The 288,358-nt window shown below is 41.1% G+C and overlaps 3 protein-coding genes and 3 long non-coding RNA genes across 18 annotated transcripts; 3 read left to right on the forward strand and 3 right to left on the reverse strand.

The window, feature by feature from the left end:
• Positions 1-24,714: 24,714 nt before the first annotated feature.
• On the forward strand, positions 24,715-31,484 carry LOC308398955. Of its 5 annotated transcripts, none has more exons than XR_013972041.1 (4): positions 24,715-25,295; positions 28,279-28,386; positions 29,927-30,116; positions 30,953-31,484. It is a non-coding gene; the product is annotated as an uncharacterized lncRNA (long non-coding RNA). The 5 variants fall into 5 exon arrangements; XR_013972042.1 differs by having other exon boundaries at positions 28,285-28,386; XR_013972043.1 differs by having other exon boundaries at positions 24,715-25,251.
• A 2,713-nt stretch (positions 31,485-34,197) lies between these two features.
• On the forward strand, positions 34,198-51,024 carry LOC308398979. The gene is made up of 2 exons (XR_013972052.1): positions 34,198-34,927; positions 46,737-51,024. It is a non-coding gene; the product is annotated as an uncharacterized lncRNA (long non-coding RNA).
• On the forward strand, positions 36,059-40,135 carry LOC308398976 (uncharacterized protein). Of its 6 annotated transcripts, none has more exons than XM_080885881.1 (15): positions 36,059-36,207; positions 36,373-36,512; positions 36,720-36,945; positions 37,058-37,133; positions 37,256-37,536; positions 37,616-37,654; positions 37,761-37,834; positions 37,939-38,016; positions 38,285-38,490; positions 38,572-38,671; positions 38,769-38,931; positions 39,034-39,140; positions 39,235-39,379; positions 39,517-39,643; positions 39,777-39,994. In XM_080885881.1, exons 1-15 carry the CDS (start codon positions 36,160-36,162, stop codon positions 39,851-39,853), a joined length of 1,887 nt encoding a protein of 628 aa, XP_080742007.1. In that variant the 5' UTR covers positions 36,059-36,159; the 3' UTR covers positions 39,854-39,994. The 6 variants fall into 6 exon arrangements, with proteins under 6 accessions (XP_080742007.1, XP_080742004.1, XP_080742002.1 ...); XM_080885878.1 differs by having other exon boundaries at positions 36,077-36,207; positions 39,262-39,379; positions 39,793-40,135; XM_080885876.1 differs by having other exon boundaries at positions 36,079-36,207; positions 39,793-40,135.
• On the reverse strand, positions 40,374-43,200 carry LOC308398978 (uncharacterized protein; the record flags this gene model as incomplete). Its single annotated transcript, XM_080885883.1, has 7 exons — positions 43,138-43,200; positions 42,077-42,156; positions 41,943-41,988; positions 41,494-41,585; positions 41,294-41,404; positions 40,903-41,176; positions 40,374-40,580 (listed from the first exon to the last, which is right to left on the reverse strand). The coding sequence occupies exons 5-7, from the start codon at positions 41,356-41,358 to the stop codon at positions 40,374-40,376; spliced, it is 546 nt and encodes a 181-aa protein (XP_080742009.1). The 5' UTR covers positions 41,359-41,404; positions 41,494-41,585; positions 41,943-41,988; positions 42,077-42,156; positions 43,138-43,200.
• Positions 51,025-67,275: 16,251 nt separating the features above from the next.
• On the reverse strand, positions 67,276-71,495 carry LOC308397981. The gene is made up of 6 exons (XR_013971878.1): positions 71,406-71,495; positions 70,893-71,088; positions 69,987-70,092; positions 69,322-69,411; positions 68,642-68,883; positions 67,276-68,423 (listed from the first exon to the last, which is right to left on the reverse strand). It is a non-coding gene; the product is annotated as an uncharacterized lncRNA (long non-coding RNA).
• Positions 71,496-72,624: 1,129 nt separating this feature from the next.
• lrp4 (low density lipoprotein receptor-related protein 4) lies at positions 72,625-182,054 on the reverse strand. 4 transcript variants are annotated; one of them, XM_080884063.1, is made up of 39 exons: positions 181,708-182,054; positions 135,283-135,429; positions 112,131-112,247; positions 105,745-105,858; positions 105,520-105,636; positions 105,003-105,131; positions 100,219-100,338; positions 99,928-100,053; positions 99,099-99,224; positions 98,317-98,451; positions 97,196-97,321; positions 96,484-96,714; positions 94,466-94,622; positions 93,664-93,881; positions 89,140-89,316; positions 87,799-87,924; positions 86,941-87,149; positions 86,544-86,625; positions 86,319-86,424; positions 86,034-86,235; positions 85,678-85,867; positions 83,260-83,391; positions 82,839-82,979; positions 82,649-82,735; positions 82,393-82,564; positions 82,126-82,288; positions 81,736-81,961; positions 81,240-81,543; positions 80,882-81,100; positions 80,527-80,661; positions 80,318-80,426; positions 79,813-80,005; positions 79,217-79,330; positions 78,540-78,651; positions 78,167-78,228; positions 77,347-77,434; positions 77,079-77,220; positions 76,788-76,849; positions 75,829-75,962 (listed from the first exon to the last, which is right to left on the reverse strand). In XM_080884063.1, the coding sequence occupies exons 1-38, from the start codon at positions 181,766-181,768 to the stop codon at positions 76,808-76,810; spliced, it is 5,457 nt and encodes a 1,818-aa protein (XP_080740189.1). In that variant the 5' UTR covers positions 181,769-182,054; the 3' UTR covers positions 75,829-75,962; positions 76,788-76,807. The 4 variants fall into 4 exon arrangements, with proteins under 4 accessions (XP_080740188.1, XP_080740187.1, XP_080740189.1 ...); XM_080884064.1 differs by having other exon boundaries at positions 75,836-75,962; positions 79,813-79,957; XM_080884062.1 differs by lacking the exon at positions 76,788-76,849 and having other exon boundaries at positions 72,625-75,962; positions 79,813-79,957.
• Between the last annotated feature and the right edge of the window lie 106,304 nt (positions 182,055-288,358).

A 288,358-nucleotide genomic window follows, 5' to 3' on the forward strand; every position in this document is an offset into this window, starting at 1 on the left:
GGTTCTTTGTGTCTGGGGGTGGGCGTCCGGGTACACACCGGCTCACTCTTTGGCGGCCGCTTATCGGGGCCTGGAGCCTGGGGCTCGCTCGGGCCACTTCGGAGGTGGGGTGCCCCCGGCCTCTCGGCCTGGGGCTCGGTCACTCAGGCACGGCTGGCTGCCGGCGGAGCTCACGGGCGCGTCACTGCAACTCCCCTGGCTTCTGCTCCGCGGCTGCTGAGTGAGCCTTCATCTGGGACTCTCCTCAGCTCTTACTGGGACAGTGGCGTGGCTGCCCCTCTGTTGGTCCTCCTTGGTCTCTTGTGTTCTGGGGGCCTCTGGATGTCTGGAGTTTTGATCTCCTCCATACCTGCTTCATACCCTGGAGGACGGGGCTGTGGCTCCCCACACTCCCTAGCAGATCGTTACATGGAGAAACCTTTGGAATGCAAGCATGCTGATCCACACAGGTATGCACACAGGTGTACACACGGGTATTCACAGACGCGGACTACAGCTTTCTTGGCTGCTGCCTCAAAGCACATTGTGCGCCGTCTATCTTGCGTGCTGCACAATATCGTTTATTATTTAGTATCTACTGATATCTACTGCTAGCTAGTTTATTGTGATGGTGCTGTTTTTTTTATTATGTTGCTCTTTGTTGTTTGCTTTCTCTTCTGTTTTTTTTCTCCATACAGGTGATCCAGGTGTTTTGTTTTGTTTTTGTTTGGTTGTTTTTTTTTTCTTTCTTCCCCCCCCTTCTCACCGTCTCTTCTCCCCTTTGGTTTTCTTTCTCTCCCTCTCTTTCTTTCATTCTTTCTCCCTGTCCTATCCCCCAGTCATGTCTGTCCCGTTTGTAGCAACTGAAAATAAAATAAATTCATAATTATAATAAAGGTCAATCAAATGGACCAATATGGCAAGGCCATGATGATCCACTTGGTAAAATAAATCCGCTTGGCATCTTTCTTGGCCTTAAGACAACAATTCTGATGGCTAAAGATCCAAACAGGATACAAAAAAAAAAAAAAAAAAAAAAAAAAAAAAAAGACCGTCCAGGGATGGGAGGCCGGTAACAAAGTCAAGGCCGACATGGGACCAGGGACGTCCCAGCACAGGGAGAGGGCGAAGGTCGCCAGCAGGAGGCTGAGTGGAGGACTTGGCCCGAGCACAGGTGTCACAGGCGGAAACGAATTCACGGACGTCCCGAGTCATGGAGGGCCACCAGAAGGCACGACGGAGGAGTTGGAGGGTCCTGTCAGGCCCTAGGTGACCAGAGAGCGGGGAGGAGTGAGCCCAGAGCAAAGCCTCCTGACGGCACCGGGATGGTACATAGAGCCTCCCAGCAGGGGTGTCAGGCGGAGGTGGTTTGGCGGTCAGGCCATCCCGGATAGAGTCCTCCAAGGGCCACCGAAGGGGGGCAGCGAAGCAATGAGAAGGTAGGATAGGTCCAGGGTCTGACGTGAGGCCGTCCTGGGCGAACTGTCTGGAGAGAGCGTCTGCCTTAGCGTTCTTGGAACCAGGGCGGTAGGCGAGGTGGAAATTGTAAGGCTCAAAGAATAAGGCCCAACGGGCCTGCCTTGGGTTGAGCTGCTTGGCAGAACGAATATGGATCAGGTTCTGATGATCAGTCCAGATCAGAAAAGGGTCCTTCGCTCCCAGGAGCCAATGCTGCCACTCTTCTAAGGCCCACTTGATGGCCAGGAGTTCTCGGTCTCCGACACCATACCGTTGCTGCGTGGGAGAAAATTTCCTTGAGAAATAGCAGCATGGATGAAGTTTTCCATCCGGGCCGTGTTGAGAAAGGACAGCGCCAGCGCCAACATCGGAGGCATCCACCTCCACCACAAAATCTCTGGCAGGATCAGGGTGGAGCAGGACGGGGGCCGTAGTGAACCGGTGGATAAGGTCTCGGAATGCCTGTTTTGCACCTGGGGAGAGGCAGAAGGGCTTAGGCAGGTTAGCTGGTTTGGTGAGGGATGTCAGTGGGGCGACAACGGTGCTGAAATTACGGATAAAGCGCCGATAGAAATTGGCAAAGCCCAGGAAGCTCTGTAGCTGCTTAAGGCTGGAGGGCTGAGGCCACTGGGTCACGGCTTGGACCTTTTGCGGGTCCATGGTCAGGCCATCGGAGGAGATGGTGAAGCCTAGGAAGGTGGTGGACCGCTGATGGAAAGCACACTTCTCCAGTGGGAAGGGCCAGGTGGGACCCATGATCAGCTGATCACCAGCTGACATCTATGGTGTGAAGATACGAGATGTGCAGTACCTGAAACTACAGATACTGGATGCCTGTGCTGGCATTTTACCTGCGGTGTTGCTATTAGTGTGTGAAGAGTGGGAGAAGAGGGTTGCATTGACAATCCAACACAATGGGCAGCACATTGAACACATTTTATAAGTGGTCAGAAACTTAAACATAAATAACTCATGAAAGAATAAAGTTACGTTGAAACGAAGCACCCCATTGTTTTTCTTGTGACATTACCAATAAGTTTGATGTGTCACATGGCCCTCTTCCTATTGAAAAAACAAAAGTTGTATCCAAGATGGCCGACTTCTAAATGGCCACCATGGTCACCAGGATGATCTGATATCCTCGTGTTGGTGTTGTTCCCAGACCATCATGAAAATGTTGTTCCAGGTTCAACATTGCAAGTGACCAATCACATTGTTGTGACGTTATTCTTTTGCGCGCCAAGCCATTCGTGCATTTATGAAATTCCAATGTTGCAAGGACAATATCAATTCTGCTTACTGTTTATTAAAGGGTTAGGGTTAGGGTCAGGGTCCATTGATCGGCGGACAGAGGCGGTTTCACGCAGCTTTAGTACAGTTTTTTGTTTTACGCCGGTTTTTCCCGAAGTCGCAAAAGTATGACGTCACAACATTCTGATTGGTCACTTGCAATGTTGATCCTGGAACAACATTTAGTATGATGATCTGGGAACAACACCAACACGAGGATATCAGATCAACCATGGTCACCACCCATCTTGAGGAGTTTGCCCCCTCACATATACTAATGTGCCACAAACAGGACTTTAATATCACCAACCATTCCCATTTTATTACGGTGTATCCATATAAATGGCCCACCCTGTAGTTCCAAATGAAAACGCTCTCTAAACATTCATGGTTTCTACCATTTCTTTTGCTTTAGTCTCCACTTTCTGTTCTGGTTCACTTTCATTTTGAGCATTCAGTACACAATATTAATGTCAGTGGGCTGGTTACAGGAATTTATTAATTTCAGTTGTATAATTTTGAATACAAATCAAACATTAGCATGTGTTTTTATGCAAATTTAAAATGGTAGAGTATTTTTTTTTATCCTGAAAATGTATGTGAGAGAGCATGACAAAAATGAGACACCAGTTATAAAGCAGAACCTACCACAAAGACACTTTTCAGTATTTTTGCAGCAGCACAACTGAAACAATCTTAAGTGTCAGGGGGTTATGAAGCCCTGCATACCGTGAGTCTGCATTGATACAAACTTACTAACCACTTTCTTTGCAGGTGCAAGTGTGCAGGACTGCTTCGCTACTTAATATATATAACAGTTCCATAAAACAATAAAATATTTTATTGTTTTATGGAACTGGACGATGTATGCGACCCACTGGGATTTGGGCAATTTGTTCTACATGCGCACAAAGACATACATTATACCCCTCTTTAAGGCACTGGCTGCTGTGCCCTGTTGGTGTGTGGTTCAGATTTTGAGCTACCGTATGTCCATCTTTGCCCTCTGCGCTCACTTAGTAAATACCATGGCCCCTTCTGTGGGCTGAATCCCTCTTAATACCCTGCAATCCTTAACAGCGCTGGACAGTGAACCAGCACAGAGAGAAGACTGACCTTCTATTTGGAAGGAAATAAAGCTTCATGGGGTGCCAGAGCAGCTTTAGATTATGTTGGCATATCAAAAATTCAGAGAAATAGTGATGTGACTGCCACATGTGTTAAGTACAGAGAGAAAATAAAAATATCAACATTACATGCCAGCATATCAAAATAAAAAAATATTTTGATATATTTTGATTTGTAAAAATATAAAAATAAGATGCTCCAATCAAGCTGCAATATGTAAAAGTAAACAGTCCTACGTACAATATCAAGAAGATATTTTAAGTGAAAAAACATCCAGGTGTCATAGACACAAGTTGTAAGCCTTGATGGTCAGGTGGTGTTGTGTGGTGCATCGTCATCGAGTCATCAGCATGTCATGGAGAGGGTGTGTACAGACAGCATGTTCCCTTCTGACACCTCCATCACATAGTCAATCTCAACATCCACAACTTTACTGGGTTTTTTGGCTCTGTTGGTGTTCATAGCATAGTCTTTCTTGAAGTCCACTTTATTGTTCCGTATCAAGGTTTTCGTAACCCTCCACTGTCTTCACATGGACCCCATGAATGGAAACAGTTCTGCTCCGTTTCATGTTCACAGGTGGTTCCTTAGTCTTTGCCACACTACGTGGTCTTGCAAGTATTAAAGTTTACCACCACAGGCTTTTACTCATATTACCACCGCCTTCCTCATCTCTCTCCTCTGATACATCCGACTACTGCAGAGTCATCAGAAAACATCTGAAGGTGGGCGGTCTCTGAGCAATAGTTGAGGCCCATGGTGTAGAGTGTGAAAAGAAAAGAAAAAGGACAGTCTCCTGCAGGGCTCCATTGTTGCTGACCATGCTGTCCAATACACAGAGGTGCAGACACACATATTGTGATCTGCCAATCAGGTAGTTAGCTTTTCAAGTCACTAGGGAGGTATCCACCTGCATCGCTGTCAGGTTATCTCCCATTAGAGCTGACCTGATGGTATTGAAGGCACCGGCAAAGTCAAAAACAGGACTACAAATGCATCACAACAGAAGATAATACAACATGTTGGGATTCAGCCCTCGTCTAATACAAAATGTGCCACTGCTCTATGTTAATCGGACTCAGTGTTCACTTATCTAGGTAACATAATGGAAACAATAACAGGGTATTCAAAAATATGTATTATCTGGCCAAATGAAATGGAAGAAAAATACTTTATATTAAAATGAAAAAGCGATGGCGATATGACCACAGAGTGAAGAATTTTTGCAATGTGTTAGCTAGTAATGAAAGAAAGCTGCACAGGGATGTAATATAAAAAGTGAATATGTCACTTAAAATCCACAGACAAATCAAACAGAACAGATGCAATAATAATTTCTTTCTGTGAAATGACCCAAAATTCTCACTTTGTTCGCACACTTCTACTTTTTTAAATATTCAAACAACACTTTTAGTGAAAAGTCTTTATCTTGGACAGGCAGGCCTTGCTGGTCAGCATCAACACAGGCGGCTTTATACAGAGCCAGTGAATACATCGGTCTTTATTTTCATTTCCATTTCTGTGGCTTTATATCATGATTACAGGGAAAGAAGACATATTAATACAGAAGTGTAACAACAATCAGTTGAGACACCTTTACCAAATAAAGATAAAAGCCGCAGAAGCTGACTCTTGCCCTAAAATACTTTGTAAATCTCTTTATCCTCACAGTTAACCTCCAGAACTTTCCGTTCTACCCTTTGTTTAAACCCTACAATAGAAAAAGAAATGTGTTGCAGCAACAGTGAAAGAACCATGACATGTACACCTAGCAGTTTCTCACAGAGGGGTTCCAGTTAGTGATGTCTGACATTATAATTATGGGTTTCTTTACTGCCGATTTAAAGGGTAGATTAGAGCAGCCAGCTACTGTGCATAAATGAAAACAAGCACTAATGACACTTGATTAAACAGTACTTATTGCTTTTTTTTCTTCTTTTTTTTTTACTCTAGCATGTTTTTATGTAGTAAGTAGTTTAAGAAGTGCTAAGTAGGGCTCATACATTAAATAAATGCTCACTTGAGCTGTTTTTGGCAATAAGCTGTAACCTGAACTCATCAGAAACAAAAAGAAAATAAGTGACTAATATGAAATCAACACTATTGATCCAGCTTTGTCAGCCTTTTTAAGAGGCTGGGACATGGATGTGAAACCTACAGCCCCACAGCCAGCAGACGTGGAGCCTCAAAGTCAGTGGGTTTGCAAAGTTTGAAAGCTGCCCAGAACAAAGAAATATTTTTCCAATGTATTTTGTACCAGTAACACCAAAAACAAAGTCTGAATGCAGAAAAAGTGACACATGTTGTTCCCTTGATATGGCTCACACCTCTTTTGTAAATGGAGCGTTCATTAGTTTCAGAACTGGGCTGTATGCATTAATTAAAATGGCTACAAACAGCCAACGCCCTGGGGCTAAAAAAAAAAAAAAAGGGTTTAAAATTTATAAAAGATTGCTTCCTCCAACCCCATCACTTCAAAATTATGTTTTTAACCATATTTTCACTTTGTCATACATCTCATAACGTATCGAATGACAGCGCTCATCTGCCACATCCTTTGTCAGACGTTGTAACACGAATGTAATGATGATGCACGTCACTTTTGATTTACAGTGGGAAGAACAGAAAGGGAGAAGGAAATAACTTCCAGAGAGAGGTTTTGGCTCTGTGATTGGTGAGGGCATATGGTACAAAACACGAAGTAGGAGGGAGCAGGAAATGAGGCAGGGGGAGAGGCAATCTCATGAAAAACTGAAAATGGCCTGCGCACCGACAAGTCATTGCTAAATCTGCCTGAGGGTGAGGGCATGAAACAAATCCAACCCATTTGTGTGAAATCTGGAAAATATCCATATTCATAATGGGAGAAAAAAGGTTGTCTGACTGTGTGCAACAGTGTGTGCAAGACATGCGATATGACTCTCCTCCTGATACAAGGGTGACATTTCAGCCATCACCAGGAGGGAGGATTCATGCAGACATACAGAGGGCAGCGCAGCCTTGGACACTACCACGGCTTTCTGCTAGAGTGCAGAGCTTTGCATAATTACAGAACAACAGGCGTGCCTTTCTGTGCCTGATAGTGCTCCACACTGTCGTGTGGTTTCCTTTAATGAAGGTAACATCACTTATCCTAGTGTCTGCAGGCTGAGCACACAACCCGGTCTGAGCAAACAGGCTGGTCCATTTGTACATTTTTAAAAGGAAGTATTAGCCTGACAAAGACTCCAACCTGGCCCACTGGATGGCTTTGAAAACATTTAAAAGGGGGTATAGATTTTAAACTTTTAACTGTACTTTTGTATCTGTCTCTGGGATTTTAGATGTGTAATTAAATATCTTTTAACTGACATAAAAGGGGGGCTTCACTGGTCCGGCCCACTTAAGATCAAAGTGGGTTGCATGTCGGCCACAATGTAAAATGAGTTTGTTCGAGACGGGACAGACATGACTGGGGGATAGGACAGGGAGAAAGAGTGAAAGAAAGAGAGGGAGAGAACAAAAGAGGGGAGAAGAGAGGGTGAGAAAGGGGGGAAGAAGAAAAAAGAAAAACAAACAAAACACCTGGATCACCTGTATGGAGATAAGAAAAAACAGACGAGAAAACAAACAAAAAAAGCAACATAATAAATACAACACCATCATAATAAACTAGCTAACAGTAGATACTAAATATTACATGTTATTGTGCAGTACGCAAGATCGACAGCGCACAATGTGCTTTGAGGTAGCAGCCAAGAAAGGTGTAGTTTGTGTCTGTGAACACCCGTGTGTACACCTGTGTGCACACATGTGTGGATCAGCACGCTTGTATTCAAAAGGTTTCTTCATGTAACAATCTGCTAGGGAGTGTGGGGAGCCATTGCCCCATCCCCCAGGGTATGAAGCAGGTATGGAGGAGATCCAGGCCCCAGATATCCAGAGGCCCCAGAATATGAGGACCCAAGGAGGACCACCAGGGGGGCAACCGTGCCACCCTCCTGGGAAGAGCTGAGGAGAGCCCCAAAGGAGAGGTCACCCAGCAGCCATGGAGCAGAGGCCAGAGGGGGTTGCAGTGACGTGCCCGCGGGCTCTGCCGGTAGCCAGGCCCAGAGGCCTGAGGGCACCCCACCCCCCGGAAGGGGCCCAGCCGGGCCACAGGCGCCAGGCCCCGCCAATCAGCCACCAGGAGTGAGTCAATACATACATGAGCGCCCAGCCCCAGACACCAAGAACCACCAACACACCATCGTCTGAGGGCATTAGCCACTGGCAGGGAGTGTAGTGAGGGGAGATAGGCCTCCATACCTCGGAGAGCCTGAGATGTTCCCAGAGAGGTGGAGTAAATTCAAAACTTTAGAACTCTTTAAAATCTGTAGTAATACTTTACTACAAAGGGCTTTAAAAACAGATCAACACATTTCTAAATTCTGAAAGTTACCAAAAGATTTGTAAAAACTAAGAAAACATACAGATGAACCCTGCTGGGCCAGAGCTGCAGTAAGGGAGGAAATGTTCCCTTCATCGAACCTGAATCAAAGGTAGTGGATTACAACTGAAGTTATGCCGCCGAGGTTCCAGTTACCTCGGAAGCTGGAGGTCAGAACTCAATGCCAAGTTGAACGGTTCCAGCAGTAAAATAGGAAAAGCAAGAATAAACACAATTTGTTATGCTCCTTAGAAAGCCAGAGACATTCATGTAGGACTATCAATTCCGCTGCAGCACATTCATGGCTAGATCCTGGTCAGCACTCTGCACAGAACTTATGCAAGACACAAATACATGTATGGCATTAACAGATGTTATACATTATAAAATGCAGATCCTTCATGCAAAAAAGTAGTGTGAATGATGTGCGACTGGGACATACACCTTGCACCCAGTTGGATCTATATCTCCCACACAAAAACTGTACCCAGCATGCATTTATTTGCTAGAGGCATAGGTCATAGCCTGCCCGAGTAAACCGTGTTTTCCGAGTGCGATGTGACCTGCCCTTTTAAAGTCGAGAGTACTTGCCTGAGATAAATAACTAAGCAAAATAACAAACTGCCCTGCTGTGCTGCTAAGACACAGAAAAAAGAAGCAGAAGCAGAGAGAAACAACTGAAGGTAAAACATCCAAAGCCCTTTCACACCAAGACATGAACAATAGAGGCAGCCAAAGCCAACATCTTCTTTTCAGATCAATGCTTTCTAATCCAAGACGCATGCACGCATTAATGATCTCTTCATCTCACACCTTTTCTTCTTCCTCCTTGCTCTCAGGCTCTGACCTATCCATTACCTCAAGGCTGTTTGCTCAACAGCTCAGGTCAAATGACTCCATTGAACTGGACAAAGACAAGTTGACAACCAGTGTTTTAAAAAACAGCCACCCCATGAAAAGTTGTCTGCCCTCTCCACAGGGGCACTCTTCTCTTGATAAATACCTCACTGTTTAATGATGCGATTTTGCAGAGGAGTTCATGATCATTACCAGCTCGAAAGTGAGAGGTGCATACGTTACCAGCAGCTAAAAACAATGAGACTGCCAATTCAGCAATGACAAATATGGGCAAGCCTGGCATACAGGCTGTTGTATATTTACGGGGAAACATTTGCTGCAGCTCATATTTGTAACTGGGTGACACGCTGTTTTGTATCTAAAATGAAATATGAAATCAGTAAAGCAGAAACAGTGAGTATTTCCAGAATGCTGTGTAGAAATATCCCATGCAGGAAATCAGGTAGCAAGCCAGCATCTCCTCATTTGGTGCAGTGGGCAGAGTAAAAAGTCTGTCGCAAAAAGATTCATCAGCTTTTCTGTTAGCTTAACTCAAACATGTATTTAGACAAGATGATGAGAAATCTTTTATTTATCTCGGGAAAGCTGGGAAATGAATGTGTTACAGCAAGAACTTAGCTCACTGAAACAAATATACACACACAGAACAAAACAGCTGAGAATTATTAGAAAAAAATACACCAAAAAAGGACCTGAGTTAAATAGAAAATACTAAAAAGTTAAGAGCTCAATGAATCTGAATCTGATATAATACAATAAGGAGCTTAAATCTAAAATGAATGCAGGTATTGTGGTATGAGGTGGGAAAGATTTTCTGTGTCTACACTGTGGCAGCAGAGCTGAAACAGTTGACCACTTACTGGAAAATACAGCTGGACTGGACGAATCCAAACAGTGTTTTGACTCGAATTTGATCCAAACAGGAACAGCAATTCAATTTTCAATTCAGTGTCATTTATAGTATATAGCACCAAATCACAGTGACAGACCCTAAAGTAATACAGAGAAAACCCGAACATTCAGATGACCCACTATGAACAAGCACTTGGTAACAATGGGAACGAAAAACTCCATTTTAATAGGACGAAACCTCTAGCAAAACCAGGTTCAGGGAGGGACAACTATATGGACAAAAGACAGGCAGTAGAATCAGCAAGAGATTAATAATAACTACTGATTTATGCAGAGTGGTGTAAAAACACAGAGAGGTGAGTGATAAGAAATGTTTAGTGCATCACGGGAAATATCAGGAGCCAAGGCCTATTGTAGCATAACCAAGGGAGGCTTCGGGGTCACCTGATCCAGCTTTAACTAAATGCTTTACGGAAAAAGAAAGGCTTAAGCTTAATCTTAAAAGTAGCAAGAGTGTTTGTCTCCTGAATCCAAACTGGTGCTGGTTCCACAGTAGAAGGACCTGAAAGAAGGCTCCGACCCCCATTCTATTTTTAGATACACTAGGAACCAGAAGAAAGCACAGTCTGGTAATGGCAAATAATATGAACAGAACAATTTTGAGTTCAATATTCAGGATACAAGAAGGTTCTTCTGCAGTAACATCTGAAGGATTACAGTCTTTTGAATGCACCTAGAGCAATCCCTCCACATGTCTTCTTATAACTCACGTTAAAATCTGATTAATGCAAAGACACAGCACTAGTCAGCATGTAGAACTGGACCTCAAGAGACACACAAAACAAACAGTAGCATAAACATGTTATTTTCAACAGTCTAGATATATAATTATTAAACATTAATATCATCAGGTGGAAAAGATGAAAACAATAGTGAGAGTTCTGTTACTAGAACAGTCACCAGGGCCACCAGGTTGGTGTTTGTTTATTTCTTTTAAATATATCAATATATTTCCAAGAGATCAAGAAATATTATTACATGGAATAAAGCTTCAGTAAAGCTGTACGAGTGTTTACAGCCCTCCTGTTACTGTACTCTCTGACTCATGCAGCCCACACTCCTGCAATAAAGAGAGACAAATAGTTCCTTCAAGTTTGAAAGAAAGCTGTTAATGCTAAAACTGCATGCGTGGCAACAAGAAGGTAAATCTAAAAGTAAATCGCTGGTCGCCTTGTGTGACATTTGTGTCTTAAGAGTTAATTTGGATCCAAACACACCCAATAAAATGCCACAATAAAAGGACTAAGCAATCAATACAAGCAGTACATGAAAAGTCCTGTGTTTTGCAAGGTGAAATTACTAGCAGAGTCTGGTGGAGTGTAACGATTACACTTCCTTGTTGGCAAGAGTTGTTTGAAGGCAGTTAAAGTGAACCACATTTAGCTGTACATGGCATTATTTACTGTGGTTTCTATTCTGACTGGGTTAGAAGTTCTTGCAGTCCCTCTTTAAATGAGCTCGACTATTTCGATGCCTGTTATGCAACATTTAACAACAGAAAACTAAACAACTTAAACCTCCAAATCATCCCACCCAATTTCAATTCAGTTTAATTTACATAGCACCAACAACAACAGTGGTCCCAAAGTGATCCCAAGGTATCAATATATGATAAAACTTTAATGACCAAGTGACAGACCTCCAGTAGAACCAGGCTCAAAGCTGAGCAGCTATCTTCCACGATGGTTAAGAGGTAAGGAAAAAGAAAACAAGAAAAAGGAGAGCATAGAGAGATGGGACAAAACACAAACTTTGGAAGAGAGAAGACAAAGGTTAATGCCATGCAATAGTGGCATGTAAACAAGAGTACTCTGGGACCCAAAAGTATAACCAAAGCAAAACCTTTGTTGACATTTAAAAATGAGGAGAGTTGTATCAAAGACTAAACAATCTGAACAGTTTTTAAATTCTTATGTGGATTTGTGCCTCTTTGAAGCATTGTTTACTCTGAAAACTCCCCCAAGTCCTTAATATACAAGGTTATACACAGCTTATGACCTGCATTAAAGAAAGCATTCAGCATCCTGGAAAGATGTTGGAATGTGTTGGCAGTATTTTCATGCTTTCTTCCAAAATGTCCTTTGGTATGATTATGTTGTACAGTATGGAAGAGTATTAGGGCCACATTAAGAAAATAAAATATTTTCCCTTCTGAAAATACAGTTGAAAATTTGAAATTAAACTTGAAATACTATTAACAATAAAATCAAAATGTGGCGTTTACAGTTTAACACAAATGTAATCTCGATAAGATCAGCTGATTAGTGCTCGATAAAACAGGAATTTCGAGGTAAATCTCGAAATTTTGACTTTAATCTCAAAACATTAAAAAAAAGGCTTTAATGTCAAGGCTGTAATAGATCAACTAGTATATAAGGGCCTTAAAAAAAACGAGACACCAACCACCTTTGGAAAACCATTCCCAAATTACCTGGCAAAAAAATCCCTCTATATGGAGCAATAGAATGTGAGAAAAATGGTATGTTTTAAAATTAAGGCATTTTGACTGCAAATTATTTTACTAACTACAATATTTTGTTGAGCACATGAAAGAATTGAGTTGACATTGTGGAAAACACCATTTCTACAAGGTTTCTACAAATGTTAAGGATCAAGTTTTACTTCTTAAGATACTATTAAAACGGCACCAGGCTAGCTCACCCAAATTTTAAGGCCCAATTTAGATAAACAACCAAGTAAGATCTCTGATACAGTCAATCACGCAATAAACATTCAAATTACCACTTAGAGCATTCAACTGGGTGAAATCCTGTTTGTCAAATTGAGTTTGGGACAATGACATGTCACTATAAAGGCTTGCAACAAGTGAGATACCACCAGGATTATTACTGGGGTCACTCACCTTGGATATCAGATATGACAATAGTATTCTCTCTGTGTGCGTTTCAGAGATCCTGATGCAATCTTCACACACATCAACATTCACTAAGAGGGTAGCCTTTGATTGTTTTAAAATCCAGTGTGGGGATGTAGAGAGGCAAAATTCAAAACCAAACGAGGTTATCCAAAAACTTAAGAAACTCCTTCAGTAACTGGCAAAGCACCAAACACTTGTTGTGCACTTGTAACTTTGTTTGTCTCAAATAAGTGAGACAGTTTTAAAAGCAGTAAGATCCCTTTGTAAACAAGCAGTAAGTGAAGAGAATGCTGAGTGAGCAAATGCTTCAGCATGTCATTTATATACACTAACAAACAGTTAGATGCCAGTGTGAAAGCGGTTGTTCTTATAGAACCACAGATAATCTCTGTTTTTTCTCTGCAGGTCAGCTTTATGACATATTTTTGCATTTTTGAGCTGAAGCATTTGGGTTTTAAGCCTCCATGGTTTGGAATCATTCTGGTTATTCATCAGAAATGTTACCTAAAGCAAAAGCCAGCTAGTTTCAGTTAAACAGCACTGTAAAAAAAACAAGAACAAAAAAACAACTGTGTTAAAAAATTTAAAAAAAAGGAGAACATGTTAGGTAATTTCCTGCCAGTACATTATCAATTTAACTGAGGCTTCTGTAAATGGTAAAGCGTAAATGGTAAATGGTCAAATTAATTTTTTGTGGTAAAAAAAATAAATAAATACTGAAAAAAAATAACCTTAAAATTTATAGAGAAAATTCCCTCATTTTAAAAAAGTACATAGTACCATATTTTTTACACATTTCTTTTGTACACTAACTGTACACTAACTTCCCATCACCAAATGGCAAAGCTAAACATGAGGGTGAACACAGAGAAGCATCAAGAAGCACATGAACAGACTTTCCTCTGAAACAGCACTATAAGGCGAGTGAATTTGGAGTGGCACTTCTGAAGTGACCATAAATGTGGCTTTAAATGAATGTTAATGTGTCTACTGGATGTAGATACATATGATGTGTAAGTACACATATCCATCCAAACACCTTCCATTAAGCATTCAGTGCCCATAACTGAGTCTTTCAGTACCTCAGGTAAGAAACTGTATCACCCTGAGGAACCTTATTAATGAAATCATTGTGTATTAGTTTCAAATGTAACTTACATTATTCAACAACAGGTTTTTGGCCAATTACACTGAAGACTTCTGGGTCTGCCAGAGTCATCAGTGGACAGAATATTATCTTACCTAACCTAAAACGTGCAGAGTTGGTAGATGGTGGAGCCTATGAATGAGAAATCAATTAAATATATAAAGCCAGCCCACTGTAAAAAAAAAAAAAGGCAAGAAGAGGCAAGAAATGCTTAAACTAGCCATTTTTATAGACAGTCAGGAGATGAGTATTCTGAATTCATTAGAAAATTTTTTTAAAACGATTGCAATTACTTCATTACTGATCTGATTAAATAGGATATGCAGCCAGTGCAGGGCTCCAAAGCTGGACTGGAGTTCGAAAATGAAACTCATTTATTTTATTTCTGTAGACACAGATTAATTGTAGTGTAACTTCATTTGATGCATTTCTGGAAATTCTCTTAATATCTCACTTCTTTCACTTTCAATGTATGAATATAAATTTCACTCTGTCATGTTGTTGTTTCACCTGCTCCTTTTTTTACCCACTATGTGAAGCACAGAGACTCTCCAGTAAAGAAGCAACTATAAGTGCAGGTTGTTGTTGGTTAAGACTGGAGGCTACGTTCCTGCTGGTTTCAGTCCTCTGACTCACTCCATGGGCCAATATGTTATAACCGAGACTACACACTCGTGAACACACAAAGAAAGTACATGCATCCCTTGCAGGATATCTCACATGCAGTGGTAAGAAAAAGGCTATTGTTTCTAATGTTTATATAAGGTCTTGCTCAAAAGTCACTTTTCTTACTTCCATTTATTTAAATATATAATAAACCATGTGATCGGAGATGAACAGTGAGAACATGCAAAAGCCAAACAGAAAGGCCCCAGTTCCAATCAGTCTAACAGATGTCTCCAGTTTTGTTTTTTGTTCTTTTGAGGGGGGGGGTTGCTTCTTTTTTTAAAATTGTCTTCTGGGAGCCATTTGTTTCAGTCAGCTCTTCAGATATTTCAGACGTGACCAAAGCAGTGTTGTCACTGATCTTGCCTCAGACTTTAATTGCACTGAACAAACGACTAATCTGGGATCTCAGACTCACCAAATATTTAAGAGTCGATATATTTAAAATGTCCCAAATCAAGGACATTCATGTTCTGGGGTACAGCCACAAAGAACTTTTTTCTATCTTTATTTCCATGATTTATGGACATCATGGATCACTTTGAGGTTTCACATTGCAAAGTTAGGCAATTTAAGATAAAATACTAGACAGACTCTTAAAGCTGGCCTGCTTTCACATTTGCTCCAGTGTGTGATAAGTGATTACACTATTGTCTTTTCAGAGAAGTTCACAAGTGTAATTTGGCCTAAAGGTTTGTATAATGTTCAAATGACCCACAGGAAACCTATCTAAACCTCCAGTTTGACCTTAGAAACACTCACAGGTTGACTGTGTCTTATTTCTAATCACTCAATCTGTCATCTCTGATTACCCTAGAAAAATAAGTCACGGCAATTTAAATGCCACAATCATTAAAGTTGGGTTTAAATGTCATTGTTTATTCATACATTATGGATGAGTAATATGGTTTCTAGTTCTCTTGATAAGAATGCAGCAATTCCCATCGCTGATTAAATATATTCCAGCTCAACTGTGACCAGTTTTTGGAGCCAATTTCACTGCCCATAGGAGTGAGTGTGAGCACCGTAAACGTATACCTCTACTGTCGACTGTACTTGATTTGCTAGGAGAGTATCCCCACCTCTCATCCAATGCTTGTCGGAGTAGACTTCAGTGGCTTCCAGCTCTGAGTAATACAAGTAGTCTGAGAAATGGATGGCTAGCCGGATCTCTTCAATATATCTTCTCATTGTGCAATCTGCTTTCCAGTGTGATGTCACACCTCAGCAGTGTTCAAAGAAAGCTTTTTCCAATTCAGAGTCAATCAGGGAGAAAATGGAAATCTCACTGGGCTGTATTATTTATACAAAGAATCCTGCTTTCTTCATGCTGGGATCAGCATTTTGCCCTGATTATGCACGCACACATGCTAAGACAAAGAAACATATTTTGTATGGATATGATGTCAGATAAGATATCCTGGCACCCTTTTATTTTTGTTTTTCTCTAAAATATTGTTGCTTACCTGTGAGCAGTCCAAGACCTACTCATCACCTTCTCTGTCATTCTTTTAGAATTAAAATAGATTATTCAGTAAAAATTAAAAAAAATACAGATGGAAAAACAAATAAATATGAAATGTTTTGCCGTCAGTAATGAGAATAAAATCTCACAATATAACTTGAAGATACTGCTATCGCATAGTAACCTGTACCCTTTAGACAAACTTCTCAATCACTTCACAAATGATGAAAAATACTTTATATTACTATATTTTTCTTTTACTATGACAGACAACCTAAAAGCAGTTCTGTCACTGATGTTATCTTTGTATTGTTCTAATATTTATTTTATTTAATGGCTTCTTAGAGGTCAATGAATTCACTTGGCAAGCAGAAGGTCACTGATTTGATTCCAACTGACAACACAAATCTGTTTTGGGTTATGTCAAGGGCATCGGGCGTAAAACAAACACATGGAGATACCCGCTTTTGGTGACCCCTTTTGGCAAGGGAGCAGTCAAATGTAGCTTAATGCCACTCTTTCTCTGTTTTCAACCCTCGGTGTCAAGTACATTCCTGTGTAACAGTATCAAATCTGAAATTAATATTCAGGTAGTGTGACAACTCTAGTCCTTACTCATTTTAAAATGCTAACACAACGTTGTCTAGTTCAGCGCATGGTTATTCTAATAGTATTTTTAAGCTGTTTCCACAAATCATATTGTTTGGTGGTCTACATGATTCCATGTCATCGCTAAACTGCATTTAATACCAACATGTCTCCATTTGGCCTGAAATACTTTTAAATTCTTTTTTCTTTTTTTTTTACCCAAATGTTTCCAGCTGTCATCATGACCTACTGTTACTAAGACACTGCAGAGGTTCTGAAATATAGGAGTTTGAAAGGACATTTAGCCAGTCGACTTATGTAAAATGCTGAATGTGTCACAGCTAGAATTACAGCAAAACCCCAGCCATGGCTATAGTCATTATCTCACTGTTATGTCATCCCAAGGCTGAAGTCCATGTCTAATCTATAGTTTAACTTGTCAGACATTGGTGAAAGAACCAGTGAACTATCTCCTTTAGTGCAGACTTGTGTCTGACAAATTTAAAAAACTTTACAAAACTTGGTGAGCTAATACAAAAACAGTCCTCAGAAAAGTCCTATCACGAACTTTAACGGGATCAATAGGTAAGTAAGAAAATGTGTTATTTGGATGAATCGACCCCTTGAAGGTCAGTTCTGCAGAACGAATGTTCAGCAGAATCTTTGTTTGCTGCCTCCCAGGCCTGATATTTAGTCAACTGGCACATGAAAGCTAGTTAATAATCGGTCAGCTAATTTGTTCTCCTTGAATGAGCACCATTTCTAATAAGTACCACTGATGGAAAAGTTTGGGGGAAAAAGTTACCCACAACTGACACTTTAGCCCATTGCGAGGTGAATCGTTACAGCAATTAATTTCATGGATCTGTGTTTCTGCCACATCAACTGGGGATTAAAGAACAAAGGGTGGAATAAAGGAAAGCGAGTGCGGGGTTTAAAGGACGACATGTCACTGCAGCGGTGTCTTAAATTCTGACGAGGAACAGAATATGACAGGCACCATCTCCCTGACACTAGAGAGGTTTAATCATCTCTCATGGTTTCACACATCATCACTCATTCCTCCAGATTAGATAAATCACTCCTTTTAATAAAGCTTTTCTGGGAGTTTGCAGACTCTAAGAAGAAATTGTGATCTATAGTGTCTCAGACTGCGGTAATGTCAAATATATACATAAGCTCCTTACAAATAATACACTCATGTACCGTTATTACCTTGTTGGTGACAGGAGGTCACAGCACTGATGACTGTTACCATTTTTTTTTCTGCAAAAATGAGGCTGGTGGTAGAATCAGACTGGCAGCTCTGGGTTAGGGTTAGGGTTAGGGTCATCAAACCCCACCTGCTTGCATTTAGGAAAAGCCACTGGTGGAGTTATTAGTTCACGTACTCTTTGTAATCAATGAGGTGACAGGAACCTGTCAGGTGGATTGAAAAGGAAGTCCTGTTTAAGTTCATACTGTTTGCATTGAACTTTTTCTGCCCCAAATCCCATTATAACTCTAACAATGCAACGAGACTTCAAACCGTAAGTGTGCTGTCAGGTAAAGGATATCGGTGTAAGCTCTCATTTTGCTCTAACTCGTGTCTCTTGTTCATGGAAGGTCATATTCAGGTCAACTGAGTTCCTAGTCAGTTACAATTCATCCATCCATTGTATGACACCATACATAGATGGTTTGGCAACAGCTTGTCCAAATGTCCTTTATTTAAGCTGCAACCTCCAGGATCCCTCAGGAAATCCCAAGATCCCCCATCCCTGGATTTTCATACATTATCCCGCTGTTTTCAGTTCCATCCACTTGTCTCCTACTAGATACCAAACCACCACATTCAAGTTTAGATAAGCTGCACGGATACTCTGAGCTCCCCATGGATGAGAGCACATAATCTACAACTCAAACAAGTTTTGGCCTTTTACATTTTACAATTTCACTCTGTTTGTTTGAAGCCAGAGTCAGTGCAGAACAGATACTGATAAATTGAGACTCTCCACTTGAGCTCTCCACTCACAAACACACTTTGGTACACCACATTCATCACTGCAGACATGGCACCAATTGTTTAGCAAGAGTAATTCATTCAACAGAATGTCAAAACAAGGGCAGGGCAGTTAAGCTGCAAGAAGTTCAACAATTTGAACACCGGTGTAAAAGTTTCACTCTGTGTCTGCAATAGCTGCTCTTCCAGGCAATATCCTTCCCCTTTGGATTTGGAAACGGGATCAATTGTCTTGCAAAGTTCGAGTTCAAATCAAATCAAAAAGTCTTTTGTATTTTTGTAGACTTAGATCTGCCTAAGGCTATATCTGCCTTCAGTTGTATATGTGTCACTTGCGATTTCTCGACAGTTTGTACCGCATTCATTTAAAAATGATGGAAAAACTGCATATCACGCACATTATAATACATTGTCCACCATTCTAAAAACACAGTGCACACAGGGGAATTAACTTTCTACAAAGAAAAAGGGAGAATTAAGATGAAGGTAGGGGTGGTCTGTGACTTGCTTTAATTTTGAAGGATTTGTACTGATTTGTTCACACTGTACTTGTGGGTGCAGTTAAAAATTATTATTACAAATGAGAGACAGATTAAAAATACTTTCTATCTTATACACCTTATTACTATATTATCAGCTACCAGATATTAATACACAAGAAAAATCTATTACTTGATAACTTAGAGTACGGCTAACTCTTTTCTGTCAGCTCCAGCTGTGAGAAGAAGTGCTGTCACTTCAATAATTTTTCACCCCAAGAGAATCTCCGCAGCCAAAGAAGGAAGATGTACAGTGAATCATGTCCAACACATGAAATCTGTCTCGCTGTCCCTGAGGAGAGCTTAGACAAGATGAAGGGAAATATGTGAAGCAAACTGCACACTACTGTGGCAGTTTGAAAGACGGCGCACATCTGACAGCAGGTCAGAATAATTCATGTTTTATCATGGCGAGACAAAGGGAGAATAACAGATGAGACCATTGGCTACTCTCCACAAAGTTTTTACAATATTCTTGTTTCTCTCTGAGATTATCAAGACAAACAACTGTCTTAGTTCTCGACTGGAATTTCATGCCAAGTAATTTAAATTTGCAAGGACCCAGTGGGGCAAGTAAAATGTAGATTTTAAGAGCCAGAGCTACATTTTTTCTGTTCATTTAGCACTGAGTAAAAAAAGTCAAAGATTTTGTCGCTCTAATCAGAATGCAAAAGTTCAAGATAAAATATATATCTTTTAAGCTGGAGGCGGGCAGGGCTAAAACTGAATCAAGCTGTAAGTCAAGACAACTAGATGAGAGATAACTGAATTTTGGAGGTTATTTACGTCACAGCTTCATAATGTACATATTAACATTTAAGGGACATAAGCTATAGCTGATTTATTTGTGCAGCGATTTTGTTTGACAATATATTCTGTAACGTTAAGTTTACACATTTGGAAAGAGTGGCAGCACTCGGGCCCACACAAACAGTTCACAGGAACACAAATCATTCATTTTTACAGTCTGTTTTCACCATCATCTACTAGCAAGTTCTAACACTGAGATGATGGCAAGATGGATGGTGACAAATTCACCGTCTCGGGAATGTTGCTGATTTGTATATTGCCAGTGTTGTGATAAAATTATTGTAATTTGGAAGCTTATGTCTTCTATGTTGTGAGATGCGATCATTCATGTGCTATGTGCTGAGGTGGGGATTTTTTATGTTCTCAAACTGAGCTCCCTGTTGGAGCTCAGTCTGGGGGGAGTTGTTTTTTTCTCCTCGTATTTCCTCCTGTTGTGCATTTTCTATGGTTTCGGTTCGGGTCGCTGCTAGTGTGGTCAACCGGCCAGTGCTACCTAGCCTGTCCTGTCTCCCCAATGTGAGGTTTGTGTATTGTATGTATGGTCGGCAAGGTATCATCTATCTTAATTGCCCCTTGGGGATAAATAACGTTTTTTTTACTTGACTTTGAAAAGAATGGAGCGTGCATTTGTTCAGACGTGGGTTGTTTGCTGTGCTGTTGCTTAGTCTCACCTCCAGGAGTCAAGATATTTCTGCTGCCATTTTACGTGAAAGGCAGATAGGTGCGTGACAGACAGTCAAGGATTATGTGAAAAGTCTTTAACTCTACTGTTTTTGTTCATTCAAAACAGACTCATTTTGAGTAACAGCCTGTAATAAAAGAGGCAACCAGCTGGCAAAGAGAATGGAAAAGCCAGATATTGCCTGCAAAGGGGGGGGGGGAACACGACCAAAAATGAAAGCAACTGTAATATTGTAAATTCTGCTGCAGGTTAGAAACAATGTCAGTGCAAAAAAAAAAAAAATCAAACAAACAAAAAAATAAAGGATGCATCATTAGTTGTCAGCTGTATATGATGCATGTGGATTCAGGTGAGCTCAGACTGTTATGAAATATGTAAACCATGGAAATGACGACCATGTCGAGGAAGAACAAAGAAAAATGTCGGGACTCTGAACTAAACTAAACTTTAAAGGAGGAGGATGATAGAGGAGAAGCTAAGCCATGGCCTGCAGCCAACCTTACTGTCTTTAAAGATGAAGGTGACGTTGCCCTTCGGTCTGAGACCCAGATGAAAGAAGCATTCGGGCGCCGAGAAAGCTCAGTTGGGAAAAATATCCTCTTCACGTTAACTGTCACAGCTATCACAGCTGTCAGTTGTCATAATTATCACAGAGGCCTTGAACCAGTTGCCATAAGTTGATATGAGGTTTTCTATGTCAGACATATTCAATATGAGGCCTATGCTACGAGGGTTGAGTAGGTAGATATGTATTTTAAAAATTTAATTATTATTAAAATTATTTCTTTAAAAAACACTCAGAGCTGTAGTTTTATACCGTAGCCGACATCTTCCCCATGTGTTTAAAAATGTTTTATTATGTTATTTATATAATGGCAACAAAGTTGAGGGTAATATTAGTGGTTAAGCTAAGTTACAGCTAGCCATAGTCCTCCACGCCTTAGAGCACTTTTAGCTAGTTGCTAGTAAGAAAGCAGCTGTTGGGTCATACGTCTTTGCCATTATATATATTTTTTTCATTTATTCTTTAATAAAAATAAACCCCTTTGAGATAACAGAGTAAACATTATGGACAACAATAAATGATTAAGTAATCACGGTCAGATATTTTGCTAGCAACAACATTAGCAATCCATCTAGCCATTCTCTGGTAGGTTACCAAGGGGACACTCTAAGCAGCTCTGTGAGCAAATCTGTGAGAATGTTTTGCCCATTAAAACATTTTTTAGACTCACCTATTTTTAATGCAGCTACTCACACCGCCTAGGTGAAGTCGCTGACAAATGGCATTTCGAACCAAGCATGGATATTGAAGGAAAGATGACAAGCATTCTGCCACAGCTGTCACACTGTCTTCGTTGCTCAGCTGTAGGCAGAGACCAAGCTATCATCACCACCGATGATCGTTCACGTGGAATTTTGGTTTAAGACAAGTTGATGTTTACTCCGCACGTATTTGAGGCAATCAGAGCAGTACTTGAAGGAAATATCTCTTATCTCAAAATAGCAGCTGTGCTGGAAGTTGTCTAGACATTCCTGAGAAGATGACCTTGGACTTTTATGGACCTGTTATCAGAGCCTGTAATCAGGACTTTTAATTTGGGGTTTTGATTTTGCATCTTCTACTTAGGGCTTAGGGGTTAATTGGCATGGAAAGTTTAATGCTGAGAAAAGAAACTCACTTTTACAAACCTGAATACTGGGAATAAAAGCTAAACACACTGCCAGCATCAGGCTCTTGTTTTCATATAAAACAATGGCCAGTTGTACACTCCTAGCATCCAGTGATGCCTTAATGCACTGATTGTAACCTGGATGTATTGTTTTAGCATAACCATAGAAAAAATGCATAATTGTTGGCCCCATTTGCCAGAGCCACGGGAGTAACAAAACGTTTTTATAAAATATGCAGTCAAACCCCAGGTGCTACAGTTACATGGTGTGTGTATAAAATGGAACCACAACTGTATACAAAGCCAATGAGACACACCTGAAGATCCACTGAGCACTCAAACAGCCCAACTGGATGTCTAAAGATACTTAGCTGAAGGGCTGACATGGAAAGAAATATAAGTGACAAAACGTGGACAGACAGCTATAAAGAGTGGAGATGAAGGTGGAGGCAGAGGACAAAGAGGCTGCTACTTGTAGCAGTACAGTATTAGTACAAGACACGAAGAAAGGGATCACAAGACAAACTAAAAGTTAAAGAAATTCCATTGTTTCTCATTTTGCAGTCTTATGTTCCTTGATGTTTGCCCGGGCTGTTGATATGGAGCTCAGTAGATGATAATCTAGTTTTCATCTGCAGAACTGAAAGTAATCAAAATGACCTAAGAACAAAGGAAAATGCTCAGAGAATGCATATAAATATATTCTCAATCTTCTTGTGTTCCTTGATCCTGACGTTTCTATCACTTGGTAGCTCATGTTTTGTCCGTTTATGCCTAATCCTTGTTCCAGTAGCTCACTTATTGTCAGATTGGACCCCACCTGGAGTTTAGATGCCAGTGGTGGCAGAGATGAAGCAGGTGGAGACTTGGACAAGGACCTCGCTCTGGCCAGAATGAGATGGAGATGGAGAAGAGGTGGGTTTGGACGAATGACAGAAGAGCTAATATTTAAAGCACACAGGACAGAGGCTGACTGGCTCGCAGAGGGCTGGCAAGAAAGTGATAACGACAGAATAGAGTTTGACAGAGCATTGTCCTCAGACTTCTTAGGCTCATTTTTAAGGATAACATGGGTTAAACATGTCTATGGATCAAATCCTTATGAAATTATACAAAATTTTGAAATGTATGCCTTTTAGACAATCCTGTTAATAAACGCCAGCATCCCTCAACAAAACAACATGAAACAACACATGAGGGTCACTTCCTGTCTCAGTAATTTCACTCTGACTTAATAAGGAGACATACAAAAAAAGAAATGGCGTTCTTCTGTTAAGCCATAGTCTTTCTTTCACTTACTTCATAAAATGGTCAATTTATTCACTTTATTTGCCTGTTTTCTTGTTTAACATCCCAGCCATGCACAGAACCAGGTCCAAAAAGAAATTGTACTCCCACTCTGGTGTGGAAGCATTCAAACAGCCTGCACAGATCCCTGCTCCAAACACGATCCAGCTCCTTCAGGATGAACTAGAACGCCAACTGTGAGGCTGGCTTTAATGTGCAACATCACTGTCCACCCTAACTAATGCTTCTGGGACCGACTGGGAGTAAATCCCTACCGCCAAGATCAAAAATCCTTCAGAAAGCCTTTTCAGAGGAATGCAGGCTGTTGTGGCAGGATAGGGATGCTTCCTCGCTGTGTTTGAAAAGTACATCCACCACACAGGCACAGTCATTTTGTACTATTTAGCGTACTTAATATTGTCACTGGAAAAACAATGGCGAGTCATTCCACCAGTCATATGTCATTGTATATGCATTTGCACAATCGCAGTACAATAAATAAATAAATCATCAGAAAGAAGGCCGCACAATGCGCTATACAGCATCTGAGTGAATTGCGTGTATCGGCTTTCGCCATGTTTCCCTCCGTCAGAGCAGTTCAATTCTTCTGTAAGGTCTGGCATCTCAAGCTGGAGAGCTCATTCTTATTGACAGTCAGAGCAGCTTCATTTGAGCACATCTCACTGCCAAGCTCAGCAGTTCAGCCCAGATGGCATCAAATATACTGCTTAAAGTCATCATTCACTTTAATGTTGTAGCTGCCTGGCTGGGAGAAGGCTCCTTCTCTCTGGCTTATTCTGGACACTAAAAAAGTTACCTGTGTTTCCCCACTGACTCACAACAAACTGCTCTGTATTCTCAACCAAGGCCGAAGGACAGGAACACTCACCTCCAAACCGAACAAAGAACAGTCGACTTTCTAGGAGGCAATTCTGTTACGGAGTATAGCATGGTGGGAAAGGACGGAGAGAAACACCCCCCCCCCCCCTAAGTTTTGTTGGTTTTGTTTTTGAGTTTGTTTTGGATTAATTGCATGTTTTTGTGTTTATTTACGGTTGTTGCACCTGTGTGGGAGGGGAGATTTTACTCTAGCCCAGCTGCCAGTGAGGCGGAGTTGAATACAGGGAGCGGCTGATTGGAGTTCCTCTTTATAAAGGGGAGAGGAAGCAGGAAGTGTGGTTGTTGTTTTTAGTAGGACCTCGGTGAAGCAGGAGAGCCCCGGAGATCCAGGACAAAGTGTGCGCATTTTTAATAGAAAGGATTTTTTTTTAGCCTGGCCTGGTTTTTGCTTTTAACGAAACGGAGGACGTGGAAAGGAGGACGTATTCCTATGGAGCTGTGAGAGGACGTGCTGGAAAAGAGAGGACGTGCTGGAAAAAAAGGGACGTGTTGGAAAAGAGGAAAACGAGCACTAGACTGGAGACCTCCTGCGCCCCGATAAGAAGAACTGGACCAGCTCGGGGAAGTTTAACTGCCGGGAGGTAATGTGGAGACCCAGCCTCGAACAAAGTTAAAGCCTGAAAAGGTGGGTGGCAAACCTGTTTTAGGGAGCTGCAGGATTGATACGTGTTGGTTGCGTGTTCGTGCAGTGACCCTCTCTCCCCTGTTTGTAACTAGGCGAAGAACTCGGACCGCGGTGGTCTTTGGGCTTTGGATCCCTGGCCGGGGTTGTCTTCAGCCGGTAGTTTGCCTAGAGGAAGAACAAATAAATTTTGTGTAACCCATTGCAGTGTGTGCGTGGTGGTTTGTTGCTGGTCCCTACTAGAATTCCTATTCTTTTTGCACGGAGGCTCTCTTAACAGACCTCCCGTAACATTTGGCGTTTGTCGACAGGATTTGTGACCAGTATACAAACCTACCTGCCTTAGACTGATTAATATGGCGGATGAGTTATCTGAAACCAGGAATATGGCGTCACCATTTTTTATCGGTGCGCCCTGGGTACCAAAATTTTGTGGGCTTAATACGAATTATGAAGATTGGGAGAGTCAAATTAGCGCAATGCTCCGTGCTCAAAAGTGGTCGATAGAACAGCAATGTGATTTTGTATTGAGTGCATTAGGAGGAGAATCACGACGTGAAATTCTTATTCTGGAACAAGCGGAGCGGGATACGCCAGATAAAATCTTTCTTCAGCTTAAAGAACTGTATGGGGACAAAACAGCTGTGGGTACCCTGCGTGCCATGTTTTATGAATGTAGACAAAGGACAGAAGAGCCTATTAGAAAGTTCACGTTACGCTTAAGGGAGTTGGGCCATCGCCTGCAGACAAAAGAGCCACAAGGGTTTCGGCGGGCTGACCTGCACCTGCGTGATCAGTTTGTCTTGGGTCTTAGGGAGGGTGAGATACAGCGTGATCTGCGGCGTTTATTAAGGCACGATCCTGACCTCTCATTTGAACAGGTGCGTAAAGAGGCTCTGCAATTGGAAGCGGATGCGCCGTATGGCGTACATGAGGACTCCGCTTGTGCTGTAGTAAGAGGGGATTTAAAGTGGCAGGATACTCTGAATTGGAGAGATAAGTTTAAAGTGGAGATCCTTGCAGAAATGAAGGAGCAAATTATGGATCTCAAAAATACTCTTCAGGAGGAGCTGAGGGAATTTGTCCGACCAGCACCAATGCCACGGACGTTTTCAGCTCCTAGAGGTGAGCGAGAAAGGTGGAACCTTAGTTCCCCTCAATATAGGGGAGGTGTTGAAGTGTCCGAGCCACCCCCGGTGACAAAGCAAACCCCACGGTTAGTGGAGCGACCACGGCACAAGTGGGATGAGCATGGGCAGCCTATTTGTAGTAGGTGTGGAGTTAGTGGACACATGGCAAGAGAGTGTCGGGGCACTTCATCTCAGATGGCTTTAAACGAGTAAATCCAGTCGCTATGGGCCAGGTGATTGGAAAGGATGATAGTGGTCCAACTCAGTTAAACCACCCTCAATTTTTAGGGGCATGCCGTCAAGTAGAAGTATTCATTGATGGTAAAGAAGTGACATTTTTGCTGGATACTGGGTCTAATGTAACATTAATGCCACAAGCCTGTTTTAGGAGATTGTTTGGTGAACAGGAGCCGGGGAAAGAGAGTGATCTTAATTGGCTAAAGCTGAAGGCCGCGAATGGATTGGCTATTCCTTACGTGGGCTATGTGTTAGCTGAAGTACAGGTGGGAGACATTACCCTGAAAGATATGGGAATTGTGACTTCAAAGGACGACCCCAATAATTCTAATGCATTACCTATATTAGGTATGAACATCATCGTTCCATGTTGGGATGTGTTTTTTTTGAAACCTCAGACGCAGACCCAGACCTGGCCTGTTGGCTCGACTGTAGACGCTCAACAAGCGTGGGCATCTGCTTTTCAGGACTGTCAAAGAATTCAGGCAGCTGTCCCCGTACCACAAGTAGGGACCCTGCGACCTGCTTACCGCCACCCGGTGAAGATCCCTGAGCACAGTGAGCAGGTGATTTGGGCTAGGGCCCCACAGACACTGAGGAAAGGACAATGTATCTTGGTGGAGCCATTGGAAGGGCCTAGTACAGTTGCCGTTGCTCGATCGCTAGGAACTGTCTATAGAGGCCGGGTCCCCATCAAAGTAAGGAATCTCAATCCTTTTCCTATTACGTTACGACGTTATGAGGCCCTGGCTACATTCTCCACGGAAAATGTCGACATTCAGGAACCTTTTGAAGTCACGTTTGAGCAAACCAGGCCAGGCATCGTTGAAGTGGGCGTATCCCAGGTGAGCTCGGAACCATCTGGTAAAGCTCCTCACATTGAAGTTATGACACAAGGGCGGTCGAATCTATCTATGGAGGAGCAGGAAAAGTTAAATGGTCTCTTGAGGAAGTGGGGCGATGTGTTTGCTGCCGACGAAGAGGATTATGGCCACACAGATGTAATTACGCACTCTATTCCGACAGGTATGGCACCTCCTATTAGAGAGCGGTATAGGCCAATCCCCCCTAAAATGTATCAGGAAGTGCGAGAATTGCTGAATAATATGATTCGATCAGGGGTGGTGCGAGAGAGTACAAGTCCCTGGGCAGCACCCATTGTCCTGGTAAGGAATAAGAATGGGGAATTGAGATTTTGTGTGGATTACCGCAAGTTGAATGCAGTGACACATAAAGACGCCCATCCATTACCTAGAATTGAAGAGACCTTGACGATGCTGACTAAATCAAAATACTACTCCACCCTTGATCTAGCAAGTGGGTATTGGCAAGTGAAAGTTTCTGAAGCTGACAGGGAAAAAACTGCATTTTGTACTCCTTTTGGCTTGTATGAGTTTGAAAGAATGCCTTTTGGATTGTGTAATGCTCCAGCAACATTTCAAAGGTTGATGCAGAGTTGTTTGGGAAGTCAAATCACAGAGTCCGCTTTTGTCTATCTGGATGATGTGATAGTATATTCACCGGATTTTGACAGCCACCTAGAACATCTGCAGGCAGTGTTTGCAAGATTGAAGAGCTATGGGCTGAAGTTGCGACCTGATAAATGTGTTCTTTTCCAGCAACAGGTGAAGTTCCTGGGTCACCTGGTGAACAGTGAGGGTGTGGCTCCGGACCCTGATAAGATTGCCGCTGTACAGAAGTGGCCGGCCCCGCAGACTATTCATCAGGTGCGTTCCTTCTTGGGCTTTGCCGGTTATTATCGGCAGTTCATTGCAGGGTTTGCGGGTGTTGCTAGGCCTCTTAACTCGCTGCTAGTGGGAGTACCGAAGAATAAAAAACAGAATATCCCCATAAATTGGGATGAGGATTGTCAGCAGTCCTTTGATCTTCTGAAGCAGAAATTGCTCGAGGCTCCTATTTTAGCTTTTGCTGATTTCAGATTACCCTTCCGGCTTTATACGGATGCCAGTAAAGTGGGCCTTGGTGCAGTACTGTCTCAAGTACAAGATGGGAAGGAATGTGTGATAGCCTATGCTAGCAGAAGCTTAGCACCCGCCGAAAGGGATGATGCAAACTATAGCTCCTTTAAACTGGACCTGCTCGCTTTGAAGTGGGCGGTGACTGAGAAATTTAAAGATTATCTATGGGGGTCTCTGTTCACAGTTTATACTGATAATAATCCATTGGTCCATTTATCGACTGCAAAAGTGGGCGCAGTGGAACAACGGTGGGTAGCCCAGCTCGCAAATTATCAATTTGATATTAAGTATCGGCCTGGCCAGGAAAATGTGAATGCTGATGTTCTGTCTAGAATGCCATTGCAGGTGCAACCCCAGGATTTGGTGCCTCCACAGAGGGTGGACGAAAAAGCATGGGTTCAGGCTGTGAACATCGATTGGGATCCAGGATGCTGGCAAGGCTTACAAGAGCAGGACCCCACGCTGCATAGAGTGAGATACTACATGGCCCGAGGAAAGATGCCATCTGGGGAGGAAAGACTCCAGGAGCCTACTGCAGTCTTAAACTACATGAAACAATGGTCACGGCTGGAGTTGTTGGAGGGTGTTCTGGTCCGCAGGGGGGTGGATTCCAACACCTGTGAGGCGTACTACCAAATCCTTGTTCCTTTGGAGGAACAGCAACCAACATGGAAGGCTTTCCATGAAAGGAATGGTCATTTGGGGGTGGCAAAGACACTTTCGATGCTGCGCCGTAGTTTTTATTGGCTTCAAATGGAGAAGAGAGTGCGGGACTGGACAACATCCTGTGAACGGTGTGTACGTCATAAAGGTCGTGGTGACGGTCAGGCCCCACTTAGTCCTGTTCTTACACACGCACCTCTCCAAACCGTGGCAGTTGATTTCCTGACATTAGGTAGACCGGCAGACTCATACCAGTACATTTTGGTCGCCACTGATTTGTTTACAAAGTATGCTTGGGCAATACCTACCAGGGACCAGACCGCTGCAACTACAGCGAAGATGTTGTTGAAACATATTATTCAGCCAATTGGATGCCCAGAACAACTGCACTCGGATCAAGGTGCTAATTTCGAGTCCGCCCTCATAAAGGAGCTCTGTCAGTATTATAATTGTCGGAAAAGTCGAACTACTGCCTATCATCCTCAGGGAAATGGGGCCTGTGAACGTTTCAATCAGACATTAATAAATATGCTGTCCACCCTAGAGGAAGAGAGGCGGACTCGGTGGGTACAATGTTTGCCCGAACTGCTCCAGGCTTATAATAACTCTGTCCATGCGTCTATAGGTTACACCCCCCATTACCTGATGTTTGGGTGGAATGCTCGTCTGCCAGGCGAGCTGTTTATGGGGACGAAGAGACCCATGGAGTCAACCACGACGCAGGAGTGGGTGAGGAGACATCATGAGCGCTTGAGGCTGGCATACCAGATGGTGGAAAAGAGCAGCCAGAAGGCTGCAGGCCGGATGAAGGACAGGTATGATGTTGGGGCTAGGGCAGCACCATTGCTCCCGGGGGAAAGGGTTCTAGTCCATACGACAAGAAGGGACGGACAGGGTAAACTGGCAGCACACTGGGAGGAAGAGATCCAAATTGTAGTTGGCCAGCCAAACCCTATGAACCCAGTCTACAGGGTTCGGCCAGAAGGTAAAGATGGGCCTGTTAGAGTGGTCCATCGTAATCGCCTGCGCATATGTACTTTCTTGCCTTCCGTCAATGATAAAACAGGAGGTGGCGCCTTAGAACCAGGAACGGCAGCTGCGCATGATATAGCGACAGCCTCAGACCAGTGGTTACTTCTATGGAGTATGGCACAGCAGATGCCAGGGCCAGGTCACTATCCGTCCTCCAACAAGTCCGCCCCTGCAACTCAGGAGGGTTTAAGGAGATCTGCCCGTGAAAATCTCGGGAAGCCCCCACCTCGATATACTTAGTAGAGTGCCCGAGGACGGGCTAGGAAAAAGTTGGGGTGGGTGTTACGGAGTATAGCATGGTGGGAAAGGACGGAGAGGAAACCCCCCCCCCCCCCTAAGTTTTGTTGGTTTTGTTTTTGAGTTTGTTTTGGATTAATTGCATGTTTTTGTGTTTATTTACGGTTGTTGCACCTGTGTGGGAGGGGAGATTTTACTCTAGCCCAGCTGCCAGTGAGGCGGAGTTGAATACAGGGAGCGGCTGATTGGAGTTCCTCTTTATAAAGGGGAGAGGAAGCAGGAAGTGTGGTTGTTGTTTTTAGTAGGACCTCGGTGAAGCAGGAGAGCCCCGGAGATCCAGGACAAAGTGTGCGCATTTTTAATAGAAAGGATTTTTTTTTAGCCTGGCCTGGTTTTTGCTTTTAACGAAACGGAGGACGTGGAAAGGAGGACGTATTCCTATGGAGCTGTGAGAGGACGTGCTGGAAAAGAGAGGACGTGCTGGAAAAAAAGGGACGTGTTGGAAAAGAGGAAAACGAGCACTAGACTGGAGACCTCCTGCGCCCCGATAAGAAGAACTGGACCAGCTCGGGGAAGTTTAACTGCCGGGAGGTAATGTGGAGACCCAGCCTCGAACAAAGTTAAAGCCTGAAAAGGTGGGTGGCAAACCTGTTTTAGGGAGCTGCAGGATTGATACGTGTTGGTTGCGTGTTCGTGCAGTGACCCTCTCTCCCCTGTTTGTAACTAGGCGAAGAACTCGGACCGCGGTGGTCTTTGGGCTTTGGATCCCTGGCCGGGGTTGTCTTCAGCCGGTAGTTTGCCTAGAGGAAGAACAAATAAATTTTGTGTAACCCATTGCAGTGTGTGCGTGGTGGTTTGTTGCTGGTCCCTACTAGAATTCCTATTCTTTTTGCACGGAGGCTCTCTTAACAGACCTCCCGTAACAATTCTGCATGTTTGCCCGATATATGGTCAGCAGAAATAACCAGTTGCCCACTGAAAGCTGTCGTGCCCCCTTTGGAGATACACAATGGTTGTTGTTTTTTTTTAGAGAAAGGTCTTCCCAACTTTTTGTCTTGTTCAAATACAGTACTTAGTCCATCTTTATTCTCTAGTAGTTAAAGACTTCAGCTTGTATGAAAAAAGAAAAAAAATCCACAACCTTGGATCTAATTCTTAGAAAAACACTTTTCCATTCTTTCAAAATACTTCAGCTTGTTTTGACCTTGAACTTCATGGCAGCTCTTTTGTTCACGGAAAAATGTGGCGTGCACTTTCTTACAATGCCTTGTAAGACGCACTGCAGCCTCATGAAGGTGTGATATTAGCAGCGTGTGTGACTCAGAGAGATAATCCTCTCTCTGAAGTGATGATTCATCTGGATGTGGGGGGCTTAAAGAAAGAGGGGGAGAGAGAGAGAGAGTGCTGGAGTGTCCCCGCAGGGTTTAAAAAGATGTAGGAAAAGAGACCAAACACACCTGCAGTTTGACTTCACTTCCTTCTAATCACTCAGCGTCTGCACCTGGAAACTCAGAATGAAAGAACGCAATTGAACCAAGAGATTGAAAACTAAAATGAAATCCTTTGTGTAATATGCATTTCACACTGGCAAATTTTAGGAATCTCAATATCCTTGCCTGTTTTTCACCTGGCCTCTTCGACAGCTCTGTGATCGCTACGTCATGAAAACTCGTAAGGCTGACCAGCTCTTGCCTATCCCAGACTGAGAGCTATCTTCCCAAACAAATCCATTTTTAAACAGAAGAAAAAAGATATATAATGTATTTAAATGGATATTGTGGCTGGTAATTTCAGCCTGCCTCTTTAAATTATCACTGCAGTGGGCAAATCTATTTTAATTCCCCGTGTCTATGACCTTCCCTCCATAAGATCTCCAATCCAATTTACTTAAAAGCTCTAAAGAAACAGACAATACAGTGGTCCAATGAAAATGCTAAGGTGGGTCACCTGCATTATCGGACTGTGATTATAATAATTTAGAGTATATATCATGTCTGAGGGTGGATTCCAAAAAGATTAATACCCTCTAATTACAAGTAGTGAAAGTAATGAAACCATCACCTGGCTTTATAGTTCATTCAGCTCCATAGAGTACTGCAGGCTCTTTCAGTTTATTGTTTATATTGTTATTTACTGCTTTGGTTTACCTAGTTCCAGTTCCAGCATAATTACCCACTCAAACCTAAGGCAAAACAGCAACATAAGCAACTAGCTAGTGAGTAAAGAGGAGCGTTAACTGAAATTAGAAGAAAACTGCTCTGAAAATAAGACAAAATGTTAAATACAACCATTTCATATTAATGATGATTTGGTTTAGTATTTGAGGGATGTGGTAGTGACGGGATGTCAAACTCAGTTTACATACAACGGGCTACATGCAACGCACTTTGGTCTATGAGCAGGCCGGATCAGTAAAAATCCAATTTCTGTCAATGTGAAGAAGTTTATCTGCACATTTAATCCCTGCAATAGATCAGTGGGAGAAACCAAGTGCAATTTCAACAGAATGTGGCGTCTCAGTTTTACTACATAAGAAAGAAACTGTGTTTTATTTAATGAGCATGACTCTTTGGGCTTAAATTATATTAAAAAAACACCCCTGTGTTAAGATAAGATAAGATAAGATAACCTTTATTAGTCCCACACGTGGGAAATTTGTTTTGTCACAGCAGGAAGTGGACAGTGCAAAAGTTATGACGCAAAAATTAGAATACAATAAGAATAAATACAGTACACAACTGTACAGAATAGAATAAAATAATATACTATATACAGTAGAATAAAATAGAATAAAAATATACAATAAGATAAAAATAGAATACGAATGCTATATACAACTGAGTAAAGATACAACGATGCCAGAAAAGATTATTGCACTTAGTGTTATTGCACATGTGTGGATGTGTGTGTTTGTTCAGTTAAAGTCTTTGTTGTGGAGTCTGACAGCAGTGGGGAGGAAAGACCTGCGAAATCTCTCCGTCCCACACCGTGGGTGCCGCAGTCTCCCACTGAAGGAGCTGCTCAGTGCTGTCACAGTCTGCTGCATGGGGTGGGAGACGTTATCAGCCATATTACCTTGGGTGATAGAAATAATGGCATGTTTACAGGTTCATTACCTTCTGTTGGCTTCTCCCTCACTTGCAAGAGATCATCACAGCTAATCAGTGTGTATATTCTAATCTGGACGATTCTTACTCGGTTGCCCTTCCTGAACACTCCCAGGGATTCACGTCTCCTCCTGGTCTCAAACTGGCTATCTTTTGCATGGACACAGAATGGAATAGAGCCCTGTGTTTACAGCTTCAGTGAGGCCCACAAATGAAGATTGTCACTCGTCATTTTTTGTTCAGACAATAAACTAACCTTGCTATAGGAGGCCAGTATTGTCAGGTGATGTAATGAATCTGTGATTAATTGTCAGTATAAGAGGTAGTCAGTGTTACACTATTATATCTCCACCACAGAGGTTATGATTTTGGTAACATTTGCAAGCATGTGTGTCATTCTGTCCGTAAACACGACAGTCTGTAGAATGAATTCTGATAAAAACTTTGTAATGGTGTATGGACTCGTGTTAACGATCCATTAAAGTTTGGCTTACATCCACAAACGTCTTCAAGGTGTGATATTATTCTGTTATTATATGTTACCTTATATATGTAATCAAAGTAGTTGAATTAGAATACTGCTGTAGATCATATTATACCCTTTAAAATAGAGTGTGTGATCTGTATGTAGTTTAGTTCTCATTATACTTTTGAGTTAACAGAACATATTCACATATTAGTTCATTAGATAAATGTGCATCACTCTGTATCCTTGATCTGCTGTGAATGTGTTACACTGTTTTCTTGACATGCTTAATTGTTGAATCATGAAGAGAAGGTTGTAAGCAGGAGACTCTGTGTCTAAAGACAGGGGAGATAGACAGACCACATTCCACACCCCCACCTTACAGAAAGCAGAGAAACAACTGCCGAGGTCATAACTTAGGCGCTGTAACAGAGAAAAAATGTGATGTTTTGGCTTTTACGACTAGCTGGGGGCCACAAGAGACTATAAAAAGCTGAGCAACCCGTCACCATTTTGAGACATGTGCCTGACCCTCTGGTAGCATCTCTCCCGTCCGGACGTTGTAATGCTCTGACTGTTGAATTGTATGGAAATAAATGATTGTTGATTGAGCATTTATACACCGAGTATTGTCCCTCCTTCAGCCCAAAGATTCAAAGAACTGCGTGTTTTCAACAACTTGGTGCCGTGTGACCCGGATCCTTGGTGTGCTGAGGAGGTGTAGATTTGGCCTTTGGTGAGATCGTGGGGCAAAGTGAACAGAAGGCCGGCCTAAAACAGAAAGGTAAGCACAGCCTGTTGTATTATAAATACCAAATGTGCATATTGGGCTTTCCAAATTAATCTGTTCGCTGAGTCACATGTATTTTCACAGTAAATTTGTCGGTGTCTGGTTTTTGGCGCAAGATACTAACAACATAAGTTGAGGCTGAATTCCAGGGTGTTAAATAAACTGCTTCTACCGAGATACTAATAACATACTACGTTGGTCTAGATTGCAGTAATCTGCCTCTACCGAGATACTAATAACATACTACGTTGGACTAGAGTGCAGCCACTTTACCTTCCACATTTAATTTTGTCTAATACTGGCTTCTGTAGCAATAATACGTTAGAATTTATTCTGAAGACGCGGCCATAAGTTCAGTACATTGAAGTCGAGGTTTGTTTATTTTGTTTATGGTGTCAGTGACGTCCTGGCTTTTGCCGGCTATGAAATAGAAGTTGATTTAAGGACAAGCAGATACTGGCTTCACGGTGCAGTTGGACGCTGGCAACGCGAGAGCGAAACACGTCCGTAGGTTTGGTTTATGATACGGCGTGTTCCGGTGGTGCGGCCGTGAAGTGCAGTAGTGGTTGGTGCTAATTTTAGTACATTTGAGAGAGGTTTTGACGGTGGTTTGTGGCGTCAGTCGAGTATAAAGGGCTGCGGCCATAATACAAAGTAAAAATTTAAGTACAGAGCAACACCTGGTTTATGATGTCAGGTATAACTTCGGGGATGCAAGCATCACTTTTATGATGCGACTTTGCTATGGCGTTATTTTTGTGCCACTATTCTGAGCGCACGTAAAAAAAAAATTGAGCGCACGTAAAAAAAAATTGCAGGTGCAAGTGTTGCATTTTGAGGAGAAATTTATTTTGAGCTTACAAAAGCTGAATTTGAGTGAACAAAATTCATTGCTGCGTGCAAAAAGCGTATTTCAGTGTTTGCGCTTATCCATATACACACACAATAGCACCCCCTCTCGCTCAGTTTTTTCATTTGCGCTTGCTCGCAATGTGTTGCTTGCGCTCACAACATTCTCTGCTTCGTACGCTCAACTCTCTGTACACCGTTATAAGTGTGCCACAAAACCAACCAATCACAGACTTGGTTTCAAAAATTCTGATTGGCTCTTACGGTCTCCAATCAGCTCGCTAGCTACTGCTGTCCGGACACCGGAAACACTGTCCACTCAGCCTCGCTTCTTGCAGATAGAGGGATTTTTGATTTACTCTGCAGCTAAAGAAGAGATGGCAGAATCAAACAATGGCTCCAATAATACTACACCACAGTATCAGGTGAGTTTAATTTTTTTGTGTGAATTTAGTAATTTGCTGTCCTTTCTGTTTAATATGCTGTGAAATTGTAGTTACAGATGCAGCTGTAGAGTTTAAGCTAGCCTTATGGGTAATTACCAGCGTAGTTGTCTTACTGAGGCAGTGTATCCTAATCATGTTTTTTAGGGTAATGGTGCAGTTGAGTCAGCAGTAAGAAATCTGGTGTCTTTGCTGCTTAACAACATATCCACAAATCCTTCAGGGAGGCCAACAGAGAGTGGGCAGCCGGAGCCTAGAAATCTGACTATCCAGCAAGAGATGACAAGGTTTTTGCTTTTTTTGTGTGTTTTTTTTATTTTAACTTTTTGCAATCTTTTCTGTTAAAGTTATTTGGTTTGTGGATTTATCAACATTGATTTTTAAATTAAAATGTGCTATTAAGGACTGATGTCATATTTAATAACTTTATTAAACAATAACCCTTATGTTATGCAACACTGCATTTTTTAAACTCATGCATTTTCATCCCACAGATCATTTCCAGGATATTTCAAATCACACTTGAGCCGTGGTAAAAAGAGATGTTTAACATCTACTAAGCAGCTTGTTAAGGCAGGCAGTAAGACCACAGGCCTCAGTTTTTATTTGCTGTCAAAAAACACATCCTACACACCTTTGCCAGCTGAGGAGCTTGAACTCCTACAAGCTGGCATGGGGAGACAAACAGTGTCTCTTCCAGAAGATGGTGACCATGCAGAGGTAAGTTTGTGTAGTCAGTATTAAAATCAGTCATTGGCAGACGCATTTAGCCTGAATCATATGCCACAGTCCATTTAGTGTTCCATTCTGCTTAACGGTGTTTTTAACTAAGATTTCTAGACTTCTGGAAGAAACCTTTCCAAAAATGGAATATCTTTGTGGAGGATGGCTCTTACATAAGGCAACAGGTTTGTTGTTAATTCAGTTTTTATGTATTTTTTTGGCATTCTTGCGTGCTCATACTGCATTATGATTATGTAGTTGATACTTTTGCTGCTTGATTGTTTATGCTATTTTTCTGTCAATAAAGGTGGCAGTGGTCGACGAAAGCTCACTGTAATTCCACCTGAAACAGAAGGATATTCTGTCAAAACACTGAAAGCTGTGTCAGGAGGTGGCAAATCCACTTTTTACATAGTACCTCTTCAGGAAACATTAGACACATCTCCTCTACCTCCCGACTCACAGCACTTTTCAAAGATGCCAAAGAAGATATGTTACCAGTGTAATGAAGTTATGCCTCTGCAGATGCTTGCAGTACACATCAATACGTGCAAAGGAAAATTCTCTCCTGATGAGACTGATGATGAGGTGAGACAATTTTGATGAAATCAAAATGAGCAATTTTGATTAAATAATATAGTATCACAATTACTGTTTTTTGATTCAGCAGGAATCGGAGTTATGCATTGTGAAAAGCAAATGCAAGGTAAACCTAGCACATTACTAAAAACCATAGTAACTACAATGAATTTTGTATCGGTAATGATCTTTTTCCCACTATGCCTAACATGTACCCATTTTTGGAATTGTAGGTTATTTGTCCAATATGCACTAAGGATTTTCCTGAAGATGAGATCACAGTCCATGCGAGTCTGTGTGGGGATAGGTAATCTTTTTTCAGCCGTTTATGAAAAAATGTTAATCAGTAACAGTCCACGCAAACATATGTATTTTTATTTTATTTTTTTTTTAACTTTGTTTTGTCATCAGCTTTCAATGCATGGTGCCTGAAGAAAATGACCAAACTACAGGGACACCAGCTCAAACTTCAGTATGCACAACAGACAGGTACTTTTTGCTCTATTATAATTCATATACACACTATTATGCAGAACCATTTGTTAAAATTATGTGTAAGATCTTTTACACAATACCTGGGGTTTAATTTCATATAAAACATTTTATGATCACACTACTTTAAATTATTGTTAAAGGTTGTTGCACAGAACATGCTGCAATAATTTCTAATCACGTTTAATGTGGTAGCCTCTTTTAATCTAAAGATGATTATTTTTCTTTGAGAGCTTAGGATGTTTTCTACCCTGTTTTTGTTAAGCGTGGAAGATGTATTGCGTTGCCTTGAACAACAAGTCGACACCACAACAGAATTTAAGTTGTGTGTGGACAGAGAAGACCTTCCAGACAGAGGCATTCTCCAGTGGCAGAGAAAAAAAGCTGCATCTCCCACCAGTGTTCTTAGGGTGGTTTTCATTGGAGAGGCAGGCGTGGATACAGGAGCACTTAGGAAAGAGTTTTTGAGTGGTGAGTTGCCTATTACCTGTTTTGTCCTAGTGTCAATAAATAATGGATAACTTAAAAATGCGGATATTTTTTGTATGAAAGACATGATTTCAGGTATTGAAAGCAGATTCTTTGAAGGACTTGAGAACAAGGGCAAAAACCCCAAGTATTCTCTGACCGATCTTGATAATGAAAACTTCAGGTTGGTTACATACGAGCTTTGTGTATTACATTTAATACGCATCCGATATTTTTGTAAATGTTACCTGAAAATGAATTATAATCATTTGTCTACACAGAACTGTTGGTGAAATAATTGCAGTCAGCCTCGCCCAAGGAGGCCCATCTCCTGCCTTTTTCAAAGAATGGTGCTACAATTTCCTCTGCTCAGGAGAGGTTGATTTCAGCTGTCTGTCTAAGGAGGATGTTGCAGATGTGGAATCTTCCCTGCTCATCCGCAAAGTGAGCACCTGGTTTAGCTCTGGCACATGATATATTATGAGTATGGTGTTTTTAAACACTTTTAACCTTCTGTATTTCCTCTTTCACATTATACATTTCCAGGTTGAAGATGCAGCAGACATACAGTCTCTGATGATGTGGGCTGATGAAATTGTCAGCTGTGGATACACAAACCAGATAAAGATGGATAGTAAGGAAAGCATGATCCGGTAAGGGAGAAAAAATCAGAGAGATCATTAACCCCCCCCCCCCCCCCCCCCCCCAACTAGTTTTTCTTTTTGTTTTTTTATTTTTATTTTTAAGTGCTATTGTCTTACACTCTACAACAAGACTGATTCCAATGCTACAGCAGCTCCGAAAGGGCATGGAACTGTATGGTCTTGTGAACCTGATGGCTGTAAATCCTGAAGCTTGCCACAGTTTGTTTGTTCCTGGGAAAATCCTCAAAGTAAGTATTAACATAGCAGCTTCAGTCTGATCCAAAGACAGTCCACTTATCTGTACTGTAGTTATCCTGTATTTATTTATTAGTTTTGAATGAACAATATATCTATAATATAATCTACTTTATTTCCTTATTTACAGCCAGACGCTGATTTCATTATGATGAGCTGCCAACCACATTTCAGTGAAAAAGGAACATCTAGGGAGAGAACTGAGAGGAAGATCATAAATTTTTTGCAAGATTTCTTGCAGGAGATTGAAGTATCAGGTACTATATAGTATTAGCTGTATATACCTATAGTATTGTATATATACCGTATGCATCTGTTAAATATTTTTGCTTTAACATGCAGGGCACTAGAAAGTATTCTTAGTTGTTAATTTAAAACATTGTAATCCAGATTGCTTTTTATTTAGAAAAGACTTCAGAAACATTTTCAAACATCACAGATGGAAACACAGGCGGTGCAGGTGGTGAAAAATCAGAGTCTCTTGCTGTCCACCATGTGCTCCAGTGGATGACCGGCCAGTCCCATGTTCCCATCCTTCCTGATGAAAAGAGACATTTCAAAATAACATGCAAGTTTGACCATGAATGTAAGGAGCGGCTGGGAGATCACTCCATTTGTTACCCAGTTGTGAGTGCATGCACTTGTACTGTGACTTTTCCAGTGCAGCATCTGGACACTTACACAGTGTTTAAAACCATAATGAGTGCAGCAGTTAAATATGGTGGTGGATTCCACAGAGTTTAACACATTGTTGTCTTGTAATTTGGAAACTAAATGAGTAAAAATGTTTGTAAACATTAGCTGTTAAGATGTTCGTAGCCGTTTCATGAAAATGACAAGACTTCAAAACTTTGTGTAGGGTCCTACGTTGATAGATAATAAGCAAGTGCTTTGTTTGCTTGTCTACTTGTAATCTGAATGTTTTAGCAAAGAAATCCAGTATTTGAGAACTTAAAAGAACGTTGACTTTCACGTCCATGTTAAGTGTCACTGTTGGTTTGACACCTGTAGCAAGAATTGTATGTACAGGTCACGACCGTGTGACTCAGAATGTTCCAAGGGATTAATAGTTCTCTGAAGCCCCTCCAGGGTTTCCTCATCCAGTGGGCATTCAACTTCAGGAACCACAACTGTGCTGTTAGATTCTTCTTGCAGTACAGCACTCTCCCAGTCAATGCCTGGATCCCGAAGCTCCTTCAAATCCACAAACATATATAATGGTCATTATTCCAGAATAGGCACTTTTGGGAGGAATGTTATTTTGTGTAAGCGTTTTTTCCATTAAAATACAACAATTTAAAAAGAATGCCTTTGTTTTCATGTTCTTCTTACTGTAATTTAGATTAGTGGTAATTGATAAGCAAGAATGTATAAAATCACCAGAAGCATCTCCCAGATGTGCTGCAAGTGTTTTAATTTGTTAATTTCAGAAGAGCAGAGTTAACTGCTAACTAAAATTTTGAAATTCAACATTTAAATTAAAAAAAAAAAAAAAAATCAGATTATGAGCTGGTACCTCAAGTCTCTCGCCCTCGTCCAGCTCTTGTAGATGTCCCATACACCAGAGCTGTTCAGGAGTGAGACCACCTTCTGTCCTGAGGGGATGATTATTCCATCCTCCAACAAAGGTGACAAGATCTGCTCGGAGTCGAGGGACAAAGATGTAGTGGACACCAAAAAGATGAATGACATCTGAAATGTCAAGCAGGCCATCCTCCTCGAGTGAGTGAAGAATATCATGGTACTTGCTAGTGACTGCAATCCAGACATCACGCCAAAGTCGTTCTACTCTGTAAATACATTTGAATTTGGATTTCAGGTATTTCATGCTTCAAATCAATATCAGAACTGCTACAACAATCTACCCATGCAGTCAATAATAATATAAAAAACATCAAAAGACTAACCTCTGATTGTGGACACTCTTTCCAGATATGAAACTCGCTCTCCCTGTTCCTCTTGTGGCAAACATGAAATGTGCAATGTCCAGGTTTTCTACTCCTTGATCTGCCCTAACCCTATGATAAAAATACATTTTTAAGGAATTTTTAAAGTTTTCTTTAATGATACTTGTTGCTAGCATATAAATTAAATCAGGGCATAAAACCTTGATGGCAAGCCGTGAAGCTGGGCTGATCTCAGGAAAAATGAGAATGCAGTTTTTGCCCTGTTGTTAGTTGCTGCATCCAAGTACAGGACCTGCAGTAAAAACAAATGGAAAATTAAAGATCTGGTTTCAGATCATGTATAGTTTTTCAGTTAATAATGCAGTTTCATAATAAGTGTTCAAGGAATATTGTACGGTTCTATGTTCATAACCATAATTCAAAGCTTGAGTAGTCTATACATCAATATTGGTAGTACTTATCAAAAAATGAAAATGGCCTTTTAGTTTAACCTTTTTTGGTAAAGAACTGATTAGAAATTTAAAAAGATAATAATTGCAAATCGTCCACTATGTTGGCTTGCTGAATAATTGATGTTCATAAAAAAACAACCTAATAAAGCTCTCATTTCAAAACTACCAAATATTCTACATAACAGTTACACTTTTACCTTCCTTGAGTAGCCATCCACTCCACCAAAGATCACAACATTGTACCTGTTTCAGAGGGAAAACAATCTCACTAAGGCTTGATTTGCAGAACATGTAAGACATTGAAAATAAATTTTTCAGTATGCACACTTGCCACTGACTTAAACTGGACACTTGTTGATAGGTTTGTAGCTTGAACCCATCCGCTGGAACGTTGAAGGCAATATAATTACACTGCAAAGCAAGACACAAGTAGGCAAGCTTCTTCATGTTTCTCGTGCACGGGAGAGAACCGGACAGGCACCGTTCCTTCGTTTGACCCCAGTTGCTCTCGTCCGTTCTCCCGTACCACTGTTCTTTTATTGAGGTTACATGAATATGCATAAGTTCATTAACATATGACGTCTACATACACACAAAGAGTACCTTGCCTGTGTGTGTGTGTGTGTGTGTGTGTGTGTGTGTGTGTGTGTGTGTGTGTGTGTGTGTGTGTGGACTGCTGATCAAAGGGTCAAACATCCTTGGTCAGGAAGAGGGTAGCCTCCCCCTCCCCCTAGATGGTTCATCCTAGATAACACGGTGAGGAAGTCCTGCAGTTCATCTAAACAAAGAGCACTTAGACTAGAACAGACGCAACTACGTTAATCCTACCATAAAACAATAAGACACGGTATGACCTCTCATGCTCCCAAAGTGCTCTCTAATACACACAAAGTTTGCACACTATCAAGGATCAAAACCTCTACCAATCTACAACTAATTACAAAACTCTAAGCATATATAAGTAAATATTTCTAAGCATAAATGACAATCAACAATACAAATCTAACACTTGTCAGGTGTGCTGAAAATAATACCAACATTTTTATATGTTTATAAGTTCAATGAGACTAAATATTTTAGTTCTCTTGTCATGATTTTTTTTTAAGTTTTCTGGAGCACTTAACATATTATGTGTTGATAGGCTTGTTATCATGGAAAATATCGATATACAAAGTGTAAATAATTGCTCAAGAAAATTTACAATTAACAATATTGCTGGTTTTGTTACACATCCTGTATTCCTTTTACTTAATATTACTCTATCAAGTGCTTTTTAAAATATTATAAATACACTGAAAGACCTATCAGATAAGGTTGATTAAAGCAGATTTAAAGTATAACGTGCATCTTTCTGCCCAACTTGTGTTAGAGCTATATAAGTGGGTATTTTACCTTATTAGCTTGTGATTTGTGTCTATGTGGACCAGGGAGAGAGGGCCTCGCACCGAGTAGCTTCTTCGCACAACACAGCCTAGTTCTGTGATCCGTTTGAAGATCCCTACAGCATCAACTCGATGCATGGAGGCCATCATTCTCCACCACTGAACACGGAGACCCATAGAAACCAAATGTCCTTGAACCATTCGATAGCCAGCATTTGGCATCTGATTTTTGATAGCCGATATGATGTTGTCCAGCTCTTGGTCATTCATTGTGCTGTATGTTCCTCTCACAGACAAGTCAAATTCTTGCATCCTCCTGTAGATTGTTCTTCTTGAAACACCAAGACATTTAGCAATGCAGCTGACTGGCAGCTGAATGTCCAACAAATTCTTGAGTCTTTCTCTCTCTAGTACGATTTTGGGGTGGCCAGGTCCCAGACCAACTTCTGTTTCCAGTTCAATAATGGCCACAGAGCTGATGTTAATTTCACACTGAACCAGATGATGAACGTTTTGTAGAGCCTCTGTAATCTCTGACAGACCGCCTATTTGCTGAGAGAAAGATTCAAACAGAACAAGCTCATGACGAGTCAAGAACTCCAAATAATCCAGATTTAGTGGTTGTTGGTTTAAAGCAGCTTCCAGTTTAGAGAGAAGTCTATGCATCATTTGCTGTCTCAGTATGTCCTGTTAAAAGCAGCAAGGAACATGGACAAGTACAATGAAATGATGTATCTCAGACAAAAATAAACAACCCATAAAACAAACTACATGAGGTACATCATTTTTCAAGTTTGCATAGTTTGCAAATTAGCTAACGTCAGTTATCAAGCGAATAATAATTAACAAAATGATTTTATATTACTTACATGTGGCCGGGACATGCTCTTTTCGTGCTGCTATTCAGTATTCGACGACATAAAAGAGAGCTACTCAAGTATAATTTGGAAAAATTAGTCAGTTGGCATGGTTGTATGATGCAACTACATTCTACTACACCAACAATAGTCTTAAAAAATAATATATTTTAAAATAAAATGATTAAAGATATTATCCGCAAATTGGGGTTTAAGAGATTTTAGCTGGATTTAGCTACATTTCGGACAGTGTTTCCGGAAAGCAGTAGCTAGCGAGCTGATTGGAGACCGTAAGAGCCAATCAGAATTTTTGAAACCAAGTCTGTGATTGGTTGGTTTTGTGGCACACTTATAACGGTGTACAGAGAGTTGAGCGTACGAAGCAGAGAATGTTGTGAGCGCAAGCAACACATTGCGAGCAAGCGCAAATGAAAAAACTGAGCGAGAGGGGGTGCTATTGTGTGTGTATATGGATAAGCGCAAACACTGAAATACGTTTTTTGCACGCAGCAATGAATTTTGTTCACTCAAATTCAGCTTTTGTAAGCTCAAAATAAATTTCTCCTCAAAATGCAACACTTGCACCTGCAATTTTTTTTTACGTGCGCTCAATTTTTTTTTACGTCCGCTCAGAATAGTGGCACAAAAATAACGCCATACTTTGCCCCGTGGTGGCGGTCATAATCGCAGAGAAAAGGGTATTTTGGTCTATGGTGCAGTGTGCTTTAAGAAGATCTAATAGTTGAGCTCAGAGGTTTCTGTGTAAAATTCCCGCTGAGGAAAAGTGTTGTGTGTGAGTGTCAAAGCGCGCTCTGGGTGAGAGAGTGTGTGTGAAGCTGCGAGGCGCGCTCTGGGTGCTGTCTTGTGGGTGAAGCGCGCACTGAGTGAGAGTGTGAGTGAGGCGCGCTCTGAGTGTGTTTTTGTGTGGAGTGTGAAGCGTGAACACAGTGACAGTGACGGTTAATGTGTTTGAATAGGAGGACATTAGAGCAAATACACATTTTAGGATCAAAGGTTGATGCCTAGTGTACCTGTGGAACTTTGCCTATGGAGTAGCGACCCTCCTGTCCGTGGACGCGTGGCCAGGACCGGCGTTGTCCGGGTGCTGAGGTGGTGACTTGGGGAGGTGAGGGCCCCCGCATAGCCACGGAAATAACACTGGAACGGCCGTGTAATCACGGGTTCACATTTATTTCCGGACTAGAACAAGACACATTTTGCGAACAAACGTTGAGTCTAGATTAGTAAAGAAATATAAAAAGGTTGAATTCCTCGTTTCAGCGGTTGAAATTGTTGTGTGCCTGTCCCCTGACGAGTGTGAAATTAAAATAAAGAGGGAATTTGGAGCCACATAGAGATAGACGGGCATAATTGGGTGTATTACTCTGTGGTGTAATAAAAATAAAAAGGAGAGATAGTAAGAGGTGTGCAGTGGAGAATTATGGAGGAGTAGAGAGAGGAATGTGTTGGGAGACTGGCGTACAGTTTACGCTGTCAAGGTAGGCGGGTTGCCTGCTTATCTGTTTAACAGTGATGAAAATGAAATTAAAATAAATCTCTTAGTGTGTTAATACAGGAAGCTGTGGACCTGGACCAACTGCCCCCACAAGCACAGCGACCGAAGCAAAATTATAGGTAATGGGAACCACACCCAGCACGAATCAGCAGCTGTGAAAAAGACAGCAGCGAGGAGAGAATTAGAGGAGAAATTAAGAGAAGTTTTAACACATAAAATTGGGGCCAACGGACTTGTGGAGGTTGGGAAGGCGTCCGGAGCATCACAACAAAAAGGTGAAACAAAAACACACACAAGCAGAGAAATCTGAGAGAGAGGCTCCTTTTAAGGTAACGCCTAGTTTGAGAAAAGATAAAACTAACCTGCTTTTATACAAATGCACATACACGCAATGAAGAAACAGCTTACACTCATGAACACGTGAAGATTTTCCAGCAAGGTTAAAGAAAAATTAACATACTTAAATGATGAAGTCTATACATTACTGACAAAGAAACCCTCTGGGTTGCAGGACAACAATTTAACTAAAAAAAAAAAAAAAAAAAGGAACACTGGTCTAACCAACCAGGCAAGACACAACAAATTTAGTGGTTAAAAGATTCAAATTGTGACATGTTTTCTGTTGATTGATTAATAAAAGTGATTACTGAATGAAAGAAAGTTCCTTTTTTGGGCTTTTAAACATGATCTTAAGAATTTTAACATATACCGGTGTTGTCCTGTCAACTTGGTGGGTTAGGAGTTGATTATATCGGGAGACAAAAAACAAAAAAAGGGGGAGAGAAGGCTGACACAGGGCCTGGCCCCATTGTCTCCCCTCTGAATAACACAGCCAACACAACAACATTTTCCTGTTCGTTTGTTTTTGTTTTTTGTTTGTTTTTGTTTTGTTTTGTTTTTGTTTTTTCTATACATATTTAATTACAGGCTGCTTTGCCGGCCCTGAAAGCCGAGGCTGACTGGACTCCTGCTCTCCCCCATACGTGACACTGACCAAATGCTGCAACAGCTGGACCCACAACAACGACCTGAGAATGTCAACAGACCTGCAGGAATGTGATCTCATGCAGCCGAGACGGAGAGCACTAAACCTAAGGCCCGTTTCTCTACACGGGGGAAAATTCCCAGACTGCGTCAGCTGACAGAGCTGTGACGAGACGCCCGCCAAGCCCGAATGAAAAGTAAGGCCGAGCAAAAGAATGCTGACCTTGATAACTTTGCATTCACACTGTGCAGGACAGTGATGGACCAACACGGATGATCGGGTGGCGAAAAAGGGCGTGACCGAGACAAGAGGAGTAACTGAGGACAGAAGGCACCTCAGAATGGACAAAAACACAGAAGAAGATGCAGGTGTCACCTGCGGTGAACATCGACACTGGAGAAAGGACTGCCCCAATTGGGGTCAGAACCAGGATGGACTGAATTTTGAGCAGCAGCAGCAGCAATGGTCGCAAACAAACTGAAAAAGGAGGGGGGCAGGACCCCAGGACATGCTTCAGGCCGTGGTTTACCCAGAACACCAGAACAGGAAAGTGATGAACACAAACACCCACACAAACACACACATCTACATGCACTGACTCAGAATGAAGAGAAACGCATACACACACACACACCCACACACACACACACGGGAATGTTGATTCACTGAGAAGTGATGCACACACATACACATGCACACGCTTGTGCAATGAAGAGTGATCCACACGCACACACACATACACGCTGATGCAATGAAGAATGCTTTGCTTATGCTGATATGCAAAATGCTGCACACAAACATCCCAATGCATAATTTTTATGAGGAGCCATTGATTACTTAGAATGTGTTATATGTCACCTAGAAGGCATTTATGTAGATTTTAGGAATAAGCTCTAAAACGGTTTGGTTATGAAAACAATGTCTGTGCGTGATGTCTGTTTATGGCTCAAGGCCTTGACTGAATTCTTTGCTGTGCTTCACACAGCCCTGATGAGGAACAGTGGCACAGAGTGAAAATGATGAATTAATAGTGTAAGGTTAGGTTGGAGTACGGCATTTTCTGTGATTGAGTTTTAATTCAAGGAGGAACAAAAGGTGTTACGGCACCTGAGGTTCTCATTCCCACACAATATTGTCCCGGCAGGAAGCAAAATGTTCCTGTGAATTTCTGGTTGATTGTTTAGTTTTGTTTAGCGCTAGCTTGATTTTATCAGTGAGCTTTGGCTTGTGTTCTTTCTCGTAAGCGAGAGAGGGATAGTTTTATGCTTGGACATGTCTGCAACGGGCCCTAGTTTGTGTTATTTTAGTAGTATTTTGTTGGTTATGTCTGTTTTCGTTTTTGTTACAGTGCACTGGAGAAAAAACATCTGAGAGGTGTGATCCACCGGTGGTGATATGGTGATATGTTGATATTTTGTGAGTTCATGATTTAACAATCAGCTCTTTAAACCAGGCCTGAAAGATTGAAATTTAAAGCGCTATGAAATATTCTTACAAAAACAGTTGCAAAGTGTGCTTCTCCATGATTGTAATTGGCTTGGGAGAAATTCACTTATAGGGAACACTGAGAAGTTCTGAGTCTAAAAGGATTGCACCGAGTCAATCCGGCCCAAAAAACAACAAGGAATTGTTTTCCTTTAAAATGATGACGTCATCTTGCTGGTGATGGACGCTCGAATAGGTTGCGCGGGAGACTCCATTATCAGCAACATCTGGTATGAATGTGTATGGAGGTATGCATGTGAATGGACTGTGATGGACTGACGACTAAAAGTTTTGACTGACTTGATACTGAGACAATGACTGCACCCACTTTAGGATTAGTAAATGCCAATAAACAATTCACCCAGCCGACAAGAGAAGGGTGGATGCTTCGCTTTGTTTTGTTTTGTTTTTTCAGGAGCAGGAGGATAAGAGAGACTGGAGGAGGAGACTCTAGCTTCACATAAGTATGAACTGCAGACTGAACACTGTGGTTGCTGATTTTGAGTTACTGACGTTTGCATCAAGAAAACTGTGCTATATTAACTGTGTTTTGATTAAGGTATCATGTTATATTATTGGGAATGCCAAATGCTACAGTGGAGAAGACTTTGGATATCACTCATGACTGGAATATGTTACTATTAACCACAGCAGGCCACTGTAAAGAAGTCAATTAAATTTTATAGAGGAAAATCGCCAAAATTGAACAATACCTATGAATGACTGGCCACATTCAGAATAGAGATATGCAAGAATAAACATTGGTCCACATGATTTAGGTTCTCACTTGAAATAGTAAGTTATTAAATGTAGAATATAATCGACAGGGACATTTGATAGGATGTGGTACTGAAAAAGAACAAGAGCAAAGTAAATAAAGAAAATATTGTGTTTAGTTTGGATAAATTCAAATTAAAATGTACCATTACACTCAGAGGATCAATATGGAATAAAACATATGCAAAATTTGTAGGAAGTACATGACTGATAACTGTTCTGTCCTGAGCGTTTGTTTCCAGAGCACCCACTTGACCACACCAACAGTTTCTCGCCACCGAGGAGGGGTACTTGCAAAAAGAATAAAATAAAAATCTGAGTTTAACAAAACATTTTAAATGTAAATATCAGGCTTACCTTTCTTTTTCCATGAAATGTGCTTGTGGGCACGCCAGCCATTTTGAAAAGGTGGGCAAAACAATTGGCAAGGCCACACCCCCACACATGTGATATAATTTTAAAGGTACTGTTGCCCTCTCTAAGAAACATCAGGACTTAGAGGAGTGGCAAGTAGAGTATGCGAGCTACAAGCAAAAACTAAAATGTGTACTACAGTGTGCAAAAATGAAATACTGGGTCATCAGGGGGTCATGAGGGACATTTATAAAACTAAAAGTCCCACTAACCTTAAAGTGCACTTGAAAAGCCCACACAAGAAGGTTAACCTAGCTTACCTAGAAGACCTCATCAGGGGGAGCACACTCCCCCTCCTTGAAGAGCTCACCCACTCAACCCGCATCCCCAGAAAACAGCTAACCCCAGATAAGGCAGCGTGATGGATCCCGAGACAACAGGACTGGGACATCTAAATAAAGGTGTGAAACAATCGCCTTCAAAAGGTTATCAATTCACTTGAACCAAAATTAGGACCACACGGTGCGGCAAGAGTTAATAGTTATTAGTCTCAACACCCAAGGATAACCAGAAGAGCATGACTGATATGGTGGGACTGGGATTTTGTTACACTTAATTTTTGCAAAACACAAATAAAACTAAATTGAAACTAAGGATTTTCAGAAAATAAAAACTACACTAAACTAGCAAAGAATTGGTAAAAACTAATAAAAACTGATGAAAATTGCAAAACTATTACAACCCTGGTGCAGAGATTGGCAAATCTGACCAGGAAACGTTATAAAATGGATTGTCAGGAAAGTCAGCGTTAAAGCCACATTTGACAGTCCATACTAGGATGGCATTGGACATCTTCGGGGCAGAAAAGGGTTGGTGTGACCAAGGTGTGGTTTGGCTTGTTGTATGTACATTTCAAAATGTTACAGCTCTGGATGGACCAGTTACCAGGGCATGGAAGGATGACAGACTTTATTACATGAGGAGAAGGGACATTTTCGGGATCGAAGATCCTCAGGGATGACAAGGCTGGAGCAACGGTACTCGAGAGAAGAATTTTTGATACTTTCTGAGATATGATGTCACTAACCTTCTCTTTTAATTGTCTAGCTCCAATGAATTGACACATGGGAGTGTGTCAAAAAGGGGGAGTTGAGTTTGAACATCAAACAATGGTGATATGAAAATTTCTATGACTTTATTTGTGTGTTTAATAATTTAGCTATGGTAAAACTTAAGCTTATAATGTGTTAGACTTAGAAAGGGTTCACTAATTTTTGATTTCTTTTACACACACATAGATTATGATTAGAATTAGAATAAGTCCTGAACATAATATTTTAAACCAAATTTGAATCATTAGAAGAACAATGGATAACAATATTAGATTATCAAGGCTAGCGAGAGAGGTGTTTTGGTTTTCTGTCTCTTGCAGAGAAAGGAACAGACACCAGACGGGGACCCGGAGATGTGAGGACCCTTCACAGCAGGGACAGATGTAGGGACTGCCGAGACAGCAACTGGGGTCAAGTGTCATGACGTTTGGGCTCCTGGAGAAGATGGATCCCACAAACACAGCGATAACCATGAAGGGGTTGGCGAAAACCAGGAACACCAGACCAACGAGGTTCGAGAGGCTCTTGGCAAAAAGGGGGACACGCCGGTGAACCCAAAACACACAGATCCTTGTTTGAAATCGGGGCAGAATAACTGTGCAATGACTAAAGGGTGGTCTAACCCCGGAGGTCGAAGAAAGAAGCTGAGAATCACCCAACTGGAAGACACTGGTAGCTGCAGCAATAAAAATAAAGGTTAAAAGCTCCTTAGACAGAGGTTCTAGTCTAAGTACATTTGAAAGGTATAAGGGGGCATTAAAATGGGAGTGGAAAACTGGAGCACCAAAATAAAGCTGTGGGAAAATGGGGAGTGATGGGAGTGTCATCTGTAACTGCTGTTATGGTTGTAAATCTAACTTTGCTTGCATCTGAACTGCGTGAACACAGAGGTCATCCCCCATATGGTCCACCCGTTAAAGGGGGACAGAGGGCCTCAGGATCAAGAAAACTTGGACCTTGCAACGCTGAAGTGCTTGTTATTAGTGATCTCTTTAATGAGAGATCAAAAGAGGGTATTGTGATATTATTCTGTTATTATATGTTACCTTATATATGTAATCAAAGTAGTTGAATTAGAATACTGCTGTAGATCATATTATACCCTTTAAAATAGAGTGTGTGATCTGTATGTAGTTTAGTTCTCATTATACTTTTGAGTTAACAGAACATATTCACATATTAGTTCATTAGATAAATGTGCATCACTCTGTATCCTTGATCTGCTGGGAATGTGTTACACTGTTTTCTTGACATGCTTAATTGTTGAATCATGAAGAGAAGGTTGTAAGCAGGAGACTCTGTGTCTAAAGACAGGGGAGATAGACAGACCACATTCCACACCCCCACCTTACAGAAAGCAGAGAAACAACTGCCGAGGTCATAACTTAGGCGCTGTAACAGAGAAAAAATGTGATGTTTTGGCTTTTACGACTAGCTGGGGGCCACAAGAGACTATAAAAAGCTGAGCAACCCGTCACCATTTTGAGACATGTGCCTGACCCTCTGGTAGCATCTCTCCCGTCCGGACGTTGTAATGCTCTGACTGTTGAATTGTATGGAAATAAATGATTGTTGATTGAGCATTTATACACCGAGTATTGTCCCTCCTTCAGCCCAAAGATTCAAAGAACTGCGTGTTTTCAACAAAGGTCAGCTCAAAGATGTATTGGACCAAAATTGACAGCAGGCCTTAGACCTTGATTCTCACACCTGTGTATGTATTGTCAACATGTAGAAAGATGTGTAAAGATTTCAAGTATCATGTCACATCTGACCTCTGACCTCTCCTTCAAGGTCAATACATTGATCTAAAAGTCAAAGTGATAATATTTCTATACAGAGCTATTTAAAACCATGCTTCTTACTGCCATTGTTTGTACTGAAAACAACAATATATGGGGATTCTAAATATCGCATTACTTTAGACCTCTGACCTCTTCTTCAAGGTCAAATAGGGTCAAACCTTCCTCTTATCTTTAAAAATATAATGAAAATTTGGCTGTCTTTGTTTGTATTGGGAGCATTTAGGCAATGGTACCTGTATATAGGCAGCACGGTGGTTAGCACTGTTGCCGCACAGCAAGAAGGTTTGCATGGAGTTTGCATGTTCTCCCCGTGTTTGCGTAGGTTCCCTCCGGGTACTCTGGCGTCCTCCCACCGTCCAAAGACATGCAGTTTGTGGGGATCGGTTAATTGATTGATTAATCCAAATTGCCCATAGGTGTGAATGCGGGAGTGAATGTGAGCGCGAATGGTTGTCTGTCCCTGTGTGTTGGCCCTGCGACAGACTGCCGACCTGTCCAGGGTGTACCCCGCCTCTCCCCCTATGACAGCCGCAACCCTGAAAAGGATAATCGGAAATGAATGGATGGATGGGTACCTATATATGGTGATTCTAAATGTATGAGTGCTTCTTGGTTAAATGGTAAATAGTCTCATTCACCTGATCACACAGCGCCTTTATCTATGCGTACGTGCATTCTAACATTTCAAAGTCAAAGTCAAAGTCAAAGTCAACTTTATTTGTCGATTCTGCCACATGTACAGGACATACAGAGAATAGAAATTGCGTTACTCTCAATCCCTAGATAGATAGCAAATGAACATTTAAATATATTTAAATATAAAAGTGATTAAAAATGCAAGTAAAATAATTAAAAAGTAAAAATTTAAATAAATAAAATTTTACATATAACAAGAAAGCTATACAATATACAATATAATGGGTAAGTGACATTGAGTGTAAACCAGGCAGAGTAGTGCAAATAGGCAAATAGTGCAAATGGAGATTTAGTAATGTACGGTAAGAGAAAGTGTAACAACAAAGTCTTATGAGGTAATGGCAGTCCAATGCTCCACAAAGTGACTGGTAACTGGTGCAGGCCAGTGAGTGAGTCAGAGAGTGTGTGTGTTTGTGTGTGTGTGACAGAGTTCAGTGAGACCTACATTCAACCTACATTCAAACTCAGTATCTTGCTCAAAGATAATTCAGCACATAGTCCAGAGGAATCAGTGATCGACCCACCAACCTTCTGATGAGTAGATGAATCAGAGTCATAGCGCTTTCTCTGAACCTTTCCCATAACCTTGCCTCACTCTATAGAGGCTCTCTGATGCATACCGTGCAGCTCAAGAGACCGATGACTGAATGATATACATCTAACTGAGCCACCTTCATTGGTGGGTTTTTTTTTCGTGATACAGTTCTGTTGCACATTGCCAAGAGGGGAATTTAATGTGTTTTTATTGTAAATAAACTGTGGACAGTACACATAGGTGACAAACTAAAAGGAAAGCCTGAACCTGCAGTGAGTGAATCTGATGACTCTGTTACGCTGTGAGGAGCATTTCACTAACATGATTATGGTCCACTTGGCCTGTAGAGTGAAGGGTCATTTTAAATCAACACAAGTTCTTCGGAGTCACCGTTATCACATAATAATAGATTTCAGTCCCAGTGACACTGCCTGCATCCATGGGGCAAAAAGGAAACCGTGAAACTCATATGAAACCTGCCACAGTGGCCTGATCTCAACACAGTTGAACACCTATGTAAGATTTTAACTGTTTCAGAGAGCGCATTGTCACCATTATCAAAACACCAAAGTGGTAACATCTTTTGAAGTACCAACACACTTTCACAGTAAAGCAGAGTTCGTTAGCCCACAACCTTGATCCTGACTGCAAAGTCTTTGTTTGAGTCAGACGTGCCTGGCTGGATGTTTCCCAGGTCACCAGCATGGCATGAATGTGCAACCAGACTGAGCTGAGGGCTCCCGCCGCTGCTGTTTGTGCCGGGGACTGACCTTGAGAAACCAAGGACATGAAAAAGCTTAGGACACAGAGCAGGGAGTCAAAGAAGTAAAAAATACCAAGAGACTATGTTAGGATATCAGGTAGGCAGCAGCACAGCAGGACTGTGGTGCTGTGTAACAATAGGTAGTGCAGCGATCTGACCACATGATGCAGTGTGTGTGTGTGTGTGTGTGTGTGTGTGTGTGTGTGTGTGTGTGTGTGTGTGTGTGTGTGTGTGTGTGTGTGTGTGTGTGTGTGTGTGTGTGTGTGTGTGTATGCGTGAATGATTGGCGGAAAAGGTAAGATGGTGCAGGTAGTTGAATAAGTCAGTGAGGGTCAGATTCCCCTGTATAACTTTTCATCCCTTTTCACTGTGAAAGCCTCATTCACAGTCACACAGTTAAATTAAATATTACATGCAAAAAATACAGCATTACACTAATACACACTGCAGGTTTCTTGCTTCATACCATAATCTCATTATCACATTTGAGAGATTTTTTTTTTTGCTGAAGTCACTGACCTATGAAAGTATACAATTCGTTTGGACACTGTTGTTGTGACACTGATTTAGACAAGTTGCTTAATAAATTGTTGCATTTCTTGTTAGCTTAAGCAAAAGAGAGAGCAAGGGAAGCTAGTTGAAGTAAAGTCACCAAACAATGGACCGACCCATCGGTTGTATTGACTTTAATTATAGCGTCTTTGATATAGCTTCATTGCTCTGGCATTTTGTTGTTGTTGAACTGTCTTTTTTTTAAAACAAATTACATTACACGTGGTCAAGGACACCTGCTGAGGTTCAAAACCAGCATCAAAATGGGGAGAAAGGGTGATTTCAGAGACTTTGAGTGTTGCACGGTTGTTTCCAGTGGCTCTGTAGCATAGTGGTTTACACATGTACCTCTTAAAGATCCCCAGCTCAATCTTAGGAAGAGGTACAAATCCTTCAGGATTGTGACAGGAATGGTATTCTGTGTAAAACTCTGACAAATCAATCATGCAGACTGACTGTGAATCACTCCTTGTGAGTAAGGGAGCAGCCAAATGGACTGGTTTGAGTATTTCAGAGATTGCTGATCTACTGGGATTTCCCCACTAAGCCATCCCCGGGGTTTTCAGAGAACGGTCTGAAAAAGAAAAACTGTCCAGTAAGTGTGCTCAACACATCAAACATCGAAGCAGACGGGCTAATGTGGCAAAAGACTACCCCTGCCCAACAAATGGACTTAACCAGATGCCACTTCTGTCACCTAAGAACTGAGTCTACAATTTGCGTGGGCTCACCAAAATCAGACAATAAGAGACTGGAAAATTGTTTTCTGGTCTGATGTGTCTCCATTTCTCCTGTGACATTCAGACAGTAGGGTTGGGCTGGTGATGCTGTAATAGTGTGGGGAAAACTTAGGCCACTTAGTACTGACTCAGCATCATTTAAATGACAAAGCCTGCCTGAATATTGTTGCTGACCATGCCCATCCCTTTATAACCACAATGTGCTCATCTTCTGTTGCCTGCATGCCACACACTAAGTCACAAAGCTCCTGGTGTAACAGAAGATTCATATAATGTGCAGCAACTGTGTGTGTCTTTGTGTGTGTACATACAGCTGTACATATTATGTGTCTGCTAAACTGTTCCAGTGTGATTTGTTAAAATTCTGCTGTTTCCTTACATTCACAGCAGTAAACAATATTGGACTCATGCATGTTCTGAGATTTGGTGCTGTGCAGATCCACTTGCTTTTCTCCCAGTTACTCCTCTCTTGTTCTGTCTTGCCTTCCCTCCGCCTGGTCTGGTCTCACAGCGCGGCTCATAACAAGCTGCAGTCACAGTCTGCTCCCCATCTGGATTCAGAAGGCACCACTGAAGGAGGGTGGGGGCACAAGAAGGAGGAGAGGAGAGCAAAGCGAGAGGGGCAGAGGAAATTTGGGTCACGCTTGAAGCTATAATGATGGCATAATGCACCTGCACAATCTCTGCTGCGGCACCGAATAAATCATGGATGCAACACCCTTCACAGATAATAACTAATGACTCCTCTCGACACCCCAAGCCAGAGCACAATATGAATCCACGCCCAACAAGTTAGACAAATGAATCTGACATGTGACACTGAATATCCACAACCACACGCTTTCACACGCCCTCACCTCTCAAACTGCAGCCAATGACATTTCTCAACTACCTCCCAGGCACCCAAACAAAGATTGATCAGAGCAAAACGTATCAAGGAGGAGATTACGGGACCCTGAGTTTCCATTACTGGCCCCTTAATCCTGTTATAAGGATATGCTCTTAATGGGCATGAGCTGTGAGAAATCCGTGCGTTGTGTGTGAAGGAGAGGTCATCCATCACGGACAGACCTCTGAGCGGGAAAGGGGACAGCCGGGAAGGTTAATGTCAGCCCGGATCTGACTGAAGCTTACATCTATACAACATTCAAATCTCCAGCGACGTCGCTGAGCGGTTTCACTGACTGCTTCTCCTCCTTATGTGGATTTCTGTGATAGATACAGGTATAACCAAAAACTGTTGCCATCTTTACCTCACCGCAACAATCCATTGTTCTTCCTACAAATGAGCTGAATTTAAAAAACCCTTTATTTTCAATCATGCAGAGTAAACCATTGATGCTGTAAAACAAGAGAAATTCTATCGCCTTTAGATAAATAGTGAAAGCAGCTTGTTGTGTGTGCTACGCTGAACATGAGCAAGGGAATCAGAATAGAAAAAAACACTTGGCAAGTGTGGTGAAGATAAAGAGCATAAGGGCATCTCCATCTCCTTATGTTCCTGTTACCTAACATTGTTAGGTCATTTCCTGTAGGTTACTGGAGGATCTTCACCACTTTACTTGGAGTAAAGCAATCTCACCCCAGACTGAATCAGGGGTAGTCTGAATGGTAGAGGACTGCAAAGAAAATTTGAAATAGATACAAACTGAACTCCAAGATCAAGCTGTGCAGCATCATGAGCTGCGTTCTGAATCAAAGTCACTCAGTAACACCCAACTTTGAAAGTGAACAGTGCAAAAGAAGTTTACTACAATGCTTGGTGACAAGTCACAATGCTTCTGGGAAAATGTCTTTTATACAAATGAAACAAAACTTCAGCATTTCTGGTAAAGCGCATCAGATTTGCTCACAGAAGGGGAAAAATGCTTTTAAAAGAAAAAAACAAAGCACCTCTATGACGGAAACTCAGTTAATTTGTAGGGTTTCTTTGTGCATCTGACAAAGATTCCCTCTAATCTGTGCCAGACACAATAAAGTTTATCAAGGAAGTCTGGAGTGACACATAAAGGTCTGAGCTCTGTTCCTTATTGTTCCTTTAAACACACTTAGTAAACACTCACAGGATGTAAAAAACCTTTACTCTAATGACTGCTGTTGGTTTGTAGAGATGTGTCTATAAATAAAATCCTACAAAGTCAGGTTACTGACAAAGTCAGCTCTGCTCAAGAAAGACAAGCCACAGTGAGCTAGGTCTCGAAGCTAGTAAAGGTTACAAATGCAATTTGTGGCTCTTTGGAAATCAATAAAAGAGTTGATGAATCCAACAGCAACACACCTACAGAAATCTCCTCAAACTGCCTAAATCTTTGTTCTTGTAGCCACCATAGGAAAAATTGAGAATAGTGTTACTGAAAGGACAGCATAAAGAAAATCATTGTGCTCCTACTTTTCTAGGTCCTGATCTTAACCCAGTTGAGATGCTGGGACATCACCTGACAAGTGCTGGTCATTCAAGACTCTCCCAGTAATATTGATCAATGAAACCATGTGAAACAGAGGAATGCTCCAAAAACGCTTTTCATTATTGTGCAAGACTCACGAGCAGCTGCATGAAACGCCAGATGGAGGTTAACGCTGCCAAGAACTTCCACTAAATTCAAGGTTAAACTTTCTTTTCTTTTTCACCATGCCACATGAGTGTTCGCTACAGTAACCCCGAGAGGTCAAATGCAAAACACCAGCAAAGAGAGAAATGCTGCAAAAACACACAAAACAAAAGGGAAACTGATTTTAAAAAAACAAAACAAAACAAAACAAAACAGAAGTTGAATAAATAGAAACAAATATAACATAAATAGTGAAAAAACAAAAGTGCAAGTGCTTTTAGGGAGTCAAAAATGTGACGGGAACCAAAACACTGCAAAGAACTGCAGTCAGCCACACAAAATCATAGGGTTCATCAGTGCTGTTAGGGACAAAAGGATGCAGGTAATGCGTGTTTTAATACTGTAGATCACTGACTCACTAAGTGTCGGACAGGGCCCCCTGGTGGGCCGTAAAGGTACTGAAGGTCAGCCACGGTCATGATAGAAATTCAGTTTGAAATTGCTCACAAGCAGGCCCCACCGGCCCTACAAGCACTGACAGCAGCCCATTGGTTCATTTTCACAACTAGCACTGGATTGCCCAATCAAATCTCTTAACACAACTGGGCGCTGTCCTTTCGCTGCACGCTCGTGCAGCTGAAAAGTTTAGAAAGCAAAATAAAAATAGATAAATAACTGCGGCAAAATGTGTCAAATTAACCGACAAGTTAGCAGTCGGAGCTGCTGCTGCTGCACCGTGAACAGTTGTACCAGAAACAATTAATAACTACGCCTTGCTCCAGCTGTGCATATAAAAGCAGTCAAGGCAGGATTTGAAAACTCCTGATCTTAGTTCACTGGAACATCTATTAAAAAACAATACAAAAAGACAACCATTAAACCTGAGAGAACTGGACCAGTTTGCTTGAGTGTGAACCAGATTAGCTTCGAAATCTCATTAAGAGGTACAGAAAGCATTGAGTGCTAGAAAATACTGTGTCCCAGTATTTCTTCACTTCTGGGTCGATTCCCACCTCTTGTGCCATTTAAGATACTTTCAGTCAGTTCCTTTCAATTTGGCTGCTCTCAAATTCAGAATTTCCTGGGAATACTCGAGTTTCCCAGGCTCCCTCAACTGCCCACTTGCTGTTACTGCTTCACATCTCTGGCCTAAAAACAGATAAGATAAAAACTTATCTGGAGCTGGCCATCTCAACAAACCGCTACCTGCATTTGATAGGTGTAGATTTTACAGATTTCTAAACTCCTTTGTCTCATCATCCTCTCTGCTGAGCTATGGACTAGTCAGTTTATAAACAGACATCCTTATACCTGTAAGAAATCTCAGCCGTGTGTCTTCTCCATGTCCGCCCTGCTGTTTTAATCTACCTGTTCACTTTGAGTGTGTATAAATTTGCCTCCATACTCTGTTTACACTACACATTTTTCAGTGCATCTATGCTGGAACACATTTGTTTAAAAAAAAGAAGAAGAAATCCTTTTCTGGCAGCAAACATGTAACTCCTCCAAACTCCCCCATCACCTGTCTGCCTTCACCACGGCACGTGATTCACAGAAAGTCATGTGTGCACAAGCTTTCTTTTAGCAGATCTCGCCATAAAACTACAACCGACACGACACGGTTCCCAGGCAGCGACATGCTGCAGTGTTTCTGAAAGCCTCTTTATGATCTCAGAGCATGCTCTCATGGTTTTAGTTTGCCAAAAGGCATAAGCTTTATGAAAATAAATGGCGTGTCTGTGAGCAGGAATCATGGCAGAACACAGCCTGCTAAATATCAGCCTATTTTAGTTGCATTTTCCTGAGGTGGTATAAACAAACACGCTATTCATTTGTGTGCTCCCTTGTGGTTTTTAGAGCAGCTACACCGGCACGGTGCTTAATACAAATCTGCTGCATGCTGCTTTTATTAAACCAGCAGAACTTGAGCTGAAGGCGTTAGCTGTTCCTAATTATTACTAACATTTTTTTTACCACTTTCCACTTAGGCTTTTGATGCTTCATATTCAGATAAAAAAGTATCCAGCCTGTGGTCTTGCCCTGTACATGTGGGTCCCAAAATAATATCCCGCTCTGTTTTTCAATTACCGAAAAGAATAAACTACCAATGTGGGAAGATAAAGAAAAAATGCAAAGCAATGACTCATCTGCACATGTCACACGTTTCTGTGAGTACAAAAAGAAGTTTCCAATTAAGTACATGTGCTGCATTCTTTTTTTGCGTGTCATTGTTGCTGAGCAGATACAAATAAAGCACACAGGAAAACATGCAACCACATTAGCATTTCAATCTGTTGCTGTCTGTATTATTTAGATATTTCCATGTATATGGAGAAATGCTCGAGGATATACACTTTACTAAGAACCTTCCAGGTATCTGAAAAACCACCTTATCAGAAGCCGCAGCGTTACACGAGGCAGCAGCATAGCTTAAGAATGGATTGGCTGCAAATTGAATTTTGAAACTGTTATCAAATACACTGAACAAGTGTGATACAGAGGGGTGGGGGGCCTGCTGGTGTGTTCAGGCTTTAATGGAAAATCTCCACCTTTGAATAACTGATAACGCAAACATGCTGTTGATGCAAACAGCAGTGTAATGAACTCTTAATTAACAAGTATTTTAGATTACACAACTCTTCAACGGCTACTTTACTGTCACTTACAGGGTCTCTGTGAAGGCTCCAGCTGAAAAATCCCTATTCATTTTACCATAGCAGGGTGGCTGTGGTTCAGGGGGTAGAGCAGGTCATCTACTAATCAGACGCATGGTGGTTTCATCCCTGGCTCCTCAGGTCTGCATCCCAAAGTGTCTGCATCCTTGGGCAAAATCCTGAAACTTGAGTTGCTCCCAATGCTTTTATCAGAGTGGGTGTGTTAGATAGAAAGCACTGAGACATTGAAAAAAAAGTGCTTTGCTGAATGAGACATGTCATATTAAGTACCTTGAGTGCTCAAGTACAGTAGAAAAGTGCTATGTAAGAAGCAGTCCAGTCCATTTACCATAGTGAGAAAGAGCTCCTCAAACCTGTGTAGACATGAATCAATGAAGCGCAAATTGAAATTTGATTTTGGACCAAAAAAACCCTGAATTTTCCAGGCAGGTGTCATTAAAACCACTGTAAAATATATCGGAACAATTTAATTGTGTTGATACAATCCTTAATGGCAATAATGAAAGCATGTTGTTGTTGATATGTCTGTTTGTTTGTTTTAAATAACAGATATTTGATGTTCTTATTAGCTGCTCTTTTCTGATGTCAGTGGAAATTTATCCTAATAAGCTGCTTTATCTCCCTTCCCCCTCTCTATCAGCCAACTTTCCTTTGATTGGCTTCTCCTCACAAACGGAAGAACAGCAGGTGGGTGGGGCTTCTGTGCTCATAGCCAAAGCTGTGCCTCGGGTAAACGTATCAGGCACAGTTGTACTTGCCCATACATTTGAAACCTTAGCCATGCTTAATATGAGCATCCACCATTTTTTATGACCCATATATAGAAAAAAAAAAAACCCACTGATATGTGATTTACTACATCAGACCATTAATGTGAGACTGTGTAGAAGTGTTTTTGTTTTTGGCAATCATTGCAGTGACTTCTAAACAAACCTGGCAACCTCATTCTTCAGGTGAGGTTCTGCTGAGAGTTGTCAGATTAGAGGGGTGGCATCTCTGATCTGACATATTCAGGTCTCTCCCCAGAGGTTACATGGGTCCCACTCAAAGACACAGTTAGACTTATCCTGAAGCCACTGCAGCTTTGTCTTGGCTTTATGCTTTGGCTTAGTTTCACATATTGAAACTGTTGCTCCTGTTGCAAGCTGCTGGCATCATTTTGGAGGTGTTCTTTAAGGTCCTCTTTATAATTGATACTCAAGGTGAAACAGTGGAGAGAAGGTAGCATTACTGAAAATGAAGATGCACACACTCAGTTAAAATGAGACAAGAACAAATACATTGTTTAATTTCTTCTTCATGGAGAGGACATTGATAAATTTGAGGTTAGCATTAGATGAAGAACTGCAATAAGATGCACACTGACTTCTTTTATTTCACAATAGTAATTTATCCTTAAACCACTGGATTATTTTTTTTTATTTGAATGTTACCAGAATTATTCAAATTCAAATCAAGTAATATTTGCAGGTGACTCTATAGTGTAGTTTCCAAAGATGCAGACACAAATCCCATCATAACGGCATGTGAGGATAAAAATCTGCCAAACTGAATATGCAAAGCTACCCACTGTGGTGACCCTGATTGAAATCACTGTGAAAAGCTTTACCCTTAAATTTAACAGACAAATATGTGTTCTTATAATTATGCTATTAAGTATATGTACAAAAATATCAACGTTCAGTTTGAGTGTCTGCGGTTGAGGAACGCTACAAATGAACTTAATTAAATCAGAAAGCTTCAGATTTCGTTGAGCTTTGCAGTAACAGCAGCTTGTTTTTTGTCTTCTTCAGTCTGCCTTTTGTGCCGTACACTTCAATGAACTCTTGGCATGTGGTGGACTTTTTCAGGGAAACATTTCAATATGAGCATTTTAAATCACGCCCACGATGATGTGGCAGTTTTTCTTTTTTTTTGACTGCAGTGTGAAAAATTGTGAATTTAATTTACTTTTGAACAACAACATAAAAACAAATCAATATTTCAAACTGGAGAGACTGAGGCAATCAGCCCATCTCAGTCTGCAACAAAGCTCCATGAAATGTTTTACATCTTAACATAAAGGAAGCAGGAAGCTTAGAAAACAACAATTGTGCTCTCAGTCAGAAAGCCATCTATATAAATACGTGCTAGTTCAAATACGTGAAAATGCAAATCGATCGTGGAGACAGTTTTCACGCTAAACTCTCTATAGGCTAGTTTGGAGTGGAAACAATGGTTACATCGCACGAGTTGTACATTCAATCAGGAGAAAAGCAGCAGAAACAAAAGTCCTGCTGGATTTCAGAACAAAATACTGTCGTCGAAGGCAAAAACACAGTTGACTGTAAATCGTTGGATGGACTAAATGAAATAATTCAGAACTAGAGTTCACTTCTTATCAGGCTACATTTCGAGGTTTTGCTCAATATGACACACAGTAAAAACAAAGTTAACAATCTAATTACCAAGCATACATTTGCAGCTGCAAAGGTGGCACTTCCAGCTGACATTGGACACAATGTGAGCAACAGTTTATACCACTCTATATAATTTATGCAAGCTTTTGGTGAATTAATAGAGCATATGGTGATATTACGTCTACAATATAAAATTTCCTTTAAACTGTGACTGAATATAGATCTACCTAACAACATAGAATCGTTGTTTGTAACAAGTTAACAGAGGACTTAATTGGAGGCACTCGTGGAGCCACAAATTTCAGACTTTGTTCATTTATTTAAGGTTAATTCAGTGTGTGGAAGCTCCATCGGTACGTAGTTTGAATTGTTCATAACAGCCAAACGTTAAAAAGGTCTACTCTCCTCTGTTCATTTCTATTGTTTTGAAATTGCTTCATTAATTTTTATTTCTAAAACAGCATGTCCTGAGTGTTGTGCTGCTGATTCAATCAGCTTTTTTTCTTGCAAAAGAATAACTGATTAAACTGTTATATAGTTGCTCTGTTTGGACACTAAAACCACAAACAGAAGTATAATGACTAACATCTGAGGCTGAGCTACCACTTCCCTCCACATATCCTCATTTACTCCTTTTTCTTGACAGCCCAGCTCCTATAAACTCCTTCCTTTTTACAGCGGGAAAATGGCTATCTGTGCCACTGTGTGTCTCATCACAGGAGACAACATTTTTTCGACGTTATCCTGAACGCAGCAAACTCCCATCTATCCTCCCGGACACGTTTTGCCGAGTTTGACAATGACTTCAGAACGGCCTAGTGTGTGAGGAGAAATCATCTGTTATTCGGCCCACGACGGTCCATACATCAGCTGCCCTGGAGTGGAGCTCGCTTCCAGGAGGCCCTCCCTTTTTTGTGCCTATCCAGCTACCTATCTGGACGGCCAACTGACAACATCAAGGAGATTTAGAGCAGAGTCTCAGTGGGCCTGGTCTGAACAATCCCAGTAGATGGGAAACCGTAATTACAGCTAGAAGGCTCACTGAGAGTCTGGAGCCTTGCAGAGATTCAGTGTCATAAGGCCAATAGATTCCTGGGTACCTGGTTGCTTCAGCTGTCAGAGCAGAAAAAGAGCTACAGATTTGAGCAAATTTGACTTCAGAGGAGGTGATTTAGTGGTTTAGCTGTCTACTTAGTCCCATAATTCTACCCAGATGGGAACATTAAGACTTTACGTTGACATTATTACTTGTGTATGAGTTATTTAAGATTAATAACACTTCAGAAGAGCCAATTTAACTTCACAAAATGCTTAGCTACCTATATTATTCTTAAAGGATATTTTAAATTCTCTCATGGTGTTAATAATCTGTGTTTAAGATCACTGCAATAAACTCGTGTGGTGTAGACCAAGATGACACAATAGGGAAACAATAGGCAAAAAGGAAAAAAAAGAAAAAAAAAAGAAAAAAAAAAGAAAAAAAAGAAAAAAAAGAAAAATTGTGAATATGCTAGCTTTATTGTAGTTTCTCCTGTGATTCAGGTAAATGTTTGCCTGTTGTACATAGTTCCTGTTCAGACATCAAAACCTGAGCTCTGTCTCATAAAGCAAGATTTTTCAGTTAGCATGTTAGCATTGGGGTTAAACGTCTCTTTTGGCTGGTAGTTAACAACCTGCTGTTGCTATGGTGCTGTCTACATGAGCCAAAAATGTTTAAATGAGAAAAATGAGAAAATCTGCAATGCAGCCATTACACAAAATGTTCTTCCTGCATTGGTACGATCTTTTAAGGCACTAAACAAACATTTTCGTGCATTCAACCACTTCAGACAAGAAATGTTAATTGGCTTTTCATTATCAAGGAGTATGAGTGCACCGTGACTCAGTGAGGGGGAAGGAAAAACTACCTCCTACTAATAAACATGTGTTGGTGTAGCATGTGACAACAATGTGTACATATTTATGTGCACACTGAAGCCTGGGATCTGAGATTATCAGTGCCAGAACAAAAGATTATGGCATCATTAGCAAAAAATGATTTCAACTTACAATATAATCCCTTCCTTTTATCTCACATCTACAAAGCATCCTGTAAAAATGTCCTCTGAGGACTGTGACAGAGTTAGTTCCCTCCGGACCTCCGCACTCACAGGATGGCCTCCTCAGGCTACACAAACCTGTTTATCTCTTAAGAGTTGTACCCCTCTCCCTCTGAAGTCTTGGACTTCTCCCTCTAACCAAAACTCTGGAAACATCTGTGAGAAGCTGGATGTTCCTCAACTCCCCTGTGGGTACAGTTAAAAGCAAAAGAAGCCCTGCCTCTGGTACCACAGACTAGTCATTCAGCCATCTATGATCGCTCCCCTCGCTGCTGTCAATCACCGCTCTGAGTCACAGGGAAAGGTGATGCAAGATAGCAGGAGGAAAAAATTATATTTTAAACCCCCGTGGGAATGTGTGAAAGCACTGATTCTTTTTTTTGATTTTTAAATATACATATGCAGTGAAACAGGCAATGTGAATCTCAACAATAAATCTGTCAGTAAGAACACAGATTGTCTGTTCCTCAGCTGCAGTGGTTTATATTTGCCAGCTCTGTTCTGAGAGCTCCCTGTTCATGCACAGAAACTCACTGGCAGTGAGAGTAGTAAAAATTCCGTACCTCATACAAAACAGACCTTGACAACATTCATGATATCAATCAAGTCATGCATAGCATGGAAAGGTGCTGGGGTGGACGTTGTTTGCAAAGCAACTGTCAGGCTAAAGCAACCTAAATATCTGTCCTTTGAGATTTCTCAGTGGGTGGCATAGAAGGGTTATAAACTGACCCATTAGTCTGATTTGCTTAAAATGATAAAAATCCAGTTTAATCTTATTCAGTTTATGTACTGCTGATTCCCCTGAATAGTCATCTAAAGGTACTTTATATATTGTACTCTACAGACCCAAGCCATTCAATGAGCCTATATGAGGTGAAAGTGGGGAGAAAAATGGTCACTTTAACAGGAAGAAACTTCTTGCAGAGCCAGGGTCAGGGATAGCAGCCATTTACCACATCCACTTAGTAGATGAGGAAGAAGAGAGGGATGAAGAGTGAGCAGGAATGAAAAAGACGGGTGTGAAGGAGAAGAGCTCAGTACATCAAAGGAGATCTCTCAGCAGCCTGGGCCTCAAGGCATCATAACTAATGGCTCAGTCACACTACAGCAAATATAAGACAACTTCCTTGCAACTAGGAAGGAGGTGGCTGCAAGGAGATTCCAATGATTGGAATTAGTGACCAGTTACAAGGAATTCCATGCTTGCACATTTAAATACATGACAATTACACAGATCACCGTGTCGGAGGCAATCTGCTTCCAAACAATCACAGCCTGACTTGGGCTGACTCAGTCACTCTCCGATTGGTGAAGGTTTACAAATAATTGCCATCTAATTTATGGATACAGATTTTGCAATCAATCAATCTGCAATCTCTTTGCAATAGAGGAGTAGAATAGAATAGAGGATGCCAGCTGGTTGTATTCTGAAAACAAGTTGCAGAGTACCTGTGTAATATTGCAGTTAAATCACTGCCCTTCAGCAACCATGTCACAAAGAGGAATTTGAGTGGTGGTGTAAGTAGCCGATGTGAAATTCTGTGTATGCAGACAGCAACAGATTTATTAAATTCCATGTAACTGCCAGTTTAAACCCATTCAATCACAAATTGATACATTTTCTTTTTCAGTAATCCTGACCACTGTTTTTCTTAATGTGACTGTAGCATAGTGGAAGGTTGAGCCAATCATTTCAATAGCTTCAAAGTTACAATATTTATTTTTTTTTTTTTTTAAAAAATGAATGGATGACATGTAGTGCGACATCCAAACACTTAAAATCATTCGTGTTCAAACTGAGCAAATACCAGGTCAGTATGTTCAAAATATATTTGATTACATATGTATCCCCCAAAACATTTGAATTCATCTGTTTTGCACTTTAAATTGTTAAACTTTTTACTTTAAAAGCTAGAAGTGTTTAAAGTGTAGCAATACAGTTGAGGTAATGGCAGTCTTACACATTTACATTAAAACAATGTTAAAACACGTTTGTGCGAGAGCGATTGTGAAGTTCATTTCCACAGAATCCTACATGGCGTGTGCACCACAGGATACGGATGAAAAACGATGCCGCAGGAGTTATCAGTGTGTGCAGTTTTGAGGCACTAATTAGTCCAGTAAAATGTGTTACCTCATTATAGGCAACAGACTGGAGGTGATCACTGATATTCAACTGCCACCTGGTGGTTAAAATTCTACTATACAGCAGAGATGGGAAACCATGGAGAACAGCAACTTGTCACATGTCTGAATTTAGTTTATTTAGGTCATGTTGTCATTTCATATTTCTGTATTGACTGAAAACCAAACAAAAACAACAGATAGGAATGTGATACTGAGAGGATGTACACATTTGTAATTTAATACCAGGAGCACATCTTTTTTTATATATTTATATTCATTTTTCCCCCCCTTTTTCTTAAAGTGAAGATTGAGCCAACCTGAATGTGGTCCCATCTTTACCCCCCCTTTCAATTCCGTGTAAATAAAGAAGCCAGTTCTCTATAATCTATTCATATCTGGTTGATATCACAGTAAGATGATCTGTACTGGTGCCAAATACCTACATTACATATGTCTGTTAGCAATTATGGTTTATTCAAAAGAAATCCATGTGTAAACCACTGATACTCTACAGATACACCAAACCTGCAGAGACAGTGTAAATCAGTATCTAAAGGTGTAAAAATACACCAGTGATTTCATTATCAGTATAGTTACAGCTAACCGGGTGAACAGCAGGATATTGTTGAGTTTAACACCAACCATCTCAAGTTTGCTTCCTGCACAGATGTTGCAGAGAATCTTCAATGTTACAACTATACAGTTACTTTCTCCGTTTTCTGGGTACATAAATATCTGAATACAGATTAATTCAATTCAAAGTTATTTATCTGGCACCAAATCACAACAGTCACCTCAAGCCACTTTATATTGTAAGGTAGACCCTACAATAATACATACACATCATAGTGCCAGGCAAACAAGCTTCTAACCCTGCTCGATGACAAAACAATAGAACAAGCAGATATTTAAAATGAGCTGAAGCCTCTGATGATGCAAGGCATTCACTGAAACTGTAATCGTTCTTAGGAGTCCAGTTGCTGTCACTTCTGCAAAACACTTTCAGCAAAAGTGATTAATGAACCCTCTGCTGCTTTAATTCAGCTATTTGAGAGCTGGATGTTATGACCCCAAAATCAGAACTGCGAGAAATATGATACAAGTTTGTGCCATTTTATTACAGTATTTGCCTGGATGGTTGTTGCTGTGGTAAGAGTGAAGGAAAATGTTCAATTTAAGCCAATAACACAGATCTTCCAAGGCTGGTCATGATGCTCCCCACCACTTTGGATATTTCTTCTGATGCAAAATCTTGTCCGATTCCTCGCTAACAGAAAGAAAAACACTTTAGTAAGTAAAAACTGGCCTCTGTAGAGCAACGTATTGGCAAAGCCTAACAGATGAGACAATAGCAAGACAACAAGTAGAGAACTACTTAAGTTTTCCTGTTCATCAGTCATGAGATACATTTTTAAAAAAATGATGATGATGATAATAATAATAATAATAATAATAATAATAATAATAATAATAATAATATTTCACCTGTGCACGAGGCTGCAAGCTGATGTTTCAATCATCAAATAAGAAGGAAGAGGTTTGGATCCTTCGAGAATTCACTACTGGAAATTGTTTTCCAGCATTGGGTAACATCGGGTCAATGTAGGTCATTCTGCAGCAGCTCAGTGACTGGTGATGTGCACAACTAGTGAAGGTCCACAAAGAGCTGTACCAGTGACTGCAGTGTCTGCTGCTGTAGGGCTGACAGTGTTCTGATATTAAGCTGCCTGCAGAGACGAGGAAAGGAGAAAGGACAGAAAACTTTAATAGTAGAACCAATGATAAGATAACGCTTTATTGTCATTGCACAGTCAAACATAGTACAATGAGATTGGAAAACTGTCCTACGTCGGCACTACATATAACACAACACATGATGACATTATGGCAGGAATCAGGACAGCTTTCTTCCAATAGGTGCTCATATGAAGAGAAACTTAAAGGGGTGACGGTGCTCATATTCTCTGAAAAATGGCCAAAAACAACCCCATTCTGTAAATGTGTGACCACAACTGTACACACTTTTATTGCAGCAAGACTGAATCACCATTTGTCTTTTTGATTACATTTGTTAAATAACAACACATGCACGTTTTTAAAATATGATAATCCACTGTAAATTTCACATCTATAAAAGATGTATGATTTATGCCGTTTGTGCTCACCAGTTTTGGGGTCCTTCTTCCTCCACCTACTTTTGCTGGCAGAATATATTTGGGTCATCCCATGTAAGCATAAGCTGTCCAATTTTAAGACTGGGAAAATAAGGAAACAAACAAACAAACAAAACAAAAAAGGAGAAAGAAAATCAAGTGAGAAAACACCTTAAGGAGCCAGCCACTATTTTTTTTCCTGTCAGGTGGGGAAATGACTCAGATGGCCCCTGTGCACCTTGAGGTGTCACCACAGCTTGTCAGGACAGGCTGGCTGTGCCACTGCAATCACCAGCCTGACTAATAGTGCAACTCATCACTGTCACAACCCCACGTGAGAAAAAATAAAAAGTGAGTTTACCTGGTTCATTTCATGGTGAACAGCTGTATTAACTGGCATCACTAAAAAAGCTCAGCTGACCATAGGACACGTATGATGAAAGAAATTTGTAAAAGCAAATAAAGCCAAAAAAAAAACAGGTAAACATAATCTATGACAAACCAATCAGAGTACAGGGCTAATACTTTTTTAAAATGTTATACCAGATGCCATGTTTCTCATAAAACATGACTGATTTAAAGAAACTACGCAGTTGACTAAAATGACAGCATGCCCTTTGGAAACAAGAGAAAATCATTCCAATAGCTCAGCAAACAGATGACATTCAGACACAGACCTTAAAGAATGAAGGAGCTCGTGTCATCAGGTCATGGAGCTCGAAGTTCTGCCTTGGAGAGGGGGAAGAGGACCTTCCATGACATCTACACCACAGCATCTGTTGCCTTGTCCAAAAAAATAAATAAATAAAAAAAATTTAAAAAAATTGAGTTAATATGACAGGTGACATTAATACGGACTTTATTAAACCATGATTTTGTTCTGAAAATGTGACTTTTTTAGAGTATGGCATCATCAGCATTATGTAAAATAGATATCAAGTTTACATAATGCTTTCTAGGGTGATCACACCTGCTAATAAACAATGACATTTGTAAATTAAAGAGTATATTTAATGTAGTACTGCATGAAGTCTCATCACCTAGCCCTACAGTCTTCTGTCAGGGTTTACAGTGCATGCCAAATGCTGCATGACTGTGGCTCCATACAAAACCCATAGATTTCATTATCCAGCACATGGGAAAATAAACACAGACAGTCAAATGTGGAATTATTAAAGCAGGACTGAGGTCTGACCTCAAAACGAGTCATTACATGAAGAGACAGAATTCACACAATGGCAATAAGTGCTCCAGGATGCCTGGGACAACCTGCAGAGAGCTGTAAGCTTTTTGCTATGTGGCCAGTTGTTTCTATGTGTGTGTGCGTTTTAACTTGAAAGAAGCATACAACACATGTGTATAGAGGAGCAGGGTTGGGTCAGATGGCCCCTGTGCACATTGCGTGTCCTCAGGTTGGATCAGACTGAAGCAGTCAACTCGACACCCCAGCTGATTAGTGCAACTCATCACTCCCACACCCAGCACCGCTTCCACTTTAACATGCAGTGTTTGTTTTGTGCAGCACACAATCGAACTGGGGACCCAGCAACCCAACCACTAGATAATCGGCACAGTCATCTTACTGGGATTTGTGTCCATATTCCACGTCGTCATCCACGCGGTATCATTCGCGTGTCATCCTTGCGCAGGGGCCATGCTAATCTTCTCTGTATCGTATCCAATTTAGCGTACGCGCTTGCCGAAGCCAGCCAAAACTGGTATCATTCGCCATAGCCGCTGACATGGGTCTTGTGTGTGTGACAGGAAGTAGTGCAGAACCTTGAGTTTAGCAGGCACAAAAAATGGTCAATCATTTAGATGATAGAGAATGGAAAAGGTTCAAAATGCAAGTTAACTTGGATTCAAGCCCGGGTGGTGGATTGTGTTACAAACAGTAACGCTGGTTCACGTAAGGTTAAATAAATCTAATTCTTTTAAGCAGAGTTAGCTTTACCACTAGCTGTTTAGCAACGTTAGCGTCTAGCATTCGGTTAAAACCTAAGTGACTGTCACAAGTGAAACATTTCAAATTAAAAAAAAAGTAATTTATCACTGTGCCTCCCATCAAACTACAAAAACACCCGAATAAAACTTACAAAATCAGATGAACTCTTTCTCGTCTAGCTTAGCCGAGTCTCTGCATATTTCAAACCCCGTGTTCACGCAGGGCGCGTCGCTGATTGGCCTAAAAGCCGGAAAAGGTGTGGGCATTTATTGGAGGAGCCACACTCCAGTGCAGCAGGTGGCGGTAATGCACCACTAAGCTGGTTTACCAACCGCTATTAAACTAAAAAGAAGAAGAAGCCCAGACAACGTCGATGAACAACAGTGCAAGAAAAACCTGAGCACTAAATGGCGCTAAAGTTTTGTGCGTGTGTCTTCTACATAAATGTTTACTGAATGGTTACACATATGAGTTTGCTGCATGCTCCTCTGCAAAACAAGTGCAAAAACGCCATTGATCCTCAGTGATACTGCACATTGGTTGTAATTTGTAACATTTATACATCCTGCATCTTTTATACTGAATACTAATGTAATGAAAGCTCAAGAATGGGTGAAGATCTATCCACCATACTGATTCCTGATAAAATTATAGGCTTGAAAGGATGATGGTGTTGTATAAGATGACTGCTATTTATTTATATTTTGTTACAAAAATGTCCAATAAATTATATAAATAACAGTTAGAACTGTTGCCTTACCGTGAGAAAGTCCTGGGTTTGAACATAGGGTTTCCATAGGGAAACCAGAGGTGAAACAATTCTAACGAGTTTGAAAGCCAGTATGTCCACCTTTGCTTCATCACAGCCTGAACTCTTAGGCAAGCTTACTTCTCATTTCTTTAGGATCGCCTGGCTTCTTGAAGGACTTTAAAACCTTTTCGTTATATGTTGGCTGTACCTTGTTCCACTCTCTGTCAACATGATCCTGCATGCTTTGAAAGCATTTGTGCTCAATTAGATTAGAAAAAACACTATTTACCAGTCCACTGTATGTATTATCAATTATGCTTTTACTGCATTGGCAGTGTGTTTGGAATCATTGTCATACTGAAATGTGAAGCTGCTGCCAATCAGACTCATGGCAGATCAAATTCTGACCCAACTTCTCCTCACAAATCTGTTTTGACAAGATCCCCCCAAACCACATGATTAAATCTCCCCTCCTATTGTAACAACAATATCTGAATTAGCACCTGAAGATTTTAGCATCCCTTTTCATTGCTACATGTCAGACGAGGAAACACGTTTGTCTAAAAGCAACGAGCGCACAGACGAGTGAGACGAAGGTTTCATTGAAATGCAAATGCAATTTTATATTAAAAGATAGCAAAGGGATAATTCACTATATCACACAACACAGCTTGTTAGTACTGCCATACATATACAGTCTTTTCATATTTACACATCAAGTGACAACGAAAACGAAAATCATAAATATCTCTTTTTGTTAACTTTACAACAGCTATACGTGACCAGTATTTCATAAGATAAAAGAGCACTATTAAATAACTGGCATCTTCCCTATCATTTACAAGGCTTGGGAACACAGTGGTTAAAATAATCCAGCAAAAACAAAACAAAAAACAAAAAAACCCAAAAACATTGTTCTTTTCCAGTGAGTAAAATTAATACAAGTCTAAAAACGGTCATGAAATCCCTTTGTACAAAAGACTATACAACTCAGCCCAGTATCAACAAAAATGTTTGCTTATATCCGCGTGATAAAATCTGTACAGTTTTAGCATTCCTGCAGCAGAGTTGGAGGGACTGTGAGTGTGGATTACTGGATCCTGGGTCGCTATGATGCTCTGTAGGCCTGCCTTCGACCAACCATCAGAGACTGTAGTCATGTAGCTGCCAAGCCCCTCTCTCATTGGCCTCAGTGCTTCGTCTAGCAGCAGATCAGCATGTTGCTGAGCTTGTAGCAGATACTTCAAAATACACAATTCTATAATGTGTCAAAGATATATTTGTCCATATAGCAATATAGTATTTTCATTTGCGCCACAATCGACAGGCAGAATGGGGCGCTAAAAATAAAGCAATGCGAGATAGCCATTAAATTCACTTCTCAGTAAGCTGTCTGATAAATGTTTCAACACACAGCGTGCATAAAGTTACCCCTTTTGTTGCACTGTGCTGTGGCAGACACTGTGAGCGCACCTCACAGAATCCGATATGATGGAATTAAACTCAAACGACCAAAAGCACAAATTTTCTCATTTACTTCCAAGTGTTTCTGGCCGAGCAGATACTTCTGGTTGTATGTGCCAAGATTTTTTAATTTTTTTTAAAAATATATCTTTGCCTCTGAAGCTTGGTTGCTAATAGAAAGTGAAAAGTGGAACTTTGAGGAAGTAAGAAAACTTAATTCAAACTAGAAACGTTATATAACACTGGCCACAAATCTATGGGCTAATTTTGAAATGCTAAAGATGGCAGCAGTGCTGCGTCTGCCCCCAAAGAGCCAGACTTAGCCAATCATCTCGTAAGCACTGACCCATGAACATGGTAAAGGTGCACGCCCCCACAGGCGTATAAGGTGTGGGTAAGATACCTTGTTAAAAATCTTTTATTTTGCTGTATTCATAATCTGAACGAGCAGCAACAGCAGCAGACACGCTGATCGTGTCAGCAGTCAGAAGCAGATAACAGAACAAAGTTAACCAACGTTTTTCCAGTCAGATCTTCATCAAAAATCTGTTCACATGGCTTTTTATGGCCATATGAACATAGAAGTTAAGGACGAGGGTTTTTCCAGATACATTTACATAGAGTCTTCAAAATAAATGTTCAAAGATGGCTGCTGAGAGGCAAGACTTGCTTCACACTGTTATTTGTGGTGATCTAAAAATCGAAAACGTTTGTTACTCATGACTTGTTCATCTAATATTTCTGTTATTGTTACTTGCTATCAGTTATCAAGCAGAGTAAGAATGAATCTCATATTAGTGGAGAAGGTGAGTGGATATTACACACACTGGTTACAAAAATGTGTTTCGCAAGCACATCAGCAATGGGGGAAAAAAACAAAAATAAAAACACAAAAAAACTAATCACCTACTTAGAAAGCAAATTCTTTTCTTTTGGAAAGACCGATGAAATAAAGTGGTTTCAGAGAAACCCCCGGTGTTTTTGGACAGAAAAAAACAGACATACGTTTAATACCTGGATTCATACAACCTTACAAGTATCTGCATCGCTCACCAGCTTTATCTGTGGAGTATATAAGTGAGAAAATGCCATGTGCATGTGCATCTGAGGAGAAATAAATATACAGCTGAAGTGGGAAAAAGAATTCAACATTTGGCACTTAGGCTGTTACTTCATCGAGGTGACTTCCGCTCTGCCCGAGGATCAGCGATAACTGAAGTATAACTTTAAACAGAAAATGGAGGGCCTCCTGCAGCCAACTGAGAGAACCTGCTACAGTCATTTCTAGTTTAATCCCTTGGAGGCTGTAAAGAAGCAGATGCCAACACTGAGGTCTCCCACACCGGTGAGGTTGAGGGGGGGCAAGTCAGAGGAAACAAACATCCCAGAATGAGAATAAATCTCTGTTGAAGTGTGAAATGGAGAAAGAAGCATGGAGACTCTGAAGCCCCACCCTTTGGCACTGTCATAAATACAACTCTTGAAAAATAAAATTAATTAAAAAAGAAAAAAAACAGGTGCTGCTGCACAAAAATAAAACTTCTAGCTTAGCGCACTCATCATTCTCTGAAAGTCAGCAAACCCACTCTACAAATTAAAAAAAACAACAAAAAAACCCACAAACATGTTCATAAATATAGTTCATAAAGACATGAGTGGCATTAGAGGGAACTCTGTGGTTACGTCGTCCGGGGGGTATGTTGCTTTAGCTCCGTCCAGGATGAAAAACAAAGAAAAAGAAAGGTGAAGTGGTATACAGAGAAGCGTCGCACTGAGAGTCTGTATCCTTAAAAGAAAAAAGAAAAAAAAGGTTCCACGTTAACGCTTGTGTCTCTCTGTTCACTTCCTCCCCAGAGTCCTTTGTTTTTCTTATTCCAGCACGCTCCATTTTTGCCTCGAGGCAGCAGCACTGAGGATACTGCACTGCACGTGTGGACAAGTAGGACGGAGCCCCAATTTTAAAGACAGGACATGTGTGTTTTGTAGCTTAGTTGTGTCTAACCAGGTTGATATGTACCATTAGTTTACATATGCAGCTGTTACTGTGTTCTGTACCTATTCATCTTTGTGTGTTTGTACCAGCTCTAAATACAGGTGACTGCATGTGTATATTAGGTAATGATGGTCAAGATAAAGCACAGAGGGCCTCCTTCACACTTCGCTCTCGGTGGAGGGCTTGCGTACGGAGACCCAGCCGGTGTCGGGCAGGCTGTGCTGGGCGTGACGCTGCGGGGTGATGGCAGAAGGGGTCAGGGTGGTTATGGACGAGCATTCAGACGCCTCCTCCTGGAGGAGCTGCTCCGTCTCGCCGTCGTCTAGCGAAGCGCTGCTGGCCTGCAGGGACACGGTGTCTGTGCGCATGCAGGTGTGCAGCCCGCCTCGGGACGGCTTGATCTGTTTCAGGTCGTCCCAGTAAAGCTCATCATTGGACAGGAGGCACACGCCCTCCACGATGCGGATCTTCTCCTTGGTGTAGCCTCCGTCCACTCCCCCCTGGACAACAACAACACTATTAGTGATTGACTCTGCGTCGGCAGTTCAGAGAGATCATCCACCTTTGATGTGTCAAGTCATGCTTCTTTCTTTCATCTTTAATGCTAACGCTTTGCTCTTTTTCTTTTTAATTAAAATGTATTAACATCAGGCAGAAAGCTCTCAGCCTGTTAAAAGGTGGACAAACCTCAGGGATAAGTCAGAGAACACTCCAGAACAAAGTGTCACGTTCAAACCCACAAAACTCATGCTGCAGGAGCTCCGCTTGCTCCTGGATTTAGCTTTTTTTTTGTTTTGTTTTTTACACATTTCTACATACATTTTTAGAATAAGGTGCTATAAGTACGTAATTAGAAGAAACAAAAATCTGGACTGTTTTACAGAATAAAAACAAGTTGGTGCATACTTTTCCAAAGCAAAAAGATTGATGAATACTGGAAGCTGCTGCTAGTTTTAGATTTATTTTTTACTAAGAAATAACCTTTTTACTTGTAAATTACCAGCAGGCTCTATGGGAAATACAGTATGAGCCGAACAACTGCTGTCAGCTTGACACACTGTGTACTTAATGTTACTATTGATACATGTAGCACCTTTAACAAAATCCACCCACACATTTGGCTTTGTTGCCAGTTTCAGTGTCAATTTCACAACACAGTCACTCAGTGGGATAAAAATCATCATGCTGCTGATCACAGAGCTCTGAAACTACATCCAAAAAAGGAGGTTATTCATTAAGATTTTTCAGGCGACATGCTGTGAAAGGCAGAAGTAAAACAAAGAGACGGTTTAGAATTACACGACTCCTTCATGCTGTGTAACTACCTCTCCACAGGACAAGTGGGTCAAAAGATAAAGGGAGAGAGGGAGTTGTAGGGGTGAGAGAGCTGCGGTGAGGGAGAGAAAGGAGGGGAGGAGAAGATGAGCGCTGGTGTCTGTGACCTACTCGTGTCACATGTTACAATCATTCTATTCACAGAGACAAACAGTAAAGGGATTTGTCTCTGTGCTTAGACACAATACAGTCTGTGATCATCCTATGCAAATACCATGGATTCATGTTAAATCCATTATGTGTCCTTTTCAACTTCTCACAGATTGCGGACCGTTCGTTACCTCTTTCTTATATCGAAGCTGGTTGTATATTGGAGGCTTCTGAGATGCCTCGATCTTGACCTCTTGTGTGGACGTCCGGTACGAGGGGTTACTGTAGGTCAGATTGCTCACTCCTGGGTCAGCAAACTTTGACTTTTTGTGTCTGTTGATCAAAAATAAGACAATAAGAGCAATTACAATTTAATTTAATTTACAGGTTTACCTATCCTCTGTGTCAAATGTAGGTAATTAAACATTCTTTTTAAGCAATGTTGTGCAGGACACTGACCTGTAAATGATCAAAGCAGCAATGAGGATCAGAATCGCCAGAATGGTCAGAACCCCACCGATAACATAGCTGACATGAAGTCCCTCTCCTACAACAGACAGGACACATTACAGGGGTGGTTAACAGGCTTTGCTTAAACTGATTTGCTACAAAGTTTTACACAAACATTGCAGGTCAGTCATTAACCCAGCTAACCCCATAATACCCAGTGAGAAACGAGCTTGAGATGGTTATTGAATATTATTTTAAGTCTTTCAGACATAACTGTATGTCTGCGATGTTTGTCTTGAGAAGTAATTTCATTTAGTAAAAATAGCCAACGCTTATCACTGAATAGCTTTAAAGCAAAAGTAGCTCTTTATTGCCGTTTTTTGTGTTCTTATATCTTACATTTTTATTCACCTTCACAGTCATAACTGGTCTTTGGTTGATGCGAATGATATATTATTTAAGTCCCACATTCAAACATTACTGATGTCCAACTCTGAGTAGGGGGAGAAACTATTAGCCTAGCTTAAGAGCTGTTTTAACATTAGCTAGCTGGCTGTTAACCAACAGCTACAACCGTCTTTGTCTACAAACACATTACATTTACATTTCTGTTCTGAGTCCTTAAACAATAATCTGTGTCAAGATCCTGTTCAGAGGTGTACTTTATACTAGTCGCACAGCTATGCTAGCAGCCTTTGTGAGCTGCCAGTCTTTGAACCAAGCTCAAGCGTAAACTCAACCTGGATGTACTGTATCTCGCAGAAAGAGTGATGCCTAGCTTTTCTCTTTTCCCTGTAGGCAGACTTTGTGAATGTCTCGGTGTACTGACCGTGAGGAGCTGTCACCACAGTGTTCATACACCCCTCTATGTTTAGGTTCTTGTCAGTGCAGCTGTAACGATAAGGAGGAAAATAAATATTAATTTACCATAGACTGCAACACAGAGGACTTCATATGATTTGTAACAACTTTGCTATATTTACAACTGTGTATTAACATTAAATCTTTCAGATTCTGTGGATTCTAAAAATGTGTAAGGCAGAAACAAGTACACAAAACAGATCCATTGTATTCCAAAGTTAAAATGCCAACATGGTAGATCGACAAGTCTACAACTGTGTTCATTAGTGGGACAATTTCATTTAGATCAAACACAGTTTGGATCTAGAATGTGAACCATTTAATGAACACAACAGACTTACTTGACCAGTGAGGGTCCTCTCTGTGGGATGTCTGTGGGAGCTTTAGGGATCTTGTTAGGGACAGGAGTGCTGCTGGGCCCTCTGGCAGGAGAGGTGGGGATGTAACCTGAAACTGATCAAAGCACGAGGAACAAGGGCCTGAGTGGGCATTTCTTGGTTTGTCATTTTAGTGTTCTTCCATCCATCCATCCATTCGCTTCCGCTTATCCTTTTCAGGGTTGCGGGGGGTGCTGGAGCCTATCCCAGCTGTCATAGGGCGAAAGGCGGGGTACACCCTGGACAGGTCGCCAGTCTGTCGCAGGGCTAACACACAGGGACAGACAACCATTCACACTCACATTCACTCCTAGTGACAATTTGGATTAATCAATTAACCTATCCCCACAAGCTGCATGTCTTTGGACGGTGGGAGGAAGCCGGAGTACCCGGAGAGAACCCACGCAAACACGGGGAGAACATGCAAACTCCACACAGAAAGACCCCGGCCTGATGGTGGAATTGAACTCAGGACCTTCTTGCTGTGCGGCAACAGTGCTAACCACCGTGCCACCGTGCTGCCCATTTTAGTGTTCTTCTGCTATATAAAACCTATTTGTGACTTTTTACCGTTTTCAGTTAAAAAGTTCAGTTAAAACTTTTTAACTGGTACAGGCTGATAAATTACAGAGAACACTTACTTGTGGAGCACGGTCGCCCGTCTGGTTCATCAGGGCAGGCGCATACAAAACTGTTGGTCTTGGCAAAGCAAAGGTGAGTGCAACCGCCGTTATTGATCCCACAGAGGTTAGTACCTAAAGGGAAGGAGAGGGGACGTTCACATTTATGTTCAGCTCAAACTAACTGAACATAATTGAAAATAATGAGCGTTTCCTCCGTTACTTTGGTCCATTTATCAGGTTAGAACTGAGAGCTTTTAGTTATGATGGCATCAAGTAACAGCACAGTGATGAAATTAAAATGGAATCCAACCCAATTACCAGAATCTGTGTCAAGTAAAATAATTTATCTGTTTTATCTGATTATACTAAACGGGCTGAAAGAAATCCATCAGCCTTATCAACAAGAATCAGATTTCTTGCCATGCTGGAGAAAGGGTTATCTTACTCGCACAAGCAAACCACGTGAACGTCATATTGACAGACCAATTATCTAGCACTGACAATATTTCATAAATCCACAGTAGCTTTGGCTCCTTCAGCAAAAGGTAATAAACAGAGACACCTTTGGCCTCTTCCCCGTCAGATGGAGTTGTCAGGAGAAAAAGCCTCCTTACCTGTCTGTCTGTTAGGAGATACCACTATAATGTCCATGAGGCCTTCCACGTTGGCCAGCACGGTTTCCTTGTTACGGCCAGTGTGTTTGTCCACCCGCTGGATGGACTTAGTCTGCCAGTCCGTCCAGTAGATCCAGCGGTCTTGCTGCGAGAGTCGGGAGAAAGGAGTTAGAGGGGAGGACACCGGCTTCGACTGGGGAAACGAGGGAGAAGAAGAGAGGGGGAGGAAAAATACACGGACAAGGAGAAGGGGGCGAGAGGAAGAAAGGGAAGGGGGGAAGAAGAAAAATGAGGGTCAGAGTGAAAGCGAAGTAGAAGAAATGGTCACGTCGAATGGGTTCAGTATGAGCTGAAAGATGGAGAGAATCACACGGTGAGCTCATGAGTGAAAGAGCGGGTGATTGGAGAAGGCAGCCAGGGAAGAAAAGGGTCAGCCTAGCATATGACAGCTGAGGGTGAAGAGGAGAGAGGGGGGGGGGGGGGGGGGGGGGGGGGCTGGAGGTACCTGTGTGAGGGCGAATGGGTGGGACACCGGGCTGATGAGGACCTGACGCAGCTTCCCATTCAGGTCAGAACTCTCGATTCTGTCCAAGTGGGCATCTACCCAGAAGATCCTGCAGGATTCATTACCAGTTATTGCAGAATTCTTACACAATAATAAACTTTAAAGTCATTTACAGGACATACAGATATCTCAGTCATGCTTCAGCTAACCTTCGTGTGTCGTAGTCTAGTGTTAGGCCGTTGGGCCAACCCAGGTCTGTATTGATCAGAACCTTCCGGTCTGAGCCGTCCAGGTGAGATCGCTCAATCTTCGCGATGTGGCCCCAGTCAGTCCAGAACAGAAACCTGCAGAGGCGAGGTGAGCCTGATAAGCTCATGTCTTTCTATGGTACAAACAATTCTGCAACTATGTGATTCTTCAGTGTACAACAATGAAAACCTCGTGCTGACAGTCAGCCTGTTTGTCTGCCTATTTCAGTGCAGTCTATTTCTGACTTTAAGAGCTACGGAGACCAAACATAACCTTTTGTTTGTCAGTGAAGCCCAGTGCACTCCTCTCTCTTACCCTTTGCTTGGAAACACTGCAATAGCTCGGGGTTCATCCAAGCTGTTGTTGACTAGGACTTTGCGGCTAGTTCCATCCAGGCGGGCCACCTCAATGGTGTTGCGCCCGGTGTCGGTCCAGTACATGTTTCTGGCAACCCAGTCCACAGCGAGTCCATCTGTAGTCTTCAGGCCCTGGCTGATCACCGTCTCCATGCCACTGCCATCCAGGTTAGCGCGCCTGAAAAACAAGTTAATGTTGGACGTTGTATGATAAGGGGCTACTTCAACTTTATTGTGCACAACCAGTGGCACAGTGGCAAACTTTATTCAAAATGTGTGCTTTACAAAATTTATATCTCAAAAATTAGCATTTGCACCTTATAACATCCAGGGTGACATCGGTGTAGTAAAGTTTCCCATCAACGCTGTCATAGTCTAACGAGATGACGTTGTGCAGCTCGAGCACCGGGACGTGTATGTCAGTGTGGTCATTGGTGTCCAGAGAGATTCTGCGCACGCTCACGCGGTTGGAGAAGAGCAGGTATGTCTCCGGAGAATCGTCACATGACCTACCATCTCCCTTGAGCAGAATCCCAGTGGGACAGGCGCAGGAAGTGCCGTTGGGACGAGGAAGGCACAGGTGTGTGCAACCTCCGTTCCTTCTCCCGCACTTATTAAAGCCTTAAAAGGACACAGGGTGACGAATTAGTGCAAAGAGACAGGAGCGCACTTAAAACAGGAAGACGCACATGCACACTTTGTATGTTGACATTGTTCAATCACCATGTGAGTTGAGAAAAATTCAAAAAGTCAGAAGTCAAGGAATCATAAAGATCTTTAATGTGACCTCCACTTCCCGTCCTCCAGACTCACCGAGTGGCTTCTCCCTGTCTACAGCCTGGATGTCCATCAGGCCTGGCAGGTTGGCTCGCACTGTGATGGTGTTGGCCCCAGAGTTCTTGTCGGCTCGCTGGATGCTTCGGCTCTGCCAGTCGGTCCAGTAGATGTGGGACCCCAGCAGGGTTAAACCATACGGGTGTTGGACTGGAGTCACAAGGGTGCGGCGGTTCTGCCCATTGAGGTCAGACGCTTCAATGCGCTGCAGAGGACCAGTACCACATGTGGGATCACCACCATGACTTCATAACGTCTGACGCTTTCATGCTCAAAGCTTTTACATCTTAGAAAACAGCATTATTAGCTTTTAAATCTTTAACTGTGACTTGTATCCACTTTATTTTATTCTTGGAAGCATTTAATCACCTCAGTGTGTGCATCAGCCCACAGTAATTGAGAGCCAGCCATATCAATGGCCAGGCCATTAGGCCAGCCCAAGTTGTTACTGATGAGCACCACACGGTCTGAGCCATCCATCGCTGAGCGCTCCAGCTTAGCATGCTCTCCCCAGTCTGTCCAGTACATATATCTGGAGGACGGGAAGATAAAGAGAACACAGAAGATGAAGTAACATAGAACAACCAGAGATTTGCTTTAATTGACTATACAAGGCCGTCAAACTATCAGGCTCACCCCATCTCGTGGTAGAGGGCGATTGCTCGAGGGCTGTCAAGATTTTGCCAGACCAAAACCTTCCTCATGGAGCCGTCCAGGTTGGCTACCTCGATGCGGTTGGTTCCTGTATCCGTCCAGTAGATCTTCCTGCCAACAGCATCCACTGCTAAACCATCAGTCGTCATCAGCCCTACAGTGAGACAGTGAGAGATGAAGTCATGACACTCTGACGAGGCGGAGTCACAAGACTTTATACATGTAAGCCATCCTTCACCTGTAGATATGATGTCTTCGTGTGATATCCCATTGATGTTGGCTCTGCTGATTTTCTTCAGCGTACTGTCAGACCAGTAGACTTTTCCTGCATGAGGTGCCACACATGCAAACACATACACACAGCTGAGGACTTTATTCCTACATCGGTTATATTTATGAAACAAAAAAAATTAAGAAGACATACAAACCTTCTTTGGGGTCAACACCAATGGCAATAGTATTTTTCATGGTGCTATTGATGGCCAAAACCACATCAGCATAGTAGGGGATGTCCAGAGAAACCATCCTGATGTCAGTCCTACGTGCAAATATCAGGAAGCTGCTCATGCCTGCACACAAAAGGATCACATATCACAGCGTCTTCCTGTCGCAACACAAAAAGCGGCTGACATACTTTTATCTTCTCGGTCCTTTAAAAATTGATTTTCCTTATCGGATTTCCCTTTGAGATGGACATGTTGTTTAAAGCATTTGTTTCAGACAGAACACATTGTAAGATCTTAACACACGCTTGTACATGTTAAACTTTTAAACTGTGAAGTGTCGTTCTTTTTTTTGTTTTGTTTTTTACTAAATGTTACTGAGATGTAAACAGAGTTTGTTTTATACCAGGTGTGCAGGTCTTTCCATCCGTCTGCAGGTTGATGCCAGTGGGGCAGGCACAGCTGGAGGCTTTGGGAGCAGGCGCCAGGAGACAGAGGTGGCTGCAGCCTCCATTATTCACCGCACACGGGTTATGCACTACAGGTGGAGAGGCAAACAGACTCGGGTCACTTCCTGTCCTACTTTCTAAGTCAGCTTGAAAGCAATGAATGGGAGATGCATGAAAGAATTTGTGTGTGTGTGTGTGTGTGGGGGGGGGGGGGGGGGGGGGGGGGGGGAGAGAGAGAGAGAGAGAGAAACCCACAACAACATTGGGGAAACAAACAGAAAAACCCTTCTAGCCACCCAACAGAGCCAAATACATCACCGAGATCAGACAGGCTTCACAGGCTCTGTTCTCTCAGCCAATGATCTGGGTTCAGTTTACCTGTAATTCCCTAGTGTCAGTAGATATATTGGATGTGAGCTCAGAGAAAAGCCAGCACACATCAGAGAGAAGAGCTTCCTTTGTGTAAGATACATATTTTTATTTGTATTTTTGCTGTGTACACACTGCAGCCTTTATACCTTTGTGCCTTTATAATGAAAAGATGATTTACACTTGAAAAACGTGATGTGGCTTTTGACATCTGACTGCACTTTGGCTGCTTTAGCTAACGCTAAAAGAACAAGGCTGGCTCACAAGTCGGCACCCTGCAGTCCCATTTGGCTTCCTACAAATTCCATCAATTAGCTAGAGCAGGGGCGTAGATTTGGCATGGACGGAAGGGACATGTCCCCACCAATATCCAGCGATTAGTAAATTGTCCCCACCAATAATTTGATCTGTTCGAGTAAAGAAAAACAAACCCGATAGAAAGAAAAAAACGATCTGTCACCGTCTCATTCACCCAGCGGTGCAGAAAGAGTTAAATTACGTACTCTACTGGAGTCCTATATCATGTGACAAATATGGCCAATGTGATTGGCTGTGCTTTTCAGGGAGCTCTGTTTAGTTTTAGCAGCGGCAAGCCTGCGCTGCGAGGACCTGCAAGGAGGAGAGGAGGATGGCTGCAAAAAGAACCTGGATATAAGAAAGTATTTTTCAAAGAAACCTGTAAGTCACTTAAATTCAAGTTCACTCATAAAATGTGTCCGTCATAATAACGTTACAGGCTATGCTAGGCTTTGAATAACGTAGAGGCAGCTCTGCCATGTTGTAGCTCGGACAGAGGTGACGAGGCGAGGTCACAGGTGACTTACTGATGATTTGGTGCTATAGATTAACTAGTATTTATCATCATAACAATTGTTAGGCTGCTGATGTTAATTGATTCATTAGTGTATATTTGACAAAGAATCTGAATTGACATGTCTCACTTTTTATATGGCACGAATCAATGTGTTATTTTATCAGGTAGCAATATGTCCTAGTGCAGTCAGAGGGGAAGAGCCAGGGCCAAAGGTGACGCACATCAAGCACATAGTAATAATTTTAGTCTGAGGATAAAACGCATGTACTTAGGATGAAAGATACTTCAGTGATCTCAGAAGATTAAAAAGATGGCTAAGGTCAACAATGACTCAAATGAGATTAAACAATGCTGCTGTATGCCATTTCCACCAGGAGAGACTAGACAGTATAGATGTAAAACAAATAGGCCAGCAGTTTATCTCAGTTAACGAGAGGAGAAGGCATGTGTTCGGCTCCTTCACATAGTGGACACTGAGTTGTTGTGTGGGTCACCAGTAGTCCATGTCTGTTGCTGTAACAGTAGTCCATGTTTAGAATAAAAAATCCCAGCTCACTGATTTGATCGGGGCAATAGTGTGGCTAAAATGTTGCATAATTTTGCTGAGAGATCTGTTACTTTGTGGTAATCTTAGACGAGTAGCTTTATGGACAAAAACCACCAGGTCATTCAGTGTTCCCTTAGTGCTAATGTGTTAGAGATGTTGGTGTACTATAACTGAAGTAATGTTGTCCTTAAAGTCATATTCTTTTATTGTCATGACTGTATTTGAAGCTATTTTTATTTTTGTATGATACCTGATTTATATGGAATGTGGAAGTAAACTAAAGCCTAAAATACTTTAGTCAGTCATTTGTTTAATAGTAATTTAACATTATATAATTCACATATAAAACTATGAATTGTAATTTTAAATGGCTTAAAAGCATGTAGAATAGCATATGTAGGCAAATATATTTCTCCCTTTTTTTTATCAAGAAGCAAAGACAAAAAGGAAAAAAAAAAAAAAAAAGAAACGGCAGGGTTTGGTGGTTGAATCATCCGTCCCCAGCAATGCCAAAACCAAATCTACGCCCTTGAGCTAGAGGTTTAACAGTATTCAACACTGTGGTTGTAAATATCTGTTTAAAGCTGCAAGTCCAATTCTCCTTCACACACACAAAACTCTATGCTTTAGTGGACAGACACACACCTGTCTCACGGTGTCGATGGAACATATGGATGTCCATTAGATTCTCTAGGTTTTCAGCCAGTGTGTGGCGCCCCAACCCGGTGAGCTTGTCAGCGCTTTGAATGCTCTTGGATTGCCAGTCTGTCCAGTACAGCTTGTCCTCATGTACAGTTAAGCCAAAGGGGTGAGGCAGCTGAGTCCCAATCAAAACCTGTGTGCAAAAACAACAGCAGAGGTCTGATGAGCTCTTTTAGAACATGTCTGAACAGGCATAATCACACACACACACACACACACACACACACACACACACACACAAACAAGACGACACATTTTCGTACTTCAAATGTTTTCTCAGAAAAAACCTAACACCTTACCTGTCTGTCAGAACCATCAAAGTTGCCATATTCAATAGTTTTCATGCCAGCATCGGCCCAGTACAGGCGTTTGGTCTCATAGTCAATGGCGAGCCCATTGGGCCACGTCAGATTGGATGAAATGATGACAATTCGGTTGGAGGCGTCCATTCCCGCACGCTCGATCTTTGGGTTGGCCCCCCAGTCAGTCCAGTACATGAAGCTGAGGAGAAAGAAGGAACAAGTTAGAACTCCATGTGTTGTCCAGGTTCACAAGCTGTTTCTGTTTAAATGTCATCATCTTACCCTCCGATCGGATCAACTACAATGTCCCGCGGTCGGTCCAGGTTCTCCCATATCAGGACAGTCCGCATGCTCCCATTGGCATTAGAAACCTCGATACGATCAGTACCTGACACCCAAAAACACGAGCAGGTTAAATTGAGGAGCACTCCCTGCTGAGCTGGTCAATGAAGAAAATGGATATAAAATGATATTTTATGTCAGAATACATGAAATGAGACTTTTTACCAGCATCAGTCCAGTAGAGCTTGTTGGTCACCCAGTCAATTGCTAAACCTGCTGGACTTTCCAGACTGGTTTCCACCACCACCTGTTTTAAAAAGAAAAAGATCAGCTCAGATCCATGCTGACAGTTACTGTTTACTGCTTTGATGGCAATATTTTCATGTCTGTTTTATGTTATTCTGTAGTAAACCTGCAGCAGTGAGTTATGAATGTGCTGAAGGCTCCTACATTCTACAGAGGATGACCAGCTGCTGCTCTTTCACCTCAGTCCCAGTAGATGGCAGTAATGTATAAACCTAAATCTGCTGCCGTCCTCCTCTGCTCCTTTTTTAAGTATGGGCCAGATGAGAAATGACGAGACTGCAGTACTGAGTTCAGTCAACCTGCAGGTATCACTGACCTCCTGCTTGGTGCCGTTCCACAGTGCTCTGTTGATGGAGTCGGTGGTGACGTCTGTCCAGTAGATGTAGCCGTCTTTGGAGTCCCAGTCCAGCGCCACGGCATTGCGCACGTCAGCCAGAGGAATGACATCATCGGACATGTCCTCTGTGTCGAAGCTGATTCGTCGGATGTCCGTCCTTCGGGCAAAAAGCAGGAACTTGTCAAGACCTGATTAAAGACCAAAGGTCTTCTGTCAGTCTTCTAGGTTCAACAGTGGGGTCAGCATTAAACACAGTAAAACAGCTCTACCACAAAGACATGTAACCACTGATTAATATCACAAATCACACCCTCTGCATTAACATAATTAAACAGAGTCATGAGAATACTTTTTATTCAATTTCAAGCAGCATGACTTTACAGTGGGGAAAAAAATGAAAACGCTGCATTTTAGCTCAAATTTTCTTCAGCTGCTCAACCATAACATGCACTTGAACTCACTTTAAATGTTCCCTAAATGAGATCTCACTTTACATGCAGTAGGTGTCTTATAATTGTCTGCACAGGCATTTTTCATCTGAAATTTTGATTCCTCTGACAGCCTACACCTTAATCGTGGGGCTGATCAGATTAACCATGTGTTACAGGATTATTTTCTCTTCATTAGTGTGAACACACGGTTCATTAGTCAAAACAGAAGACAGAGCTTTTTTTTGTTGTTTTTAATTTAAGATTCCAAATTATTGGCTATTAAAAATGACTTTAGTATGAATAGATGCCGCTAAAAACTACTATAATATTAATATAATATTAATTATAATAATATAATATTAGCAGTATTTCTGTACTTTCCACAACAAACAGTGGAGGAACTCACCAGTGGCACAGCTGTAACTGTCCACCTTCTTGAAGCCGGTGGGACAAGCACAGGTGTACGTCTTGTTGCTGGGGAGACACAGGTGGCTGCAGCCTCCATTGTTGGTGCCACAGCGGTTCCTGCCACCTAGAGAAGAGACAGGCAGACACAACTCAGTATATCACATGTAAAGTGGTTCAAAAAATAAAAACCCCTCAAATCCACTTTCTCCTCAAACCCAGGGCAACAAAACAAATAGTCACACTTCCAAAAATGTCTGCCTCCTCTTTCATTAAAAGGTCACAGCGTGTGGGCTCTGTTCACTTAGGTTCTGAGTCGGCTTTTCTTTTGTTCTGATCAGACATGAACTCACATGACTTGACTAAATCTTGTCTAAAAGTGCCTGACCTCCCCCTGCCAGCACGGAGGCAGCTCACAGTTCATGTTAGTGTCGGGGCTGCTGCAGTATTTTATCAGCACGTTAACAAAAACTTTCTCTTGGCTGGACGTCAAGTTCAACACGGTTTGTTAGCAAAGTCTTTGCTATCATGCTGATGAAAAACACACATCAACTGGCCGGTTCACGGCAGGGTCTTGACACTGGTGCAACAAATCATTCTATGGTGGGGTTCGCCACTGTGTGAGGCAAATTTTTCATTTCTGCCTGCAATGATATCCTCAGATAAGTCTCCCATTTCTGCCTTCAACTAGCTCATCTTCCTTCCTCTAATGCTGATATTGTGTTTGATGTTTTGTTGCTCACCATTTAGCACATCATCTACTGCTACAAGCTGCAAACTTGGATACTTTAAAAAGAGAGTCATTGCTCCCAGCCAGTCACTGGCAGATCTGAAATAATGGGAAGTAAACATATCCAAATATAATGAGATTAGACTAGACTCCTTCCTTTTGCTTTTAACTCAAGCTGAAGCTATGTACAAAAGAGCTAGCACAGCTTCCTGTTGCTGCTGTGTGTTACTGTCCGATCCATGAACCCAAAACTGCAGTAACAGTCTCAACTGAGAAAAACCTACACAGGTAAAATGCAACATAATCAATACAAGATCAATGCAATGTTTTCTGCTGTTTCACTGTGATGCTATTGGTTGTTCTGATTCAAGCTGCTGCTTTGTGACCTTGCAGAAAGTTGCAAACAGCTGTCAGCTGAAAAACTAATAATTCAGAGAGAAAAATGTGAAAAATAGTCTATTTAGTTTGTGTATCTGCAACCCATCCCTAGATAAGGCCTTTATTTAACCAGACAAAAACCTTATTGAGAACAAAAATATCATTTTCAAGTTTTGTACATATGTAACAAACATCAGTCTGAGTATCCAGCTGTTGACCCAGCCCGATACTGACCTGCAGGCTGCCTCTGTGGGTGCAGTGTGTGGATGTCCATGGGAAAGTGCAGCTTGTTGCGGATTATCTCTTGGTTCTTTCCTGTGAATTTGTTAGCGCTGTTGATGCTTTTGGTGTGCCAGTCAGTCCAGTAGAGGCTGTCCTCAAACACTGTGATGGCAAATGGGTGGGGAAGGCCTAAAGAGAGACAAGAACAGAGTTTAGCAAGGCGACAGTCCACAATGACATTTATGCAAACAAAAAAAAGGAGAGAGAAAAGAACCCCCCCAAACACAGAAGCTGAGTTTGTCACATTTATAATAAGCAAAGTAATGATTCAATGAAGTTTCAGTCCTAACACAAAGAATGGAAAGCGCACATGCTACATTTGGCCTGTTCCACTAACTCTCCAAACATCAGAGCTGTGGGCTTGGCTGATGTCATATCATCCCCATTTTAGAACTGCTTTCAATTACACTGCCTCAAACCACTCTGTAGTTGGTTAAGTTGTGGCAAGAGTGTCCAAAACCAGAGGCGCTTCGTAGGTTTTCCATACATAATGTGACTTTTCCATCCGGAAACTGAATGTAAGAGAACACGCTTAAACCGGATCAGACTGATGCAGACTAGTTTTGCTCATGTGTCCACAATAAAACTTTACTCACAGATTTTAAAGTGAAAATTGAACCAGGACAGGATATGTGTGAGATTTCTGAAGGAGAGATCGATGCCTGCTCGATGTCTAAATGCTCTTTAACATCTTTAACATTGTTTTTGTATTAACAGAAGTACTCTGGCAATAAGACAAAAAGCTTGCCTTTTTTTCTAACTAACCACTCAGATTCACTGCTTAAATGGAAGATTTTCCTTGAACATCTGCGGCTGAATATTTAAAAATCAAAGTTCAAGCATAGCTGTTTGACGAGGCTTCATCTCTTTGTTTGAGAAAAGCCTCTTCAAAGTTCGTCAAAGCAGAGAAAAGAACAAAGAGAAAATGCAAATGGGATAATCAGTCGTGTCATTTGTTGTTCCAGTCCTCCTTGATATTAATGTTTACACGTGAAAGCTAACTGCTTTTATTAAGGTTGGAAAAATTTGCTCCAAGGCTTTAATTCTGTGGCTATTTCTGTTCCTTACACGAATAGTTGATTTGTGGGGAACCTGTGCAGATATGTCTCCTGTGGGAACATCACACTAGGGTGACTCCTCCACACTTGTCCAAATCAATGTTCTTTTTCTTTCACCAGCCTTAATCTTCCTCCAGCACAGAAGCCGCAAAGCCCAGTCGGATGGGCACGCCGAACGGATGGAAAAAGTGCTTTCTGCTGCCACACAGAGCTGCAGTGGTGTGGCGAGTGTGCTGGCGCACAGCTTTTAAAAACAGCGTTGCTAGTTTAATGACAGTGTTGTACGGCACAGCAGAAATGTTAAGTGGTAAACGTCAAAAACTGGAGCGAGATCACAGCGATAATAAGCCACAAGGATCAGAGTATCTGGGTGCGTTTTGTGTGACTGTTCGATGAGGTTTATTCAAGAAAACTGAACAAAAGAAATGAAATAAAATAAAACAGCACCTCTACATTTGCCCTCGTCTCTTCTTTTCAAACAGGTCCAGGTGTGTGTGTGTGAAATGATAGTGGCTCAACGTGTGTTTTCTGATCTTATCTCAACATGAGGGAGACAATAGTACACCCAGTTCCCTCCTCTTAGTCACCAACATCTCAATGATTGTTTTGATATGATCAGCTCATTCCTTGTCATCTCTGCTCCTGCTCCTTTTTTGTTCTCCCCAGGACAGCTGCAGGAGCAGCTGCAGGAGGACAGGGCATCAAACATCCCACCAAGCCTTCACAGCTATGTCTTCTTTAACACACGTGGCACCTCATATTCCTCTCACAGCTTGCCTGAATATGTCTCACTTCCTGTTATAGGTCACCAGCAACACAGCAAGGCCTCCGGCTGGACAGAACGCTGGTCCATAGTGTGATGGGAAGTTTCAGGGTTAGGTTTTTCCAAACAAACAAAAAAAGCTATAGTGATATTAGGAATACCACTTTAATGCATTTTATCTGTAAAGCTGAACCATATTATAGCAGAATCTGGTTTGTCTTGCTGAAACAAGTAGGGCCATTGGTTAAAAAGACATCACTTGGACAGCAACATATATTGCCATGTGCACTAATGCATATCAACACAGATGGATTACACAACAGTAGGAAATACATTTCCTTACAGTAGATGTCTTACTGAAAGTGCTGCAACTAAATTTAATGATACAATTCTTCCACTGTTATCGTCTTCAATACCATGTGTCAACACTGTAGAGCAGCTACCTGAAGGCCGATTATCTTGTTGTGTTATATCACAACTGTGTATGACTGTGGATACTGTGCCTCCACTGAAAAGAAAGCTTCATATCAGAAGTGCTCGACTTCCCGAGCCTGGTTCTGCCCGAGTTTTCTTCTTGACCGTTCCTTCCCATTGTCCCTAAGTGCTTGCTCATAGGTAACTGTTGGGGTTTTCTCTGCATTACTGTTGGGTCTTTACCTTACAATTTAAAGCACCCTGAAGTTACTGTAGTTGTGATATAGCGCTATAGATATTAAATTTAATTCATACCTGTGAACTAAAGTGCTGTCCACAGGGGCCATTATTTCATAGTTTAATTTAAGTCTACCTACATATACCCTATTGGGTATATTAAATGTCCAGTCTTCTGCCATACAGCATTGTGCATTTGTCGAGTCCAGACAAAAAATATAAACACTCCCCCACCAGCACACAAGTATGCAATACCCTATCTCTTCCTGTTCCCTACCTCGTGGTGTACAGGTGTGCAGACAGGATAGTGGTGATTACCGTGACAACCGCCTATGCTCCAATTCCAGTTACAGAGGAGCTGGCAGAAATCCAGATAGTGTACACACACACACACACACACACACACACACACACACACACACAGAACTATAGGTTCAGAGAGATAAATGCTTGTTAACATTCCTTGACGTAGTGGCTCAGAATGTAACCATGCACACACTCAAAGACACACACAAATGTCCTATTTTGTCCTGTGTGTTGTCTGAGCAAACAGAGGCTGTGGAGGAAGGACAGGGCCAATTACAGCCTTTTATCCTGAGAGCACACATCATTAAGGAGAGCTCAAAGGGCTGATGGTGTGCACATACACACATATACACACACACTCATCAAACAGTCCCCCTGCCACTCTCTCTCTCTCTTTTCAAACTCTTAAACCCTCTTCATCATCACTGATTCCACACTTTTTAGTTCATCAGCGGAAAAAAAATCCCCAAATTGAAAGTGACTGTCAGCTGAGACCTGCACTCATCCTGATTCAACTTGTGTTGTGTAATCGCTGCAAATTGCCTAACCTTTATATTAAAAAAACCCAGCAAATTTTGAATCTCATGTCCTATAAAACTGTGACTGTCCAAATGCTTGCGGACTTTAGAGTCCCACCCATAAATCTAATAAGCTGGTGTGTGTGTGTGCATGTGTGTGTGCGTGTGGGAGTGAGTGAGTGAGTGAGTGAGTGAGTGAGTGAGTGAGTGAGTGAGTGAGTGAGTGAGTGAGTGAGTGAGAGAGAGAGAGAGAGAGAGAGAGAGAGAGAGAGAGAGAGAGAGAGAGAGAGAGAACCCTGCCTGCTTACACTGCAAGAGCTCCACTTTTAGTGTGCATATGCACTTCTCAGTTGGAACCAAGAACATAAACAGAGCCACACATTTGGCTTTACGTTGTCATTTATAGATTGTGTGTGTGTGTGTGTGTGTGTGTGTGTGTCTACACTTCAGCGGTAACCACATGTGCTCTTTAATGGAAATATGTTTTTGATTAACGCCACATGGCATAATGGAGTAATGAGGCATCAGCGTGCTACATCCGACATCCATCCCTTTGTTTACCGCATGTGTGTTTCTTAGCGTGAGTGTGATAATTAATGAAAATTGAGAATGAGAGCCTGAATTCCAGCCAGACCTCTGCGCACCACATACAGCATCTCTTCTGTTTCTCCAGCCTCTCTCAGAGCTTTTAATAAAAAAGAAGAAAAAAGAATCCTTCAGCAGCTTGTGAGGTCATATGAATTATGAGCAGTATGTGAGTCATTCCAGTTTGAAGAACTCCTTTAAAGACTTGTGCATTATCGATCCTATTCACTCTGGTGGCAAAAATGAAAACTTTTTGAATCTGTTGAAGCTTGAATCTACTGTTGAGCTTCTGGTCCAAACATAATTTGTGTGTTTTTCACTTCACATGTACTTACACTTGGCAGTTATGTTGTCTTAACTGCTGAAATTAGTCACTCGAAAGTGCTTAAATGTAAAACGTTGCCATCCTTAAACCTGGTCACTTACAGAGGAAGAAGAACCAGCCACAGCAGGAATAAACAGGTAAGGAGCTGAAAGCAAGGCTGCTCAAGAGGCCCATCATTTTTGGGTAAAGCTTTTGACTTTGCAGCCCCACTCTTTAGGCAACTAAGCTAGCTCCAGCAAACGTGTGTAACAGTCAAGACTAGGAGTGTACCTTGGCTGATGACGGCCTTGCGGTTGCGTCCGTCCAGGTCAGCTCTCTCAATGACATGGTGCTTGGCATCCACCCAGTACATGCGGCGGCCAGCGTAGTCTATGGTGAGGCCGTTGGGCCAGAACAGGTGTGTGTCTGCTATGACACAGCGGTTTGAGCCGTCCATGTTGGAGTACTCGATGCGAGGTGTGTTACCCCAGTCGGTCCAGTAGATCTTACTGAAAAGAAAAATGGGGCAATCACGCTCAGTTTGTTTGTTCACAGCGGCAGACTAGATGGGTGTAAATTAGCTGATAGTCATGGTGTCCATTAAAGACAAGAGGCAAGCAGACGGCTGTCAGGATTCTAGACACAACAGATGCCTGATTTAACAAGAAAAGTCTCCTCTGTCCTCATCATTCATGTCCTCCCCATCAGCATTCATCTGTTCTGTCCGGGCTCAGAGGGAGGATACACTCTTTTTTAAAATATAATTTTCAATTATCCCATGCAAATGAGCAACCTAATAAGCTGAATGAGTTTTCTAGCTTTATATTTCTCTGGGGGTTCATCCAAAACTCTCTCTTGCCACTGCAGCTCATGAAAGCTAGGAAGAAAACACACTTAGCTGCTGCCCCTTTCATGAAAGACTTGTTCCACACAGATGCTTGCCTGTGGGTATGGCTGTGCCGCCAAACGTTAATCCCTGCTCTGCTGCTACACTACAACTGGGACACATCCAGAGGGGATATGTATATATGAGTGTGTGTACATCTGTGGTGAATTATAGACTGCATGTGCGTGCCTGTGTTTGGACTCGTACCCCTCTATGGGGTGCAGTGCAATGGCTCTGGGCTTCTCCATGTTCTGCCAGATCAGTACTTTGCGGTGTGTCCCATCCAGGTTTGCCACCTCAATACGGGACGTCCCAGAGTCTGTCCAGTATAACTTGTCATGGATCCAGTCTATGGCCAGTCCACCTTTAAAAGGAGAGAAGAACATTCTGAGTTTGGTTTAAGTATGAACCAATATTTTGTTACTAATGTTACAAGTAGACACAAGCAATGCATACTCTTTAGCTTTTTCAATTTGCTTTGTCTGATAATTATTTGTGTAGCTGTTAGTTCTTATTTTTGAAAGTGTTCTGCTGGTAGAACATCTATCATCTTGCTAATAGTTAATCTAATAAACCTTCATCACCTATTATAATGTCTCTTTTTATAAATCTCAAAAAAAAAAAATCCAGTGAACAAAGTCAAAGTTGTGGATTTACTGGGATCAAGGTGCAGAACTATTTCTTGATGAGTGGGTTGAAGGACCTCTGTTGGACTGAAGCCAAATGGTGTGAAAAATAATAATAACAATAATAATAATGGATTGCATTTATATAGCGCTTTTTGAGACCCTCAAAGCGCTTTACAATTCCACTATTCATTCACTCTCACATTCACACACTGGTGGAGGCAGCTACAGTTGTAGCCACAGCTGCCCTGGGGCAGACAGACAGAAGTGAGGCTGCCATATCGCGCCATCGGCCCCTCTGGCCATCACCAGCAGGCGGTAGTTGAAGGGTCTTGCCCAAGGACATAACGACCGAGACTGTCCGAGCCGGGACTCGAACCGGCAAACTTCCAATTACAAGACAAACTGCCAACTCTTGAGCCAATTTGCATATCATACCAGTCGCGGCAGATGGACGGCCGGAGGTTTCTTCCTGTTAAAAGGGATTTTTTCCTTCCCAATGTTACCAAAGTGCTTACTCATAGGGGGTCATATGATTGTTGTTTTTTTCTCTTTATGTATTACTACCTTACACCTTGAGCACCTTGAGGCAAGTGTTGCTGTGATTTGGCGCAGTATAAATAAAACTGAATTTAATTGAATTGCTGTGTAAATAAACTGAATTCATAACAATTAAAAACTAATATAGATGGGGACTTTTTAAGCCAATTAAACAAAACTATTAGGCAAATTACTCCTTTCCATGTTTTTTTTTTTTTCTTTCTCTAAAACCGACTCATACAACCTGTTCAGACATCATCTGCCTCTCAGGTTCAAACGCTTTAGCTAGCAAGACATTGTGGTGTCACTAGTGCAGCTTTAAAACCAGCTAAATCAATGTCATGATGTAGCAAAAAAATCAAAACAAAATCAAGAAAGGATGTAGCAGCAGATTTGCCTTTGTAGCCTGACTGTAATCACAGCTAACCTCTGGTACAGCGAGAATCACGATACTACTGTATCAGTAGAAAGAATAAATCATGATTATGAAATAAAAACTGCATAACTGATACTACTAGGACAAGTTAAATACATAAGATACAGTGTGTTAGCTGGTGAGTTGTAAGCCTGTCAGGCTAGCCTTTTCTCTGTTTTAAGCGATTATGGTAGGCTAAGCTAAATCTAATATGACTCTAGCTACATGCACAACACGTGTGCTAGATGATGATCCTTTTAACTTTAAAGAAAGCAAATAATGTTTTTTTAGAAAATTTAGTGGTGAAAGAGATTAAATATGACAGAATAAGACAAAATGTAACGAACACAAATATGTATACAAAAAACACAGATTGAAATAGAAAAGGAGGGTCAGGGTTAGAAATAAAGGAACCAGAGAGAAACTATAAATTAAAAAGACAAGAAGAAAGCACCAAAGACTTTCAAGTTTCACCAGTATTGATGTTATGTTGCTTAACTCATTTATGAATAAGGTGATGAATGAAGTAGAGTGGGGCAGAGTATAGTTGGACAGAAAGCAGCAGAGTCCAATAAATTGGAAACATGATAAATGAGTCTGTTGTCCTACATCTGAACCTGCATCCCATTAGCTGTTGTACCCACCTGGGCTCTCCAGACCGGTGGAGACGACCTCCTCCACATTGGAGCCGTTGAGGTTAGCTTTCATGATGCGGTCCAGAGTCACATCTGACCAGAAGACTAGTTCAAGACTATGATGGAAGTCCAGAGCGATGGCGTTTTCCAGGTTGTTGAGCAGCAAGGTGTACTCGGAGCGATGTGGCAAAACCTGACGGATATCGATGCGGTTGGCAAACAGCAGCACTGGCTCGGGACCTAAAGGGAGGAAGAAAGAGGGACGTGAATGGAGTTGACGTGTGTTAAAGTGAAAAGGAGAAGCAAAGGTTAGCAGGTTAAAATTGGCAAGTAACTACACACAAGAGAGATAAAGAAAATTCAGTTAGGACAAAAGGTCACTTTAAATGAGACAAAGCATTAATCTGACTGGATATAAAGGTCTGGGTTGCAGCAGCTGTGTGACAGACATGTCTGACCTGCATTTAACTCTGGACCGCAGCAGATTGATGTGCTGCTGCACCAGGTCTGCCCTCTACCTATGCAGCATATCTAAATTGAGTCCAGACCCTCCGAATGAGGTGACCTCAATGCAAGTCCAAGACCCGGCAACAGAGCAGCGGATATAGTTACTGCTGAAACACGTACAAACACTATGCAACTGTACTTTTATTAGAAGTCAAACCACGACAGCTCTCTGCGGTCACATGTCAGGGATGAAACACAGTCCAGTCATTCGTACCCAGAGCTTTGCAGCTGCGCTTGTCAGGTCGGAGCTCGTAGCCCTGAACACACCAGCACTGGAAGCCCCCCTCTGTGTTGGTACAGCCCTGACTGCAGTAGCCTTCTTCAGCACACTCATCCACATCTGGAACAGACCACAGAGACAGAAGAAGGGAGGGGAGGGACATATAGATGTTGGTGTCTTATCTCCCACAGTATTAACAATGTCACACATTGTGCAGAAAGGGAAAATTCATTGATGCTTTTGGAGCATATGTACATCATTTTAGTTTTCAAGCCTTTATCTAAATCAGTTTCACAACATGCATGCACACTAACTGTTGGAAGCTGGAAAAAATACATCGAGTAGATTTGAATGTATCTTCATGATTTGGAAGTTCTGGCAAATAAAATGTTTAGCTAGTGGCAGAAATCCAAGATTAGAAGAAGACCAAACAGTCATCAATAACTTTCCAGCCCAAAGAGAAAATTCTTGTGAAATTCCAGCGAAATTTCTTCATACTTTTGGAAAACAACCCTGCTAACAAATTGCAAAACTGACTGACTGGACTAATGAACTTCAATCCCTGGCCGTATTTAGGAAGTTAAAGGCAGGACAAGTAGAGCAAAGTTGTAGTTTTTATAGGTTTGCTTAATTCACTCAGTCAGGATCTGTATTCTACTTTCAGTTTTGGGTTGGTTGCTTATTTGTTGATTTGTTTTCCCCAGACACCTCTAATTCAGTTGATAGCTTGGAGTCTCTCTGTACAATTTAATCATCTATGCTTGGCAAAAGAAAAGGCTTAGCTTAACCAAATTATATGACTGGTTTAGTTCCTAATGTGTAAATTATATTACCAATTTCCAAAAGACCATCTTCAGGCTATAAAAGAAGTGCACGTTGAATGAGTGGAGTGAGGGAGTAGAGTTGTAGCAAACTGAGAACAATTCTTAAAGCACTGTCACATGTAGGAAGTCAGTGAAGCTATCAGATGTTTAACACAAAGTAGCAACTGGCCAATTGTCAAACTCTGCAGAGGTCATGAATATTAACACTTGCTACAACCTGCTCACTCACTTTCACTCTGCTGTCTCTCTCTCCAACACACACACACGCGCAAGCAAGCAAGCCAGTGTTACCCTGGCAGGTTTTGCCGTCGTCCATCAGTCGGTATCCAGTGTGACAGGTGCACTGGACCAGTCCTCTCACCATCTGACACTTCTGGGAGCAGCCTCCGTTATTCTGGTTACAGTTGCCCTCGTTGGAGCGTGGCCCTGCGCACAACACAGAAACATTACAGGAACATAAACACAGCATCCTAGCTCAGTATAAATACAGCCGCACACTATAAAAAGTGTCTGACTCATCTACTGTTGGGCCTTAAAATATTTTAGACACACAAGCAGCTAGGCCCGTGGATGGCGATGGCAATCAGGCTGGCCCAGGTCAACATATACAGTATAAACTGCTGTTAAAATTTATGTGAGCATTTATTATACACCCTCAGCTGTTCCAATGGTTTCTGTTGACAGCGTCATCTCACCGAGTCAGCATTAGGACTACATTTTACCTTGATGAAATCGGTATTTGTATTTATAATGGCAGACCAATAAATGTAAAAAGTAAAGAGAAGACACAGAAACATCCTTCAAACATGTTACCAGTGTTCCATAATTTATTGTAACAATAAAATAAGATCATTTCTACAATTTAATATTATCTTAGTAAGGACTCATATATAACTTCACATAACAAATGTTAGGTAAATCTGTTTATCATTCTTGTGTCTAAAGAAAAAAAAGTATCGACTGATGCACTGGATACCAAATGTCGTCATTGCTATCTGCCTTTAAACTCTTTAAACTATTATGTAATCGTCATATTGGTGTCCAGATGCCGATGTCACCATTCTTACACTTACGGCAGTCATGGTGTGGGTGTTCATCAGTCCCGTCACCACAATCATTGACCTCATTGCAAACCTTCCGCAGGCCAATACAACGGCCATTCCCACACTGGAACTGATCAGGGGCACATGGAGGACTGTCTGTGAGGAGATACAACACAGATCTGATAAGTGAAACACTTTTCTACGCCATATTTATCCAAGTAGTTCTCCCTTAAATATCTAAATAGTATGTGCTATGGTTGTGACAGTCAGTTGCCTGCCATGTCTTTAATTCCCTGTTGTGGTTTAAGTCCCATGTATGTACGTATTTAATGTTGTGTGTGCGTGTGTACCCTATGTAACATGCAAGCATGAACAACAGGTGACTGTGCATGGACTATGATGCACATAAGCAGGTTTAAAAATGACACAATGGATTTGAATAGATCATTAAATATGAATAAAATGGTGTGATGAGCAATAAAAGAAACATTTCAGGTATTCACAGGTTTCCTGCAAAGCTGAACTTCTTTATCGCCATGCTTCCTTTTATTGGTGGATAGTATCCAAAAACAGAATAAAAAGTTTCCATCTAGCTTTTTCCCCCTCGCTGCCTGTTCACTGTTATTTTAATCACAATACACAGGCCTGTCTCTGCGGTTCGTCTTTCCACAGCACAGTGAAGGAACAGACCAAAAAAGAAAAAAAAAAAACTGAACTTTTTTCCTTTTTTTAAAATGCAACTGTGTTTCCCAACAGAGAAGTTTCTCAGCAGAGGGCTGTTCAGAGCTGTTGTCATGGTTACTGTTGAAGCTTGTACTATTTTTAGCGGCTGAAAACAAGATAACAACCAGAGCCTTACCAGTTTTCTCACAGCCCTCTTCATCGCTGCGATCCGAGCAGTCGTCCTCGCCATCGCATCTCCATGACAACCGGACACAGCGTCCAGTTCCACAGCGGAACTGGTCGGCCGTGCACATGGACGTGGCTGCAGGAGACGCACATAAACATACATATTACTCTTATAGTTTTAGATCAGTCATTAGGACTTCAGTCATTATGGGTGAATGCTTTTTTGAAATAATGACGGAAAAAGAAGAAATGATTAATTTTTAACTGATTTGTTCATTAATTCTGGACACCGGCTACTCACTGCAGTTCTTCTCATCTGAACGGTCGTCACAGTCGTGCTCGCCATCGCACCTCCATGCAGCATTGATGCACATCCCGCTGCTGCACATGAATTCCACTGATCTGCATGGCTGATGTGAAGCTAAATAAACACACATATATATAACTGATTTAGCCTGGAGTTATATATAAATCTAAAAAATATATAAAAATATACACAAACTGTGCAGGTTACAGGTCCACTTCCTTGCTATAGCAAGCATGAAAAGGAGGCTCGTTTTTAATGGTATGACAGTCTTTGAACATCCCTGTATTATAACCACTGGTAAGTCCAGCTGTTTAATTTCTTATTAAATAATCACCTTTTTGAGTCATGCCTTTTGTGTGAGACTTGCATGTTTTAATTTGATGAGGGCCAAGAAACATGTAAGATGCTGTCTCAACATGTGGGATAAAGTTCTAAAAATCCTGCATAGTGACGACACAAAGTGAGACTAGCGACAGCGGATAGGTCACCTTAGCTGTCAGCGGAGTTCTTTTTTTGCGTATTTGTACTTTACTTGCACGCCACAAATGCTCAGTAGCGCCTCAAGGTGGTGCTTTTCTTCATTCCTGCTGTATTCAGCTACAGTCATACAAAGACACTGATGGAAATTTGTTCTGCCACAAATGCAGTGCCACGCAGAACTGACATGGTACAAATGCTGTCAAGTACTGCATAACAAAGCACTAGTTCACTGTCAGAGCACCTTCTCTGGCTAAAGTAGCCCTCTTATTGTTTCTCCATACTTCCGAGAGGTCGTTCTGCAACCACAACTCTGCAAATATATCAGCAATCACAGGTTCATCGACAGATAATGACACATACTAACAAGCATTGTGGTGTGTTCAGGTTGACCAAATTTCGATCCCATTACCTTTTAGTCTATTCAGATCAGGTCTCTTTTGGTACCCTTTTGTTTATTTTGGAAAAGTAAGTCATCTACAAGTTTGCACCATGTCTGATCCCACTTATGCACCTTTGAAGAGTGAAAGTTTTGTCACAAGATCACAGAATAAACATTTTTACTCTATCTTCTCTGAGCGCATTCCACATACCTAAACATATATTACTTTTCCCACATATAGTAATTAGATCTGCTTACTTAAGCTGCTGCATGATCATCTCTAAGCAGAGATCATAAATGTCCCACCTTTAAATCACCCACCATCATCGCTACATGTGATCAGATCAAAGTGAAGCTCAAACTGGCAGCAGATGACGACGGAGGTGGATGAGAAGATTAAAGCTGAATCAGACATAAGCATCTTAAACCCTTCATCCGTGTGTGAGCGTGTGTGTATTTCTTCGACGCGTTTCCTCATGACAGGACGAGTCGGCTCCCATCGAAGCTACAGCAGGCATGTGAGTCAAGACAGTTTCTAGCAACGCTGTGCAGGCCTGTCAGCTGGGCAAGAAACGATCAAAACAGCAGGTGGCTTTCCCACAAGAGAGAAGCTGAGAGAGAGAGACTTATTGGCCAAGGGAATTAGCGTGGGACACCAACTAGCACACCGACACCCGCGCACACACCCAAATGATTCATCCCCCCTTTTCTTGTCTATCTCTTATTCTCTCCCTCGCGCACACATGCACACAAAAACAGCAACTGAGCTCTTTCATCTGCTCAGCCACGCAGCCCAAAGCGGCATCAGTGGTAACGAGGCTTGCAAGTGTGATCTCTTTTGGGTGTGTGTGTGTGTATTCACATAAGGGGGAGAGAGGGAGTGAGAGAGAGTGTCGACTTCTCTAACAAAGCGCCCTTCATGTGTCTGGAGAGTCCGTGCCAAGGAATGCTGTCTGAGGATGGGCTGTCTTATGCCTCTCAGAAATGCCTTCTCTGTCTAAGTGTGTGTGTGTTTGTGTACAAACTACAGCATAAAACAGAATTTACTAGGACTTAAATTACTAAAAAGAAAAAAAGAACGCTCTCGCCCTGAACCATTCTGAGTCAGAAATAAATAAATAAAACAGGAAGAATAACAGGCAGTGTGAGAGTGAAGGACAGCCACAGGGGACACGCAATCATCAGCGAGGACCTGAAACAAACCTTGAACAACACTTTGTTCATTTAGATCTGTTATGTGCCTCTGTATTTCCTACACACAGTTATCTAAAGTATTTCTTAAGGTCTTTCTGCTGCCCCTTTTGTGCTTCCCCCCCCCCTTTCAAATACGCTTTGATGCCAGCTCAACTTTCGAAAAAAGTTCGACACTTCAAAAGTGAGGCAGCAATTAAAAAACCTGGATGTGGGAGGAGATGAGAGGAAAAAACAGAGAGCTGCTCAGTTGAATAATTTGACCTTACAGATGATCAAACGATGTTGCAAAACTTTGAAGCCGTGCTTATTGCGCTGCAGATAAACACATCAAAGTGGGGGGAAACCACTGGGCTCGAGCGCATGTGTCTGTGAAAGAGCTGGATGTGGTGGGCAGTTAAAAGATGATGAGCAAATGAACGTGAGAAATCGGAGACAAGGGAACAGGGAGGGGAGAAGCTGAGAGATTAGTCAGCAGCAGGCAGCGTCTCTGGAGCGAGGCGAACGAAACATGATAGTCTATGTCAGGACTGTGGCTTCCCTCTGCGTGTGTGTGTGTGTGAGCGTGTGTGTGTGTGGGTGCGTGTGATCGAGAAAGAGAGAGAGATACAGTGACAGCACAGATCTAACAGAGTGCTTTCCAGTTATGACACAGGCTGTCGAGCAACAGCTGTTCCTGAGCCCAACCTGCCATCAACAGAACGTCGGGATGTGAAATCAGCACTCAGTGTTTTACAATGAAGCTCAATTTTCGTGCAGCTACCAGAGGGCCTTTCTTACAACACATAAACACTATTATCAAAGAATCAGCTTTCAAGATTACAGACAGTGAATCAACAATTCACATTTTTTTCTTCTTCTTCTGTAGAGTCACTTTGCATCAAATCCAATGGTAAAATACCCACCTTATCAACCTCAACTATGGCAAAAATGCCACTTCCTAACAGCTCTTTAGTGTTTCTGGGGACACAAAAACATCATGGAAGTGACAAGCTAACAGTAAATGGCTGAAAGAAAATGTGTATCTACAGTACTATATGACTCATGTGATTAAAACATACATTTGATAACCCTGCGCTTCTTTTAAGCTTCTCAGCGCTTTGGTTTCTGTCACTTCTGCAGATGGTCCGTCACATTCATGTTTCCCCACAAACACTTTAATTTTGTTTTGTGATTTTTTTCCCTCTTTTTTTTTTTTTATATTTGTTGGTGTTTTCCTAAGTTGCGGCCCGTGTGACCTCTCAGGGCCACCATATATTTGGTTGCTTTGAGCAACAGGTGCAGGTAGAGCAGTGGTAGCTGCTGGCGGTGTGAAAGGTGTCACCTTGACCAATTTGAGTTAAATGGACTGAAACTTTATGGCTGTTTGTGGTTTCAGTACCTTCTGGAACAACTTCAGTGCAATTACACAAGATGTATTCTCACTTATAAATGGGAAATCATTTGATTCTTAGACAGCCATCATTTTCTGTTATTAGTATTAATGGACAAAAACAAATAATACTCAAGTCAAATTATCAAAATAACCAGTAGTTGAAGCAACATCAGTTACATGCTGCATCTCTTTTACAGATGTTTTACTGCACTAGGGCTGTTCGATATAAACTTTACTTTACTTTACTTTATAACGATATATATCGGATGACGATATAAAAACGTCTATCGTTTCATTTTACGCTATCATTTGTTTCGTGGTGTCGCAAAATAAACTGTTTACGGCAATATTTTTTCATCGTTTTGATGGTCACTGTAGTGGCTATATTAATTTCTTAAAGTTCTCTCTTTCTCTTATATTTTATATAACCACACTACGGACGGACAAGCGCCTGTTTTTATGCATTGTGGTTAGCAACAACGACTGTAACACCATCGCGTGTCCGCTTGTTTATGTTCTACATAAACCTTTCACAATAAAGCTCAAGATCCTGTTGAGATTTTTCAAAATAAACTGAATCACGTGAAAGAGCAGATTATTTACGGATGAGAATTAAAAAAGAGCCGCCAGATGCTAAAAAATAAATCTTAGACTCAAACGTTAGAACAGGCTTTTCCCCGTAGCATGCCATGTAATAAATACTCACAACTTATGTCTAAAATGTATAGTTTCATGCATCGGTTAAAACACGGGACGATAGATGTCTTATATCGGGATATGAGATTTTGGTCATATCGCGCAGCCCTATACTGCACCATGCTTTAACTGTCAGCGTTCAGTATCTGAGCCCAGTTTGGAACAGACTCGGTCGGTGTAACCACTAAAAATGATGGATGTTAAACTTCCTGTTCAGATGAGCCTTTAATGTACTTTTAAACTCCAGCTGAACTAGTGCAGGAAGCTGTAACACATGAATCTGAGTTGCACTCAGAGGAAAGGCAGAGAATAAAAGGAAGGAGAGGGAAGAGAAAACGGAAAGAGCTTTGCCTTCATCCACCATGCACAACACAGTCTAGTGAGAGCCACGATCACTGGCAGGGATCCTAAGAAATGTTTATCTGTGCCTGTGTGTGTAATCAGATGACAGCAATTCTTTACACCAGCCGGAGAGGCACGATTGGTCTGGATCACCTAGCTAAACACTGAGTGCGTTTCCTGTCAAATCTTTACTTCTGCCCAAAACTTGGATTGGTGTCTAAGAAGTACACTTTTTTTCCCCCTGGAGGTTTGAGACTAGACCCTGACGTCTACAATGCTGCAGGTGTGTTTCTAGCTATGCGACGGGGAACTCACAGCAGTCCGATTCATCCGACCAGTCTCCGCAGTCATCATCTCCGTCACAGTGGTAGATGTCCAGGATACAGCGGCCATATGCGCACTGGAACTCCTCCACGCTGCAGGTGGCTGTCATCACATCTGAAGCTGCACAGACACGCAGACATGTTAAACAGATGCTGGAAAAGATGGTGCAGCAGTTGGCTGTCGGAGGCACTTTGAAGTTTTGATGCTACTTTGCTGAGTCTGTCAGAAACTATACATGAAATGAAGCAGAAGCTCAGCTCTACATTGAGACAGTGAACACATTTACATGGTCTGGGGTAAACTTGTTACTGTGAGATCTTGGTTTACATACAGCTTTACTGGTAAGCATATTTGCCCCTTTCTGAGGCCACAATTTTGACTTTACATGCTGCAGTGTACCATCACTCTGATCTGACTTGAGTTATCGTGGATGATGCCCTACAAATATAAGCTGGCCTGTCAATGTGTCTACAAAACAAAGCTTGTGCATACTCTCTCAGTAACTTACGGCAATTTTCCTCATCTGATCCATCTTTACAGTCCGTGTCTCCATCACAGTACCAGTGCTCAGCAATGCAACTCCCGTCCGTGCAGCGGAACTCCTTGTCTGAGCATTTACGCATGTCTGCCATGGAAAGAACACACAGGCTCATATACTATTACAAATACTGTCGGAATGAATAAAGGCCTTGCATGCTCGGGCTTAGGTGAGCCTCTTTGTGTGTGTACCCACCACACTGTTCATCACTGTTGTCCCCACAGTCGTTGTCGCCATCACAGTGCCAGAGGCTGCGAATACAGTAGCCGTTTTGACAGTGAAACTCGTCCTCCTCACACTCCCTGGGAGCTATGCAGGCAGAAAAAAGTGACAGACTTCAGAACACCATATAACACAGACACAATGAAAAGACACTAAAGCTACCCTGAAATCTGGGCAACTCTAATTCTTTGAGTCAAACTAAGAGCAAAAAGCTGTGCAGAAAAAAAAAAAGCCCTCCATAAACAGGCGGATCTTTCAGAACACTGCAGGTCTGTGACTGTGAAGCTTTCAGGCTGAATGTCTTGTTGCTCAATATGAAAATCTCTAATTTACACGCATTGCAACACAGTAAGCGATAAGGTTGTGTAAAGTGGTCTGTGTTACAGCTATAATAAATTTCCTTTTACAAAGCACATTTTCAACACCTCACAAAAGGCACAAAATAAAACCTTAAAAATAAAAAAAAAACCAAAATTGGCTCTAGCTGAATACATGATGGTTAAAGTGGATGTTAATAGAGACGAGCTTTCATGGAAGAAAAAAGTCAAATGTTTGATTTATTACTCAAACTGCATAAAAGCCTTAAAATGATCGTTGCATTTCAACCTAAAAATACCAAGCTAACAAAAAGGCTACTTTCTTATTTGTTAGGAAACATTCAGAGAGGCTGTGAAGCTGCAACTGAAGAACTTTTTTTTTTTGTCTAAAAATCCAGGACTGGATGTGTTATTTCAAGCAGGAACCAGAAAAAGAAGCCAGCGTGAATGTGCCAAAAGCTGCCATTTCTCAACCAACTACTTGGGACGGGCTCCAAAAACGAGACGGCCCCCAAACACTCCCGTCCAACTTTACAGAACTGCAACATGTTTACAGCCTGGTACTAAAAAATAGTTTTGATAATCTGGCTTGTTCTGTATTACAGAGCATCCAAGAAGTTTGTGTTTCAGTCAAATTTTGGTATTTTATAGTCTGTTACTAATATAATTTAAAGTATGTTTGTCTGTGTGTTAGAACTGAACACTTTACTGATTTAACCCACTTTTATCTGACTTAGAGGCAGATTCTGAGGCATTATGGTTGTGGGCACACTGCTGTAAAGTTGCTTTAATGCATATTCTTCTAGTCCAGCTCAAATTTTGGATTGATTTCTTTCACCAAGCTCTAGCAGCATGCTTTATATCTTAATTACACATAGTGCTGGCTGTACATTAGGAAGTGTTTCATTATGCAGTTAACCTTTAGACTGGAGATAAAAGGAACATTAGTCATTCGTACAAACAGTTGACACAACAGAGAGACAAAGTCACTCCCTCTTGTGAGAGTTCAGCCCTGTGACAGTGTTTTACTTTCATACCCTTTCATTTATCGAAACAACTGGTTCGCCTTGCTTCTTTCATCACACTTCCAAAGCGCCGCCTTCTACCGTTACTGCTGCAGTCGATGGCAAAGCACGGCTGGAGCCGAGCAAACAGGTTTGCCAAAGAAAACCAGTGATGTCTGGCCCCTGGCAGTAGGCAATCTATAATTTATCACTGCTGTGTGTGAGTGTTAGACAGTTACGACAAAGCAAGAGAGATAAGAAGAGACAAAAACAGAAGGACGCCCACAGAAGAGACGACCCGACAAAAAGGAAAAGGGTAACGCTCGTCTTTTTTCCACTGAAAGCTTTCATCTTTTCTCAAGAGTATTATAGCACCACACAAATACACCTGAGAACCACACTTCACTTCTCAGATGAGTGACATGACATAAGAACCCAGAGCCATTGCACGTATATATGATCTGGGTCCAAATTAATGTTTAACAAAGATCCAAAAGGGAAGCATCTTTCTAGAATGTTTTCCATATAAAAACATGACATATTTAGAAAGTTCTGACAGGGATCCTCTACATTTGGGAATTATTACACTCATCATTGGAACTTGCTTTACACTACAAAATCATCCACTTTCTAAAATTAGTTGTTTTAGCTCCATTTTCCCTCCCTTTAAGCCAATCCTCTTCTGATTGGCTGCCCTTCGCAAACAGAAGATTCGCATAACAGGTGGGTGGAGCTTTTATGCTCAAAGCTTAGGGCTGTGTGCCTTAAATGACCATCTACTCTCAGTGACATCATACAGAGCCAAGTGTATTAAAATAAATATCTAAGACTAAACATTCATGAGCATGCTATTCATTCAACTGCTAAATTTCCGCTGACCTCGCCCCCACCTCAGCCAGTTCGCCCCCCCCCCTTAAAAAAAAAAAGTATTTTGGTGGGTTCCAATGAAAATTTAATTTTACCTGGACAATTGACAATCAAACTCGTTCCATTATTCAGGTTGCAAGAAAATAATTGATTTGCCCCCTATTCTCTGCCTCTCCCATGCTCTAGCTCCCTTCCCATAAGCGAAGTAAACAGAGTAAGGTCAGAGGTCAACAAGCCCTCAAGAAACTCATCATTCACACAGCAGCCAAAAGTCAAAGGGCAAAGAGCACTGGGAGTCGATACCACGCTCTCTACATGTGCGTATGAGCTGAGACAGGTGTCGAAATATTTATTTGCCAGATTAAAATATCTTTTGAACGTCAAGATTTCAAACCCCTTTTTTAACACACACACACACACACACACACACACACACACACACACACACACACACACTGCTCTGCACCGAGGCACACCTCACTCTCCATGTTTGTCTGAAATCTTGACAGCTACTACTTCGGTTCCAGCCAAGCGTGGAGGATTGTCTCCCCAGGCCTAAATAATGCAATGAAACCACCTCATCTTAGGGAGAAACCTATACTGGCCAGCACATATTGGGAACGGAGAGCCAAACCAGGTAGGGGGAAAGAAATGGAGAAAGAAAGAAGCATGAAATAATAAGTATGGGAAACAGAGGAGGGAGGAAAATTTACTGGGCATGAAGATGAAAAATTCATAGCACCCTCATTGCAGACAGACACCCCCCACCCCCATCAGTAAGTGATTCAGTGTCTGGCTGCTCATGCTATATGTGGGCCAGCACAGGAGGAGGAGAAATCACCAGGTGACAGAAAAATCATTCGCAAGCTATCCTCTACCTGCTGCACCTATAAACTACTTGAATTTTGAGAAAACAGTGAAAGTGGCGTCTGTGCATAGGCCATTAAACAGATTCTATTGTATTTAAATACAGCAAGATGGTCCCTGTAATCCTATGCACATGTCCAACATTTAATTGGCTAGAGTGACCAAATGGTTCACAAGACTCAGTGCTACAATCAACAGATTAGCTCTACAGATTTAATGCTAGTGGTTTGGTGGGGAGTTACATATTCATTTTATTGGCTTCAAAATAGGGCTGCCACGATTAGTCGACTAGTCACGATTACGTCGACTATCAAAATCGTCGACGACTGATTTAATAGTCGACGCGTCATTTGAAGCTTTGTAAGATCCCAAAAGCAGGAATAAGTAGCAGGATTTAAGAGTGTAATAACGGACTGAAACAGAAGATGGCAGCACTGCATGTACAAGGATGCCAGCTGCCGTTAAACCCCGAAGAAGAAGAAACTGTGTCCCAGAATTCATAGCGCGGCCCAGCGCAGTTGTCAACAATGGCGGCAGCTAGTTAGTTTTAATATTACTCTTATTATTCTTTCTGGGTCACAAAATAAACGTTTAACATATTTTCAGGCGAGAATGTAGCTGTGTAAACCTCAAATATCTGCTCAGTTTATCAAGACACCACATATTTTCAAAAGCGCTCCGACGTTTTCGGAGGCGTCTGTTACCCACTAGCTCGATAGCTAGCCGGGGGCCATGAGAGCACCGGACTCCCGGCAGATCGTTTTCAAACCCACCGCCCTACTCAGGTTAAACATATACAAGTCACTTAGATAACTTAAAAATGTTATTGTTTGGCTTTTTTCAGTATTTTATTTGTTCCTGAGTAAATCGGCTGAGTTTATTAAACTCCACCGAAACAATCTGCACATTTAATTAGAATTCAATTAACTATCATCTTGTCTTTATTTTTAGTTAGCACAGACCTTAAACACTTAAAGCTGTAAGCTAATGATAGTTATATAAGAGCAGATGCTGCTGGTGCAATAAGCTGTACTTTTACGTTCAATGATTAGTCGACTAATCGCAAAAATAATCGGTGACTAGTCGACTATCAAAATAATCGTTTGTGGCAGCCCTACTTCAAAAGCATAAGAAGGTGGTTCCAGTTTATTTTTTAATCAACATGAAAAGAAAACACACCAAACTGAGCAAAAATATTCATACACTTTTGCTTGCCAAAATATGAACCTCATTTACTATCACCGTGACCCTATGCGTCATGTTATCAAGCTATCCAGCCAACACTAGCATTAGTCATATATCACTTTTTCTTACAAAAACAGGCCTCGCTTGCATTAAAATAAAAACAAAATGGGAAGGCCAGATTTCTACCATACAGAATTTATAATAGCAGTTCCCAATCAAGATATGAGGTCATTGTCATCTTTGATATCCAATATATATGGAACTACAATACTGTTAAAACCTTTGATGTGTATAAACTAAAGACGCACAGTTTCAAGCTACTGCTACCAAGACCAGGAGCTACCAATAGGACTGTCACTCTGGTCTATAGTTACCAACCTGCTGAGTCAGAAGCTTACTAAGCCAGCCAAAAGCAAAAACGTTCCTTCTTTTGATTAATAGCTACCTTCCATCAAAAGCCTACCCAACCCAGCTACCACTCCTCTGCAGAGCCAGAATCACAATACAGATTTTGTGATCTACTCTTAATTCCACATTAGCCAAAATATGCTGAAAGACGAGTTGTTCCCGATCTGATGTACAGAATTATCAAGTGGAGTTACTTTTGCCCTTATTTTGTTTTTTCTACTTTTCTAGTTCTACCACAATGGTGAATGATCATAAAGTTTCAAATAATGAGCCCAGCATAAATGTGAGTTCAAATACTTGCAGCTCTGGCAGGAAGTATCTGTCCGGGCCCCACCCACCTAACGTTCTGTTTTTGAGGGGCAGCCAATCAGAAGAAAAGCTGAAATTGATCACCCCTAGGTGATCAATTTTAAAAGAAGAGTTCTTTAAATGGCTTGTTCAGAACTGGTTTAGAGGCGGCATAATAACAAAATATACAACAACCAGGATTATTATGAACTGTGAATCAATCAAAGTTACTGTAGCTGAGTCCAAGAAAGAAGGTTTATGGTTGCAAAGAAGCATAAGAGGTCTATGTCAAGTTCTCGGTATTGTCACCCTTATACCACTTTTATTGGGGCCAAAGTAAAAAATACAATCGCCAATAATTGATATGAATTGTATAATTTAAGCAACATGTTGTTGGTGGAAGATCCTTCACAGATCTAGAAGTGAGTTACTTGAAGGACACTGCCTAACTGCCATGTGTCGACTCCATCAAGGACATGTCACTGCTTGTAACTATTCCAGTCCTCCGCACAGAGTGTTAAAGTTGATCGAACTGAATCGCCGAACTTGCTTCTGATGCTGTGATAGAATGTCCAGCCTGCAGCATGCATCCACCCCGATCAGGTTGCACACACAGAGCCTTCTGAGTTGTCAGGGGTAAATATAGAGACTAAATGTGGATTCAGAATCTGACCACTGGCCACACCTCAAATAAAGAAGAAAAAAACCCCACACAGACAAGCAGTTGTACTCCTCTACTTCTGATGACCTCTTTTAAAGAGCACAACTCCTATTCTTAACCTCAAATGAATCTAAAACTGACCTTCGTTAAAAGGGCAAGCACATTGTTGAGTTAGTAAAATAGGATGGTTTCCTTATCATGTTTATCTGACAATTTTCTGAAGGCTGCATTAACCCATTTTTTTAAAAAAAAGACGGAAGTGAGAACAGAGAAATTACCCTCCTCTCTCAAGAATGTCCTCAAAATCAAGCAAAATGTCTCACATAGCAACACAGAGACCACAGATACCCTCACTGTAGCGGTCAAAGCTTCAGGTTTTTCCTTTTAGTTTAAGTGTTGTCACGATTCTGCCTGGTAGGAAGCTGAGGATACTTCAGCAAGAACACACGACTTAGAACACAAATAACTCCTCAAAACAAAAGAGGAGCAAAATAAAGTCAAAGGTCAAACAAAGTCTTGTGCTGTGACCGTGGGAGAGCTGACCTTTTGCCACAATGTTTTCGTGTGCACATGCGATTGCCCGTGTGTTTGTGAGTGCAACAGACAGGCAACGCTTTTAGACTCTAAACAAACACCTCATTGCACATGGCTGCCTCAAACATCTGTTCACTTTAATAAGTCATCCCCTTGAGTAAAACGGAGCAGGTCGAGTGTATGTCTTTGCTACTGTTTGTGTTTTCAAGAAAGACAAAGTGTACTTACGGCAGTCTTGTTCGTCGGAGTCATCCTCGCAGTCGTTGTCTCCATCACACACCCAAGAGCGACGGATACATTTGCCATTGTCACAGTGGAAGTCCAGCGGTGAGCAGGTGGGGAGCACTGCAAGTAAACGAGAGCAGACAACAAGGCTGTCAGCAGAGAAAACAAACAAACACACTGAGCAGCTGAGAGAAGAGGACCACAAAAGAAAAAAACTCAAACAACATGGATGGGACGTGCTAATGTCTTTATGAGGATATTATAAGCAGTGTTGCTGACCAATAAATTTTGACAGTTTGCGTCAATGTCCTCTTTTTCTGACAACTACAAGACAATAACTAAATAAAAAGTAATGCATGAGGACAAAAACTACGATGAAATGTATTCACACTTTTGTCAACGAATAAAAACGAGATGAAAATATTCTGAAGTAATCTTAAGCGGTACGGTTAGACACGGACATTTGATCTGCCCCTGGGAAACTAGCTCCCATGCTCCACGTTTCTCATGAAAACACTAAATGTCAGCACTCGTGAGGAAGAGAAGAGCAGACACATGGACATATTATACATTTGTTGTCAACAAATGACGCTTTGTAAACTGTGTGGAGCAACTATCACAGCTAAATACATTTTTTTTTACTCCATAAAACTAAAAGAACTTAGATTATGATGAAAATCAAATGACATTTCATTCAAAAGACTGCGACTAAATTTAAATAAAAATTGTCAAAATGAAAACTAATATTAAGTACTTTCAAAATACCTACTAAACTATAGGCCAGATACTGTTGAGGCTTCAAGTGTGCTAGCATAGACAGCTACAGCATTTAGCTGCATCTAATCTGGACCTCTTCATGTTTGTGCTGTTAGTATCAACTGCAGCATTTTAATGGAACTATCTGACAAATAACATAGTCTGCTATGTGGTAAAAACAATTTTAGTAGTTTATACTTTGATTTTGGTATTTGATTATAATGTGATTCGTGTGTATGCCATATTCCTGTTTGCTAACTATACTCGCTAGTTAGCTGCTAATTTCTGGCTCCAAGACACCAATATGGCAGCAGGCTGAACACTAATCCTGAGGCTTCAAAATGCAGAGTCTAGAAGCAACGATCATTTTTTATTTGCAGTTTAAAAAGTTTTACCTCTGTCTGTTCCATTTGGGCTTGTGTAATTATCTAGATGATTGAGGGAGCTTGATAAGAGCATGTTTTCATGCTGCAATCCTAATGATTGACGAGTAGTGACACATTTGTGCTCTCACTGTGCGACACAGGCCCACAGTTTTGGAGACGCGCACAAAGATATAGCCTCCATTCTTCCACCCTGGTCATATTTCATCTGGGTCAGCCCCGAATAGCAAAGTGTGTATGCAGCTTCAGATGAAAAAAACAAACAAACATACAAATATGCTAACTTAGACAGTGTAATGCTGCAGCAGGCATTTTCAACATTATTTTGACCATGCCACAGATGGGACAAGTACTCATCACAACTAAAAATAATTATTAATCATAACCTAACATAACACAGTCATCACTCTTGCGAGGCTACTAGGTGCCCTAAAGGTCAGTTTGCCAAACAGCTGAAATAAAAAATCTTCACTCTGTATCTGGTCTAAGTTCATTGCGTGAGTCAGGCCTGGATCCAGGCATCCTCTTCTTCCCCACCTTTTTTCTCCTAACAGAGGTACTGAGCTCAGCTCAGCGCATTCCTCCTTAACTTCATATCCGCTCTACAGAGTGCAGCTACTTGCTATCTAAGCACCACCCGAATGACTGGCCCTTTGTCATCTGCAGACAGAGCTAATTTAATTACAGGCCAGAGAGGGATGGAAGTAGGAGGGAGAGAAGGCGAAGGGAAAAGAGGGAGCAGCGGCTCCTTACTATGGACTCTCACCCGACTGTCAATAGCAAATATGAAATATTGACCAAGCAATGCAGACTTTATGAAAAATGTATGACGTCACGCAGCGAGTTAACCAGCCAGGCAGACAAGCCAGGACTCGGGGAGTGAATTAAGCAAGTGTGCATCTGTGTGTGTGCTGGGGTGTGCCTTTGGTCTCCAGGGGGAAGTAAAACCCCACTGACCCATATACCCCAACATGGATACTACATTATTCAGAGAGAGAATCATAAGCAAAGAGAACCTGTCTCCCTCTTGGTCTACACATTCTCTTCACATTCTGAAGATCTCTGTCTAAATCACACAGTCACCCCCCCATTCAGACAGCCACTGGATTCAGTTCAATATAAGATGTAAAATCACCTTACAGAGACATCACATTCATTTGGTATGTGTCACTTTATCGCAGGAAGACATTTTAAGCAACTTTACATTTTTGTCAGCTAACAACATATTTTATAGAATCTGTGAGCCCCTTTCATAAAGGCAGTCCTTTCAGGTAATCTGACAGCATCTTAACATATCAGCTTCATGCCTGAATGCTCACACCGGCTACTTTTTCTGTAAAAGTTGAGATTACAACCTTACTGAGGTGGATCCAGTTTTTTGCCGTCGCTTATCATGGTACGAATGTCAAATCATGCCGCTTGCACGAGAATGCAACTGCCTATGGATCTAAACCAAACGTGTTGCTCGAGACACTAAAACACACAACAGTTTTTGAGAATACTCTAAACAAGAAAAATTTGAGGAGGAAAAAAAAAACAAAAACACTAGTCCATAAAGATCACAGAGCACCAAAGACACTCGCCTTTAAAGGCCAGAGACACGTTTTCTGACTTTTCCAACAAAAACCACAAAACTCCTTTCATGTATGTTGAAATCTAAAATCTCACGTCTTATAAGACTGACATGTCTTTAAAAGACTTTAAGTACAAGTCTTTACTGTGATGAAGAAAGAGTCTGTGACATGTCAGAATAATAATGATCACCAGTAATGACTATAATCTACATTTTGACAAAGTGTTCGCAGGGGCTGAAGTTAGCTTGTCGCTTGCATCTGTGTGTAGAAGTCATCATTTTGAGTTTATTACATATCTGTAAAATCAGAAAACAGGAGAAATCATCCATAAACATTTCCTAACAAAGAAAGCTTTGTAAATCTACAAAGGCATTACAACAGTGTTTACTTTATTATAATAAATTATTCCTGAAATGGAGACATGATCCGTCACAATCTAAGAGCCACATTTTATGAACCACAGTAAAATAGTTTATCTGTTTCATGTGCAACCATCTCTTACAACATTACTGAAATACAGCCAATGAATTATGAAAACTACAGTACAGCCAAAAGAGTCTTGTTTAAATGTACTGAGTCACCCTTAATTTCTTTATACTTTCCCAGGAAATTGGAAAATAAATGCAATAATTAGCAACTAAAACATGCAAACATACATGCAAATATAGTCTATAAGGCAACACTAGACTTAATACAATTCCAATATTATCTTTATTAGTTCTCCAGGCTTCTTGAACGACATCTGAAGCTCTTCTTTGGATGTTTGATGCCTTTAGTTCTGTTCTCTGTCAAAATGATCCCACACGGCTTTAATAATGTTGAATCCACATTCTGTGGACTGATAAGTTTCCATTGTGTGGGTTTTTTTTTTTTTTTGGTTTGGTTTTTTTTAAATTCAGGTATGCTTTTACTGCATTGGCAGTGTGTTTAAGCTTTGGACCAAAGCCATTGCCAGTTGGATGCTTTCCAGTTGGTATTGCAGGGCGGTTCAAAATCTGATCTGATTTAGTAATCTTTTGATAAGATCCCCTACACCATTGCCTGAAATGCAGCCCCAAACCACGATACAGTCTCCACCTGAAAACTGCCAATTCTTGTATGTTCTACCAGTTCAGTTTCGCTGCACACCATGGCAAAGTATGTTAAATTTTGGGCTAACAACAATTTGGGAATTACTTTGTTGGTGCAAAAATATTACTTTACGCCTGTCAAATTGTGTATTTTTCATAGATTGAGCTAAAAGCAATGGTTTAAATTGAAAGATTTTACAGCAGGGTATTAGTAACAAAGTGGCTGAAAATGCAATTTAAATATGGTTCTTTAATAAGTTGTCTGTTATGTGAGACACAAGTCTGGTTTATCCTTTGAATTAGGAACCTCACCGATTCCTCTGGAAATGGTCTGTTACAAGAACTGAACTGAAATTGAGAGAAAAAGCAGCAAATGTCCAAACAAATATTGAAAGACCTTCAGAATGCAAGCAACACTGTAAAACTAAATAATAATATAATAGCATACAACTTTAAAGCTTAGTAAGCTTTTATTTGTTGTATTTGAGTGTTTCTTGATAGTTAGGGTTAGGAGTTGAAACCACTAGTGAAAGTAAACAGGAAATGACATTTTGTGAAGACTTCTATGGTGTGGCTGAAGGGAGTGATGGCTAAATCAAGTACAAAATTTAAAAAAACAAAACAAAAAAAAAACAGGTCAAGTAGTGCCGTTTAGAATAAATTTTACAAGATTCACTCTTAAAAGAAAATCTCAGCTTAGATAAAATAAGAGTTTAACTCATAATGTCCCAAACAAGCAGAAACCCAGCATTGGCACAAATGTATTTAAACTTGTGATATCCTGAGAGCCTATCAGAAGACTGATGACAGCTGTGAAAACCTCTTTTTTTGTTAAGTAAAGTGATCGAGCTGCATTCCTGTACATTTCCTGGTCAGGCGTCAGCAGATTTATGGCCTCGAACAACAAAAGGAGGAAAAATGCTGGGTTGGAAACGTTTCAATAAATAATTCAGCTTATCTGAAGACTTAGAGATTGTGGTGTTAACGCGCACGCAAAAAAGCACACATGCAGACATAAGCCAACCATCACTGCACTGGCTAAATAAACATATTCTGCTTAAGTGCGGGATTGTTTAAGCACATGAATTGGGAGATATACAAAATGCATGCAAATAAAGAGTCCAGGACGAATCAGCGAGAGATACAGAGAGAGGGAGAGTATGTAGGTGTGGCCTGGTCCAGGTATCAGGTGGATCAACAGGGAGCTTGCTAGGTAAGTTGATGAGGTCTCCTGGAGCCTTGATCTCTCTTATCACATGGATTCGGCTCTGTACGGCGCTGCTCTTCTCTGGACCGCTGCATTCCTCAGAGGCTGACACTCACGCATGTGCGCGCACAGACGCACACACACTTCAACGCTCACAAGACCCTCCATCCGCTGTGTCATCTTGTGCATTCCAGTTATCACTTTATGATGAACTCAACTAATATGAACTCCACCTGCTACACTCCTACATTTCCCAGGATTGTGCGAATATTATTAATAGCTGCAATGATGTACATGCTTCCCTCAGCCCCACAATAAAGTAAGACAGCTCAGAGAATGATGTCTTAGCGAAACCCTGGTTAAAGATGGCATCTAACTTCAAAACGGGTGCACAGCTCATTGTGATCATGAGCGGCCTCATGAGCATCTTCACATTTGCAGTTGGATAACAGTTGCAGCTGATATCCATTTACACCCCCCCCCCACCACCACCACCACAAACTTTTTTTTTTCCTTTTGAAATTTATATGGTTGTTTGACCAGTTCATTCACCTCCCATAGTTACACTTTGAAGTGTTCCAATAGTACAAAATTTTTTGTCTCAGTCATGCTTCAAAGCCTTTCAAAAATATTGCTCCTGAACATTTTCCATTTATTCTTCTGTGTGATGCTGTCCTCACACGTGTAATAGAACACACACACACACACACACACACACACACACACACACACACACACACACACACACACACACACACACACACACACACACACACACACACACACACACACACACACACACACACACACACACACAGACCTTCACCAATGAGCTTTTCTCATCCAAGCTAAAGAATTCCCACTTGCATACTATGTGTTATTCCCACACAAACAATGATACACACCTGCAAGTCTCATCATCAACACCAGCCTCATTCCTTTCCCCAGTTATTCTCTGGTGCACACGCACACATACATACACGCAGTGAAGAAACAAGAGTGTAAGTGTAAAAGTTGACCTCTTTAGCTATACTGAGAGTTTACCTGCATTAAATATTACAGTACAAAGTTAAGTCAATTCTTAAAGCCTTGTTTTTCCATGAATATGTGCAGTATTATTTTAGTCTCCGTATTCTGTAACCATGTAGCCAACAGATATTGCTTGATTACGCTGCTTCAACTTTTAACAAACAAATGTGTGTGAATGCATGCAGTCATTTCCTTATGTCAAACCTAGAGCCAAAAGACTAGAAAAAGTAAACATGGGTCTCCACTGTGAGTAAATGTTTCCTGTTGAGAAAATAGTAACATGGAGATGGAATGACCCATTTTGAGATGAAAGAGAGGGGAAAAAATACAGACATAATCAAAGGTGAACTATACTTGTTAGTAGGGCTGCCACGATTAGTCAACTATCAAAATCACCGACGACTGATTTAATAGTCGACACGTTGTTTGAAGCTTCAGATCACAAAAGACGCAGGAATAAGTAGTAGGATTTAAGAGTGTAATAACGGACTGAAACAGAAGGTGGCAGCACTGCATGTACAAGGATGCCAGCTGCCGTTAAACCCCGAAGAAGAAGAAGTAGCTCTGTCCCAGAATTCATAGCGCAGCTCAGTTTCCAACAATGGCGGCAGCTAGTTAGTTTTAATATTACTCTTATTATTCTTTCTGGGTCACAAAATAAACTTTTAACATATTTTTAGGCGAGAATGTAACTGCGTAAACCTCAAATATCTGCTCAGTTTATCAAGACACCACATATTTTCAAAAGCGCTCCGATGTTTTCGGAGACGTTTGTTACCCACTAGCTCGATAGCTAGCCGGGGGCTAGGCTCACTAGAGCCCGTGAGAACACCGGACTTCCGGCAAATCGTTTTCAAACCCACCTACTCAGGTTAAACATATATAAGTCACTTAAAAATGTTATTGTTCCTGAGTAAATCGGTTTGGCTGAGATCAAAGTTATAGTTTTTGCACAGCTGAATAAACCTCAAGCAGACAGCTGATTATCAGAAGCATGAGATGTTCAAGAATATACTCCGGTGTCCCGTTATATTTTAGATAGCAAGGAGTTTATTAAACTTCACCGGAACAATCTGCAAATTTCATTAAAATTTAATAAACTATCATCTTGCCTTTATTTATAGTCAGCACATACTTTAAACACTTAAAGCTGTAAGCTAATGATAGTTATATAAGAGCAGATGAATGCTGGTGCAATAAGCTGTACGTCTAATGTTCGACTAATCGCAAAAATAATCGGTGACTAGTCGACTATCAAAATAATCGTTTGTGGGAGCCCTACTTGTTACATGTGCAGGCACATCAGTCCTGCTGTGAGATTTCTGCCTCCAGCCCCAATCAATGGGAGGATGGAATATTTGAGGAAAGTCTGAATTCTGAACAGTTTCTTAAAAAAAAAAAAAGTGATTATCTTGTTAAGTTTTTCTTTTTCTGCTTTCCAATGCAACTTTCAGGGCAGTAAGCACCGCGAGGCTTTAGTGACCTTCATTACAACAGAAGGCGCAAATCTCAGAAACAGACATTTAAAATACAGCCAAAGCTGTTTGCATGGCTAGATATCCATAGAGATAACAAGAAAATGGAACCGTTTTCACACAAGCTCTGAAGCCCTAAACTTTTCCATTAGGCTTCAGCCAACAGAGCAGAGTGTGAGAATGCAACTGTCACACAGTTCTTGGTGTTTTAGGGTTTCTGTGCCTCCTTTTGCTTTGACTTTTCCTCCCTTTCTTTCTTTCTTTGCCTGTGTTGGTAGACACATGATCTAAGAGAACTTGTACATTGTTACATTATGTTACAAGTGATAATAATGAGCTCTGTTAAGTGTGCACGCTTACTGACTGCACGTCTGACTTGCATATACATGTGTGTCTTTGTGTGTGTGCGTCTTTAGGAAGATGTATGTGGCCGTCTTTAAATGGCCTTGACTTAATGGCCTTCCTCCTCACTGTAGAGTAGCTGAATCAAGTGGCTCTAATGGGACCAATATATCTGCCTAAGCGCCGCTTATCACACCAGCTCGACGGATGGGAGGATGAAAACATGAGGGAGAGAGGGAGACAGAAAAACAGATGTGCACTCCAGAGAGCGACACAGCTTCTTTCAAGCTTAAAAAGTGCAAGGATGTGCACGCGCATGTCACAAATATAAGGGTGTAACGGTGAAAATTGATGACAGTCTTTAAAGTGTTATATAGTCACTTCAGAGGACGAGTCACTGGGATGTCCTGCCATGGTGTACTCGTGTCTGTACACTGTTTGTTTGTTTCTGTTGGCTACTGTACAGCATCTAGCTGGTAAACCTGTGTTCTAATCAAAGCGCTTGTGTCCCATTTGGAAAATGCCTTTCCCAACGCCAGATGATATGTGAATCCACCGAAAGCCGAGATGGTCCAGTTTCCACCGGCACTTAAACGCAGCATGTATTTGTAGATCCGTGTGGAGCTGCACACGTGTTTATTTGCCAAGTTGTTTTGCACGTGTTCAGATTGCTTGGCTTTAGCGTGTAGACTAGCACGTGCATTTGTGAGAACTAAAAATGCTGCACACATCAGTAAATCTTTGTTTTTCTCTGTGAATCATGTAGCGTGCATCTGTGTCTAATTGGGAACTACAGCTTTTTTCTTCTAAACGGATTCATGGTCAGAGGGTGTGAAAGTCCTTTCTTTCATTGCTTAACCCACTCTGGACTTGTGACATGGCGGCAAAAGTAATTGTGAAACTGTGCATAACCTTGTGTCTTTAATTTTGTTTCTGCAGGCTATATGACGATGATGATTATGATAAAAAAATGTTAAAAAAAATTCAGCCTTTTCACTGCTGAATGGAACAAACTCAATTTACATTTGTGTCAGTAGAAATTCCTTAATGAAGACCTTAATACAATCAGTGGCATAAAAAGAACCGTTAACAGTCTGGAGCTGCCATACTTCTGATTCATTTCCAATCTAAATGCAGGAAGCACACATTGAAAAATAATACAAAAATGTCTCAAAATGTAAAAGTACGTCCCTCACCCTTCCTTAAACCCAGACTAATCCCCTCTGTCCATCTCTTTATTTTCCTCTCACAGCCGATCCCGACAGAGGTGGCTTATCTGATTTTGGGCAGCTCTGGTTGCTATCCAGCGCATATTTGAGCCCGTCAGAGCACAGTGGTACTGCCAGCACAGTTTTTTCCAGGAGTGTGTCTGGCGGCTGCTTGTGTAATGGACTTTTTCCTCCACCTATACAGTAAACAGACCTCGCCCTGTCCACAACGCCACTTTGCATTCATAAAACCCACTGAAAACTCACAGCAGAATTGTGTTTACTACCTGTCTGAGGCAACATAATCAACTCTGTCCAGTGTTTATCATAGTCTGCTGTATAAAGCAAACCCTCAAAACAAGTCACCAACAACTGTTTATTCCTGTTTTTATTACCTTATTTATCACCAGCTCTTTTGCACAAACTACAAAATAAAGTGCAAGACGAGGGAACTATGCACTGCAGTGGCACAGAAATTATTTGAATCTAATACTTGCTGCAAAAACAGCATCCCGGGAGTATTAAAGCAATCCATCACAAATATAGTTACAGAACAAACTAAAATATTTCTTATCTAAAAAGCCCCTATTCAAAGAGCCATTTTACAGCATATTTAGCATATTTTCTATGCTTAATGCAAAGAGATTAATGCTTATGTGGCATTTTAAATGTTGCTGAGTCTATAATATATCCTCTGATACATCAAGATTAAAATGTTAAACTTCCAACAATAATAGTCTCCATTATGAATGAGCATGATCAAGTAAAACGCATGCTCGACCAATTAAAGGATGAAGCAAATCCAGCCCTCCCAACCACAGCTGTTCACTCCATCATTCTGCCTGAACTTTCCTGGACTAGTCTGGACCAGCAAGACTGTTTTGTATCTAAAGCTACAAAATAAATAAATTAAACAAAATTAAAATAAATAAATCACTCAAAGTACAAATGAATCACAAGAGTGGCTTTCCTGAATGACTTACAAGTGTGTGTAAGATTAGTGGTGATACAGCACATTGACAGGACATTTTACCGTCCATTATGGCAGATTAATGCTGAAGCGTTTGCTTGTTGCCATGACAAATCTCTGCGGAGCGCTTGACACCAGTGAGTAACACTTAAGCGCTGTCATCCTCACAGCCCACATATTTTCCTCTTAAGAAACTGAATGACAGGAAATACTCTGGTGCAGACTAATTCAGCATTATATGACTATTAGGATCATCAGTCTCCAGCTGAATGAATGCATCCATTTTCTTATGTTAGCTTTCTTGAAATTTTATATTTAACTATCATATTCAGCTCACAATACACAGGAAAGTGCTTGTGAGAACATGACCACAATTTGGGTGAAGACCTATTAGGCTATCACTGTGTGTAAGTTTCACTAAAATCTGAGAAATATTCTAGAGAGATCCTTTAAAGCAATTCTTAGGACCGTGGATAGAGAGATGGATGTGTCATCATGCCATAAGCTTATCAGCTTTCTGGAAGGATGAGCTAAAAAGGATAAAAGGATAATAAACAAAGTTAAAATAAAAGAAACAGGTTTACAAAGATGCAAAAACACACTGTGGGGGGGTGGGGGTAGTGTAATTGTGTTAGGTCCTGGAGGATCAAAGAAGAAGTGAAAGAAGGAACGCATCCGTACCTGGGGAAACTAAAAGAGAAGAGGGTAAATGGAGAGACTTAAGACTTAAAACAAACTGAAAAGTAACAAACTAATAACAGAAACTATTGTAAGAAATTGGTATAGGCATTTTTTTTTAATTATTTTTTTGGGTGGGGTTTCGGGGTGGGATTGGTAAAACTTTTGCAGTATCATTTTATGAATGTAGTGCTGTGACACTTCGAGAGTGTAAGTTGTTAATGATAACATGTGAGGTGACAGCTGATTCTCACATCATATTACAAGTATGGAAACCTGCCACTGTCTGGTTCATGGCCCAACAAATTTATTTATTTATTTTATTTATTTATTTATTTATTTATTTTTTTACACACGGCACCATAGAACCCATACGAGGTAAGCTAGCCCCTTATTGCTCTCTCTCCACCTATATCACATTTGATTAATGCAAACGTGTGCTTGAGCCATCAGCAAAATCAACTATTAATTCTGGCATTTATTCAGAAAAAAAATGAAAAAGCCGCTCCAAGATGTAGAGCATTAGAACCTTTAGTAGAAAAATCAAGAAACCCAACTACCAGGTGAAGTACATGTGAGCACCAAAACACACGTGTTAGCTAAATAACAAAAAAAACAAAACAAAAAAAAACTACAACTACAATACAGTTCCACCTGGAAAGAACTAAATAGGATCTATAACCCTCCTTTGTTATTCTTTACTTTTTACCAGCACCCACCAATCTATCATTCCCTACTTTCAATTATTCTATTAATTGTGCAAACCGCACGCGCTCACAGCCTGAGGTGATATCTGCAAAATGTTTATTTAGTCTGGCTGTCAAAAAAGTTCAGCAGAACTGCTATAAGTGTGCAATTCATTATGTATCAATGCAATTTAATTAAGTGCAGCGATGCAACAGCACTCTGTGTTTGTAAAACTATTTTCAGTTCTGGCTGCCATTTTCTTCACATAAAACGAAACGCCGGGATCTGCGGCCATTCCCTTATTGTTTGGCACCAAGCCCAAACCCTGCAGTAAACATATTATTTTCAGCAGGCGGCTCTTTTCAATCTCTCTGATTTGAGCTGTCATGTGAAAAATATACTATTGCGCCACTTAAACACCCCTGTGTACCCCAGTTTTGGACAGCACAAAAGCTCTTATTGATTTTTAAAATCAACAAATCAGACCCACATTTTGTTTTCCTCCAAATGACTTAAAACCAACTGTAAACCACACCAGCTAAACTCTTGCTGGGGTAAAGTACAGAAGTTGAAACTGTGTCAGATTAAGATGTAAGCCAGCAGATTTGGGCAGCATTTATTAAACATTAGGACTGCATCAACACAGCACTCCTATTTCTTTTCATCAAACTAAAGCGTGGGCAGAATCTCTGACAAAACAACACAGGGTTGGCAAGGGAACAAAAAAAAAGTTTAGTCTGCCAATAAAATCAATATCAGCTGGCAGAACACAGCATAGGCTAAGACATGTAAAACAATGTTAATATGAAACTCACCAAAATCCAGAAAAATGTGATGGGGTAACACTTGCCCAGCTTCAGCTTGAGGCATACAAATCACAAGTACTGTGACTTTTTTGCATCAAAATGAAGATTCATAAACTATATGCTAAACCAAATAAATACTTTAAAAAGAAAAAAAACTACCACTGTTAATGCAAAAGACATATATAAGCAGTATTTTCTTTTAACAAGGGTTGCAAAACATCAATTCTTAAATGTGCTGGCTTACACAGTTAAGCCCTCTAATATGATAGTGCACTGATTACACTTTTAAAGACTTTTAAAGCTTAAATCCACAACCTCTGCTGTAGTTAACATTGAAAACCTACTCAGACAAGTTTGTACAAGATTTAAAAAGAAAGTAAAGCCTGGCCTCAGTCCAATAACCCCTTTGTCTCTCCCTCTTGCTTCTGTTACTTTCTTCTACCCTCGATTACCCTCTAATCATGCCCTCTTCTGTGTGAACAAGTTTGCCCGCCTGGTTTACAGAGCAGGGAGTAAATATTTAGGAGGGAGGTGGAGGAGAGGACCAAGCGAGTGTTGGATAAATCAGAGAGGAGGAGGATTATGTTAATGTGTCCAAACAACTACGGTCAAATCCTGGGACAGAAAGAAAGAGACTGATGAGACAACAACAAGGGAAAGGAAGGGGAAGGGAGATGAACTGAGCGATGCTAGAAATGCAACCGCTTAGTGAGATATAAATGAGAAAGTCTTGGATGAAAAACAAAAAAGCAAAGGGAGTTGGGCGTGCAGGATTCCTGTGGTCAGAGGGCAGAGACAAGGAGGCTAAGGAGGCTGCAAGGACAGAGGGGCTCAGACAGAGAGAAAAAAACATGAGGGGGACGCAGAGAGAAAATCAACACATAGAGAAGGAGGGAATGGGGTCCTAATCTTCTTCGCTCCCACCTTCAGATCAGCTGAGCTCCTGCGGTCACAGCTGCTCTCTGATTGGCTAAGACTGCAGAGAGTGGTGGATTAAAGGACAGGAGGGGGTACTTCTTAGTTTTTGGTGGTTTGTGTGTGTGTGTGTGTGTGTGTGTGTGTGTGTGTGTGTGTGTGTGTGTGTGTGTGTGTGTGTGTGTGTGTGTGTGTGGGGTGGGGGGCCGTCTATATATGAATGCTCTTGTGAGAATCACTTTAATGCAAGGACACGGTGGTCACTCCTCACTTATTTTTGTTGAGAGGATTTGATCTTGAGTTAGGGGTCAGGATTAGACCAAGTCCTGCACATATCTGAGGCCTTCCAGTATTTATCAATTCCCTTTAAAGTGTAAACTTGTCTGCACTTTTTTTCAAGTTCAACTGGGAAAAGTTCATTTGAAAAATACAAAAAGACCAGACTTCAAACTGAAGCTAAAAAAAAAAAAAAAAGACAAAAATTAAGACATTTTAATAATTTTAAAGACTTAGATGACAAATATTTGATAACTCTAACTAAACTTAATAACTCTAAAAGACACTTGCATAAAAGGTTTCATTAAAACATTTACTGGTGGCAGTTCCAGAGGTCTTTTAAAACATTTACACTCACAAAGTCGTGAATACCAAGTCAGTGAGTTGTTCAAATGACTTCTTCTCATGAATATGGTAAACATTACACCACCTGGAGGCCCAGTTATCCTCACAAGTTGGAATGCCAAACGTGTGTGTGTGTGTGTGTGTGTGTGTGTGTGTGTGTGTGTGTGTGTGTGTGTGTGTGTGTGTGTGTGTGTGTGTGTGCATATACCTGTGAATGTGTGCGTTTGAGTTTTTAGTACACACACCCGCTTCCCAAACCTCACACGTACTTGTGTGAGCTGACAGCAGAGGAAGCCAAGTCTCATGCAGCGCTTTCAATCTCACCCAACAGAGATTTTCCTCTTCCATTTCATTTTACATTCACGGTCAACACACACACACGCACACACACACACACATATACATATATATATATATATATATATCTCCTCGGCACCCCCTGTCTTCTCACTAGCTGAAATCGTTTACTCTTTCGCAACCTCGGCCGCTTTCAACTCAGCAGGACTCCAACACTGTTGCAACGCGTGCGTGCGTGCGTGCGTGAGTGAGTGAGAGAGAGAGAGAGAGAGAGGTGCGCTTAGCTCAGTGTAAGTGAAATGCAGAGAGAGAAATAACTTGAAGGATGACCTATAACAGTGAGGGAGGATGATGCAGTAGGAGGAGATGAATGGTGAAATAACACATGATGTATTAGTTGTCCCAGGTTATCTTGTCTTATCTGCTGTTGTTATGAATATCCAGTGTTACTGTGTGCTAATAAATTGTATTGCCTTGAACTGGGAAAAGAGGTCAGAGAAATCGAAAGCCTGATAAGATATGATGGAAGACAGAAAAATGAGTCATACTGCAGCTGTTGGACGGGTCGCAGTCAAAAGGTGAGCACGGCTCTATGCCAATCACATTCACTGTGAGAGAGGACAGTCACAGCAAGGCCCAGGGCTGGACTGGGACAAAAAATCGTTGGTATATATGCATCAGTCTAATAAACTTAAACCTACACCATCCTCCCTATTCTGGTATTCTAAACAGTACCCGAAAGTAGACTGCTTGGTCGAGTTAACCTCCTGAACTATCTACAACACATGGTGAAAACCTGAAATTAAGACAGAGAAGACTAGAGGTGAGACATGATCATTACAGATTACTGATGACAGATTTACATATATTTTCATAAACAATTAATTTGCCACATCAATAAACAGCATGGCAGGGCAAAATATTTTTTCTAACATGGCAACCTTTAAAAAGTGAAAGGAGACAGAAAGACAGGTGAGAAAGAATAAAACTTAGTTGACTTTTTGATGGCATTTTGCACACAGTACTGGTACAGAATCTAGAAAATGTGGGAAAATACTGGCATCATATGCAGTACTTAGCTACTTCTGAAGAAATTATGATGGGACCCTAAAAAAATTACTATGTACAATAATGGATTTCTATACATTTTACATCAGATGAAAATGTTTGCTCTAAGATTCAGATAATTATTTGTTAAAAGCGAGACATTTTAAATGAGAAAAAGAAAGAAAAGTATTTCCTTGTGCCCTCCTCTCCCTGTTAATGTCCTACCTGGGTCCCTGGCAACACTTTGCTAGACCCGCCCCTGCACAGTCACCAGCTGTCAGCTACTTAGAAAAGGATCCTGGTGTTATTTGTCTCTCAGAAACAGTTCATAACTTCCCTTCAACTCATTCATGTCACCTAAAAGGTAAACCTGTTTCTCCTTCACCTGTTCAGCTCTGATGATTCAGTAAGAACATCTCCTGGTTTCATCTTCATGTTTCTTTCTCACCAGATAACCAAACCGATATCATGACCAGCAGCTTTTACAGCTGTGGCTCCAGCAAACATCAGCTGATACTAGAAATTAATATTAAATAAATTCTAACAACAGCTGATCAAGCTTAAACGTGCTGCTGTTGTTTAGCGCGACATCCGCCGGTTTCCTCTTTCTGGCGCAAGGTGGGAGATAAACAAACAAGAGAGAAAAGCTGATCAGATGATCATTGATCAGGTTCATGATTGAAGTGAAACCTTTATGGGGAGGGGAAAAAAAACAAAAAAAACAAAAAACGAAAAAAAACCCATCGGCCCATAAAAACAAATAATTACCATCGGCCCACCGGCCAGTCCAGCTATGGCAAGGCCTGATCACTTGAACATTAACAGGCCTGCAGCATGAAGTGCAGCAAAGAAACCAATGTGGGAAATCGCTACTGTAACTGTAAGAAGGTCAAAACTACAAGGATAACATCAGGGTTACTAAAATAAAAAGAATGGCAGCTTTTCTGAAAGTTTTAGGAGCTTTTTGGTGTCATGTGCACTCAAGGTACTTGGCACATGATTTGGTAGTCCAGAAAGTGCTACGCAGAGCTTTCTAGGCCCATGTTTGCATGTTACAGCTGTGCACTGTCACCAAGGGCCAATGTCTAAAATATTAACAACAACTAATGTGGGCAATCCTTGATTATGTTTATGCTGTTGTTAGCTGTTTAGCTTAGCCCCTGAAAAATTGATAATATACAATGATGGTTTTGTTTTTTCCTGCCATCATTTCCTTTTGTTTTCAAGCCTACTTTCCAACCAGTCAGCAATTGAGATACACAAGGAGACTTCCTAAATGGGCAATTTGCTGATGGCTTTTGGACTGCACACACGTGCGTCTCTGTAGCCTCTGTGGGCACTGAATCCTTCTTTCTACCACAGGGCTGCACCTTTCTGGTCCCCCTCAAGAATATGACCCAGTCCCCTTTAATGTCTCCTTAATCATTGCTCATGCTGCCTGTGTGCATGCCCAAAGTTTAAAACTAATCATAAATGTCATAATCTTTTTTTTTTTTTTTTCCTCCTAAATCTTTTTCCGAATTCCTAAACTAAGGTTTGAAAACTTTAAAAGCAGGATCAAATAGGTTCTTCCCCTCACTTCTTGACACAAGAGTTTCAGTGAGGTAGTGAGTGGATTTATGAAGAGAGCAGTAGGAAGGTTAGGTGAACGCGCTGACCTCAACACGAGGCAAGTGTCATTCTTTTCAGATATTATGATGTACTTCCTCTTTATTCACTTTCTGCTTCAGTTTGCCCTCATCTAACTGTGAAAACCTTCAACACAATAAGCCCTTACAGCCATTTCCATAGGAACCACACTCACAAAGTATGCCCTTCCTTCTCTTGTGTGATTGTATGGATGTGAAACTAGAGTGGCAAGAACACAAACACATTCCTCCAATGGAGCAGCACTTCATGCTTCTTACAGCTTATACTTACACCCTGCAATCAAACATAGTAAAATGTGCCTATGTTGCCACATTTAGACGAGCACACCCCCTGAGCTCAGACAGCTCTGTCAATGAAAGAATGGGGGTGTTATTAATTTGATTAAACGTCTGTGAGTTATGCCTTCATTAAACTTCATCAAGGCTAATTAGTATCCTGGCATTGAGATGTGCGACCCACTAAAATGCTCTTCAACTAACCACCTCTGATGACACTGTCATAATAGTCACCCACTTTGAACATGTAACATAATCATGCTCAGTTATTAGTTAAATCTTTAGTTAGTTTTACGATCATTTCTACACAATAGCTCAAAATCATCCATGCAGATATTTTGTCTTTATTCTGAAGTTTGAGAAACTAGCACAGACTTTAATTTACTGATCGCCACTTACAAACCTGTTAAACTTACAGCTGAATAACTGTGGGTAAAATAAAGCAATACAACTTCAGAGAAAGTATCTCTTTTAATGTGGGCATTTGTACCAGACTGTCACTGCGAAAAAGTACCGAGGATGAAGTCCTCGACTTGATTTACCAGCTGATGTTCCAATTCTATTGCTATTATGCAACCAATTCAGTATGCGACCAGATGTGAAATATAGACACAACCTTTCCATCTGTGAAAAACAGCCAGGAAACAGTCTTTGGAGAACACAATGAGGGACAAGGCTTCTGGGACATGGCTGAGAAGCTGAGAGGCAGGAGCTGTCTAGGTTACTTTAGTGTTTTTTTTTTTTTTTTAATTCTTCTGGTACCTGACTGGGTTGACTAGTGTACTTTTAATAATAGTTACAAATCCTGTTTAATGACTCCAAGTATCCAGATGCCAGTCAATGCCAGTATCCAAGTGAATGAGTAATACAACTCCCCCACTCAGAGCAGTTATAAAGGGGCAAAATATCCATAGAGGTCAAAACCATCTCCTGTACCAGGCTGTAACTAAGCGTTTTGTTTACTTGTAATGCCCCAACTTACAACCTAATAAAAGGCAAGTGAAGCAGCAAATCTTGCAAACTAACTGGTACAACTTGAGAAGTGTTCTTATAAAAAAGGTGAAATTTATGATAACACACCCTCCCCAGTATGGTCCAGTATAAACAGGCCAAAGTAATGGGAGGTGAAGAGAAGACCCATAGCTGTAAAGTCAATTTCCTTCTCACCTTCATGCAACAGCAGCTCCTTCAGACTAAAGTTACAGCACTGACATTCACAACTCCACATATTTTATCCAACACACATGCACGCACGCATACAACCACAACAAGGATTTTTACATGCTCCTCTTAGTCCCCTGTGTTCCCCTCTGCTCTCTCTTTGGTCTCTGTGCAGCTATGAAACTTTATCTGGGGGAACACAAGTGCAAGATACACACACACACACACACACACACACACACACACACACACACACACACACACACACACACACACACACACACACACACACACACACACACACACACACACACAGCCACAGCTGAACTGCAGTTTCCACATGATCTCCAAATTGTAATTAGATCAGACGTTTACACAGATAGCTTCATAGGCACAGTCCACTAGGCCACTTTGCCTCCACTCCCATCTTCATGAGTTTCTCTCAGACACACACAGACACACACACACACAGATTCCTCCAGCGTGATTCAGGAGAACTCTGCTTTGTCTGGAAATTGCTGAGAAATTAGTTAAGGTTCAAACAACACAAACTATAATGCAACAATTCTGCAGGGAGGACAATGTATCTTTCTGTGTTTATCTGTGTGGCTACTGTCGTTCTGGATTCTCACGGTCTCACACACACACACACACACACACACACACACACACACACACACACACACACACACACACACACACACACCTGCAGATCAAGAACAGTCGAGAAAACCAACTTGGAAAATGTTGTTAAATAACATAAAAATTTCTCTTCTCGGTTTTACGATCCATTTCCCTCAATCCAATCAGTCAAATACAGGGAGTGCAGAATTATTAGGCAAATGAGTATTTTGTCCACATCATCCTCTTCATGCATGTTGTCTTACTCCAAGCTGTATAGGCTCGAAAGCCTACTACCAATTAAGCATATTAGGTGATGTGCATCTCTGTAATGAGAAGGGGTGTGGTCTAATGACATCAACACCCTATATCAGGTGTGCATAATTATTAGGCAACGTCCTTTCCTTTGGCAAAATGGGTCAAAAGAAGGACATGACAGGCTCAGAAAAGTCAAAAATAGTGAGATATCTTGCAGAGGGATGCAGCAGTCTCAAAATTGCAAAGCTTCTGAAGCGTGATCATCGAACAATCAAGCGTTTCATTCAAAATAGTCAACAGGGTCGCAAGAAGCGTGTGGAAAAACCAAGGCGCAAAATAACTGCCCATGAACTGAGAAAAGTCAAGCGTGCAGCTGCCAAGATGCCACTTGCCACCAGTTTGGCCATATTTCAGAGCTGCAACATCACTGGAGTGCCCAAAAGCACAAGGTGTGCAATACTCAGAGACATGGCCAAGGTAAGAAAGGCTGAAAGACGACCACCACTGAACAAGACACACAAGCTGAAACGTCAAGACTGGGCCAAGAAATATCTCAAGACTGATTTTTCTAAGGTTTTATGGACTGATGAAATGAGAGTGAGTCTTGATGGGCCAGATGGATGGGCCCGTGGCTGGATTGGTAAAGGGCAGAGAGCTCCAGTCCGACTCAGACGCCAGCAAGGTGGAGGTGGAGTATTGGTTTGGGCTGGTATCATCAAAGATGAGCTTGTGGGGCCTTTTCGGGTTGAGGATGGAGTCAAGCTCAACTCCCAGTCCTACTGCCAGTTTCTGGAAGACACCTTCTTCAAGCAGTGGTACAGGAAGAAGTCTGCATCCTTCAAGAAAAACATGATTTTCATGCAGGACAATGCTCCATCACACGCATCCAAGTACTCCACAGCGTGGCTGGCAAGAAAGGGTATAAAAGAAGAAAAACTAATGACATGGCCACCTTGTTCACCTGATCTGAACCCCATTGAGAACCTGTGGTCCATCATCAAATGTGAGATTTACAAGGAGGGACAACAGTACACCTCTCTGAACAGTGTCTGGGAGGCTGTGGTTGCTGCTGCACGCAATGTTGATGGTGAACAGATCAAAACACTGACAGAATCCATGGATGGCAGGCTTTTGAGTGTCCTTGCAAAGAAAGGTGGCTATATTGGTCGCTGATTTGTTTTTGTTTTGTTTTTGAATGTCAGAAATGTATATTTGTGAATGTGGAGATGTTATATTGGTTTCACTGGTAAAAATAAATAATTGAAATGGGTATATATTTGTTTTTTGTTAAGTTGCCTAATAATTATGCACAGTAATAGTCACCTGCACACACAGATATCCCCCTAAAATAGCTAAAACTAAAAACAAACTAAAAACTTCTTCCAAAAACATTCAGCTTTGATATTAATGAGTTTTTTGGGTTCATTGAGAACATGGTTGTTGTTCAATAATAAAATTATTCCTCAAAAATACAGCTTGCCTAATAATTCTGCACTCCCTGTAGAGGCAGCGTTACATGCCACATGAACACAAATACACGTGCAAACACTTGCTTCTAAGTGGCCTGCACTGTGGGGTTTTCAGCCACACAAAAATATGTTATTACATTTCAAAAAGTCGTTGAAATCTTACTTACTTGAGAAAATGCATAATTTAGTTAGCAGAACAATAATCTCAGAACTGGAAGACACTCTAAGACAAATATGCTCTTTATCTGAGGGAGTGAGTGTAAGCGCCTGTCTTTGATGAATGTACTCTCGTCTGATATTTGGAATACAGATCAGATTTCAATAAAGATGAAACAATAAATTTAATGTCAGAATTTGGGAGTTGTGATCGCTTAAAGCTGTACGACTTGCGGTGCTAGTGGAGACGCAGCCAATCAGGACGCATTCTTGTTAACACAACTCATCAACTATGTGTTATTTCAAAGTGTTCATTTAAGTAGGCAACTTTCCATGGATGTATGCGTTTCTTCCAGTTATCAAGCAGTTTGGACCAGTCGTACCGGCTTCAGCTGCTAGAGAAACTGAAGCAGGCTGAGCAGAGGTGCTAAATAAACTACAAATAAACCTAAACTGACAAGGGAGGAACCTACACAAAGAAGGAGGAAATAGTATTATTGTAGGGTCTTTACCTTGCAATGTTGCGAATCTTGCAAAAGTGTGTTGTTGCTATAGAAATGAATTAGTGGCTATCCCAGCTGACATAGGTAGGCGTGGTACACCCTGGACAGGTCACTAATCTGTTGCAGTGCTAACACAACATGACTTAAGTAAAAGTCTAATAATTGTTAAGACTTGTTGCAGTGCCAAGGAGAAAATAGATTCTAAATATTATAAAGTATTCAGTGTTTCTAAACTATAAATACAGGCATATATCAAGGGAAAAAAGTGATACTTTGTTTCATGATTTGTAGTCTTCGCTGTTGGAAAACTGAACTGCATTAAGTTGATATGTGATGTGATCATTGATCTAGTGGATGCAGTAGCAAGAAGAAGCGGTGCGTTTGCTTGACAGTATCTACGGTTTTTAATGGCTGACTACTACAACAATACAAAATCTATGTGATATGAGAATTGCGATTATGATATTGACTGGACAGAATCCAAGAGAACCAGCGTGGAACTACAGAGCGGTGGAGCAGAGGATCGATCAGACAGTACTAATGGATTAGAAAGGTCCAGCTAGATGCTCTGATATCTGTCAGCTGCTTCCATGCGTCTCCTTAAATAAGTAACAAGATGCAGATCAATACACGGCAATCTGACACACTGAATATTCAACTGGCCAGAGATCAATAACGCCTCTCCCAACCTCTAACTAGCTTAATATGACAGAGGAAGACTGATGGAGAAAGCATATCAGCACATACACAAACACAACCACGCAGCTCTAAAGGAGGTTGGGGAAGTGTCAAATAAAAGGGCAGCTTGCTTTTTTCCGCTGTGAGCAGGCGAGGAGAAAGAAAAAGAGAAGACTCGCATTGACATTTCACACCAATACACCGGTGTTTAAAAAAAGAAAAAAATGCTGTGGAGATCTCCTCCACTTGACAAACTGACATGCTCTACAAGAGAATACTCCTGTCTGCCTCAGCTGCCAAGACTTCCCCTCCAGCCAAACTTCATCTGTTGCCAAAAGTCACTCAAGCATTTTTCTGCACGGGGCATACACCAAGCAGAGCGTCTGGCTCACAAGTACTACCCCACCTGACCAGTGACCCATTCACCGTTTCACCGGGTGATGATGGGATCCATATGGGTTCAATTACAGATTTTTTTTTACTTTTTATGGAGGGAAAAAAAGCCTCTGCCTGAGAACATTTCTACATTTATAGAAAAATTCAGAAGTCATCCAGTTATGTGAAATTAGTGCCAGAGACCTGCCAAGAACAACCAGAGTCTTGGTTAAGTAATGGGATTTTAATGCCTTGCTCATGGGGCTCATGCATAATATTCAGTCGGGAATAGCTGATTTACTCTTTAGAACCGCATCTGGCACGCTGGTTGATGTAACAGCTTAGAAAATTGATCTAGATTTAAATTAAACCTTTAAAAGGGAAATTACATTACAACAAATTACGTAAATACAAGTTCATTACAATGGAAAAAAGAAATGTTTTAAGAAAAGTATCAAAAATGTTCAAGTGCTCAAAGTATTGAGAATGTCTTTTTATTTCAATTAATTTAATAATCAGGTAAAAATCTTCTTCAGATGCTTGTTAAGATTTCAGAAGTTTGGCTACCTAAGGAAAGCATTTGAGGAAAAAACATTTTATGGTAAGTATAAAAAAATAACGCTTAACTTAAAAACCGACAGATTGTATAAAATATATTTGGCAAATTTACAGTGTCTTTGAAATGAAAAACTCAGAGGGACACACTTGGATTACTGTCACAGGCGACTTACTAAACATGCAGTGCTTTGACTTCAATGCCTCCTCATCAACAACCACGTGCCCATCAATGAGGTGAGTTTAACACGGTCATTGAGTCTTTATGCGATTTTATTTATCTGTTTCTTTTTCCTCCTCATGGTAGATGAATAAGCAGAGAGAGAAAAGAGAAACTGAGGATGATACCAACAGCAAAAAAAAAAATAAAGTGAGAAACAAAGACTCACTGCATCCATCCTCGTCACTGTGGTCCCCGCAATCGTTGTCTCCGTCACACTGCCACTGGGCTGGGATGCAGGTACACTCCCCGAATGCACTGACCGCACACGTAAAGTGGTTCCTCCCACATGAGCACTCAGTGCTGCCCTGAACTCCTGCGCACACACACACACACACACACGAAGAGAAGATTAGAGTTTATCGCACATGCTCAGGTTAACTCAGGCACTGGAATTCATATTACCACAAAATGATTCTGCCAGATATACATAATAACTGTAAAGTATTGAGACAGGGACTTTTATCCCTGCCCGTGACCTCCTGCTTTGTTTCTCGCTTTAATCTTGACACTCCTCAGCTGCTCCCTGCTTAGTATGTTGGATAAAAGCCTGAGAATGCCACAGTTTTTTGTTATAAACAAAAACACAGTTTCTTTCACTTTAATGTAATTTTCTGTTTCATAACTCTCAACAGTAAACTTTAACAGTAAACACAGTAAACTAGGACTCTGAATAGATTCAGTATAACCTTGCTTCTGAATTTTATGCTCTGATATCTGTCATATCTATTTTACAGAGTGATCGAAAGACTGTGCTGCTCATGTAAAAAGACGCTCCTTAGCTGCAGAAATAACAGAAGCACATCAGTGCCTTGGTATACACATACAGCACTGCAATGGTTAGTCACTCAGTTATTCAACACATACTGAATATATTTGTTGTTTTTAGTGTTTTAATATCCTTGATTTGGAAAAGGTTTCACGTGCAAATCTTTAGTCCTCCCTCTCACAAACCACTTTGATATAGAATAAAGTAAAATAAGCTAAAAGGGTCGTGTTATATCAAGTCAGCGAGGCCAAGCATCTCGAAGATTTTCAGCTCCCAAAATGACAGAGTAATTAAACTTTTCAAGGATGTGTGATTGTGCATTTGAAAAGCTGAGACCATCTCCTCTCAACACATATGCCTTACTGAAATATCTAAGCTATGTGGTGATGCAGAGGCCACGTGTTGCTTTCAGCTGAACTGGGCTTAATATGCGGGAGAGAGTCTCGGGGAGTAAAGTCTACTGTTAAGTTTAAAGTGAGCTAAACAACAACAAAACAAGCTACGATACACAGAAAGTCTGACTCATTTCAGCTCCTGAGAGCGATGATGTTTAGAACATCTGTATGTGTACACATGTCCTGTGGTGTTTCCAACTGAAATCCTCTGTGATAAGTAGGATGGGTGTCTTTTAAAAGCATCAACAAGTGACTGAGTAAATTTTCCCCCTGAAGTTTCTTCCTCAAAAAACAAAACAAAACCCCTGACAGTGAAATATGCATTGTTGTTGGACTGTACTGACACTAATGATTAACAAAGTGATTGATGAGTTCTGTGTGCTAAAAACTGATAATTTAGTCAATTTACTCATCTGACAGAGAAATCACTAAAATGTGACTAAAGACTGAAGTTTATTATGTTTAGGTTTTTCTTTTTAGGTCGACTATCAGTGAAATGAGCATGTTCTGAACTATTGAATCCCCATTCAGTGGACTGAGACAGCCTTCCAGTGTTTATGACCAATCTCTTGTAACAAGCTCAACTTTTATTGTTACAAAACATATGCTGTAAAAAGAGTAATAAATAAATATGCAAATAACATACGAGAAATGTAAATGTGAAATTTACATTTCTATTCAGAACACAATTGAACACTGAACTGTAATACCAAGCTAATATGTAGCATTACAGTATATACCGTGGCTTTTCTCTCAAGTCAGAGTTGAGTCTCCATCTTCAGTGCACCCAATTATACATTCCCTCAAATATCCCTGCGTAAATAAACACAAAACATCTAAAAGAGCAGGGGACAACATTATAGCAAACCAAGCAGGCGGTTGCTTCAATTGTGGAAACTTGCACACTGCCGAGTGCAAAAAACTTTTGCATATTTTTTGCAAAAAGGTGCAAAAGTTATACTTCAAATAATTTACTCATCAATATTTTTTTTCAGTTACATGGCATTTAGCTAGCTTACATTTAGTTAGCAATTTGCCAGTGTGACCGCTACAGCAATTTATCACAGCAGCCAGTTTATTTTTAGGGTGGTTACTGCAATGTTGAATACACCAGTGGTCCCACACACGAGTCAAAGAGAATGTCAAAGCTTGTATCTTGTGGCGGTCCAAGAAGGAAAAAGAATTATATTTACGGTACACTGAATGTAGACATGCTGATTCAGAACATTGTTAAGCACGGGAATAGGCGGTTTTATTAATATAGGCATACAGCAATTAAAATATTAAATAGTAATAACATTTTTATGAAAAAATAACATGGAAATACTAAAATAAAAATACAGTAGTAAGCAGATGACGGTATTATACTGTAAAGCTCAGAATCTACAAGTAAACTACAAAATAACCAATAAAATCTACACTGAACTTAAAAAAAGCAAAGAAAATTTTGATCTATAAAACATCTTCAATTTATCTCTGTTGCAACACGGTTGATTAGATGGATCGAATATAAATATCAGTTACTATCCTTTTATGTCATACACTGGGCATCTGTATACCAATAAACACTGGGTCTGATTTACTACCACAAAAAAGGAAAAGAAGGAAGAAAAAAAAGACACCACATCTTCAGACACATCACAGCAAACCATAACCAGGGGAGGAAATAAATAAAGGTTTCCCGTTTTGCTCTCACTTTGAAGCCCATTAATGGCCATCTGTGCGTGTGTGTGTGTGTGTGTGTGTGTGTGTGTGTGTGTGTGTGTGTGTGTGTGTGTGTGTGTGTGTGTGCGCGTATGTACACGTCTGTTTTGCTGAAGCTGGCCTGCCGCAACAAACCCAAAGTTTCTTGGAGCACGCATACGAATGTGTGTGCGTATGTGTGTGTGTGGTTCCTGGCCTCCTCACAAAGGCATCAGTCAACCCAGGAGGGCCTGGCAGAGAGAGCTCAGTAACCTTCAGATCCCTCCCACAGCACTAAATTAATGGCCTCTTTCTTTTCATTTCCCTCTCTCCCTTTCTTTCGCCTCATTCTTGTCTTTCCATCATCTCCTCTTCACACTTTCCCCTCAGATACCTCCATTATTCCCCCCTCTTCCTTACCCTCTGCTAGACAACTCTTCATTTACATCCTGTTACATTTGTTTTCATTTTCATGAATGCTCTATAATTCCTACAGTCCTCAGACCCTAGGAGTGGGACATTTACTCTCAGAAAAAAACAAAATGGGGCTATCAAAGACAGACTACCTGTCTGCTGGACAGACTGGGGTCTGAAACTCCCTGTGTTAAACTTTTCAGGTTGACACGGATCACTTATATTGGCTTTGTAGCGTTAAGCTTATGCGTATTTTACTCAGATGTGAGTGTGGGCTTGTACTGAGCTAAATTAAAGTGTGCGAGCTGGAGCAGAAGTCTTGTCAACATGAAACCACATCACAGGCCGCACATTTGTCAAACATACTTTGAAAAGCATAGGTCACTGGCTTCAACCGCAGCCAAAGAAACTTATTGACTATAGCAGGAAGCAATCAACCACACTGTCTTACACAGTCTCACATATTTCCAACCGCTTAGATCAGGGGTGGGCAATCTCAGTCCATGAGGGCCAGTGTCCCTGCAGGTTTTAGATCTCACCTTGGGTCAACACACCTGAATCACATGATTAGTTCGTTACCAGGCCTCTGGAGAACTTCAGGACATGTTGAGGAGCTAATTTAGCCATTTAAATCAGCTGTGTTGGTTCGAGGACACATCTAAAACCTGCAGGGACACCGGCCCTCGTGGACTGAGATTGCCCACCCCTGGCTTAGATGGTGTGGCAGTCTAGAAAATGTTCAGATACAGACACAGTAACATCATCAATATTTCAGTGTCAGACTGGACAAAAACTGCCTGTAGACTGAAAGAGTTCTGGTGAAGGAAAGACTGTATCACATGTTCCTGTAATATAAGAGCCGTTGTTTTACAATGTTGCCAACACTATGTCACAAACAAAAAGTCACACTGCTGAGGTGTAGCAAATGTGCTTTATGGTACTAATACCCTTGACACACAAAGCTATCAAACCAGAAAATCAAGTCATCTAATGTTCATCCTGTGAACTGATGTGAACATGGAGCAAAATGGAAAAAATAAAATCTTAAGGGTTAAATGCCAGTAAATACAGCAAACGTTCGTGTAACCCCGTCAGTGAAAGTAATCACAACTTTAAAACCAAAAATGTATGAAGCGAAGAAGATGCCGATGTTCCTCGATGAGGCTTATGATGACGGGTAAATGCTCGGTCAGAGGGCATACAAAAAGACATTTATACCGTCTATAATGAGAGGGTGAACCTAGCAGGAAAATAAAGAGGGAATCATCACCCCTAGATTGTTATGTAAGGCTGCAGACAAAAAAAAAGTAACAAAACAAACACAAACACTATGCAGCAGCCAGGCCTAGCAGGCCGGTGCTTTCAAGAGCGCCAGCATGACAAGCCTCTGATGAATCACACAGATAGCAGATCACAAGCTGGGCTGTTTTCTAAAGACAGAGGATCACTTTGAGTTGTAAGCACAAGTTTAGCAACAATACATCATCTGAATAAAGGCTGAGGAGCACGTACAGTATAATCACCTGAAATGTGAGTTTGGAAAACTGATAGCAACAAGTTTCAGACACAGAAAGCTCCAAAACCAGTATCAACTTTTTTTAAGGGAAATTCCTTGATATTATCAAACTTGTAGACTTTCAAAAGGTTTCCAACAAAGAGAATCTGGATTGTGACTGTGATTGTGTGGGTGATTGTGAGTGTGTGTGTGTGTGTGTGTGTGTGTGTGTGTGTGTGTGTGTGTGTGTAGCAGAAGCTTTGCTTTGTTTAGTGTTACTCAAGGATAGACGTTGGTCTAAATGTACATGTAGATATTTTTAAGCTATATCCTGCTCTGTGGATTGGTTTGACAGTCATTTTTGAGCAGAGACACAGATAATTAATCTCTCCCATCACCTGCTGCTGGTAGAGCCCAGTGTGTGAGTTGTGACTCAGGAAAGAAAAAAAAAAAAAAAAAGACCTCAGGCAGAGAAAAAGAAACCAAAGACCACCAAAGATCCTCCACTGCCGGTCACTATGGCCTTACACTGTCTAAACAGGCCTGGTATGGAACAAGACAGGTGGTCCCCAAAAAGGTAAACACAGACAAAATCCCACAAACCAACGTGGATGCCATGTTTAAACCCAGACCCACCTACAGCAAGGACCGAGCCGGAAGCTGGGGTGGCGCGAGAGCCTCAGATCTAACCAGGTGGTATATTCAAGCTATGTTTCACCATTTTACAATTTGCTGTTGTTAAATAGCTCAATGACGAGTGTGAAGTGTTGAAGAGAGAGCAGTTGGGCCAAAACACACAATGGTAACTCTGGCCTGGAGAGCGGGTGGCCACATGCTTTGAACAATGTCAAAAGGCTGCCAGTTAATTAGGCGTGGACCTCCCTGGAGTCTACCTGGAGGGTCGGCGCGGTATCTTTTTTGCAGTGCGCGAGTGCGTGGCTGTAAAAAAGTGATAAGCAGGAAATTGGGTTTGGGCAGAGGGATGGGGGTTGGTGGGGGTGAATCATCTGATGCAGAGTATAGGAGGGGAGCGCACAAGGAAGGAGTCCGGCCTTTTGTGTGCGTCTTCTGTTCTTCCTGCCACCCTTCGGCTGCTGGTGCCGCGCTGTAAAAGCACAGCTTAAGAGAGAAACAGCTGCGACTCAGCGTGTCAGCAACTGTTCAGCCCGAACCATCCAAAACCGGCCACATTCATGCAGCACTGCGCAGCGCTGCATACTGAGAATGGACACAACTGGCGTCCCGGCTTGCTGTCGGCCAACAGCGTCCAGCATTCGTCACTCCTCGCCGCGTGAGACTGCGGACAGAATGAGACGCCTGACTGCTTGCATACACGGAAAAGCTGTTCACCTGCAGTGGTTCTCATTCATGACTGACAGAGAACAAGAGAGCTGCAATGCTGTTTTGGCTTCCTGAGGGAGACAAACTTCATTATCAGTATATTCGGATTTTCCTAGGCCTAAATGACCCATCCTTAGTACACAGTAATATTTCTGCAGTAAGTAATCTTTTTTCTAGCATATACAAGCTTATCCAAGTTTTAATTTCATCCCATTTCAATCCCATCTTCTATTTAAATTGGCTTTATATCCCAATACAAAAGTGTCTGAAAGAACATAAATCAAATTTACACGCTCTACAGATTCAACCAGATGGTTATTACCTTTAAAAGAAAAAAAAGTCTGAATGTCTATAATTTGATAATCTGTGAACAAGACAAGATCAGAGCAGAAAAGTACCGTAGTTTTCGGGTTATAAGCCGCTACTTTTTCCCCACACTGTGGCTTATACTGATTTGCGGCTAATGCATTTTTTTTCCATGCGGCCAAAAACATTTTGCCTGGTAACAGTAGACCAATAAAATTGATAAGTAGTATATATACGGTATATATTTTTACCGGTTGTTAAGAGACGTTGTAATGTTGTTTGTGCACTGTTGCGTAAAAAAACATAAGCAACGTAATTTGTGTGTTAAGTATACGTATGTATTGGTAAAGGTAGCCGTGTTACAGGCGCTGTTCGAGGAAAAAAAGCATTTTTTGTATGTTACCATAACGTTTATGTTACCTTACGGATTAAATTAAATGTTAAAAATCCTCACGTGTAATATTTCTGTGTAAATATCTCATATTATGAGTGAAACGCATACGGCTTAAAATCCGGTGCGGCCTGTACAAGTACAAAATTGATTTCCTTTCTAAAATTAGAGCATGCGGCTTTTAATCAGGTACGCTCTGTAGTCCGGGAATTACGGTAATATTTGCTGCTAGAAAACGTCGTTTCTTTTCCCACCTTTCTGCAAAAGGAAAGCTTCTACAGTACAACAGATTGTCTGCGTGACACCCTGTAACAGCTCGACCAATCAATTCAGCTTCTTCCTGCCCATGTGATGATAGTAAATCAGATAACAGCTGCACTTTCAGCTCCGCTTTGGTCTCATCCACTTTTCTGGCTATCTGGTAACTTTCCGCCGTCTGGTCTGGGACAGGTGGCTCATACTTTTTGTTTTCTGCGGCCGCTGCTGAAAACACGGCCGATGACAGTGGTGAAACTGAACCGCACATTAAATGGCCCGTAAAACCAAAACAATACACTTAAAAAGTTTAAAATGGTCCATAAAGACTTGATGATCATTCTCAGAGGATTTATTACCTTTCAGTTTTTAGACTCATAGAAAGAAATCGATTAGTGGTGCATTTATGAATATAAACTGCGTACCTCAGGCTATGAGCCCTTTCTCGTGATCTGGATCTCTCTCTTTCACGGCATATGGAAGCTGTAAAGCTGCTACCAACACTCAAAGAACACATTCACTGAATTCTCTGTGGTCACCATGGCTCCGGGTTATGCTGACCTGGCTTCATGATGCCGAACAGCTCATCATCCCTGCCAGTACCTCTCCTTAACATCGGCTCATCTCCACCTACTAATTTGCCGACTGTAGGTCAGACCGCCCTGATGTGGCAAGCCGTAACCACAGCAACACATGTTGAACCGTGCTGGGGAAAGGAAAAAACAAGTGTGGGGAACAACATGTTTGAGAAGTCATATATATGCAAAGCTTTATAAGCTTAAAATGCTGTCAACATCCAGTTTGTGCACTCGAGTATGTAAACAAAGTAGCAGACAAACAAGCTTAGAGCTGACGTCAAATCTTTCTGGACAGCTCCGTCATCACCAGCTCATCCTCCTGGTTTGCTCAGTAACACACACACACACACACACGTGCACACACACGCACAGAGACAGGCAGGACTGTCTGAAAACGAGGCAGTTGGTCCAGCAGCGGGGTTCTTTTCGCGCCTGCTCATCTCAGACTTTCATTAATAACACCAGTCTTATCACACTGCAGCTCTCAGTCACTTTTTTATAACATAACTCAGCAAGAGGGTGTGTGTGTGTGTGTGTGTGTGTGTGTGTGTGTGTGTGTGTGTGTGTGTGTACACTTAGCCAATCATTGCCTAATAACTACATGTCACCTAAAAGCATGTGGGTGGATACTGTCCTTCATTCCCTTAAAATGAACCAATTCAACTTAATGACACACACAGTGAACATTACCCTGTTGCCGGTGAAGTTTTATAAATTAAAGGCTATAGAGGGAAGCTGTGTACAGTACATTCACCCACAAACACACACACACAGACAGTGTCATGCAAGGCCAGTCGGCAGTCTCCCTCTGAAGTCACTTCAAAGATAACTCTCTTGGCCAGGGATGAGTGGACGGCCGCTGAACAGGCATGTGAGTGGACATGAGGTGGGGGAGGATACATGCAAGTTTGTTTTCTTCACTGAAAAAGAGAAAAGGAGATTTCCTTTTACAGGGAGTGTGCGCAGTACTATACATTTCATTTTCTGAGGCTGAAACCGTACTGTGAGGACTCCGGCTGCTCGGCACTGCACTTATGTGGTTGGGGGTCCCAATAACTGTGTGCATGCGTTCATGCGTATGTGTTATATACAGGATTTGAATGACAGAAGGATTCAGTGCAGTAATCAAAGCAAAAACACTTGAAAAATCCATCAGGACAACCTCCATTTCCTCCATTTCCTTCACTACAAAGATGTTTTTGAGGCTTGATGGGAAACCGGATGAGAGTTTCTCCACAAGGGTGACACACGTGTGCTGAAAGGAGTTGACGGTGATAATGAAGCCGTTGCACAGAATGGTGGAAACACAGGCAAGGCAGAAGAAGAGCTGCAGGTCTGACAGTTGTAGGCCTGTGTGGGAGGACTCCTGTGGTGTTTTTATGAAGAGTGGGTGAGAAAGCAACAGTGTTGTGTGTGGAGTCATAGAGGAGGGCAAAGACACAGAGAGTGAAAATCTGGTTGGCTTGTTTAAAAGCAGCAGTGTGAACAATTCCGCTGAGATGAAAAGGTTGCACAAAAGAAAGGGCACTTGCAGTGCTTTCAAATAATTGAAATCATATAAAAAGATGCTCCTGTGGAAATAACAATCAATAATTGCTGCCTGTCTCTCATTGGATGCCATCTCCACCAGCAGCTAGCGACAATAGTTTTGTTCTCCTCTGCTGCCGGGGTCAGCTCTGAGGAACCCCTCGTGAAGTCGTTCAGCAGTTGCAATCCAAGCTGGTGCAGGTGGAGCACATCAAGTCAGAGGATGAGAGAAACTACAGAGAAGGGCCAAGGCTAGCTACATAGGAGCAACTGAACCTTGAAAATAAAAGCAAGAGGCAGTATCCACTAGTAGACCAATCATGCAGATTTCATTCTCAGAGAATGGAGGGGGGGTTAATGAGAGGTTAAATATACCGGGAAAAGTATCATCAATAATTTTCTGGCACTAAATGAAAGGTTTGAAGAAAAGGTTCAGCAGTTTCTCACGTCTACAGATTAAAGAGCATCGCTGCAGTTAGAGTGAGAGCATAAAATCGTGTCACGGCTTTAGCACCGATAGGACTGTTTGAATGTGCGTGCGTCTGTGCATGTGTGCATGCATGTGTCAAGTCCGACAGTGTAAACACAGCAGAGCTCTGAGCTCTGTCTCTGGCTGTGAACGCTGCACTTGCTGGGTAATGTGCTGAGCTAGCACTTGGTGTCCAAGCCTGCTCTAATCCACAGATTGACTCTTTGGCCAACTGACATGCCCCCCTCTTCCCATTGTCACACACACACACACACACACACACACACACACACACACACACACACACACACAAAATTCAAATCATACTCATTCCAAACACCAAAATCCCCCAAACAGGGGCCTCTGCCAGTGATTCACAGGTCACAGCATCAAATGAGCCCCTCTTTCCTTCCTGAGAAGAGTTCCATTTACTAGCCGGGGTTCAATTTTTAATAGCCATTCCAGTATATATGTGGTTTTCCACTAATCATTATATGTAGAGGTCCTCCCTACAGGCCTCTGAGTTGGCATTATTACCAGTGTTCATTAGTCAATTCAACAGTTAATCAACTGAAATATTTTAATGATCATGGCTCCTGAGTACCCACAGCATTTTAAACTGGTAGCCTTCAAGCCATTGGCTGGCTAAAGAACTAGGGTTTGATGGTTAAGAAAATAGTAACCCTTCTTCAGTACCAGTTTCACAGCTCTCCTGACAAAGTTCAAAGATTGGACTCTGGCAGCGTGAGGAATTTTTCAGTACTATATTACATCTGTCAGGTGAAAAACAGTACACCAAGTTGTGAAACTCGCTAAATATTTGCGGAATGGCAACGGAAGCCAAGACGAGATAAGACAGGACGTCAGGGCCAAAGTCTGGCCCTGAGGGGAACAGAATGACATCCGGCCAGTGCTGTGTTCATGGTGCATACATTACTACTCAAAACAAAATTTAACAGAATAACATATCTATACCCAAGTATGCAAATCTGAAAAAACAAACAAACAAACAAAAAAAAACCCTGAAGCTAAACCAATTGATCCACTTTCCATGTTTCCAGCCGATAGAAGCAGCAGAAACTAGTTAGCTCAAATCAAAATAGCTGAACCCACCGTTGTAGGTAATCCAGAGTATAGGCAGAATATACTCAGATATGTGGACGACGTAAAATGGCTGTCTAAAGTCTGAAAACTCTCAGCAGAAGTTTTACATATTTTTATTTCTGCTTGTATGCAACGAGATCACATCCAATCCAGTGGAGTCAGTTTCTTTGCGCTACACGAGTTGCCTGGAGAAAAACACCTGATCTTCACCCTTCTGTGCAACACCCCCAATTCATCAAACTGTACACGCAGATCATATTTTACCCATGCCCCATTTAATTCTGCCGCTGCACACATCAGAGCACCTGAATAAATTACACATGTAGCCAGTGCCAGCTAATTTTGTCATCTGTACAAACATTCATTTGAGATGTGTAACGCACCAAACAAGCACAGCACTCTCTCGAACAGACTTCAAGGCAGTGCCTCATGCCAGATCAGTATTAGCAGCTCAGTTCTGTCCATGTCTGTGAATGTGAACTCACACTGAAGGGATAAGTGTAATAAGAGGAGATTATTCCATGTGGGCAAGCTGTAACTCACTTTATGGGCTTTGACTGGATGAGGAGAGCAGGCGCTGGGGTCCAGCTCTGTAATATCCAGTTATAAACTGACGCAGCATGAAGGGCTCCACTAACCTCCCCCACACTGGCACCAGAGCCTCTATGATGTTAACATTTGGGATTTGGGGCAAAAATTGGGCTTGTAAAATTTCAGATCTCCGAGTGAGAGTTTGCCAGACTCCGTAAATTCAACTCTTTGTTTTCTACATCACTCCAGTGGTCGGCCATTAAAGTGAGCTGCCATATTAGGAGGCTTCAAACAAAGACACACATGTAAAAGACACTTATTTCTGGGCAAGACTCAGTCTGGCAATTAAATCTCTGATTACCAGTCATACTAGTCAACACAGATTTGAAAACAGCTGGACTCCCCCCCCCATCCAAGAAAATAACACTATCCATGGTTTTATTACACAATAAATCAATGCTCTTATTTTGAAAGTTTAGTTCAGTAAACATAGGCCCTTCCCGTTGCACATTGCCATACTGGCAGGCTAACCAGTGGTGGTTCTAGATATCATTCAGCGTCTGCGCCAGCCAATGAAATCTCTAGTTATTAGTGAAATAAAGAGTTTGATGTAAACTAGACAGACTAAGTAAAAATCATACTCTCACTAGGTAGGCCAAAAATTTGTTGACAATATCGGCGATTCTCTGAATATCATTTGGATTTACGGCTGTTTGATATAACGATATATATCAGATGATATATCGTTTCATTTTACACTATCGTTTGTTTCGTGGTGTTGCAAAATAAACTGTTTACGGCAATATTTTTTCATCGTTTTGATGGTCACTGTAGTGGCTATATTAATTTCTCTCTCTTTCTCTTATATTTAATATAACCACACCACAGACGGACAAGCGTCTGTTTTTATGCGTTGTCGTTAGCAACAACGACGGTAAAGGTTTTTCCCCACAGCATGCCGTGTAATAAATACTCACAAACAGTGGCCATTAAACTTATGTCTAAAAATGTATAGTTTCATGCATCAGTTAAAACACTCGACTCCAGGTACATGACGCCCAGCTGGAAACACTTCACGCAAGTCAAGCTGCCCGAGATTCACAGAATTTACAGAAAATGTTAAATTTTTGTGATTTATATCGTTATCGGGAAGTAGAGCTGGGCGATAGAACGATAACGATATGTATCGCGATATAACTTTTACTCGATAGAGAAATTAAGCTATCGCGATAGACCTCGCCGCTCTTGTCCTCTTAAAAAAAAAAAAAAAAAAAAGGTCAGCCAATCCAAATTAAGTAGCGCAGAGCCGAACCAATCACAGCCGCAGCGTCACGTCGCGTGACTTGTTACGTACAGCACAAGTGCCAAGCCGCACGTGTGTTTGTTTGGAAAGCAGCCAGCGGGTAATGGAGCCAGCGCGTAATGGAGGAAATGAGTGTGCCGACTAGAAAAATCAACCGAGCGTGACCGAAGAGAAAACAGATGATGGTTCCAATGCCGGAGAGATTGTCAAACGGAAGAGCCAGAGAAGTTCCGTAGTGTGAAGGTATTTCGGCTATTTCAAGTCTGACAAAAAACAGAGTAGCGTGCACTGTAAATTGTGCCGAAAGCAAGTCTGGAAATACAATAAACTGGTGCATACGTCACACTGTGCGCCACGTTATTGTTTCGGTGAAATTAATTTCTACAATACTGTTACTGTTAATTGTACTCTCTGCAGTGTTTAAATGCTTACACATACACACAGTTACTGTCCCTCCACACATACGACTCGGTTCTGCTTCTATGCCCCAGCTTTGTTTACTTTTTCCCACCGAGGCTTCTAGACTTCTGATTGGCCAACATTTCTGCACGGTTAGGAATCTAGCGCCACCTGCTGCTTTGGCATGTTCATAGCAGCGTTTTCCTTCATTTCTGCCTTTTATGTGTGGACGGGATTATTTTTTAAAACGAAAACGGAAAATCTCCGTTTTCAAAAATACCCGTGTACGTGTGGACGTAGCCTCAGTCTCTGACTGGAAGCGCTAATTCGTCATTCGGCTTTTGTCAGACTAAAGTAACTGTTAAAACTGTTTGAAAAGCTCAGCTATACAACAAGGAGAGATTGAGAATTTCCTTTTAGTTCTCAGTTTATTTGATATTGACAAAAGTTAGTCAGTTTTGTCTGTTCTTCTGTAAAACAAACTAAGATTTATTTTTAGAATTAATATTTTGTTTCTAAGTGGAATTGACAATTTAGTCTGTTTCGTTTGTTCTATTTTGAAACTTAAACGCTTTAGCGGCTGCCTTTTGTGTAGTTTGCAATATTTGCCTTTATTTATCTGAAAAAGTCTCATGTTCCTTAAGTACATCTACCCTGTTGAACTTATTATGGGAAATAAATATTTAAATAAAAACAAGCTGCTGATTATTTCACATTTTATTTGTGAGCAACGGCACATTTAAATCTTACAAATATAGTTATTTGGCTTATATCGTGATAGATATCGTTATCGCCTGAAATGAAAAAAACATATCGTGATATGAAAAAATCTCATATCGCCCAGCTCTATCGGGAAGATAGATGTCTTATATCAGGATATGAGATTTTGGTCATATCGCACAGCCCTATTTGGATTCATTTTCTATCCTCCTCTTCTCCAATGAAGAAGATCTTAAATGTTTAGAAACCTTGTAGGACAGCCACCCTGGACCCTACGGGACAACAAACCCCTGAAGCATTCCAGAGGCGGTGGGAGAGCGGAGAGTTTTTTAGGGCGATGGGGGTGGAGGGATGTTAAATTGGTGACTTGGAAGACAGAGGCTTTCCAGAAGCGAAGCGGACAACCTGTGGTTGGGGTTGAATTCTTTCCCTCTCTGGCTCCTTTTAGAAAAGAGGAGAAAACAGCAAACACAGACCCCTCCATTCACAGTAATTTATCCCTATGACCAGGCCTTCTTTACCGGCAGCAATAGCCCCCTTCCGGGGCTGCCCAGCAGGATGCCTGCGAGTGGCGTGTGAAACTCTCCTGTCTCCTTCAGCTCAAAAGGGAAGGATGAACAATGGCCCTTGCCAGGCACTGGCTCTGAACAATCCCTCACTCTGCTTCACTCTCTGCTTTACTTTCTCTGTCTCTAAAAGCAACCACAAGCTATTCCTCTCAGAGCACACATTCCTTTATCCATCCAATATACTGTCCATCAGAGGCTGGTTCCTGTTACCTGAAAGTCCTCGCCTGCATTTATCCCATCCACTTGTCTTTGCCTCAAACTTTATCATCGCTCTTGTTGGTTAACACACAGAGACACACTGTGTATCAACATGAAAGGCAGCAAGAAGCTCCCCACATTTTTCGGGGTTCTCAGGACCTCATGTGACCCTCCCACTAACCCAATCATCAAAACGTGGGCAGCTCACCATCGCTGTGCCTTAGCCCAACCATCTTTCCACCTTTGAATAAAGCCCTGCTGGATCTTTCCAGCCTGAAGGCGTTTGGATCTGACTCAGAGAGCGAGTGAACAAAGCAATTATTGGTTTGATCAGAAGCATATTTGCCTGAGACGAAATTACGACTGATTTTGATTTACTGTACCCCATGTGAGATTTCCACAACACATGGAACCCAACAGTGAAAACAAAGAAAATGAGTGTGGACAGTGAGGCAGCTTTGTGCCATTACAATAAACGCCACAGCAAGTCTTTCTCCCCAAGGCCGAGGATGTTAGCGAGTAAGCTGGGCCTCTGCGAAACATGTGGCTCATCACTTCATAGGGCGACTGTCCAACTGGCTCCAGGCTGAGAAACAGGCAAACTGCATGTCAGTCTGATCAATCAAAAAGAAAAAGAAGTGTTTCTGAACCCCTCTGTGGGAGCCAGCAGTTGGGGGAAAGAAATGTGGACAGTTTCCCGACAGAAAAGCGCCTCAGAAACAATCTGCACAACTATTGCGGGAAGCCATTTTCTCCCCAGCACTCAACCATTCACCAGCGGCTCCTACAGAGCTATTGAGCATTCACCAGGCACCTCCACATCCCCGACAAGCGCAACAAAAAGCATTTTAAAGTAACACTCCCCGCAGTTCCCACACTATTTCACCTGTCAAATGCTTACAAAACAGTCGAGGAAGGCCAAATTCTCCTCAGGGGCACTACAGCGCACCTCTTGCCAACCTCAGCCCCACTAAAGATGTTGTTACTTCTCCTAAAGAAAGAATACACAATAAATCTTTCCCACCTACTATCACGAACAACTATTCTGAGCCTCAAGGCCCAGACGGGACCTTGCACCTTGACAAGCATCACCTAAAGTAGAACAGGAAACCTAAAGAAAGCATTTCCTCATGGAGCCAGACTGTCAGCGCTCAGAGAAAAAAAAAAGGATGAGTCATCTTGGGAATGATGCTCAGGAAATCAATAGAAACCAATTGTCTGTTTGAGGAAGGAGACAACAGAAAAAGGCAAAGAGAGGGCAGTGCTAGAAATTTGTTGTTGTGTTGTAGGAAATTAGAGGCATCTGCAGAGTCAGAACCTTGACCAGCTGACTGATCTTAAACTAGAAAGATATCAGGGTCTGACAGAGAGAGTAAGAGCAACTGTTGGCATCAATCATTTACTCGAGCCTTCATTCGGAATTCATAAGAACACAGCTCTGCAGGCGAAGGGTGGCGATGATACAGTCAGCTTCCAATTCAAAGGCGGTGTTGCCCTGCACGGAACAAACGGATTACTCCTATGGGCATGAAAAGGGATCATCAGAGAGAGAAAACTATGGTTATGGAGTTTTAACTTCTTAACTCAAACGCATTGTTCAACTTTTCAATGCAAATAGTCAAATGCACATATTGGAACCCTAATGTCTAAGAAATCATCTGAGGCAGCTGTATGTTATGTTATTTGTTTACCTCACTGGTCACAGCTTCTCAGTAAATGTGCAGCCCTCAATTTAACACTGATAGCAAAACTCCCACTGATGATACTTTTTTTTTTCCAATTTTCCACTGTGTGTGTAGGATGGAGAGGTACAGCTTCACTTAAGCTAATTATAGACATCTCTAACTGGTTTTGTTGCTATGCTGTGCATGTTCCATTTTCTGCGTAGCAGGAATGCGAAAGCACTTGATGTCTATAAACTAGAAGATGCAGAGGTTATTTAATAATAAGGTTTAATAATGTTGTTTTGAAACAAGGTATTCAGCGTCTGTCCTAATTCATGCCACCAGAGCATTCTACAGCACGACAGTTCGGATTAACTCCGGGAGGGAAAGTTGAACATGACAGAAAGCTTTTCACGCGTCTGGAAGGAGAAATGACAGCAGCCCACTCCGCTGCCCTAATAAACCTCCTGTTTAAAGAGACGACACAAATATTTGCTTTGTCAGTCTGCGGCGCTTAACCTGCCACAGCCTTCACATCACACTGCAGTGAAGATGCGAGTTATGGATCCCCTGAGGTTGGAGAATAATTATGCAACTGCACGATAACAACTGTCAATAGAGCATCAACCCCCATCAGAAAGCGAAAGAACAATGCCCATCAGAGTCCTGGTTTGTAGATGCTGCAGTCATCAAATTAGAACCTGATCCTATTTTTCGATTTTAGCTCCCCACCTTGATCAACAATAAAAGCTAAAACAATGAAGGGTTTTCGTGTCCCAAGCCGTTCTCCGTCATTTAATATCTGCCTTGGAAGCTGTGGTCCTATTTTAGACTCTCATAAAAGCAAAATTTGGATGTAACTCAATAAATGTTAATTTGGCCCGGGGCATTTCAGAAAATGAAGACATCAATCTTCATGCAGCAGCCCCCCCCCACACACACACACACACACCACCCCCAAAGACCCAAAAACAGCAGCAGTATAATGAAAGCGAGAGAGAGGAAATAACACAAGAGGAGAGTTTTATCAACATCACTCTTGTTTTAAAAGTCCAGGCCCTCTGTACACTTTTATTAAATCCATCTTTCAGGATGACAGGAAAAGCGGAAATGTCATAACAGGCCAAATCGCTAAACACAGATCCAATGAGGCAAAAAAGGAAACATTTACAAAATGTTTTAAACAGAGAAATGGTTTTGGCAAATCTATTTGGAGTAGGAAATCAAGACAACAAGACAAATATAGCTAAAGCTTTTTTTACCTGATATAACCCAAGTGATAAAGACCTACTTTATGTAACTGGATCTAAAGCTGGGTGGTTGTGGCTCTTTACAGAGGGTTTGTGGTTTGATCCCTGGCTGTATCCTTGAGCAAGATACTAAACCCTGATTGGCTCTGCAATGTATTCATCAGTGCGAATGTTAAACATGTTAATATGTAGAAAAAAAGTGCCATGTCCCCACATCAATGACAGAGTGACACAAAGTGTTTACATTCCCTAACACTGACACAAGCCCAAACACGCCTGAGAGCAAAAGCCACGTGCAAACCTCCGCTGACAATTTAGTGCCTAAAGATGGAGATCACTTCCATGTTATTGAAGTGATTTGGCAACAAAAGGTAAAAACCCCCAACAGCAGCGCAGCACAATACTTTCCAAAATATCCAAGAAAGCTGTTCCTGCTGAAGATGGAAACAACAAAACTTGTTTCACTCCTCCAGGCACAAAAAACACACTAGAGTAGAACCAGGCTGTGACGGCACGTGAGGAAGGAGGAAATGCCAACGGCTGGTGATGTGGGACCCAAATATAAACAAATGACCTGACCAGACATCACTGGAGCACCTGATAGATGCCCTCTATCTGACAGGAAGAGCAAATAGTGGATGCTAGTTACCAGTTCGGTTACATGGTGGAAAAGGAGCACTCTCAGCAGCTCAAGCCAGGATATAGAATTCCAGGTAAAAAATATTTTACAGTTTTACAATGTGACAACACAGGTCCACCCTAAATCATACCCCACTTTATCATCCTGGTGGACACTAATGCCAAGTGTAAAATACAAAATGAAGAGCATGTTGAACACAAAAACACCTGAAACTGAGGCTATAAAGCCACTAGGAAAGTGTTTACTAAGGTCATAGATTTAGGCAGCAGAGTCCCATACACTTTTATTTAACCAAACTTCATCAAGCAATCAGAGGATCTGCCCCACACTGGTCATAAGAAAGAAAATACAGGTTTAACACATTTTTCACTGGATATATATATAGAAGTAATACTAAAAAAATCTGTTAGGTGCTAATGAATTCAGAACACTGATTTGAGTCCCAGCTGATCTTTTGCTATTTTCATGCAAAGCAAAATATTTTCCCATGAGCCCTAGCTGCAAGACGAGAAGTTAAAGGTCAATCTTCCTCATTTTATTTTTACTGTATTTGCACTGTGAGCCCGACAAGTCTGTCTTGCCGTCTTGACATGTCTCACTTTAGATCCATTTGTTTTGGGCTTAGCCATAACAAAAACCTGAGAGACAGCCTGCCTTTCGGACAAATGGACTGACGGCGTAATATTTTACTCTTAGTACAGAGTGGATCGTTCTCCCGACACATACATGCCTCAATTATCCGCTCTGCTCTGTACTTGCCACACCTCCATCTCACTGTCCTGAATTTCCTTATTGGTGCCACAGCTCCTTCCCACCAGTCCTCTTCATTCTTCCTCCCTCCTTCTTATACCGTCTCTATGCTCCCTCTGAAGCTCTTCCCACAAGTATGTTATCGGTCCTGACTGATTTCAGACACCCTTGATTAAAAGAACGGCCCTGTCTGGGCCACTTTGACTCACACACACACCATGCAGGCAGAAGACCGGCAGAAGAAAGAGACGCTGCCCAAGGTCTGATCTTAGCGCCGGGCCTGTATGGGCCTGCCTGCCAGCTTAGATGCCTGCAGGGTGCTGGCCGCCATGCTTGAGAACACACACTCTGAAACACATGCGGCCTCCCCTGTTCCCATCAGTGAGCTGAATGTGGCATAACAATCATTTGTTAAGCGAAACTGTAATAATTGCCTGTTATTGTTGGCTGTTGTTGTTGCAAAGCAGCAAAGTTTTGGGGAAAAGTGATAATGACAGAGTACGCTGCAGAGTATGTTACAAAACACACAGATAAGACACAGATCAGGGTTATAAACTGACAGTGTTACTTTCAAGAATTAAATGTAACCTTTTTTTTTTCCTCTTTTTTTTTTGCCACTTCAGATTTTCATTGGCTGGCTGTCATGTTTTTTACTTAAGAAACAATTCTAAACTGAAAAGCTCTTCCTCTGTTTCTGCTGGAAAAAGCTGCAGACAAACAGCTTCTGTTGTCTGGAAGTGAGAGACAATGAACGTAACCCCCAGACGTGCCTAAAGAATTCAACCCGTAATGATTAAAGCAGTTTTTGGTAACTCATTGGCTTGATTTTGGTAATAGCACCCTCTGAAGCTGCCTGAAATGTCTTCCATCCATTCATGCACACACACACACGCACACACATTCAATTTAACATATAAAGCATGTGTTAGCACAGACAATAGCGATTTTCTTTTTACTTTTGCATTTTGTCTACTGCACTTTCCCCCGTCCTCCTGCCTCGTTGTCACAATTCGTACTGCCGTGTCTCTTCCTCGTTCTGCTGCATTTGAAGATTCTCCACACAACGTGAACGCGGCCCACTTTAGAGATGAAATGAAAGGGAGGAAAAAAACAAGACGATAAGTGCAGAGAGAGTTACAAACCACTGTGCTTTGGAAGAGAGGAATGTGGAGGAGGAACACTGGCAGCAATCGCTACTGATGGAATATTCTAGACTTTGATTAAAGACGGAATCAAAGGAGAAACTCAGACTTTCTCTTTTTGTTCTTCTTCTTCTATTCTACCAGCCTCCGACCTCGCCATCCCTCAGCCCAGATTTTTTTTAAGTCAAAGAAGTGAATGAAGCAGAGGATTGTGGGGAAGCAGGCAAGTTAAGAGATGCAAAAAAAAAAAAAAAAAAAAGCAATCCTTTCATGACTGCAGTGAGCTGGGAGATCAGATGTGTGCTGAAAGCAAGCATCATGTATTCACTGTATTCACAGCATCTGCGGGTGCTAAACAGAAGGAAGATGATGGTGATGAAGCGGCTGGGAGAGGAGGCTGGGGACGTAAACAAATTTGCTTTCTTTCTCTCTTTACAGATGATGCCGTTTGCTTTCTGACTTTTTTATCTTTTCTTTTTTTAAGTAATGAGGCTTTGAGGCAGACAGGTTTCAGCAGGATGCCAGCTTCATTGGTGTTTTTTTTTCCTAAAACAAATAAATAAATAAATGAAATATTCTTTTGTGGATCTCTTTCCTGCCCTTTCTTCAGTGACAGAACAGCATCTGCAGCAGCACATTCTGCTGGAACACGAAACAGCTGAGATTGGGAGCGATGTTTAATGAACAACCTGCTGATCCTCATCGGACCTGCAGGCAGACGAGCCCAGAGTTCTAAACTCTCCTCCTCTCTCTGCTGTCAACAACCTGATGACAAACAGAGTTCCTTTTGTGTAAGGAGAAAAAAATAGAAAAGAAATGCAACAATGAGACTGACCTCCAGACAGGCCAGAGAAATAAAACCTGTAATGATTAAAGGACCTTTTAGTAAATCATTGCCTGCTTTGCACTGCAAAACCCTCTCAAGTCTCCTGAAAGAATGGTAAAAGTGGAGGCGGAGGAACAGATAAAGAGAAGGGCAAGCTTTTCCCTTTTTCTTTTTTTAAGTGCAGCAGCCGGTGAAACGATATGTGCTTGAGGCTCATTAAGACGAGAGGCGCTGGATTCATTTAATCTCCCTGTACCCACAAAAAAAAGAAAGAAAAGAAAAACGCTTCACAATCGATCAGCTGTGGCCATCTAGGTCCTGATGGCAAAACAGACAGCCGCTCATGCACGTGCGCACGCACGCAGCTCTCGTTAACTTAACAAAACTGTTGCATTGGTCGTTCTCATTAAGTGAAAGACAGACGGACGTGTGATGCTCATTTAAGCTTTAAGACGAGGATTTAGATACACTCTCCCTCCTTGGTTTCATTTGCCTGGCATCATGCTCCTGCACTTCTGATCCGATTAGGATGTTTGGAGGTGTACAGCGCTGCCGCAATGAGATTTGGATTAGCGGCAGCTGAGGATTCGGGTCGGGAAGCATACATCAGACCTCGACTGGGGAAAAAAAAAAAAAAGAAAAAGGGAACAGAAGTTCACTTTAAATGAGGAAGCAGTTGTGTGCCAACTAATCTCACATCAGATAAAGACATAAGACAAGCTCAGCACTACTAAAATAATGAGATTTGGGAGTGCAGCAAACATTCCTGCAATGGACTCCAAAGGAACAGGAAAAACCACAGAGTCTACACAGCTGCAAACAGACACGTTCTTCTGAACTGTCTGAGAACTAAAGTGAAAACACTGAGCCTGCACAATCTCCCAATCCTAAGGAATCAACACACACACACACACACGTTGGGACAACAGCCTGGGGGTGTCCGATTGACTATAGGTCTAACATGCAGCACACTCTGTTCATTATTACATGTGAGCAGGATGCTCAGGTGTTTAAGAGGCGTCCCAGAATGATGTGGTTCAGAAACCAAACCCGCAGATTAAGGAAATGAAGCTGAGGCCTCTTTGTCCGTCTTCACACTTCAACACTGAGCTGGGAGCAATTAGCCACTTACGGCAATTGTGGTGAAACACACACACACACACACACACACACACACACACACACACACACACACACACACACACACACACACACACACACACACACTCAGGACTGACTGAGAAACACATGTTCTTTCTCCCGTATCTTGTATTCACGATCTGTCCCTGTCCGAAGCACACATACACCTCAGGTCTATCCCATTACATGAGCCCCCAGGCCCAGCTTGCAGGCTGAAAAGCCCAATTTGTTTATTCCTGTGGGGATTACGGGGAGGGAGGGTAGAGGGGGTGAAATGCATCTAACAGAGCGCAGGGGCCCCCTCGACCAAAGCTCTTTAATTACTGCTCCTCCTTGCCACCACCCCCCCCATCCCTCCCCAACACCACAGCCTCCCGGAACTCAGCCACAATGAACTTGAGCTACAGTTAACTGCACAGCCACTCTCGAGGTGTGTGTGTGTGTGTGTGTGTGTGTGTGTGTGTGTGTGTGTGTGTGTGTGTGTGTGTGTGTGTGTGTGTGTGTGTGTGTGTGTGTGTGTGTGTGTGTGTGTGTGAGTGAGAGTGAGAGATATATGGACAGAAAAGGAGTAAGAAAGATCACCAACAAAACTCACATCCCCCATAATACTTCTTTCCTCCTCAAAGCATTCCAGCTTGGCAGAGGCCAGCACAGAGCAGCGAGCTTCGACTAAACCAACATCATCCAGCTCATCACACCAACACCACTGCTTTACCTGTACAGTTCATACACCTGTGTAAAGAGCAACAAGAAGACAGTTTCAAAAAGACACTCCTTTATTCACATATTAATGAGAGTTTTCGTTTTGGAAAGGTTGGAAGATGCAGCTGCTTAAACTTTTTCCTCAGCGCAGCATCCCTCATAATTGATCCGTGCCAGCCAAACAACCAGCAAGAATACCTCCTAAAGGGCTAATAACAAGGAATGTTTACAATATTATTATAAATATTAATATTTATAACCTGCTGATGTGGTAGACTTTAGAACTGCTCACTTTCACTTTGCTTTCAGTTTCTGTAACTCTCCCTCGTTGCATTTTTTTTTTTTTATATCTCCATAGAAAATTTTTCTATGGAGAGTTCCTGCAGTTATTGTGGTTGTTCCACCATGCACTATGCAGCTAACTAGGCTAACCCCCAGGAAAACAAAACAGTTATCCTCTTCCTCTTTCATAACTGAAATTCAATGGGAGAAACGCTGATGCAGTACTATAGTAAGTAAAGAACATTTCTTTCACAATGGTAAGTAATTCCCAAAAGGGAAAAAAAAAACAAACAAACCACAATTTAAATAAATCACACATCTTTAAAAAATATGTCAGAAACTGGAATGCAAATAATAAATAAACAATAACAAAAGAAAAAATCTGAAAACTCAGACATCATCTTTCTACAATAGGTTACTTTTGTAGAAGCAGGACTATGTTGGGTTATATTTGTGCTTCACAGATGGTGACTGATTTAAAAAGAGCACCAACCTAACCAGCATCACAATCGTCTAATTAACTAGCCTAAAGCTTATTTCAGCTCCTCCCACACAAAGGGTCGCCACAGTGTATGGATCCAAGTATTTGCTTTGGCAGATTTGTACATCAGAGGCTCTTCCTGGATTCGTGTCACCAGGGATCTTTCCCACGTTAGATGAATCTGTCTAACCACTATACTATGGCACCACAGACAGACAGACCTGCCTGAAAGTGACAAAAATAGTCAGAAAACAGTGTTTTTAAGAGGCAGGTGTCAGGTAATTTCAGCTATCATCTCCTAAGTTAGCAGTGGTAGCACCTGCAGCATTCTTTCCTTGCAGACTGATATCTGAACTGCTCAGGTTGCTCTGGTCTCGTGGTCGGTGTACTGTGACGCAGCTTAAATGCAACCGTTCCTTCTTTGGATCAAAGTACTGCTGAACTGTGCTGTTTGCACCACTGTCGTGTGTATTTGTTTACAACTGTCCATCATTGAGACACAGACAGAGAAGGATGCTGTCATCTGTCTGTGTCTAGATAACATCTCAGACCCAACAGCTAGCTGAGATTTTACAAAAACAAACTATGGCTAATTCGTTCAACTAGTGGTACCAAATTTTGTGTCCCACAGACAAAAACAATTCTGCTTTATCTCCAAAACTGACATCAATCAGATACATGTTGCCCGTAAAAGATTATATAAATTTCCCTCTGCAGTGCTGTGCTGTTCCCACAATGCCTGGTGGGGCTCCAAACAAAAAGACCCCGGGCAGCCTCGACCACAGTTAACCATGTTAAAGAAACAGTGGAGCAACTCTTTTTCTTCTTTGTGCACTCATTTCTGTGTATTTCACTCACTCTCCCCCTTTCTTTTCTTCACCCCACCATCACTGCCACCAACCTCCTCTCACACGAGGAGGTACAGAGGAGAGAGGAGAAAGAAAAACAGAGGGTGGGGGGTAGGCTCGAAGATTGATTAGAGGCAGAGAGGAGAAATGGTTGAGTTGCACATGAAACACAGAAGCAGCCAGAGATGACTCTATTCACACTCATTAAAGAGCACCTTTCAAAGACCTCCTTCCCACACAGATATATGGAAAACAATTGTTTCTTCTCTTAAAGGCACTCTGTCAGCATGAAAATTGCTTTTTTTGTTTGTTTGCTTTTTTTGCGGGGGGGGGGGGGGGGGGGGGGGGGGGGGGGGGGGTCCTAGAAAGACTCCAAACATCTTGCCGCACCTCACCAAAAAACAAAATCTCAATCTGGCAGACTTTCTTCTTATATACAATCACTAAGCTTAACTTTGATACCAAGTTTATCACCTAGAAAAAAATAAAAGGCGTACTGCTAAACGACACGGCTCAGATCTTTTGGCCACTTAGACATCAAATGATTAGTCACTGCCTTTTTGAGCTTACCATGAAAACACATTTAAACTAACTTTAGCAATAAATCTCTCTTTTTCTGTAAGTACATTTATTATTGCTGCTCTTTTAATACATCTGACACTAATTTGACACATCTGACACAACATTGTCTTTGTCAAGAGCACTTGGTGAACCCCAAATCTACTACTGTTTTCAGCTCAAACAATTTCAAAACTGTAAAAAACACCAAACAGTGGCAACCTCTTGTCCCCATGCCAGGCTCCCACCACGATTTTGATGATGAAGGAATGAGAACAGGTGGCCCAGTGGCTCCAGACGCATTGACACGCAAGTAATCATCATGACAGGGGGATTTGGACCCAGAGCAGACCGCCAGAGGAAACATGATATCCCCTGACATCATGCTAGACGTTTGTTCCACAATGACACGTTTTTCTGTGCTTGGGCACACATTGCAAATACATAGGGTTTTTTAATAGTTTGTTTTTATTTTTTTAACCTCTGATTATATCACATTTTCACAATACACAGTATTCTGAAGTGTTATGCATGATGCAAATATTTGGCGTTATTTCCTGTGATTGTTAAGTGAAAGTATAAAAATAATGCTGCAAGAACTCCTTGGTCACATTTGCACTCCTACAGCCTGGCAGTTACCTACAGTATACAAACTTCACCAACACCAACAGAGGAAACAATCACAGTCCTGCCCTGAGTGCTTTCTAGGAAGCGTAGAGACACTACAATGAGGAGCACTGGGCAAAAAACACAAGAACGACTTTGGACAAGAACACAACTTCTTCCAGGATTTCATAATTTGGCCTCTTTTTGTTCTTCAATGTGCGTACTGTAGACTTCTCTACAAATACCAGCTCAGGGCTCAGCATCTTTGAACTTAGTTAACTAAGCTGCCACTGATAGTGTATAAGCGCAACTTCCCCTCAACTAATCCCCTCGTAACGGTTTGCCTTGATAACCTTTTCCCTTCGTCTCTTCGCAGGCCCTTTGGCCTTTCCATAATTTCATCGTACATGTACAATGACAATAAAGGGCTATTCTATTCCTCTCTTTCAGTTGGTTTTTCTCTGCCTTCTGCACCAACTGGACCTTTAACCTTGCTCTATTTGTTATTCTCTTCAGCGTTCAAGTTCCTCCTCTCTGACCCTGGCTCAATTATTCCTTACTCGTTCCTTAGTGCGTTGTCAAAGAGTAAAGACCGCAGTTTTATAGCACTGGCTATGTTTTTTTCCCCTCATCGAACAGACATGCAGTGGCCTCCAGCTTTAGGACATCTCATCCTGACGCCAGCAGAGTAGCCCATCTCTTTTTTATTTGCCTCTTCAGTTACAAGAGAGACGATTGTTTAAGCAGAGCTGTGTTCCAGCCAAGACCTGCTATAAATCTGGGCTGATTTAGACTGCAGCAGCTTCCCGGAGAAGGCCATGGCTTTGGGCATACACTGAGATTTGATGTGCTTGATGGTCTGCCAGGGGATTTAGCTTAAGCTAGTGTAAGGATTTCAGTCATAACATTAATAATACAAATACTGCATCAATGTTGAAGCACATATAGTTACGGTTTGTGTGTGTAGGTGGAATACAGGGTAAAAAAAAAAATCTTCTACCTGGCTATATGTATTATTCAGGGTTTTTTTTTTACATTATTTTATTTATAAAAAACTGTAAGGCAATGAAATCCTAGAAAACTAATGTCATTTCGCACTGACGCTGTCCAGAGCCAGTCTGACATAAATAATGGAGAAAAAGACACACTTATGTTACATTATACACATTGTCAAACCACCCAAGATTAACACCGGAGCTACCAGCTAAAAGTGTATGCATCCATAAGCTCCAAGTAGCATATCAGCCATCAGGGCATTTGCAAAGCTGGTCAACGTCCTGGGAGGAGCTTTGGGATCAATGGGCCTGCCAAGCGGCATTAGTCCTCCTAGCCCACAGGATCCGTCTCTGCACACAAGAGCACAGGGACTTTAACTCTGATCTTATTTATGTGCACACAAAGGGCAGCACAAGGGGTCTTTTGGTGGGGCCTGTTCAAACAGAAGGCCGATGCGGATGGCTCTTTAAGGGGGCCGGCCTACATTGACTCTGGGGAAGAGAGAGTGGCTGACAGGTCAGTCTTAAAGCTTTAAAAAATGGGGCCGGGATCAAGGGGTACCGAGGAAAGGGAGAGAGAGGGAGCCTCAGCCTTCTCCCTCTTCTCCCCAGAGACCGAAGGGAGGCTTAAAAACAATGAGTCTGTGCTGTCGAGCTAAGAGGAGCCAAGAGTGAGTGCTGGCTAGGGGGACGTTAAGGCAGGGAAGGCTGCCTTGGCTGGTGGGGCACAGGGGACGGATGATCTAGAAAAAGGGCCTCCACCTTGTCCCAGCTGTCGCAAAACCCGGCACAAGTATGCGTCACATCTCTCCAACACTTTTGCCTCCTCTGGCCTCTGTCCCCTGTGCAGTGCTAAATCAAGAAATGACCCAGCCCCTCTCCAGGATGGCAGGGCAGGCAATGCTTTGGGGGATGAAGGGCAAAAGATCAAAGCCCTGAGGAGAGCACCACAACAGCTCCATCCAGCTGGACGCTTCACTCCTGTCACCTTAGTGTGGGGGGTGCTGACTAGGGAGCCGTTTTGTGGGTGGGGGTGGGTTTCAGAATCATAAACCAGCATGGCACTAGGTTGTATAGCATGTGGGTGTATATGTGTGTTTATGAGGGAAAGAAGGAGGGGTTGGCTAAAGTCAGATGTGACACTGTGTGAGCCAAAGCAGAGATCTGTCATGGCTGCCATTGTTGCTTAGCAATGAGACGAAGACAAGGAGATAGATCCAGAAAAGAAGTATGCGGGGGCAAAAAACTAACAGGAGGAAGAGAAGAGGGCAGAAAAGTAGACTGAGTGGAAAGAAAACCTCAAAAAAGATCAACATAAGTCGAGAGCCGGGCGCACGTGTTCTCTCAGCTCTGAATCCTAAGAAACCCACGTTCCTATATTTTTATGCACGTGCAACGCACATCTGCCCATGTGGTTGCGTGTGTGTGTGTGCGCTCACCACAAAAGGTTCCCAAATTCAAGCAACACAAAAAAAGTTGCCATGTCGTTCGTTTTATGACTGCCACAACCCAAACGTGACCCACTCACCCCACGTCCACTGACCTGGAAGTTACGTTCATTTGGGGCAGCCATTTCCTGGGTCTATAAAGGAGAAAGCGGAACTGAAGGAGACCGGGGGTGAAAATGGAGGGGCAAAATCATTAACTGCCAGCACAATGACCGTAGCTGTGTCCGAGTCCAACCCAGTGTTTTGGAGAGGTCAACCTCTAAAGATCTGACAGTCCCACAAGCAACACTGAGCCTTCACTAAGGGGAAAAACAGCCCTCTGACAAGACTACAGACAGAGGCGAAGAAAGTCTATAAACAGCTGGCTGCTCACAGACAACAAAGGAAAAAACTGCCAGAGGCACCCGCTTGCTTCCAATGAGTTAAAAACTGAGCCAAACTGAATGAGTTGCTGCTTTGAGAATCATGCATGATAATTCTGGTGTATCAGACAAAAAAAACAGAAGATCTCCGACCTCAGCTACCGTCATTGGAACATTTCCTCATTCTTGCACTTCAGCTATCAGCCTTCTTGGTCCCATAGCATCAGCATCCAGCCCCAGGGGCCATGAGGTAAGGCCATGCTGGAGTCAGAAACTCTTGTCTGGGCATGACAGTCTGGCGTAGTTGTTCCTGGCTTGGAACAGATCTAGAACTTGAGGTCTGCCGGTAAAGCAAGCTCCAGAGCAGTCAAGGTTACATCAAGGACCAGACAGTCAGACTCAACTGAGAAACTCTGGCAAAGCTCCAATCTTCTTTTCAGTGCCAACTACTGCTTAAATCTAAGCTACGTTCAAGCCCAAGTCCAGTATGGCCGATAACATTCATGGTACTCTATCAGTGTTGCTGTCCCTCATCCCCAAGTCACCCCGTGGTGCTGTCCCAATGTTCCTGCAAGGGTTACCAAATATAAGACGTGGTTGGAAATAGCTCAGATTAGCCTTTGGCAAAGTCAAATGTGTGTTAGAAGAGATGTGTGTGTGTGTGTGTGTGTGTATGTGTGTGTGTGTGTGTGTGTGTGTGTGTGTGTGTGTGTGTGTGTGTGTGTGTGTTGGATAAGGAAATAATCAAGTGGCTGGATAGGAGACAGGGAAGAGAAAGAAACTCAATAAATAACAGCTAAGAATCACAGGTGAGGCACTTACTCTTACCCTTCGTTCACCTTCAATTTTTCTGATTTCTTTTGGGGTTTACTATATATCATCACTTCAATACTTGACAGTTCGTCCGGTGCTGTCTGACAGAGCCACATCTGAAGTGGTTATAAAAAACTATCAAGAATAATAAACCTATTTATATTTCAAAGTAAATGGAAGACCGTAAACTAAAGCACAACACAGCCTGGTAAGAAGCTAGTATTGCAGCTGTGTTATGTGCAGGTTGAATCCAACACTGAATTAGAAATCAATTCCTACTCAAAAAGGCACCTTACGGCGGAAACGCTTCTATGTCGAGAACCTCTCAGCGGAGTGAATCAGTTACACGTTGATGGTTCAGCTTCCTCTCGTGAAGCCCACACACTGAGATATAGATGCACATGTAGAGCCAAAAAAAGGGATGAGTATATTTAGCATCTCTTCCTTTTGATGTTCACCCCTTCGCCTCCCCCAGCCTGCATCTCGCTTTCGCACTCTCTCTCCCTTTCTAGTGCCATTGCTCTGCAGATAAGAAGCGCTTCTTCTCTCCCAGAGGAATGGAAATATCTGCAAGGACATTGTAAACACAGTAAACAGGGCACAACACCATTAAGTTGTCCGTGACTCAGCGCTGGCACAGACATCCTGAGCTGCTGCTGCTGCTGCTTTTAACAGGAGCAGCAGCAGCAGCACACTTGTCTTTAGGAAAGATAAAGCAATTTCAGTGCAGAATGGGAAGCATATTTGATGTAGCTGCTTTCATGTCACTATTCTTTGGTCTCGCTGACCCATAATGCTTTTCTGCAAAGTGATCCAAGTTAAGCCGATCCTTAGAAAAACTAAACTGCTTGATAGGTCAGCAGCCTTTCAAAGCACTAAAACAATGAGACGAGTAAAGAGATGCTGATGTGTGTTGTGAATGATTTTTTTCTTTTTGACTTTTTGACTTTAAATACTATTTAATAGACTTGTCGAACATTTTAATAGACCGGGCAGCAGCAGAACAGGACGTGTTGTATATTAACTAAAAGTGTTTGGATCAAGAGTAGTTTGACAAGAAAGCATCAGCACTTCTCTCCTGCTATTCATCACAATTAGTGCAAGCATTGTTCTCAGGAAGAACACAACAGAGCACTGCTGAATTCAACATGCCTGGGCTCCTTCTCTTCAAGAGGAAAACTAAGACAACTGTAAGCCTAAACGGTATAAAGAACATAAAATCAATTGCTGAACATTACCATTTGCTAAATAAATACACCAGTTTTGTTTCAAAACAAATAATCACCGCTAGCTGAAAACATGGAATGACAAAAGGATTAGGTCCTAATTTGGTCTGAAGCACTTCCTTCATACTCTCTGTACAATGTTGCACGTTTCAATTGGATCTGAACAAATTAGTGGTGCATCATGTGTTGCATCGGCGTTAGCCAGTCTGACGCTGCACTGAATGGTGGCTCTGTTGCAGAGTAGCGAGCCCTGAGCCGTCTGGCTGATAAAGAGCACGAGGTCAGCACTTGATGTCCCCTGGACATTGTCTTACTTTTTATCTCAGTGCTCTGTCAGTAGTCCGTTCGGGTAAAAAAAAGGAATTAAGGAAATGGAAAAACTACCATTTTTGTGTCTCATACCATATGACCTGACCGACAACTTTGCTGAGAAGAGACACAAAAACTAAGTATTTGAATTAAAAACAGGTTATTTCAGGTTCTCGCTGCCTTTGTTCTCTGTGAAGTTATTTAGGTCAACTTTCCATTTATTAGTGATCAAAGATCAAGGAGTATCAGATGAAGTGTAGCTGGGCCAAAATAGCAGAGGCCCATCCAGGATATTATTCGCATATCAAGTGAGAGTTCTACAAAAGCCATGGCTCATCTCTTCATGCTGCAAACACCATTCCTAATTCTTGCTGGTGCCGACCACACCACTGTGTATTTTTGTGCTGGAGTAACAGCTGTGAAGCAAAATGATACGGAAGAATTGACTCCAACCTACACTGGGCCGCATGAAGGACATTTCACACTCCAGTTGCTCCTACTGAGAAGGCACCAGAAGGTAGATGACAGGTACAGCATCCACCCATCATCCTGACCGCCGCTCCCTTCCTGAACACGAGCAGAGGTTAGAAGCAGTTCAAGGGTAGGGGGAGGATTTGTTTGCATTCCTGGGCCGTTTCTGTGCTGCCTAAGTGGTCAGACAGGTGTTTGTGCATCCTGGAGGCACATAACCTCTGCGTCCTCCTTGGAAGGGGGACAGGTCACTCGATGCGGGGGAAGAGCGCATTTGTGCACAAGGGGGGCCGGGGGGGGGGGGGGGGGGGGGCGAAATGATCAAGCACACTCCTCCATCAAGAATAGCCTTCACCCAAAATCCCCGAGGCAGGAAGAGGAGGAGGCAGGGTGCTGACACCCTACACCTGAGCCCGAGTGGGTAGTGGGGGCAGTATGCAAGTGGCATTTGAGAGACTGTGTAGCATCAAGCCTTCAAGTAGACACCGAAATGGTCACAAGGGTTTCATTCCAATAGCTAGTTCATTTTAAATGTGGTTAAAAAGAAAATCTCGAATAGGTTTGAAATTGGATTTGACATTCTGATTCATTTGTTTCAAAAAATAAAATAAAAACAGTCTCATCCCAAAATCTAAACATCTGCTCCTTGGCTAGTTTGAAAAAACAGGGCCAGCAGAACAACTAAAACTGACTTCTAATCAGCTTATCAGATAAGAGTGAGTAATAAAATTATATCACATTTGCTAATCTAAATTAGTAGAAGTCACAGCGCCACACAGCTTGGTGTCAGAGGGGAAGCTAGCAGAGAACAAAGCCGTCAGAGCAGTAGACTGCTTGTATGGCTCCGTCACATACAAACTCGCAGGCCTCACTCATAAATCAATTCTATCCGGCTGGGGTGGCAGAAGAGAGCCAACACTAAATCCAATTATAAAAGGAACTGGCACCACTCAGCTTGATGACAGTATCCACCTTAACGCCCGAGGGGAACGGCCGTATGAGGGGTGCCAGCTTCAGCTGTGGCACCAGAGACGAAGGCAAACAACAGGGGGGGAGATGTTGGGGGTACATATGCGCATTTATTACAATCAACAGGCTGAGTTGAGTGGTTCCTAGCTGGTGTGAGTATGTTTTTGTGGCACTCTGCCAGAGGCACATATCTAAGGGCTGGACAACGATCACCGGGCACCAGCTGAACCTTTTTATTCCCGCAACTGCTGGGCAATAAGACTGCACCCTGGCACCTGTCTCACATACACGCACACACCCTAACATAAAAACGAACACAACAGAGGCAAATGCAAGCGGCATGAGAGAGACTCACATTTGAGATGCAGCACCTGTCGAGGATTTGCTATGAATGAATGCAAATGTACAGGAAGGAGACACCTCTGATTTCCTAAAGCCACATGTCGTGACCTTTCTCTCCCTGCTACAGGATTAAGCTCATCTCAGAGTCCACCCATGCACCTAAAGCTGAGCGTAAAGTTAATGAAAAGTTATTATGAGTACTGCAAAGAGTAAAAAGCCTTGAGCCTTTTCCACTGCTCTAACTGAAAAAGGACCAAACAGCAACCCTATTATATGAGCATTTTCAGAAGCAAGTGTGTTTTTTTAAACACCGCTCTAAAACGTGCTTTTGTCTTCGTTTAGCTTCCAAGGTTACAGCAATCAGTCGAGCATCTAAAGTCGTCAGCGGGAGGACACGCAGTCACAAGGGCCGCTGACTGATATTGTCAGGAGCTCTTTAGAAGTTTTCTCCAAATGCTGTTTATATCAAGTGAACACACTCTGCAGGAAATTTAAGTTCCACAAGCCACTGTATACAGTCCCTTAGGTTGAAGGCTAAAGACCCCGGGCTACAATTCCAGTCTTGTTACCAATTGTAGTATAGAAGCAGGTAAGAGAGATGAGATTAATAGCAAGGCATGGACATGTGTGTATAGCGTGTGCTTTTAGCTGATCTGGGTCATATGTATAACCAGTATTTAAATACCTTAATATTGCATGCACAACAAACTCGACAAAATCCAACAAAAATCAACCTTTGAAATGAAATTTGATGACTGAGCAATTCATTTCAGTGTGGTCTGTATGGTAACAGTTGTGCCTCTTGGTGAGATTGAAGCCATCCGACTAACAAAGTTGGATAAAGACTGAAAAATCAATGTGCAACTCTGGACACTAACCATCGTCTTAAAACAGTCTTGCATGCTGCTCCATTCAATAGGACTGAGTCCAGTCCTGGCTATGCTTTATGCTTAATTGAAGCTACTGCAATTGTGACCATTTGTGATGCATTTGCCCACAGAGAGGTGTTTGCAATCACCGCAAACTCCAAAATCCTAACTTCACATTGCTCAGCATGGATGATGTGCGTCGGTTGAATGCTGATTTGCTGACAAGTGGGCCGGAACACAGAAGGGCACAACAACGGAACAAAACAACAACAACAACAAAAAAAAAACCCCATCAAAGATAAAAAGAAAAAATACAATATCAAGAGTACAGACAGTGGCTGCAGTGTTTTCAGTTGTTTAACACTCAGTTTCACTTCGGCTCTTCGGCTGGCGGAGCAACAACAGAACAAAAGAGGCCCAGGGACAGTCTTTTTCTTAGAACTGATTCGCAGATACGTGTTTCTGTGTGTTGCAGAGTTTATAGGTGCAATATTCTAGCCTTAGCTGACAACTTAGCTCTCCACCTCCTAGTCCATATGTGGTCACTTCTGGCTCCAAATGAGCAAAATAGTGGCAGTCAAATGCTAATATCGAGTCTTCAAAACATGGAGGCCAGAACAATCAGGGCTGCCACAATGACTACATATTTTACCAACAGTCTGTGATGTGGACCCCAAAATTGTATCTGCTCTATTCCCAATGACTTCATAGCTTAGTAACTATGGACACTCTAGTAATCTGGCACCAAAGCGATACTCATGTCTTCCTTTGTCCATGCAGGAAATGGCATGAAAAAACCATTGTCTTGAATGCAGATATACTATAAGGATTGGCTTTAAGAAAACCACATAACCCATCACTGTTACCAGCAACAATCAAGTTGGACCAGCAATCAAATCCTTAGTTCTCATATAAAACAACAATTATGCCCATATGGGCTTGTAGCGTCATTGCCATTTCTGTCGAAAGAACACAGGCACACAAGCCCAAGGCCTCCCGGGTTGAAGGCCATATATACACAAAAATTACGAAAGACAAAGTCAAGCAAGTCTTTTAGAGAACCCTTTTGGGCCACGACTGATATGGAACAAGATCTCTAAAATAAATGTGAGCTAAGTTAAAATGAGGACAATGTGAGACGATGGACTTTGCCCAACATAGACTGATTTGTCTCTTGATGGCCAACGCAATAACTTTAGTAGGCGATTCTCAGAATAGAAACCCCATAGATCAACCACCTAGCAACAAAAGTGGAAAATCATGCTGACCCAATTAGTGTCGACTCTCAGCAGAATATTGTTATGGCCCGCTTCAGTTCACTACCATTCAGGCAGATGGCTCCCCTGGTTCTGGATGAGAGTTTTGTTGTTGTTGCTTTTCTTGTTATACTCTTCCATTAATTTTGGCTCATGGCCTAAAGGATAACTTTGGCCCCTGGGAGTGCTACCGTAGCTCTCAGCTCTCTTTTATTCTTCCTGTATGGCTATGCCTTTTCTTTTTTTTCTTCTTTTTTTTAAATGACAAAATATATGGGCTGTGATCAATCTATTGAACTTTTCAAAATACATTTAAAAGTACAAGGCACCAAAAAGATTTGCAATTCTCTGTTTTTTAAAACTCCATTGTTTACTTATGATTTTTTTTTCCAGGATTTTCCAATAATGTGGCCCATCAGTACAATACTGTTTGGCAGCTGACACAAAAATCTCTGTACATTTTCCTTCGTTTTGAAAGCAACATTATAGTCAAGACATATAAAAATAAAAAGCCAGAACTTCAAGATAGACATTCACATGAAATTCAACCTTCCCAACAAGTATGAGCCAAATCACTTTAATACATCAGTATCATATCACTTCGATAAAGAGATCTGAGCTTCAAAAGCCTTGACAGACTCGACTTTTCAAACATTCCTTTAGCTCTTGTTGACCCCTGTTGTAATCACACTGCTTCATTCGAGACATTCAATGCATGTGATTAAGACAGGGAGGTGCAAGTTAAATCAGAAATCCAAGTGCAACCTTGCAAGCAGACAACACCGAGATAGACAGCCTTTATTTGTGAGAAAGCTTTCAGTGTTTGGCGAGAGAAGAAACATGTTCATCTGACACTTTGTGTAGCAAACACAATCATGCATGCCTACCGACAGACAGTGGGTCAAATGAGGATTACTCTGCTACTGAATAATGTATTGCTACTTTAAGCATAGCAAGTGCCACATATAATTCCAACGAATGTCTCACAGTTTCCACAAAAAGCAGGCATGAGTTTACATTTGAGCTGTGATTTGACTGTTTGCTTCAGCAACGGTTAAGCCACCGTTGCCTCAACAGTCCTTTAGCCCCGTTTATTTTTTACCAGTCTGTAAATGTAATAAACATGAATACAACACTGTCTGCTACTTATTATAAACTCTGTCCATAAAACAATAGCAGACTTTTATGGCACTGACTCTCAATCAGTGCACGGTAAACAAGGCCCGTTATCAGGCCCTGCTAAGCTCAGCTCTATTCTGATGGCGTTGTTATGAAACAGAGTGGGAGTTGTAGTATTATACATAGCTGCCTGTGTGTAGGCCAACTCTTTAATCAGTCACTGTAATTGCCGGGATGGACTTTGAACCACAGACATATTTGTCTCCGCTTTTCATCCATGGCTAAACAACTCGGGGCCCGGCAGTGCAGGGCTCCTGTCCCAGCCCCGCAAGCAGCCAAGCATGGAGGAGGAATGGAGGGGTCACAAGAAGAAGAAAAGAGTTTTGGCTGAGAGTGGAAAGAAGAGGGAGAGAAGAGGAATAGAGGGGGTGGAGAGGTACAGAAAAGAAGGAAGACAGCAAAGTAGAGGCGGTGAACGGAGAGGACATGATGGTACACAAGTCCCTAGTGGCAGATTGAGTGCTTTGAGGAGCCCAAACAGAGCTCTCCTCTGAATACTAAGACTTTTCATAGAGGCAACACTGCTACAGAGATGCAAAGCCTCTCCTCTGAGGCCCCTGCGATATATGGGGGCTTTCAATTGCTTGTGCAAGAGCAGGTCTAATTGGAAGCTGAGGCGATATTAGAAGGGGAGCTGAGGAAAAGAAGAGAGGCAAGGAGAGGTGCTTGATTTAAGGGCCCATTGTTTTAACAAGTACATTTTGCCTCCTCCTCCTTTCTCCTCATGGCCTCCGCTTCAGATGCCCACACTCCACAGAGTCAAAAGGCGGCGTGTAGCCCCTCTGAACGAAAAGGGGCCGGGCTTGTTTTGACACTTTGTCCTTCTTGGCTTCTGTGAAAAGGCCGTTGCTTCTATGGGCCACTCGAGTTCATTAGGAAGTGCTGCTCTTTCAGTCGCGTCCCCATTCCGGCTCCAGGTTTCAATGGAGCCTCCACAGCCCTTCACTGTTTGTTTAATAAAGACCCTTACCACCTCCACAGCTACCTCCTCCATTTCCCTCATCACAAGCTTAGCTGAGTTGGTGCCTGCAGGGTAGGGGTCCACTGACAGAAAATAGCGAAGAACAAAGAGCATTGGATAGGATGTGAAGAACAAGCGCAAAGACATATAGCAATGGTGGGAAATGAGGGAGAAACACTTTTGCCCTGAACCCATACCGAGCTTCACCTTCATCACAGCGGCAAAGCAACCACTCTCTTGCAGGTTATGTGTGTTTGTGTGTGTGTGCATGTGTGTGTCTAGAATTAGATTTCAGCTCTCGCACTTTTGGGTGACATCACTGTGCGTCAGTATCGATGGGACAAAAGTGTGAGATGTCACTCTAGAAGGGCAAAAGCACTCTGAGATCATATGAGCCCCAAGGAAGCTTCTCTCTGTGAGTGTGTGTCTGTGTGTACATGGAGATAATTGCTGTGGGAGAAGTAAAAATGGAGTGACTATATACCTGAGCTATTACAGACAGACAGTGTTTGCACAGTCACACATCTTATACAATTGTTCTTATGTACATCAGCAAATTAATGAGAAATACAGCAATCGTGATTTGACAAAACTTTTTGCTTTAATTCAAAGGGTTTACTAAAAATAGTTCCTTAAACATTTAGATTAAGTGGCTCAAAAGTAACAAACTGACATAACTATACAATTTTTTTGATGATTTTAAAACCTCCAAACTATCTGAAACTTTTAGTTTTATCTTTAGTGAATGTAAAGCAGGATCTGTTGAGTTGACTGATTTAGACATTTAAAAATGTTACATTTCTTTATCTTGAGGAGGTATTGGGGTTCTTTTGCATTATGTTTTTGGTTATTATTCATGTATACAATGGGGGACAGCCCCGTCAGCTTTGCACCATTTAATTATGTCTGCACAGTGAAATACCATCACTCCAGAAACCTCAGAGTTCACTCTCCTGCTTCTATCAGAAGTACCATCAGCAATAAACGTAACAGACCCAGGTCCACTGGGAGCTCTACATGTCCATACCATAACACTGACTCTGCCATGTTTGACAGATGATACTGTACGCTTTGCTTTTCTATTCCACACTCTTTTCTTCCCCCCTTTCTTTCAGTCATCCTTGCATTCATCTGTCTAAAGAATTTTCTTCCAGAACAATGCAGGCATTTTTAGATGTTTTTTGCTGTTTATTCCTGGTTTGCATCTTGGTGTAGACCCTCTGTATTTACACTCTCAAAAGGCATGCGTTGGGTGCAGACTCCGACAATGAAATGTCTACTTCCTCGACAGTTCTTGACCTCACTAGATGTTCTAAAGGATTCCTTTTTACAGCATCTTGCCAAGTCCACAAAGATCACTCTGCAATCATCCAATTTAGTAGCCTGCCATTTCCTTTGAGGCTTGTTGGTGTTGCTTTGCTCTCAAATCCAATCTTTGTTTTGAGGATTTAAAAAAATAGTTGATATGGGCATTCCTAAAGCCTCTGCTCTCTTTCTGATAGGTCTTGTACCCTGTTAATAGCCTCCTTCAATTACATCCACACTGCTATTACTGATAGAAAAAAACAAGACCCCACATTTACAGTTTCCATGAACAACTATGGAAAACTCCAGACCTTTAATGTAGGTTTCAAACCAAAATGTGGTTTTAGCGTTACAGTTAGGTTATGGTTAGGTTTAGGCTGAGGGTTAGATTAGGCATTCATTTTTGACGCTTAGGGTTAGGGTTAGAGTAAGCATCTAGGGAAAACATATTTAAGTCAATGAGATGTCCTCACTAAGATATGAAAAGGAATGTGTGTGCGTAGATTTAATTCCATAGGTGGTACAGCATATGCCTGCTCCTGGTTGATTTGGGTTAAACTGCTGGGCATGGCTGAGCGTAATTACAGTCATAAGCCATTAATAACAGTTGCTCAGTTATGGTAAAATGTAAAAACAAAGGACAGAGGTAACAAGGATTGTGCTAGTGACAAAATTAAGACTACCAAGGAGTCACCCACAGGTACATCTTTGCAGGAAGTCTTTTAAATCCATTTTTGGCCTGGTGACAAGAACAGGAAAGGCGTTCACTTTCAAAACTCTCCCATGTATCCCTAATCAATAGAGCTCACTTTATTCTTATGGTTGTAAAGTAATTATAGAGTGAATTTGGGTGACTTTTATTTAATTTGCCTTTTGTTGTCATTAATTTTTTTCGTGTGCTTTAAACGTAGGACTTAATGTTTAAAGAACTGACTGAATGTGCGTGGGGTCTAAGTAAACTCATATCTAACCCTAATCTTATCTAAAGCTAGAGATGGAAGCTGCGAGTGTGTGTGTTCCTAAAAGCAATGTCTGAACAGGTCATTTGTGCATGCAGGCATGTTGAGTGAGGTGAAGAGCCTTCATTAAAGCACCTTTTTAGAGGTAATCTAAGAGACAGCTGCTGTCTCCCATCTGCAGGACCCCCACTGGCAAACAGGAAGGGTGACTGAGTAATCTCAGAGTATAAGGTGCTCAGCAGAAGAGGAACAGAAGATATGATCTGAAAAACATCAAAAGACGCTCTGAGCTGCTTTTTCAGCTAAAACGCTCTTTTTAGAGTCTAATACAAACCAGGTTTACAGCTTACCCAAAGCATAAAATAGTCCAAAATATGATAGGTATTAACAGAAAAGCACAATGGAAATTTTACAGTACACTGTCCTCAGTAATTTTCAGTTTACGGATTAAAAAAGGACAGTTACTTGATATGCTGTAGTAGCCATTTAAAAGTAAATTCTAGCAGAAGAAAAAAGGTATTTTGGAGTCTGTGTACAAAGAGAGATGTTCAAATCCAGATCTTCTCTGCAAAAGGGGAGAAGACATGACAAAGACGAATGGAAAGGAAGCTAAGGGGGTGTGTGTTCAAACAAACTTGGTGGGCTGAAGATGAATCTTGTGGAGTACAACAAAAACCAGAGTCACGGCTTTGACATCAATTAAGAGAAAAATCTCCCTCAATCCATAAACCGCATTGATGCCGGGCTGTTTGTGAGCTGCCAAGCAGTCTAGAACAAAACATGTGCACGTGCACACACACAAACAAACTTAGTCCATGACCTCAGCGTAGTGAATGAGGTCATATTCAGTTAATAAAGAAGCATGTCTTTCACTGTTTATAGTTATTTATATCTTCAACTCTCACCCAGTCTGCTTTCTGTCTACTGTCTAAATGGTGAGAGGAGGACAAAGACAAAGTGGTTCTTCTATAGTGTTGGCAAACATTAATCAAACAGAGAAACACTGAGCTCCTATTGGAGACCATATTCCAGGCCAGATCCATTCAGTGCTATACTATAGTATTTATTGATAACGATGTATGTGAAATTGAGTCAAGATAAACTACAGTGGCTGCATACTGAGTATTGACTGAACATGTCCCCCAGTGTGGTTCACTGATGTCTTTTTTTAAGTAAAAGATGTCCTATAGCAATGAGTAATAAACCACCTAAATCCCCCATTCTAGACCAGAAACAACGTCCCTTGGGGGTTGCATCAAGAAACGCATCCAACATAAAATCGGCCACATCAAAATATGCAGGGCAGCCTGCTGTGTTGACCTCTTATTATTATTAGCTTCAGTCCCGTTGACAGTTATTATTGCACTAATACATTTGTGGGTCTATTTATCTGTTAGGAAAGCAACGCTGCCTTACACATTTCCCTGAAAGTGGAATGCAGCTCATTGATCGATCATCAGATCTTTACTTGGCATCAGCAGCTCTGTATCATACGGAAACTGCAAAAAGGTACAGTACATTCCTAGTAAATCTTTAAAAAAAAAAACACACACACACACACACACACACACACACACACACACACACACACACACACACACACACACACACACACACACACACACACACACACACACACACGACAACAAAGACATTGTCCAGTCCTCAAAACTTTGTCAGACGTTTCTCAACCCAAGAGCCATTTCAAAACCATATGTTTGTGTGGGCCCTGCACTCTGCAGTTAACCCATTAGACACGGTGAGTATACGCCTGCACAAATTTCCCTTCGTGCCCCCGCTAAAGACTGAAACCATGCAGACACTGGCCACAGACAAACGTCCTCTTTTTGTCTGGAAAGAGTGTCCCATGATGTCTCGGTTACTCAGATAATGCATAAGAATGAGCGGCTTATTTCAAATTTGTGGCTAAAACCAGATTTAGGGATGGCAAGAGGCCTTTCATGACAACAATCCATTGATGCCACAATCATTTCACACTAATGTCTTCCACCAAATTTGACAGAATGTCATTAATGTCCCTGTAGAAATTTCCCTATGTCACAGCAAGAAAGGATGGAGAATTAAGTTACTATGGATCCGAACGTGTGAGTGACCTTCAGAATGTCTTTGTGTCCCTGCCCCCCTCCCCTGGTTGTGCTCAGACAGTGAGTCTCCAGCCCTGCTTATCTTTCTGTCCTCTACAGCAGACCCCCGCTGAGACAGAGAAGTAGAGTTTATTACAGTCCCCAATAATCTGCAACCCCCAAGGAACTCAGATTCATACTACATGGCCTAAAAAATGTATTTTTTCATTTTCAGACCTGTGTGGTGACAGGGCATGAATTTTATGCCAGAAGAATTATAAAAGACAGCAGATGCTACGAGTTTTGCACTACTTTCAGATTCAAAGAATCACTGTGAAACAATGATGGGAACTTTTTTTGTTCCTAGCACTTAAACATGAAACTAACATTTGTATTAAAACTTTTTTGCTGTCAATGTATCGATTATATCACATGGATGACCAATTTCTCAAATGAGTCACTTGGGGTTTGGTTTTGGGGTCCAAGGATTCAACAGTCAAGCACAGATTGCGATGTGCTTGACTGTTGGACAGACAGTAAGCCTGATCTGTTCACATATGTGTTACCTTATCAGTCAGAAAGCTATGCATTCTCATTTATGAAAAGCAGAAAAAAGAAAATGTGTATTATGGTTGATTTAGTGAAACGCTAATCTATACAAACACATAGCTAACATTAATATGTAGATAGAGGCAAGACTTTTGGTACTAAAACCTTTATGGTTTCCATTTGTACTTCACTGGTAGTCCAAGTGCTACTGGCCATCATGTTTGAGCAAGCTTTGGTTACATGGATGCAGACAGAAGGTGGAGAGCAAAGGAGGGCTGATATTTGCCTAAATGTGCTGGGTAACATAAGCTAGTGAATGGAAATCTTTCCATTTCAAATGGAAAGGACATGAAAATCGTGCCTCAGATATCTACTAACTATACTGAGAGTTCCCTAGCACCAGAAAACAAACAAACAAACAAAAAACTCAGTGGGTTAGCCATTGTGTTTCAAGACTCGTGGAATCACAGCTAACAAAACATGTTAAAAATTCTAATTCCATAGCAAAACTGGTGAAATTCACTTGGCTTTGACAACGCCTGAATGTCAAAACTGAAAACCAACAAACCAACATTCAAGGAGTTTTCTGCTTTAAAATCACTGGGTAAAGCACAACCCACAGCTGTCAATCATCCATCCATCCATTTATCCAGTTCAGGATTGACACCTATTCCATAGGGCAAGAGGCGTGGTACAACCTGGACAGGTGCCAGTCTGTCGCAGGGCTGACAATCAACTATATGAAATGTAATGCAAATCACAGAAACCCTAATTCTGCTGATCTCATATTTGCTACAGTGGATGGAGCTGAATATTTTGATCTGACACAGCTTTTTATATCAGTTGCTCTTCCTGATGCAGTCCTTCCAGGGATTTGTGTCTCCTCCCAATGATGAACTGGGGATCTTTTGCATGTTAAGCATACATGTTAACCATTACACCATGGATACAAATGAAATGCTAATAAAATACATTTTAAGATCTGTCCAACCTGGACAGATCTTAAAATGTATTTTGACAGATCAAAGTCTGCACTTTAAATTCCACCAAATGTCATTACAAATATCACAAACAAAGACACACAGATCTTTTTAGCACGCTAAAGAAGCAGCAAAAGCAGAACAAGTCACAACTTTGGCACAGAGTTCCACCAGTGGATCATTTCTGCTGTTAGACTGGGAACCAATCTCCAGAGTGCTGCCAGCAGTTGACTTTGTTTGTTTCCTTGCTTTTGTGCTGTAAGACCTGACATGTGTAACACTGAATATTAGTGCGCTGAGCATAAGTGAAATGGGCCCAGAGGCAGTAGCATCATGTTCTGAAATCTGAAACGGCCCTAAAGACGAAAGCCACCCTCAGGGGTCTCTCTGAATGGAGTCAGGTCTTGCAGGGAGAGAAGCCGGTGATTTATAGGAAAGCAGAGGGACACGAGGAGAAAAAGGAGAGGGGTTAGAAGTCTGACATTTATCCTTTCGAGAATGTTGGAAGGGGGGCTGGGAATCAAGTAATCACAGGTTACCTCCACTGCTACCTTGGAGGTGCAATTCCATCCCCGCAATTCCATCCCCTCAGCACCGACAGACAAAGCACAGTGGGGGTATCAGGTGGCCCACTTTACCTTCCCCTGGTGAAAGCAAAAGGCTGGCCTACACCAACCTAATGAGCTAGACCAGAGGAGGGCACACACAAACACACTCATTTAGGCCACAAAAATCATATGCACTCATCTAACACAGCAGCTCTAGTCTCGCATCCATTAATGAAACTCTCAATTCCCCCAAAGCCCCCCAAAAAGCTTCTGCCAAAACAATCAAACCTTGCCAAGACTAAAGACAAAGCAGTCGAATTTACTGACCCAAACCACGGCCACATCCTCCACATCAACCATTCCCCGTCAGAGAAAAGTCGTCTACAGAGTGGAATCCGTACCAAAAACAACTTATGGCACGCCATCAATCTGTCTCTAGGCTGAGTTATTTGGAAATATCAACGTTGCAACACCATTAATACCAACACAATTACTCTGAGGACATTTAATCAAATGTGGTGTTGGAGGCATTTTGCAAGACAAAGCCATAAATTTTTTGCTGCAAATCCATGCCTGCAGGTTGTGTGAAAAGGAGACTGCATTTAAATATGTGTGTGTGTTTGTTGGTCCAGGATGAGGAGCGGCAATGTCAAGGGACTAATCAATCTGATAAGGCAATACAGGTGGCAGGGAAGGGCACAGAGGCTGGCAGACGAAAGCAAGCATGGGGCCAAATTCCCCACCTCCCCTTTCAGGCCGCTGTTCCTCCAACTGCCACCATCCACTGGTCTTAGGATTGTTTGACTTTCTTCTCTAAACTTCTACCTACTTCAAAAATCTGTGCCAAAATCATCTGCTATTTGATGAAACACGAATAAAGAACAGTACGAATCCCTGACTAACTGGATATTGCAAAGTACATTTTTATGACTTGAAAAGGGGGAGGGGAATCAAATTTTTCAGACCAAATCTTTTTCTCGTATTTTACTGTCATCGTTGCCTTTCTTTTTTATCCTCTTTGTTTGGCTGCTGCAGCAAATAAGACAAAAAAAAAAAAACACTCAAGGAAGGAGGTTTTTTCTTGGATGGCTGCCCAGCTGTCAGATTCATACAGAAGCACCGTCTCACTTTAGTCCTGTTCACTTGTGCAGTGTACGGATCATCGTGTAAGAAGAGCATTTCATCCCATTCCCAAAGGGTCATGGATTTTACATTTTAATGAGGCTTTATTGCCCACACAACAGTGATCGAATGTTTGGCGATCTTCAGTGGAATGACACCACAGCCTCTGACTCAAACTGCAAGTCTGATTGATAGTTGATCAGTAAATGGAGAGAGCACAGTGGAGATCGTGGGAGTTTGTGAGGGGGTGCGGGGGGTTACTGTCCCAGAGCACATAATTAAAGAGTGTAACACTCTCTCCAGCAGACCATTAGTCCAACACAGCCTATTACTGCGAAGCCACTAGACTTAGCTGAGAAGGCATCTTGACCTCAAACACGTTGAGACTCAGTTACCCACACACCCACACTCTCAGTTTGATAAATTATAGCCCTGGGGCATCTTCTGTCAAATGGGACCAGCAGCTGGCCTTCATAATGTCATTTACTGTACACAGCGTAGAAATTATAGCCTTTCCCATTTTATTCATCTCCACATGAACCCATAATGTATATCTTAAAATACGACAGTCAAAAGGGAGAAACTCATATGTCGATGATAGACTGGTGCATCACTTGGACAATATTTATGGCCAAGATGATGAACATTTCATGGTTTAGACCCACTGGAATTGAATTTACTGTCCCCATATAAAGATGCATTTATCGATGTCAGGCTTTCATTCATCCTGGAGTTTCCCCAACCACTGGATGGCTGTGGTATGAGATCCTGCCCTCAAAGAGCCACTAGTCTTAAAATAATCATTCATTAAGTGCAAGTCTTAGCTGTCCGAGTCAAATTACAGTTTGAAAGCTATTTCAGAGCCTTTTCCACACTGACAAAAAAAAATGAAAAAAATAAACCAGAGAGGAAATAAATACTAAATTTTTGGGATTCCCAAAAGGAAAGTGCTCAGATTTAAGGATCTTCAATTAAAGACTGGAATGCAAAACCACTATCAAGCAGAAGAATTACAAAGCACTGGAGCTGTGGTGTTTGCTACTCGCCACAATGGAAAATGCCAACAGCAGCAGCTTCCATTCATACCCAGTGCACAATGAAATGTTTCAGACATGATACAGGCCCGGCAGGCTTAATTGCTTTATGACAGAACAAGACTATAATCAAAGGAGCGCAGGCCTCCGCCCCAGATAAAGTGGGGAGGTGCAAGGAGGGTGGGGGCATTGATAACCATATCTGGAAGGATGAAAGGACCCGCTATATATAGCATGTCATCCAGGGTGACTTTTGTTTTCAATTGGATATTGACTCTTATCAGGTTGACATTTTAGATACAGTCTTCTGGTGACATTTAGAACTTGTTACAATTACACCAACCTCCATTTGATGTCCGACCAGCCAATTACAGATGTCATTTTCGCTATTCCTGTCAGGTAAATCTTTACACAGCATGTCAGAGTGTGCAGCACCCATGTGTGTATGACACTAAGCTCAGTGTGTGCTTGTGCACGTGTCTGTTCAGATATTGCCTCTGCTGGGTCCTTGCATTCCAGCGGCTGTTCTAACATGTTGTAAATACAAGGTGTTAGAGAAACATAGAAAGAGAGTAGTGGAAATATAGCAAATACTGCTGGTTATGGTGTGTCAGCGGGGGTGTGACAGAATCTAAAATATCTCAAATGGATATTTGCACAAAATAAAAGGAGATTTTTTTAAAGCCACTGTGCATCAGCTTATATGCCAGCCAAAAAGCAAATATTCTCTTAAAAATAAAAACCCTTTCATGAGTTACATGACCAACTTTCAGCTTCTAGGTATCCAAGACAACAGACAGATTAGAAAAGCAACAACATCTGGTTGCTTATTCCAACATCAGTCAAGAAATGTGTCAGATCTGACAGAACATCCCCACCATTCACCCACCGCGTACTGTACCAGCCGACGTCCTCAACCTCCATAAAACACCAAACAGTAAATAAATAAATAAGACTGATGAAACCCCATTTAAGCCTAAATCAAAGCGGCACGCTAACATTTAACACACGCGCACAAAATAAACAGGGTACGTGAAGGTAAACAAAAATAAAGAAACTAAAATAAGTAATAAAAATAATAAGCTTCACATATACAAAACGAAATGAGTGCTAAAAAATGAATATATATACACATTTTCACAAGTTTCAGGTATTACCATCCAAAGGACTGCTGCTACAGATCTGTGAGCTACACAGGTATGTTTGTCAAACAAGACTTTAAGAAAACAATGAAAACACACTCGAGCACATTTTCCACTGTTTTAACCACCTACATGGCCCCTTCTCTGTTACAGGGAAACTTGGCTGTAGTTTGAATGCGCTTATGAGAAGCAGAAAAAAAACAACCTAAAACTAAATTCTAGTGCCAAATAACAGTGGTGCAAAAAAAACAACCCTCCGTCCACCTCTTGCTCGGACCCACTGACATGCAGATCCAAGCCCGGTTCGCGCCGTTGTTGTCCGTGCATTTTCTTACCTGGACTCCGGCTGAGAAGCAAAGTTAGGAGGGCGCCCCACAGCACCGCGGCCAGCTGCATCGTGGACCCCGCTTTTTTCTCGCTTCTCTGGGCTTCCCTTCCCCTTCTTCCCTCCTCCTCCTCCTCCTCTTCTTCTTCTCCTCTTCTTCTTCTCCTGTGCACAATTAAATATCAACGGGCTTCTTTTACAAGAAGACGCTCCGGCTTTCACCCTAACCTCATAGCATGACTGGCTTTTTATCCCCCTTTCTCTCGGCGACCTCCTCCGCCTCCTCCTCTTGTGTGCGATAACGCGACAAAACCGGGATTAAAAAAGTTAACTCTGAGCTGAACGGCTCGGCTACGGTCTCCAACATGTTGTGCTGTGGTTCCCGACTCTGTGGACACGAAAAGGAGCTGTGGACTGTACCATGAGAAGGTTTAAGGGGGTGCTCCGTATGTATGATTCGGTTCCGCTAAATTAAAGTAAAGGTAATTTGCTGAAAATGATTTATTATTATCGTATAATAAGTTATATGACAGAATAAAGCAATAGTCTCCCTCAAGTTCTTTCTTTTCTAGGTGTTATTTTTCTTCATACCGCTTTCTGTTCCCCTATCCCGAAAGAAATCGAATCGACCAAAAAAAAAGAAAAATCTCTGCTCTCTGTATCACATTGTAAAGTTGCGTCTTTTTAAAAGGCTGGTGGTCCACAGAGGCGAAAGAAAGAAAGAAAGAAAGAACAACAACCTGCATTTGGGGCAATGAGTGAACAGCTTTTTTCTCTTTAGGTTTCCTCATTCTTACTTTGCTTTCCTTTTTTCTCTCTTTTTTCTTTAGACATTTGGTTGCAGCACGGGGTGGGGGGGGACTTCCCTGTTGTCACTTCAGTCATTGGAGGCAAATGACAGAGCAGTGGTTTTTACAGTGTGGTGTAATGACCATGAGATGAGGTCATTACACAGTCATTATTCAGTAGGCCTACCACAGATTTGCAAAAGTTGCCGGAGGGAAGTAATGGCTATATTAAAAGGTAATTAATTCCAAAATAAGGTCGCTGTGGAAGCATTATTTCTTTCCCCTGAATTAGCTTACAAAACGTTCCAGTGGGGATGACATAGTTACACCACAAATTGATACCATGCAGTTCTGTCCAAAAAAAAGGTCACAAAACTCATTAGGAGACACACATTGCACAACCCTGTGGTAACATGAAAGAGATTCCACCAAGCATAGAGAAGTTTTTAAACAAAATAAAGCGATTTTACCTCAGACTGCAAAACTAGATAGTATATTGTAGCAATTGCACATGCACTGAATTACATTCAGATGAGCTTGTAATCTGAAACATGTGACATGTTTTGGAAATATTTATTTATATGTAAAATTCATAAAAAGGCTGATGGTAGAAGAAAACCAGCTTCCCTCCCTCTGCAGCGATTCTCTTCTATTTTCTTCTATTTTGTTAGAAATGTATAAAAAGAGAAGAAAAAAATCCCTGTTTCGTAAATATCCCAATCACACCCTTGTTAAAGGGTCCCAAATTGAATACAAATTATATTTGCGGTGGTTGAAAATCAAGGCTAATTGTAAACTTTGTGTATTTTTTTTATTTTTATTTTGCTTCAGCCTGACATTCATTATGTTTCTGCACTGCAGAGAGAGCTGGTGCCAGCGGCGGCAGAAAAGAAGGACAAATAGCTCTACAGAAGATGCTCAGAGTGCAGAGAGTCAGTGCAGAACGTGGCTTTAGTGTCAGTGAAAAGTTATGAAAAGCTTACAGTAAGCCTCTAAAAAACACTCATGAAAAAAGCAAGGTTTGCAGTATGACTGTAACCACTGGGTACTTGTTAGCTGCAGTGAGTTGTGATACTCAGAATTTTGTTGGAATTTATTATAAGAGTGTGACTGCATATTTACAATATGAAGATCAAATTTTAAACATACCGCCCAGCACACTCACATGTCCACAGTCTCTTTGACTGGAAGCAAGGCTCTAGACTCCACTTTCTAATTATGAGGCAGCTTTAGTTGGGATGTGAGCTCCCGCCTTCCTAAACAGGACATCATCATTCAGCACACGCATCCTCTCCACTCTCCTGCGGCGTATCCATCAGAGTATTACATTTCATCCCAATAAAAGTGCTCTGCAATGTCACTTATTCTTGATTCGATGCAGAGCATTTTAATGAACAATGCTTTGGACAAATGACTTAGGCTGTCTTAAGAGAGAAAAAAACATTAAGCCACTGAACAGTTCACTCATTTATTGCTTTTGTAGATAACAGATCTATATCTTGAGATTATATTTGTGTGTATAAGACTCTGTAAGAGTATAAATATACAAGAGGCACAAATACTACAGTGTAGCACAGTGGCACATTATATAACCTTTAAGGAAACTACTTCCTTCAGAAATGTTGGAAAGACTTTGAGATGAAGGGTGGTGCTGCCACTCAAGCTATTAACAAATGATCCTTAGATGTAGCTGGATGCAAAAGGTGTATCCTCTGCCAAGGCCAATTCCCTATTTAGCACTTTTAAAGAAAGTAATGGAGATTTACACCAAAAGTGTGTGGGTTCTCCCTGTGCTTGTCCATCACTAAGTTACATGACATTCGACTGTGTAGCTTTTGAATAATCTTGTCAAAAGACAGATTGTATGCACTCCATACTGTATATAAATGCCACTTGTTTTGCACATATTCAACTCTGTATATTTTATATATTTTATTATTATTATTATTATTTTATTTTTATTTTTTTTACTATTTAATTTGTAAAAATGTGTATACACACACACACACGTAGGAAAATATTTAGTATACACATCCAGAAATGCATACACTATTATATATTGTACATATATTTATTAGTTTCAGGTTGGCCATTCTTGTATTTTGCTCGTTTGTGTTGTTGTGTTTGCACATCTCTGTTGCTTGTGGGGCTCGCACACAAGAATTTCACTCGCATGTGCTGTGCCAGTGTGCCTGCACATGTGATGTGACAATAAAAGTGATTTGATTTGATTTGATTTGATTTGATTTGATTTGACAAAAGAGCACTGATCACATACTGGAGCTCAATGTATATCATTCAAGGACCACAGACATTACAGAAAACAGTTTCTGAAACTGCAAACACCTGAGATTAATAAAAGTGATGCTAGGCCATATTCATATTGCAGCAGTCTAGAAGAGCCCAGAGTTATGGCTTGAAAATATTTCCCCTCTGTGCAATATCTACCACCGACTGTGATGACAGAGGGGGATCAAGACCTGGGTGTGGTGAACTCTGGGTGGCTGGCCTGGCTGGAGCGTGAGCCTGATAGCAGCTCTGGCCCTCTTTCACTTCCCATCCTGTCTCTGTGTGAAGAGATGGAGACATTTAATTATAACCTGTGATTAATGCGTCCGCAGTGGGCCGGGAGGCTGTCTCCACAGCAGCAAGGGATTTCGTTCAGGTCTCAGACTTGTCTCACAAACGCACACACTGGGAACGACTTTGTATGGTCTTGCAAGCACTGCTCTTACTATCTTCCCAGAGAACCTCATCATTTAAAGTGTCAAAATGTCACACCAGCTTTCCTCTGACTTTTATATTCTCTGACCCATTCTAGGATGCCACTGGTATCTGACACCTTTTGGCCTGTGCAACATATGGAGTGACAGTGTGAGTCTGTGTGTGTCTGTATGTATGTGTATGTGTGATGCAGGGAGAACAGCTGTGGGTTAATCACTTTAGCTTCCGCTGATAAATAAAGAAGCGTGCTTGGAGAGGACGAGGCCACCGCAGACAGAAAATCAGGCAGGTGCTCTAAGTTTGTCTTGTACTTTTTAAAACTGTGTGTTATTTGCATGTGTGTATGTGAATGTGTGTGTGTGTATCAAAGACACAACCTTCTTTTTTTGCCACTAGCTTATAATAAGTCTTCCCTGAGACGTATTCGATTCATTTCTTACCCATCTTCCCTTCTCTCTCACGTGTAAGTTAATATACAGCATAATAACTCGAAACAGAGCTCATAGGAAACAGAGCTCATTTTTGGAGTGTAGCAATTATTAGCAAAGTAGGTATATTATTCCTATGACCTCATATGGCCTGTGAAGGAGATATATTCTAGACTTTTAACTGTGTTTTCACATTTTTCCATCTTTTCCCACTGATAAAGAAGAATAATTTCTTTATCATGTAGAAAAAGTGAACTGTTGTGTTAGATTAAGATATCTCATTGATTAATTGTGTAGTTAAACTTCTTTTCACTGACAGAAGTTGTAGTTTCACTTGTCCAGCTAAGCCTAGATTTTCAGTCCCCCAAAAAACTATGAACACAGTTGTCTCATTGCATACTCAATCATCCAGTTACCGGTAAGTGTCCAAAAGTTGATTCTGTTCATCTGGACGTAGCGTTTAAAACGCTACGTCCAGATGAACAGAATCAACCTTTGGAGATTTACTTTCCTGGATGATTGAGAATGCATTAAGACATCCAGTTAAGTGACTTCCTCAGAGACTGAACAAGTCTGAAGACGAAACGTTTCTTCCACTGAAAACACTATGCCCAGATAAACTCTGGTCGTGTCCAAATTCATGGGCTGCATCCTCCTGAGGCCGCATTTGTAGACCAATTACGTCACAGTGACGCGCCGAAGGCTGTCCAAATTCTTAGACTCCTCCAAATGCAGCCGACAAATGTGTCCTCCTTTTCCCTGAATTTGAATGATGGGTCGGGTGTGTCCTTCGTGGCCCACCATATCCCAGAATTCATAGCGCGGCCCAGCCAAACTCCAGTTTCCAACAATGGCGGCCGCTACTAAGTTTTAAAATTACTCATACTAATCTTTCTGGGTCACAAAATAAACTTTTAACATATTTTCAGACGAGAAAGTAGCTGTGTAAACATCAAATATCTGCTCGGTTTATCAAGATATCGCATATTTGCAAAAGTGCTTTGACGTTTTCAGAGACGTCTGCTACCCACCAGCTCGATAGCTAGCCGGGAGCTCGAGGGTCACTGATGCAGCCGAGAACGGCACAACTCCCGGCACATCATTTTCAGATCACCGCGGACTTTTGCTACTCGGGTTAAACGTAATATATAAGTCACTTAGACAACCTAAAAATGTTATTGTTGGGCTTTTTTCCAGTGTTTTGTTTGTTCGTGAGTAAATCGGTTTGGCTGAGATTAAAGTTATTAGATTAGATAAAATAAAACTTTATTAATCCCCCGGGTGGGTTCCTCCTTGGTTTTTACACAGCTGACTAAACGTCAAATAGAAAACTGATAAAACAGAAGTATGAGATGGTCGAGAATTTACACCAGTGTCCTGTTATATTTTAGATAGCAAGGAGCAGACGGCTGAGTTTATTAAACTCCACCGAGACAGCGGTGACGCTAATCAGAAGGCTAGACCGTCCAATTTCCCCAACCGTTTACTTACGGCCTACCCGACCTTCTGAGGACCCGGCCCACGTAGACCGCGACCGCCCATGAATTTGGACACGACCAGAATCTACCTTTTGGGTATGAACAGAATTGGTGACAAAGGGCACCCCTGATGGAGTTCATCACCCTTGAGTCTAACTGATTGCGGACAAAGCTACATCAGTACTGGGATCGAACATGCCATACTCCTGAAGCACCCCCCAAAAGTATACCTCTAAGAATGTGATCAAATACTTATTCCAAGTCCACAAAACACACTTCAATTGGTTTGGAAAACTTCCACACATCCTCAAATATCCTTGAGAGGATGAAGAGCTTCAACTAACAAAGCGACTCTCCTCTCTAGTACCTCTAGCCACTGCCACACACAACTCTCTGCATGTCCTCCTTCACTACAACCATGAATCTTTGCTTTATATGAGCACAAAATGTAACACTGCTCTAAATAAATGCCAATGTTTCTGTGTAACTGCACGACATGTTAGAAGTGACTTTTATTTTAAGAATGTGGAATTTTCTGAGCTGAGAGGCCAAACAGTATGAATGCAGCTTTACGCTATATGTAGCTTTTAGCAAAGTTAACCATATCAAACCACCAGAATAGTCTTTTAAAAATTATAACGCTGATGGAGGATTCTTTTACTTCTTCCAGTCTCCCTCTTTTCTTTCTGTTTCTTTTGGCCATGATGTAAGCAAAGACCCTTATTAAATTTAGCAGGGGAACCCGACCACACCACAGTCCGCATGGACAGGATTGGCTGCTGTGCCACCACATAAACTCGCGCGCGCGCGCGCGCACACACACACACACACGCACACACACACTGCATCCTGCTGTGGCGTGGTTTGGAGCCCAACAGCCCGTTCTGTGGCCATTCTAACTACAGGGCTTTTCTCTGTGAGGTTTATTTTCGTGGATGCTCTGCTTGCTCCATGTTCTTCTTGTACAATGGGCTCATTTACATGTGGTCAAAATCAAACACACACACTGACATGGCTTTCACTTTGGTTTATTGTTTGAGTTCGAAGCATTGAGCTGTTTTTAATTTTCTTTCTTGCCCTAAGTTACAACGAGAAGGGCCTTTATTCTCAAAAAGAGGAACACTGGTGTTATTTTAGATTAATTGAAAATGTGGCTTTTGTCTTACCAAAGAGTACTGATGTTATAAGGAGTTTATGTCTTACATATACTAACAAATGTAAAAAGACATAAGTGACTGACATAAGTACTGCTTTATTCTTGATGACTGGTTTAAATCCAGACTTTTCCAAATGAAACTTCCTAAAAATAAAAAAAAACCCAGCTGTCTTCATCAGTAAATGTTCTCCAAATAAGAACTCATGTATTTCACTGTTTGACTGTTTCTTTAAGGGTCAGATGTAAGTGGAGACAGGAAAAAAAGTAAACTGTGAAGGTGCCAAAAAACTCAATCTCCTCAAATTACTGTATATAGTATTTTATTTTATTCTATTCTGTACAGTTGTGTACTGTATTTATTCTTATTGTATTCTAATTTTTGCCTCATAACTTTTGCACTGTCCACTCCTGCTGTGACAAAACAAATTTCCCACGTGTGGGACTAATAAAGGTTATCTTATCTTATCTTATGACCACTTGAGAGAATTTCCAAAAGACAATTAACCACCCCCATGCATATACCAAATTTAGACTATCGTGACAACTACAGGGTGTGTGGTGTTACCTCCCATAATTCCATTTAAATTGTGTTAAGTTATATGTTATTTAAATGACAGATGTTTCAGGACAGGTGGCTGTAGCTGGTAGCTCTCTGGTAGGCTACACCTCCACTATCTTAATTGTGTTTATACAGTTGGTGCCTTTTGGAGATTTTTAATGTATTTTTCTAACAAAGAATATATCTTGTGCATTTATATTTCAAATAACTGTACAAAGGGAATACAATTCTAGTTTTTTTAATTTGTAAATTTGGCTACTTAGCTAGTAAGCTTTAAAATTTAGCATTAGCTTGTGCTATCTTGGAGCCATACAATCAAGCTAGTGACGACGAGCTAAGCTAACCATGATATGTAACATCTCATAGATGGCTGTCTTTTATTTATACTAGACAGGCATGTGGCTCTGGCTGGCTTTGCTCATGTATGAAAACACAGACATGTATGTTAAATTCAAAGCACGTTGTGCGCTATTGTCCTGCGTGCAGCACAACAACATTGAATATTTAGTATTTACTGCTGTTTACACTTAGCTAGATTAATGCGATGGTGTTGTGTTTAGTATGTTGCTTTGTTTTTTTTTTGCTTGTTTTCTATTCTCTCTCTCAACAGGTGATCCAGGAGATTGTTTTTCCCTTTCTCACTGTCCCTCTCCCCTTCTGTTTTTCTTTTCCTTCCTCTTTCTCCCTTTCCTATCCCTCACTCATGTCTGTCCCGTCTGTAACAACTGAAAATAAAATAAAAAAAATAATTAAAAAAAAGGTTGATCAAATGGACCAGTACGGCAATGCCATGATGATGTCATGGATCGCTGTGTGGCAGGCAGGAGGTCTGCTGCTGCAAACACGGATGAGGTTGCTGGTGGGGCAGCGGGTGGCTGGACGGGCCCCTCGGACCCTCCAGCGGAGACGGGTGCAGGAGTCGGCAGGGTCACGGCTGACCTCACCCGGGGAACCGGAACCGGAGCAGGCAAAGGCTGGGTGTCCATCAACCCCACCCGAGGAGCAGGTACGGGTGCCGGGATGAACGGGGCCTCTGCCAGGCTGGGGACAGAAGCAGGGACCAGCGGGACCTCAGCCACCCTCACCCGAGGAGCTGATACGGGTGCAAGGGAGAGCTGGGCCTAGGGAATAAAGTACAAAACACACAAAAACTGAGAATACTGGGCCCACATGGCCCAGGACCATGACAGATGATCCATTTGGCAAAATAAATCCATTGTGTATCCTTGTTGGTCTTCAGACAACAATTCTGACGGCTAAATAAACAAATGGGACAGGCAAAAAAAAAAACAACAACAAAAAAACCCCCCGTCATGTTATTCTTTTTTAACTTTTGTTACGCTTCCTCGAGGGCAGGAGGGGGTAACACAACAACTGCAGAAACTCGGTACAAGTGTAATAACAAAAACGAGTTTAATGGCAGCTTTTTCACAAAAACAATAACCCAAATTCTTACAACAAGTGTGGGGGAGAAAGGGACAGTTAAGTTGTGCCAAAAAAACCCACCAAAAAGACAAATCCAAAACTTAACTGAACTCTTACCCTAGAAAAACAAAAAAAGGGGAAAAGACCGTAATCCTCAACTCAAAACAAGCTCAAACTTACATGGGTGGCACCAACCTACTTACCTAGTGTTTCTAACAGAAAGGACTCTACGTGAGTAAGTGTATGGGGTCCTCAGACTTGCCTAGTCCTCTTTACTCCCACCACAATCTTCAAACAAAAGAAATACACCAGAGCTCTACACATGTGCCAAACAACTCTAAGCAAGGAAGCAAGAGCTGCACCCAGCCACAAGTGAGTCTCCTTATCAAGGTGTGCACTGTGTGGTTTGTCAAATCAAAGCCTCCTTCCTCTGATTAGCTGGAGATCCCCAAATTGACACCAGCCTGCAGTCTTCTTCTTTGTAAGCTGTCTATTCATTGTATGAGACAATCAATCACATGTACAGCTATGTACACGTAATGTACACATAACACCAACAATGTAAATTTAATGTAGATGTAATATATTTCTTTTGAGATGAGCTACTAGCCACCCTTTGCTTTGTTGACAGCGCTGCAAACTCTTGGCCTTCTCTCAGTGAGCTTCATGATGTAGTCACCTGAAATGGTTTTCACTCCACAAGTGTGCCTTGTCAGGGTTCATTGTAGAATTTCTTGCCTTGTTAATGGGGTTGGGATCATCGGTTGTGATGTGCAGAAGTGAGGTTGGTACACAGCTGACAGTAATTTTTGACAACTGTTGGAATTCATATTAAGGCATGAAACCCATCAGCTAAGTGAAGAGAAGCGAAGTCTATCATTATTTTAAGAACTGAAGGTCAGAAAATTGCTAAAGCGTTGAACGTGTCTCCAAGTGCAGTTGCAAAAACCATCAAGTGCTACAACAAAACTAGCTCATGAGGACCGCCCCAGGAAAGGAAGACCAAGAGTCACTTCAGCTGCCGAGGATAAATTCATCCAAGACACCAGCCTCTGAAAACCGCAAGTTAACAGCACCTCAGATTAGAGACATGTCTACAGGGTGGGCCATTTATATGGATACGCCGTAATAAAATGGGAATGGTTGGTGATATTAAAGTCCTGTTTGTGGCACATTAGTATATGTGAGGGGGCAAACTCCTCAAGATGGGTGGTGACCATGGTGGCCATTTAGAAGTCGGCCATCTTGGATACAACTTTTGTTTTTTCAATAGGAAGAGGGCCATGTGACACATCAAACTTATTGGTAATGTCACAAGAAAGACAATGGTGTGCTTGGTTTCAACGTAACTTTATTCTTTCATGAGTTATTTACAAGTTTCTCTTGTTCACAGCCATTGACATGTCGAAGAGGTTAACGCGTGAGGAGCGGATCGAAATTGTGTTGATATCTGGTGAACGCAGTAACCAGGTCATTGCAGCAGATTTCAGTGCAAGACACCCTACAAGACCACCCATCTCCCATGCTACAGTTAGCACACTGCTTGCTAAGTTTCTCTAGCAGATCATTACATGAAGGAACCTTTTAAATACAAGCGCGCTCATGCTCACACGGGTGCTCACACACACAAACTGTTCTGGGTCATTTTGAACCTGCTTTTTCGGTTTCTTGTATTTTGGTGTGTTTCCAGATTATGCTAATTATAATTATGTTCTGATTCTTTAGCTATCCTATGATGATGATTATTTCTGGGTTAGGTTTTGTTCTCTTGCCATCATGTTTAGTTTAGGTTTTGCTTGTGCTTAGTCTTCTCTGCCCGTATGTCCCTCTTGTCTGGTACTCTGTGTCTGTTAGTTTCCTGTTTTATTCTGAAGGTCGTTGTCTTATGTGAGTGTGTTCAGTTACGTTTCCCCTGTCTCGTCAGCTGTGATTTCATCCCGGTGTGTTCCCCTCCTGTCTCTCATCCCTTGATTACTGCCGTGTGTATATAAGCCCTGTGTTTTCCTTTGTTCTCTGTCGCGCCGTCAATGTCTACTCACCCTTGGTTTCCGCTGTGTGTTCTGTTACCTGTTTTTGCCTGCCTGTTAGTTTATATTTTCTAGTTTAGTTAGTCTTCTGTTTGATCAGCAGCCTGCAATAACGCAGTTTATTCTAAGTTTACTTTCGCCTCCGTGAGTCCTGCGTTTTGGATCCTTCCTCTCTGCCTGCCTGCACACAGCCATGACACAAACTGCACCCTTTTTGGCTCCTACCTCAAAGCCACTGTGCGCTGTCGATCTTACACAATAATGTTTAATATTTAGTATTTACTGTTATATTCCCATAGATCATCGTGATGTTGTTTATTATATTGCTGTTTTTTTCTTCTGCTTGTTTTCTCTTTTCTTTCTCAACAGGTGATCCAGGTGATCGATATATGCATTTTTTTTCTCTGCTTATTCTGTTGGTTTTTGTTTTTTGCCCCTCTCCCCCGTCCCTCTTCTCAGCTGTTTTTCTTTCCCTCTTTCTTTCTCCCCTTCTTTCCCCCAGTCAAGTCTGTCCCGTATTCAGCAAATGAAAATAAAATAAACAATAAAAGGTGAATCAAATGGACCATTATGGCAAGGCTGGGATGGTCAATTTGGTAAAGTAAATCCGTTGGGCATCTTTCCTCGCCTTTAGACAATAATTCTGATGGCAAAAGAGCCAAACGGGACAGGCAAAAAAAACAAACAAAAGAGTTGCTGGTGTGGCTCCTGAAGAAGAGGCTGTGTGGATGGTTAAGTGACACCTACTGTGATTCACTGACAAACATTGTGTGCAGACACGAGTATATTTAAACCTGGATCACAGTCAGTCACTTAGCTAAGGGATTATTTTCACCTGTTTAAACATCCAGTTTCTCTCTCGTGGGTTTGGCTGGTTTTTAATTAAGTTTTATACAAACAGCTACATGAAAAATGTTTTACATGAATCAGATTTCAGTTGAAATCTTTTAACACGAGTGATCCACCATGAACATCAGCAGTTGATGCAAGAGAGATTTAGACATGACTGTACATAATTAGCACTTATGTAAGCAAACACACACTTGTTCCTGCAGGTGTACATAATGTAAATGAATCCATGCGGTCACACGTAAACACATGCGCATTCTTCCAAAGTACACACAGTGAAAATCCGCCTATACAGACTCACACACCTGGCCTGTTGGCACCACATCTTAAAACCTCATTTGAAAGCTATCAGATCTTCTATGACTCACAGTGCCGGGGGCACAGCTGCTACTAAAGAGGCCACAGCTCTGAGACTCTGTACCCAGAGGGGAGTGCAGCCAGACTGTGGTTGAAGAGAGGTGAAACCTGTGGAGCTCTGAATGAAGCAGGGCCTGGACTTTCTGTTGAAGCCCCTGAATTGGAAACGGAGGCAAGAAGCTTTGATATGGCTTTGTGGGCAGAATTATCTCTTAGGGTGGGATTACGATTTTAAAACAGGATAAAATGCTGCTAATCATCTTGTGTCATCTTGTGCATTCTCAAAGTTTCATAACGCACGTATACATGGATCTCATGCTGGATGATAAATCTTTAGTGGTCCTGTAGGGAAAATGGATACCAATTAGAAATGAAATTGGAAGAGGAGGAGGCAATAATTTGGATGATATGTGATCTCAGTGCCATGGGATTTAAGGAGTAAGCCTCAGTGTGTAGTAAATGTCCTAAAGTTGGTTGAAATCTGAAACATTTTTTTAAATCATGGCTGGGTTAACCCTTTTTTTTTAAATGTACTTAAGCTTTTTTGGAGTTAAGAGATCCTTTATAATCTTGACACTGATTAAGTATATTCTTACAATTTAGCACTCTTGGATGCTATTGGAACTATTTATATGTATATATAAAAAACACAATTGCTATAAAAGCGCGTAATAAGAGGTTCCACATCATATCAGAGTTTTTGTTGTCCCAAACACAACTAGGTTTGACTAATGGACACTGTACTTATATCTATTGTTTCAACATGATTAAACATGCTCAAAAGCATCATTGTGATTCATGTCTTGCTTTGTTTGTAATAAGATTGATTGAGAAAGAAAGAAGAAAGGTGAGTAAAAGCAACAAACTGACTGACACATTTGCCACCTTTAGTCTGCACTTGTCTGTTCATGCTCATCTGGCAGGATTTGCAGTATCATAGCTTATAGAAAGCTAAAACAGAAGCTAGCATGCAATACGCTTTAATTATCAATTGAATCTGTATTACCTCTTTTATGATCAGAAAGGGGTGTCTGTGTTATAGCAGTGCTTTTATAGCTGCTTGTGGTTAGGGGCAATAGAATAATAAGGCATTGTGTTTTCTATTGGAACGTGCATTGTGGAGCAGCTTGGTGTTGTTATTTGTTCGCTGCTGGCTGGATGGCCTGTGTAGGGCTGCTGTTCAAATCCAACTCTAAATGCGTCACAGCCTCAACCACAATGATTGGGACCAAATATTTACATCCAACTCTGAAATCCAGAACTGCTATAAAGCTTGCATGTTTACCATAGAGCCACTAACGACTTGGTGTTCTTGTTCACCAGGATCCACTCGGGGAAGCCACTCACCCTGCCTGAAGGGCAGCTTCAGCTGCTACATTTCAGCACGGATCATGGTTTATCCCTGCAGCACTGAGGACTTAAGCAAACCTCTTATTAAACTATTTTCAAACGTAATTGTTGGCTAAGCAGTTAATTTCTTACATTTTACACTTCTGGAATACCAAATTTTGCTTGTATGATTTGTTGCAACTAGATGTGTCTTCTCATACTAAAGGCATGTTTTTAAAATGTAAATAAATGTAGAGAACATTGCCAAAGCTGATTGTATTTGAGAACTGTGGGTGTTTTAAAAGGGCTGTATGTCGAGATCTAGCTACTTACTTCTCCACGTATGCGGTGGTAAGATGTCCAACATTGTAATATTGTACCAACAAAGAAGCAGGGAGAGGAAGACTTTTACTGAGAAAACATCAATATAGAAAAAAAACTCTCATCCATCTCAAAATGTTCCAAAACTGGTCCAAAGTTTCATGGAGGTGTGGGGTCCAAAAACCATTAAATATAAAGCTGCTATCTGGAGAGGCCAGAAGGAGGGAACTGCTGATCTTGCCAGCGAAGGATCTAGATCTATAGCCAATGGCAGAACTGCCAATCAGTGACTACTTCAAAATGGGTATATTTTGAATCTTACAGACCATGTGCAAGAAACACGGTGCATGGCATGCTTTCAGTTAAAAGTCGTGTCTTTTACATGTCAGCAATACTGAAACACGTCAGCCATTAATGCAAAGATTTGAAATTGGATGAGCACATCAGCCTTCCTCTCTACTAAAAGGCAAAAAAAGGCAATGCGCTATTTTTTACACCATACATGCTCTTATAAGTAACATATAAAGTATTATATTAAATTACATTATTGTATATTATATAATATTATTATATTAAAAGTTTGCTTATCTTTTCATCACTGTTTATCATCCACCTTACATAAAGAGTTATAATGGTAGGTACAGATATTAAACATGGCCAAAGTTTTAAATAATGAGGTCGACATATATGACATATGAGATTTCAAACTATTCTAAATGCTCTGTTTCATTCTGCTCTGCTTCTTTGCATCATAAAATGTCAAACATAGCAGATAGTCTTAGGCTACGTCAACACGGATAGATTTGAAAATGGCATTTTCGTATGAAAACACTCTGCGTCCACAGTATCCTTTTCAGTCATTTTCACAGAGTTGAAACGGCCGAAAACGCTTATGTTCCAGTACTGCGCATGCATGAAACACAAGACGATTCGACCTGCGTCATTTCTGTCTGCCGTTTATTTACTTTTCGACTCTTTGAAACGTCGCGGAAAAATGTTGAAGAAAACCACAGAGTTTTTTTAAATGGACTAACAATGAGGTGGAGTTGTAACACAAAAGTACAAAATTTTCAAATGTATCCACTTTGGAGAGCAGTTTAAAAACGCTGCATTTTCCTTGACCAAAAACGCCGTCTCAGTGTGGACGGAAGGCCAAAACGGAGAGAAAAAGATGCGTTTTTCAAACGAAAATGTATTAGTGTGGACATGGCCTTAATACAGTAACCTCAGACACCCACATCCAACTGCATGTGCTTAAAGTCCCACCCACCTGCTGTTCCAACCTTTTGTTTACAAGGGACAGCCAATCAGAGAAGAGCTGTTTTAATGATAAAGGGCATTTAATCGAGGCTCAGTATAATAAAAATATTGGATTAAATCATGCAAAGCTACTTTACTGAGATAAAAATTTGCATTAGTATTTGTAAACAAGAAATAGGTCCCATTTAAACCTTCAGCATAACTGCCATTGATTTGTGAAGAGTGTGATTAAATTAATGGACCAAATCAAACTAATATGGCTGGTTAGCCTGCTGAGTTTTAGATTTGTGAATCTTGTCAGTCTTGTGCTGTCCTCTTATCATAGATGGAGCCTGAATGTGATAAAACCCTAAACAATTTAAGTGGTCCACATAAGTGTGGATGTGGCTTTTCTCTCACTTGGTGAGAGCAGAGCCAAGGTTGTTAAACCATCATTTTCTTTGCCTTTAGAACTCAGTCCCTTATGTGCAGTGATGCACTTCAGTTTACGTTGAAGTCACTCACAGATGATGTAAACTTGATTAAAACCCTTTTTTCACTCCCTTCTCTTTGAAATTCCCTGCCATCACTGATAACAAAGCTCGCAGAGAATAGCCCCTTTCGCTTTTCGACAAAATGATAGGTCACAAGCTTAACAGGGTGCAATTATGTGACAATTTCCTTCATCCACATGTTCCATCACAAACACAAAAGTGGCCGTCTATAAAATGCCCAGGAGTTCACTATAAATAGGGCGTCTTTTCTATCGACCCGTCCACCGCCGCCTTCTCTTTGTGCTCCTCAGAATGGAACTTATAATTGTGTGCCGCTTCTTTTTGAAGCAACAGCCTCAACAGCTGGGGAATGACAGTACACACAAAGATCGCACACATAATCAAAACCACACACGTACTATACACGCCAACGTATATGTATATACGTATGTGTGCAGGCATGTGTGTGTACACAGAAAACCCTAATATACTGCTTACAAAAGCTCTGAATCCTCTGGGTGCTTATAAAGGTTGTTGGGTTTTTGTCTGGCTTCTTCAGAATATTTTCTACCCACTTGGATTTTCTTTTAACTTTAAAAATAACAGATTGCGGTGCGTGCAGGCTTCCATGCAAACTTCTTTTCTTTAGGCGATATGGGCAGAAGGTGGGGCATGCAGCTGTGTCAATAGGCTACCGAGCTATCCTAAAGTAACCTCAAAACCCTGCAAACCGCCTTTTATGTTGTCCTCCTGGCTAAACGACAAGCCTGTTTACATTTTGCTCTTTGTCAAACGTCCGACACCTGCACATGGGGGAGGGAGGGGTGTGTACAGCTTAGTGTGAAGGTGTGTACACTTACCTGTTGAGTGATGAGCAGCACCTGTTGTGTAAATGGACTCTGTGAACTTGGACAAGTCTTATATCTACCGCAATAAGTGAAATGTCTCATTTTAACAGTCTTGAATTGTTCTTTACAGATGTCCCCTAAACACGTCACACACAGGTAGTCATTAAGCCACTGTTTTATAAAGGCTGCAGATGCTGTATGTGTGTCTGTGTGGTCGTTCCTGTGGCTGTGCACACATGGCAGACTGTGGGATGTAGTTTTGCAGTTTTCTCATTTTTCATCTAAAACAAAATGAGTGAGTGATCAAACCAAAAGCAAAGAGAAAAAGAAAAACATGTTAGGCATGGTTTTAGGGCTAAAATTAGAATTAGGTTCAGGTAAAATGAGTTCAAAGTTTGACACTTTTAAGTCTAAAACACTAATTATAATATGCTTGTGTGTGCACACAAAGACACAAACACCAAGACACAGAGTTGAGCAGGCTGCAGTCATTCCAAAAGCCATTACTAGGGGTGGGTTTTTATAATCGATTCACCGATTAAAATCGATTCTGGCTTGGATAACGTAAAATCGATTCATTAAAATCCTGAATCGATTTTTTAATATAAATTTATTTTGTCCGAAATGCCAGAATCTCTGGTGACATCTCACAAAATTTCAAGAACCACCAAACAGTAAATGAGAGCAGGTACAGGGATTCTGCACATAGACTTAAACACACAGCGCGACCCGCGGATCAGAATCAGTTAGATGTCGCCTTTCTCACAGTCGGGGCTGAAAGCCGACAGCTCGCTGATCCGGGTCCGCGCTTTGTGTTCACGCCCTTTATGCGCTGATTCTAAAGCTGTTAGTTTGATCTCTCTCCAAACAATATTGACCGAACCAGCAGCAAAAGAAGATCCAAACGCTTCACATAAACATCGTCATGAATTCTTTTACTGTTTTGCTTCCATTGCGATGCGCAGCTCTCTCTCTCTCCCTCCCCCTCTCTCTCTCTCTCGAACAGTTTCGCTTTCTTCATTATTCGCTTGCTTGTTACGCACAAGTCTACTGTTGTTTACAGCGCTGTCGGCCGCTGTTTTTTTTCCCTTTTACATTCTTCCGAAAAGAAAACCTCATTTCTGCTGTTCAATACTGAACAAATTTAAACTTTTTAATATTATTCAAAATGCAAAATGCTTAGCCGTGTGTCTAATAAAACCGCTGTAACGTCAGAGGTAACGTTCATTAATTAATGGTTTTCTTTCGTTTTTGATGTACTGCAGAATATTTTTATAAAATCCCAGGCCAGGAAAATCACCTTCACGTTTTTCTGTGTTTTATCTTCAGCTACTTTGACACAAAGGCATCTGCTGTGATGCTCACACCTTGGATAAAGTCTTGCGAGTGTCAGCTTCCTTTTTATAGATACAAAAATATGTAAATGTTCTGATCTGAATTATACTTCTGACTGTCAAAATTTCCCAGATTTAAATCGAATCGAATTGAATTAAATCGAATCGTGGATCGAATCGATTTGGGACCTTGTGAATCGGAATTGAATCGATTCTAGAAATCAGTGACGATACCCAGCCCTAGCCATTACACCAGGGGTAGGCAACCTTTCTGATGACGAGTGCCATTTAAAATTTCCTCAGAAGTCAGTGTGCCATATGATTGCATTAGCAATCATATGGCACGATCGTGGCTCAAGAGTTGGGAGTTCGCCTTGTAATCGGAAGGTTGCCGGTTCGAGCCCCGGCTTGGACAGTCTCGTCATTGTGTCCTTGGGCAAGACACTTCACCCGTTGCCTACTGGTGGCGGTCAGAGGGCCCGGTGGCGCCAGTGTCCGGCAGCCTCGCCTCTGTCAGTGCGCCCCAGGGTGGCTGTGGCTACAATGTAGCTTGCCATCACCAGTGTGTGAATGGGTGGATGACTGGATATGTAAAGCGCTTTGGGGTCCTTAGGGACTAGTAAAGCGCTATATAAATACAGGCCATTTACCATTTACCATAGCAATAAATTTAATAACGCTCTATATTAACGGTTACTCACTATATAGAACCACTTTATAGAATTATATTTATTCACAGATGTTGGCAGCTATCAGCGAATCGTTATCAGCTATTTTGAAACCAAAAAAAAAGACAGTTTTTATCCATAACAACAACTCCAAAACAGCGAATGAACTGTACAACAGAAAATGCAAATGCTATTTATGGTCTCCTCACAACAATGATAAGAAAAATAAACTGAGCCAATATGGCATGTCTGTTAATACAGAGACACACATGTTAATGTGATCTCTGGTCTCCCACTCAGAGACACAGGTCTCCCAGTGTCCAGCATTCAGACGGCTACCTGAGGACACTCTTCATGTGAGAGAAAATCTGCTCACACAGATATGTAGAACCGAATACTGTCAACAAGGCCTCTGCAATGTTCTGAAGACAGTTAAACTTGTCAGGTAGTGATGTCCAGAAGGTGAAAATGCAAGCTCCATGAACACGCACAGCTGTGGATTCCAGCTGCTTCGATGTTATATGTATGATTTCTATACATTTTACGTCAGATAAAAACTTTGGTTGTAAGCTTCAGATAATTATTTATTAAAAGCTAGACATTTTAAATGAGAATAACAAAGTATTTCTTTGTGCCCCCCTTTCCCTGTTAATGCCCTACCTGGTAGTGATGAGTCGGTCGCGAACGAAATGGCTCTTAGAGCCGGGTCTTTGACTTGAACGACACGAGCCGGCTCCTTATCGCGAGCCGTGGGGTTTTTTTTTTCTTTCTCTCACCCTCTCTCTCTCGCACTTATTTTCCGCTTCACTCCGCAAGCGAGCCTTGTGCTTTACGCTGGGAAGAGGGGGAGGGGCGGTAGTTACACTCAGTAGCACAGGAACAGAGCCAGAGGGAGAAACAGAGAAAGAGCCAGGGACAACAACGCCACATTAGAAAGGTATAGTAATCATCCACAACTATTTTCAGTTGCGGATGATAAAGGATTCAGACAGTTTATTCATGCAGGTCCATATGACAGAGAATACGCATGTTCTTTTTGTTTTCATATTATAATTTATATTTAATTGTGTTGTGGTTTTCAGTGTTTTGTGTCGTTTCACTTCAAATTTGTAAAAGGAAAAAGCTGAAAATTTAAATAGTTAAAAGTTGAAATGTGAATAGTTGATTTCTGTATTATATGATTTATTTATTACATTTTATGTGGAGTGAATAAATAAAAGTATATTTACGGTGGCCCCTACAGACAAAGCACATACAAACTCCAAATCACGTACTAACTCTGAAGCGCGTAAAAACTCCAAAACACGTACAAACTCCAAAACACGTAAAAACACGTTCAAACTCCAAAACACGTAAAAACTCAGAAGCACATAAAAACTCAAAACACGTACAAAAGACAACAGAAGTGCTCCAGGATCAACCCTGTTCTCACTCCCAAAGCGTAACATTTTACGCTAGGTGACAAATCGTCACCATATTACGTTTTCGGCTACCCACCACGTTCCTAAATGACGACCTCGGAAAAAAGAGGAAATATGAGAACCGTCTGGACTGAATCTACACATGTTTGCTCTTTTTCTTCAAATCGCTTAGAAACACGCTATTTAACATCATTATAGTCCTGGTTAAGGTCAGGAATAAGGTTATGGTCAGGCCTAGGGATAAGGTTAGGTTAGGTTTAGGGCTGGAATACAGGGCTGGAACGTCTGTTACCGTGGGAGCGTCATTGCACTGGATTCCAGCCATAACCCGCCATGTACCATAAGAACGCCAAAGGTCTCCTTTGGCGTTCATCAGGAACGCCGCGGGACGTGACAAAACGTCGACATGTTACGCCTCGGGAGTGAGAACGCTCTGCCAGGATGCTAGGGGAAGTGTTGAGCTTTTGTTACCTAGTGGCTACACAAGCCAGCAAGTACCAACGACTGGATTTGGTGTGTGGTAATAACAGGTAAATGAACATTTTTTTTAATCTTATTATTTGACTATATATGAATGCTTGTGTATAAATACACAAACAATACACATATGCTTTCATGCTTTCAATTGTGTAATTTAAGTGATCTAGGTAGCTCTATTTTGCAAGTTCAGTTCATGCTAGAAATGTGTTTTGGAGTTTGTACGTGTTTTGTCTCTAGGGGCCACTGCATATATTTATATATAAACATATATATATATATATATATATATATATATATTAGTGCTGTCAAAATTATCGCGTTAATTGTTAAGATCAACGCGAAATGTTTAATGCATTAAAAAAATTTAACGCTGATTTTGTTTTTTTTATTAATTTCCTGTAATCTAAGACCTTTAAATTCATGAGCACCTCTGGAGGAGGGGGCAACAGTGTGCTATGCTGGCGTTTGGCCTGACAGAAATGATTAGAAGAAGAAGAAGAAGTGACACCATGCTACTATCTAGCTAACACTAGCTAACACACGCAAGCATGGACGAGGGCGGACTTTTGGGTGGAAAGTTTCTCTTTAAGAAGTTGCCTGATGGCTTGTTGGACAAAACGAGAGTAAGATGCACAATTTGCAACGCTGAATTCAAGTACCACAGAAGCAGTTCATCACTGGCGTATCACCTGAGAGCAAAACACCCAACTGAATCCACCTCTACGGGACCTCGCCAGTCTACGCTTCAGGAGTATGGTGCTTGTGGACGAATAACAAAAAATGTGAGAGAAAAGGTAACCAATTCCTTGGTTGTTTGGATAGCTAAAAACTACCGACCAGTTAGCATAGTAGAAGATGATGGACTGAGAGAAGTCATTCGTGCTGCATCAGGAGATGAGTGTTACAATCTGCCCTCGAGAGGAACCATTGTGTCGAGACTGCACACTTTGTATGGGGACCAGAGGGCTCAGCAGTCCAGCAAGCTTGTGCAAGTAAGGAATGTCGCTCTCACCGGAGACCACTGGACTTCGGTGAACAACGATAATTACTTAAAATATAAAGAATAAAAAAATGTAATTGGAGCCAGGCTATTAATAAAGTAATTGAGATTAATCGCAATTAATAACAGAAAATTGTGAGATTAGTTAGTTAATTTTTTTTAATCTATTGACAGCACTAATATATATATATATATATATATATATATATATATATATATATATATATATATATATATAAACATATATAAATAAATCTACTTTTTTTTTACATTATTAATTCCTTTTGTGCATAATTTTATATTATTGTTAATAATAAATTAATTAAAGCAACAAAACAACCTGAAGAGCCGGTTGGGAGCCGAAAGAGCCGGCTCTTTTTAGTGAGCCGAACCGAAAGAGCCGGTTCTTTAAAAAGAGCCGGAAATCCCATCACTACTACCTGGCCCCCTGGCAAAACTTTGCTAGACCCGCCCCTGCACAGTTACCAGCTGTCAGCTACATTAAAAAAAGGATCCTGGTGTTATTTGTCTCTCAGAAACAGTTCATAACTTCCCTTCAACTCATTCATGTCACCTAAATGGTAAACCTGCTTCTCCATCACCTGTTCAGCTCTGATAATTCAGTAAGGACATCTCCTGGTTTCATCTTCATGTTTCCCTTTCACCAGATATACAAACCGATATCATGACCAGCAGCTTTTACAGCTGTGGCTCCAGCAAACATCAGCTACTAGTAGGGCTGCCACGATTAGTCGACTAGTCACGATTACTTTGACTATTAAAATCGTCGACGACTAATTTAATAGTCGACGCGTCGTTTGAGGCTTTGTAAGATCCCAAAAGACGCAGGAATAAGTAGTAGGATTTAAGAGTGTTCCAGCTTCTGAAACAGAAGATGGCAGCACTGCATGTACAAGGATGCCAGCTGCCGTTAAACCCCGAAGAAGAAGAAGCTGTGTCCCAGAATTCATAGCGCGGCCCAGTTCAGTTGTCAACAATGGCGGCAGCTAGTTAGTTTTAATATTACTCTTATTATTCTTTCTGGGTCACAAAATAAACGATTAACATATTTTCAGGCGAGAATGTAGCTGTGTAAACCTCAAATATCTGCTCAGTTTATCAAGACACCACATATTTTCAAAAGCGCTCCGACGTTTTCGGAGACGTCTGTTACCCACCAGCTCGATAGCTAGCCGGGGGCAAGGCTCACTAGAGCCGGTGAGAACACCGGACTCCCGGCAAATCATTTTCAAACCCACCACCGTCTTTCGCTACTCAGGTTAAACATTATATATAAGTCACTTAGATAACTTAAAAATGTTATTGTTTGGCTTTTTTTTTTTAGTATTTTATTGGTTCCTGATTAAATCGGTTTGGCTGAGATTAAAGTTAGAGTTTTTACACAGCTGAATAAACGTCAAGCAGATTAAACTCCATCGAAACAATCTGCAAGTGTCATTAAAATTTAATAAACTCTCATCTTGTCTTTATTTTTAGTTAGCACATACCTTAAACACTTAAAGCTGTAAGCTAATGATAGTTATATAAGAGCAGATGCATGCTGGTGCAATAAGCTGTATGTTTTACATCCAATGGATGCATGATCTGATTAGTCGACTAATCGCAAAAATAATCAGCAACTAGTCGACTATCAAAATAATCATTTGTGGCAGCCCTAGCTACTAGAAAGTAATATTAAATACATTCTAACAACAGCTGATCAAGCTTAAACGTGCTGCTGTTGTTTAGCGCGACATTCGGCGGTTTCCTCTTTCTGGCGCAAAGTGGGAGATAAACAAAGAGAAAAAAGCCGATCAGCTGATCATTGATCCGTTTCATGATTGAAGTAGCAACAGGCAAGAGACGGGGAGAGAATGGAGAGAAGAAGAGGCAGCTGTGCAGCGTAAAGACATAGAATAACTCCAGCTTTGTGTCTTTTTCCATTCTAGCTGAAGTACGGGACAAACTGTTCCTTTTCACCTCAACACGGAATGAGTAATATTTTCTCTCAATACGGGACGATTCCGTGTTTTTACGGGACGGTTGGCAACTCTACTAACTAACCTTATGAATAAAATAAAGTTCACTATCAGCAACATCAAAGCACCCACCCATCTGTATAGAAACTCCATCATGCTAGCTAGGACGCAGTACGAGTTATTGTAACTGACTGTAAAAAGTCAGCACAACGAAAATAAACTCCACCTAAACTTGGTTTATATCTGACGAAGATAGACTGCAGGTCATAACTTCTTACCTGAAGTTCAGTTCACCTGACACTCGGACCGGCAGCCGCTTCGGGTCTCTCCTCTTGCCTCCCCTTTCCCTCATCCACCTGCTGGCCTCCACCACTTGCTAATGTTACTGAATCTGAGGAAGCACCGCCACAGCTACCACCAAACAACGGAGTTATTTTTACACACCGACCAGCATCTGGCCAATTCACCACCTTTCATTGTTTATACCGTTACAAAGAAAAAAAGTCATCAGGCCACCGAGCAAATGCCCAGTATGCCCAATGGCCAGTCCAGCTATGGTCGTGCCATCAGTTAACCCTTCCTAGGGTTGCCGACCCCTGCATTACACAGTAAATAAATAAAAAAAATGACACTATGTAACATATACACACAGCAAGCCTGATACAATATTGCCAAAAATTTGTCTTTACAATGTGAACTGTGTGCATGCGGTCTGGAAGAATGCAGGGTTATGATTGGTCTGATCTGTTTACTAGCATGCGAAAAATCTGAAAAAGCAGCTGGATTAAGAATAGGTGAGTCTAAAAAAATATTTATAAGACACAAATAATCACACAATAATTGCACAAATTTCGTGTGTAAAGGCCTTAAGGGTAACAGTGTCATTGTTATGGATGGGGCTTGCAGGCGCGCCCAATAAAGTTAGTACTAAATTTTACTGATACATTTCAACTATAAGTTACACTAATTCATACGTTTGGTAATGAAAAAACGTAAACATCCACATTAATGACTTACTGCATTGTGAACTCAGTTTAACTATTAGGCTCAAGAGTAGTAGAGTAGTAGTAGAGTAGCGCTTCTGCACCAATCGTGGTAACAAGCATGACAGTAGAGCAGATGTGTTGATGCAGGTCAGAACACAAATCTTTATCATGACAACTTAATTAGCAGCATGTAATCTCTGATTTGCAAAAGAAGAATTCTTTCTCTTCTTCATAATGACAGGTTTGAGTGAGCTCTTTATAGACCTTTGTAGGTTGATGAAAGGTTTTCAGTTTTGAATGAATTACTGCTCTTGTTGAAGCTTTTTATTATTAATGTTACAAAATGAAGTACCAAAAGACAAAAGAAGCATGGAAAAGGAAAGTAGCGTTGCTAGCACAAAAATCCCTTTACATACTGTAAATAGAGTATATATATAGTTTTGTACAAACACATACACATTATAATGTTTTAATGTCACACTTCAATACTTAATTGAATTTACATTTATACATTTACTATTTTCCGTGTGAAATGGGCACTCCTAGGTAACATGTCTCGTGATAGGTGATTCTGTGTTTATGTCAGGTTTGGGTGGGGTGGTTGAGGCCGTTCTGTGGGGACTGCGTGTTGTCCACACACCTGTGTGAGTTCTTTCTGGGTGTTCGCTTAGTTGGTGATTCTAAATTGGCCATGGGTGAGAATTTGAGTGTGAGTGGTCGTCTGTCTGTGTGAGATAGTGGTTACCTGCCCAACGTGTTCCCCGCCTTTTGGCCTATGACAAATGGCATAAGTTCCCACCCTTTCCCCATAACCTTGAACTTGTCTTGATGCATTCTCAATCATCCAGGTAAGTAAATCTCCAAAAGTTGATTCTGTTCATCTGGACGTGGCGTCTTCAGTGGGAAAAACTTTTCGTCACTCATCCAAGTGACTTCTTCGGTCTCAGCTGACTGCAGGTTTCCCTTGTCTTATCTTATATCTTATAAACAGTACATTTGTACTGATGAGCTCAACTTGATGAGCAGTAATGAAACTTGAAAAACATAATAACTATATTTTATTCATACTTATTATATAATTTTTCCTGTGGCAGTAAAGATATTTTTGAGTAAAGTAGACTGCAGATTGTGCTTAGTTGGGCTTTGACTGAGCATTACATGAATATTTGAAAGTATGCTGACATAATAAACAGAGGTTTATGCTGACAGTGCTCATTAATCACCAAGAGAAACAACTTAATAGCAAAAGCAAATAAGTGTCATGGCACCAACCCCGGCCATTGTATTGGCACAATCTAAATCCAGCTGGCCCAGCCAATGGCCACAGAATTCATTTCATGCTTCATCTCTTGGCCTAAAGAGCCGAGACAGAAAAGGGCACAGTGATAATTGTACTGCTGAATCTGGCGTGAACAAAACATATTTTTTACAAGGAGGGGGCCAGGAGGGGGGAGATGGGGGAAAACACGCTGACACATCCATAACTACTCACCCACTTGGACAAAAGAGATTTTTAATCAGCACTGGCTATTTAACATGTCAGTCACTGTCTACAGTGCAATAGATAGATAGATAGACTTTATTGATCCCAAGAGAAATTGTTGCATTACAGCAGAATGATAAAGAATAATAGTACAGTCTACGACAGACAGCAACAAGAAAGTTTTTGTTATAGCATTATTTATCCTTCTTTCTGAACAAACACATGATTGGACAGTGGTGTGCTCATCCCTCCCAAGAGGCCATCTAATCTACTCAGTCACAAGTAGTGAAAACAGTATAAGAAGAAAATAGGAAACCATATAAAATACCATCATTCTGACTGGATGGGTGCCGTACTTACCTTCATAGTCTCTCCCTGCCAGTAGCCCTTTCTTGCCTTGTTCCCAGACCCGAGCCCACCTAATAAAAAGTCGCTTTTCATTATGCTAACTAATCATCCTCTGTCCTGTGTGTGACACAGAGAGCATTTCCTCTCACCATCATGGAGAATCTTTGAATTCCTTAACTGCATCTTAACACAACACAGGGAATATCATCTATGGAAATCTTTGACTAAGTGGCAAGATCTATAAATCCTTTGCAGTGTTGCTTCTGAGGATCAACAAATAACGCAACAGTTCATTTTAACAACAAAATGTACATATACAATGTGTATGACTTAATGTGAATGATGCTATTTTGATATTGCATATGCTAAATCTAATTCATCATAATATGTGGGATAACTTAATAGCAAGAGCAAGTGTTGTAGTAGCACCACACAAAGCAGATTTTTAAAATTATTTTTTTTATACACTTGACATACGTAACATCTATGTGTTTTATTGTGAAGATAACAATAATACAAGAAGATAAATGTGACATCTTAAAGCATGTCAGTAAATTTCCAAAATTAACTGGGGGCTTTTATTTTGAATGATGAATCACAGAGTAACTAATGATAGAGCACTATCACAACAGTGTTGTAATTCCTACTGACGATACAGTGATTCTGTGGTACCCGATACACTGTGAATCTACGATATAACACAAAATTATTCAGAAAAAAAAATGTAATGTCAGATTTAGGAGTTTATATACTGTCCTGTGGTGTCTGTGCGTATTTTCATAAACATTTAACTTTAATAATGTGTGATTTACTTTTTTTTCATTTTACACTCATTTAAGTGCCATCTTGGAGTTAGTTGTAGCAGTAGTATGCTTTATAATTCACGGATATTTGGCACCAGCATATCGTCAAGACACTGCAGTCAAGGGGAATATGTTGCTCTGTCAATACTTTGTCCCACCATTACTTGAGAGACACGCAGTGCTCTTCCTAACATGCTCACTCACTAGATTAGAGGTGTGAAGTGCAACAACATTGTGAAACATGAAGTTCTAACTCCATCAGTGCTACTTCTCTTTACACTGTGAGCTCTGTGAAATCCCTCTGAGGAATAGCCACAGTAATTACACACTGTCTGCTCAGTCTAATATTGTAACTGGGTGTTCTAAATTCCTGAAAATTTCATAAAATCAACTCTGGCCCGCAGCAGTTCCCTTGACTATTTCATTTCATATGGTGTTATTCAAGCCACCATGTGTTGAGCTCATCTGACCCAAACAGTTCTGTTCTCGAATTATAAGCGTGGTAGGGGTCTACGGAGCTGTCTGGCGCCACCGTCCTCTTAAACATGTCATTACTGTAACCACAAGGTCAGCACAATACAGCCCCCGCGCCCTCCAACACACATATCCTCTGTGCTAACATTTAGTCTTGCCACCACATTAAAATATGAGAAATATGTCAATAAAAGCTTTATGAAACATGCCACAAATAAACCACAACAATTATGTCTGCAAACTGTAGTCTCCCGAGCGTTTAGGATGATGTTTTGCAATAATGACTTGTCATGTCTGATGAGAATTGTTCACTGGCATAAACGTTTCACAGCTATAAAACAAATGACAGTGCATGGCAATTGGAAAAATAAGATGAAAATAATAGAGTGGGAATATATCAAGATTAAGCAACTGTAGGAAATAAAATAGTACATGTTATAACATCTGTATAGCATCTATTGTTATCCTATACCCTATATAACATATAACATAAGTGTTATATCCCAAATAGATGCTGTATTCTGCGTACAAAAATCAAAATGTAAAACGTTTTTGGGTTTGTTTTTGTATGGATTCATTCAGTTCAATTCAGTTTTAATTTGTAAAGCACTAAATGACAGCAACGTTTCGTCAAGTTGGTTTTTATGTTGTTAGCTAAAGAACCTACAATAATAACAGAGAGAAAACCCCAGAAATTAGACAGTTTCAAATATTGAGATCAGCATATGTGGAATTGCATGTGCATTGCATGTTTGTACTGCATATGAACCAAAAGCTTAGGTTTCAGACAGTTTTTTTTCTATTCTTGGCTCTCTGTGATGTCGATGAGTGCCCCACCCATCTGTTGTTCAAACCTTCTGTTTGTTGAGGGGCAACCAGTCTGAAGAAGGTTGGCTGAAAGAGATGGTGGCTTTCAAGGGAGAAGAGCTAAAGCCTAAGGCCTACTGTCATGGTCTGGGTGTGTGGCTGTAAAATTCCACTGAAGGTCTGGACTTCCCTGGTATCCACCCATGGGCAGGGCCTACAGCCTCCCTCACCTGAAGCTGATTGAGGCAATCAGGTTGGAGATTTAAGCTACCTGCTGACACTGCTTCGTTGCCAGTTCGTTGGTAACCAGGACTTCATGTCTATGAATCTCAAGTGTTCTACTAACCTTGCAATCTTGTGTTCTAGTTACTCCTGGAAATTCCATCACACTGAACCACTCATCTTGGAAATCTGGTTAACCCGCCTGCTTTCAGAATCATATCCTTGCCTCACCTGCCTGGCCTCCTGCACTTAAACAACCTCGGGAGCTTCACCGCTCAGGACAGCTGCCACCAGTGTTGATCAAGTTACTTGAAAAAAGTAATCAGTAACTAATTACTGATTACTTCTCCAAAAAAGTAATCCCATTACTTTAGTGATTACTTATTTTCAAAAGTAATTAATTACTTAGTTACTTAGTTACTTTTTAAAAACACGATTTACAACCTGAATAGGTAATAAAGTGATAGATCTTACAGCCCAATTCTACTTTTTCTGCATAATCCATCATAAAAAATGTAATCAAATGGAAAAGTCTCCTTTTAAAACTTGTTTTACTAGTTTTAATCTTTTAACTTTATGCATCAAGTAAAAATTTAATTATATGCAACATTCTCTGACTGGAAGAAACTTGTTTAAAATTTAAACCTATTTTCTGCACATTCCTGCTCATAAAATGATTTTTGTTTTGTGTGTTTACACTCACTCTTTCAAATAGATGCAAGTAAAACACAGCAGAAAATAAATAAAATCAAAGACTAGTGGTCCTGTTGCTCTATTTTCACCTGTAAAGCAGGAGTGGGGTAGATCTGCACACAGCTGTTGTCACGAACGTCGCACTTGCTTATATCACTGTCATGAGAATTTCTCGCAAAAAATCACTGTTTTAGTAACGCAGCGTTCCTACGGGAAAGTAACGGTAATTGAATTACCGTTTTTGCAATAGTAATCCCTTACTTCGAAAAAAGTAATCGGATTACAGTAACGCATTAGTGCCCATCTCTGGCTGCCACACACCACCAAACCCACCTCCACCTCTTCTCCTTGGTAAATGGCCTGTATTTATATAGCGCTTTACTAGTCCCTAAGGACCCCAAAGCACTTTACATATCCAGTCATCCACCCATTCACACACTGGTGATGGCAAGCTACATTGTAGCCACAGCCACCCTGGGGCGCACTGACAGAGGCGAGGCTGCCGGACACTGGCGCCACCGGGCCCTCTGACCACCACCAGTAGGCAACGGGTGAAGTGTCTTGCCCAAGGACACAACGACCAAGATTGTCCAAGCCGGGGCTCGAACTGGCAACCTTCCAATTACAAGGCGAACTCCCAACTCTTGAGCCACGATCGCCCTTCAATACTTCCATCTCCCACCTGCACAGTAAGACGAAGATTTTCATAGCTTCCACCCTCTCCAGAACTCCTCATTGGCTACCGCTCTAACACTGCTCTCCTCTCTTCCAGTACATATCTAATCACCAGCCAGCTGCCATTGCTTTCTTGGACCTGTCCCCTTGCTTATCCCTCTCCCCTGGCCAAGACCCTCATGCCCCATGTGTCAAGCCTTAAGTCAAGTACTATCGTAAACGTCATTTTTGTGCTAGTTAATAAACCTTTGTTAAATCTTTTCCTCAGCCTCCGCTTTGGGTTTTCTGCACGTGGGTTTGATTTTTGGTACTCGGCCTTCGGCCGTTTTGTGACACCTACACTACACTAAGGCCTGGTGAAATATAAATAAGGATTACAAATTGTCTGATCTTATGTTGATGAGCACTTATTCGTAACACCTACGAACCTTTGATCGACGTGCTGAACCAACGCTACTTTATTTCCATCCCATATGAAGAATGCAAAAAGAGGAGGTGCTCAAGAAACTACCTGGTACCAGACCCACCTGGCCTTTTTGACGGCCACGTCTGGCCCATGTACCTGAAACATAAGAACATAAGTGTAACTTAGTAAAACCTTACACTACTCTTTTTTTGAGCATGTAAATTGTTGGTATATAGAATTATTCATGCAATTCTATATTTTTGTTAACTTTTACTTCGTGTTTTTGTATTTTTACATTGTATTTTGTTTTGTATTTTATTTCTATTTACATGTTAGAAATAAAAACAGTCATTTTTTTCAATCAAATGCAAATCATTCACACTAGTAGCATTGAATCCAAGGATAAATATGGAGCTGGAAATGAGTGCATGCCCCCTTAAAATTAATGTTAATACTGCCAAATATAACACAATATATAGATATTATATTTGGTATCGAACTCAAAGTGAATGGCGACATTGTGTCTATATTACATGTACATTGTTCCCTGCAGCAAGATCAAAATTCATTTGAAATAAATGACTGACATGTTAATAATAACTTTTTACCCTAAATAGGTCCCTGTTCTCTAGTAACAATAGCTAGTCGAGCAGATTTTAAGGGCAGTGCTATCTGTGTTTGAATGCTAATCTTTACTCAGTAAGCACGGTGGCGGGGAGAGTGTGAAGAGGTAATTTTGTTCTGAAGACTGGAGCCAAGAAAAAAAAGAGGTGGAGGAAAACCTCATACATCCCGGTGTTGGAAGAGAGTAGGACACAGCTAGCTGCTCTGTGGTCTCCAGTTCCCCAGGGTCTCATTTAGCCTTATTTCTCCTCGCTACTCCCCTTGTCCCGTGCACTCTGGCTCTCCCCCTGCACCCTGACAGATTGGAGGAAATGAATGTCTGCAAATTGGCCTCAGTGGCAAGGCCAGGGCGACTCCGAGACCACGCTGGCTCTGCTTTCCAACCAGCAAGCGGTCTCTCGTCCAGCTCCTCTGTCTCCCTTACTAAATTAACATCAGAAAGCGAGCCTGTTTGCTGATAATGGTCTTTGGGCTTTGTGTTTATACTGGACCATGTGAGAGCGCGCATTAGTGGTAATATTAATAGTACCGTGTAAAAGACTGCAATGTGAACTATTTTATACCTTGAGCAGCCTCCCAAAGTATGTGTGTATTTAAGTGCTTCAGACTGTACAGTCTTGTGCTTGTTGTGAGTTGTGTGCGTCTAAAACTTTTTTACAGTTTTGCAAAAAATAAAGAAGCAGTCTCTGAGTGATCTTACTCCCCGTCTGTGGCTCAGTTTTTCATTTGCTGTGCTGATAATGTTTATTTCTTGTCATCACACGAGTGCTCTTTTCATCGCCTGATCTTATTTCTCCTGCTATTATGTTGTGTCTTTAAACAGGCAGTGATTTATTGCACTGCTGGAGGAGTTATATACAACAAATATATATTGCCAAACTTTAGCTACCCTCAAATATCCCACCCACTTTTCTTCCGTCTCTTCCCTCCCCAGCCTTACATATTGCATTCATGCTATTCTGGTGTAAATGCATTTTCAGTAGTGGTTTATCAACATTATTCTTCCAGACATTTTGAATAATTACAAGTAATTCAATTTCTTTGTCATAATGAAGAAATAAGAGATGAATGGAAAACATCTGTTGAGGCTGTTGGATTTATGCGGGTTTTCAAAATTAGTCCATGCACTAGAAGGGTACTCAGAGAGCCTCTGCCAAGGGCACATTTGGCAATTTTATGAAACGTGAGCTGCACTTCTGCCCACACCAAACGGTTCTTCCTTGGCCCATGTTCCACCTCTGTGCCAAGTGACATGAAATTTAGCTGGGAAGTTTTTGTGTAATCGTACTGACAGACAAGCAAACGAACAGCTTTGAGCACAGACCTCCGCCTCTGCTCTTGCACTGTCTGAGGAATAAACAGATTGCACATCACCATCATTACAAACATGTTCAAATGATCATTTCTTTTGGCAAAACGGTTGGACTGCCACCACTTTACTGGTGCTTCACTCATATCCACGTCATTGTAGAACTATAAAGGAAATTTGCAACTAATGGCTGACTACGGGCCTATAAGTTTGCTCATGAGGCTCCATTTGTGCTATTCACCTAAAATTTATTTTTACTAATTTTATGTGATGGTAGATACCAATAACAACTCCAGCTCAAGTAATATATAACACCAAAGTCAAAAGTGTGTTGTACAGCTGGCAGAGCTATACAACACACTTTTAACTTTTTCAAAAGGATGCCCTACAATGTCACAATGTTCACATAACAGGTCAACCCAGTATCACGGCAAAACGTGTTATAGACATGCCACTCCACCGTGTCCATTTCACGCTTTGCCTCTCCAAAGCGTGAAATGTACAGGCATGCAGAAGCTGCACTACCAGCAGGAGGAGATTTAAAGTCAAGAAGGCGGTAGTGTGCAGAAAACATACATTCCAGGGTCCTTAATTGTCAGAAAAGATTAAGCTAAGCGGCTAATATGTATTTACATGTAAATGTGTTAGCAATGCCCAGACATTATTTTCATGTTGGCTTAAAATAAGCTAATAAGCTAAAATAGGCCCTGTGCTGTTACTGCAACTTATTGCAACTTCTTCAGGCGTGTATATTTCACACTTTGGAGAGGCAAAGCCTGAAATGGACACAGTGGACTGGCGAGTGTGTTACACACTTTGCTGTGATATTGGGTTGAGCAGGTTGACATCAGCATGTTAGCTATAAAAATTAAATAGTAATAAAAACATAATGAAACATGAACCTTTTAGTATAGCCTTTGCCGTTCGGTAGTAGTTGCGCTCTCTGAGTGCACGTATGTGTTATGGATTTTCCCTGTGGCACCACCTACAATATTTCAATGAAGCAGCCCCTTGTGCTATGATACAGTTACTACATATGTGATATTCTGTAGGTTCATAAAAAATGCCATTTTGGAGCCATCCCCTAAACCCAGCTAGAATTTAGCCATTTTGCATTTAATATGCAACTTTGGCAGCATCTTTGCCATTTTCAGGTCTTATACTTTAACAAACTCCTCCTACAGATCTTATTGGATTGAGGTGATATTTGTTTTGCAATCATTTGAGTGATGCCATAAAGGTCAAAAGGTCAAATTAGTGAGTGTCCATGATATTTTTAAACACTGTCTAAAATTAATGACCATAGACTTTCTGTTCTGAATTACATCACACAGCATTTTTCACCGCTGCTTGTTAGGCTTTGATACAAAAAAAAAGAAGGATTTTAGGCCAGTAAAGATCAGTTTAACACAGATACGTTTTAAATCAAAGTTATAAAAACACAGAGGTGGTATATAAAAGGCTATTATTTTGAAATTTCAGTTGCTGAAAGACAAGCCTTGCCTGTCTCGTATTTCTCTACCTGCAGGCTAGCCAGGTTGTCTCTGCAACATTCCTTGTGTCATTCCCTCTATAGTTTCAATTTCCATTAGAGGGGTTTTCACAAGTAAAACAATCCTTCAAGCAAATGTTGACATTTTTCACAACTGAATGTTTGGACCGAACGGGGTCACAGACAGAAAACTTCATGACAACAAACACAAATTCTCCAAGCATTGTCTGGAAATTGGTGACGAAGTTAATCTAAGCACCTGATAGTCAACTGTAAAGTGCTGATTAGGACTGAATGTAAAGCAGGCCACCTGACCTGTCATTTGAAAGTTACTATCCCATATGGAAAAGAAATAGTAAAAACTTACATGATTTACTCATGAAAATGGCCACTTTCTCATTACTTTCATATATTGTTTTAGTAAGTATCCAAAACATACAAGTTTCATTATATAATTTTTCAATGGATCTTATATCTGGTTTCACTCTTGAATGCTTTTCATACAAGTTTCAAACAAGACAGATACAAACTTTATAAGATTTATATATATCTTTTCCATATGGGATAGCTCCACCTGCCATGCACCATTTTACCTGTGCCCATCTCCACTCTGTCCTATTGTTTTTATTATCCATCCTTCATATGACCAACACATCTAAAATTGCTTTAACTGGATTGACTTTGTAGCTTTTTATCTATAATTTATTTTGCTTTGTTTGTTCTAAAGACAAATGGAAATGGCAGTCACAAAAACTGCACCTCTAAACGTTGATCAAGTGTGATGCTGATTTGTCTGTGGCTTAAAACAACAAGTGAGAGAAAGGCCCACTTTCCTACTTTGCTTTCTACTCTCTGGTTTTGTCTATCTTTACTGGTGGTTGGGCCTCCCATTGCCTTGTAGGAGTAGGATTAAGTTTGCTGCTGCTGCCTGTTTTTTTTTTTTTTCTTCTGAAGGTGGAAACTCACAAAAGCCTCAAAAACCCTGCAGGCAAGTTTTCTCCCACTGCTGCTAGATTACACATTGAAACTTCTACTGCGAGCCCCCTCGAAAAAGAAAAGGAAGAAAAAAAAATCTACCCACACATATATACAAATGATCCCACACTCTCCCTTGCCAGTAGTCCTTTAATAGTCAGTACTGTCCCTCCCCACTCACACAGGGGACAAGTATGCTAGAAGCTGCACAAGACCCAAGTCTGAACCTGTCTCAAAGGAGCAATTTGTTGTAAAAGACGAATAGACACAAAGAAATAAAGAGATATTAAGCATTCCCTCCCTGTATTCACGATCCATAAATCCACATTGTGAACAGAGCAAGCAAGACACATCAAAGAAACAAGAAGCAATCATCCATTGATGTGCTCAATTATGCAGTTTTTATACACTTTAAAGCTTAACAAATCACATCAAATGGACTTTGATCTTATTCATAGCTATTATCTTTGACAGAATGTATTTATGGATATCAGTTATATGTAATTTCTTTTGTATTTTTGTATTTTTTTTATTTTGTATAATAGATCAAGACATTAGATAGCATAATGACAGCAGGCACTTTGTCTTAGCAACTCTGCAGGCTACCTTATGCTTCTTCATGGAATAATACATGTTAAACTTATTATTGTAAAGTTTTTGTACTTTTGGTACAAACTAGGGTACAAAAGATATCTGATCATTTCAAAGCAATCTCTTTTTGAACATGCTTGATAACAATTTACACTCATTTACATTTTCTTCCACTCTTCAGTTGCTATTTTTGCAATAGAAATGTAGGATGTGTGATATGTAGAGGACATTCTTACCATTGGGTCTTAATTTTTGGATTTGCATTTTTCTTTTACCCTGCCATGCCATTGTTCACTGTTAATTGTGCATTGTACAGCAATAATCGCCAGGCTTTGGTGCACCTCATTGTTACTAGCTAAGTAACTTTGCTGCTAGAGTTATCAACTTTTAATAGTACTTTAGGAAGTATTTAAAAAAAAGCCTAATGAAAATCTATGGACAGCACTGCTCTGCAATCAAAGGTCTTGCTCTCCTGCTGCAGGCGCAGCTTACTGTCTGTCTGCTCTGCTCTGCTCAGCGAGTGACAAAGAGCAGTCCTGAGGCTGTGTACTGTGCGACTGTAAAAATTATGAGACATTCTGCTGCTTCGAACTTTCTCTCTGAGTGCTATTTTTTCCACTAAAGTATGTTCAAAATAAGAGAAATTATACGCCGATCAGGCGCAACATTATGAGCACTGACAGGTAAGGTGAATAACACTGATTATCTCTTCATCAGCTATCAAAAGTGATCCAAAGAAGGAAGAGTGGTGAACCATGCAGCGACAGGGTTATCGATGTACATGGGGAGGGAAAGCTGTCCGATCCAACTCAAATTGCCAGACATAATGCTGGTTCTGATAGACAGGTGACAGAATATACAGTGGCTTGCAAAAGTATTTGTCCTCCTTGAACTTTTCCACCTTTTGTCACATTACAGCCACAAACATGAATCAATTTTATTGGAATTCCACGTGAAAGTTGAGAAGAAACTTGAGAAGTGGAATGAAAATCATACATGATTCCAAACATTTTTTAAAAATAAATAACTGCAAAGTGGGGTGGTGCGTAATTATTCAGCCCCCTTTGGTCTGAGTGCAGTCAGTTGCCCATAGACATTGCCTGATGAGTGCTAATGACTAAATAGAGTGCACCTGTGTGTAATCTAATGTCAGTACAAATACAGCTGCTCTGTGACGGCCTCGGAGGTTGTCTAAGAGAATATTGGGAGCAACAACACCATGAAGTCCAAAGAACACACCAGACAGGTCAGGGATAAAGTTATTGAGAAATTTAAAGCAGGCTTAGGCTACAAAAAGATTTCCCAAGCCTTGAACATCCCATGGAGCACTGATCATTCAGAAATGGAAGGTGTATGGCACAACTGTAAACCTACCAAGACAAGGCCGTCCACCTAAACTCACAGGCCGAACAAGGAGAGCGCTGATCAGAAATGCAGCCAAGAGGCCCATGGTGACTCTGGACGAGCTGCAGAGATCTACAGCTCAGGTGGGGGAATCTGTCCATAGAACAACTATTAGTCGTGCACTGCACAAAGTTGGCCTTTATGGGAGAGTGGCAAGAAGAAAGCCATTGTTAACAGAAAACCATAAGAAGTCCTGTTTGCAGTTTGCCACAAGCCATGTGGGGGACACAGCAAACATGTGGAAGAAGGCGCTCTGGTCAGATGAGACCAAAATGGAACTTTTTGGTCAAAATGCAAAACGCTATGTGTGGTGGAAAACTAACACTGCACATCACTCTGAACACACCATCCCCACTGTCAAATATGGTGGTGGCAGCATCATGCTCTGGGGGTGCTTCTCTTCAGCAGGGACAGGGAAGCTGGTCAGAGTTGATGGGAAAATGGATGGAGCCAAATACAGGGCAATCTTGGAAGAAAACCTCTTGGAGTCTGCAAAAGACTTGAGACTGGGGCGGAGGTTCACCTTCCGGCAGGACAACAACCCTAAACATAAAGCCAGGGCAACAATGGAGTAGTTTAAAACAAAACATATCCATGTGTTAGAATGGCCCAGTCAAAGTCCAGATCTAAATCCAATCGAGAATCTGTGGCAAGATCTGAAAACTGCTGTTCACAAACGCTGTCCATCTAATCTGACTGAGCTGGAGATGTTTTGCAAAGAAGAATGGGCAAGGACTTCAGTCTCTACATGTGCAAAGCTGGTAGAGACATACCCTAAAAGACTGGCAGCTGTAATTGCAGCAAAAGGTGGTTCTACAAAGTATTGACTCAGGGGGCTGAATAATTACACACACCCCACTTTTCAGTTATTTATTTGTAAAAAATGTTTGGAATCATGTATGATTTTCGTTCCACTTGTCACGTGTACACCACTTTGTATTGGTCTTTCACGTGGAATTCCAATAAAATTGATTCATGTTTGTGGCTGTAATGTGACAAAATGTGGAAAAGTTCAAGGGGGCCGAATACTTTTGCAAGCCACTGTAAATGCATTGCAGTTTGTGCTGTATGGGGCTGCTGACCAGCCAGGATGCCCATGCTGATCCTGTCCACCAGTGACAGCATCAACAATGGGCACATGAGGATCAGAACTTGACGATGGAGCAATGGAAGGTGGTGGCCTGGTCTGATGAATCATGTTTTCTTTAACAACACTAAGGATGGGTATCGTTTAGGTTTTATCCGATAATCGGTACTTTTGAAACGGTGCCAGTGCTTAAACGGTGCTCGAACCACTGCTTAAAGAATGGAGAACACAAGCTTTGTCCAAAAACCTCTCATGTTTAGCTGTTTTTTTTGTAAAAAGAAAATAATGTTAGCCTTTTCTGCTGCTATAGGGCATATATGGTATCACTCTTGGCTGGAAGCAGTGCTTAAACAATGGAAAAAACACAAACTTTGTCCTAAACCTCTCATGTTTAGCTGTTTTCCACTTTTTCTTTTTGGCCAGGGTGAAGGGATATCTGCCATCAAACAAGAAGACAGTGGCATATAACTACGACGGTAAATTACACATGAACAACATTAAGCTACTCACCCAGAGAAGAAAAGCTGCTGCTACCATCATCATCCGTCATTATTTCTGCTACACTGGCAGGGCTAGGGGCCAGGACTCTTCTCTTTGGGTTCTTGGGGGAAGTTGCTAACTCCAGGTCCGATAACAGGCACCACACCCGCAGTAGATGTGCTCGGTGTGAGGTCTTGCAGCAAGCTATCAAATACGGTGCATTTCTCGGCTTTTAAAAAAACGCTATGCGTCACCAGGTGTTTCATCAGATTTGAGGTGTTACCTCCTTTGCACAGTGTCACCTTAAAGCACTTGTTGCAGGCTGCTGAGTTTGCATCTTTTGTGTGATGTACAGCCAGACTTTTGACCGCTTCACCTTGGGCATTTTTCTGCTCTGCTCTAAAAGAACGTACGTACCCGGGCCCGCCTACTATCCTTGGAAAGGTAAAGTGATTGGCTAGAATCCAAAGTGTATGACATCTCAAGAAAAAAAGCACCGAAATAAAGCACCAAAATGTGTGCTGCTTTTCGGTCTGGTTACTACCGTTTATGTCATGGCACCGGATACCAGTACCCATCCCTAAACAACACGCATGACCCTGGATGGCCAGGTTGTGTGTGTTGCTTACCTGGCTTATCTGCACACCTGACACCAGGATGCACTATGGCAAGAAGGCATGTTGGCAGCTGCAGTCTGATGCAGCAGCAATGTTCTGCTGGGAAACCTTTGGTCCTGCCATCAATGTAGATGTTACTTTGACATGTAGCACCTATCTAAACCTTGTTGCAGATCATCTATACCTTTTCCATGGAAACTATATTACCCAATACCTGTGGCCTCTTTCAGCAGGATACTGAATTCTGCCACAAAGCAAAAATAGTTCAGAAATGTGATTGAGGAGAACAACAATGTGTTTGAGATGTTGATTTGGCATCCAGATTACCCAGATCATCTGTAGGACATGTTGGACAAACAAGTCCAATTGATGGAGACCCCACCTCACAACCTACAGGACTCAAAGGATCTGTTGCTAACATCTTGGTGCAGACTACACCTTCAGGGAGTCCATGCCTCAATGGGTCAGGGATGTTTTGGCAACAAAAGATTGACCAGAACAGATTTAGACAGGAGGTCATAATTTTATGCCCAATCACTGTATGTAAGTATAAATGTGCGTGTTGTAATTTTTTTCACGCAAGATAACAGTTACTGTATGAAAAATGATACATTGCCACAGTTAAGAATCTGACATACTCACATACAGGCATGGAAATCCCATGAGCAAAAATCTGGTAGTTTGATTTCAGTTTAGCAACAGTTAAAAATTATGGAGCTAACATTAAATCTCACCTGAACCACTGCTCGTGTATCTCCATTTGTATAGTGACTGAATGAGATCATTGATCAGGCCAATGTCTGGTTATTTTCTTATTTTCCACAAGGGTAGGCGTTTCCTTTCAGGTGGCATCTAAGTATTCATTCATCAACAAAATTAATGCAGGCGTGTTTACTAAATGCATTATTCAAAATGGATCTGTGCATCTGTCATGTCTGCAAGATTTGCCGATTTTGCACTGTTTTTTAGCCACTCGCTCCAAATATGGCAAAGTCAGTCAGTTACCGACAGTTTACCAATGTCCAACTAAATGCTTTGAGATTTAGATTAAAACACATTTAGGACTAACATGAGTCATAACAAAAAGTTGCTGTTCTTCAGCAAGGCAGTAATTATTTAAGCAAAAATATTTATTCTTATTATAGTCTTGCAGAAATCACATCCAGTGCAACATTACTACTAAAAGCATAAAAGAATACCATGTTTCAACAAAGGTAGCCTTTCTTTACTTCATCTAGGCATGTAAACAGGCCCACTATTCCACCCAAAGCAAAGCACGAACTACTACTAAATACACCATGTACGCTTCAAAGTTTGACTGGCATTATTCACTTTTTCTTAATGGATTACATATATTGTTATTATAATGTTTATTTAAGAATTTACAATAGCCACTTAAAACAAACAAACAAATTCTACCCAGAGTATATTTTGCATAGAAATGTTGCATGGATTTTCCCATTCACATTCACCAGTAGAACCTGGATGCATTTTTCCACAACTGCATGTTGACTTTCCTTCAATATATCCATTATCCATCAGTATAGCAAGAAACAAAGAAGGATACATTCTAACTGCCATTTCTTTTTCACTTGATTAATTTGGCCAAACATGCTGTGTGTGATAACCATTTTCTTGCTGAGAGGGGAAATCCCCCCACTGCCCAAGCTTAACCAATCACTCGCGGGCAAACGCAAATGCTGAGGTAGCAGGTGCTGGGAACAGTTAATTAACAGTTTTTCATTTTTTATTAAATAAGGATATTAATTAATGACCTTAATAATATTACTCATTCAAGGGCTGACTTTCAATAACTGGCAAGCTACATCGGCTTCATTCAGAGCTATTTCTTATTTTCTGTAGTTTAAAACCCCCACTGCAGTTATGCATGTATACATGATGATGCTGGCTGTGTTATTTTCACCTGCTAAACTATTTGGAAAATTTCTAAATTCCAGAATACCTCTGTGTGAATATTAGATTGTAGTTGAGCCATAGTTGTACATCACTGGCTAACTGATAATGTGGCCGATATCATACACTCTGCTCTTAATGGTAACGGTTGAAGATTTTATTCAGCGTATAAAGTTTTTTGAAACATTTTCTTTTTTCACCTGTTTATATTTCTAAACCAGAGAAACCGTAAAAATGAATTAATAATTAAGTGATCTTTTTATTCACTTTTCATGAGTGGGGGAGGGGAAGCGGAATTACATTGTGCTTCTGGGATGCTCTCTGAGTGTTTCAGCACTTAAGTGGTTAATTATTAAGTATGTAACGGCTCTTAAATTGACACAAACTCAGTCAAGCCAAAATGAAGAGTTGCTATTTGAAATTTAGCCAAAGCTGATCAGGTTAATCAGCAAACTCTTACAAACGAGATCATGTGAAAGATGGCACTGACACTCAAAACTAAATAACAAAGCACTTGAAACCCCTGACAACAATCTTGTCCCACACAAACATTTATACCTTAACCCCCCACCCGTGGTTAGCTTGCGCTGGTTTTCAGGTCCTATGTGTGTTCAACAGTGATGGTGTTAATGGATGGGAAAACCCTCTTTGTGGATTATTGATGAGGTTCTGGTGACCTGTTTCTGTGACTGAATCTGAGATGAAGCGACTGAGCAGCATCAGACAGTTTAAAGTCTAAATTATTCACGATCCATGTCTGGCCACCAACAGATTACGCTCACTGCAGATTTTGCATTAAAAAATAAAAAACATATAGACAAACATTTCATGTGAGAAAACATCTTTAGGTTAAGTTTATAAACCAGAGGTGAATTAATCTGCGAGGCATTTGGAAATGGGTATCCGCATGGAAGAAGCGCCATGAGATCCTTGTTTAAGCTCCAGATCTGATTATTCTGTGATGTTCTGTACCAATCAAGAGTTATTTTTTTCAGATAAAGTGTAAAAATTTACATTTTTTTTAAATGAATCCTTTTGCTTTCCCATTAGTACTAAACTACAATGATTTTCATCCAGTTTTTATGGGGCCAACCATACATGGTCTTTAGATTCAAAACACCTCATATAGAGTTTGTGTCCTTGGTGAAGCATTCTGATAACCCAGAGACTGAATCTCCATGTTTATTCTTTAATAAATGTACCAGCCTGTGAGAGACTTAAACTATAACAAGTGCTCTTTTGTAGGTGATTGATTTTGAAAGCTGCAAAAATGACACCTGAATGTTGTGAGTGTTCCTTAATGTGTCCTGAACGTAGAGTATGAATTGTAACAACTGGCAAGGGTGTACCAGATGTACCTGCCTGAATACCTGTGAACCACATCACATATACGTATTCTTTCTTCTCTCTGGAGTAGTGAATGTTCAACAAGGCCGATTCATACCATCATGCTAATTTTTAGCACACAGCCGCCATCATTCTAAACACCACACTTATACCTGATGTGCTCTGAGTAACACAACATATTTAATGTTAATGTTAATGTGTAGACTTTCAGCCCTGACTGAGGGGCTAAGAAGAGGATATTAACCACACAAGATTTACAGCCACCTCTTTAAACAGTGTCCTCATACACAATTATTTTCCCTGAGAATCTGTCTTATGAACAGATGTGGGCCTTTGTTGTTATTAAAAGTATGGTGGCATTATAGATTTGAAAACTGTTGCTGAGAACCCACAACATGTGACTAAAGGTCCTCCCAGTCTCATAAATAGACCTTTATTAGGCAAAATCCACCAGAAATGTAGCAAAGGTAAAGCAGGAGCATTAAAAGTGGCCATATCAAATCAGCAGAAACATCATTGCAGGGTACTTTGCATGGTGTGGAAAACGCAGATCAACAACATCCAGCCTGGTGAAGAATACTCTTTAGAGGGGCTGGCATATCATTATCCAAGTCTTCAATAAAGAGTAACCTTAACAAGAGAAAATACAAAATGTTTATAAGGTGAAAACTGGGATTGGTACAGAAAGGCCACATTAAACGTTGTCAGCTATAAACGTCAGAACAGTTCTGGAGCTGAAATCTCTAGAGAGATGAAACTATGATCAATTAGTAGTTGTTTGTGTTAATTTGTCTTTACATATATTTCCTAAAACAGGAGAGTTTGCACACAAATGGGTGTTATTTGTCAAATTAAAGAGATTTAACCTTATATTCGTGATAAAACAGTAAGTTTTTACCAAAGATATTTGGACCCAACTGTAGTTGCTTAGCATTTGTATAGTTTCAGCTCATAGGTTTTTTGTGTGTTTATGTGTGTGTGTGATCTCTCCACTAAGAACCTGGAAACCTCTCTAGTTTGTTACTTAGTATCTACAAGTAAGTTCTCAATCTCATACAGTAGCATTCAAAAAACACAAAACATTTGCCACATTTTAAACATTTGTGTTTTACTGTGGAGTTTCCCTTCATGACACCAGTAAGGCCTTTAGCACTATGTTAGAGGGATGAAAAATGATTGCAGCTGAGTTCCACAGGGTGGTAGATATAAAGATGAATGCACAAAGACACTGAGGTGGAAAAGTTAACCATCCCCTCACTATCATAAATTTGTCATCAGTGTTAGTGCTACCATGATAAGTACAGGCATGCTGTGGTCTGCTCGTGAGATCCCACAGCTAAAAAGTTGCATACAGTATAGCTGACTGTATAAAAGATGTACAATGGAGTTGTGTGTGTGAATGAATATAACTGGCAGGTTCTCACATCAAACACTTTTTCATTCTGCACATCATTTTTGTGTTCCATCTGTGTTCCAGCAGGTGGGAAAATCAGGTGTGTTTATGGCTGTTATATGTGTGTGCGTGTGTGTGTGACAGAGAGCGTGTGTGTGTTTGTGAGCATAACCCATGCCTGTTAAGTGCCGCACGCCTTAGGAAAACATTTCCACTTCTCCAGAGCTATAACTGCTTGCGCTAAATCATCACTAAATCTCCCACACGCTCCCCCTCACCGCTCTATGAATTACATGCTCTCGCACACTCTGAACAGCCCCAACCCCTCCACGCCACACACACACACACATGCACACACACACACACACACACACACACACACACACACACACACACACACACACACACACACACACACACACATGCATACACTCACATTATTTACATACAGTTTTTAAGGGCCTACTCTAATGTTAACCTAACCTTATCATAACCTTAAAATGTCTTCATCTTAAAATTTTTACTAATATGGGTATTTGCCTTAATAATATGTGTAAACAAATTTTACATGACAGAACAACACATGCTAAACCACATACACACACCCACACACTAACCCTTAGCCTAAACCTAACCATGACCTAACTGTAACCCTGACACTAAAACCACGCTTTGAGTCTCATAAATGCCTTTAAACTTGCAGGGACGGGCATTTTGGTCCCCACAAGTATAGCAGCATTCAAATTTTTGGTCCTCACAAAGATATCTGAACATGGTACACGGGGACACGCACGCGCATACTTGCATCTCCGTATGCAAGGCACACAATTTTTCTGGCTTCTCTTTATCGACTACGTAACAGGAAGTGTTGATCTGGTATCTTCCGGCTACCCTAAATCCATAATTGATAGCCAGTGGATTCCTAGGTAGAGTCATACCTAATGCAGTTAATTTGAATCTCTTTGTTATCTACATCTTTCTGTTACCTTTGTGCCACATCGCAAAAGAAGTCTTCCTCTTCTTGTCTTCCTTCGTCTGATTTTACTCATATTCAGTTAAGCACACAAAGTGCAGTGTAATGATAGTGTTTGACTCCACATGCGCCTTAAGGAGGAGAGAATTATTGCCACCTGACAGAATATATCCCCGCTGTCAACCTTTCTTTTGAAGAAGCACCGAGTCCTAAACAACCTGACAATAACTCAAACAACCCACACAAGAGGAGTTTACTTTTATGTAAGCAGCACCTTGGAACAAGAAAAAGAAAGAAATTCAGCCATGATTCCCATTCTGCTCACAGTGGGGGTAAATTTCCCTCCATTTTCTTTCCAGTGAAACCAAACAAACACCACCAAGTTGGACAGCGGGTTTCTTTCAGGCTTTTGAAGTGGTATGACCATCAGATGACTTACCTGTCAAATTCTACATTTACAGATACAGCAGGTTTCACATTGCAGTTAATGTGAGTTGTTTTGGTTTAGGTGTTTCTGTTCCAATGATCATTTCATGGCTGTGAGCTGTAACCAATCACAGCTAATAGAGTCCATAGCTGTCAGAGATAGAGACAGCTCCAGACACAGAGCAAGATGGGGGGGTGGGGGGAGGGTAACGTCTCTGAGGTGGAACAGACAGGAAAACAAGGCAAAAGAGAAGCGGCTGAAGAGATAAAATTAGAGAAAGGCAGCGGCTGGGACTGGCTCGACGTGGCTGTTTGCTGTGAAATTACTAAGCCATCATTTGATGGTGGCTTAAACGTCCCGTGCCTCCTCCGCCTGCCTGTAAGCCCGTCGTGGACCCACACGCTGAGGAAACTATTTCCAGGTGTGAAATGGATCAACTGTGGCACAGCTTTAGGGATTTTGCAGGGAAGGAAAATGAAACTTCAATTTGATGAAGACTTCAGCGCAGACAGACTTGCACTACCTTTACCGGGCCTCTGCGGCCCAGCCATGAAGCTGTTATGACTTGCTCTAGCTGAGTGGATGGAGGGAAAAAAAAAAGCCAGCAATATACCACAACCCCCATTATCCAATAATGGTAATACAGATACACACCTCAGTGTCAGCCACCTGAGCCTGGTGATAAAAACAAACCTGACAACAGTCATAAAGCCAAATGCCTACAGTTCGATGGGTTCATGGATGTGTTTGTATAGTTTTAAGATAAGATAAGATAAGATAAGATAACCTTTATTAGTCCCACACGTGGGAAATTTGTTTTGTCACAGCAGGAGTGGACAGTGCAAAAGTTATGAGGCAAAAATTAGAATACAATAAGAATAAATACAGTACACAACTGTACAGAATAGAATAAAATACTATATACAGTAGAATAAAATAAAATAAATATACAATAAGATAAAAATAGAATACAAATACAAATACTATATACAACTGAGTAAAAATACAACGATGACAGAAAGGATTATTGCACTTAGTATTATTGCATATGTATGGATGTGTGTGCTTGATCAGTTAAAGTCTTTATTATGGAGTCTGACAGCAGTGGGGAGGAAAGACCTGCGAAATCTCTCCGTCCCACACCGTGGGTGCCGCAGTCTCCCACTGAAGGAGCTGCTCAGTGCTGTCACAGTCTGCTGCATGGGGTGGGAGATGTTGTCCATCAGGGATGACAGCTTAGCCGCCGTTCTCCTGTCACTCACCACCTCCACTGGGTCCAGAGGGCATCCTAGAACAGAGCTGGCCCTTCGGATCACCCTGTTCAGTCTCTTCCTGTCCCCAGCAGAGATGCTGCCGCCCCAGCAGACCACGCCATAAAAGATAGCAGAAGCCACAACAGAGTCATAGAATTTCTTCAGGAGTGGGCCCTCCACTCCAAACGACCTGAGTCTCCGCAGCAGGTACAGCCTGCTCTGCCCTTTCCTGTAGAGGGCGTCTGAGTTATGAGTCCAGTCCAGTCTATTGTTCAGATGAACACCAAGGTACCTGTAGCTGTCCACAGCCTCAATGTCCATACCTTGGATGTTCAGTGGTTGCAGTAGAGAATGCTTGTGCCTGCGGAAGTCTACCACCAGTTCCTTGGTTTTACTGGCGTTGATCTGGAGGTAGTTCAGCTGGCACATTCACAGAACAGCAGCAGCGCTAAGTATGAACAGAGATCTCTGCAGAATGTGAGGCATTCCTCAGATGAATCATGCCTCCCTAAAGCTGTGCAGTTTTTAACCAATACATTTTCTTCACGTAGTTTGGGTTTCTGATTGAAAGCATAATTTCATACAATATAATGTCTTGTTTTATTTAACACGTGAAAAACAAAATAAATATGTAATAATAAGTATGTACTGTATAACCATTAGAGCTATACAGCTGTTAAACACTGCTGTCACTGCTAGATCACAGAAAAGCCTACAGTTTATGGTTATCAATATGAATTCAACTTTCAGTGATATTAAATACACAAAATTTTCTTTTTGCAAACTCGTCTGTGGTGTTTGGTAGGAAACCTTGCGTGAGAGAGATTTGCACGTGTTTCCTGCACTCACTGAAATGGCAGCTCAGGTGGTTTTATAGTCGTCTGACTTCTCCAGCCCTCTCCTTTGATCTCTGTTTTAATATCAAGTAGCTCTCAGTTGGCTCAGAATAAATGGATTCCAAGTTTTGTGATTTTAGATATTTTTGTTACATTGGAGGTTTGAATGCGATGTAATGCACTCACAACTACATATTATTAGTTTTACTCACCACTCAAAGTGCTTTTAACAAAAAGTCACACTTTAATTATACATTCTTAAAGCACTTTATCCTATAGGCTTCAAGCACTTCATCTACCCCACATCCATCAAATTCAGATTCACCATTTAACCAAACATGCATGTCTTTGGACTCGGGAGGAAACTGGAGTAGCCGTAGTCAGGCACTCAAACTCCACTGCTGCGGTTTGAACCAGTAACCTTCTTGCTATGCTAACCACGGTGCTAACCATCAGGCTGACCTATTACAGCTCTTGTGTCTGTTCTTGTGTCCATTTCTCAAGGCACCCTCTGACCTCTATATAAAGCAGCCTGTGCAAATGCGGTGAGAACACAGACTGATCTTGTGACAGTGTTGTGATTTCATATTTTGGTTTTGATGAATTTTGGGTCACTTCAGTAATACTCATTCATTTTAAGGCATAAAGATTGACAATTAGGTTTTTATTTATTATTTTTTACTGTTGTCAGATGTCAAAACCAGTGTTGGTCAAGTTACTTGAAAATAGTAATTATTTACCAATTACTGATTACTTCTCCAAGCAAGTAATCCTGTTACTTTACTGATTACTTTTTCAGAGGTAATTAGTTACTTCATTTCTTAGTTACTTTTAAAAAACATGATATACAACCTGAATACGTAATAAAGCAATAGACCCTTGAGTCCAATTCTATTTTTTCTGCAAAAAAGTCTCTTTTTAAAATTTGTTTTATTAGTTTTAATCTTTTAACTTTATGCACACATCAAGCACAAATTAAATTATATGCAACAGTCTTTGACTTGAAGAAATTTGTTTAACATTTAAAACTATTTTCTGCATATTCCAGCATATTGTGTTTACACTCACTCTTTTAAGTAGATGCAAGTAAAACACAGCAAAAAATAAATAAAATAAAAGCTTCAACGGCACTAAGTCCTGGGTCTCTTAAGTCTATTTTCTCTTGTTTAGCAGGAATGGGGCCAGTGGAGAGTTGCCTGGTGCTGCAGTGGTCATGTCAGCAGGGGGATCCGGGGGTTTCTCTATGAATTTCACATTCCCGTGGTGCTTGCTCAGATTTGAAGTTAAATTTTTTGTTGTGGAAAATTTTCTTCCCACGCAGAGTGTACAGCGGACGCTAATGTTTTTTTCGGACTCAAACTCAAAGCAATGTCAGTACTTCCAAGCTTTAAACGCTGCATGGTCGTACTCTCTCCCGCACTCCATATTGTCTATTGTTGATCTGCACACGTCTGTTGCTGCCACGAACGTCGCACGCTCGTACGTCATTGTCATGAAACACTCTAACAAACAAAATCACGGTTTAGTAACGCAGTAACCCAGCGTGCTTACAGAAAATTAACAGTAATCTAATTACTTTTTTGCAATAGTAATCCATTACTTTACCTTTTCTTTAAAAAAGTAATCAGATTACCGTAACGCATGCCATCTCTTGTCAAAACTGATCAGAATTGACTCAGTACATACTTAGAGTATGTAAGTATTAATTATTTGGACTGGTAATGCAACACAGAGCACCTGTATATAAAATCCCCCAAAACACTAACACTAGGGTTCACGCAATCTATATTTTGAACTTAAACTCATTTTTAGTGTGCAAAGAAATCTCTAATGAAATTGATGATATATACCTACACTTATTTTATGTTTTGGGTGTCCCTGAGACATTTATATAAACCACATCATGTCCATATAGAGTATATATGCTTCAGTGTCACTACTGTAAGGGCCTTTTATAGGAGTAGGATGGAAGACTCTGCAGCCACACAGCATCCATAGTCATCACTGCTTTGATGTCTCCACCCTCACAATGGTTCACTTACTCAGGTGGTCTCACCTTGGAAAGAACATTCATACCCCCAACCCCCCACACCCACCCCTGAGCTCAAACAGTGCATGAATTAGCCTTGAGTCCGGGCCACTGACTGTGGGACAGTAGGAGACAGCAAGGGCAGTTAATAGCGCTCCAAAGGCAGCACAGATTTAGGATGTTTAAGGTTTCACTGTTGGATCTTGAAAGATAACAGCATTATTCATCTGCTGGAAGGCAGCATCTTTAAATATGAGCAAACTACACTATATTCATAGGACAGAGCCCAACAACACACACAATATAAAAAAAAGATTTTGGAGTTTACAAAACTTTCAGACTTGTGGACTTCATTTGTTACCTTAAACCAAACAGAAATTCACTCGCAATAACTGTTTTATCATGTGTGTAACTAGTTTCGCTTTATCCCCTTCATAATCGCAGTGCTGTCCACTTCACTTTTCCCCAAAGTTTAGATCGCAAGGCTCTAGGTTTTAAATGTATTCCAGATGATGTGTTTTCATGTTTGCTTACTTAAGCTCATTGAATAGATAACACTTAAACTTGTGAATGTGAGGACAAATAGAACAATGCAGAGTGCAGTTCATGGTGCCATGTGAATGACAAATTTTTTTTAAGATGTCACAACAAAGGGGACTGGAAGGCTAATCAGTGCAGAAACAAAAACAGAATAAATACGCTACTATGCAAACGAATAGAGAGTGTGTGTAGTAGCATTTGCATTTTGGCATGAGAACAAAATGTGTTGCACCACGTTGACGAGCTTCTGTTTCAGACTAGATTTATACTAGAAAGACCTTTTGATTGCTGGAAATGTCAGTGGCACTCAAAAACTCTCAGAGGCTGCATTGGTTATTTTCTCTTTAGCAAAGTTGTTCTTGATTCTTCTCTAATCTAACTCCAGCCTTTTTCAGATCCGTGTACGACAAGCTGCTGCCTCTGTGACATTTTCAAGCATGCACGCCACACTTTGTGACATTTCATATCTGGACTTCGACAAGGACAAAGTCACCTGAAAGGACAGGAGGATGGATTCTGCTTATTTTGCTACTCAGACAGGCATCAAAAGCCCTGGGCCTGCTGCTTTCCTGACAGATGAAGGCTGCAGGATGTTTAGTCATATCACCATTAGCCTCATTAAAGCTCACCCTTGGGTGCTGTAAACATAGAGAGGACGATTAGTCTGTGTTCAAGGCACAGTTTAGCTCCAGTCTCTGCTCTCAGTGGGTGAGGAGTCGCTACACACAGCTAGTCATCAGCTTGTCCTCTGTAGTTTGAGCTGGGTGGCAGTGTCATACCGACCACATATAGACGACAAACACAAAGCATGCCTGTAAGTGAAATATTACCTTCTCAAAGCCTTAAAAGGAATTTTAGTGTGTTAACGTGTTAGATAAAGCACCAAAGTCACACAACAACATATATACATAGAATGTAAATAAAAGATGGGTGAAGTCTAGCCAATGGAGCAGTGGGTTAACCCTGCATTCTTTCTAATGGCCAAAAGGGGGCAACATCTCTGTTTTTCAATAAAGACTTCAGGCTGTGTAGAAGCTTATGGGAGAAAGGTCCTTGGCTCTTCAGCATAAAAGTTTTTTTAAGACTTAGTTGCAAAGTGACGGTAGGGAAAGGTAAGTGACGGAAGTGACGGACAAGGTAAGCGACCCATGTTGTAGGTGACGTCAGACGCCGGAGATTTTGGCGGAAAAAAAGCAAATGGTAGCATAGAGTTTAACAAAGGTTTTTCGAGCTTCAGTATTACCAAATATACTAATCAATTGTCATAACTAACAACATCTGTTTTATCATCTCTAACACCCTGGAGGACAACGGGGAGAGTTTAGACGCTCTCCAAGATTACATCGACCGCTGTTTTCAAGATTTAGTAATGAAGAAGGCCCAGAGTGCATCTTCCCCGGCCAAAATTGAGACGCCGTCATCGAAGAGATGTCGCCCGGCAGACTCCCCCGGTACAACATCGCCTGCCGGCAAAGACATCGCAGACATCCTGGAGTCAATCGACAAGCGATTGTCCAGTTTCGATGCGAGGCTGTCCCTGGTGGAGATTTTACACCGGGAATTTAAATCTCTGAGAGAATCCCTGGAATTCAGCCAGCAGCAGGTGGAATCGCTTGCCGCTGAAAATGCCACGCTACAGGAGTCGGTCAAATCTCTCACCGATAACGTGACCCAGCTAAACATTGAAAATAAAAAAATAAAAGAGTCCGTTATCGATCTACAAGCCCGTAGCATGAGAGATAATCTTGTGTTTTCTGGTATTCCAGAAACTGCCGGAGAGGACGCAGAGGCAACGCTGAAAAGCTTCATCAAAATCCACCTGAAGCTGCCGGAGGACACCGTAAAGAACATCAACTTCGATAGAGTACATCGCTTGGGGGGCGCGCGGTCGCGGACCGGGAGACCACGGCCTATTGTGGCCAAATTCGGTCAATTCAAACAGAAGGAACAGGTGAAGAGTCGCGGCAGTGAGCTGAAAGGAACGGACTTCAGCGTGAACGACCAGTTCCCCAAAGAGATCCTGGAACGACGCAAGGTCCTGTTCCCAGTTCGACGTAGCTTCATCCAGAAAGGCTCCCGTGCTGTCATCGCCGTGGACCGGCTCTACGTGGACGGACAGCTGTACCGCGACCCCGGCACCACACCGTGGTTATATTGACTGCACTCCAGATAAGAACCCGCTACACTCTTTTCTTATTCATTCACACTTTCCCCTTTAACATGGGTTTAACCTAGTAATATCAATATGATGTCATAGCAGATATAACACCGTCACCCTCCGTCATTGCTTTAATTGGAATGTTTCCGTTTCGTTTCTTTTTTGTTGTTGTTGCTCACAGTTCAGGTGGTTTCTTTCTTTCTCTTGTCTTTCACTGCTGTGGTCACCTACTTCCCCACTCACCTACAAACAATACCCTCTATTTCTCCATATTTTCACACCACGATCACGCAAACACATCAGCTCAAGGGCAGCACATTTACAACAGCCTAACAGCACGCACAGACTTGCAGGACACATAAGCAAGCCACGCTTGTTCATATTAGTGAATATTCACACACATAGTCAGACTTATGGAGCCTCTCACCACACTTCTTTTTCTCTTTCTATTTACAAACAAGGGATGTTTCCACATTCTCTCCACCTGTCTAAACGAAACACCCAGCGTACATCATTAGACATACACACACAATTATGGGCATGCTGAGGTTTGTCACATGGAATGTAAATGGAGCTGGCACCAGAGGAAAGAGGTTAAAGATATTTAACCAGCTTAAAAAACTACAGGCAGATGTTGTTTTATTACAAGAAACTCATAAACCTGTCACAGGTTTAAACGAACTTAAAACACCTGAGTTTCCTAACGTGTTTGCAGCCTGTTATAATTCTAGACAACGGGGAGTAGCAATTTTAATACATAAAAATGTTAATTTTACAGTACTCGATACAGTTATAGATCCAGAGGGTAGATTTCTAATTATTAAACTATCAATATTGAACAAAAAACTATGTATTGTAAGTATATACGGTCCAAATGTTGATGAACCCTCATTCTTCCACGGATTTTTTAGTGCACTCTCTGAACACCTTGATTGCACACTCATTCTTGGCGGTGACCTCAACCTTGGACTAAATGAAGACATGGATAGGCTCAACACAACAGGAACTCAGCGCAATTGGCAATCCACAAATATAATCAAACAGTATATGAGCGACTTTGGTCTTTGCGATGCATGGCGCTCCCTTCACCCCACCAGTAAGGAATATACTTTTTTCTCGCATGTTCATCACTCCTACTCTCGTCTGGATTATTTTTTGGTCAGCAGCTCACTGCTGTGTGACATTTCAGACCCTTTATTTCCCTCAAGCTATCGTCCAATTTCTCTTTTAAATGTAGACCTTAAAATAATCTGCAAAGCTCTCTCAAAGAAATTAGAGAAAATGACCCCCCTCTTAATTCATCCTGACCAAACTGGTTTCATAAAAGGTCGGCACTCCTCAACAAACACTCGTAGATTACTTAATTTAATAGACTACTCATACGATAAAAACATCGAAACCATAATATTATCTCTAGATGCAGAAAAAGCATTTGACAGAGTTAACTGGAAATTTTTATTCGCAACTTTACACAAATTTGGTTTTGGAAACTCTTTCATGAACTGGATAAGAATATTATACAATTCCCCAACAGCTCGTATCAGAACAAATGACCAGACATCCTCCAGCTTCTGTCTCCTGAGGGGCACCAGACAGGGATGCCCACTCTCCCCTTCACTTTTTGCAACTTTTATCGAACCTCTAGCAGCAGCATTTAGACAGGCTACAACAATTAAGGGCATAAAATGTAAGAACATAGAACATAAAATCAGTCTCTATGCGGATGATGTGTTGCTTTTTCTGCAAAACACACAAACCAACCTCTCTGAGGTAACTACTTTAATAAACTGGTTTTCAAGAGTTTCAGATTATTCAATTAACTGGCCAAAATCTACAGTTCTCCCCATTAACTGCTCCTTCCATAATTCTTCCTCTGCCCCACTGCAATCCGGAAATATTAAATATTTAGGTATTAATGTCTCTCCTAAGCTTTCAGACTTAACTAAATTAAACCACATCCCACTTCTAAAGAAAGTAGAAGGCGATCTGACTAGATGGAAATCCTTACCCATATCACTCATGGGAAGGGTCGCCACTATAAAAATGATGATCTTGCCAAAAATAAATTACTTATTTTCGATGATCCCTAACAAACCATCACAAGATTGGTTCAGATCTCTGGATTCATATATTTCCAAATTCCTTTGGAAAGATAAACCCCCGCGTATCAGCTTAAAAACGCTACAAAGAACCAAGGATAGAGGAGGATTAGATCTGCCTAATTTTCACCAATACTTCTTAGCCAACAGGCTTCAGTTCATCTCAGAATGGTTAAAACATACCTTCTTAGTTGAGCCCTGGCTAGATGTTGAACAGGCACTATGCAAGGATCTAGAGATTTCAGACCTACCATTTATTAGCTCAAACATCAAAAGACATGAATGCTTTAAAAGTATCAACATCAGCTTTTCTCTGACAGCATGGTGGGAGTTTCTAAAAATAACGGAGTCTTCATTAATCCCATGCAAACGTACACCTATCTGGAATAACCCTGACATATTACAAAACAATAATATGATTAATTTCCCAGAATGGAGTTGTAAAGGAATTAAATACTTAGAACATATATTAGAGGGAACAGAATTTATTCCATTTGACAGACTAGTTGCACAATATGGGATCAACAAGACAAGATTTTTAGAATATCAACAAATTAAATCCATAGTAAAAAAAAAATTTAACCTCAGTCAAGTTGAATTACAAACACCACCAAGCGCGGCACATTTTCTTACTCTTAAATCCCCCAAATTATTATCTAAAATATACAGAACACTTTCTAAATTAGATGAATCAATATCCCTTCCTATTGCAAAGTGGGAAGCAGATTTATCAGTCAGCTTAGACCAAAACTTCTGGTCTCAGATTTGCTTAAAAACCTTTAAATTAATTAAAAAACCCAGTCTGCAATTAATACAATACAAAATACTACATAGAGTGCACTATACAGGTCATCGGATGTTCAAGATGGGCTTTACATCTTCCAACAACTGCTCAGACTGTCAAGGCAATACACCAGACAATTACATCCACGCTCTTTGGTTCTGTCCACCAGTGCAAAAGTTTTGGCGCGAGATATGTGAAGACTTATCAAAGTGTCTGAAATGTAACATTCCAACTTCCCCCTTAGTGTGTTTACTGGGCAGCTTAGATAATGTCACTTCAGAAAAGAATATAGCCCATATGATTTTCACTGCCCTATGCATAGCCAAGAAAACAGTCCTCATGAACTGGAAAAATAAAAATAATCTTAATTCTAACCAATATAGAAATTATCTATTAGATTACATTAGTCTTGACACAGCCTCTGCCACCACATCAGATCAATTGCTCTGGGCTCCTTTTATCAGCTCCATCACCTAGTGGGGGTGGGGGGTCATAGTTTGGTCCCGCCTTCACTGTTGTGATTGGTGTGGGGGTAGGGACAGGCTTAGGGCGTCGGGGGGTTCACCGGAGGCATCTTCCTTGGGGGGCTCAACCCGGGGTAGCGGTCATGTCCGGTTGGGGGCTCTGTTGGCTCTCAGGTGACTGTTTCCTCGCGGCTGCGTGCAGCGGGGCTAGGGGAGGGTCTGTGCTGACGGACGTGGGTTACTGACCTGGTAGCCTGGCTGGCCCTGGGTGGGTCCGGGATGGGCGTGGGGTTCTGGGGGTGCTCCGTCTCTGGGCTGGGGCCCGGGCCGGGCCTTGGGGGCTTGGGTCCTGGTTGGTGTGTTGCCGGGGTTGTGGGCGGGTGGGTGCATGGGGGCCCAGCCCTGGAGCAGGGTGCCGCCGGTGCGTCGAGCCGCCTGGGGGGCTCTTCAACTGGTGGGGGAGATGGTCACATCTTGCAGGAGCTTTCCTCCCTTCAGGAACTCTCTCTGCAGGAGGGGGAGATACAGGAGAGGTGGAGGAAGATCTCAGCCTGGGCGTTTACTGTCTTATGTAGTCTGGAAGATGAGTGGATGGTGGGGTGGGTGCAGTTTTCTCTGTGGTGGGGTTGGGTGGACTGTCCCGGGCTCTGTGGGGCCGGGGGGCGCTGCTGCACTGGGCCCCGGTCTGGATGGGCCTGGGCCCCCTTTCCCTGGCGGGTCGCGGAGTATGGGAGTGCCTACTGGGGTCAGCGGGGGAGCTGGCCCCAGGGAGGGGTTACCTGCCCCTCCCTTCCTTCCCTCCCCATCTCCAGCTGCCTCCCTCTTCCCGCTCCACCACAACCACCCACACATGCAGGGCCTTGGAGTAGGGGTATGTCACCAGGGTGCAGAGGAGGCTACCCCCCCCCCCCCCCCCCTCTGTCCCCTTCTAGCTGCCTCTGCCTCAATTTTATCCCACAACTTAGACATTCACATTATTCACACTCTCATTACACATACATATAGGATCTTGGGGGTGGGCACAATCACGGAGTCCAAATTACCATCAGGGTGTACACCTCACCCCTGGCGTCGTTGCCCACCTCTCAATTTTAAATACACTTAGACATTGAGGGCTAGCAGGAGGGACTATGCGCTTACCTGCTGCTCCTTGGCAGGTAGCTCCATGCCCTCCTGGGTTTTAATTGCACCTTAGAACACACATGCATCAACACTACAATGAGCGGGTGGAGTGAGGTTTGGAGTCTTCTCCCACCCCCGTTCTCTGCGGCCTGCTGGAGCGGGGGGGGGGGGGCTAGGAGGAGTTGGCCGTCCGACTGCGGTCTGGGGTGTGGGGCCTCCCTGCTGCTACGGAGTCGGGGTGGTCTGCCTCTCCCCACCGCAGGGAAAAATAAAGATGGCGCCGGTGAGGTCGGCTGCCGTCACGACTGCTCCGACCACTTTTTCTTTGTCTTTGTTTTTTAAGTTAGTTTTCAGCGTTTCTAAATCGGCAAAATCATCACCATTGGGTACATTAGGTATGACAGTGACACTCTTTTTTCTATTGGTATACAATGTACTCACAATTCGAAGTTTTTAACTCCGGATCCGAGCTGGCCGAGTGAGATCTCGAGGGAGAACAAAGGGAAGCGGCGGCGGCCTAGAGGGAAGCGAGCCGGCGTCAGGAACAGGCTGAGAGCTCGTGCACACCGCACACCTCTGCCTAGCATCCTGCTCGCCAACGTCCAGTCACTGGAGAACAAGCTTGACGACCTCAGGGCCAGGATAAAGTTCCAGAGAGACATTCGGGACTGCAATCTCCTCTGCTTCACCGAGACATGGCTGAACCCAGCGGTGCCGGACCACGCCATCCAGCCGGCCGAGTTCTTCTCGGTTCACCGCATGGACAGGACACGGGACTCGGGGAAGTCAAGGGGAGGCGGCGTGTGTTTAATGGTGAACAACAACTGGTGCAACAGTGCGAACGTTGTTCCTCTCACACGCTCCTGCACACCAAATCTGGAACTACTGTCCATCATGTGTCGTCCTTTTTATCTACCTCGGGAATTTACATCGGTCATTGTAAGTGCCGTTTATATTCCACCACAAGCGGACACGGTCACCGCCTTATGCGAGCTGCATGAGGCACTCACACAGCACCAGACACAACACCGGGACGCTGCGCTTATTGTGACGGGGGACTTTAATAGCGCCAACCTCAAACGCGCAGCGCCGAACTTTTATCAACACATCACCTGCCCCACCAGGGGTGAAAGGACACTGGACTACTGCTACACTACGGTCAAGGACGGCTACAAGGCACAATCCCGCCCCCCGTTTGGCAAATCTGATCACGCCGCCATCTTCCTCATGCCAAAATACAAACAAAGGCTGAAACAGGAAGTTCCGGTTCAGAGGAAGGTCGCGCGCTGGACGGATCAATCGGTGGCCGCGTTACAGGACGCACTCGATGACGCAGACTGGGGCATGTTCAGAAACAGCTCCGACGATGACGTCAACGTGTTTACGGAAGCGGTTGTGGGATTCATCGGGAAACTAGCGGATGATACCGTGGAGACAAAGACTATCACAACGTTTCCCAACCAGAAGCCGTGGGTGGATAAAACCATCCGCGACGCTCTGAGATCCCGCACCGCTGCCTACAACACGGGACTCATGACGGGGGACATGGACCCGTACAAAGCCGCGTCATATAACGTGCGGAGGGCGGTGAAAGAGGCGAAGCAGCGCTACGGGAGGAAACTAGAGTCACAACTCCAACAGAGTGACTCTAGGAGCCTGTGGCGGGGACTAAGGACAATAACGGACTATAAAGCACCAACAACCGGTATGACGAACGCGGCCGTGACTCTGGCAGACGAGCTGAACACTTTCTATGCTCGCTTCGAGGCTGCAGCTAAGGTCTCCAACAATGCTAGTGTTAGCGGCGCTAACGGCTGCAGACAGGAAGATACTGCCAGCACCGGAAACGTGCTCGTCATCTCCGAGCATGAAGTAAGGAGAGCCTTCAAGAGAGTGAACACCAGGAAAGCAGCAGGACCAGACGGCATCCCAGGTCGTATCCTAAGAGACTGCGCATACCAGCTAGCTCCTGTGTTCACTGAGATATTCAACATCTCTTTATCTCAGTCGGTGATCCCCACATGCTTCAAAGAGTCCATCATTGTTCCTGTCCCGAAGAAACCCCACCCTGCTTCTCTCAATGACTATCGCCCTGTAGCCCTCACCTCAGTAGTGATGAAGTGCTTTGAACGCCTGGTCAGAGACTTCATCATTTCTTCACTACCAGACACACTGGACCCACTACAGTTCGCTTACCGTCCAAATCGTTCCACAGACGATGCCATCTTTCATCTCCTCCACACATCACTCACTCACTTGGACACTAGAAGGGGGAATTATGTTAAAATGCTCTTCATAGACTACAGCTCTGCATTTAACACCATAATTCCCTCCACACTCACCACCAAGCTGGAGCATCTGGGACTCAGCTCATCTATGTGTCAGTGGATCTCCAACTTCCTAACTGGCAGACCACAGGCAGTAAGGATGGGCGGACATGTCTCAGCCTCCACCACTCTCAGCACTGGAGCCCCCCAGGGGTGTGTTCTGAGCCCCCTGCTGTACTCTTTGTACACATATGACTGTGTGGCCACTACCAGCTCCACCACCATCATCAAGTTTGCTGACGACACCGTCGTGGTGGGCCTGATCTCTGATAACAACGAGACGGCCTACCTGAAGGAGATTAGGAATCTGGAGAACTGGTGCCAGAGGAACAACCTCCTTCTAAACGTCAGTAAGACAAAGGAGCTGATAGTGGACTTCAGCACTAAGCAGGAGAGGAACTACCAGACCCCCGTCATCAACGAGTGCCCAGTGGAGAGAGTGGACAGCTTCAAATACCTCGGAGTTCACATCACGCAGGACCTGTCATGGTCCTGTCACATCAACACCGTGGTGAAAAAGGCCCGTCAGCGTCTCTACCACCTCAGACGCTTGAGAGACTTCCAACTGCCCTCCAAGGTGCTCAGGAACTTTTACTCGTGCACCATAGAGAGCATCCTGGCGGGAAACATCTTAACCTGGTTCGGGAACAGCACCATGCAGGACAGACGAGCTCTACAGAGGGTTGTGCGGTCAGCTGAGCGCACCATCCGCTCCGAGCTCCCTGACCTGCACTCAATCTACAGCAGGCGGTGCTGGACCAAGGCCAGGAAGATCGTGAAGGACCTCAGCCATCCCAACAACAGACTGTTCTCTCTGTTGAGGTCAGGAAAGCGATTCCGCTCCCTGAAGACCAACACAGAGAGACTGAGGAGGAGCTTCTTCCCGCAGGCGATACGGTCTCTCAATCACACCACCACACAGTACTGACCCACACATATAGTTCTTACACACACACTGGACTTTCTGGACTTTGTTTTTGCACAACACTGGTCACTATATTCTTCATTTCCGGTTAATACTTGTACAGCTGCTGTTATTGTGTATATATTTATTTATATTTAGATTTCTTCATACATTCTTATATAGTTCTATATTGTGTATTTTGTTGTACAGTTATTTTATTTTCAACTTTAATTTATATATTTATCTTTATCTTATTCTTCCCAGTTAAATTTACCCTTCATTCTAATTTGTGTTGTACAGTTATTTCATTTTTAACCTTAATTTATATTTTATTCCTTCCTAGTTAAATTTACCCTTTTTAATTTTTCATATTCATTTCCTATCTTATTCATAGCCTTTTCCTTTTTTGTTCTCTTTAGGTCACGAGCAGTTGTCCAAGCATTTCACTACATATCGTACTGTGTATGACTGTGTACGTGACAAATAAAATTTGAATTTGAATTTGAATTTGAAAAGGGTAACACCACCTGGGTCTGGGTGCAGTTCCCCCCTCCAGGGGCAAGGGTACCTAGACCCGGTTTGTAGAGTACGCTTGGGGAGTGTGATCGTGTGTATAGCGTCTCTTTATGTCTGTCTCCACGTTGGTTGAGTGTGGAGTGAGTGCATATGAGAGCATGGGGGGGGGGGGGGGGGGGGGGGGGAATGGATGTTTGTGTCTGTGTGTGCCTGTATGTCTGTGTCTATATGTCAGGTTGGGTATCAGACGCCACCTCTCTGGGGACATCTCAGGCCCTCCAAGGTTTGGAGGCCTATCTCCGCCCACCACCACTTCCCCTGCCAGTGGCGGACTCCCTCAGGTGTCGGTGCGTTGGTGGTTCTTTGTGTCTGGGGGTGGGCGTCCAGGTACACACCGGCTCACTCCTTGGCGGCCGCTTATCGGGGCCTGGAGCCTAGGGCTCGCTTGGGCCCCTTCGGAGGTTGGGTGCCCCCGGCCTGGGGCTCGGTCACTCAGGCACAGCTGGGGGCCGGCGGAGCTCATGGGCGCGTCACTGCAACTCCCCCTGGCTTCTGCTCCGCGGCTGCTGAGTGAGCCCTCATCTGGGACTCTCCTCAGCTCTTACTGGAACAGTGGCGCGGCTGCCCCTCTGTTGGTCTTCCATGGTCTCTTGTGTTCTGGGGGCCTCTGGATGTCTGGAGTTTTGATCTCCTCCATACCCGCTTCACACCCCAGAGGACGGGGCTGTGGCCCCCCCACACACTCCCTAGCAGATCATTACATGGAGAAACCTTTGGAATGCAAGCGCGCGGATCCACACAGGTATGCACACGGGTATTCACTGCTCGTAGACCCAAATTACACCTTTCTTGGCTGCTACTTCGAAGCACATCTGTCCTGCGTGCTGCACAACAACATTGAATATTTAGTATTTACTGCTGTTTACACTTAGCTAGATTAATACGATGGTGTTGTGTTTAGTATGTTGCTTTGTTTTTTTTTTTCTGCTTGTTTTCTATTCTTCTCTCAACAGGTGATCCAGGAGATTTTTAGTTTTTTTTCTCCCCCCCCTTTCTCACTGTCCCTCTCCCCTTCTGTTTTTCCTTTCCTTCCTCTTTCTTTCTCCCTTTCCTATCCCTCACTCATGTCTGCCCCATCTGTAACATCTGAAAATAAAATATAATAAATAATAAAAACAAAGATCGACCAAATGGACCAATACGGCAATGCCACGATGATCCATTTGGCAAAGTAAATCCATTGGGTATCCTTGTTGGTCTTCAGACAACAATTCTGATGGCTAAAGAACCAAATGGGACAGGCAAAAAAAAAAAAAAAAAAAAAAAAAGACTTAGTTGCAAAGAACCATATGGGACAAGAAGGGGCGGGCCATACTGTGAAACCGCACGCTAATAACTTAACATTGGCTCTATCCCAATTCAGGGTCTGCAGCCTTAAAGGCCGCATTTTAAGGCCGATTACGTCACAGCGACGCGACGAAGACTGTCCCAATTCGAAGGCTGCTCGAAATGCGGCCCTCAAATGCGTCCTTCATTTCCCTGAATTTTAAGGACGTGGCGGTGTAGACTTTGTGGCCCAACATATCCCAGAATGCATAGTGCGGCGGAGGGTGTGGATTGGTGTGGATAATTTTGCCGAAAAAAAAACGGCGGATGAGGGGTGCCCAAAGAATAAACTTTAAGTAAGTACTGAATATTATGTCACTTATTTATGTGCAAATGTTTAATAATGAAGAACATTAAAACATTACTGTTGGCCACATGTCAGCAAAGTTATGTGACATTAGTGACGTTTGTACTAACTTGGTTTTAAAGCCTTTACTTTAAAATATACGCCGTTCAATAGCTGACCTTAATCTTACAGAGAATGATCAAAGCTCATGTAGAAACAAACAAACAACTGAACAAAGGATTTTCTCCTTCATTTCTGTCAAACAAAGCTGTATGAAAAGTTTCCAGCTGTTATTATCATGGTTGCTAGGCAACCTGGGCAGCGCGACGGAGGCTAGACCGTCCCATTTCACAAGCCTCACACTTCCGGCCTTAGCGGTCTTTGAGTACGTGGCCCTTGAGGACCGTTGAGGCTGCGTACTTTAAGGCTGCAGACCCTGAATTGGGATACAACCATTGATAGCTCATAAGCTAACAATCGTGCCGTTTCATACCACAGATCATCCTCTGTTTTGAAATATGAGATGACCAAGACTTTAAAAAACTGACTTTTTTTTTTTATTATAATGCAATATGTGTGACTGAGCACATAAACTCATAAGGAAAATATTAACGGAAGTCAGATCAGGTAGTCGTCAGACATTTAAAGGAACAGACGCCTGCTGGCTTTCAGATATACTGCAGACTTAAGGCACTTCTGCGTGGACTTAATTTCTTTCACCTGGAAGCTACATCCGTGTTTCATACTGTATATGGTTTCAAGTCATACTTAATGTAAAGTGATGTTTCCAGCATGTGAGCTTTCAGTATCATCGTGTCTGGTTTCAAACTCCACCCTCGGGTCGAGGTTTTACAGTTGGATTTCACAAACCACTGGATGTCACAGCCACCCAGTAAATGCTGTAAATGAAATAGTTGTTTGTCATTAACAGTTTGGTGGAGTTGACAAAATAATGGCTTCATTTCTCCCACAGAAAAGACTGCCCAGAGGAAAGTATTTTCAAAAAGTGAAAATATTCTACATACAGTAGAAAGTCATGATTCTATCCTGTCCTATCTGTCCTGCTACTCTGGGCATGTGGACCACCATCTAATGCCTCACTCTTGTGGACCCAACAACAGACACTGAGACAAGGTGAGACAATTTAGATTTAGCAGCATGCTATACTCTCAATGTTCAGCTCTGCCTGGAAAAATGTAGGACTGAGGTGGTGTGACACAAATTAATTTCAGTTCAATTTATTTTTAGCTTTTTTTCCCTTTTACACAACAGAATGTACTGAAAAGTGGACCTTTAAAGTAAATAAAAAAGGGTAGAAAAGCTACTATGGAAAGTAATGGAAAGTCTTCTGCTGTGCAAACCTTTGTAAGTTGTCTTGTAATGATAAATACAAGTGCATTCACTCCCTCAGAGGAAAAAAAAAATCCCATTGATTTTGATCACATCAGATGTCCTATTGTGGCTTTCTCAGGGCAAAATGTCAAGAAGATATCATCTAATCAAATATCTAATCAAATAAAAATGAGAAGATGGTAAATCTAAAGCTCCACTGTGCTGGTGTCGGCGCTGTGGTGGCTGATGTATGCCCAAATGTGATGGAACAGCTCGTCAGATATCCAGAGACAACAGAAATCAATTTCTTTGTCAGTTTCCATCAGTTGCCTGTCAAGTAAGAGCATTCCTCAGTCCCCTTTGACTGTTTAGACAATTTACCAGCTTTTTACCAGACTTTTGTTTTCTGTCACCCTGAGCTTTGCTTTTGCTGAATTCTAAATATAAAGCATTCATGGCACTTTATCAGGTTGCTGAAGGAAATTACCCTTGAAGTGTGCAAGGAAATAATATGTGGTCAAATGTCACCGTTTCCTACTCAGTGTTGCCAAATATTTGCTGAAAGGGGACTCTGGGGGCTCTCTGTCTAACAGTGTAGGGTCTTTGCACAGTAAAAAAGCTTGCTTTGTGAACTGGTGCAACTTAAGCAGAGTTACTTGGTTAATGGTGTTAAAGATACTTCTTTCCAATATGTATTAAATTTCCATATGCACTGACTCTCATTAGCTCCGACCTCTGCAGGAGTCTGTGACATCATCAGCGTGGCATGGTGAAAGGGGACACGAGCCGGCGTGTCTGCTTGTTTTGAATGTCTGCTCTGACGCTGATCAGAGTGCAGGCACACAGATGGAGAAGGGAAAACTTCTTTAAAACTCCCATCACTTCCCAAGTCGTTGCCCTCGTGCCAAATTCAATGTTGTGTTAAGGTCCCGGGCCCAGTTGCAGGAAGTAAAAAAATCTGTCCATGTTGAAAGGATCCAGAGAAAAAACATGAACACGAAGCCTGCAGTTCAAATGAAAATATTACTTGTGTAAACAGACTGGGTTTCCTCCTGTGGTTACGCACCTTTGTCACCTTTTTCTGCCTGTCACTTCTCACACTGCTGCTTTTGATCCCTCTCACACCGCTCCGCCAACAGCTGTGCTTGTTGTACTAGAGCCATTCCCAGAGTGGACAACACGTATTAGGATGTATCACATAGATTCAAGACTAATTTATGAGTGTTACATGCGACGCTTGACCTCGTGAAGCCTTTCTTATATAAAACATTTCATAATTCCGATGACAGTTTTGCTGTGTCTTCAAAATGGAAACCAATCTTCTTTTAAGTTTCAACCACAGGACTTGAAAGGGTTTTAAATTAAAGGGCAAGAGCATCACTTTGTGTTGTGGAGACAGATGAAAAAGCATTTTTGTTAAAATGGCATTTACCATATGCAATTTTATTATAAAAAAAGTACAAGAGTGTTACCCACGCTACTAACACTCAAAGCTACAACTCATCCACTGATGAAACTGTAACATCACCTCTACAGTAGAGTCAAGCAATAACAAGGGCGAAAATGAAAAACCTGAATGAACAGCAGTGTTTGCTGAGCTGGAGACACTAAAACAGCCTTTTACGACACTGTTCTCTTGTTATGCTTGTGAACTCGACTAAGCTTTAGACAGGCCGAGCTCCACCTACTAGAAAGTGCACATCCTCATCCAGCTCTTTGACTACAAGCCATAGCTGTGCACATACTGGTATTTTTAGATTAGTGTGACCCATAGATGGCAATTAGCTTTAGTGGCCTGTCAACTCTCCTGATAAATGATGGTGTAGAGTGCCACTGATAAAAAGAGGAGCTTTATTTCCTTTGCAGTGAACAGTCTGCACGAACTTCTAACACCATGCTGCAGTCTCAGCTTATCTGGACACTTTCACAATTGTGATAGTTGTTAGGTTTCATGTAATTAGCCAATTTAAAAAAAATGTTTTTTTCAGTTCTTTATACTGTGCATTTTTACTCATCGTTGAGAATGATACCATCTGCCATCGTTTTTGTTTAATTTCACATAAATGTTACAATTACACAAATTCAAATTCAAAATTTATTTGTCACGTACACAGTCATACACAGTACGATATGCAGTGAAATGCTTAGACAACTGCTCGTGACCTAAAGAAAAAAAAAAAAGAAGGAAAAGGCTATGAATAAGATAGGAAATAAATATGAAAAATTAAAAAGGGTAAATTTAACTAGGAAGGAATAAAATATAAATTAAGGTTAAAAATGAAATAACTGTACAACACAAATTAGAATGAAGGGTAAATTTAACTGGGAAGAATAAGATAAAATATATAAATTAAAGTTGAAAATAAAATAACTGTACAACAAAATACACAATACACAGTATAGAACTATATAAGAATGTATGAAGAAATATAAATATATATATATACACAATAACAGCAGCTGTACAAGTATTAACTGGAAATGAAGAATATAGTGACCAGTGTTGTGCAATCCACATTATGTCTTGTGCAGTGCAAATATGCTTAAAGTGATTTAAGTGATGAAGTGAAAACAATGTCCAGAATGTCCAGTGTGTATAAGAACCATATGTGTGGGTCAGTACTGTGTGGTGGTGTGATTGCCTGCGGATAGACATAAAGTTACATAATGGCTGGAGATGTCCTTACAACATTTTTTTTTTAAAATAATACTTTATTAAAATATTTATTAAATATTTTAATTGTATTCGATTTTTTCAGCCATTCGATCATCATTACAGACTCCACATATACATTATCCTCAGTTTAGGATTTCCTTAAATGATGACAATCCCATTAGCACATCAGTGGCTCTGTGCTGTCACATGGACTACAGTGAAGACTGTTTTCTTTTAATAAAAGTGCGTCCAACTGGATTTCTGCTTCTTGCTCGGAGAATGAGTCTTAGAACTTTGTTTGGTCATGTGAAACTAACAGAGTCTTCACAATGCTGTTGATGTCGAGTGAGCTGTGTCCTCAGACTCTGAGACTGAGGAAGCTAAATGTCTTGACTGACAAGGTGAACAGCAGTCCAGTGACCCTAGAGGAACAGATAGGTTTTTCTTCTTCCTTTAATCATCACTTCACTCCTGGAGCTCAGTTGCACAAGTGTCTTTTATGCTTCACTTCAAAGGGCACTTTTTTTTTTTTACTTCCCAAAAAATGTTCACTTTTGTCGATGTGAGCTTAAGCACGCTGATATAATCCTTCTTTCACACATCACAGTTTCTTGTTACTTTTCTATTATGTAGCCTCTGTTAGTTGTGACTGCCGTATTTAGTTTTGCTCAATTTCACTCTATGCGACCAAAATTTGAAAATAAAAGCTACCATGCAAAAAACATATAAATAAAAAAAGGGGAAAAATCTGAATTTGGGCTGATGTCCAGCAGGATATTTGGTTGATACTTTAGCTCCGTGAGGGTTGGTGAGAAACATTGCAAGCAGCACTATATTTACTGCCTGTAGTATAAAGCTGTTCTCAGGTTCAAGTTCAGTTCAGTCCACAAGAAGATTGTGTCAGTTAAAGTTGTCAATAACAAGTGGGGCTTTTTTCTTTACTTTTTTTTTTTTTTTTACCCAATACATAAAAAACGTGAAGTAAAGGTGTCCTGAACAAGTGTGTGGCCAGTCTCGTGACCACCATTATGGCAGATTTTTCTTGGCACTAGTGCAAAAGTACTAGTCTAAACAGCTGGACAGCTCTGTGTGAATGAGCCATGTCAGTTGGATTAAGAAACTTATCATCAAGGTATTTTTGTCTTTTTTTTTTATTACTTGAGGCAAACAAAGACAGTTCTTGTTTGTTGATCTTAAACTGCGAGCATGTCTGATTCTGTAGGCAATCTGATATGCTGTTTGATAAAGAGTCACGTAAGGTTCTTTATCTTTACAAAACAAGTTCCAGGATGTTAGAATCAATGGTAAAAGAAAAACCCTCTGTGAGTCGGCCAACACAGGTGATCATTGCCTTTTGTTCTAGCACTCTGGCAGAGGCATGCAGCACAAGTTTTAGTCTGTTTGCTGGTGTCTCTTTGGCCAGCTGGTAAATCAATCTAACAGCAAGAAATGAGAAAGTCTCCATATATTTACTACAAATGACTGTATGCTTTGTTTATGTAAATCTGTGTATGGTGCTGCCTCTTATGTTTGGAAAGAAATCTATTGCTATGATGATATTGTGAGCTATCTATGGATGAGGACTTTTGAGAACAAAGACCACACTGTAGTTTCTACCTAACATTCACACACATTCACAGCTGGGGTTAGCATCTTGCCCAAGGATATTTGGCACGCAGACTGGAATTGCCAGCCTTCCTATTAGTAGGTGACCTGCTCTACCTCCTGAGCTACAGCCACCCCAATATTAGCAACCTCTTTTTTATTTATTGTATATATTTAATCAACAGCATGTTGCATTTTCAGCTTTTTTCGCATTACAAATTGAATATCTAAGTAGTCCACTTGTAATAGCTCCATGTTGTTAGACTTTGGGGGTTAAGTCTTAGAGTGTGGTCAGGTTTGTGCATCAAAAAATATGGCTAAAAAAGTGTTTCATGTTGATTAAATAGTCAAAAGCAAAAAGATTCCTGTGTCTGTTTTCTATGTTTCTGTAACCTTCAAAGGGGACCTATTGTACTTTTTCTTATTTTCTGTTATATTCAACATTGAGAGTTTCCAACAATGTGGTCAGCAGACCTTATCTAGTGTAAATGCTTGATTTCCAACTTTTTAAATTTTTTTTTGTCATACTGAGCTGATGTCAGCTGACCATCTTGGTGTGGTTATTTGCTACATGGTGCAACTCCTGAGCCTTAGATACGCCCTGTGGCAGACAGCCCAAAAGTTGTCCACTCAGAGTGGATTTGACTGCTTGTTTCAGAAAGAATAAACTGAGGAGCTGCTAAAAGTTGGAAATGTGAATTATTTAAAACTGCTTTTAGTGGACATTTAGAGGATAAAAATGAGGCTGGAAAGAAGCAGAACAGGGTCCTCTTTCATTTCATGTTGGAACTCATTCGACTGCTAAATCTTTCTGTCCTCAGTGGGTGCTTTGCAGTGATTTTTAGTTTAAACATTTCCACATATAATCATCTAAAATGTGTCCTTATTAGGTTGATGAAAAACACAGTCCAATCAGCATTATGTTAAACACAGCTTTACTTGGGAGGTGTTCTTGAAAATTCACATTATCTTCCTCAGCAAATGTTATGGACGGTAAATCTACACAATCAGGACAAAAGTAGCATTGCTGTTAAAAATGACTAATATCAACTTCAGGAAGACAGGACTGTAGCCAGGCTTGTTTGTAATTTATCTCTACAGGTCATATAAACTTTCATGACAGTCAGAGACCTGCTCTACAGGCTACACAGAGACCTAAATCACCTGTTTCATCTATTTTTGTCTCCAGTACCTCCAGTATCTTACACATTGTGGTGTCCAGCTTTAAACAGATGTTCTCTTGTAGTATTTCTCTGCTGTTTAGTGATGGATAGCAAATTTAATGTGGAAAACATAAATCGAGTGTTCCTCATCTTTTTCCTTTCAACTTATTGAAAAGCAGCATAGAGAATTTTCCACATCTCCTCTCAGCCCAGCGAAAGAATGTTTAAGAACACAATGAGATTTATTGTCTTTCTTTGTGGCTGGAACGTGGCAAAATAAATAAATAAATAAATAATAATTCAAGCATCTGATGCTGGTAAAGTGATGGATAATACTGTATAATGACTCTTCACATTGTACAAAAGAGGCAATTCTTACCTCCACTCCTCTCAAGACTTCAAAACAGCTTCCGCCAGTCATCAATAACCAATCAAAAATATTGCATTGTCTGAGGCATGAGCAGACACAGATGGAAATCTAGCAGGAACAGGCTATGAAGGGGTACAGGGAGCTATAAGGTACACATTTTCACGAATGAATTAAAGAAATAAATAATCATTTGTTTGCTAGTCCAAGTAGTTTAGTGGCTCCTGAGGCTTGTTTTAGGAAGCAGGCTTTGCCAGTTAATATGCGAGTTATGAGTGAATAGGTACAGATTCAGATGAAAATTTTTTTTCCATCTTAATGGAAATTTTGCCCTCTAGGTCTAAAAGAACGTCAACGAGTTTAAAGCGACACATTCGACTTGTCTCACTTAATGACACATTGTTCAAGTCAAGGGTGACATACGGCCAAAAAACCCCACCAAAACAAAACAGGTGGCCTAAGGATCCACCCAGTCCACTAGACTGAAAATTGCAGAGGACATATTGTTTTTGGACTTTGCATTGTAGTGTTTTTTATTTTATTTTATTGAGACGGCATGTCCACATGGTTTGCTTATGATGAATTGTAGTAATTTTTTCATTTCTGTAGACTTTTCTTTGTCCTGTTGGTGTAAGTCCTCAGGGTTTCTGTGAAAAAACAAGAAAACTAAAAACTAAACAAAAACACAGGACTGGTTAAGTGGTTTGCAAGAATATATGAATGTCTGTAGATTAATTTATTTCTACAATATTCACAGACAATTAATATGAAATATTGAAAACATAATATTCCAGCCATTCATTTATCCATCCATCCACTTTGCACTTATACTCTCACATCACATCTATGGCTATTTTATAATCACTAGTCATCCTAACCCTTTGCATGTCTTTGGGAGGAAGTTTGAATAGCAGAAGGACATGCTCTTTCCATGTCACACAGAAAAGTCTCAGCCTGGATTCTAGACCAGACTTTGTAGACCTTTAACATTAATGCTAACATGTCAGAATTTCCCTTTTACATGGAGCTATTACAAGTGGGCTACTTAAATATTCAATTTGTAATGCGAAAAAAGCTGAAAATGCAACATGCTGTTGACCAAATATATACAATAAATAAAAAAGAGGTTGCTAATATGGGGGTGGCTGTAGCTCAGGAGGTAGAGCAGGTCACCTACTAATAGGAAGGCTGGTAGTTCCAGTCTGCGTTCCAAATATCCTTGGGCAAGATGCTAACCCCAACTGTGAATGTGTGTGAATGCTAGGTAGAAAGCAATTCAAGCTAAGCTAAGGCTCGTATGAATGGGTGAATGAGGCATGTCGCATAAAGCTCTTTGAGTGCTCAGGTAGATCAGAAAAAGAACCAGTCAATCTACCATTTACCGTAATATGCCCGAAAGTGCAGCAACATTGATGTAGCTTGTGTTCTACCTTTTTCATTTCCTGGGAATACCTGCAGCAGGTGTGGGCTCCTGGTTGCTCACGCTGATTACCTGTGGTCATATCATACACCTGCACAGATGGACAAATATCTCAGCCTGGTTGTGGGATTTTCTCTCATCAAATATACCTAAGATATTTTTTAGCAAATCAAAATGGCACAGAATCATTTTTACAGCCACCTGGCTCAAACGCCAGGAAAAAACAGCGAGACGCAGGATGAGAGCAAGTGAATACCTGCTTATTTAAACAAAACCACAAACAAACTGAAAAGCAAACAAATACAAATGTGAAATCATGAACGTGAAAGATGGGATGTGAAGGACGGTATCATCTGCAGTGTGAGTGTGTTATTCAGTGGGCGAAGATTATGGTGTTTGACACGTTGAATGGCATAACTAAAGCAAAGATACACAGGATAAAAGAGCTCTGCTTGCACTGGGTACCTGCAGTGAGGGTATCTGTATGGATGAAATACTTGCTCTGCATGTTTCCAACTATCTTGATGATCTGCTCCTCAAACATACTGCACAACTCAGGACGATGAATAACTGGTTTACTCTCCCTGTCCCTTGGTTGGTTAATGGCAGGTTTTAAAAGCAGGATTTGGGAATAGAAGCCTGAAAGCCAATGCCGGAATGACATCATAAACTCCAAAACGACTTGCAGCTAAAAATGGACACGAGGCCTTTAGAGAACAACAGACTCCAGTGCTGATGATTACCTTGCTGTCAGGAGTGATTTTCAAGTTTTCTGCTTTCACTTCTCTCTGACTAAGTGTTAAATAGAAGCTCTTGGCATGTAATCCTGTCAAGTTTTCTCACATTTGCAGAAAGTTGAACAGGAAGTGATAAATGGAAAGCCCCCCATCAATAAGTAAATAACTAAAAAGGGAAAAAGAGAAAAAAAATTGGGATTGAAAACAGTGCCTCTGGCAAAATCAGTGTAGTTATGGAAAGGAATTTATGACATACAAGTGTTAACATGAGTCTAGACATCCCATTCTGTTGACATAGCTCATCTGTAGAATGATCTCATAGGTTGCTGACTTGTTTTAGCCCAGGGGAATGTTACTCTGATTTCTCGAGTCGATGCAAAGTGTAATAACAGTGTTTTTAGAAATTCAATAAAGCTCTCTCTGTGTGACTTTCCCCTCAAAGTCTCCTTCTGTCATTTTGCAGTCTTGTGTTTTAAGCTCTAGTATTACCTCCTTGGTCCTGCAGCAGGAGATCAAGTTGCCTTTAGGAACGCTGCTTGGTTTTGATCAGACAGAATAGAGGGCCATCCATATCATCTCCATCTAGGCCCTGACAAGTCAGGTGGGGGCCAATAAGAGACAGCTGTCCTGACTCTGGCAGTAAAAAGACTACCGCTGGTGATGGGAGAACTATCTCAAGAAGGAAATGCACTGAAAGATATTTTGATGGAAGCATACAAACAGATTCATTGGAAAATTATCTTATATTATAGCAAGGCCTTCGGTGACTGAAAGGTAATAACACCAAGAACATTAAAACAAAATGGGAAAAAGAACTAAAAATAGAAATAACTGAGGAGGATTGGCGCTATATGTGAGTAAAACAACATTCATCAACAAGCTCAAGGGAATGCTAATGAATGTTACAGGAACGGTGGAGACAGTGCGGCCACATCAACGCCAACAACCACTCCCACATCTTTTGATTCAAAGGGAATTGAATAATCTTGTAGTTTAGATCGCTGACACATCAGCACCCAAAACATGCACATAGCAAAACCGTACAGGCAGAATCGGTGTGAATCATATAGCTGGAAACACAAAAGACTTTCTGTGATAACACCTGCACCTTTTTTTCTCTTCTTTTATTCCTACAGCTTGGTCTTGTTAGCCAGAATATAAAACATTTTCTGTTCTCACTGGTCCTGGGTTCCAGTGTTTTCAACCAATCAATGGATATGCATTTAAAAATATAGTGTTTGTCTTATTGTGTAATATGATTCTGTAATCATATGAAGTTAGTGGAAGTGGCTTAACAGGTAAGTTACTAACCGGAAGGTTTGCGGTTTGATCCTTGGCTGCTCCAACCAAAGTCTCCTTTGGCAAAATTTCTGAACCTCAAACTTGCTCTCCAATGTGTTCATCTCAGTGTGAATATAGAAAAGCGCATGGGTGAATGATACCTGTTGCATAAAGCATTTTGAGTGCTCGAGTAGAAAGCTGCTATATGAGAACCTTTAATGTTCCATTTTTCTGTTTCTTTAGATGAGAGAAGTAACTTGAAGACACAAAACCCATCCATATGTGACCCTGTGCAACTTGGAAATTGTAGTTTCCTTTGCCGAAAGACAGACTGTAAGCAGAGGTAAAGAGACAGGAAGCAGCGGGATAAGAGCACAATTAGATTAACTCGGTCAGCCGGGGAAAGTAGCTTTGTTGTCCCCAGACTCATCATCGCAGAGATGGCTGGAAGATTAGATAACTGTGGTGGAACAGCAATTGAACAAGCTCCCTCTGTATCCCTCAATCCCTCATCCTGGCCTGACGTAGGAGGAAAGTTAAGCATCCACCCGACCAAGTTCCTACAACTTTGCAGAAGTTCTGACTTTGGACTGAAGCCAAAGGCCAAACCCAATGCAACCAGCTGGAGCACTTACAAGAACTAATAATCATTATGCCATTAAGAGTTTCATTCAGTTTTTGGCTCACACTCATGGTACGGGAAAAAAAATGAGCCTGTGTGTGTGTTCTTTTTATGGAAGTTATAAAATGATAAAAGAGTTTTATAGGTACAATAAGCAGAGCAGTGCTGAAAAGCTGTAAACACTCTGTGGCTATGACTCAATCATCATTTTCTTTTCTTGGGCAAACCTGTTTCATTGACTCACCACACACACACACACACACACACACACACACACACACACACACACACACACACACACACACACACACACACACACACACACACACACACACACACAATAACAACAACGGCAACAGTATTTCTTGTGTCCCCTTCTCATGGACTGTGGATGTTTTCTCCAGTGGAGACTGCGTTGAGGGTCACAGATCAATATTTTTTATTTTAGGACATTTTGGAACTTGTTTGGCTTGCAAACAGCCAGTGAATTATAACAAAACCCTTCATAAACACACAGGTTAGTTAACTGTACAGTTAGGCAGATCAGGAGTTGACATCCTGCATCATGAGTGTTAGGGAGTAACAGAGTACCGGCGTTGTGTATTTAAAATACAAAATATGAGTAGCTTTATTCCGTTACAGTTACTGCTTAAATAGGTGATAATTAGAATACAGTTACTTTGTTGAAAAAAATGGCTTACACTGAGGTCTTTTTCTGTTTCATATGTTAGGCTATCCCCTCTATATCGTTATCTATCTCCTCTCTAATTTTGGTAATGCCACGCCAGAAACCCAAACAAAACATGCAATAAGAGGCTCTAATGCAATTGCGTCCTGGTAATGTTGGTGCCATCAATTATACAATGGACGGGCAGTGCACGGGCAGGAATGCATTGTTTACTTGGAAATTTACTTGGAAACTCTGCAAGCAACCAAACTGCGCTCAGTGTCAAAAGACTTCACCTTCAACCTAAAGAAACATCTTTAGGTACTAACGTTGGCCTACTGTAACTACCTTGTTTTAGTTGTGGTAGCTACTTGGGTTATGTGCCACTTCAGTATCTTCGATGTACTATTGCTGTGTGATTTATTACTATTACTGAAGGCTACTCATCACCGAGCGTACACCTTATCTTATGTTAACATAAGTCTTTTCTCCTCTATAGTAAATTTATTGTCTATTCAGGGAGATTTGGGCTCAACAGTAGAGAAAAACAAGAAGAACCGAAGAATTTGCAGGATGTGCTACATTCAAGTAGTTGTAAAAAGCATGACAATATATTAAGTATATCAAAAGTATTCAGAATACATTACTCACGTTGAGTAACTTAACATAATATATTACAAACTACATTTTGGGGCGTGTATTCTGTAATCTGTATTGGAATACATTTTAAACCTTCCCAACACTCTGCATCATCATTTATAAATGGACCAGTGCTGGAAAACCAAAAGCACATTTTCAGGTGATCAGGATGTTGCCTTTGGTAGTATATTCTCATAATCATCTAATCTCATAAAAAGTCAATAAGCCATTGATCAAATATTGCCTGCATACTAAAATCTGATTCATCTTAATCGTCTGTGCTGTAGGCCACTTCCGTTATCAAAAAAGGTTCTTTCACTGTTATTAATATTTCCACATAAACCAAAAAAGGACAGGATTACTTGCCCTTAAAATGTGAGCATTCATCAGATCAGTGCTTGACTTGGTATGTTAACAATGGGCAAATAATCAGAGAGCTGCACTTCTCAGTAGTGAAAAATGAAGCAGAGGTTTCTTAACTCCAGTTCTGCCAGAATGGGCCACAGGACTAGTATTTCAGCCTGCTTTCTGGAGCCTTTGGAAATAACTTGAGAAACAGACGTAGCCCAAAGCCTGGAAAAGTGGCTTTGTAGTTCTGAGGTTGCTGGTTTGATTACATTTTTTATACCTGACAAAAATAAGAGCAATGCAAAAAAAACCCCACTGAAGTCAAACTATTGTTTAGAGCACTAATTTGCTCCAGTCCATTCACGAGTCAGAGCAGGTCATGCATTTAGAGTGTGATTTTTTTGTTGAGCAGTGGGACCATATGTGAGCAATCTGATCGATCATTTTGTACGGTGGGGGGGTCTGCCTGCTTCAGTGCTTTGTGTGTGACAAGAGGGGGCTGGTGTGTGCTCATTTTGGATCAAAGCTGTATACTGCCCACCCAATCTTTTACTTTTGATTGGATGGGTAATACCTACCTAAGATAGCAATCACAACCTCTGCGATAGCAAGAGCTTTTCTACTGTGACCCCAAGAACTTGAAAGAACCTAAACCTAAAAGCTTGAGATCACCAAAAAAAATATTGACGGCAGAGGTTGATTTTTCAAGCCACTTTTATTTTGGCCACTTCTTGGGGTTATACAAGGAAGCAGGCCTGGAGACTGACTCGTCACCGTGGTAACAAAGAAAATGGAGGAAAACTTTACTGCAGATGGTTGAAATTGTCCTTCTGTGTAGCTCTAACTAGACTTGGGTGTTTTTGTTTGTCTTATACTGCCTGCCTGGTGCTAGTGTTACACTTGTATGTTTTTCTTAACTCATACGGTATATGTTGCGCCTGCGGACCATTACTATGTTGCCTTATTGAAAATCTACACAAAACGTTGTTTAGGTATGAGGAGTTGTTCCAAAACCTAAATACATGATCCCTGGGTCGTGATCTGGCCTTTAAGTAAAATTAGGAGAAACTGTTTTGTAAGTAATTTGCTAACTAAGAGTGACATTTCAGTTTCCATGTTTTGTAATTGTGTAATTTCAGTTCAGGTGGTCTTTCCCTTCCCTTTCTGAAAGAACAAAAGCAGACCTTGAAAACCAGGGAAAACCAGCAACCAAGCTGTAGACCTGCTCAATGTTCCAGGCACAGATCAATATTTTTACTGTAATTCCATCAACCGTCATTAAAGCTACAGCTCTGAGGGTGAAAGAGGTGAAGGATGTTTGTGGGCAGCGAAGAATGGAGAAACGGTTGAGGGACAAAGATTAGTTGCAGAGCAATTCAACGAAGCTAGGACTTGGAAAAAAAAATAACAGAAGGATAGAGTTGAGAGCAAATGTGTTTTTTCTTTGGGTCAAACTGCAGTGGAAAAGTTTGCTTTACTGAATCTTGTACTTGCTCCATTTAATTTCACACTTCAATTACAAGCCGGGCAGGACTTGTAAACTGCAGTCATATGGACTAGCAGGTAGCTCTTTTTATTGGACAAAGTTTTGATGAGCTTTCACCTTGTGAGTTTAAAGAGATTGGCTATGGAGACAGGACTCCAGAGTTATTGTTCTGTTTTAGCACTCAACATGTCAAAATCCAGTCTCCAAGCCAACACTGGGAGGCCAACTCCTGTAGCTGGATTAGATATATGAAAGTATGATGCTACTATACACGGTTCTTCACAAAAGATCAAATTAAACACATATTCCCAAAAGCGAGATTTTTAAATTACTTTTTAATGTCATTCATTCATTTTTGCCATGGAACTCCTTGTCCTAAATAATGTTCATTTATTAAAGCACAGCAGTTCTGGCTTCTTTTACTGTCCTACAACTGTAAAGTGCTACATGTTGACCAAAGAATAGTCCCATAGTCGTAGGGATTTCTTGCATGTCAACAGTTAAGTTAAAGACCCAACAATAATATAGAGAAAACCCCCAAAATCAGATGACCCCCTAAAGGTAAGCACTTGGCAAAAGCTGGAAGGAAAAACGTCCTTTCAACAGGAAGAAACCTCATAACCAGGCTCACCTGCTTCCACAGGAGAGGGTCCTGATGGCTGAAGGCTCTGCCTCCAATTTTCTTTTTAAATACACCAGCAGTCTGACAGCAAAGTGCTATGGTATGGTACTATGAGGCCTTTAATATAAGATGGGATCAAGGCCTTTTATATGAAGATTTGTATTTTAAATTAGATTCTAGATTTAACAGGGAATGTGCTAACCGCTACATCACAGAGCCCCTATTAATGGCATAGATGTAAAGTCTCTAATATAATCGCTAAAGGCTGATGAAGCAATAGTTATGTCTCTGTATGTTTGGTTGAATTGTACACATTCACAGAACCCCAGTGGAACAGGTGTGTATGAGAGCCCAGGAATCTGTATAATGAGAATCCAGACATCACAGCTTTGTGTTACCAGCAACATTTTGACACAACATAATATATATGAAGATATTTGCTGGAAGAGTTGGATCAGAACAGCTCAAGAAATCTCAAGAGAGCGTTCTGACTGTGTGCCTTTCAACTCAATGTTTTGAACTGACAGCATTATATGAAAAAAACAGGCACTAAAGGCTAAAATACTTAAACAATAAAATAAGCTGCCAAGAACTTGATGGGTGTGAAGCCTATGTGGGCCTGATGCCTTCATTTACAACCCCTCTGCAGAGTAAACAGCCTCATTTGTTGTTTGGAAACTCTGCATTCCACTCAAAGAGAAATTTCACCTTGGCCTGTTTTGGCACAGAGCAGTGCCACTCCTGAATCAGAGCCTGCAGCTTGCAAAATGAGTAAAATATAGAAGCTGGGAAGGCAATAAAAACTTTTCATGATCCACTCATAAGAGGCGCAGCAGGTCTGGTCAATGATGTGGGACGCCAACTGAGAAACTCAAGACTGATGACAGCAAACAAAACAGCTCATCAGCACATAAATATGTAGTGATTCATGTGGGATCACAGTAAAACTTTTGCAATTTACCTGGCTGACACCTGAAGCATGCTGCTCAAAAATGCATAGCCATTCAGTGTGTGTTTTTTCCCCCTTTGTTTTTTTTCCCCAAAGCTGAGAGTTTATGATCTATGAGAATAAGATTGAGTTTGGAAATGAAAAACATTAAAAAATCCTTTTTTTCAATTGTTTTTCCTTCTGCCAAGATTAATGTTTTGTGTCAGTGCCGCCTTGGGTTGTGCTCTGTGTTGTGCATTGCTTCATCTAGTATTCACATAAAGAAAAGTAAGTTAAAAATGACTTCAAGCATAAAACTGGCAATGATATACTTTCTTCCATTTCTTAAAAAAGAATATCTTACTTCTTTTGGGCATAGCAAACATTAATAGTAGTGGCGTTGTTGGGGACTGTTGTTTAAAACATATATGTCAGACTTCTGGATTCAGGCACTCTAAATACCATGTGCTGTATACAAAAGATTATTTTGAAGAGTCTAGTTTTTCTTGCTGTTTTCATTTTTGAAACTTGATGTGACCACATTTGAATGAAGTGCTATACAAACCTTATGTGAAAAAGGAACTAAAACCTATACAAATTCTAAATATATTCTAAAAACATCTTGTCTTAAAGATTTTAAGACATCATCAAAGACGTTAAGAGAACATCAGGTTTTCAAAGTAAGTGCAATGATGAACTACAAAAGGGTGTTAAGTTTGTGTTTTGCGACTGTAATAGCTAACTTAAAATAGTCTTGATCACTGACTTATTTTATATCTTGTAGAGAGATAAAAGTATTAACAAATACAGCATTTCTTTAAACCATTAAAACAACTGAACTGTAGCATTGTAGATACTTGCCTCTTGCAATAACACATTTGTGTCTCACTCAGTCACAGACACCCTCTAAGGACTGTGTTTTTGTTAAATTGCCATAATGATGCTAGCATAGAAACTTGATTATTATGCAGATCATTGTTCCCCCTTTTTTTATTAGACACACACTGGCTACTGGTTTGTGCCTAAAAGAAATAAACATCACTTATGTTCCACTTATGGAATTGTAAAGCGCTTTGGGTGCTTTGAAAAGCGCTATATAAATCCAATCCATTATTATTATTATTATTATTATTATTATTATTATTATTATTATTATTATTATTATTATTATTATTACTTATAATATAGAAAGGAGTCTCAGAAAGGAGTCTTGGCTTTTTTCTAAACTAAATTGAGCTCAAACTCAAGTGCCTGTTAATACCATGTCTGTTTTTGCACACTGGTGAGATGCTGATGGTAAAAAACGTCCATTGTACAAACGCATAACACCGTAGTAAATAAGCACAAAAACAATTGAACCTATTCCATACCGTCACTGTCATTATATTATGCTGCTATTCATACTGTCATTATATTAATGCTGCTATCCTGTATATATTGTACATACTATTGTTTGAGTACTTACGATTGTTTTTTTTGTACTTTTTATATTTTACATTTATATTTATTATTGAAACTTGCACCAAGGGAGTGGCACTCCAATTTCGTTGTACTCTGTACAATGACAATAAAGGCTATTCTATTCTATTCTATTCTATTCTATTCTATTCTATTCTATTCTATTCTATTCTATAAACAAACTTTTCAGTGTTAAAATGCAAATAATTATTACCAGGTCCTTTACAAATAGATAAGCTCATTTTTAACAGTCTTTCAGTAAGTCAGTAAAAACTTTGTATTACCCACACATTTTTATGGACCTTCTTCAAACTTTACAACAATATGTCCTTGGGGAACATAGGTACCTAGCTTGGCTAAGCATTTGACCTTGACATTTACTGTTAGCGCCCAAGGTCAAAGTGGAGCTTGAACATTTTTTTCTAGGAAACAATATCTTAAGTAATATGTTCTTTGAAAGTCACGGAGAAAGTTTTACAATGCACCTTTTATTTATTCAGTACAACGCCCTACAATATCACTGTGGTGCCATAACAGGCTGATGCCATCATATTGTAATAAAAACATCATAAAACATCAAAGTTTCGGTATAGCCACTGTCCTTCAGAGGGTGGTTGGAGTTGTATTCTCTGAGTGCTCTTGTTGTTTAGGATTTTGGATGATTAAAAAACAAACTGTATTTCCAGGCAGTTGCAGCAATGGGCAACTAGTTTGTGTAAAGAAATTCAGATATACTGACTATACAGTCATTTAACTGTAGCACCAAATTGCTGGAGTTGGCACTGAGGAAAAAAGAACATCTTGCATGATATATTATTTCTCAGGAGGATTTCTTAGATATTTTTCTCAGGATTTATTGCATACTTTTGAGTGATTGGCTCATTTACAACTGTGTGGTAAGTACATTTATGTTATATTTATGAAGGTTCCCAGTTGAGAGTAGAAGTGATATTCTGACATCATGTGTTGATGATTATCTTATTCTAGGGCTGCTTGCTGCTGCGGTTGCCATTAAAATCCTAGTGCGTTTGCATTTTTATTGTTAATTTAAGTCGGATTTCTGTTACGGATTTCTGTTTATTGATTGGGATTAGCTCCCCCAGAAGAGTTCTCATTGTGCTAGAAGCAGGAGAGCTTTTTCCATCAAATGTAGCCATTTGTATTTGTAGCCATAGCAGTCGTTACAGAAAACAAAGAATAAGGGAAAAAGAGAAGCCTGTTCTCACCTCTCATACTTTCATCAGTCCACACACTGATATATGTATTGCATGTACCATCTATTGAACATGTATAATAGCATTAGCTTTAAAAACATTTATTGTTGGTATGATTGTTATTTATTTATTTCTCAACACATAAAATGTGCACACTGTTTGCCTCAAAGTAACAGGAGAAATCCCGTGCATGCCTTTCGGGGCTAAATTAAACATAATAGAGGCTGTGTGTGTCACAACTGCTCCAATGGCAGCTGAGAGGCAAGTGGCCACACTCCATATCATATTGATTTTAGATTAGGAAGGCTGCTGTTTGCAGACAGAAGGAAGGAGGAAAAAAAAAACGTGGGAGAGATGGTTGATGTCCGATGATGATGATGATGATGGTAGGTGGAGTACAAAAAAACAGAGCATTGGGGCTGAAGTGGGGAATGAAGGAGGGAGAGGGAACGAGGACCAAGAGACATTGTGAAATGTGTTGATGTATTTCAATCCCATAAATGCAGCAATTTCTCATAATAGTTGTGGCAGAAAAGAGACAGGCTGACATTTTCCATTGTTATACACCACCAGGCTGCTTGCTTTCCAACAAGACCTCTCCCTATCTCCCAACCTCTCCACCCACACACACTTACAGAGCATTGATTAGTGATTGATTTGGCTGCAGACTGCCTCCTGTGATCCTTCTCTCATCAAAAGGAACTAAATTCAGGAGCTGGGGCCCTGATCTTGTGTACAAAAATCATTCAAGGTTTCCTTTTTTGGTGCGCTAGTATATGTTTTTCAGTGTTTATTATTGTAGGAGTCACAGTCTCTGCAGAAAAGTGTTTCTGTAATTTAGTACGATGTTTCAGTCAAAGTTAGCAAGAGTTCCTTCTCTCTGGCAGTTTTGTGATGTCATTGTTTAGCTTACTAAATGTTTGCGACCTTTAAATAGCTTAGCCGATTATCATGCAAACCTAACATGTAGGTTTAAGAGATGCAGTTAGGCCCATGAATATTTGGACAGAGACCATTTTTCATTTTTTCTTCTTCTGTACATTGCCACAATGAATCTTAAATGAAAAAAACTTGTGCAGACGTGCAGACGTGCAGACCTTCAGCTTTAATTCAGTGGGTTGAACAAAATGATTGTATAAAAATATGAGGAACTAAAGCATTTTTAATCTATTCATTTCAGGGGCTCAGAAGTAATTGCACAAATTAAATAACTGAAAATAAAATGTTCATTTTTAATACTTGGTTTCGTGGGAATGACAGCCTGAAGTCTCGAACTCATGGACATCACCAGATGCTGGGTTTCATCCTTTTTAATGCTCTGCCAGACCTTTACTGCAGCGACTTTCAGTTGCTGTTTGTTTGTGTTTCTGTCCGAAGTTTAGTCTTCAGTGAGTGAAATGCAAACTCAGCTGGGCTAAGACCAGGTGGCCAGTTAAGAATATTCCACTTCTTTGCTTTAATAAACTCTTGTTGCTTTGCTTTGGCTGCATGTTTTGGGCCATTGTCCATCTGTATTATGAAACACCACCCAATCAGTTTGACTACATTTAGCTGGATTTGAGCAGTATGTCTCTAAACACCTCAGAATTCATTAGGCTGCTTCTGTCCTGTGTCACATCATCAATAAAGTGTCTCAGTGCCACAGGCAGCCATGCATGCCCAAGCTATCACACTGCCGCCGTCGTGCCTTACAGATTATGTGGTATGCTTTGGCTCATGCTGTCTCCATGCTTTTTTCTTACCATCATGAAAAAAGGTTGATTGTGGTTGATCTGTCCAAAGAATATTGTTGCAGAACTGTGCCGGCTATTTTAGATGTTTTTTGGTTTTTTTTTTTTTTTTTGAGCAAAGTCTGGTCTAGCCTTTCTATTCTTGAGGCTTATGAGTTGTTTCTTGCAGTGAACTTTCATGCAGTCTTCTCTTTATGGTAGACTTGAATATCGATACGCCTACCTCCTGCAGACTGTTATTTACTCGGTTGGCTGTTGTGAAGGGGGTTCTCATCACCATGGAAATGATTCTGCGATCCTCCACCATTGTTGTCTTCCGTGGACATCCAGGTCTTTTTACGTTGCTGAGTTCACCAGTGCATTCTTTCTTTCTCAGGATGTGCCAAACTGTAGATTTTGTCACTCCTAATATTGTAGCAATTTCTCTGATGGTTTTTTTTCTATTTTTGCAGCTTAAGGATGGCTTATTTCACCTGTATGGAGAGCTCCTGGAGAGTGTTGTCTGTTCACAGCAAAATCCTCCAAATGCAAGATTACAAAATGCCAGACCTTTTATCTGCTTAACTGACAAAGACATAATGAAAGAATTGTCCACACCTGCCCATGAAATAGCCTTTGAACCAATTGTCCAATTACTTTTGGTCCCTTTAAAAAGACGGTGGCACATGTTAAGGAGCTGAACTCTTCATCCAATTTGAATGTGGATACTCTCAAATGAAGGCTGAGAGTCAGCACATTTTGGGTCATTGTCCATTATATAAGTAGAATGGAATATATTTCAGTAAACACGGAAAAAAAAACTCCAACTTGTGTCAATGTCCAAATATACATGGACCTGACTGTATGCGAGCTAAAGATTCATGACCATTGCCATAATCCACAATGATATACTTTTGGATGAATAAACAGTATTAAGCATCTCTTCAGATAAACTACGGTTTCATGTGACTGAAGCATTATTTATTTTTGATTTCATCTTCCTTGATCACCATCCAGAAATATCTGTTATGTGTCATATATCCCACTGGACTGCATAGTTATTATACAAAAACATACTTTTTTTCGTGCAGCATATTACATGATGGACTTACAGTAACACTGAATTTTGGATATAGCCACTATATTTTTTAAGTATGGCCACCATCTTAATTAAGTCTGTTTGAATGCTAGCACTTGCTAAGTGGCAATGTACTTAGAAAAAGTACACAGCACTGTTTGAGTGTTTTTACAGCATGCTTGCAGGTACTGTAATTATTCATAAAACAGGTACCCTAAGTTTTCAGTAGTCAGGAATCAGTAGTGCTGTGTGGTACTGCAAATTTTGCATCGGCCCGATACCAAGTAAATACAGGGCCAGTACTGCCAACATCAATACTGATAGCAATACTTGAAATCCATAAAGGCAGCTTCTACAGGGGAGAGCAGTATGTCATGTTTTATAAGATGAATCATTATCAATTTCACATTTTAATTACCAATAAACTACTGTGATTTTTACTTTCCACAGTAATTAGTTAACATAACAAAACACACCTTTCTGCTTCTCATGTCTTTCGAAACGCTGCTTTTCGGAGAGCTGATATCTAGCTTCTGTTATTTAAATGTGCTATAGGCTATCAATGAAATGGATGTGACAAACAAACACCAAAAGGTTCACACAGTTTTTATATTTTTTAGTTAAAAAATATTTAGTGTGATTCAGTGTGCTAGTTACTGAACTTCTAGCATAGAAACAAAGAATCAATACCAGTGCTGGTTAGTGTTGGTATCGGATCAATTCTAGCACAATAGGATATCTATATTTGGATTGATCTGCCCAAATTTATTTTAATTTGTTATTTTTAAGGATTAATAGATTAATAGATATATTTTATGATTTAGTGCTAAGCTTTCCCTTCAGCTCATCTTTTCACAAGTAAAAAATCTAGAGCTCACAGTGCATTAACAATGAGTGGCTGATTTTTTTTCTTCCCCCCCGGCAGAAGGTTACTGAAGCTTGAAACAGTCAACTAAACTCATCTCAGTCTAATAACTGACCTGAAATGTAGCCCTGAAAAATGCCTGACAGAATCCACAGAGCCAGCCTGAACGCCACCTATAGCCTGCCTTTACAGTAGTATACTGCCAGCAGCACAAGCTCTGAAAAGAGATGTGTCCCATGTGTCCAGATTAAAAGAGGTATAATCATAACCATTAGTAGTAACCAGAATCCAGACTCCTCATCTGAAACTCCTACTTTCAGGCAAATGGAATGAAATTAAGCTACACACAATACTCAAGAAAACAAGCCTCAGTGCATTTACTTCTACAGTGAGTCTGTTTCTTTGTGCTTTAATGAATGTCATTTTTGCCAAATAGAACAGCAAAGCAGGAACAACAAGTCTTTTTGTCTATTTGTAAAAAAAGAAAAGAAAAAATGTCTGAAATTTAATGAAATTTGCTTCTGCAAGGAAGGAAATTTCATTTCTCTCATAGGCCCACCTTTCCATAATTATAGCTGAACTCTTCCCATGAATTTATTTTCTGCATAAAGACATCTTTAAATACATACACTTTCATATTTGTGTTGTTTGTTTACCAGTCTCCTTCATGATAACGTTTTGTTTGGCCTTGAGGCTCATGTCCACAATGCTGCTATCTCATTTTTTCCTCATTAACTTTTCAGATCGGTCTAGGATGCAGGCTGTATCCTTAAACCACCAGTAACTGATAAACAGAGTTGAAGTATTGCAGCTACTTCTCATGTTCTTCTGAATCCAATACAAGAACACCGCAAAGATGCTGACCTTAAGAGCCATCTCGGAGTTGAGCACTTGGGACCTGACGCTTGGTGGTTCGTCTGCAGTGTCAGGACACAGAAGAAGAGCCTCTCTGTCAAACTTTTTTTTTTAAAGCCTCCCACATTTCCTCTTTCTCCTTCATTTTCCTTGTTCTTCTGTTTTTTCCTCCCCTGTAACTCCCACAGCTTCCCCAGTAGCGCAGCCCTGCGACACTTCATTAGCTTCCATCATCGCAAGCAGCGACACATCTAAAGGTGGAGGAAAAAGTGACATTGTGAAAGACATTTCCTCCAGTAGGGGATGGGGGATGGTTGCGCCAAGCGAAACCTTAAGCATATACTATATTTAACTGTGTCTAAACAGGCCCGAAAGGATAAAATCGCCCCTCTGTTTTGCTTAATTTTCCTTTGCTGTGCAGTCTGATCGTATTATTAATCTCTAATGCCTTGCAGATGTGCCCTGATTCAATCTGTAGGTCTAACATTACGCAGAGTTAGCATGCACGTGTGTATGCATGCAGTATAGCACATACACTTGAATACACAAACCGATGCAGGCATTAAAAGAAGCCATATTAGAGAGAGGGAGGAACGTGAAGGACTAAAGGCAAAGGAAAAGAAAGAGGGGCATTAGAAGGAGGGGTGGGTCACGTCAGGACAATGTTTCAATATGTTTTGTGTCGCTATATCACAAACCCCCTTATTATATCTGCCACTGCCCCCCCTCTTTAAGAAAACACATTCATGCAAGAAGAAGTCATCAGCTGTCCTTGTTTCAACTCAAACATTCAAAATTGTGGTGCTGCACCAACAAGTGGGGCTGTTTCCATTTTCGTCCCCTGTACCATGTGGTTCTTGGAAGTTGCTCATTTTTTTGCTTAAAAGTACTGAGGGCAGGGAGGAAAAACAAGAGAGAGAGAACAGAGCTCAGTCTTTTTTCTTCTCCTTTCAGTTTGAGTCAGCTCAGCCAGTGATTTGACCAGAGATAAACATGTGAGCTACATTTCCTCTGGGTTTGCAGAGACCAGATTTTAATATTTTGGCTCTTCCATCTCCATTAAAGGGAATCCAAGTAATTGGATCAATATTTTTGACTGCAAAAGATTGTCTTACAAAACTAGGAGCCACACAGTCGACTTGTACCAGCGGAGGGTTTTCTGGAGCATCAATAATCAATAAGAGGCAGACTTCAAGGATGCGTTGAAAAGCTTGTTTGAGACAATTTCTTAGTGGAGTCAGAAAGTGTATTCATATAGACAGTAAACACAACATCTATGCCATTAGTCCAATTCATATTTGTCTGTTGACAGAGAGATGTCAGAAAGCATCTCATGAAGATGACGAGGATCAGAGATCCGAATAGCTGTCAAACATGTTCCAGAAAAACTACAATAAATGTAAAAGCTTTCTTTTCATTTAGCATTATTATTTTGTTATTATTAATAATCAATTCCTTTCAGCACAGTGGTGAAGTGGTGAGCACTATTTCCTCACAGCAAGTAGGTCTACCAGCTGGGTGAGGATTTTCTGTGTGGTGTTTGGAAACCCTACACCATAATCTGACATGCACCTCCCTGAAACATAACTACATACAGGTCAATGATTAGCCCATTCAGCACCGTCGATTCCTCCTGTGCATTTTCCAGCTACTTTTTGCCTGAGTTTTTGAATCTATCACTAAGTGAATAATTGTATCAATAAAATGAGCAATAATTATAGCATTAGTATAAACCTCACAAAATTTCCTTGGGTCCATTTTAATAGTTTCAGAAAATTTCCTATAGGAAGATTGCTGAAACTATTAAAATGTAACAAAAACTGGAAAGAGTTAAGGGACAAATATAGCCAAATTTGGACCTCATAGTACCCTAGTTTGGATTCAGGAAAGAGACACACTCTCTACTTTTACGATTAGGTTTAAAACATTTTTCTTCAGTCACGTCTTTTCACTTTCTTTGTGTTTATACACCACTTTGCATTTAATCATTAATTTTTCATCTCTCGCAGTGTGTCTTTGACCTGTCTTTCTCTCCTCACCTCAGAGTGGTTGTGGCAGATGGCAGCTCCTTCCTGAGCCTGGTTCTGTTGGAGGTTTCATCTTGTTAAAAGGGAGTTTTTCCTTTCCACTGTCACCAAGTGCTTTATTATAGGGGGCCGTTTGATTGTTGTTTTCTCTGTATTCTTGTAGGGTCTGTACCTTACGATATAAAGTGCCCTGAGTCAACTGCTGTTGTTACTTGGGGCTATATAAATAACATTTTATTGAATTAAAATGAAAATATTTTTGTTCCCAAACAAACTGACCACAACAAAGAGTGAGAACCCAGGAGGAAAAAAGTCCACGCATTTTATTTGGTGTTCCATGTCCCAATTGCTAGCCTCAATAGCCTGGGATTAGTCTGCTAGGGCCTCCGCCAAGGGTGCCATCCATCCTTCCATTGCAAATGGACATTTTATTTGTTACTGTCATGGCTGGCACCACAAATAAAACACTGGGATACAACAACAAGGTAATAATGCACAAAGACGTACATGTAGGTTTCATCATACTCTCTCCAATGTCCCCACAAAAGTCTAAATCAGGCCTTAGAATCAACAATCTTTCTTGTTGCTGTGTGAGGTTGTGTTATGTCCAGTAAAGAGAATGGCAATAAAATGTATAAAAGTTCAATTGCAATGGCAAGTGACTGAAAGTAGTGAAAAATATTGGGGGGGGGGGGGGGGGGGGTTGTTTTACAAAATTCAGTCATAACAAAACAATGATCCATCCATCTGCATATCCTTTTCAGGGTCGCTGGAGCCTATCCCAGCTGTCATAGGGTGAGAAATGGGGTACACCCTGGACAGGTCGCCAGTCTGTCGCAGGGCCAACATACAGGGACAGACAACCATTCGCGCTCACATTCACACCTAGTGACAATTTGGATTATCCAATTAACCTATCCCCACAAGCTGCATGTCTTTGGACGGTGGGAGGAAGCCGGAGTACCCGGAGAGAACCCACACAAACACGGGGAGAACATGCAAACTCCACACAGAAAATGATGTTGGAAATGAACTCAGGACCTTCTTGCTGTGCGGCAACAGTGCTAACCACCGTGCCACCGTGCTGTCAGTCATAACTGAACAATGATTAATACGTAAATGTTTAACTTATTCATATCATCACGCCTAGATGAAAATAAGTCTTAAATGTCACTGATGTGTGATGTTCTCCCAGTCAACCTTGTAAATGTCAACAGATTTCACAGAAAAGTAAAGAATCTGCACAAACCCTAGTGCAAACAAAAACACTGAGGCATCAGGCATATTTCACTGGGGGAGAAACAAAATGATCAATTATTGCCGTCTTTGGTGTTACCATGGCTGACAACTGACAAAAACATGGCTTCAGTCTGATTCCTTTCAATCACACATTGCTTTTTTATTCCTGGGCTGCATTTATTTCAAGGAATAAAAAAAGCTGGAAAATGTGAGAAAAGCATTTTTCCCCTACTCCACACAAGAAACTATCAACCCCACATTGACTCTGTTGAAGTTGAAATGTAGGCTCTCTTTTCATCCTCCTTTTTCCTCTCTGTTTTGTGTGCTCTCTTTCTCTCCATCCACCTCCTGTCAGCTTATGAGGGCATGCATTTAACTGGTGATGAATAGTGATGAGCATATGGGGCAAATATGTGAGTGTGCATGTATAGGGTTGTTAATGTGAGACCTGCAGTCCTCTTTTGTATCTGTCTCAGCCTGACACTCGTGCATCCCACAGGGAGGGGGACATCCTGTTTCTGTCAGCAAGGCCGACTCAGATCAGCTTTGCTGCCCCTTCTATGAGGGTGAAACAAGGGGGAAGGGTATCCAAAGACAGAGGAGGAGAAGGAAAGGATAGATAAAGCGATATCATGATTTGGCAAAGGAATAAAAGGAATACAATTAAATTGAGCGTGCACAGAGAGGAGGAAATCAAACATGGGCTCATCTTCTATCCTGGTTCCTTCTACAGTTATACAAGCTTTTCATTATCAGCCTTGAGAAGATTTTGTTTCCCATAAGCTGCTCAGTGCTCCTGTATTTTTTAGTAAACAGTGTCAATGCAGCACTTTTTACATTCTTTTAATGCTGCCTTATAAAGTCTTGTTTGGAAGAAGCTGAGCATTACTGCTCAAATGCAGCTGGTGATATTGCAGCTGTAAGTAGAGAAAATATTTATAGTAAATCAACAAGTACATAAATGCATCTAGTTTAAATGTTGTGGCTATGAGCAAGAGGGAAATTTAGTTTAAAAATAAATAAATAAATACAATTTTCAAGACAAATTTTCAAAGATACAAGTCAAAGATTGACCCTTCAAACCATGGTGCAAATCATCAGTGTAAAAATACAAGCTCAGTTTCAACAAACTTGAAACACATTTTAAAATGTTTAAAGCTGATTCCATCAACATGTTAAAAATGTTATGATAGGGGCATGTTTCCATCCATGCTGCATCACCACTCCTTTCAACATCAACCTTGTGAGTAACTATGATCTGAGGAAACAAACTGCTTTAATTCTGAAAGGGAAACATTTTCTTCTTCTGGTAAGATTTCAGCTGCTTTCACTCTGGACTTAATGAAACACAGAAGGGCCAAACTAATCCTTTTACATACAATCTAAAATTGTGGGACTTGACCCAGTGGGCAGAGTTTTCAGAGTATGAGTCTTTTTCTGTATGTCTATACATTTCTATATGTGTAAATTATCAATGTCATGTGCACCAACATAGCATCATAGAAACTGGATTTTGATAAGCTGGTCTTTAGCCTGTAGGGATCTTAAGGAAAACCTTAACTTTGGATCGGCCAGATCGTTGGACAGTTTTCTTCTCTGCCTCACTTCATCTCGCATCATCGTGAGATCTTTCTTTGGATGACAGTTTTAACATCCATATGCCAAAGTAGCAATGCTCTGTTTACTGATGTTTAGAGATGTTGCTGAAAAAATCCAATGGTTTCCAAAGCAAAATTATTTTTTTAATGCAGTATATCATTAAATACAGATTCTCTGATTCTTAATATCATGTACCACACATAGTTATGTTGAGAAATGTTAAACTAGTTGTTCTCCCACTCTGTCACAGTTGTTAAACGCTTTCAATCTTTTAAAAAACAACTCGTATAGCTGCCTTGCTACACACTTGTGAGATGTTGCCACTGACCTAAACTCGAAATGAACCAATGTTTTTGTTCAAGTAGATCACAGCAACATCTCTCAGGTTTAACATTTATTCAACATTTTACTTTATCTTGTTTTAATTCCCTGCAGCTCATCGCACGCTGTTTTCACTTTCATTATTACACAGCATTCCAGCTTTGTTTGGAAAGGTCACAATCTGTTTTTTTCCCCCCATTTTGTTTATATATAACAGCAGATAAAAATGTTTGTAATTGCCAAAAGAAGTCGTCATGATTTACTGATTCTTCTTTTTCTTCTTTCAGCTCCTCCCTTTAGGGCTCACCACAGTCGATCATCTGCCTCCACCTCACCCTATCCCTTACATCCATGACTCTTTTCTGTGGTATTCCTCTTTTCTTTTTGCCTGGCAGTTCCACCCTAAAAATCATTTGCCCAGTTTTCCCTCCTCTGTACATATCCATCTCAATCTAGCCTCTTTTACTTTGTCTCTCTGATATGCTCACTTCTACTCCTGGCTCTCTGGATCACTCCCAACAAAAATAAGCTCTACCATCTCCAACTCTTTTCCACCTCTTGTCTTTTTATCAGTGGGTGCCAAAATAATTCATAATGAAAATAAATCATTAGTTTGACGTTCCTCTGGTTCTGCATTAGATCACTTAATTGGAGGACTACAGAAAGAATTGGTTTATGATAATTCTACTCTGAAAGAAATGTTTTAGAGAAAGATGACTAAATGTCTTCAAGTGCTTTTTAAGCAAACTAGAGTCATGCAGTATAGCCACATCAAAGATGTGTGTATAAAGGTAGAAAAAAATGGAAAAAATTTACTCTTCCAATGTTGGGGAAGGCGTCTTTCTGTTTAGAAGCAGTTACTTCATCGTGATCCAGGCTCTACATGCTGGACCAGCCATCCTGGATTAAGCCCAAAGCTCAGATAGTATCATTAGTATCCAGTCACAGAGAAGGCTTTTGTATCAACACCACTCGCATTACATAATCACAGAAAAGGCTTTCCAACTGAGAGACTCTTTGTTTTGAATCGTAAGCTCTTGTGATTATAAGTGAATCCATTAAGCCCCCATATGGATGCATTGCTCATCATCCTAAAAAACTGCCACAATTAAATGCTTTAGCATTTCTCAGCAAGCACCTCATTCCTGTAAGCAGGACAACCATACCTTTGTTTACCTGGATTAAAAACCGTAGCCTGCATGTATACAAATTCTGAACATTGTTCGAAAGCTTTTCTTTTTTTGTCGTTTCCAGCAGGCTCTGCTTTGCTCCTAACAATAACAATTTATGAGATGTACAATAGCTCCTTGATAAGACAAGAAATTTATGATACTGCCATTAGGATTTGTTTTCCCCACAGCTCCTGTTTAAGTTTAAGAAATCTCACTCCAAAGCCCATATATGCCTGTAAGGCAGCTTGAGAGAAGAGGCTCTGCAAAATTGCTGCACCACTTCTGCAGCTGCATAAACTTTTCTACATACCTGTCTCTATGAACAGTATAATGCAAAGATCATAAATATTTATTGAATGAAAGCATGTACAGTATGTAGCTGCTGTTAGCATTTTTGAAAGGCCCCGACCAGCTGCTGGGATGTTTGGAACTCACCGAGAAGAAATTACCTCTATTTGCTAATCGGAAAATCAGTGATTTGATCCCTGGCTACACGCTGAAGTTAGAATCAGAATACTTTATTAATCCCTGAGGAAATTATTTAAGACAATGGATATGTCATGTAAGTGTCATTGGATGAAATACTGAATATATTGGATCATCATCAGAGACATGGATTCCAATCCTGACACGGAAATCAAAAAAAAAAAAAAGAAGTCTAAAAGCAATCAATCATCCACGTAAAGAAAACTTTGCATTCAATTTTTTTTTTTTTTTATCAAAGTGACATAGCTGATCAAGCTAGCTGGTAGCAAAAGAAGCAAGCTAGGCTATAGTTATATTTACTTAGATTTGAGCCTGAAGAGCTGACAATATGAAAGTAGATGAAACATTAGCTTAAGGTTTTAGCTTTGCTAAATGACTGGCGAAAAAAAAAGAAAGCACAAAGACTAGAGTTTTTTTTTTTTTACCCCTGTCCACCGACACATTATGGTTAAATGAAAAAAAAAAAACCCCTCTCATTTTATCTTCACAACATTTTGGTTTTCCTCAAAATGGTTCACTTTTAAGCTTCCATCCCCAGTTTCCAAACCCATTCAGAAATGTGTCTGTACTAGAAAATAATCAATCTACTTTTGTTCAGTGTTGTAACAGCTCAGTACTGCTTGTCTAAGTTTGGTTAAGCTACTGCCAGCCTGTGTTTCATGTGCAAGCTTGCCGTCTCTCTGTAATTTCTTAGTTTTCTTATCAGTGGAAAAATCTCTGGCCCATGAAAATGACCACCAATATTTCTGTTGGCACTAGCTTTTCCACAATGTTTTCATTTAGAGCAGAAAGAAAACCCTAACAAATGAACAGTTCATGGTAACACTGCAAAACGAGGTCTTTCTGTTGAACAACATAATTATTTTAATCCACATTTTCTTTGAAGATTTGTAAAGCAGTTTCCACATTAACTTTAATTTTTATGGCATTTTAAAACGAAAAGGTCAGCTTTTATTCTTTGTATTTTGAATAAACTATTATGGTTTTATGTTTGCAACTTCAACAAAATCTTGTGCCTTTTTTGACTTGCCATTGAAAGAATAGTGCTGATTCACAAGCGCAGGTTGCTGGAATCTATATAGAACAGCATTTGTTAGAACTTTTTTTTGGAGTAACAGTTACAGCTGGATAAAACTCTGGAAACATCAGGTTGCCGAAGACAAAAGTGGTTTTGCACCTTTTCCCCTGTCTGCTTTAGAATCAAATTACATCAAGTACAAGGTAGCTCCCCTGCTGTTTCTAAATAAAATAGCCTGTCAGAGCTGTCAACCGAAAATATAAGATTAAAAGATAACATGAAAATAAGATCAGTGTCATGCATAAATAGCACAATCCTTGTGTGATGTTTGCGGTTATTGGGGTCATGCAGTCCAAGTAAAAATTGGTTTAAATGGATAACTATGTAAAAATAAGCTGTGCGGGTATTTTGTTGTGAATGAAATAATGAGATCCCAAAGGGGAAAAAACCCTCAACAATACTGCAGTGTGTTCTCTTTCACAATTATGTACTGAGTTTAGATTGTCATCTGGTTATATTCAGTTTAGACACCAACAGAGAATCATGTAAAACATATAGTTTTACATATTAACAGACTATAGTTTCCAACAAGATTTCAGAGACGCACACATCACTGTTATGTCACAGTCTAATTAGACTGATTAAAAGCAGGCATTAAGTGAAAAAAAAAAAAAACTCTTGCCAAGTCATAAAAAGGAAAACTGGGAAAGAATTTTTTTGCAGGCTTGGACTCAAGAGTGCTTCTTGTATAAAAAAAAACCATGGTGAGGATAGCAGAGACAACCCAGTGAGTGTGATAAACCAGTTTACCCAGGAGAAAGGAGACACATCTGCAAGGGAAGCACTCGCCTCAAACCACCAAATAGCTACTTAGTGGGTTGCCAGATATTTACAGCAGGACAAAACCTTAATTCATCGTCGACGCTTTGCTTGACAGGCTGGCTCCGGCTGAAGAGACGACCTCAGGATGTGGTCAAGAATTTCCAATTCCCAGCGTGAACACCTATTGTAGAAATACATACACATATTTCTGTCTGCATCAGATTTAGAATGCATTTCTATCTATCTTGCCATCATGTCTGTATTATGAAAAAAGACGCCACTGATATAAATGAACGAGGCTGTTGTGTTTATTTGACAAGTTTCCTGCTGAGTAAAGCTGCAGAGATTTGCAACAAATGTGGATGTTCTTCCCTCACAAGGTCATTGCCTGGATATAAACACTGGCTGCAAGTAGCTCTTGTTGGCATTTTGGCTTGCCATCAAATTACTCTCTGAACATTGATTAGAGACAACTGATATTGCATAAACGGTCTTTGCTAGGAATTTGAGACTGAACTTTACAAGCAGCTATTTTGTAACAAACAGTAAACAAACTTGTTATTGCTTGATCGTTGGGTATTTGAACATTAGTCTATGTTAAATGTGTTAAATGGCCATCAAGGACCTTTCTCAAGTTTATGTTAACGTGCCTGCTAATGTGACAGACTGCTAGCAAAATAAAGCAAAATACTGGCTTGGGTGAGAACATAGGCTTATTCCTGAAATTGAACGTACTGCTAAAGTGGCACGGTTCTCATTGGCTAATTACTTGATATGATTAACAACTGATTTTTAGAAAGCAATGGTGTATAACTAATGACTGGTTTCATAATCAAGAGAGATGCAAGGAACAAGTGACAATTAATTGCTTTTTAATATTCAAATTAAATGTAACTTTGTATTTATACAAATGATACTTGGATATTTCAGGTAAACAACGGCATGGAAGTTTATAGGCTTGTCTCTGTCACAGTAATACATGCATTGCATACTGTGCAGCACAATACCATGAAAAAGCATTCCTGATTCCTTAGTTTTTGCATATTTGTCACACTTAAATGTTTTAGATCATCCAATAAATGCACTGTACACGCAACATTACAGCATAACAGGACAGTTTTCAGTATGTGATGTCATTGGTTTTGCTGATGTCTTTGCCTGTGTGTGCCTCTGGGCAGTGAACATACATTGGAGAAACACAATGGTAGCTGTAGTTCATTTAACACCTGCTGGAGTCATTAATAATAGGATTTCAGTGTGTTACATGAAGAACCTTAAAATATTTAAAGATGAGTAAATTACAGCTCTGCCTTTATCCAACCTGCTGGGGCCTGTTTACCGAATGTGCAACACCAGGTAGTTTGTTTTCACTCATAACAGTTTTATGAGTAAAATCCAAAGGCCTGTAGGGCTCACACATGTATGTGTTCTGTTAAAGCAACAGTCATTTGTGAGAGGTGACAGTGCCATCAATCTGCTAATAGGGCTTGCAAATCACTTTTGTGTAGAGTGCCTGAAACAACACACCCACACCTGCCAACATTTCTCTTTGGAATTTATTTTTCAGTGCACTGCTATTTTCAGCCTAGTCCACCTAGACAGCACAAACATTCATTATTTATCATTACATATAACTTATTTTCTTTTCAGTGCTTTTATTGATTCTGTCAGTTTTCTTAATTTAAATATTATGTAAAATATTATGTATAATTTGTTATTCTAATGGTATTATAGAAGATATTTTAAAGGATTCTGATTCTGATATATAGGTCTGCACTCTGTAATTGGACTGAAAATAAATGCCTCATGAAGGAAGCAGTTTTTCATTTGGAACAGTATTAAACATCGTTGTTTCTGTGGGGGGGAGGGGGGGGGGGGCTGATATGTGTAAATATCTCACCTCCAGAGAGGTGAACCCTAACTAAACTAAGAAAAGCAAAACAAATAAATAAGCAAAAATAATAGGCAAACAAAGCCACACTCGCCAGGATTATTCTTTAAAGGGAGCCAGTTATTTAAACTCAGTGATCCTTAACATGATATGACATGACATTCTCTCTCCCTTCCAAATAAAAGCTCCTCTGTGTTTTGTTACAGGTCACTCCACACTTAAGTAATCCCTTTCCAAAGATCCACCTTCTCCCTTTCTCACTCTCACTGTTCCTCTCGAGTGAAGTGAAACTACTAAGCTTAAGAGGCTTTTGACAGAAACCCCAGCCCCTTCTTTTCAAATCAAGCATCTTAATTAGTGTCTTTAAGTGGATGCAGATCCTTATGCGCAGCGCCATATGCAGGACTGAATATTCATGCATGGGACACGGCACATTGTCCCTGCTCCAGCCCAAATGCTGTGTTTCTTTTACCCTCATTATTCTGACACACTGACAAAGTGCAACAAGGCAAAGAACAAAAAGGAGAAAGCAAAGTCAGTTTCTGGCAAAAGTTCACTCCAGACTTCATGACACTAGGAAAAAAAAGAAAAGTGTGCTGATCCAAACTTATATTGCTAATATTGTTGAAACCAACAAGCATCTCTTTTGAGTGCTTCGGATGTGCTCTTGACTGCTGGTGTAATTCCAGATGTTTGAGAAGTTTGTTCATGTTCCTCATCACTTCCTACACATTGTAAATACTTTATTACTGATGACTGCTTTCCAAAGCAAGTGTAATGAGGTGGATTTCATCTACTGGAGGATCAGCGGCAGTGGGAATGTGGAAACTCTAGAAGACTGGAATCCACTTGAGAAACTTAAAGAACTTGTGCCATTTTTATGTACAGCACTAATATATGTTATTCATCACTAGAGTATATCACATAAAATAAAGCCAAGCAAAGCAAACCAATAAACATTCATTTGTTGGCTTGCTTACAAATATGTCAGTGTCCTGCATGTGTTGACATACGACAAAAACTACAGGTCGAGAGATTCCCTCTACATTTTTATTTACTTAGTTAACATCTATTTTTTTCACACTTTTTTAGTCTATAGTTTAATAATGAAAAAATAATGACCTTGTAGTATACAGTCATCTGAAAAAGAAAGTTTTTACTAGGGTGTGAAAAACTATGTGCACCCTTACTGCTTCTACAGGAATTAAGAGGGTAAGTAGGAGGCAGGTGCTGCTAATCAAATCTAATTCAGTAACTGATCATCAGCAAGTGAGAGCACATCTATAAAAGCCGTTTGCTGGTCTGGAGCATTCAGGTATATGCTACACAATGCCACAATCTTCCAAGAGTTGATGTCCAAGCAAAGTCTGACCATGCAATGCTCAGAGAAACTGCAAAAAGCACATTAGATTCTACAGGCCTCAGTTAGCATGTTAAATGTTAAAGTTCATGACAGATAATCCAGAACATAAGCCTCTTCTCTCTAAAAAAAACCAAAACATAGCGCCATGTCTTAAGTTTGAAAAAATTGCCTCTGAACAAACCACAAGACTTATAGAACATTGTCCTTTGGGCAGACAAGGCCAAGTTTAAATGTCTAGCCATAATGCACACTGCCATATTGGCAACACAGGATATCAGAACAAATACCTTATATCAACCGTATACCACGGAGAGGTGGGGATTTGGGCTTGATATAGAGTGACAGAACCTGGGTACCTTGCAGTCACTGAGTTGACCATGAACTCTGCATAACTCTGTATAGTACTGTTTAACATATTCTAAAGTGAGACCATCTGTCTGATAGCTATAACCTTGCTGAGATTAGATCTTGCTACAGGACAATGATTCAGGACACAGCAGCAATTTAGAGATTAGACAGACCTCTTCTCCCCCTGTTTTTAAATCCCTTCTGAAAACCCATCTCTTCATCCAGGCCTTTGACACTTTGTGAGATGTTCTTGTTGTTGTTGTTGTTGATTTTTTAATTTTAGTTGTCTTTTAGTTGATTTTATAATGTTTTTAATATGGGGCTGTTTTAATAACTATTTATTATATGTTTTATTAAGTTTTTTATTTTTGCTGTTTCATTTTATCTGTTGTTCTTAACTGTACAGCACTTTGGTCCTGTGTTGGATGCTTTAAAATCCTTTAGAAATCAAGTTACATTGGATTGGATTTACAGCACACTGGTTGAAAAAGAAAAAAATCAAGGTGTTGCAATGGCCCCGTCAAATGATGGGACCTCAACCATACTGAAATCTGTAATGGGACCTCAATGGAGCCATACATAAATCAGTGACTGCAAACTTCAATAAACTGAAGGAAGGTTATAAAGAAGATTGTGCTGCTCACGTCAGCAACAACATGAGAAACTGATAGTCATACATTCAAGTTATAACTGCTAAAGGTGGTTCTACAAACTGCTGAATCATGTGGTGAATTTAGTTTTTCACCAGATCACCTAGAGTCATATTGTCTGAAAAATAATGAAGAATTTTGTGACCTCTTAGGAGGTTGAATGTGGAGGTTGTTCATGTCTGGTAGACAAAGAAAAATGATTACCATACAGATAGGATAATATTGTCTTTATAATTTAATACCACTATGTTACGCCTCTCTTCAGTATCAGGCAAATAATGAGGCCCTCCTCCTATCCAACAACATCATCATAAAAAAGGGGCACAGCTACGACAGGCCTTTAATTGGTGCTCATTAAGTAAGCTGATTTATTTTATAAAATTAAACTCTAATTGTCGTCACTTTCCCTCACAAAACTTTGAACGTTTATTTCAGGACTCAGCCTTTCATGCAAGTCATGAAGAGCAACGGGGACAGTAATGAGCGGGGGTATGAGGGTATGTATGTATTCATGGGTGAATGTAGAGTCAGAATAATTTGACGGGTGCTTCTGCTGGGGGAGGAAAGTGAGGTAAAGAATGAGAAGTGGAACAGCAAGGCAAAGGACGGGCAATGCTGTAAGCGCTGGAGCTGATACTCTGGCTTCAACAGCTCCAGCAACTTCAAGCTTGGATGAGCTCCAAGTGGCGCCAAGGTCAGGAGAGCACTGTCATTCAACAGCACTGTCTGTGTGTGTGTGTGTGTGTGTGTGTGTGTGTGTGTGTGTGTGTGTGTGTGTGTGTGTGTGTGTGTGTGTGTCTTTGTGGTGTGGTGGAGGGGAGGGTGCAGGCAGAGGGTATAGACATGTGTGCAAAAGCAACTATATATGTGTGTGTTTGTATATTAGTTGCTGTGGTAACCGTAACCGACAGTAACAATGGCAACAGAAGCAAGTTTGTACTGTAGGCTGTGTTTAACTGTGTTTGTTTCCCTCTGTGCCCGTGTGTATAATGGCACTGTAACAATATCCACTGACTTAAAGTGCCCTAATAAAGATCTAAATCATGAGCATATCAAACATCCATATCAGAGTACGGAGCAAAAGGTAAGACAAAAAAACGCACACACTCAAGAGTTTTACAACCAGATTTTTAGATAAGATGAAAAGATGAAGTAGAACAAATACAAAGTAATCAGATACTATTAAGCAAAACATTAGAATGTATGCATTTTTTTTAATGTATGGCCCTCCTGACGTTTGCTTTGAGCCAGGACAGAAAGATGACTTTGATGAAATGAACCAAAATAATCAGGTGTTCATCTCACCCCAGTTTCCTCAGATATTATCCAATACACAAATTAGACTGAGTGAGCACTTTATAGTACTTTTTATCCTATTACTTTTAAATTGGGTAGCTTGTTATGTCTGGTGAATTGTAAGATGATTTAATTGTTTACAAGCTTCAAGTTTGAAAGTTTCGCTCTCAAAGATAAGAAGCTTCCGAATGTTGGAGAAGTCCACTTGTGAAACACCAGCGCTTTCCTCTGTTCCTGCACGCTGTCTCCACCATAAACATTCTGCCGTCTAGAGTGAGAGTACGAGGAGACGGTGGTTTGGCAGTGACAAATAATTCTGATGTCCATCACCCTGCTTTCCTCCTCTCCTGTCAGCACAGTGGAGGGTCTGTGGTTGGGTATTCTTTCACCCGTTTCAGTGAATCTGTTTTTCTTTTTGACTTCCTGACCTACTTATTTAATTGCCACTCATTCATGTCATTGTCACAACATTGAGTACTGGTTCACAACACTGAATACAAAGGAGTTGCATTAATTTGCTGTCTGAATGCCACTGTTTATTTCTTGGTTATGAAATGTCATCTGAGGGTTATTTTAATTCAGCATGACCGATGATCATCTAGTTGTCTATTACTCTTGTATTCTTTTCTTAAATATAGTTTTTAAATTGCCAAACTAGCGATTCTGACCTTCCTCTCCACCTTTCTTACATTCTCACAATGTTTTTTTTTCTATCTTAGTCTGCAGGAAATGTCAGCCCCTGTGGTGTTTTTTTACAGTCTGATTGGATAATGAGAGGAAAGTGGTGTTTATCTGCTTCTGAGACAGACAAGGGAAAGAGGAGTCAATCCCCTTTGACCTCAAGCAGGAAAAGAAAGCTTTTCTAACCTTTTCTGGGATCTACAGTTTACCGCAAAATAAGCCTGTGGAGTGAATTATACAACCGTCATTATGGTTTTTCTTATCAGTTGATTTGGGTTGATTTAAGGCAGCAATAATAAATCTGTAAATTTACTGAATTTGAATCCTCATTGTTGTTTAGCTTGGCACTGCATGCACAACCTTTTTACCTTATCAGTGAAGGCATCTGGGTAAGAGTGCTGTCTGTAGCACATAGTGCACAGAGGAACTGTCAGCCAGAAAGGACCCATGCAAAATATTCATTGAGCTATTAATTAAAAAAATTACACATATTATAGAATAATAATAGTAATGCTAGTGTGTATAAATATGTATACACATTTAACTATATATACATATTTAAATGTGTAAATAATAAGCAATGATTTATATAATATGTAAAATGTTTATATTACACTATGGTAAAGGGACTGGTTCATGCACAAGCTCAAAGCACGTTACATATCTCATTATAAAAGCCATACTTTGATAAATGCAATTATTGGAGCAACTTAGTTGAAAATTAACACAACTTAGTTGTACTGGCTTAGTTGCCAGTCCCTGCTATATAGACCAAAGTACTTGGCCACCTATCCAATCTGTAGGAGTTGCCTGGTCAGGAAACGCCTGCCATGAAGCTTTCAGTACACAGCTTTTGTGGTGATTTTAATCCCAGAGTAGGTTTAGAGCTGATAAAGTAGTTTCAGATATTAAGAGTAGAAACCTATTAATGTCCCTGATAGGAAATGCTGTTATGTAGAAACAGAGTCAGGACCTACCAAGAACCCTAACCACTTTGTCAACTTCTACTCAGATAGCTTCACTTATTTCCCATTTCATGATTTTGTTGATTGCGTGACTGTTTTCTAATTTCTCTCTGGAGTTTCTTTTGTCTTGTGGTGTCTTATATGAAAGTTTAAACCTTTTCACCCACAGAACAAGCATTCAAACTTCTTGACCCTTCAAAAATTTGAACAATACGCCAACACCTCGGCTGAAACACTGATTTTTACTTCACAAAAGGGACCAAAACAAGACAAATGGAGGCACATTAGCACTGAGCTAACATTTGTATAATCTAATGGGCCTATGTGGTGGCCACTAATAGAATAAGTGACTCCAGTTTTATGCATAACACAGACGTAATACAATTCCTGCTCTTACTTTGATTACGAAAATAATTCAATTTATGTGTTTACTTGCATAGCAAAAGAATGTTATGTTAATATTACCAATTTCATGCTCTCTTGCGCAATGTGATTATTGATTGAATGCACATGCACACCCCCTAAGTAGCTGCACTCAGAGCTCCTGCAGTCATAAATTACAGTTATATATTTCTGTTGCTAGTCCCGCAACTCCCACATTATTAATTCAGAGAGGAAACCACAAAACCAGGATGTAAACATTTTTTTCAAGCAACTTATGAAATTTCAGAGGAACAAGTTTCCTGACAGTATGTTGTTCTACCATTAAATATTCATTAAATGCCATACAGATAGCATTCTGTTACACGGTAAAGAAATAGCAAACTAATAAATTATTATTCATAAAAACATCGCTCTGTTGCGATACTGATCACACAGAGTGTGTCGATATACAGATTGGTTCTCTAACAACAGCCAGTGCCTCAGCTTGAACTGAATACATTGACTTTTGTGTATTTATGTAACCCAAGAAAGAGGTTAGGGAATCAATATATGAAATATGTCACTTGAGCCACAAGGAACATTAGGCTTCAATATTATATTTGTATTTTCAGTATGGTGACATTTCAGGATTGTGTGTTGAAACACTCAGACTATTGCTGTGTTATTTCTTTTTTCAGCACAGCTTGAAAGCTCAGCTTATAATTTAGGGAAATTATATATTTCTAAAAGCCTGTTTTGATTACACACACAGCCTTGAAAGGATTGTAGAGGAAGGAGTGGATTGAGGCTGGTGTCAGTGGATCAAGAGCCACCACACTTAGATGTCTTCAGGAATGGGGCCACAACTGTCACTTTCCCACCATGTGCTTCAAGTCACTCTTGAACCAGAGACAAAGACAGAAACATGTTACCTGGGCTAAGGAGACAAGAACAGGACTGTTTCTCTGTTTCTCAGCAGGCTTTTCATATGAAAGAACACTTTCCATTTCATCTAGAAATCAAGGACGACGAGAGTATTCTAAAAACTAAAAGGATATTGGATTTCGAGTTTTTGTGATCTTTAGGTCATAATACTCAGGATTAAACAATAATGAAAAGGGTCAAAATATTTCCCTTTATGCATGAATACAGATCATGTGAAAGTTTACCTTTTAGAATGAAGTTACAAGAAAATTCCCGAATCTGAAAATCTTTTTCAGGATATACAAATTTTCCGAGAAGGATGAATATAAAGGAAATATAAATATTTGCAAACTAAAATAATTGCATTTTAATGTACTATACTAATATATAATGAATCACACAACATGTAGGTATGAAACCTCAGGACAAATTCTACCTTGCTCTGCTGCGATGACATGACACCTGTCAGTTTTGACAACCAGCTCTGGTGTCTCGGCCTCTTTTCTTACGCGTGTGCCTGTGGTCTGTCGTCTGTCGTCTTCCTTTCTGCTTCAGCCTCCTTAATGTCATTCATTGCCTAATTTTCAGCGTGAGAGGTGAGCCCAGTGGACCGTAGAGCAGTTCGTCACAGAATCTGCTGTAAACAACAATATCCTGTTCATCGCACCTCCCTACTGCTCCTGGCTGTCAGCACATCATCCAGAGAGAATAGATAAATAAGTAATGGAGGGGGGTGTGTTTGCCCTGTGGGCTGAAATGTTTTCTTCCTTGACAAAGCCTTGGGGCATCAGAGCAAACCTAACATGTTCTGGACTTTCCCTAATAAGCTGCTGTCCATCATAGCTGCCCCTGCTCTGCTGCTGCTGAGTCGGCTGATACAGAGAACAACTACAGTATAGTAGCTGCCCACCCACCTCCACTACCAAGGCTGCCGCCAAGCTGCTATCTTTAAATATTCACAAATTAGCTGTGTTAGCGAGGCACGCTCCAGGGCATCATTTAATTGGCAGATACTGAATGACATCCTCGACACTATTTCTTCAGTGTGTGGTGGTGGGAAATAAACTCAGTCACCTTGACTCAAACTAGCAGGCTTCAACCTTGTTGTTTCCATCCCAACAGCCTGCATATATTCTCACATATATATTTGCCTTTCATGCACTGGCCTTCATTCACACACTGGTTTCAGTATTTCTACTGTAAATGACTGCATAGATGTGTGTTTGCACTCTCAGACATGTATTTCCACGTTCGATGCTGAAGCTACCTGCTGTTTCTTCCTGCTGGTTTTACTGCTATTCCTCACTGCCTTTGTGATTGTTTTTGCAGTATGATAATACTGGACACAACAATTTAAACGGAGCATGTCAGATGTGTCCTAAGAGGACAGTTTCTCTAAAACCTGCTTTTTACAATGCATTTGTTAACAAGTCAGTAAGACTGAGAAGGTATTAAACACTGCTTGTTAAAGCCGTCTCTGGCTACTTTAAGATACTGTAAGCGGTCAGCAGCTTGCATGCAGTGTGATTCATTTTCATATTTGACTGTTGAGAGGCAGGGTACACTCTGAACATGTCACTAATCTATCACAGAGCAAGTCGCCAAAGTTTAATTTTGCAACATTATTTGCTATATAAATTCCTGAAGTGGTGAATGTATTGAACAGAAGTGAAAAAAATGCTCGTAATTTTAATTTCATGGTTCCATGTCCTGGTAGTGGTACTTCTTTGCATCATGAGATATGCTGTCCTGCTTATAAAATTGCTTTGTTAATGGGTTGTAAGGCTTGATCCTAAAGATGATGGCCTTGTCATTTCAAAACTTGGCAAAAAATTTCTCTGGGTGATAGAATAAGGCAAAAAAAAATAAAAAAATCAGCATGTTTGTACGTCAACACCATTTACTATAGATATATTTAATGTCTAGATGCTATGCTTGGTACAAATACCTGACTATGAATCTCTGCTTTTGTTGTCCAGATTTAACTAGCAGGAATGCTGCGCTGTGTCCAGCATGTCCCTCAAAAATAACTATGTGTCATTTCTGAAGGTATTATTATTTATTTTAACACACCCCTCTCTTTATTTTCATGACTGTCAGGCTAACTTTTACTTAGCACAGCTTTTTGTGTCTGTAAGGATGTAGGTAGCATATTGTTTTATATTTTTTTGGCTAGACTGATTATGAGTGCTCACTGAATGCTCTACGGTGTATGAAATGAATGCCAGTCACATCCTACGGCATTCACAGTCAGCAGCTTTCAACGCAGTTTGATATTTTGAACCCATAATGTAAGACAGTGCTCTCCACCAGTAAACCTCTGGAGATCTTGAATCAATGTCAAGTCACAATGAAGCTTTTCTAGTAGTAAGTGGTGGCTAACACTTATATTTTTTTCTCTTTAGTAAAGTCAGCCGCAAGACCAGAAAACTGTCCAGGCAGCACACATGTAGTATTCCTTTTCCAAACACTTCTAATTATATCTAGTCCAAAACTTCCATGATCCTGATGTTCTCATTCATAGACATGCCCGGACGTGTAATTTTGCATGTCTAAAGTGTAGCCACCTGTCATGTTTTGATGAGCTAATTAAGAGGCCCTTAGTTGATTGTGGGACCTACAGAGTTGATGTGCAGCCAGACTGGGGATTGTGGGTGTAATCTGCTATTAGTCATTAAGGATTCACGCTGGGCTGACTTCACACAATGTGTACGGGGGACACAGCTATCCTTTATACAGAGAGCGGAAAAGCCACAGTAAAAGAGGTGAAGGATTCTCATTCTCTCTGTCCTTCAATGCCTCAAACCCTCTCTCGTTACCCGTCTGTGGAGTCCCTCATTTGTTTCACATGCTCTTCATAAGAAACAATAAACTGACCCCCTTCCTCTCACCCTGAGGTGCATCCTTTGGGGAGATGGTGGGGCCTCTGAAAGACAGAGAGTGCAAGTGTGCGACACATTGTGTTAGACTGTATTAGAGTGAGGGCTCGGGTAATTAAGTGCGGGATATTGTGTGTGCACATTTGCGCGTAGGTTTACTTGGTCTGTGTGTGTGATTTTTGTGTGTAAATCTGATCACAAGTGTGAGCGTGTGTGATCTGTTTCCAATTAGCCCTCTTGTGTGGCTAGTAGCCTGGAGGCATGACTAATGTCTTGGTGGGCCGAAGCCCCAGCTGATGATGTTGAATGGGCCCCCATCTGCCGCGAGAACATCACAATGAGGCGCTGCTTGGTCGCAGACAGAGGAGCGCAACGAGGACTAAAGGCGTCAAGCATCATGGGAATGATGGCGACAGGGGGATAAGCTATTAGGGGCAAAATGTGCTGGAGGGGGGTCGGAGGTGAAAACATGGCAAGAATACCATTAGGACCAGTTCATCATACAACAACTGGTGCATATGCACACATGCTTATGTGTCCTAAATATATCGTTATTAAGTTTTCCTCTTTCAGATGTTTTTACTCAGTAATTTTCCCAGAGTAAAAACAGGAAACTTTTACACTAATGTTATTATTTATTGCTACATTTAATTGTAAACATTGATCTGTAAATTACATCCTTCCACCGATCCCTATGAAGTCTAAAAATCAAATGACTGAAGCCTCTATGCAGCTGTGATAAATTTAGCACATTTGGAGTAAAGTTTAAGAAACAGCATTCACGTCATTGCCAATAACAGCGTTTCATTTATTTTTGCTTTCACATTTGATGTCAAGTTATATCATAAGATAATGGCCATTGCACAGATAAAGGAATTTCATTTGTTGTTTTCTTCTCTTGCAAAGTTTATCTATCTTCAACAACGATTAAACAAATTTAGAATAAAATCAGAAATTTTGAATCATGCATGTCTGCGTGGGTTCCCTCCGGGTACTCCGGCTTCCTCCCACCGTCCAAAGACATGCAGCTTGTGGGGATAGGTTAATTGGAAAATCCAAATTGCCATTAGGTGTGAATGTGCGAGTGAATGTGAGTGCGAATGGTTGTCTGTCCCTGTGTGTTAGCCCTGCGACAGACTGGCGACCTGTCCAGGGTGTACCCCGCCTCTCGCCCTATGACAGCTGGGATAGGCTCCAGCGCCCCCCGCAACCCTGAAAAGGATAAGCGGAAGCGAATGGATGGATGGATGGATGCAGATTTTCTTCGTAATACATAAAATTCAGTTGGGACTCTGCAGCTCTGCTGATAAAAAGCACATAATGTTTCTCCAAGAATGAAAGAAACGATGATGAAGGAGACACGTGTGTTTTGATTGGGGATTTACAAAAGAAAACTCAATGGGTAATTTAACCTTTCTTAAGCCCGTACAGTGTGCACTGTTTGCACAACACCTTGTTTCCAAGCAACAGTTCCACGACTGTAGAATCAGAGATTTGGACTGGCTGCTTCATTTCTATCTCTAACACCCCGTCAATCCCTGTGACTGAGTCTGCCCCTCCAGGCTGTACATTGAGATGTATTCACTGACAAAGACACAAACTCGCACACACACACACAGACACACACTCTCACACAACGTAATCTAATCAGTGATCTGTTATTGTGTCTGTTGATGAATTACTCAGACTCTTGGGAACAGGCTTGGACACAGCTCAGTGTACAGCCGCGGCACAGTCCGTCTCATTCGGAATGGGATAAAACCTTTTGTCTTTGGTGGTAGAGAAAGGTGGGGGCTGCTATGGGTAACCGAGAGGAAATTGAAAATATTTATTAAAAAACGTTTTATTAAGAAAAAGAAATGATGTGTCATCCAGAAAACTGGACCAGCCAGATCATTCAGTTTTGGTCAATGAATCCTTTATCTTCTACAATTTTTGTCTTAATTTTCATGTTTTTTCCAGACTGTCATCTGTTATAATAATAGTTTAATCACCACAATAATTGCTGATCTTGTGTGATGTGCAGTGTATGTACAGACGAGCAGCATGCAGAGACACAAATAATCATGCTACCTCAGTCGAATCTTTTTCGATTGCATAAACTTATAAGTATAGATTTTACAATTTTATTGTGAAAAAAATCTTTTGGCAAACAAAGTTCTTAATGGTGGCTTAAAAATTTAGTTTCTTTCTTTGAAAGTTTTTGGATCATCTTTGATCACTGTTATGGTTGGGCCTTGATCAGGTGACCCTGAACCCTCCCTTAATCATGCTAGGATAGGCTTCGGCTGCTGGGGGCTTCCCATGTGCACTGAGTGTTTCTTATTCCTTCTTTTTTCAATCTCTGTGTGTTTACACACCACTCTGCATTTAATAATTAGTTATTATTGTCTGGCTTTCATCCACATGTGCATTTTGTCCCGTCTC

The sequence above is a fragment of the Rhamphochromis sp. 'chilingali' genome (assembly GCF_963969265.1).
Source record: "Rhamphochromis sp. 'chilingali' genome assembly, chromosome: 6".
In the NCBI taxonomy this organism is placed as follows: Eukaryota; Metazoa; Chordata; class Actinopteri; order Cichliformes; family Cichlidae; genus Rhamphochromis; species Rhamphochromis sp. 'chilingali'.

What these genes read in the sequence shown, in the direction of transcription:
- LOC308398976 (XM_080885876.1), top strand. Translation starts at nt 36,160, where the DNA reads ATGGCAGAATCAAACAATGGCTCCAATAATACTACACCACAGTATCAG. An exon ending in GCTCTTACATAAGGCAACAG is followed by an intron (nt 37,134 to 37,255) that starts GTTTGTTGTTAA and finishes CTGTCAATAAAG; the next exon opens with GTGGCAGTGGTCGACGAAAG. An exon ending in TCAGTATGCACAACAGACAG is followed by an intron (nt 38,017 to 38,284) that starts GTACTTTTTGCT and finishes GTTTTTGTTAAG; the next exon opens with CGTGGAAGATGTATTGCGTT.
- lrp4 (XM_080884061.1), bottom strand. Translation starts at nt 181,768, where the DNA reads ATGCAGCTGGCCGCGGTGCTGTGGGGCGCCCTCCTAACTTTGCTTCTC. An exon ending in ATCAGATGAGGAAAATTGCC is followed by an intron (nt 105,132 to 105,519) that starts GTAAGTTACTGA and finishes GTGTCTGTGCAG; the next exon opens with CTTCAGATGTGATGACAGCC. An exon ending in GTCACCCTGGATGTTATAAG is followed by an intron (nt 81,101 to 81,239) that starts GTGCAAATGCTA and finishes CTTGTTTTTCAG; the next exon opens with GCGCGCTAACCTGGATGGCA.